This window comes from Marmota flaviventris, chromosome 7, assembly GCF_047511675.1.
Source record: "Marmota flaviventris isolate mMarFla1 chromosome 7, mMarFla1.hap1, whole genome shotgun sequence".
NCBI lineage: Eukaryota > Metazoa > Chordata > Mammalia > Rodentia > Sciuridae > Marmota > Marmota flaviventris.
The window spans coordinates 42,430,759-42,719,116 of record NC_092504.1 but is presented as its reverse complement, the minus strand read 5'-3'; the positions used below and the strand labels follow the sequence as shown (position 1 = coordinate 42,719,116).

Here is a 288,358-nt window from a genome sequence, read left to right as displayed (position 1 = left end):
TCAGTACTGGGGATTGAACTCAGGACCACATGTGCACTGGCAGGAACTCTACCATTGGGTTAAATTCCCAGTCTCCAAGTTATGCATTTTTGTGTTTATTTTTTTTTTCTTTTTTGAGTATTTCTGTCTTTTCAAGAATATTCTACTAGCAAATTACTCTTTTAATCAGAAAAATAAAGTCTTAAAAAAATCCTGGTTCTTCTTAGGCTAATGTTTCCATGATATAAACTTGGAAGACTGAAAAATTAACACAGTGAATAAAGAGGGAAATGATCCTGCAGGGAACTTCACATTATATGAAACCTGTGTCTTGTCCTGGGAGAGTTAAAGATGGTACAATGGTTAGATACTTTAGTGGATGTTTGTTCATGCCTCTATCCCAGGTACCTACCTCTGATTTCGGCTCTCAGGCACTCTGGCAGGACAACAGCATCTCGCCCCCAGTGCCCACCCTGAGGGTTCTCCAGGAGAAAAGCTCAAGCAGAGTAAGAATGGGATTGGATGGATAAACGTTCCAGCCTTCCAATCTTTGGTGGAATGTTTCTAAGGTGTTTTCAACACAGTCCCTCAAAGGGTCCAATACTAGTTACCTGTGCTGTGTAATAACTTCAAACAGTGATTTAAAATAACAAACATTTCTTATTTCACAGTTTCTGTGATCAGGAACCAGGGAGCCAGCTGGCTGGGTGGTTTTGCCTCTCACGAGGCTTTCATTAACATGTCAGTGAAGGCTGCTGTCAACTAAAGCCTGATTCAGTCTGGAAGGTCCACGTCCAAGCTCTCTTCTTCCCATCGGCAGGAGGCTTCAACTGAGAAAGCTTCGCCTTGCCACATGGACCCCTTTGTAAGGGTCCTCCCTATGTGGCTTCCCCAAAATGAGTCAACTGAAAGAAAGAGGGAGACCAGTGCCCCACATGGAAGCCATAGTCTTTTTTATGACCTAATCTCAGAAGTGACACATCATCATTTCTACGGTGTGCTACTGGTTACACAGACCAATCCTGGTGCAGCACTGGAGGGCGCTACATAGAGGTATGACAATGTGGAGGCGGGGATCATGGGGGGATATCTTGGAGGCTGCCTACCACAGGTCTCCTGCAGGAGTAGTCCCAGGTGTCTATGTGAGAGATCAACTGGTCATGCATTCTGGTATTGTCCTTTTCTACTTCCATGTATGCCTCTCCCATTCCCTCATTTCTACTTCCTGACACCCTCACTCCCCCATGACTTCCCTATGTCTCAGTCTGACTTGGGTTCTCATTTTAGAAAAACAAAAACAAAAACAAAACCCTTCAAATAAGTAAGGGAAATCCTGGCCCATCATGCAAAATGTCAATCAGGATCTTGAATTTTGTTAATTGAAAAATAAGTGGCCACCTACTGCAAATATTCAATGCTTTCATTTGAAATAACTTAAATTTGCAGTAATAATATAAAGAACTTCCATATACCTTTACCCATATTCATCAATTTTTAATATTTTACCACATTTTTTTTTCTAATTTAAAATGCTTGCTGAACTTTGAAAGAAGGTTGCATTTATCATGCTCCTTATATTAATCAGGGTTCTTGAAAGAAAGAGAACCACTAGGATGTGTGTGTGTGTGTGTGTGTGTGTGTGTGTGTGTGTGTGAGAGAGAGAGAGAGAGAGAGAGAGAGAGAGAGAATCTGTTTGTATGAAAATTTATTATAATAAATCGACTCATATAATTATTAAGGATGCAGAGTCCAAAATCTGCCGTGTGGGTGGCAGGCTGGAAACCTACGAGAATTGATAGAGCAAATGAAGGCTGACTACTGGAGAATTCCCTCTTGCTCAGGGAGGTGGGTCTTTTTGTTTTATTCAGGCCTTCAGTTGATTGGACAAGGCCCACCACTTTATGGAGGGCAGTTTGTTTACTCAAAGTTTACCAATTTAAGTATTAATTTCATCCAAAAATATCAGGTTGACACATAAAATTAACATTTACAAATCCACTCTTGTCAACTTGGCACCCATATGCACCTCATTAAATCATATTTTATCTCAAATGAAGACGATGATAAGATCATACTCATGTCTAACTTGAGACATCCATCCTGTGTAAAACCGAAAGCGCATTAACCCTCTCCCTGGAAGAGGATCCATGGTCCTGGGATGCTGTTTACTTTTCTCTTTGATATCCTGTGGCTTGGGCACTACGACATAAGGTTAATAGTACCTAAACCATATGACATAATGTCATTATATCTTATGTGCCAAGATGAGTGGATAAGAAAGGAAGAAAATAAAAACATCGTGTATATAAATATAAAATATACACAATAGAAAAAAAGTTTTAAGAATAAAAATACACAAACATATCTATAACAATACATGGAGAAAATGCTCACGACAATTACAGTCCTTGCTTCCATAACTAATCAGGTGGTCATGGCTGATTTTCATATCCACCTTAGACAGTATCATCTGTACTCTCTTGGCCTTCACCAAAACCCTTCAGTTGGTCATGGTTATTTACCTGGTGGGGTGACCCAGACCTTCATTCCTGAGGGGTTTGGGCCATTAAATTACCTGAATTAGGTTGTAGTCATTTTCCACTGACTTAAATATTTTTTGAATTTTTTTTCAATTAACAAACAGCTGTACACCTTTATGGGATACAGTGTGATATTTCAGTACATCTGCATCCCAATACCCATTGTCCATCCTCCCCAACACCCCTACCCCTATACCCTTCCTGGACTGTGTTAACCACTCTTCGATTCTCCTCCTCCTCCTCCTCTTCCTCCTCCTCTTCCTCCTCCTCCTCCTCTTCTTCTTCTTTTTAATTTATTTTGTAGTTGTAGATGTATAGAATGCCTTTATTTTATTTGTTTCTTTTTATGTGGTGCTGAGAATTGAATCCAGTGTCTCACGCATGCTAGGCAAGCACTCTGCCACTGAGCTACAGCCCTAGCCCTATCCACTTCTTTGAGATCAACTTTTTGGTTTCCACATGATAAAGTCAGAATATATGATATTTGTCTTTCTGTGCCTACTTATTCTAGTTACATCCAGGTTGCTGCAAATGATAGAATTTCATCCTTTTTAATGGTTTAATTATATTCCTTTATAATTTTACATATATAAAACATTTATAGCATTTATTGTATATATTATATACGAAAACATTTATATAACATAAAAATTCATAAAACATATAAGCATTTTATTTATCCATTTATGGGCACCTATGTTGATTACATATCCCGGCTATTATGAACTATTCTGCAATAAACATACTAAAGCAAATGTAACTTTTGACGTACTGATTTCAGGTCCTTAGGATATACTGTGATGAGTGGATCATTCTAATTTTTTTCTGGAACCTCCATACTGTTTTCCCTAATGGATATTTTAATTAACATTCCCACCAATAGTGTATGAGAAGTCTCTTTTCTCTATATCCTCACTAGCATTTGTCTTTTTGGTATAGCCATATTAATTGAGATGACCTGAAATCTCATCGTGGTTTTCAGTAGCATTTCCCTGATATATTAGTCATAATGATAATGTTTCATACACTTGTAGGCTATTGGTATATTGTCTTTTGAGAAATATCTTTTCATGTCATTCACCTTTTTTTATCAGATTTTTTCTGTTGAGTGTTCTCTATATATTTTAGATATCAATTCCTTCTCAGAGGAATAGCTTCAAAATATTTTCTCCCATTCTGTAAATTGTATCTTCACCCTGTTTATGTTTCCTTTGCTATAAGAAGCTTTTGGTTTGATGTCACCCCATTTGTAAATTTTTGCTTTTTTTTGTGTTACACCATTAGGATCATATCCAAAATGTCTTTGCTCAGACCAACGTCCTGCAGCAATTTCCCCAGTTTCTTCTAGTAGTTTCATGATTTTAGGTCTTATATTTATTGACATCTTCAATCCACTTTGAGTTCTATTTTGTATATGGTAAGAGATAAGGGTCTAGTTTCTTTCTTCTGCATATGGATATCCAGTTTTACCAGCACCACGTATAGAAGAGACTTTCCTTTCTCTGATGTATGTTCTTGTTCTCTTTGCTGAAAATCAGTTGGCTGTAAATATGTGAATTTATTTCTATATAGTATTCTATTGATCTATGTGTCCGTTTTTAAGTCAGTATCATACTGTTTTGGTTCTATCAATTTGTAATACATTTTTGCTCAAGATTGTTTTGGCTATTCTGTCTTTTGTGGTTTCATACAAATTTTGGGAGTTTTTTTTTCTTTGAAGAATGTCATTGTTCTTTTGATAGAAATTGCATTGAAACTGAAGATTGTTTTGAGTAATTGACAATATTAATTCTTCTAATCCATGAACATGAAATGTCTTTCCAATTTTTTGTGTCTTCTTCAATTTCTTTCATCAATGTTTGTATTTCTTAACAGATATTAATTTTTATAGTTAAATTTATTCCTTGGTATTTTTGTAGATATTGTGAATGTAATTTCTTTCTTGTTTTCTTTCTCAGAAATTTCTTTATTAATGTATAAGAAAACTACTGATTTTTGCACATTGATTTTGTATCCTGCAAACTTACTGAATCTGTTTATCTGTCCTAACAATTTTTTTGGTGGAGTCTTTAGGATTGTCTGTACCATAAAAACATATTATTTGGAAAAAAAGGATAATTAGACCACCTCCTTTCCTATAGGAATTTCCTTCCTTCCTTCCTTCCTTCCTTCCTTCCTTCCTTCCTTCCTTCCTTCCTTCCTTCCTTCCTTTTTTCTTCTTCTTGCTTTATTGCTGAGTCAATATTGAATAAGAGTGGTAAAAGTGGAATCCTTGTCTTATTCCTTAACTTAGAGGGAAAAAAATTCAGCTTTTCCTCATTCAATATAATTTAGGATGAAAAAGAGGATGCCCCTTATTGTGTTGAGATACATTCCTTCCGTACCAAATTTTTTGAGGGTTTTATTATTATAGTCCTTAAGTGGTAACACATTATTTATTTATTTTTGCATTCTTCTTCTGTCTTTTGTTGCTTTGTCCATCTGACAGGTAAGTTGCCTCTACCAGTATTATAAGGTGAAACTTCAACAGCTGTTTTTAACATCAGTACTATCTGCAGGTGCCTCAGAGGCCTAGACCACAGGCACTGTCATCTGGGATTCAGCTTTCTTAAGTGGAACAGGTTTTCAGTTAGCTCTGCACATGGTGCACCTGGCACCCATCAATCTTTGAGGGTCATGTTGGATCAGGGCCACCACAGTGGATGGGCAGGAGGGGCTGCCCATCTACTTTTCAGGGCTCTCGGTAAACCAAATCAGTCAGGGAAGGCTGTTTTTCTGCTTCCCAGGGTCATGGGTGGGTGGGTAGGTAGGGCTGCTCATCTGCTTACCAAGTCTTCTGTGGGCTGAACCACTCTGGGCAGGCTGCCTGGCCACTTGCTAGGGATGAGGGTGAGTAGATGGGGCCATCTGGAGGCAGCAGGAAGGTAGGTGGAGCTGTCTGATACTTTCCTGGGGGCTTCAGTAAGCTAATCCATGCAGGATGGGCTTCCTGATTGCCTCCTGTGGGTGTGGAGGTGAAGGTAAGCCGGGCCATTTGGCTGTTTCACATGATTGGATTGGCAGAGTTGCTGGGCACAGCTTCCTGGATACTTTACATTATTCCAACATAGGTGGGGATCTTAAAATGGCACTGTACATAATCGTGGATTCAAACCTCCAAAACTGTGAACCAAAACTAACCTTTTATCTTTATATGTTGGTTATCTCAGATATTTCGTTATAGAAAATGGAAAGCTGATTAACACAATACTTCTACCAAAGTGACTATCTGTGGACTTACAAAATGCCTACTCTCACATGAGGGACATGGCATATTAGTCAAGGCAAAGATTAATAGAAAAAGTAGGGTCTTCTAACTGGACTGGACACCTAAAAGTCACGTGTAGATAAAATGGCCAGGGGACAGACACTTGTTCTGGTACTCCTTGATGCAGGATCCCAGGCAGTGTGATTCTGAAAGTTATTGGTAATCTTAATAGACCTAAAGTTAGATTGGGAGGATATAGAGATGCAATAGTTGATGAGATTAAGGCGAAAGTTTAGGTGAAAATTGAGGTTTTTGAACAGATATCATATGAGTGGTCATGTCTCCTTTATCTGAATGTATTACTAGCATGAATACTATGTACAGCTGAGGATTCTTCCCCTTCATACCTAGTAAAATAGGAATCACGTTAGTCTGCCCTCAGGCCAGACTTGATTGGACATGCTGAATGGAGAACACTTGAATGCTTGGAGCTACACAGATTGGTTAATTTAACATAGAATTCCTGCTGGGCAAAAAGGGATTGCCATTTTAATCAATGGCATGCTACAAGCTGGAGTACTGGTATTAATGAAGTCTCTGTATAGTAGTCCTCTGTCATCTTTGAAAAAGGTGGGTGACTTTTTCATACGGAGACTAACAGCAGTCTTCCAAGGCTTAAATAAAGTTGTACTGGCCATAGCTTCAGCAATCCCAGATATTTTTTCAACAAAATAAATAACTCAACAGTCTAAGGAAAATTGGTTTCAGTGTTTGATCTTATACTTTCTTCTCTATCTAAATCTTGGGAAGAGCCAACCTCAGTTTTCATTAGTGTGGGAAGGACTCCAATTTAAATTAGCTGTGCTGCTGCCTGATTATCTTGAACTTATCAGTTCATTGTCATAATTGGGGTAAAAGAGATTTGCACTTCCTGCAAGTCTCAGTGTAATAGTACACTATATTGATAATCTTATTATAATATCACAAACTGAAGATCAAGCTAGGACTTATTTGAATGCAATGGTGATTCACATGACTGACTAAGGCTGGTTAATAAATCCAGCAAAGACCCAAGAGCCTGCTCAGTGAAATTCCTAGGAATATTTTGGGCAGGAACTACTTGGAACAGTCTACAAGCAACTAAGAACAGCTGTTGCTACCCACCCTTAGAACCAAAGAAGATGATAAGCATTTAATTGGCTTATTTGAATTTTGGAGAATGCACCATCTAGAAACATTTCTAGCTCCAATCTATAAGACTATAGGAAAGAAAACTATGTTTGAGTGGAGAGCTAAACAAAAGCAAGCCAAGCCTGAATTCTGAAAACAGTAGTACTCTCGGGGCCTTTGGGCCTTATGATCCACTTTCAGATGATTTTGGAAACATCTGCCACTCACCTCATGAAAATTGGATCTTATGAAAGAAGCCCATGAGCACCTCTCAGTGGCCACCATTGGAATCTGGGACCAGTACATTTCCAGATGTGTCTGCCATTTTACACCATTTGAGAGACAATTACTAACTTGCTATTGAGCATTAATTGAGATTGTATCAGTGACTAAAAAGACAAAATAATCATGAAACCTGAGATACCCATAATACCTTGGGTTATGTAACATTCTAATAAGAAAGGAAGTGCCCATGAGAATTCCATAATAAATTGTGGAATTGGAAATGGTTTATACAGGAACATACCACTAGGGAAAAGCACAGTGGCATCCACTGTAGCCAAAGGCAAGTAACCTCTTTTTCTTTATGACTGTTTTTGAATCAACTACCTATTGCCATGTGGACAGTGATCAACAAAAAAACTCTCAATCAACTAGCAAAGATCTGCTTGATTTACAGATAGGAGTTCTAAGGTAAATGGACAATACTGTAGCCCATTTTGAAATTTAAATATTAAGACTAGCAGATGAAAAGACTCTGATTGAAGGAGGTAGGGACAAATTAGCTCAATAGCTGAATTGCATACTGTTTTCCTAGCAGTGATGGAAGACTTGAGCAATAGTAAGAGCCCTTGATTGGGTTCTAGCTGAACTCATGTGCATTAGCCAATGGCCTGGTGCTATTGTTTGATCTGGAATGTTCCCCAAAGGCCCACTTGGTTCCCAGCTTAATGCTACTGGAAGGTTGTGGGACTTTCAAGATGCAGAGTTTAGTGGAAGGTCTTTAGGTAATCTTTAGCATGCCCTTGAAGGGGATGGTGGGACCCCAGTCCCTTTCTCTTCCTCCCTTTCACTCCCTGGCCATGAGGTAAATGCTTTGATCTACCACATATTTCTGCCATGATGTGCTGTCATAGACCCAAAGAAACAGGGTCAAATTATCATGCACTAGAACCTCCAAAACTGAACCAAAGTAAAATTGGACTTATTGACAGTCTGATCTTCTGAGCTCCCACCAAAACCACCCATTAAGCCCTTCTTACAACATAGTTTTTTCCAGATTGAATCTCTAAATTTTTCAAAATTCCTCTTGCAAACCAGCTCCAAAGTACTCTGAGTCACATAATCAGTTTAGACACAGCATTTACCCCACTGTTCAGGAACAATTTCTGTTTTAGTCAGCTTTTCTGTCACTGTGACCAAAATATCTGACAAGAACTTGAAGGAGGAAAAGTTTATTTGGGACTCGCAATTTCAGTGGTCTCAGTCCATAGATGACCAGTTCCATTGCTCTTGGCCCAAGGTGAGGCAGCACATATGGGAGAAGGGCCCAGTGGAAGAAAGCTGCCCAGCTCATTGTGGAATCAGGAAGCAGAGAGAGGGAGAAGGAAGGGGCTATAGAGAAAATGAACTCTTCCAGGACATGCATCAGTGACCTATTTCCTCCAGCCACACCACACCTACCTGTAGTTATACCACCATTCAGTCCATTCAAACTAGGAGGAACTATAGATCTCACAATCCAATCATTTTGCATCTGCATATTTCCACATTAATAGAACGTTTTGTGGGACACCCCATATCTAAACCATAACACATCAAGAATGAACAGAGTGTGGCTGAAACCAGCTTGTCAAAGCTAAGTATTCATTGGTATATATTATCCTGTTATTTGTTTACATTATCAATGTCTCATAATATGAAATTTAAAAAAGTATAAAGACACACATACCAAATTAACTACTCTCAAATGCCTGGTTAATATATTATTTCCTTACAGGTCATCTAATTGTACCATCACCACTAATTTGACAGCCATTTTTCCATGTTGTTTTTAGTACTGAGGCTTGACACAGTAAAAATAGTTTGTCTAGGTACTGAACTGTCTGGATATGCCTGGATAGTAAATAATTTATACTGTGTTCATTACTCATGCATTCATAAAGCTACATTTACATAATGTGGCTCTTAAATAGAATAATCAACTCAAATCCAAATTCACAGGAACTCAAACATTTTAAATGCAATGGATCCACTACAGTTTAAATTTGTATTCTGAATGCCTGAATTCAGAGAGTCGAACAGCAAAAAACAATTCTTGATTTATTATTTTACTCTATTACTCTGATTCGAAGAAACTTACAGAGGAGTTGCAAAATTGAATGATTTTCAAGTTAGAGAACTTGGAACATTTCTTAGCAGCCTTCTGGAATTCAGTTTTAAAATGACTTTTCAGATGAATGGGGACATTTTTTTCCGTGTCTCTTGCCTCTTCCAAAATCTTGCTGCATTATCTTCTCTTCCAATTGTATTTTCAATTCCCCGCCCCCTCTTTCTGGTTTTTCTGGATTCAATATTCCTTATCTTAATATACAAAAAAACTCCTTCCATGCACAAAACCTCCTGCTGATATAAGGTAGACCACATGCTCTAGTTGTTAAGCCAATGTGGATAGAGAAATCAGAGCCTGCAAACGTAGACACCAAAGGGAATGGTTCAAGTACGGAGGCCATCAATTATGGCACTAATTTTCCTGCAAGCTGCTTTTCACGTGGCCATCTCTGGGCAGTGTACTCCAGAGTATATGATAGCAGAAATGTATTTAATAATGATACATGAGTCTCTCAAGCAATTCTGAACAGGTCAGCAAGAAAATAATAAAATAGTAAATGACACAGAGAAGTTAAATATCAGCCAAGGATTCATTTTATCCTCAGTCCAGCATCAACTCTGATCTATCTCTTCGGTTCCTTCATGGACCATTTGGTCTGTTCTCCTAACAGAAAGAGCTGCAGGTCTCACTTCATTCTTTTACCACAGGTACAGAGTTTTAGAACACTGAAGTTATAAAATTGAAAAGCAATTGATTACCAGTGGACCTTTGACCGCTAACAATATCCTGGTAAAAGGGAATTTGAATGGTTTGCTTTTCTCTCCTTACATATTTAAACACTTTTGAGGACTCAGTGGAAACAAATCCAGCTTAACTTTATGGTTACTTGGTGGTTACCAAGAGGTGATAGTCTGAGTCACTGCTGTGGTTCCTTATTTCAGTTCTTTTTTTTTTTAGTTGCTCAAGACAATACAATGATTTTGACATATCATACATTTGATTCAAATAGGGTATGAATTCTCATTTTTCCACATGTACAGATTGCAGGATCACATTGGTTATACGTCCATGTGTATACATACTGCTGCTTTCTCACAAGATATTTACTTAATTCTCCCTCTCCCATCCTCTGAAAATTACCTCTCTGGCTCACCAAAAGTCAGTCCATTAAATACAATGACATGTATTTAATGAAGTTAGATATGACAGCACTTTGGGGTGGAAACCTGGTCAAAAATGCTGTACATTCTCATTTTTTCATGCTGCTTCTGTCTTCCGGCATTAAACGGATTTGCTCCACTTAACCACACCGTGTGTGCTGTTCTGCTTCTCTCCTGTCATATCGCCACAGTCTCTCTAAAAAGTGAGGCCACTGAGATCTATTGAACTCTCTCGGGTCCATCTCTGCCCCTCCGCCCCTACTACCTGAATCAGTCCTGAATGTGCCCAGCAGCACACCCCCAGCGCCCTCCTGTTCCATCCAGCCTCCCACACTGCATTAGAGTGATCCTTCTAAAACACACGTCTTCCAAGACACTTATCCACTTGAAACTCTCAGTGGCTTCTCGTTGTCCTTTTCAAAGAGCCCATACATCTTAGCACAATAAACAAAGCCCCTTCATAACTGTCACCAGCCCATCTCTCCAGACCTGCCTCCATTCATTATCCCTTGACAGATTGCTCACCTTTGTTTATCTGAACACGCTGTGCATATCCTACACCAAAGCCTTCTCTCCTGTTTTTTCCTCTGCCTGGAATTCCTCTTTTCATTTTGCTCACCAGAAATAATCTGGTGATAATTATTTCTCTGCCGCAGAAATAATCATTCCCTCTTTCCCCCTGTGCTTTATACAACACAAAACATTGCAATTAATTATACTATAGAGCTTATTATTGTAGTTATTCCTGTCTGCTTTTCTATATTTCAACCTATGAAATTAGCTGTATCAGAACAGAGACTACATTGTTTCTGGGGCATAAATGATGCACAAAAATGTCAAGTTCAAATATTGAGAAATGATGGAAGGAATTGAGTCAATTTAAATAAAGCAGGACTTGCAGAAGTGGCCATCCAGAAGCACCTCATTAAAATATTAATGGATTAAATTGCTTTCAGCATACACATAAAACATATTCCCAATCCCCATTTTCCAATTAATTAAAAACATCTTTTATTTAGTTAATTTATTTTTTATTTATTTTAATTAGGTATATATGACAGCAGAATGCATTTTGATTCATTGTACACAATTGCAGCACAACTTTTCTCTGGTTGTACATGATATAGCCTTGCACCATATGTGCAGTCATACATGTACCTAGGGTATGATGTCCATCTCGTTCCACCGTCTTTCCTGCCCCCATCCTCCCCACCCCACCCTCCCCTTTGCCCCATCAAATTTCCTCCATTTTTCCCACTCCCTGTTATGGATCGGCATCCATTTATCAGAACCTTTGGTTTTTTGGCTTTGGCTTACTTTGCTTAGTATGATATTCTCCAAGTCCATCCATTTACCTGTAAATGCCATAATTTTATTCTCTTTTAATGCTAAGTAATATTCCACTGTGTTTCTATACCACAGTTTCTTTATCCATTCATCTATTGAAGGGCATCTAGGTTGCTTCCACAGTTTAGCTATTGTGAATTGAGCTGCTATAAACATTGATTTGGCTGTATTACTATAGTACACTGACTTTAAGTCCTTTGGGTATTAAGTCCTTTAAGTCCTTTGACTGAGGAGTGGGATAGCTAGGTCAAATGATGGTTCCATTCCAAGTTTTCTAAGGAATCTCCATACTGCTTTCCAGATTGGTTGTATCAATTTGCAGTCCCATCAGCAATGAATGAGTGTGCCTCTTCCCTCACATCCTTGCCAACATTTATTGTTGTCTGCCCTTCTGACTGGCATGAAATTAAATCTTAGAGTAGTTTTGATTTGCATTTTTCTAATTACTAGAAATGTTGAACATTTTTTCATATATTTGTTGATCAAATGTATACCTTCTTCTGAGAAGTGTCGGTTCAGCTCCTTAGCTGATTTATTGATTGGATTGTTTGATTTTTTTGGTGTTAAGTTTTCTGAGTTCTTTGTATATTTATCTGACATGCATGTGGCAAAATTTGTTCCCAAAATGTAGGTTGTCTCTGCACCTCATTGATTGTTTCTTTTGCTGAAAAGCAGCTTTTTAGTTTGAGTCCATTACATTTATTAATTCTTGATTTTATTTCTTGTGCTTTAGGAGTCTTTTTAAGGAAGTAGGGGCCTAATCCAACGTGATGAAGATTTGGGCCTACTTTCTCTTCTATTAGGCTCAGGGTCCTGGTCTAATTCCTAGATCTTTGATCCACTTTGAGTTGAGTTTTGGGCATGGTGACAGGGATTTATTTTCATTTTGCTGCATATGGATTTCCAGTTATCCCAACACCATTCGTTGAAGAGGCTATCTTTTCTCCAATGTATGTTAAAAACATCTTGTCTTGTAACTGTCAATTTCAAAGTTTTGGTTTTAATGTTGCTCTCAATGTGCATATTGATTACTTTGACAAAAAACAAACACATAGGAGAATATTTTTAGAGTCTTAAATAAAAATGGTCAAACAAAACAATTAGAAATCTAAGAAACTGAAGAACATATCATCTTGCTTAGAAAGCCCATATAATAGAAAATACCATTTTATGATATTTTATATGAATGAACATTACTACTGTGTCATGCCTGTTTAGCATGGCGTTTCTTAAGTGACGGAGCATCAATTCATTCATTAGTTCTTCATTCAACAGTTGAACATCCACTATAAATTCAGATTGGTTGGCCTTTGCCATGCCTTGGGAAAGAAAAGGCTTTGAGGGAAACTTGGGAAATACCTCCAGTATTGGAAATTCTCTGCAAGCAAAAATATTGCTGTGAGTAAAAGGATCCCTGTCCTGACATGGCCTTTATGTTTTGATCATTTTTTCTCTTTCTGAAAGGAGTGTTTGAAAGAGCTAATGGACAGGATGATGAGCTCACCTACAGGAATATCAGACCCAGATTTCAGTTCTAATGGCAAGTTGTTTTCTAGTTTAGATAGTAAAAAAAGAAATATTTTTGAGTCCATTTGCAAAAAGTCTCCTATACAGAGGTCTTGGTCTAACAAACCTCCACTGAGTATGCATTTTGCTGGGGGCTCTAGAGAAGAATGGACCCAGTTCCTGCTCTCCAGGAGATATGATAGGGGTGTGTCTCAGTCAATTCAGGCTGCTATAACAAGCATAATACATGCCCAATGAAGATGTTTCAGTCAGTGGCATGCCACATATATGATGGTGGTCCCATAATATTATAATGGAGCTGAACATTTTTCATTGCCAATGATGTCTTAGCCATTGTGAGGCCACAGCACAATGCATTATTCACATGTTTGTGGTGACACCTTTGTAAACAAATCTACTGGCTTTCTGCTGTACTAAAGTGTAGCATATATGATTATGTACAGTACAGAATAGCCTCACCTATCTCATGCTTACTTTGTCTCTTGATCACATCATTTTCTCTTGGGTTTGATTTAATCATCACGACCATAGGAGCAATAGATCATCCCATATTTATGCATACAGCCCAGGTGTGTGTTAAGCTATATCATCTAGGTTTGTGTAAGTACCCACTAGGACAATCACACAATGACAAAACTGCCTAACATGTATTTTTCAGAATGTGTCCACCTATATTAAGCAACTTATGACTATATACCATATACAGGGTGGCTTAAACAAAAAACATTTATGACATAAATGTCTTTGAGGGAGATTCCTAAAGTAGAGTTCCAAAAAGTATTCAAATGGTAATACTTTTTTTGAAAGAGCATATACAGTCTTTGGATGAATTTGGAGGATAGTGCTTATTATATGTACATGTTCTAGTTCTATGACAGGAGCAGATAATAAAATTGTTCCCATTTTTAAAATCTCTCTACTTTTAGAGGCACAGAGCATCCTGCTTTTCTTCCCTCCAAAGGCTGGGCTCTGATGCTCTACCAGCCCTCTTTGCCTGTGAGCTTTGAGAAAGTTTTTCAGTGTGTGTCTCACACATGTACTACTAATGTGGTTATTGCCATCCAGTATGAAGGTGCAAAGGTCAAAGGGGTGGGGGTTGCTTGGCTGGTTTTGCAGGCAAGGCCTCATTAAAGATTGGCTTTAACTTGGTGAAATCCCCACACTCCCAAGTCTCATGTTTAGCTTTGTGATCCAAGAGTTAGACTTCCCCAGTCTACCCCCCCCCCCCAAAAAAAAAATCATCATAGTTAAGTCAAAGACACTTACCAAATAATCAATTTATGATAATTTGGATTGCTCTTTTACAATGATAGACATGGTCACATCTGCCCTTTGGCAAACTTCCTTGTTTCAAGATATCTTAACACCTGTGTGGAAATAAATGTTGGTTGTCCTGTGAGCACACAGCCAGAGCAAAGAGAGGTTGACAGATATGGCAGGTAACACAGGTAACACCATTTCTAACTAAGCAGGACACAGCTCTTCAATGAGTGTATTTTTCTTAGGGTCAGTGTCTTCTCCCATGGATGATATTAGCTGGATGGACATTGCTAATTCTGACTTTTGTTGCTCTGATTATCATTTCTATATTTCATACTGCAACAGTAAGATATGGAAAAGACTGGTTTTGTAGGCAAGGCTTCATTAAAGCTCAGTGATAGAGCACTTACCTAGCAGGTGCAAAGACGGAGTTTGATCCACAGCACTAAAGAGAGAGAAGGGGGGGGGTCGGGGGAGGTTAAGTATCACTATTGTTGTTTTGGGTCCAGAAACCTTTGAAACGTTCCCTCCTCCTTTAAATTTATCTACCTTCTGCATCTGTGTGGATGTTTTTCAATCAAGTTAGTTTTTTGCCCCCTTTCCTCCTCTATACTCTGTTGCTCACACAGATGTATCTTGCTTGGAATGGAGTAAATCAGAGTGCTCCATGAAAGAAGTTAATTTTAAAACTTATATTTTCCTCCCTAAGATGCTATAAAAACACTGTTAGAGAAAATTAAAGAAAAAACATAGCACTATTCCCCATGAGCTATTATCATAGATCCCAGCCATTTATATTTTGCCCCTATATTGGCTTTTTCTCCATAAAACTCCCTTACAAAGACCCAGAAGAGATCTTGAAACAATAAGTACACTCATGTCAGATGAATATTCCACTTTTTAATACGTTTTTTTCCTTTGGGGTATATTCTTCCAGATCCCATCTGCTGAATCCCTTATTAACTTAATCTGTAAATGGCTCTGAGTTCATTTGGCTTATATTCATGACTAAAGGCTACTCTCTCCTTTTGCAGTGTGTACTTGTTTTGTTTTGACTAAACTCTTCAAAAATTCTTGATGTTTAGAAGGTATAAGAAATTTTTAGGAATGTTCACCTATTCCTTGAAATAAAGCCTCAATTTTAACACAAACAAGGCCTAAACCAATTGACTCATTGGTTCAGTCTCGTATTACTTTTGGCTTTCAGCTACCTATATTCTTTAGCTCCAAAGATTGAATGTATTGTGTTCTAGGAATGAAGAAACTCTACTATCAAGTGAGAATAACTTGAAGCTTTAAAAAATTCTAACTCCCTTTCCTCCTCCACAATCCTGGAGAGTTTCAGGTGGCAGGGTGCAGGTGCTGCTGGTAACCCATGCAGATGCCGCCTGCTGCCCCTTCAGATGCTGCAATCCTCCTCCAGCGGCTGATACCTATACCTCTTTGCCTGGGGGCATTTCCCGAGGCATGTGCTCTTTCCAGACACAAAACAGCTGACAACCCTTCCTCTGGGACAGATAGCTTTGCCAGTACATTACACCAAATTCCTCAGGGTCCCAGCAGCACTGAGCTCCAATTGCCCACAGCTACAGCTGGATGAGTAACATTATTCATTGGTTTCTCCTCTCAGTTCTCCCATTTCATTCCCTCTACTCCACCATCTGTGCTTCCTGCACCTTACAAACTACTTGCACTCAAACCCGTATCTCAGGATCTGCTTTTGGGAAACCCAAACTAACGTGTGAAATAATGGAGACAAGGAAACTCACTGGCTGTAGGACCAATCAAAGCATACAGCTATAATGAACACCATGCCTGACACCTGATAATATTGTTGTATAATGTTTTTTTAAGTAATCATGACTTGCAGTCCTCCTCCCAAGCAGTACACAATCTGGTGGGGGAGGTTGACACAGAAACCATGAGCCTCGGATGCAGTGTAGTTAGTGCTGCAAGAAGCTGTGAGAAACTTCCTGTGGGAGCACAGAGGACAGCCAACAGCTCTGCAGGGTGGGACTGGGCTGTAGGGGGGCTTTCAGGGAAAGTTTAATTGATGAAATAACATTAGGTAGAGAAATTGGAAAAGATAATTTCAAATAGAAGAGAATGAACAGAGAGAGAGAGAGAGAGAGAGAGAGAGAGAGAGAGAGAGAGAGATGAAAACATCTGGGAGTATTGACCTGGCAAGAACAAGAGGCTGGAATGTGGAGTGTGTGGGGAGCAGTAGCTCAGATAAGATGCTGAGAAATCTCCAGGGCCATGTTAAAAAGAGTTGGCCTCATTCTTCAGGTGACAGGAAAGACAGGTGACACCAAAGATTCTTTTTTTTTTTTTCTTTTCTGTTCATCATTTTTATTTTTTAAATATTTTTATATCTTTACTTTATTTATTTTATTTATTTTTATGTGGTGCTGAGGATTGAACCCAGTGCCTCACATGTGCAAGGCAAGGGCTCTACCGCTGAGCTATAACAGCAGCCCCATCATTATTTTCATTCTTTAAATTTTATTCATTCTTTTTGGTTAAACATGACAATAGGGTATATTTTGACTTATTTACACAAAGATAGAGCACAATTTATTCTAATTAGGATCCCAGTCTTATGGTTATACATGATATGGGGATTAACTGTGGATTCTAACACAAAACAAGGGGTGCGAAGTAGAACAGAAGTTCAGTACATTAGACAAAGGGGAATGAAGGGAAGAGAGTGGGAAGAAAGGAATCAGAAAGACAGTGGAATGAATCTGACATAATTTCATATATATATATATATATATATATATGAATACATCAAAGAATCGTAAGCAAAGGAACAATATGAGCAGATCTTGGATTAGAAAACCTTACTTCTAGATGCATCTGGTGCAATCAGTCTATTCTTGAAGCTCAGTTTACTTAGGTGGGGAAGTAGAAATGAGTGGTTAAGGATGTGAGATTCCTTGATCTGTCCCCTGCCACTCGTTGATCGTGTGACAATAACAGCTAACATTTATTGAGTCAACTAGATGCTGGCATTATTTGAAGTGCTTTACATGTACTAAATCATTTAATCCTTTGTTCTTTAGATTCCTCACCTGTACTATGCAGATAACACTATTTTATATTAGTAAAATATTATTTATTTATTTTATTTTAATTAGATATATATGACAGTAAAGAGCATTTTGATTCTTTGCACACAATTGCAGCACAACTTTTCATTTCTCTGTTGTACACAATGCAGCGTCACACCCTATGATGCAGTCTTACATGTATATTATTTTATTTTATAGCAATACTTTGTGTAGTAGCCTCATAGGTTAGTCATATAAATGAGTGAATTTGTGTAAACTTCTTAGAATAAGGCCTAGGTCTTAGCAAGTGCTCAGTAATGTCATTGCTAGTATTATATGTGCCTTTGTGTTTTTAGAAGAGCTCAGGGAAAGGGAAACCAATGCCTTCCTGTAAGTTCAGACACCACTAAATAGCATCCCTAGCAGTCATTTCACCCAAGGAGGCTGTTGAAAGAAAGAATGATGTAGTGCAAAAATCACACAGCCTCACTTCCCCTTTACAGCTCTAAGAATTTGAACCCACTGGAGAGTTGTCTTTTGCTTAGACCAGAATCTAAGGAGAACAGTCCTTTAGTGAAACTGCTAAAGAATTTAGGATAAGTTGTTGAGTCACTAAGGTACCTGAGCACTGTTCTAGGCCTCTAGGAATTTAGGAGAGAAAAAAAAGAAAGAAAACCTGGTGTGGTGTCCCTTGCCTCTAATCCCAGCTTCTCAGGATGTAGAGGCAGGAGGATTGCAAGTAGAAGACCAGCCTGGATAACTTAGCAGGATCTTGTCTCAAAATAAAATAAAAAGCCATAGCTCAGCTCAGTGGTAGAGTGCCCCCGGGATCAATCCCCATTTAAAAAAAAAATCAGAAAACTGGCAGTGAATTCCAGGATAAGGTTTGGACCAGCAAATTCTGTCCAGTTTGTCTGACTCCATGGAAGTTTGACTCTCCTACGCTGTCTATGAGGCTTTCAGTGAGCAGTCTGGAAGTGGCCCAGCCCAGTAAAGAGATACACATGGCTTTGATTATCTGTGAAAAGGGCTGCTGAGTTACCATCTGGAAGGACCTTACTCCTAAAGCTTCCAGTTCTGTTTCTGAATGCCCCAGCTAATCAGCTGTAACATCTTAAAAGACTAAACATCTTAAAAAATTTCAAGTTCAAAATTAGGCTCTCAGAGGCACCCATGACAATTTCAGATTAGAACTTGACCTTCAAATTCCTGGAAGCAGATGAGTCTGGAAAGAGAAAGTACATGAATATTGTGATTTAATTTTTATATTCCTGGCCTGAATGAATTTGTAACTTAGAAAAGCATTGATGGCCAAACTGCAAACTTCTAAGTGCCTTCCTGATTTTTGTTTTTTCATTGATCACTTCCATCTGAGGCAAACAAAAGAGGTGAAACTCAACTTTCTCAAGCAGCTCAATTCTAATAGTCAAGCTATGGAACCCACCTAGTGCCCTGCAACAGACGAATGGATAAAGAAAATGTGGTACATATACACAATGAAATTTTACTCGTCCATAAAGAAGAATGAAATTATGGCACTTGCCAGTAAATACATAGAATTGGAGAATATTATGCTGAATGAAATAACTCAAAGCCTTGTACTTGAATACATGACCAGGGTGACTCCACATCATGAACAACCACAAAATAGGATCCTAATTAGAATAAGTAATACTTTGTGTATGTATAATATGCTAAAATACAATCTACTGTCATGTATATCTATAAAGAATAAATAAAATTCAAAAATTTTTTAAAAAGAAAATATAAAGAACTTGAATGTTGCAGAGTTTTACATTCACAAGTAATTGCCGGGCCATTTTCTGGTTTCCTTAAGCAATGGGAGAAGACTCTTGGGAGAAAACTCTCTACCATTGACTATGTCATTTATCTATTGTGTGGGTATGTTTAGACCACTAGTTCCCTAATTTAGATCAAGAAGGCCTTTTATTGTATTCCTCCCTCCTCCATGTCGATTTTATTTTGAATTTTTTTTCCTACCAAAAACCTGCTTCAACAGAGAAATAATAATTGTTGGATCATAAAAATCATAGCAAGGGATTCACAAAAATTTACAAATAAGGAAAAGAGGTTGAAATGAACAAGTGACAAATCAGAGGAAAGATGCCTAAAGTGAAGGCAATGGTGGACATTATTCCAGACAGAACCCAACAAGACAAGTGTCTCGTGACTATATATAATTCAGTGGTAGGTGACTGTGTGACCTGTGTGATGCAGCTTCACTGGATCACCAACCATCTGTCCTTGCAACATCCTTTTAGTGTGCCTTCCTTCCCTGAAGATGCCAGTGAGTCATAGAGGAAATTTCCAAGAGTCCCTTTTATCCAAAGATCTGGGTGTGAATTGAATTCTACAAACAAGACTCACTTTGAGGGGGTTTGAAGTGGGGAGAGAGGCAAGGTGCAGTGGCACCCATTGGCTTGTGACCTTTACCAGAGAAACATGGTCTGACCCAATTTAACAAATAGCTTCCCGGACAGCCCAGTTCTTGGGTTATGGTTTCAGGAGATGGTTCAGAAATCTTGAGTTGAAGTCTATGATTTCAGCCCTCCCAGCAATTCTGTGAGCCATTTAATACCCTGAAATATACCTCTGTGTTAATTGGCTTTTTTCACTGTGATCAAAACAACCTAGGAGAACTAGTTTGAACTCCCATTTTTACCCCGTATACAGATTGCAGAATCACATCGGTTACACATCCACGTTTTTACATACTGCCATACTAGTGTCTGTTGTATTCTGCTGCCTTTCCTAGCCTCATTCATAACCCACTTGAATCAAATGTATGAAATATGATATGTCAAGAGCTATGTAATGTTTTGAACAACTAATAATAAAAAGAGAGAACTAGTTTGAGAGGGAACTGCTTATTTGGACTCATGGTTTCAGAAGTTCAGTCCAAGGTTGGCTGGTTCCATTCCCTAGGCCCAAGGTGAGGCAGAAGAGCGTGGCGAGGGTGCGTTGCTCAGCTCTTGGCAGGGTCAGGAAGCAGAGGAGGGAGTGGGGAAGGGGCCTTCAGGTACCTGAATGTGGCCAGGACATGGCCACAGTGACTCACCTCCTCTAGCCACACCCCACCTGCCTACAGTTACTGACCAGTTAGTCCATTCAAATTAGGAAGGATTGATCAGGTTATGGCTCCCATAATCTAATTATTTCACCTCTGAATATTCCTGCATTAGTGTAGGGGCTCTTAGGGAGCACCTCATATCCAAACCACAACAACCTCTTTCTGCCTAAGCTATTTAGAGTGGATTCTGTGTCTTCCAATGGCCTCTGGCTTATGAAATGTCCACTAGGAATATTTAAGTGTTGAAAAGAGTTCAACAAACTCATTACTACCTTTTTGGATCAATCTTGCCATTTTCCAGTGTCTATGCCGGGGGTCGGGGTGGGGGGCCTGACATTGAACTGGACATTGAACCTAGAAACACTTTTCCACTGAACTATATGCCCAGTTCTTTTATTTTATTCTATTTTTTTGAGACAGGGTCTCACTTAGTTGCTTAGGGCTTCACTAAATTCCTGAGGCTGGCCTTGAACTTGTGTTCCTCCTACCCTAGCCTCTAAAGCCCACTGAGATTAGTTTTTCCAGTTTCTTAAAAAAAAAAAGGAATCCTTATTGTATCCATCGTAAATGTTTACTACCCAAGAGCCAATGCTTATTTTCATGTGTAAGCTAAAACATTTAATATATTCCATATTGATTATAAAATCCTTATCCTTACAAGCAGTGAAATTCATCATAAAAACGATTTTCTGTCTCATGTTCATGCTTCTCTGTTACAGAGTAACAAAGTAAACCAGCTAATAATTGGTATCTAAATTGATATAATTTAGACACTAGTTTGTTTGTTTGTGATTTTTTAATTTAACAAATTGCAGCTTCCAATTTAGGGAATTTTTGAGCTTTAAAAAAACCAAACTATTGTAGCACAAAACTAATTTGAGAATATGCAAACAATTTTTGAGGTAGTAAGAGTCTGCTATGAAAAACAATTTTAAAATTTAAAAACAATTTTAGCTTATAACTAGTTACTGAGGAAAATTAAAACATCCTATTGTTGACTTATTGAATGTTAATTCAAACCGATTGGTTAGAAAATATATATATTTACATATATGTAGATAGGTAGATAGATAGACAGACAGACAGACTGACTTACTAGGATTATAGGCTACATTTTTTTCTAAAAAATTAAATTTATAGCTGGGCAATGGTGTTGCACGACTATAATCCAACAGCTCAGGAGACTGAAGCAGGAGGAATGCAAGTTAAAACCAGCCTCAAAAACTTAGTGAGAACCTGTCTCAAAATAAAAAATAAAAAAAAAAAAAAACAGGCTGTAGACGTGGCTCAGTGGTTAAGTACCCCTGGGTTCAATTCCTGATATCAAAAAAAGAAAAAGAAAAAATTAAATTTATTATTATTATTATTAGTTTATGTTTAAAGAAGCATTATTCTAATTGCCCAAACTTGGAAGGAACCAAGATGTTCTTTGGTAGGTAAATGGATAAACTGTGGTACCTCCAGACAATGACATATTATTCAGCAATAAAGAGAAATGAACTATCAGGCCAAAATAAAATTGTTCTGTTTTCTTTGATTATGTTTTTAACATAGACAAACAATACATAATTCAATCATCTACATATAATCATTGATTATATCCTTGTCACTTTCCTTTGTGTGTGTGTGTGTGTGTGTGTGTGTGTGTGTGAGAGAGAGAGAGAGAGAGAGAGAGAGAGAGAGAGGGAGAGAGAGAGAAAGAGAGAGAGAAGAGAGAGAGAGAGAGAGTACCATTGGCATCATATTATACATGCTAACCCGAAACCTGTTAGCTTTCCTTATTGGACAATAAATCATGTTACAAAAAATATGTTTGATAGTCATCTAACTTTGAAATTTAAAAAGGATGTGTGTGAGATACTTTAAAACTTGTGCTCCCTTGCACCGTGTAGGTACATAGTACTTTTAACTTCATGTTTTGCCCAACAGACTTTTAAAATCCAAGTTTAAGCATTTTTCAAAATAATGTATGGAAAACATTTTGTTATTTGCTTTCATTATAATGGAGAGCAATAAAAGAAAATTCACTTGTGTCCACAGCCCAGAAATTGAATTGTTCTTTTTACTACTAAGTTGATTAATATTTTATTGCTCTAGGTAAAAGCTGAAACATCAAGTAGGTTAGGTACCAATAATGAAATTATATTAGCAACTGTTGTCAGTAGTGAAATAAAAAACACTTTAGAATGTCTCCTTGCTAAATGTATCAGTAATACCAACATTACAAGGAAAACAATTCAATTTCTCACTGCTCATCTTCCGAAGTCATCTGACTCCCCATTTCACTGATAGGGGGAATATTTTTAAGTCCTATAAGCAATTAAATAGCAGTAATCTCAGAGTCCTCTGGGAATATTTGTTTAACAAGAATGAAATTCTTAATATTTAACAAGTGGTGATCCTGTGGTTCATACATTAAAAAAAAAAAACAAAAAAACTTATGCATCCTATGGCCTCCTACACTAAGTGTGGTCCCTGGACCAGCAGCATGGGCATCACCTGGGACTTGATAGAAATGTTAGAATCTTGGGCACTATTCTATACTTTCTGATACACTGCTCTAGACCTACTGAAACAGAATCTATATTTTAACAAGATCCCTGGCTGATTTATATGCACATTAACATTTGAAGGGTATTTCATGAGGAGATAAAATATGTATTTAAGGAAGATTCTCCAAACTGAAATAGAATCTGTTTGATAGAGTAAGACATAGTTTACATACCAATAGAGTTTAGAAGACTTCCATCTTGAGGTCTCTGACCACTTTGGGCAGGACGTCTGTTTCCCCTTTACCATATTGATTCTCTGGACAGTGAGGTCTACTGCCTCATGTAGAAGGTATCAGACTGCCTCAGTTTGAATCCTGTCTTTACCATTTGTATTAACTTCTCTGTATCTTTTTTTTTTATCTGTAATGGGGAGAATGATATCTCAAACAGTCATGAGGAATAAGTGAAATAATATTTATAAAGCTCTTAAGAACAGTGTTTAGCACATAGTAAGTGCTCAAAACACATTCATTGGCACCATTGTTGAGGTCTGAGTTTTGTAAGCCATGATCTTCAGATCACAAGTCCTACTCCAAGGATGCAGCTACAAAGTGATCCAGAGACATGGCTGGTCAGCTTGGAGAATGTGGATGGATAGATTTGTCTTCAGTTCCTACAGTGAGGTGCCATTTAGTAGCTTGAAAATAAAGTGAAGATTATGGGATATTAATTATTGACTTCTCTTTCCCTAAATTTTGCTCATCAAAATTCAGATTTTAAGCAGTTCCCTGAGCCATGATTATCTTCATTTTGTAAGAAATCAGGATTCCTGAAGATAGTAAAATCCTTTGTTAATATCTATCCTTATTACATAAATTGATATCATTAGTGGAATAAATTCTGGCATTTTTCCAGCCTTTTCTTCATTTCCCTACAAATAACTGTAAGTAGTTAGACTAAATAGGAAATGTAGGAACCTAATTTATGCTTCACCAACTACCTGTAAGGCCAAGGAATACTCTTTTCAACTGGAGATTTGGTTTCTAAATCCAATGAAGAGTCCTGTTACCTCTGTCAATGCTTCTAAAACTTTAATGTACAGATAGATTACCTAAAAATCTTTTTAAATGCAGATTTTTTAAAAAAATTCTATTAGTTATTGATGGACCTTTATTCATTTATTTGTTTATATGTGGTGCTGAGAATCGAACCCAATGCCTCATACATGCTAGGCAAGCGATTTACCACTGAGCCACAACCCCAGCCTTTAAATGCAGATTTTTGAGCCTACAAGTCTGAGCGGAGCTTGAAATTCTACATTTCTATGGGTTCCCCAATGAAGTCAATGCTGCTGGTCCATGGACCACACTTTGAGTAGGGCCTGTTAGTTTAGTTTAGTTGGGTCAAGGGGATTCCTCTGCACCTGCTTGCCTGAGTCCTCACCTGAATCTTGGCCATTGATATTAGTGGTTCTCAGGTGCAGCTGCATATTACAACAGCTAGGGTCCTGGTTAGGATTGAGATTCATGGGTAGAAGAGTGATGAAAAAGTAAGGGTGAAAAAAAAAAGAGATGCATCTGGGAAAACTCATACTTTTAACTTCTCTGCGTTGACAGTGAAATTCTTCCTGGGCACTATAATCCAATAAAACAATTTTACCCTTGACCCTGTGCAACTGGAGTTTGAGATAAAACTCCATTCTCTGCTTCTGCGAGCAGATGGGTCTGTGTAAGCTGCAGCTCTCTGCAAAAGAAAAAGCCTGTTTTATAGTGTTCAAAGCTAATATCAGCAGGGGATGTCAAGTGGTATCAGCTCCAAGGGTCACAGCTGGCAAAGCCAGGTTCTTCACTGCTACCTAGTGATGTGTTGCAGCTCTCAGTATAGCAGCTCTGAAGGGCTGTGCCCTCCGTATTGCAATAGACCCCAGCAGCTCACCACCAACTTCTTTCTGGGTTCTTGTCTCCTAGATCAAAAGAATGAAATCCATGGGAAAATGGAAGGCAAGAATGAAAGGAGTAGGATTTATTTATGTATGGAGAATAGCAACAGAACTCTTGGCGGGGTTAAGAGGGGACCCCCCCCCCCATAGAGGTTTCCAGCTTGGGTGTACTAGTCTAGAGGTTTATATAGCATTTGGGTCAACATTATTGGTCCAAATTTATGCTAATCAGGGTTTGGAAAAGCACCAATGCTATTGGTCCAAATTTATGCTAATGAATTTTTAAAAGTACTGTTGGTTATCCCTACAATCCCATTCAAGTCTGCCCCATTTTCGTTTCCCCACCCCAGCTCATTGAGAAGAGGTTAGGTCATTGCACCATGGATGTTCCAGGTCTGGTGCAGAGCGGTATAGAGTGGGCATTCACACAGGGCCCAGGCTGGGCCACCATGGTGGAACAGGTTAGTGTGCCCTGGCTCACAGCTCCTCAGGCTCCTGGGCAAGTCAGGCTCTGCACAGTCCTGGCCCCTGATTGCCACCCATGCTCCAGCCTGTTTGTGCCACGAGACTCTGCAGCTTTACCACCACTTCTCAGCAGAGATTAGTGGGCTGGTTGTGTAGCTCAGTGGCTGAGAAGCCATATCACAGGTCTGGATTTGAAGTAGGAGGTCAACAGGGGTGGGAATTCTTGTGCTTTCCATGGAGGTAAATAATAACTGCGTAAATCAAATGGGCATCAAATCATCTTTATAAAGCAATTCCAGAACACTTTATGAATGTAAAACTTTTAAAAAATATTTTTGTAGTTGTGCATGGACACAATACCTTTATTTTATTTGTTTATTTTTTTCATGTGGTGTTAGGGATCAAACCCAGTGCCTCATGCATGCTAGATAAACAGTTTACCACGGAGCCACAACCCCAGCCCACCAATGTAATACTTAAACATGCTTTTGGAAGAAAACTAGATTCAGGAATTCAGGAGTGCTAATTTGCTCTACCTCTGGCAAAGAGATATACAGGTATTTACTTAAGACAAATCTTTATAAATATATGATCCTTTGAGTACTTTATGATCTACTTACAGTGATAAACCAATGCATGAGTATAGAAAAGGGTTAACTTAGCAGATCTGGATTGTTCTCTCTCTCTACATTCCAAAGAAAGCTTATCTTCATAGGACCAGCCCTTGACTGGCTCCTGGGAGATAACCTCTGAGCCCTGGGAACACTGCCCGAGAAGAGTGTTTTTGTATCTCTGAGGATCCTAGCCATGTTTCAGTTTTACCTGTAGGTGAGCTGAAGTCTGAGTAATTAGGCCAGTAATGCCAATGTGACTGACTTGCAATAAATATTGGACCTCAAGGCTCAGGTGAGCTCCCCTGAATGGCAATATATCACATGTTGTTACTTATTGCTTGGAGAAGTAAATGGATCCTCACACAACTCTATCAGGAGGAGAGAGCTGGAAGCTTTTGCCTTATTTCTCCTGGAGAGTGTTCATAACCTGTCCTAAGTTCAGGAATTCAGGAAAGCTAATTTGCTAATTTTAATGTGTAATATGCAGTAATCATGAGTATAACAGCCTTTTCTGAGTTCCGTGAATCTTTCTTGCAAGTTGTCAAACCTGAGGGCAGTCTTGGGGACTCCTAACAAAATGTAGACGAGGCAGGACAAATCCTGATTCTCCCCATGATGCAGTTTATTTAGGAAGTGAGCCAAGAAACAGAAAGAAGGGGGGGGGGGCAGAATACATGTTAGCAAGTTGGTGATGATTGTGGATGTGTGAGGCTTAATGCTGATGGGATGTTCTGAGGAGCTATAGAAGATCTCTCAAAACTGTCTTCCGGTGGAGGAGGTAGAAGCATTTACCCCTTCACAATCCCCACCACCACCTTTTTAAACTTTTTTTTCAGAAGGGTAATGATTCCCTTAAACTTTGAACATTTGGACTGCATATGTCTGGGTGTGTCAGACATTGAGGAATCAAAGAAGCCCCAGAGCAGAAAACAGGAAGTACTTGGCAGAGCCTAGGTAAGGTGTTGTCGGGTTACACCTGTGCAAAGCTGGTTGCCATTAAAATGTCAGTAGTAAAAGATGACCTGAGAGGGTGTGAGGCTGAGCACAGAGATATCCATTACAGGCTATAGCTTGCACCACAAGACACACTTGTGCCCTACATTAAGTCCAATCCAGGTGCTTCAAAATAGTGGCAGGCCACAACTCTGCAAAAGGTTCAATTTAGGAAAGTCGAAAAAAGTTACTATCTGTACTGCTGCAAATGGTCCCAAGGCTGCAGTTGAGATTTATTCCCTACCTCATCTTCCATCCATTCTAGATTTCCCTCCCTCTAGGTCTGCACCAAGGCTAATAAAGTATAAGCTAGACTAAGAGGAACTTGCTACTGTAGGAGGTGAGCATCCAGAACCTGTGAAATGTGTTCAATTTTGATTAAAATTCAAATTCACCCAGCATCTGTTCTGTTGGACCCCAAGCATGGAACTGATTGCTGGTTGTATAAATAACAATTATTTTGTGAATCACTATTGCTGGAGGAAGTATGCCTGTATCTTTTATGTACTTTGAGGCAGAAAAAATAAGAGATTGAAAACTACTAATCTAGAAAGCCACTAGTATTATATTTGAAAATTCAATTTGAATTTAAAATGTTCTAGAGAGTAAATATCTTGCTTAGATATGTACAACTGAAAGTCCGGCATAGTGTCATGCCCCTACAGCCCCAGATACTTGGGAGGCTGAGGCAGGAGGACCACTGGAGCCCAGGAGTTTGGGGCAAACCTGAGCAACATAGCAGGGCCTTGTCTCAAAAAAATAAAATAAAAGGTTGTAGTGGTATAGCTAAGTGGTAGAATGCTTGCCTAGCATGTACCAGGTTCTGAGTTCAATTCCCAGTACAGGGGGAAAAAAAGATTTACAATAAATAAATAAATAATGTTATATATGTACAAATAATTATTTATAATTTTTGAGATAAAGAAATACTCTTTATGCTTACATGAAAATTAACTCTCTCCTTCTTAGCATGGTTTCTAGAATCCTGTTTTATATAAAAACAAGTCACTAAGTTCCTTAATTTATTACAGTGCTCTAGTTACTTTTAAGACAACTAAATAAAAATTTTATACCATTGCTTTTTAACATAAAATCACTAAAGAGATTTTTTAAAAACTCAGAAAATAAAAACAAGCAAAAAACAACACACACACACACACACACACACACACACACACCAAATCTCTGATTTCATTTAAGTCCTACATAGAAAATTAAAACTCAGTTTGAGATCAGGTCTACATTTGGCCAAGGACTTGTTTCCTGCTGCTTCTTCATCCTTTTCCTTTTCCTCCTCCTTCTAATTTTTTTAATTGAGACATAATATTTATACAACTTTATGGAATTACATTATAGTAACTTGATACATGTATAGAATGTGTAGTAATTAAATCAGGGTAATAAGCATTTCCATTTCTTCAAATGTTAATCATTTTTATAGAGAATTTTATACTCTTTTTAGTTATTTTGGAATATATCATAGACTGTTTTAACCAGTATTTACCTTACTGTGCTACATGAGAAAACCATAATTGCCCCTCTGTAATTTGGTGCTCCTTACTTGACGTCTTTCCACCCTCCTTCCCAGTCTCTAGTTACCACTGTACCATCCTGTTCTGTGATATAAACTTTGTAGTTTCCACAAATAAGTTAGAGCATGTGGTATTTAATTTTCTGCATCTAGCTTATTTCACTTAACATAATTATACCCAATTCCATCCATGATGTTGCAAATGACAGGATCTCATCATTTTTGTGGCTAAATAATAATCAATTGTGTATATATGCCACATTTTCTTTATCCATTCATATACTGATAGGAATTTTGGTTGATTCTATATCTTGGCTATTAGGAATAGTGCTGCAGTATTATGAGAGCACAGGTATTTCTGTAATGATTTCATCTCCTTTGGATATATATACCCAGTAGTGGAATGGCTGAATCATATGGTAGTTCTATTTTTAGTTTTTTGAAGAATCTATACTGTTTTCCAGAATGGCTGTACATAAGAGTTTCCCTTTCTCTGCATCATCATAAAGGGATTTGTTTCTTCCTCACTCAAATAGATAGCCAAAAAAATCTACCCAAAGTCAGAAAATATTCACATTTGATGACAAATGCAGTAAAATATGTTTGAAAGTATTTTGTGGAAAAAATCGTAAATATGATATAGAACTGTAGAATGCAAGTTTACTATCATTGCTATTGTTATCAATACTATTATTATTAAAGTCTATAGTTTCTTAATTGAAGAACTTAGGCCAGGCCAGGTATGTTTCAGAGTTCAGAATTTTTTAAAAAATTTGATGAGTAACACCATACCTTTATAATGTGTTGTTACACAGCAACCCCCATTTGGTCTGGGAAAGAATGCATTAATATTTATGCAGCAAAATATATTAATATTATACATTAAATATGATAGATACGAGCAATGAATAGTCTTTACATTTCAGGTCATGTTTTAGCTCCAAATGAGCTAAAATGAGTTCAGGTTTTGCTGCCAAAGGACTTATGAAACCTACTTTGGGCTTTTTCAGTTTCAAAATTGAAGCTACAGATTAGTGGACTGTATTGTCATTATATAACTCAAGCTTGGATTTTAGAGGGCAAATTTCACCTGTTCCCAGAATTATTTGCTCAATGTTTGTGAAGGTCACACTCAAGGAAGAAAGGAAACAGGCTTCATTGTTAGACAGAGCTAGGTTTGAATCCATTCTCTGCCACTCATTGTGTTTCCTTGAGAAAGCTACTTACCTTCCTTGAGTTTTATTTTTCTAATCCATAAAGTGTTTGTCATGACTCTGTGGACCCTTGACATTCTCATGGGCTTTATCTTGAAATTTGATAAGACTGCAAAATTATAAGTATCACCAAATAATATCACTGTCCTCAAAAGTACAGAAATTGTTACTGAGCTCAACAGCCTGACTACTAGCTAATTGCTTGTCACTCCCAAGTAGTGGACACAGTCCAGATGGGGAAGCTTATAAAAAAATGATTGTTCAAAGAGGAATCTGAAGACAGGCAAGGTGGTGCCTACCTGCATTTGGGAGGTGAGGCAGGAGGATTGCAAGTGTGAGGCCAGCCTGAGCAAGCTAGTTAGATCCTGTCTCAAAACAGAAAGGGCTGGTAGGGGGATGAAGCTTAGTGGTGGAGAGCTTGCCTCATAAGCATGAGACCCTGGGTTCAATCCCCAGTACTAAAAAAATAAAAATAAAAAATAAATAAATAAAAATAAATTTTTTTTAATTGAAATGAAAACTACTGTGGTTTGTTTGTTTTTGTTTTGCTGCCTCAAATGCCATATCTTTTGGCATTAAGTAGAGACACAAACTTTTGTTTCGTATGCAGCTAAATCTTGCCTTGGGGGTGACATATCCATGAGAAACATACAAATATGAAAATAAAATATGAAGCTTAGCCTGGACTTTAGGTGTATTTTTCTAAGAGATTGAGAAAAATTTATAAAAAGTTTTTAGATAATAGCTGTTAGAGCAAGGGCATTTTAAATATTTAAATGAGCAGAAAATTCATTTGTTAAAAAAACTTTTTAAAAACTTTAAAATTTCACTTATAAGTTACTTGTAATCCTGCTTAAAAGGGACATTTAGAAGTAGACACTCCACTGATGTTACTTTAATATAATTCATGAGAGGACACTTCTTTTGATGTTTAAGAGTTCTTCATTTGGGGAGATAGAGGATTTGGGGACTGTCTAGAGCCATTCACGTTTACCATAATCACAATCCAACTGAGTTTAAGTTAAGAGCAATTCATAAATCTAGACTTGGACACAGTGAAATTAAATAACTCAGAATGTCTGGAGGGTCTTTTTTTTTTTTTTTTTTTTTTTTGGTGTATAATTCTCAAAAGTGAGTCAAAAGTGAATTTCAGGATTTCACAATTAACAACCAAGAAAGTAACACTTCAATTCCATCCCAGTCTTAAGAGACTTGAAATGACTCTCATGAAATCACATCCTCACAAAGCAGATCACAGGATGAAATCATCAATCAAAACTTGAGAAGAAAGGAGATATTATCCCCTCGATATCGTTATGTTTTAAATGAGTACTGAGTGTACTTGGAAGTGAAAATCTTCTGTCAAAGCTACTGTTGGGTAATGGGAGCCTACTCTTCTCTGCCCCAAGAGGATGTTAGTATTCTTAGGAATGATGTTCAGAATGAACTGTTTTCTCTGGACTGTCCTCTAACATAATAAGAATAAGGATGGTCAGTTTCCTTGGATGTCTAAGCCTAGAGAATGTCCTCCTTGTGGTTTTACAAAAATGGCAGTGATTATAGATGAGAATACTAATATTTGGCAGGTGGAATATCTCTAATAAACACAAAAAACAATTTCTAAGACAAGAAAAATCAATACACTAGGAAGGATAATAATAATAAAAGAATACCTTAGGAAATAGTAGGAAAAATAATACATTTCCCAAGATAACATTTCTTTATTACTTATGGTCTGGGGCAAGTTAATTTACTTAAGATATTGTAAATAATGCTAGTGATTTAATAAAGTTTGATCACCATGGCTTTAGGCCATTTTCCACGCTCCTAGGTTATTAAGGTGCTCAGAGAGGGTAAACAAGTTGAGTTGTTTATAAATTCTATTTTTCTCTTAGATTGTCCCAAAGAAAGATAGAACAACTGACTCAGGGTAAGATCTAGTATGTATCTGAATCACCTAATTGTAACATTGCCTTGTTATTAAAACTTCTCTTTCTCATAATCAAATCACTGGACAATATGGCCATCATATTGAATGTATGATATTTTCTTCCACGGCAATAGTTTTGAGGGAGTAACTGTGTTCAGCACCTTTTTGTGTTCTGAAACATTTTTCTTAGAAGTACCCAAGGGACAGTTAAACAAGTTTCAGAATGAAATAGTATGGCCAGTTCAACAAGTTAAACATTTGGTTCCTTTTAAAAAATGTTTATATACCTTTTTCAACTTTTCAGTTTTATTATGAATATTTCAAATGTAGGATTAGAGAGGACCTCAATGAACTTCAAGGCATGCATCCCCCAGCTACAAAACCACCAGCTCACACCCTCCTGTTTCAACCAGCTCAACCTCATCCTCTGATTCTTTCTCCCACTGGATTTTTATGAAGCAAGTTCCAAATAACATAATTTCATATCTAGAAAATCTGGCATTATACCTAAATGATGAGGGCACTTAGAAAAAAAACGTATTTATACAATGCCCTTGTCACAATTTAAGAGTAATAATATTAGGAAAGCTAACTTAAAAAAAAAGAAAGAAAGAAAAAGAATTGACATCAAAAACTGGTAAGTATATGGAACAACTGAAGCTTTTACACCTATTAGAATATTATAATAAAAAGACAATAACAAACGTTGGTGGGTATAGACAGAAATTGAAACCCTCGTAACACTGCTGGTGGGAATGTGCAATGCTGTAGCTACTTTTGAAAATAATATGTCAGTTTCTTTAAAAGTTAAACATAGATTTACTATATGACCCAGTAATGTCGCCTCTAGTTAATCTACCCAAAAAAATGAAAACATATATGCAATGTTTTACATATGGCTGTTCATAGAAGCATTATTTACACTAGTTGAAAAATACAAACAACTCAAATGCTCATCAACAGACAAATAGATAAGCAAAATGTGATATATCCAAGTGCTGGAATAGTATTCAACCGTAACAAGGAATGAAACGCAGGTCCATGCCACCACATTGGATGAACTTCAAAAATGTCATGCTGTAGGAAAGAAGTCTGACACATCAGGCCACATGTGGTATAATTCAATTTGTATTAAATGTTTAGAAAAGGCAACTGTGTAGAGACAGAAAATAGATTACTAGTTGCCTAGATTGGGAGTGGGAATGGGGATTACGTGAAAATGAGCAGGAGGATCTCTCTGGGATGATAAAAACATTCTAAAACAGGAATATGATGAATGAAGGGGCTTACTAAAAGGTATTCTGTTGTATACTTAGAACAGGTGGGTTTGATATGATCTAATGAGATGTGAAAGAAGCCAGACCCAAGAGTACATGAGTGTATGACTCTACTTATATAAAGTCCAAGAGCAAGCAAAATTGATCTATGGTGCTAGTCATCAGGAAGCGATTGCCCCTGAGGGTGGAGGGGGTGGTTATTGATTGCAGAAGAAAAGTAAGGCACCTTCTGGATGAGGAAAATGTCCTACATCTACATTTTCATCTTCTTTGGGCTAGTAGTTATCCAAGCAAATGCAGTCCTTAAGATTTTTCATATGAATACTTAAGATCTGTGCATTCTTTGTATGCAAACTAAACATCCATCAAGAGCATATTAATTCCTTATTATCACCAAGTATCCAGTTCCGAATCCTCTAATTGTTTATTTATATATAATTAGTTTGTTCAAATTGGTATATAAACAAATTCCATACATTCCCTTTGATACTCCTCTGAAGTAACTTTCACTTCTTTTTTTTTCCTCCTTAAGAAACATAACAATCTTTCTTTTTAGGCAGAGTGTGTTTTGCATATGCATTTCATATACTCTATATTTTTGTTATTACTTTATTGAGAAATTTAAAAGTCCAGTTTTAGTCCAAACATATACATGCATGTTTAAACATACACATGTATTTTTAATTATAAAGTAATTTAACAACATTTTAAAACATCTGAAAATTAGAGGAAAAAACTATAATCACCTTTTTTTTTCTTTTAATCTCTTTATAACAACTGTTTTTTTTTTTTTCAATCCTCTGGATCTAACCCAGGACCCTCATATATGCTAGGCAAGCACTTTACTATCGAGCTACACCCCTAGCCCCATGACTGCTTCTTTTTCAAACCAAAGGAATGAGCAATCTATTCAATGAAATAATACGAGAAAACTTCCCAGACTTGAAGAATGAGACAGAACCCCAAATCCTAGAAGCCTACAGGACACCGAATGTGCAAAATCATAAGAGACCCACACCTAGACACATTATAATGAAGATGCCCAACATACAGAATAAGGAGAGAATTTTAAAAGCTACAAGAGAAAGGAAGCAGATCACATTTAGGGGTAAGCCAATCAGGATAACAGCTGATCTTTCAACACAGACTCTGAAAGCTAGAAGATCCTGGAATAACATATTTCAAACACTGAAAGAAAATGGGTTCCAACCAAGAATTGTGTTTCCAGCGAAATTAAGCTTCAGGATGGAAGATGAAATTAAAACCTTCCACAATAAACAAAAGTTAAAAGAATTTGCAGCTAGAAAACCATCTCTTCAAAACATCCTTGGCAAAACATTACAGGAAGAGGAAATGGAAAATAACAATGAAAACCAACAGTGGGAGGTAGGACACTAAAGGGGGGAAAATAATCAAAGAGGAAAACAAACCATGTTTAGTAACATGAATAAACAAATATGGCTGGAAGAACAACCCATATCTCAATAATAACCCTAAATGTTAATGGCTTAAACTCACCAATCAAGAGACACAGGCTAGTAGAATGGATCACAAAACAAGACCCAACAATATGCTGCCTACAGGAGACGCATTTGGACTCATATGGACTTCGGAAACAAGCAGGAGTATCCATACTCATATCAAATAAAATAGATTTCAAGCCCAAGTTAATCAAAAGGGATAAAGAGGGACACTACATACTGCTTAAGGGAACCATACACCAACAAGACATAACAATCATAAATATTTATGCCCCAAACAATGGTGCAGCTATGTTCATCAAACAAACTCTTCTCAAGTTCAAGAGTCTAATAGACCACCATACAATAATCATGGGAGACTTCAACACACCTCTATCACCACTGGACAGATCTTCCAAACAAAAGTTGAATAAGGAAACTATAGAACTCAATAACACAATTAATAACCTAGACTTAATTGACATATATAGAATATACCACCCAACATCAAGCAGTTACACTTTTTTCTCAGCAGCACATGGATCCTTCTCAAAAATAGATCATATATTATGTCACAGGGAAACTCTTAGACAATATAAAGGAGTAGAGATAATACCATGCATCCTATCTGATCATAATGGAATGGAACTGAAAATCAACGATAAAAGAAGGAAGGAAAAAGAATACATCACTTGGAGAATGAACAATAGGTTACTGAATGATCAATGGGTTATAGAAGACATCAAGGAGGAAATTAAAAAATTCTTAGAGATTAATGAAAACACAGACACAACATATCGGAATCTATGGGACACATTGAAAGCAGTTCTAAGAGGAAAATTCATTGGTTGGAGTTCATTCCTTAAAAAAAGAAAAAACCAACAAATAAATGATCTCATACTTCATCTCAAAATCCTAGAGAAAGAAGAGCAAAACAACAGCAAAAGAAGTAGAAGGCAAGAAATAATTAAAATCAGAGCTGAAATTAATGAAATCGAAACAAAAGAAACAATTGAAAAAATTGACAAAACTAAAAGTTGGTTCTTTGAAAAAATAAACAAAATCGACAGACCCTTAGCCATGCTAGTGAAGAGAAGAAGAGAGAGAACTCAAATTACTAACATACGGGATGAAAGAGGCAATATCACAACAGACACTTCAGAAATACAGAAGATAATCAAAAATTATTTTGAATCCTTATACTCCAATAAATTAGAAGATAGTGAAGGCATCGATAAATTTCTTAAGTCATATGATCTGCCCAGATTGAGTCAGGAGGATATAGACAACCTAAACAGACCAATATCAATTGAGGAAATAGAAGAAACCATCAAAAGACTACCAACTAAGAAAAGCCCAGGACCGGATGGGTATACAGCAGAGTTTTACAAAACCTTTAAAGAGGAACTAATACCAATACTTTTCAAGCTACTTCGGGAAATAGAAAAAGAGGGAGAACTTCCAAATTCATTCTACGAGGCCAACATCACCCTGATACCTAAACCAGACAAAGACACTTCAAAGAAAGAAAACTACAGACCAATATCTCTAATGAACCTAGATGCAAAAATCCTCAATAAAATTCTGGCCACTTGGATACAAAAATATATCAAAAAAATTGTGCACCATGATCAAGTAGGATTCATCCCTGGGATGCAAGGCTGGTTCAATATACGGAAATCAATAAATGTTATTCACCACATCAATAGACTTAAAAATAAGAACCATATGATCATCTCGATAGATGTGGAAAAAGCATTCGACAAAGTACAGCATCCCTTTATGTTCAAAACTCTAGAAAAACTAGGGATAACAGGAACATACCTCAATATTGTAAAAGCAATCTAAGCTAAGACTCAGGCTAGCATCATTCTGAATGGAGAAAAATTGAAGGCATTCCCTCTAAAATCTGGAACAAGACAGGGATGCCCTCTCTCACCACTTCTGTTCAACATAGTTCTCGAAACACTGGCCAGAGCAATTAGACAGACGAAAGAAATTAAAGGCATCAAAATAGGAAAAGAAGAACTTAAATTATCACTATTTGCAGATGACATGATTCTATACCTAGCAGACCCAAAAGGGTCTACAAAGAAACTATTAGAGCTAATAAATGAATTCAGCAAAGTGGCAGGATATAAAATCAACACGCATAAATCAAAGGCATTCCTGTATATCAGCGACAAATCCTCTGAAATGGAAATGAGGACAACCACTCCATTCACAATATCTTCAAAAAAAATAAAATACTTGGGAATCAACCTAACAAAAGAGGTGAAAGACTTATACAATGAAAACTACAGAACCCTAAAGAGAGAAATAGAAGAAGATCTTAGAAGATGGAAAAATATACCCTGTTCATGGATAGGCAGAACTAACATCATCAAAATGGCGATATTACCAAAAGTTCTCTATAGGTTTAATGCAATGCCAATCAAAATCCCATCGGCATTTCTTGTAGAAATAGAGAAAGCAATCATGAAATTCATATGGAAAAATAAACGACCCAGAATAGCAAAAACAATGCTAAGCAGGAAGTGTGAATCAGGCGGTATAGCGATACCAGAATTCAAACTATACTACAGAGCAATAGTAACAAAAACAGCATGGTACTGGTACCAAAACAGGCGGGTGGACCAATGGTACAGAATAGAGGACACAGAAACCAATCCACAAAACTACAACTACCTTATATTTGATAAAGGGGCTAAAAGCATGCAAGGGAGGAAGGATAGCATCTTCAACAAATGGTGCTGGGAAAACTGGAAATCCATATGCAACAAAATGAAACTGAATCCCTTTCTCTCGCCATGCACAAAAGTTAATTCAAAATGGATCAAGGAGCTTGATATCAAATCAGAGACACGCCGTCTGATAGAAGAAAAAGTTGGCTACGATCTATATACTGTGGGGTCGGGCTCCAAATTCCTCAATAGGACACCCATAGCACAAAAGTTAATAACTAGAATCAACAAATGGGACTTACTCAAACTAAAAAGTTTTTTCTCAGCAAAAGAAACAATAAGAGAGGTAAATAGAGAGCCTACATCCTGGGAACAAATCTTTACTCCTCACACTTCAGATAGAGCCCTAATATCCAGAGTATACAAAGAACTCAAAAAATTAGACAATAAGAGAACAAACAACCCAATCAACAAATGGGCCAAGGACCTGAACAGACACTTCTCAGAGGAGGACATACAATCAATCAACAAGTACATGAAAAAATGCTCACCATCTCTAGCAGTCAGAGAAATGCAAATCAAAACCACCCTAAGATACCATCTCACTCCAGTTAGATTGGCAGCCATTATGAAGTCAAACAACAACAAGTGCTGGCGAGGATGTGGGGAAAAGGGTACACTTGTACATTGCTGGTGGGACTGCAAATTGGTGCAGCCAATTTGGAAAGCAGTATGGAGATTTCTTGGAAAGCTGGGAATGGAGCCACCATTTGACCCAGCTATTCCCCTTCTTGGTCTATTCCCTAAAGACCTAAAAAGAGCATGCTACAGGGACACTGCTACATCGATGTTCATAGCAGCACAATTCACAATAGCTAGACTGTGGAACCAACCTAGATGCCCTTCAATGGATGAATGGATAAAAAAATGTGGCATTTATACACAATGGAGTATTACTCTGCATTAAAAAATGACAAAATCATAGAATTTACAGGGAAATGGATGGCATTAGAGCAGATTATGCTAAGTGAAGCTAACCAATCCCTAAAAAACAAATGCCAAATGTCTTCTTTGATATAAGGAGAGTAACTAAGAACAGAGTAGGGTCGAAGAGCATGAGAAGAAGATTAACATTAAACAGGGATGAGAGGTGGGAGGGAAAGGGAGAGAGAAGGGAAAATGCATGGAAATGGAAGGAGACCCTCAGAGTTATACAAAAGTACATACAAGAGGAAGTGAGGGGAAGGGGAAAAATAATACAAGGGGGACAAACGAATGTCAGTAGAGGGGGCAGAGAGAAAAGAGGGGAGGGGAGGGGAGGGGAGGGGGGATAGTAGAGGATAGGAAAGGCAGCAGAATACAACAGACACTAGTATGGCAATATGTAAATCAATGGATGTGTAACTGATGTGATTCTGCAATCTGTATATGGGGTAAAAATGGGAGCTCATAACCCACTTGAATCAAATTGTGAAATATGATATATCAAGAACTATGTAATGTTTAGAACAGCCAACAATAAAAAAATAAAATAAAAATAATGAATTAGAAAAAAAAAAGAAATTATATTTCATGTATTATAGAAATATTATGTATTATAGAAATATATTATAGAAATTCTATGTATATTATGCATTCTATTATTAATAATAATATTGTTCCAAAGCCATGTATCACTGGGGAAGTTTGCAGTTATAAATCTTTTTATTAATTAATTTATTTATTTTAATTAGGTACATATGACAGTAAAAAGCATTTTGATTCATTGTACACAATTGCATTACAACTTTTCATTTCTCTGGTTGTACATGTAGCTTCACACCGTATGTGCAGTCATACACGTAGATAGGGTAATGATGTCCAAGTCATTCCACCATGTTTCCTGCCCCATGCCCTCTCCTCACCCTTCCCTCCCCTTTGCCCCATCAAAGTTCCTCCATTTTTCCTATGTCCCTCCCAATTAGGGATCAGCATCCACTTATCAGAGAGAACATATGGCATTTGGTTTTTTGGGATTGGCTTACTTTGCTTAGCATGATATTGTCCAACTCCATCCATTTACCTGCAAATGCCATAATTTGATTCTCTTTTAATACTGAATAATATTCCATTGTGTAAATATACCACAGTTTCTTTATCCATTCATCTATTGAAGGGCATCTAGGTTGATGTGGCTGTGTCACTGTGTATGCTGATTTTAAGTCCTTTGGGTATAGACTGAGGAGTGGGATAGCTCGGATAAATGGTAGTTTCATTCCAAGTTTGCAGTTATAAATCTTATGAATGCATTCACATTGAATTTTGAAGCCTCACACATTCTATCTGATGCCATTCTATCATTCTATCATCTGTCTAAGTGACAGGCAAAGGATGTGCATGTTTCAGCATATTATTCTCCTGTCCTTTGATGGATTGATGATTTCATAGACCTGCTTAAGTTTTCCCAAGACTATATAAAGTTCTCTGTGTTGGATTCAGGGGAAAAGACACTGTATTCCATTCACAGACCCACACTCACTTTCTGGTAGACTTTTCAGCTGATGGAAGGACTACACAGGTTGTCTCTTTGACATTTTCAAATTCTAAGCTGAGTATGTTTTCTTGAAGCTAAAATTATGTCCCGGCATGTTTTGATCTACACTTAACTGTAACATGACTTACTCCAGAGTAAATTTGTGAAAATTGCCATGTAAAACTTTGAAGCATTAATTTTTTTATAGACTCATGTAACTTTCATGTAAACTCCCGGTTTTGTTGAGGAAGAAGAAATTATGTTAGATGATAGAAACTTTGGACTTTGGAGGTTATTTTTATAAACAACATTTATTTCCTGGTCTGGAAAAGGTCACTGCATTTCTAAGAGTGTTTTTCATGGAGATTTCTGTTCCTTCTCTTGAGATGTAATGAGATACAATTGATCTGTCAGCAAAAATGACTTTTCGGGACTGCAAGTACAGTAAAAATCGAATCAAAGCAAACAAGATTATACTAAAGTGACTTTTGAATAAAAATTGGTTATCCCACTTTCCAGACAGTTTGGAAAATACCAAAAGAATAAAACACAAGGCAATTTAATGTTCTTATAAATTCATGAGAGTCTTATGAAAAAAATGGTGCTGGAACAATTGGACGTCTCTAAGCAGAAAAGTTAACCTGGACCTAAACCTCACACCTTATATAAAAATTAACTTAAAAATCACTTACAGAAGTAAGCCAGGCATTGTGGTGCATGCCTGTAATCCCAGTGACTCAGGAAGCTAAGACAGAAAGATCACAAGTTTGAGGCCAGCCTCAGCAAATTGATGAGGCCCTCGGCAACCTAAAAGGACCCTGTCTCAAAATAAAAAGTAAAACAACAAAACAAAACTGAGGATGTCACTTAGTGGTGAGGTGCCCTTGGTTTCAAACACCAGTACCAAAAAAAAAAAAAGGAAAGAAAGAAAAAGACTCACTGAATTAAATATAAAACTGAGCGGGCTCTTGGGAAGTAACCCAGTGGTGGAGTACATACTTAGTCTATGTGACACCCTGGGTTTGATCTCCAGTACCTCCAAAACACAGGAGAAAATCTTCAGAATTTAGGCTAAATAAGAGTTTTCAGACTTAGTAGGAAAAGCGTTATCCATAAAAGGAAATTGTCAATAAGTTGGACCTTATCACAATTAAAATTTTTGCTCTGTGAAAGATAAGCAAGAGATTGGAAAAAAACATTTGAGAATCACAGAGTCAACATAAGGTCTTATATCTAGAATTGATTGAACTCTCCAATCTCAACTGTAAAACAAAAATCCACTTGAAAAAGAGACATGAATAGACATTTCAATGAAAAAGACAGATGGCAAAATAAATAAATAAACAAATAAATAAATAATTAAAAAATGTCCAACAACAATATTAAGGAAATACAAAATAAAACAACTGTATCCATCACATACCCATCAGGATTGGTTAAAATAAAACACTGATAATACCAAATGCTTGCAAGGATATGAAGAAACTGGATCACATGTTGCTGGTGGAGATGTAAAACAGAACAGCCACTCTAGAAAATAGTTCGTCAACCTTTTTGAAAACTAGACATATACTTACTATACAACCCAGCAATTGCACTATTAGGCATTGATTTTAGAGAGGTAAAAATTTGTGTCAACACCAAAAATCTCTAAAATAGTGCTCATCTTAAATATAAAACTGAATATAAAATATAGCTTTTTCATAATAACCTGGAAACATCCAAAATGTCCTTCAATAGGGGGATGGTTAAATGAAATATAATAAAAGGAACAAACTACTGACGTACGTAACTTTGATGGATCTCAAGGGAATTGTGCTGAAAAAAGTTAATCTCCAAAGATGACATATTTTATGATTCCATTTACACAACACTTGTAAAATATAATTATAGAGATGATGGACAGGTTAGTGTTTACCAGAAGTAAGGAATGAGCAGAGCAAATGAGTATGATTACAAAAGAATTACATAGGGGAGCCCTGTGGTGATGGAAGTGTTCTATATCTGGATAGGAATCTGCACATCTGGTGAAACTGCATAAACTACACACATACACACACACACACACACACACACACACACACAAGTACATGTAAAACAGGTGACAGCTGAATAAGCTGTATGAAATGTACTAATGTCAATGTCCTGGTGTTGTTTTTTGTTATTCAAGATGTTATTACTGGGGAAAATGCAAATGAAATATACATAGAAGCTCTCTGTACCTTTCTTTTGCAACTTCTTATAGAATCTATAATTATGTCAAATTCAAAAGGTTTTCTTAGAAAAACTATGAAGGGGTGTAACTCAGTGGAGAGTCCTTTCCTGTCATGTGCCAGGCCCTGAGTTTGATCCTTCACATCATCAAAACAAATGTGTTTTTAAATCAGTTGCAGCGGCTGCCTGTAGAGTTCTTGAGAGGCTGAGACAGAATTGCTTAGGCCCAACCTGGGGAATAGAGACCTCCATGTTATCTCAAAACAAACAAACAGAGTTTATGGATGCTTAGGTTGTGTGTTTACTGCGAAGATTGCATGGTAAAAGGTTATTGTGTAAAAGGTTATCTTCTCCTTCTGCCTCCCTGAAGAATTGGTGTACACACACATATGTATGCATATGCTTGTGTGTATGTGTGTGTGTGTGTGTGTGTGTGTGTGTGTGTGTAGGTATGATCTATCAGTGGTAGGAAGTGCTCAAGAGAATAAATAAAGCTATGCTCTGGAAGTACTGAGAGGAAGGAGGGTATTATTCACTACCTGGAGTTCAGAAGAGGAAAATGTCATCAATATGGTAACATATTACCTCCATGAATGGGTTTTTTTTTTTTTTTTTTTTTTGGATGGTGGTGGTGGTGCTGGGGATTGAACTCAGGATCTTTATGCATGCTAGGCAAGTACTCTACCAACTGAGCTATTCCCCAGCCCCCACCCTCAGGTCCCTATCCAAATGCTTTCTTGAGTATAGAAGATCTTTGTTGCGTACAGTAATAATGATATGGTAAGAACAGGATAGGAGTCAGAGGCAGCAACCTCTTGTTTTTTTGTTTTTGTTTTTGTTTTTAGAAGGAGAATAAAAGTATAGGAGGAAAGAAGGATGAGAACAAAGAAGTTCAAGTTGATTTTAATGGATCAATGATTGACACAAATCAGTTTTCAGTGGGTGAACCAGTAGACGGTAGACAACTAGAGGTCATAAAAAAGAATACCAGAGATAATTTGTGTGGAAACCTACTCAGGTAAGGCAATGATTGCCTTTCCTTTATTTTTCAATTTTCTCTAAGAAATAAATATATTGTCTTATTTATTTTTTAAGCCATTATAAACTTTTAAATTAGGGTTGAAATTCACTGATTGAAAATAGCTTATGTCAGAAATCACACTAATGGGTGAAAACAGAAAGAGGACCTCTGATTAATTTTTGAGAAAAAGAAATTTGATTACAGATGAGTAAAGAGAATAAACTACTCAACATTAGCTAATTTTATTCTTCTTGGGGCATAAATATCTTAAATGATATCAACTAGTATTTAATTCAGAACAGAATGACATAAATACATATACAACTCTCAGCATTTCATATCTGTATGGTCAATTTAAAAAATCAGAGCTAAAACTGAAATGGTATTACCCCTTTTATGACATTGACTAAAATGTCACTTGTTTTTTCTATTCAGAAATGTATTCCAAGTTTCTTGATTATTTTAACTTTTTAAAAATGTCAAATTATATCCACTTTTTTCTTTTCTCCTTTTTCAATTAACTTCAACCTAATACAATAACAATCTTAATCTGAGCATGTCTATATAAGGAATTTATGTATTGTTTCATAAATACCAGATAATTTTAGAAAATATGTTTTGGTTCATTTTAAATAGATTGAAAACCAGACTAGCAATAAAAAAAAAAGGTCATACAATTTACTGTGTAGAAATAATAAAAATTACTTATCTGTCCTTGTATTTTTATAGCTATCATTTAATTTTAGGTTCCATTTTTATAAAACCTCATAAATTTAGAAGTATCTGTTTTTCTGCCAGCTTTGTCCGGATGTGATTCATAAATATGTCAAGAAAACCTAATAAATCTTTTATTAGTATGTATTAATATTTTAATTGCAATTTAAGAAACAAAGAACAGATCCTGCCTTCAATGGATTGGAATTCTTTTAATGTCATGTTTCAAATTAGCAGTAGCATTGCTACTTTTAATAATGGCCCTTCTCCTAGAACATCTATCATGTGAAAAATCTAGCCTTGTGGGCATCGATGTAACTGCAAAAAGCTACTGACTTTGTTGTTTAAAAAAATTTTTTATTATGTTTCTCAAAAGAAAATCTCTCTCAGGGCAACGTAGCAAAATTCAGATATTTCATGCCAAAAATAGGCATATTGCTAAGTTGCAAAGATTGCCATGATCCAGTCCAACCTGTCATCATACCTGGCCTGGACTTCTGTGTTTTCTTAAATTTGAGATAAAATTCAGATACGTATTGCTCATCCACTCAGGGTGTAGGAAACAGTGTTGATTATTCTGTTCACAAGAGTGCACAACCATCATTACTATCTAATTCCAGAATATTCAGCCTCCCAAAAGAATATTCATAGCATTCATACTATCCAGCTCCTGAAACTACAATTCTATTTTTCTAAGACTTGCTTATTCTGGATTTCACATATTGCTGCAATTATATGGCCTTATGGTTTTGGCTCCTTCCTCTTAGGATATTGAATTTTTTTTCCCAGTTTGTTTCGGACTCAGGGCCTTTGCACTTGAGGTTCCTCTGTCTGGGGTGCTTTTGTTCATAGTTTTTCCCACGCTCGGTTTCTTCTTCTTTCATCCCCTCCTCAGAGAGCCATGCCTAGATGATCCTGTCTCCAGAATCTTTTCCTCAACTCCCAGTTATATTCTTTTATTTTATTATCTTGCTATAATTTACTTATAGCTTTTTATCACTGTCTGTAGTTGCTATTTTTTGTTTACTAGTTTATTATCTAACTCTTTAAAAATATGCCAACTTCATCAAGGCAGAGACTTGAACACTGTTGTATCTTAATTAAACTTCTAGTGGGAGTTCAAATAATATTTAAAGGTCTGCATGATTATCTTGCCTAGAACTCTCAGGCCTTTCAAATCTTCCCTCTCTTCCCAGTTTCTGAAACTGCATTTCTTTGCCTATTTCTAGAATTTCCAGTTACCAACTAGTACTTGACCAGATTTCTATCCATTGCTAATTCCCCATTCTCTTGGCACCCCACTATCCTACTCTTCTAATGCCTTTCATGGTAGCTTTTTAGGACATTTCTACCACAAACAGCTTTTGCTAATCTGCAGTCTCATAACCTAATTAAGCCTTCATTCTTATAGGTCATCAGTAATGAGCAAAGTCCCGTTGCCAATCTGTAGTCAAGAATATAAATGGCAATAGGTAAGAGGAATCAACATGATACTAAGAATCAAACTTTTAGTCTGGAACAGAGTCATTGTAAGTGTCTGCCATGCTCCACTTCTCCTGGTGGAACATGCCTATATACTAGTTCAATTTAAGTGAATGTGATTTTCTAGTGACATCTGAATGCTTGTAATTACATTATCAAAGTTCCATGCAGAGATCTGGAATTTAGTTGTTTTGGAATGCTTGGCCAAAAGGGGACCTGTGCAATCAACTTCCATTTAGTCATTCGATCCCAACTTTGGTTTCTAGGGAAATAAAGTGCCTGTCTGTCCCCCACCCCACCCCATCCATCTTGTCTTAAAACTCACATATGGCATGACCTGAAGTCTACAAGTCTTCCTTAAACGTTTTTTCAAAAATACAAACTCTAGCCAGGCGCAGTGGTGTACACCTGTAATCCCAGAGGCTCGGGAGACTGAGGCAGAAGGATCATGGGTTCAAAGCCAGCCTTAGCAAAAGCAAGGTGCTAAGCACTCAGCAAGACCCTGTCTCTAAATAAAATACAAAATAGGGCTGGGGATGTGGCTCAGTGGTTGAGCACCCCTGAGTTCAATCCCCAGTATCCACCTCCCCAAAATACAAACTCTTATTTAAAATAGTAAAGGAGAAGTCATAAAGAGGGAGGACATTTTTGTCAGATATTTAATCAACAAAAGTTCCAGAATAAATAAATCATTCCTATAATCATGAAACAAAACAAAACAAATAAACAATAAAAAACCCTAACTATCCAAGCGGGAATGGGAAAAAGAGATAAGTGGGCATTTCACTGTGGAGAAAATAATGGCTGATACATGTATAAAAAGACAGACAAGGCAGAAGCTTCAACTGACTCATTAGTAAACAAGGATTTGTGAATTAAATTCACACTGAGATGTCACATCCACCAGATTGACAAAGATTTTTGCATAGATGTGCAGCCATGAACCATTCCATTCACTGCTGGTGGGAGTGTAATTAGTGTGACATTTTGGAAAACTACTTAGAGCTTAACTAAATCATCCCTTATGGCTTAATAACTCTACTTAGGTACATACTTCGGATAATTCTTGCACATGTGCACCAATGCACACATACAAGAACATTCATGCAGAAAAAATTTGTAACACACAAGTTGTTTCTTTTACTGACTGATAGGGGTAGAGAAAGCATTCAGCCTACTGATTCAGGTTCTCTATTCTCACTGACAGCTGGCCACACTGGTTGCTGAGACTAGTCATCTTTCAGCACATGGATGAGAAGCACTAGGAAGGGACAGGGGAACCATTTTCCTCTGCCTGCCATCCTTACCGACGTCTTCAGATCATTTACATCTTTGCATAACATTTATTTATTACTACTTTGGCAATAAATCAAAGTGTAAATAATTCAATCAAATCTATTCTCATCCATCATTGAACCTACACCAGTCTTTATAATTTGGTCTTTTTCATGTGTTAAAAATGGTAGCCATTATTCTTCACCTGCTGTGTCAGAGTTTTCCTTCTACCTCTCTATTTCTGACATTGCACTAGTGTAGTCTCTCTTGTAATCACAGCTATTTGTGAATGGGTTTGGGGTCCTTTATCATATTCTAATTTCCTTTAGGAAAGGCCCTGCTGTTACTAAAAGTTGTATTGCCAATGGCGATGCCTTGTTTACAATAGGTTTCACAGTAGTGCCTGACATGAAGACTTTTGGTTTAGGGAGAAATATCATAGGGGCTCCTCACCGTCCATATCCTTGAGCAAATTCTTTAATCTCTCCAAGCATCATCAAATAAAAATCTTTAAACATATTTAATGTATTTTACCATAGTTTTTACATGAGTTTTAAAAATACTTTTTAGAATCTTTATACAATACTTCACATCACAAAGATATCATGAATGTTAAATGAAATAGCCCAAGAAAGTACATGACACAAAAATGCCCCTTTAAAAATCGCAATGAACTTCCTTCTTCATTGTTCCTCACCTTTCAAAGGAGGTCAGTTAGATCAGTTTTCCCTTTTTCTGCAGAAGGAAATTAGACTTGTATCAGCAAGTGTCCTGGAAAAGGCTGCTTCCTGGGCATCCACACCAAGGAGGGGAGAGGTTTAGAGGAAGTCAGAATGCCATAGCTGCAGAAATTCATAGATAAAGGAGTTCTCTTAGGCTGGGATATCCATAGGACAACCGCACTTTCAAACCTGTTAGAAATGTGTGTAGGACCAAGCCCCAATTGTCCTTTCTTCTTGACCTTTCAGTAACAGACAAGAGCATTTTCCTAAATGGGTAGACTTAGCAGTGATTTGGGGGATGGGCAATAGAATCAACATCAAGGAAAACGAGCATCGCCCTAATAGCATCAGGCATTGTGAGAGGAGCTGGTGCTAAACCAAGGAAGCAAATCAGGTGTTCCCACCTGGCGCCAGGTGCAGTTGGGACCTCTGGAGCTTCAGGCGAGGAGACCCCGCAGAGACCAGTGTGGCAGAGGAAGGCTTCCTAGGGAAAGGGAAGAAGGGGCGCCCCAGGCAGACTCAGGAGTAGCCACTGACCATTTACAACCCCGGACCCTTCGGACGGCTCAGTTTACCATTCAGCTCCTGCTCCCGCCCAAATCCTTCTAAAGGTGGGAGTGGACGTGCATTATTTTAATTCCCCCATCCCAGAGCGAAATCGGGTGGTGCCCTGAGTCAGATTCTCAGACCAGGGGTGAATGGCCCCCGGCAGCGTGTGATGGGGGAGATGTGCAGGTCCTGGTGACGCGAAGGAGTCCGGGGGCGGCGGGCTGCGAAGTGACGCGCGTTGGGACCACGCCACCCAAGCCCACGTGTGCACAAGATTTAAAAGTTGGTGGCGCGCTAGGCGCGTTCAGTGGTCGGAACCACGAGCTGAGCTCCAGGGACGCGGAGGCATCACCAGGGAGCCAAGGCTGCAGGCGCAGAGTCCCAAGTCCAGAGGTCCGAGCTGCCCTGAAGCGCCGAGATGCCTCGATCAACCAGCCGCCGTCCCGGGCTAGCCCCGGGACAGGTGTTTGTGGTGTCCCCGCTCCTGCTGCTGCTGCTCGCCTGGTGCACGGGCGCCTGCGGAGGTAAGACGGCCCCAAACCTGCCCGGTGCCCGCCGCCGTCCAGCAGGCGCGCTTCTCCGCGCCTCTCCATTGCTGTCCCCGCCGCTCGCTCTTGGTTCCACTGCTCTCCTTTCCTCTTGGCTTCTAGGACCTACCGTTCCCTAGTGCGCGGACCTCGCGGGTTCTCGGTCTTGACCACAGGCGGGAGTCGCTGCAGCTGGGCAGTGGGGTGGCTCGGCTCCGAGAGCGTCTGGGCCCCCGGCAAAGATTTCCAGACACCCAGCTGGTTGCTGGCGGTGTAGACCTGAAGGGCGCGACTCACAGCCCATGGCCCCTGGGTAACGGAAATCAGAAAAAATTCAAAAGCTTTCCCTTTCATTGCAATTATTGAAGGCGTCCGTGGTTGAGGCAAAACCAGAGTTTGATGCTACACCTGCTGTGGCAGAGGTGCTTGGAGTGCCCCCAACCTCTGCAGTGAGCTCGCTCGCCCTCTGTTCAGGTAATCCTGAGCAGAGAACCAGGTCCATTCTAGCCAAGTAGAAAGGGAAAAGAGAGGGTTCTGTGTCTTGCAAATTTTCAGGCAGCAGGTCTGGAAAACGAGTAGAAACTTTCTCACCACACAAAGTTAGAGACGCAATCGTGCAAGGCTAAAGCCAGTGATGTGGCAGATGTGGTTTGATAAAAATTGGGACTTTCGAGATTGGCCTAGAGGAACCACATAAGAAAGGCAGGTCAGGATGGAGATCTGAAGCTTTGGAGACGTGTCAGGGTATAAACGTACTAGTAGAAAGATCACTTCCCTGATTCCCCTTTAAATAATAATAATAACAATGATGATAATAATAATAATTATTATTATTATATTAAATAATAATAATAATTATTATTATATTAAATAATAATAATTATTATTATTATTAGGATTGAACCTAGGGGTGTTCTGTGAATGAGCTACATCTCCAGTTCTTTTTCTTTTTCTTTTTTTTTCTTTTGGGACAGGGTCTTGCTGAGTATTTGAGGGTCTCACTAAATTGATGAGGCTGGCTTTGGACTTGAGATTGTCCTGCCTCAGCCGCCCAAGCAACTGGGATTACAGGCGTGTAGCACTAAGCGGGGTTATTTCCTTGATTCTCTAAAGATTACCTTGCCTGGTTCTCTGGGGTACTACCATTCATCCCTGAACTCTGGGGACCCCTTCAGTGCCACTCTTTGCCCTATTACAGCCATGAATTCTTTAGGTTAGCCTCAGGTTCTTTTAGCTTTCCTCTGTTCTTTTGTGAGTGTGGTAGAGGTGGGCTGTTTTGTCACTTTTCAAAACGTTGAGAACTTAAAATCACAAATGCAGGTATCTTTCAGAGCTCAGCCCAGCCCTCAATTAGAGATGGGGAAACAGAGGCTATTATTCTTTTCCTAATCTTCTTATTTTTGTCCTCATTTCATTGTTTTGGTTTTCACTTTTCCGGAGGCCTTGGAGTGGGGGAGAGGGGTCCCTGACTGGAAAAGCAAGAGAGTTTAACTGTGAAATCTAAGCTATTGGATTTAAGCTAATTAGACCTAAACCTCCACCTAGGCAGTAGTGATGTGATATGACCTACACAAGGTAAATATTCCTCCTTTTCAATTGTAAGTTTGTTTTTTGAAAAATTAAGCTGATAACCATTGCCTTCTTGAGAAAGCACATCATTTTTAAAATATATTTTTTTCTTTAGTTGTAGATGAACACAATGACTTTATTTATTTTTATTTATTTTTATGTGGTGCTGAGGATTGAACCCAGTGCCTCACACATGCTAGGTGAGCACTCTACCACTGAGCCACAACCCCAGCTCTCAGATAGTTTTTTTTTAAATTCTAATTTGTTATATATGACCACAGCATGTAATTCAATTCATACTACACAAATAGAGCACAAATTTGTCTCTGGTTGTACACAAGGTAGAGTCACAGCAGCTAGAGCTTTTAAAGTAAAGCTCATAAAGAAACTGTGCTTTCCATGCATGTTACCAATTGTGTGCTTGCAGTGATTTTTTTTTTTTTTTTTTTTGTATTGGTGGGAGACAACTGCCTTGGGGAGGGGCCAGTTCAGGCTGCTGGTAATTGAGCAGTAACAATGGAAGGAACAATGGCTGCTGGTTCCTAAAAGGATAAGTCAGGTTTTATTTCCAAAAGAGCAGATCTGCAGGCTAACTAATTGTCTCATGAATATCCTCAATATTTTTTGGAGCAAAAAAATGAGATGCCTCCTTGGCTACCTAGAGACCCTCTAGACTGTCTCTTTGTGTCTTCTTTCTCCTTCAGACCTGACTTAATAATAAAAACCTAATTTTTTTTCTCTAAAAATGTGCTGGGGTGGGGCTTGGGGAGAGGCCAGTGTGATCTGCCTTAGTCCTGAGTCCTAAAAGATGATGGTGGTGGTGGGGTGATGGAGGCCATATATAAGCAAAACTTGGAGACAATCTACCATAATCAATCATCATGTAAATGTAACTGGATATATCTAAAAACAACAAAACAAATGTCACAAAGCCAGAGGAAAATAATAGTGTCAATAAATGCAGTATCGTCAGCACAAAATGAATTAGCAGAGCATACATTAGCTAGAGAATAGACCAGCCACAGATTTAGTGGATAGAGACAGTTCATTCATAGAACATTATTAAAAGAAGGAAATTTCCTATTTAAAAACCACAATTTGAATATCTGCAGCAAAAAATCACTTGAATAGGCCTCTGACAATAAGTGATCAAATGCCCAAGACTAAATTCAGCCGTGTCTTTTCTTATCTAGGTCCCTATTCACCAAATAATTCTTAACATTCAGTCAGTAGTAACAATTTCTCATTTTCTAACTCTTCACTAAAGTACCATTAATGAGAAAAGAAAGTTGACACCATCTTTTAAATAATCAGTTCTGTTTTACTAGATAGGACTGGAGTATAAATATGTCAATGAAACAGATCAAAAACAGTAACAGTTTTTATGATACAGAAGATAGTGACACTGTGAAAATATGGAAAGTGACCTGAATTCTGCTTTTTAAAAGTACTGTATAAAGCCCACATCAAGGTGATATGGGTTGAGTGTGTCCCCCAAACATTCTTATGTTGGAATCTTGGTCCCCCAGTGTGGCAGTACTAAGAGGTGTTGGGACTTTAAGAGGTGAGGTCTAGTGGGAGGTAGTTAGGTCATTGGCAACATTGCCCCTGGAAGAAATTAAGGTAGCTCTCATGGGACTCCCTTTAATTCCTGAAAGAATGAAATGTTATTTTAAGAAGCAAGACTGGCCTCTTCCTCCTCTCTCTGCTTTAGGCTTCCTCTTTTACCATGTGATCACTCTTGCAGAGACTCCCATCTACCAGGGGACCCTCAGAAGAGGCTGAATTGATAGGGCCACATGATCTTGAACCTGTAGCTTCCAAAATTGTGAGCTGAATAAGCCTATTTCCTTTAAAATGACGCAGCCTCAAGGATTTTGTTATAGCCATGGAAACAGACTAATATACAGACTAATATCTTGGGAGGGAAATCACATCAACTCTAGTTAACAAATAGACAAAGAAAAATAATTCTCAAAAAAGAAAAGAAAAAGGAAAGATAATTCTCTCTTATGTTTGGGTTTGGCAACAGGATATTAGTGATGTTAAAAGGTCAGAACGTGATTCACCAGACAACTGTAACTTTGGATATGTGTTTGTGGTAGAGTAAGACATTTATTATTGAGAAATATGTAAGATTATTTTTTTACTATAAATAGTTGTTCCGAGAAAATGGATTCAGTCAGGTCCTGACCCCATGACCTCTATAAATTATTTCTAATACTCAGTACCATATAACATATAATTAATTACTATTGTTAATGTTATTAGAATGTAAATCAAATAGTAAAACCTCAAGATAAGACTTGACTACAAAGTGGTAGAATTCGTGGTGGGGTTGCTCTCGGGGTCTAGTGGGTCATACTGTATTTGAAATCTGTCTCTGCTACGTGTATATTTTAGTTGGCCTGGGGCAATTACTCAACCCTTCCTTTCTTCCATTTCCTCATCTTAAAATGGGAATAATAACATCTATCTTGAAAGGTTGATATGAAAATTAAAGGACGTTTGAAATTCTTAGTATAACATCAGGCATCAAATAAATGATCAATGTTGATAGGTGCAATGTTAGTATTTGTTTTTTTAAAAAGTTCTCTTCTTTAGGACTATTTTTACAGTCAAATCACCTTTATTTATAAACTACTACAAACTGTAGTACAGTAGATTTTCAGATATTGAAAATACATAGGCCAGAAGATTTTTTTAAGTATTTAATTTTGCTACATTTTAAATCTCTAAAAATAAATTTAGCTGGGTTTGTTGGCTCACGCCTGTAATTCCATCTATTCAGGAGGCTGAGGTAGGAGAATCACAAAATCAATGCCAGACCCTGTCTCATAGTAAAAAATGGAAAAAGAACTGGGCATATAGTTCAGTGATACAACACCCCTGGGTTTGGTCCTGGGTACTGTAAAAGAAAAAAAGTATAGTTTTATTTTACAACATGTTTTCTTGTTTTAGTAAAGACAACTATATAAATATAAGACCATAAATGCTAATTGAATTTAAGTATTAGTAAAAACAGAAAAAGCATTGAGATAATATTTATAATTTGCATAGTATGAATTAGAAAATTAAACTTATGGAGAAAAATGTTATTTTGGAAGATGTAAGCTAGGTCATGTTTTTGTTTCAATAATAATTAAGGATCTAACAAATAATGTTTTTCTTTATTTTATAAGCAATGCTTTTTAAAAAGACCTTTAATATGATATAATTTATATACCATAAAATTCATCAGTTTTAAGTATATAATTGAGTGATATTTTAGTAAACTTAAAGAGTTGTATAGTGGCTGGGGCACTGGGTTCGATCTTCACTACCACATAAAAAATAAGTAAATAAAATAAAGATATTGTGTCCATCTACAACTAAAAAAAATTTTTTAAAGAGTTATACAGTTATCTTGGCAAAGCAATTTTAGAATGTTTCTATCACCCCTAAAGATTAGTTGCATACATTTGCAGTTAATCCCCATCCCCACTCCTAGCACCAGGCAACCACCAATCTTTGTATGATTATAGATATAAATAAACTTTGCTGGACAATTTATATACATGAAATCATGCACTATTTGGTTTCTTACAAATAGTTTATTTAACAGCACAATGTTCCTAAGGTTCATCCATGCTGTATGTATCATTAGTTCATTTCTTTCTTATGGCCAAAGGGGATTGCATGGTGTAGATATTTTGTTTATTTATTCCCCTGTTGATGATGGCCCTGTTGGGCTAATATGAATAATGCTTCTCTGAACACTCATGTTCAAGTTTTTATGTAGACATGTAAGTGATTCATTCTTGAGAAGAATATCTTTATAGTATTATTAAAGTTTATTTTATGTCTTCTTTTATAAAGTTGAATGCTGAACTATCTAACTGAAGTTGGTGGTTAATGATGTACAGTGAAATATGAGAAATAAAATCTGAAAAGTAATTATATATGGATATTTAATTTTAAAAGAAATACTATAAAATTAACATGTGGATGTAACTTGACTTTTAGGTGCTCCAATATTTCCTCAAGGATTCCAGCCTGAACAAGAACTACAATTGTGGAATGAGGTAAAGAATTATTCTCACACAAATTAATGGAAACTTTAATCTTTGAAATTTTCATGGTAAAATTAAATAATGTAATTGAGCTTTGAGATAACTAAGATTTTTACCAACATTCCCATATAAGTATTGCTTTTATTAAAATAAAAGATGGAAAGAGGGGCTGGGGTTGTGGCTCAGCGGTAGAGCGCTCGCCTAGCATATGCGAGACCCTGGGTTCGATCCTCAGCACCACATAAAAATAAATAAATAAAGATATTGTGTCCAACTAAAAAATAAATATTAAAAAAAGATGGAAAGAAACAATCACTGTAGTAAATGGTAAAGTAATAAGAAATTAAGTCCTAAAATAGGGTAACTATAATAAATGTGAATGTGCTAAAATATACCACTTAAAAAATGGGGATTTTAGGGTTTGAAAAATTTTTTCATTATTGTTAAAGATCCAGAAGTAATTACATGTAAGAGTCACATTTTAAATAGGAAACAACAACAAAATCAGTCTAAGTATAAAATTATGAAATATGATGTACCAAGCAAATATGAACTAAAAGAAAATCAGAGTAGGAATCTTAATATCTGATAAAATAGAATTCAAATGAACAAACCATCATAACACACAAATATTTGCTGATAAAAGAATAACATACAAGAAGGTGCAGCCATTATTAATGCGTACTACCAAAACCACCCCAATTTTTTAAAAACAGGTAAATCAACAATTGTAGTTGGAAATTTTAATACACCTCTCTCAGAAACTGATAGTTAAAGTGTATAACAGGCAGTGGATATATCAAATACCTAATTATATAATAGATGAATTTGAGCTATTAAAAAACTTACACTTGATAGTATGCTCATTCTTATTGAAAATAATTGGAGCATTAAAAGAAATAGAATATGTTGTAGAATAGAAAGGAAGTTTTCATAAATAGGAAGGGATATGTCTTAAATTTTTCTAACCATAATATCATAAAATAAGATGTTAATAATGAATGTATAATTTTCATATCCCATCTGTTTGGAAAATAAGTAGCACTTTGTTAAATAATCCTGGGGTAAAAAGGAAATTACACATACTTAGAACTGAATGACAAAAACATTGTAAATCAAAATTTGTAGGCTAACACACATTAGAACATGTGTTAGAATATACTATATATAATATCAATCTATCTACAATTTCTTTCCAACTATTGCTTTAACTATAGCCTAAAATTTAAAAAAAAATGAAGATAGACAAGTTATAGACAACCCTGAAAAGGGTAGACGACCAAGAAAGCTGGAGACTAAAAGTTTTTAAAGTATCAATTTTAAAATTTAAAACTAATTTAAAGTATCAATTTCAAATTTAAAATTTTAAAGTATCAATTGAACAATTGATTTTGGTGATAGTTACACATTTCTGTGAATACACTAAAAACTATTAATTGTACATTTAAAATGGGTAAATTGTATGGAATGTGGATTATATCTCAGTAAAACTATTACCAAGAATAAGTATTATAGTCAGTTATATGGCAATAATTTTGAAAACTTAGAGGAAATGGATAAATTCTTAGAAAAATATATGATGCCAAAGAAAAGTTTACTTATGATATGATAGGCTCTGAAGAAACACTTTCTTTCCTCATTTCATTGGCCATGCCCTGTGTACTGTCTTATACAGTCAGTGTTCTAAAGCTTCTCCATACAGCATAAAACTTGCTCTAGAATTTGGATATACACCTTTTATCTAGTTAAGGAGTTTCTTTCTTTTCCTATCTCACTACATTTTGAAAATCCTAAATAAACTTTGAACTAAGTACTTTGTGTTAGTTGAAGAGAAGCAATCTGCTTTTTATCCTTTAGTCTACAGTTGTGATGAATTAAATTACTAAATTTCTTGCTCTCAGACTATTAAAACTAAAATAAGAGTGCAGAAGATGTGGGGTATAATACCAATATACAAACATCCATAGTCATGTGCCTATAATCCCAGATACTCAGGAGACTTACACAGGAGGTTCACCAATTTAAGGCTAGTCTTGGCAACTTAGGCTGTCTCAACCCTGTCTTCCTTTTACATAAAATCTTAGAAAGGACTGGGAATATAGCTGGGTGGTAGAGTGTTTGCCTAGTATGCATAAGGCCCTGGGTTCAATCCCTATATCACAAAACAAAAAGACAAAAAAAAAAAAAAAAAACACAGCCAAGAATGTTTCTTTTCACCAAGAAAAAATAATAATATAGTTTAAAATATTATAATTGGCTCTGCAAATATGTGAGTTCTGCAGCTACAGATTCAATGAACCATGAATCAAAAATAATTGGAGAAAATATTGGGTCTCCCTTTACTGTGTACAGATATTTTTCTTGTCATTACTCCCTAAACTAGACAGTGTAACAACTGTTTACATAGCATTTACATTGTATTTGGTATTATAAGTAATCTAGAGATGATTTAAAGTATACAGGATGGTGAGTGTAGATTATATGCAAATATCACACCATTTTATAAAGGGATTTAAACATTTACAGGTTTTGGTGTTGTTGGAGGATGTTGGAAACAATCCCCTAAAGATACTGAGAAACAACTGTGTATCATTTACAGTGGCAACAAAAACTATATAAATATTTAGGAATTAACCTAACCAAAATTATGTAATAAATTTATGCATAATTTTGTAGAATAAAATTCAGCTCTAGGGGCTGGGGTTGTGGCTCAGTGGTAGAGTGCTTGCCTCATATGTGTGAGGCACTGGGTTCAATTCTCAGCACCACATATAAATAAACAAATAAAAAAATAAAGGTCCATCAACACTAAAAAATATTTAAAAAACAAATTCAGTTCTAATAAAGGAAATAGATGATTATGTGAATATATGGGGCAGCATTATTTATAATTTAGTATAATAAAGTATCAAATCTCCCCAAATTAATCAGTGTAAATCCCATAAAATCAAATCAATTCCAATCATAATAATTCCATTTAGGTTTCTTAAGAAACTCATAAGAGTCGAGGACTATAGCTCAGTGGTAAAGTGCTTGCTTAGCATGCATAAGGCCCTGGTTTGATCCTCAACACCACACACACACACACACACACACACACACACACACAGCAATTTCTAAATTTAAACTAAAGTTGACATAGAAAAATAAAGATCTACTAATAGGGCTGGGGTTGTGGCTCAGTGGTAGAGTACTTGCCTTGCATGTGTGGGGCACTGGGTTCGATCCTCAGCACTGCATAAATAAATAAAATAAAGGTATAACTAAACATTTTTAAAAAGAGATCTACAAATAGCTAAGGGCATTTTAAATTCAAAGAGTTAAAAGTAGGAACTTTTCCTACCAGATTCTTAAGACATACTATAAAACTGCTGTAATAAAAAAAAGGTAAGGCAAAGCCCCAAGAACAGAGAAATGATCCACTGGCATGGAGACTAGAGCTTGGAGAACACAACTGTCACCATCAGTACCCTGCAACATCCAATTGGCATTCACCAGCCCAGGGTTCTCCAAACTTAATAGTTTCTACTTATAGGTGTCCATGGCCTACCTATGCTCAAGTGACCAGAAGTGCCCCCAGCCACTGAGAGCAGCTCTCAATGGGTGACCAAGGGGAGCTGATAGATAAATACCTTAGCTGTATCACCCCCTCATTTGAGATTTCTCTGAGATGTGCTCTATGCTGTCTTTCAGAGTTCCCTGGACAGATTATGCCCCAGTTACCTGCTCAATAACATACCTTAATTGGATTCATTTTATTCTCTGTTTGGCTTCTCCATTCTTCTACCAGTGTTTAATGAAATCACCTCCCAAATTATCTACTTGCATGCACATCCTTATCTCAAGGCCTGTTTCTGGGCAGAACCCAGGCTAAGACAGAAATGCTCACATACATAAGCTTAACCTACAACAAAAGTAACACCAGAACTCAATGGGGGAAAGAAAAGGTTGTTTGGCAAATGCAGGTTGAGAAATTGGCTCACTGTATGGAGCAAATAAAACTGACACCTAATACAAAGATGAGATCCAGGTGGATAAACTATCTAAACATAAAAGGCAAGTTCTAGAGTTAATAAAAGATATTTTAGGAAATATCTTTGTGAGCTAGGGTCAGGAAAGACTTCTTAAATAAAATTTTAAATATAGATCATAATACCAAGAACATAATAAATTGAATTACATTAAGAGAAAAGTCTTCTTTCAATATGGAACTCTGGAAAAAAGTAAGAGCTTTTAAAGGAAAATACTGATAGAATTGCTTCTCTAGACCATTCAAGAATCACCATCAAATCAACTGGATAAAGACAGGAATCCAAAATAAAAATAGTCAAAGGATAAGAACAGATAGTTTACAAACAAGAAAGTCCCAGAGCTCAACAAACATCTAGAGAGATGCTCAAACTCATTGGTAAAAATAAATGAAAACTAAGATGACAGTGTTATTTCCTTCTCATTAGACTGGCAAAAAAAAAAAAAATAGAAATCGTTAATGGCTTATGTTCATTAGGATGTAAGGTATACAAACCCTCATGCAATGCTGGTCAGGGTGGCTTGCTAACTGGTGGAACCATCTGGAAAGCAGCCTAGATACCCCCACAATTTAGTATTCTCTCTTCTGGCTGAAGATATTCTCCATATGCAGAAGACAGCAATCCTACAAGGAGGTTGGTTGCAGCTTTGTTTGTAGTGGAAAGAATTGGAACACAGCTGTCCATTCTTGGGGAGTGGATAGGTAATATATGATGGACACACATTATAAAGTTTTGTACACTAGTTAGAAGCAACAAACTAGTTGTACACCCAGCACCATGGATAGATCCTGAAGTATAGAGTTAAGTGAAATTTCAAAGAAAGAAAATACCATACATTTAGCAAAACATGTTTTATAAAAACATACAAAATTGTAGGATATACCTCAAATAAATCAAGAATTGCCTATGGAAGGATGGAATGGGAGTGAATCAAAATACTGAAATAATAAATACTAAAACAAGGCTAATGTGAGCTATGAACTGGGGAGAATACCCTTTGTACCTAGGCCACCTCAATGAAATACATAAGGGAAAAAGCAAGATAAGAGAATAAATTCCTGGCTCTAAACAGTCTTTAAGAATATGGAAATTCACAAAGCCTGCTATGAGGGTCTCTGCCTTGGTAGAAATATAAAACAAGATGAAGAACAATTGAGACAAGAGATAATAATGTATAATACAGAAACATTTATTTTGGCTTGAAATCATCTACTTTTTCATAGAAAATCTTTGGAAAAATATTTTAGACAATATTGCTGGAAGGAAACTTAAGTGGTTAAAACAATAAATTATCAAATAGAAAAAGATATTTAAAGAAGATGCTTAGATCATATAGTTAATTTTTCTGCTTGAGGTTTTAAAAATTATAGAGCTATTCAGACACTAGAAAAACATACTTTCCTGACCTTATACAGAGACTGAACCATTTTCACATAGCTTCAGCAATGATCTTTCAGAGTCCTCAAAAGCACTTAGGGGTCCTTGAAACCCTTAGAGCCATAAGCTGAATGCCCAAATGGAAGATAGGCAAGCAGTATTGCTGTACCCTTCAAAAAAATAAGAACAAAGACTGGGAAGCTTTGCAATGACTTCCTAATTTGATTAATTAGGCTTTTAGAAATTCTGATGTTTTTACTCAAACAACATTGAGGCACTGATTCATTAGTACTGAGGTTCGAGCGTTCTCTGTTCTTGGACACAGACCACCTCAGAGATGGGCAGCCAGGGTGAGTGGACAACATTCCCTTGAGTGTTAATGTCTTCAGATACTTCCGCACCACCAATGTTCCAGGAGGAACCACGTTCTCCTATCCAACTAAAGCAAAGGCCACATAGCTGGAGGCAGTGTATTAAGCTTTGGTCAAAATTCAGAGCTTAAAAGAGCATCTTTTGGGTTTTCCCTCTCAATTGACTTTCTCTCTCTCTCTCTCTCTCTCTCTCTCTCTCTCTCTCGCAAATTCAATTCAACTTAATTGAAGAATTTCTTAAATATATATTTTTAGTTGTCAATGGACTTATATTTTATTTATTTATATGCAGTGCTGAGAATCAAACCCAGTGCCTCACACATGCTAGGCAAGTGCTTTACCACTGAGCCACAATCCCAGCCCCAGCTGAAGAATTTTTATTGGATACTTATTCTGGACAAGTCATATTGACCTTGCCTCAAGAAGTTGATCATGTGTGGTGTGTTGATCATATTAGAAACATATATTTTAGGACACGATCAAGTTGGCAGCAGTAGGAGCTTGAGAATTTTATGACTGAAAAGTGTGATAATCTGCCCCTTTTCAGTTTGGTGTGAAAATGCAAATTAAATTAAATTGATCAACAAAGGATTGTGGGATGGGAAGAGGTCTCTGAGATCTTATGCCATAAACAGGATTCAACCTAAATCACTTCAGACACAAAAGAATCAGTGCCATTTTTTCCAGTGCCATCTGAAAAGGTCACTAAAGAAATAAGTATCATAAGCAACTCTTGAAATCCAGCTTAGTGTTCAAATTCTCAGTAGTGTTTTTGATTGATAGAAATCTCTTATACTATAAATTAAAGTCTCAAAATTTTCTCTTTATAATAAAAGCTGAGAACAGATAGTTGCCAACCATAGTTCAACAAATATTTGTTATAAAATAGAACTCTTATCTAATGCTGATTTCATGGTGGAGAGCTGGTGGATTGTTCATGGGGTCCTAAGAGTATTTCCTGCATGTGTGTCATGCAATTATCATGTTAAGTTTTAGGTGACAGGGCTGGGGATGTGGCTCAAGCGGTAGCGCGCTCGCCTGGCATGCGTGCGGCCCGGGTTCGATCCTCAGCACCACATACAAACAAAGATGTTGTGTCCGCCGAAAACTAAAAAATAAATATTAAAAAAATCTCTCTCTCTCTCTCTCTCTCTCTCTCTCTTAAAAAAAAGTTTTAGGTGACATTGGATTCATGTATAATAAAGAACAGTAACCAAGGATGTTCAATTTTCAGGTCATTCTTTAGTCACTTCTCACATTTCCCAAGCTTAACCAGAAGTTCTTGCCCTCAATGTTTGAGGCATCTTTATACTTTCTGGTGATTCCTATCAACTATTCTTGGGGCTGTATACCCCCGTGGCTGGGTGTGAGACTTGGGCAAATCCCAATTCCAGGACTTACTGCATAAAGTTTTAGGGATTTCTCTCTTCCATAGTCAGTATTCTAAGCTGTCTTGCAACTTTGATCACTGTTTTGTATATAACTTGACTTTGTAAAATCCGTTTTCTACTCTTTTCTATTTCCAGGATATAACTGACATTTTTGTTTTCTACAGATAGACGATGCTTGTTCATCTTTTCTGTCTGTTGATTCCCAGACTCAGGTAATTTCAATTGCAGGTGTTTGGTAACAATGTAGGCATTTATGTAGTGTTGAAATTATCTACTTTTGTCTTTGGACCTTTATGGACTCATCAAAACATGTCAACATATTAGATATTAATACATCACCTGCAGGTAATAAACAGTACTATGTGCTTGTGTTTTGAAATGCTTGGGCTTTTATCTCTAAATAAACTAGATTTATAGATAATGTACATTTGGGAATTATGGATTTTCAAATTATAATGCTAATTTCAGCATCAAATTCTGTGTTAAATTTAAAATACTCTCTTGCTGTATTAGAGAGCTAAAATTCTATCCCCAGTTGAGTTTGAAACCTATTGATAAAATTACTATGAGTCAGGCTTTTGGAAATTAAAGTTTTATCATTATAACTGAAAACTCAATTTGAATGTGGCTTTAGATCTAGCGCCAAGTGTGTTTGTCCCCAGATATAAACTTGCCTGCAAGTCTCAGGCTATTGCTCTGAATCTCCCACCAGAGTCAGGTTCTCATCCTCAGAGCTGACACCAGCCAAAGCACTGGTTCCCTACCAAAAAGGCTGAACATGCCCAACATCCCCTTCCCAATTCATTCATCAGACAGCTTGCTCCTCTTCCATGGGAGTTAAGCAGGGATTGCAGTCAGAGGCCAAGAAGGCTGGTCCAGTTTCCCTACATGGAAACAGGAGGGAAATAAGTGCATTCTCCTTACATGATCTGTGCTGGATGTGCTGTTCCTGCCTGAAGATCCATGTCTGAGAACAGAGAGAGGACAGTTCATCTAATTGTCTTGACCTTCTTAGTCCCTATCACTGATCTCCTGGACAAAGACTAGTATGTTTCTGGTACAAACTTCCTACATACTCCTGTCAAAGGGCCCAGGCTGTCATTCACATAGTCCTTATAGACAGCTGCCATGACTGGTGTAGAGAATAGTTTTGTGAAGTGCTATATTTTACCTAGCTCTTCCCAGTCCCCAGGCTAAGAAGGATCACCTGCAGGAAGTTAGAGGTATTAGGTGGTAAAGCAAGATTAGGATCACAATAGGTGGCTTTTTATTCTTTTTCTTTCCTTCCTTCCTTCCTTCCTTCCTTCCTTCCTTCCTTCCTTCCTTTCTTTTTCTTTTTTTGATGTGTGTATGCACTGGAGATTGAACCCAGGAGCGTGTTACCCAAAGAATGTTTACAGATGTATAACATGAGATGGATATTAGCATATAAGTGTTTCTGTTGTTTGTAAAATTCAGAAGCATCTTCAGAATCATTTTTATATTTTAAGTACCAGAAGGGTGAATTTCAAAGCACTCACTTTAAACCCCCGTCAAGATAAACCAACCTTTTATTGGTTTCAGTTCTGTGTAAGAAGAGCTTGGTAAATTTGCTACTCAATATTTTACACTTACAATGCAAATTGTATTGTACTTTGCTACATTTTAAAAACATCATTAATTCTCACCATATTATTTTATTACTTATTGATTATCTGAACAGTGCTTTAAAGTGGTTTTGCCAAATAGAATATAAAAGATTTTTAAGGCCCATAAATTAAAAATAAAAGAGTAAAAATTTTATTTTTTTAAATTTTTTAAAAATATTTATTTTATTAGGTGTAGATGGACATAACACAATGCCTTTATTTTTATGTGGTCCCGCCCATGCTAGGCGAGCGCTCTACCGCTGAGCCACAACCCTAGCCCCCCCCCAAATTTTATATATAAAAAAATCCTTGGGGCTGGGATTGTAGCTTAGTGGTAGAGCGCTTGTCCAGCAAGTGTGAGGCACTGGGTTTGATCCTCAGCACCACATAAAAATAAATAAACAAAAAGTATTGTACCCATCTACAACTAAAAAAGATATTTAAATTTTTTTAAATACCTAAAGAATGTTTGAGAATAATGGCTTCTTATAAAGGGAACTAGGGCAAATGCATTTGTTTTTAAACTTTTCCAGTCAAATTCAATCTTATTGCCAAGCCTCATCTGGCCTAGAAACCATTTTCTAAGGAGAAACAACTTTCATATGTAATTTTACTTTTAATGTCCAAATATTTTTGTTTTACTGCTTTATATTTTGTATTATTTCTACATGGACCATAAAAGGTGCTTTAGGGATTTTATTTCCAGATTTCATGGGGTGACCTGAGAGGGAACAAGTGAGAAGGGATGTATTGATGTTCACATGACCATTTTCTCTTGTTTGACTCCCAACTGCCCAGGCTAACTCAGTGGTAGAGCACTTGCCTAGCTTGCCTGAGCCCCTGGATTCAATCCAGTACTGGGGGTGAAGAGGGGGCAGATAGGAAACATTAGCTCTTAACTACAGGTTTAACAGACAATGCCATTGCAGCACAGGAATATCGATAGGTCAGGCCATGCTCTAGGAAAACTAGCCTTTCATGGGAGTGGACAAGTGATAATCTCTTAGAACCCACTTCCTCTATCCATGAGAATAACCATTGCTGTCCAGTGTACCTCACTCTTGTGTTTTAAGGACTGAATGCAATCCATGTATAAGAAAGTGTCTGTAATTTATTGAAACACTATAAACATAGACCATTTAATATTATTAATAAATAGCTCAACAACTTGCATGGCAGGCAAACAAATGAAAAGAAGAGAAGAGCAGGCTTCCGATGCTAGGAAGGACACACAGAGGTACTGTATCATGACTCTCACTGTACCTCTGACCACAACCAGCCATGCTAAGTGTGCGCTGTATTTCCAAGGGTGAGAATATTGGCGGCTGCGAACAACTTTTTACATCTCTTCTAATCAAGAGTAACTGTATCTGTAAATCAAACTTAAGACTTTTACTCACCTTTAATCCTTCCAGGAACTCCCTGCAATGATGTCACCCCTGATTCCTGGCTTAAGAAACTGAAGTTTAGAGAGAATAAACTGGCCCAGGGCAATGCAACACAGCTATTAAGAGTAGAAATGGAATTTGTGCTGTAGAGTTACAGGCTGCCCACATCCATAGTTCACGATTTTAACCACTAATTATATTGCCCCCGATTGTCCCAGCTCTTCATTACTTCCAAAATGCATTTATTAAGCAATCAATTGTCTCCTGGTATACTGTGCTAGATCCTGTGCAGTGCAGGTTTTGCCCCTGCTTGTCCGTTTGTGCTACTCCTTACCACACCCAGCTGGCTGCTAACCACAAAGAGCCCTGCCCTACTTCTGAGCCCAAATGCTTTGACAAACCTGATCCTGGGGAGTGCAGTCAGCAAGCTGGAAGGGTGGTACTCAGATTAAGGGCACCACACATGGCTGCTTCTCCTCCTGTTCCCATTGTTTGGGAGCAATTGCAGGATTTTCAAATTAGCCAATAATGAGTAATATTCAGCAAGGCTCATGGCTTTGGCATGTAGATGCACTTTGCTACAAGCTGGGCAGACTAATCCCTATTTGGCACTGCCCTGGTTACTCTTAGTCATAGAGTTTCATGAGAGCAAATGCCGAGAACTATGTAACTGGACCACAGTGGAGGCCTTAACCAGTGTGTATAGCCAGCCTTTTTTAATTGTTGTTGTTGCTGTTGCTCTGATCAGAAGGAAGAAGGAAGGTTTTACTTTTAACAGTCAAGTTTTTGTAATGAGACAAATCAAGGGATTCCAATAGAGTTCCGGTGGCCCACAGCAAGAATTCTTTACTGGGTAGCTAGAATATTCTTGTGCTCCTAATATTGTGAGTTACATCTTCTCTGCAGACACTGTGCAAGCAGATACATTTTCTCATTTTCTTAGGCATCCACTGCACTGAAAGAGTTTTGCTTTATGGTGATGGGAATTCTACCAAAGCCTCAGGTAAGATTGAAATAGGGTTTTGGTTTTTTGGCAAAAGAAACATTGCCTAAAAAATTCTTGGACTTCCTCTTGGAACAAAGTATGCCCTTTTTGGAAGTATTCCAAGAGGAACTAGAAGAGGAAACATTGATTTTTTTGCATAAGAAAAAAATACTTTGGTTTGTCTGTTGCCTGATAATTTAGGGTCATGTTAATGGAGTTTAGAATCATCTAATTGAGAAATTATATGCCTCCCTCAATTATAAAATGATTCCAGTCTGATGGGAGAAATTTGTGGTCATATTGGCTGTATTTTTCTCCCTGACTCATACTACATTTGGAGACCAGATGCATCTTTCTAAGCTGCCAAATATGTCTTATGGTTCAGAGGTTAGGAGATTGTACTTCTTTAGCGAGTAGAACACTTAGGAATGCAAAAGCAGGGTGGGGGGGTGTGGCTCAGTGATACTCTCCTAGCAAAGTATAAAGTCTTGGGTTGAATCCCCAGCACTATCAAAAATAGAAGGTAAAAATAGCAAAATCATATTGTCAATGTCAGTTTGAAAATTATAGTCTTACTTTCATGTCCTGGTTTCTTATATAAATGATTTAATCGTTCTGGGAGAACTTTTTGTCCTAAGGCAAGATAGATAAGAACTTAAGTAAGCATAAGCACTATGCCTCATTTTCTCTTCCATATCGTAGGAAAGGATTGAAATTATTTTAAAACTACTGTATTAAAGATAAAAGTCTTGAGTTTAAAATTACATTTTTCATGAGTAACTAATTTAACCTGTGGATCATTGGTGCACTCTAATGTGTATCCCTTGCATATACAAAAATTCAAAGAAAGAAACCTTGATGGTTTGACTGTTATCTGAAACTCTAGACACAACTATATATCATCTATTATGTTTAATAGTGGCATTTTCCAAAAAACTTAACTGACTTTTTTTCTAATAAAGATAGAAGAAATGACAAAGGTGAGTATCCATCCTTTTCCTTTTGTATTAAAAAAAAAAAAAACAAGAAAGAACAATGACAACAACAAAAAAGAAATTTTATGACTCTTAAAAACAGACTTTTGGAGGGGGAGAAGAATTTAGAAAAGCTTATAGAAGAAAGCAAAATAACTCATAATCTTATTATTCAGTCATAACAATGACAAGTATTTTGATGCGATTCACTTGGTCCTTTTCTCTGGATATTCCATCATGTAATTATATTATAATTTCCCATTCCACCACATTGAACATGTAGGATGTTTCCAGCTTTTACTCTTGTGAAAAATGTTGTAAGGATTGTTGTTCACATCTTTCTTTATGAACAGTATTTATTTCCCATTTATTTGTAGAGTAACTGATACTTATTTCAGTTTTATATTTTATATGTAATGCACATCATGTTTTTTAAAAAGTATATGGTCTAATTGTGTAGCCTATTGTAAATTTTAAATTTATAAATAATTTTATAATATCTAAGATAATGATTATATATTTTTTTCAATAGGAACAAGATGAAAAAGATAATGCTAAACGGGTAAGGTGATTTTTATAAATATATATAATTAGAAAACAATTTTTAAAATCCACTGATTTCCACTAATTTTTTTATGTATTACTCACTGTTTTTTCTTTAAACAGTTCTTATTTCATTATTCGAAGACACAAAAGTTGGGCAATTCAAATGTTGTGGTAAGTTGGAGAACTACTTATTATTATTAGTCTAATTAGTATTAGTTAAAAGAAAGCATATGCTTTTGCAATTTATCTAATATAACTTGATCAAAATTCAGATTTCTTACCTTAAAAGCTTATTATGTCAGTGAGAATGGAAGTCAGTATTTACTATACATTTGATTTATTTTACATGTCAACAACTACATGTACATTATATTCATTCATTCATTCGTTTAACATTTATTGAGTATCTACTATGTGCCAAGTAAAGTTTTAAGTCTAGAAATATAGCAGTAAGCAAAACAACATTTAAAAAAGAAACCCCTTCCCTCCTGGAATTTACAGTTTATGGAGGGGAAAAAAAACAAGAAAAGAAAGAAATAAAACATTATTTTGGATGGTAGTTGATGCAAGGAAAAATAGTTTTATTCAAAGCTTTTTAATAATTATTTAAAAAAAGGATCAAAAATCAAGATGTAATTAAATATAACTAGAAATATCCTCTTCTATATGTATAATCCTTATTCCTTATCAATCATTGGACATTTAATGGGAGAATTTACAAAGTTTAGCCAGAAACCAGTAACATGAAATCAGTTTAGTCCAAACTTGTGTGTTTTCAGTGGTAGTTTTTCTTTTTATTTGCATGGATTAAAAAAAAAAAGGCTGAATGGGGCTAGGGGAAGCTCAGTGGCAGAGTCCTTGCATGAGTGATACCCTGAGTTTGATCCTCAGCACCACAAACACACACACACACACACACACACACACACACAATAAATAAATGTGCACATGTAAATTTAAAACTCAGTTTTAAGTGTTTATCTATCGCATGGAATATTCTGACATATGAGCACTTGAAAAAGTGAGGTCAGACTGGCTATACACCTAATACAAGTTGATTTCATGAACAGATAGCCATATGTAGGGCTTAAGGTAATCCATTTGATAAGCAATTTTAATATTAGTGAGAAGGCTGAAATTGATCCGTATACCTTAGAAAAAATGCAACCATATCAGGCAACTTTGGCTTAGCTGTGTTTTCATTGTCTTCTCCTTGGCATCTTTACCTTTTAAGAAAAATATATCTCAACCCCATTTTCACCATCAACACATTGTCATTTTCATGTCCCCAGTGTCTTGCTCCATATGTTTCCATTGTAAATATGTAATTTATAAGAAGGTTACTAGATAAGTGTAAAGTATAACCTTCCAGATAAACATGCTCATCATGGAAAACTGATATTCACAAGTTGGTTTCATCTGGACCAAACTATTTTGAGTATGTCTAGAAGCCAATAGATGGCCTTTCGCCTCCAGAGATGAGGTGAGGGGTTTTACTTGGCAGTTGAGGACAGAGCAGAGGCCCTCAGGAAGCTGCGTTTCAAATAATAATAAAAATCTTATTCCATCTCTTGGCTTTTTCACCCCAGTTCTTTGAAGTGCTTACAAAGAGCTGTCTTAAATAACATCTTTAATTTCCTTTTTTATTGGGGTGGGGTTCTGGGGCAAATATAGTCAGTAAAACAAAAACAGAGCAAAGCAAAGCAGGAAACCTTCTGTATGCCCAATGCCGACAAGCCCCTGTGCTCATGTCCTGTGTGTGTTCATGTCCTCTCAGTCATCTGTGGTGCATCCGTTGCTGCAGCTCGTTCCTCAACTGCATGAGAGAAGAATGAAGAGATTCAAAGTGGACGTATGTAACACCCACTGCATGTTTGCTTTGCCACTCTGTGAATTCCCAGTATGGTGGTTTATGAGATGGTTTTGTTCAGGATAAGCGGCACGCATATACTCGGTTAGCCACGGTACCGGCCCGGTGTGCGCAGGTGTGTTCATGCCTGGGAAGGGAATTCTTCAACCTCTGGTGCACCCCATGGTCTGCCCCTTCTGACCCAAGCTCCCGATGTCAGGCAATCTGGGTTTACACTCCTTCATGGCCCTCCCAATGAGAAAAACCTGTTCTTGGGGTAGGAAAGGACACTGCAGGGTGTCTAGTCTTTAGGAATAGGGGAATAAATAGAATAAAATGTAACTGCCCTTTGCATTCGTGTTGGCACATAGCTAGGACAGGCACATTTCTTATCCAAGTGTTAAAATGTTGATAGGAGTAAATATTATGAAATATACAAATCATAAACTGAATGTACATAGTTTTTTCCCACAATTAACAAAATTTGACCTAAATTCTATGTGTAAGATGAATATATTACTGAATTAACATATTCTTAACTAGAAACTGTGGAATTTTTAATGTTTAAGAAGAATCTTAATGTTTTTCAATGCTGAAAGTTCCTAGGTAATATTTTTAAGTAATGCCTCACATCATTGCAACACATTATAATTTTCTCCTTATATTATCTCATTTTATTCTTTTGGGAATTCTGTTAGTATTTACACAAGTACTGTTATTTTAGTTTATAGAACAATTTAGAATAAAGGAGTTCTCCCAGATCAGACTAAAAGACAGATTACATAGTCTTCTGACCTTTAATCTAGGCAAATATTTTTTTCATCATGATATTCCCTTTATAATTTAATCTTAGATACTTTGGTTATTTTATTGTTAAATGACATACTTTATTATTAAAAGATGAATTCAGGTCAATTTTTTCCTAATTTCAATACCATATCTACATTATTCTTCTTAAAGTGTTATCTAAACTTCAGATACTTTAAAAATAATCATACAGTATAGGCAAACTACAATTGTCTCCCTAAATTCTTCACATTTTAATACTAGGATTCCATCAAGGACAGCATCTGCTACTAATTTTAAAGAGAAATGTAAGAGAGAATGTAGTTGCCCTTCAAATTTTAGAATTTCCAGAATGAAAAACAAAAACGCAGTTCTCATTGGACTTCCTAAAAAGTAATATATGTTTTTTAAACTTTTTTTTACCTTTTATTACCCAAAATGTTTGCTTAACTTAGAAATAGTGTAAAATTTAAACTTTAGATCCAGTTTCTTAAAATACACCAACAATTATTAATTTAACAACTTTACTTCAGTGTTTTTATTTACACATCCAAAGATAAACATTCAGTGTTGTGGCTGGTTGAACCCATCTATCCATCCAGACAACTGGCTGAAGAGGTGAACTCGCTGACTGAATAATCTATACTATCTGATCCTCAAAGTATTTTGCAGTAAGTCAAGATTCCTGGGAACCTATGATAAAAAAGAATGTAAGAGATGAATTTTTAAAAAATGCAATAGTGTTAACTATGCTGCCTAAGTCACCTAATATATTGATTTTTTTTGTGTGTGTGTGGTGCTGGGTATTGAACCCAGGGCTTTATGCATGTGAGGCAAGCACTCTACCAACTGAGCTATATCCCCAGCCCTAATGTATAGATTTTTGATAGTGGAATATTTTGAATATTTGAAGAAAATGAATTTTCAGATCTTAATGAATTCAAACACTTTTCTTGAATTTTGATTGCCATCTTCATGTCTTTATCCCTACCTCCCAATTCTGCTCTATCACCAATGAAAAGAAAAAAAAAATTGTATGAGTTTTACATCTGAAAGTTTTAAATATTTGATGCATTTTAATTTGTTCTACCTTTTTTCTCTTTAATAGTCACAAGAATTTTTCTCATGTAGGCAACTAAGTAGTTATGTATATATTCTTAAATACTAATTTTTCAATCTTTAGTAGTTTTGGGGGGTTACAGTAAAAATGAGAATTAAATTCAATATTGAGAATTTAAGATGCATTTATTATAAATCAAAGATTTCAGAATTTAAATAAATATCAGAACTATTTCTTAGAATTTAAGAATATTATTTACTTATGGAATATTTGAAAAAAGTCTTGATTGATAAACTTTATATTGTCATTCTGTTAATATTTTTATAATCAATAATTGTTAATGGAAATAGGAAGCTACAAACCAATTTTATGGAAACCATAATTGTTAAAGATTTTTTCCATTAAGTTTGAAAGGACATGTTTAAGAAAAAAAAAACACACAACAAAACATACCCATTATGAGTAATTCATTTTTTTTTACTACCATTCTGTACAAATAATTCAATTAGGAAAATCTCTTCTAAAATATCATTGAATAAACATGGTTTTCCAAAGTTGTCCTTCAATTTCAATCTACATAACTATATAATTATTGTTTTGACACAATTCTGGTTAATATTTATATTTTGGGGGGTTTTTACATATATATATTGAATATATATATGTATATGTCTTTAGTTGTAGATATACATAATACATTTATTTTATTTTTTGATTGCCATCTCATGTCTTATCCCTATCTCCCAACTTTTGCTATATCTCCAATGAAAACACAAAATTTATTTTATTTTTTATGTGGTGCTGAGGATTGAACCCAGTGCCTCATGCATGCTAGGCGAGCACTCTACCACTGAGCCCCAACCCCAGCCCATATTTTTTGGTTTTGTCACAATTCTTATTTATATTGTTTCTCGTTCATGTATAACACATATATTTTATTTTACGTATTTATTTCTTTACTTATATTTTTTTGAGACAGGGTATTGATATGTTGCCCAGTCTGGCCTTGAACTTGTGATCCTCCTACCCTGTCCTCCCAAGTAGCTGGGATTACAATAACATATATTTTAAAGAAATTATTTTATTCTCTAACAAAATGGTGAAAGGACATTTTAAATATAATTAATAATGATATGCCTGACAGCTACCTTTCTACCTGCTGATGAATACATGTACAGTTGACAAAATTCCTGAAAAAGAATGTGTTATGTTGATAAGAAAAATATTTTTTTTGATATAGTATTCTGATGATACTGCTACTTGTTGAAATTTTCAGGAAATAATATGTTTCTCTACTGATATTAATTATTTACTCAAGTCCTTGATGTCCTCTGTGCTTATAATAGTTAAAAGTAACTTTGAGCCTCACTATGCTCTTTAGAAGAATTTTCACTAATTTTTAGCATTATTTGATTTGTAATGCCCTCCTCTTTTCTTCCAGGAAGAATTCCAAAGTCCTTTTGCAAGTCGAAGTAAAGGATACTTTTTATTTAGGGTAGGCACATGCTGTACTTTTTAAAAGTCAATTAATATCAAAGTTAAAAATACTTCTCACTGTACATTTAATTAATTCATACGTTTTAAAGTGTATTGATATTTGACATCAGATGTTACAATCTGACATTCATTTCTGTCAGTCTTATTGCTTCTATGCTATAGCATATTTAATCTTTACTCTGATTCACTACTCATATTCATAAATACCTCAAATGACATTCACCTACTTAATAACTTAATTCCATAATATTTCATACATAGGATATAAATATCTTAAAGACACATTGTTCCTTACATTCCAAGGAATCATTTGCTAAATTTTTGATGAAGTAGATTGGAAATTTGAAAATTTTTTTTTTAATTTTTAAAATTCACAAATTTTTAAAATTCAAAGACTCAACTACAATAGTTTCTGTAAAGATAAATTGTGATTGCATTTCTCATTTTGTAAAATACTATGATTACATTTCTCATTTTGTATGTCCAAATTTGTGTATGAAATGTGGGTTTCTTTCTAAGCAGCTATACTTTCTGAAATATTTGCTCCTTATTACATTACCAGAAAAATTTGATTAATTCATTCAACAACAATTATTGTACTTTTACTGGGGATGTACATTGTACCAATGCATGGGAATAAAAACAGAATTCAATTCCCACACCCTAGGAGTTTATAGTCTAGTAGAGGAAATAGATAAGTAAACAAATATAAAATATAGTCATCCTTTAGTAATCAACCCTAGCACATCTTCCTATATATTATAAATCATCTCTAGATAACTTATATCACCTAATACAATGTAAATGAAATGGAAATAGTTGTTATATTGTTTAGGGAATAATGACAAGAAACCCAATTCAGTATGTGTTTACTATAGATGCAATTTTTGCAAGAAATATTTTTGGAGGTGGTTCATAGGAAGGCTGACTGTATTGTGTTAAATACTTCTTAAGTCTAGGGGATGTAGAGTAAAAAAAAAAAAAAGAAAGTGGGAGAGATACAGAGAAATCTTCATGGGCTGATTTCTTCAGAAATCAACAGAAATTGCTTGATGAAATATTTAGTTGAAAATTTTCAACTTTACTTTGAAAACTAAGCTGGTAAAGGAGGCCATAGGGTAAGATTTGTATTTTTGAAAATAATTCTAACAGCAACTTGGGAGACTAGATTGGATGAAGGAACTACATTGACAGCAGGAAAACATAATACTAAATAACTGTGACTTCAGTAAGTTAATTTTGGTTCATATCAAATTAAATTTCAGATCATTTTTTCTAAAAATTTGGCACCATCAAGGAAATAACAAAATCAAATGGGAGATATGATAAATTATGGTATAATGGTGTATTAAGAATTGTAATTCAAAAATAAATAAATAAAATAATTAATTAAAAAATCAAATAGTGTGTAATTTATTGTTGGTCTTAAGCAGCTTTAACAGCACCTTAGAACTTGTTAGAAATATAAACTTGGGGGCCCACCTCAGACTTAGAAACTCCAGCTGTGGGGTCCTGATGTCCCATTTTTGCATTGTCAAAAGCCTTCCAGATGACTCTGATGTACATTAAATAAACCTTCCTCTATTTCATTATGATATATCAATATTCTATGAGTATTAGCTGCCATTTGTAGTTTCACTGATTTATTTCTAATTTATTATTTTTCAGCCACGTAATGGAAGAAGGTCAGCAAGTTTTGTTTAAAATGGTATGTATTTTTGAAAAAAATAATAGATAAGTAAATAAAAATGAAATGTTGGTATATGTTTCACAGTTCAACCTAATTTGAAAATTTCTGTTGGTTTCAAACATTGACAAATTAAGCTATATTCAATATATTTCTATTATTTGATTGTAAGCATACACTAATATTTTATATAAGTGCTACACCTATAGAGGCAATGAGGGTTTTATATGATAGAAAATACCAGTATTTTAGGTCCAGATTTGCTTTGCCCATCATATTCTTCAGACAGAACCACAATGGTAATCATCATGATTGGTTTTGGAGACATCAGCCTCGGCATATTTTATTGTGAAAGTAGTATCATGCAGAGAGGGCATTCTTACTGTGGTAGTCAGCATCCATCATGATGGACCAGGATTTACAGACTGAATTTATTTCCGTCCTCCAGATAACTTACATTCAAAGAATCTTTATAAAAGCTTATGATGTAATGGTTTCTAGGGAATAAAGAAAATGTAGAAAGACATGAGAACATAATTTCTACTTTGGTACTTTCATAGTTCCTATCTCAGTATGGAGCACACAGTAGAAACTCAGTAGCTAGTAGCTGGTGGGATTAACCAATATTTATTAAACATATAAGGACAGTGGCTGGTGACTAGCCCCATAAATTTAAAAAATATGCTAATCCTAATATCTGTGTGGGGGATGTACTGGGGATTGAACTCAGGGGCATGCAACTACTGAGCTATATGCCCAGCCTGTTTGTTTTTTGTTTTATTTTTCATTTTTTTTTTAAGACAGGGTCTCACTAAGTTGTGTAGGTTGGCTTAGAATTTGTAATCCTCCTGCCTCAGCCTCTGTGTCACTAGGATGATAGGCATGTGCCAGCATACCTGGCCATAACATTTTATTAGACTATAAATTTTGAAATCAAACTGAAATACAGATTGATAAATTTATAGCACAGAAATATAAAATTTATGTAATAGTAAATTCAGATTCTTTCCTGAATATATTTTTTGCTAATATTTCATTTATATCAGCTTAAGTATGGTAAAGTTCTTAATATTTTCTTCAAAGAAACAAAACTAAAACACATCATTTCTATCTAAAGAATACATTGACACCAAAATCACACAATACCTAGGGGGGAAAATACTGTATATTAGATCTCAGGAGATTTTTTCAAAGCCCTATTTAGTGAAAATTTCAAGACCTAGAGTAAGCAAGGAAAAATTAATACACTAAGGATTTAATTCATTAAGACAAGAAAGAATAGTAAAATGAGTCTCAGGAAAACAGAAGGAAGAAATAACAGAAGAAATTAAAAGGTGGCAAAGTAGAAAAATTGATAGGCATAGCAAAAATCTGATTCTTCAAAGGAAAAAAAAAAAGCCTATTTAACCTAACCTAATCTAGAAAGGGGCAAAACAAATATCTCCTTCAGAGAAATACTAACTGATAATAGTAAAAAATATACAAACTGAAGAACAGCTGGGAAATATCTCAGATACCATGTTATTACACTATGACAATATAATTATAGAAATTTATATGAACATTATATATATATATATATATATATATATATATATATATATAATTTATATGCTTATTTACACTTGAATCTAATTTAGTTTTTCTTTTTCTTTTTCTTTTTTTCACAGATGCCCACTAATTTTTCACAGAAACAATGCTATGGGATAAAAAATGTACTGACATCATATAGTTATTATATGTTATACAGTGTTATAGTGATAATAGTTACAATAAAGTTGTAAATTGGTGATGTTCTTTGGATGCTTGCAGCCTTTGATGTACTGGCACACATGCTTTTTTGATATTTTATTAAAGTCACATATAAGGAGTTGAATAAGCTATTTTAACTCATCACATTTGGACTTTTTCAGTAACAAAATCACCAAGTGTTATAAACACCAGAATGCCCAATAGCTTAATATCTTAGAATGTGAATACCAACTGAAACTATGCTAGTTGAGGGATTTGGCCATGACTCATACAGTGACTTAATAAGTAAGTTCTGATTTAAATAGTATAAAACAGATTTCTGATTGCTACAAATACATCAAGGGACTCTGTCTGCCAACTCAGAACATTCAGTTTATCCTAAAATAATTTTTTTTTATCCTTCAATATCTGAAAGGCAACCAGTCTTGTCTGTTACCAGGAAAAAAAACAACAATCTTACTAGTAGAGGATCATGAGCATACATGGAATCAGTGTTTAGTGGACACAAAATTAACCCCAGGTGAAGACTGAGTTTACTACACCCCTCCATTCTGCCTCGTTTTTTTTCCTTCTGACCCCTCTTGGATTCCCACCTTCACCAAGGATGTTGTTGCTATTTAGAGAGGGGTGGCTATTTGAATGGGTCCATATATTCTTTAAGAGCCAAGTATCTTACAAGCCTTTGTCTGATGTTGACCAAAGATTGTAACTTTCACTAAAATGTTCCTGAGTTTCGCTTTTTGTCAACTTGATAAAAGGTCATAAGAAAAGAAGCAGTAGACAGCAAAAATTGCATTATTCTTTTAAAACAAACTGCCTTGACAGGATGGGGTCCTGGGAGCATGCAGGTTTAAAGCCACAAATTCATGGGACAGCATGGACTAACTAGTTCTGTGCACTGTGAATCAATTAGTCTGGATTTTTTATTGGTAAAATAAGGAAAGGTAGTTGAATATTAAGCGGCAGTTTCCAGGGTTTCTCAAAAATCCAGAAAAAATGTTTGCTATATATATTCAAGTTTCCTGGGATAAGGAAGGAAGAGGAAAAATAACAAGACCCAGTTGCAAAACTTATGATACGTTTTTCAAGTATTTGAATTTAATAAATTAATGTCTCATACATAAACACAACAAAATTTATGGGTCAGCTTTTGGTCAAAATACCAGACAAGAACTACCTAAGGAGGAAAGATTTATTTTGGCTCACAGTTTCAGAAGATTCAGGTCATGGTTCACTGGTTCCAAGGCAGAAACATGGTGGAAGAGCATGGCAGAGGAAAGCTGTTCAATTTATGGCAACCAGGAAGAAGAGTGAGCCTGACAAGAAGGGACCAGGAACAGATAGAGTCCCCAAGGCCATCTCCAGTGACTGACTTCTTTCTACCCACTTCCTGCCACCCCCCAACATTGCCTGACACATGAGCTTCTGAGTGTGTGTGTGGGAGGGGGCGGATGGTCATTCTGGATCTAAACTGGAACATACCAGCTACTAGGAGATCAGGATTCATGGGTATTACAAATGAAGCAATCCAGGCACTACAGTTGAAGCACTCCAATGCTGAACCCAAGTTTAAAACTATGATCAAAAACATTTTTGTCTTGTTCTCAAATTTTTCTTGAGCATATTTCTGGGACCATGTGCATAAACATGGGAATGACCACCAAGTGTTTCCCCCAAGTTCCTAGCAGCTCCAGGTAAATACCCTTTCCTTAATGTCACCAACAAGGAACCCAACTATCTGGATTTCCTACCTAAAAGTGTCTGTCTCCTAAAGTAGTGGGTTTTGTTTAAGGCAGTGAGTTTTTAAGATGGGTTCGGGCAGCTTGTCGCCCCATTTGAGTATTAGATGAAAGTTTTGTTTATTAATTTCAGAAAATAAAATGTACATGTAGATTAAAGTTCTGTGTACAAGAGGGATCTAGAGGTTCGACATTGCTTGAAATTCATCCAGATACAGGTTATGGTCTCCAGATTAAGAACCCCTGTGAAAGATTCTTCACCTCAAGAATTTGTTGTTTCTCTTTGAAGAGAGGACTCAGGAGTTGAAAGGTACCAGAGAGACTGGAAAACAATGGTTGATTTGGCGATGGTGGGGGTGAAGGGAAGGGTGGGAGGAACACAGCATCAGCACCACACAGCAAACAGGCACTGCTTGAGGGAGATGCTCCAGGACCTACTGCATCAGCACCCAAAGCTGCCGGCTAGACTAGGCTTCTGGGTTGCCTGGCAACGGAGTCACCTGCGCACCAGGGGAACAAGTCCTGTTCTCTTGCCCCTTGCCGGCGGGCGTTAGAAACCGCCGAGCCTGCAGGGGCCTTCTTCCAGCCTGGAGGAGGCTTGACGTCTCCATCCTCACCTGTGACAGGTCGATGCCAGCACCTGAGGGGCAGAGCAGAGTACCATGCAGGTGAGAGGCGCAGCCGACTGCGGGGCACTGGAGCAGCCTGCGGAGATCCCTAGCTGGGCCGAAGGAAGGGCGGCTCCTAGGGTTGGGTTCTAACCTTGTTCTTGTTAAGTGCTCAATTTTGCCTGCGTCTCTGTCTAGTTTTGAGAGAAATCCGAACTAGCCCCAGGAAAACTCCAGTTTTTCAACATTCAGGACTTCTGTTGTTTAGAGTTGATGAGTGTTGTCGTTCGCACCTGAGTCCTGGAAATCCTACAGCCACACAATTTCCCATTTAGAGAGTAGCTCGGGACATGGTGGTGCATGCCAGTAATCCCAGCAACTTGGGAGGCTGAGGTAGGAGGATGGGAAATTGGAGGCCAGTCTCAGCAACTTAGGGAGGCACCATCTCAAAATCAAAAGGCTAGGGATGTGGCTCACACAGAAAAGTGGAGACTCTTAATAGTCAAACATATCCTAAAGATTTCACTATTCCAGAAGTTTCCTGCCTACCTGATCATCAAAAATCTGTTAGACTTCCATTTATTCCTTAGAAGACTCCTCCTTTGTTAAAACTTCTTTATTTACCAGGAGCCTGTGATTGCTTGCCTGCATGCCTGCCTTCCTTCCTTCCTTCCTTCCTTCCTTCCTTCCTTCCTCCCTTCCTTCTTTCTTTTATTAGCAAAATAAAATTCTCACTTTCCAATTTCTAGAAACAGCTTTTCCCACCTGCTCCCTGAAATTAAAACTATTGGGATTTTGGTATTTGTATATATTATACAAAATATTAGGATATTTTGAACATAAATTACATAAAAGTTTTAATGGATAGTCTTTTCATGTTAATAATGAATTCCTCGCAAGTACATTTTATACAGTGTGCAAAAAAAATTATGGATTTGTCCTGATTTGCATCTGCTTTTTAGGAATTTAGCTGCAATGTAATTGAGAATAAAGTTGACAGCACATTAACTTTGCTTTCTTTATTTAATTCACTGATTTATTCAAAGGCCAGTTATAGAGCATTTATGTTTTCAATATGGACCTGTTGTAAAAAAGCTTACTATGAGGGAATAAGAGAGATAACTGGCATGATAAAATGCCATTATAGTTTGAGGAAATAGATTGTGCTCCCTATTTCTGTTAGATAAATTTTCATCCGTGGTATATTCAAATACACTCTACTGTCACGTATATCTAAAAATAACAAAAATATGTCATCAATAATTTCTAAATGGGATCAGCAGACTATAGGACATTGACTGTTACATTAAGTCCTACTGCAACTAACTCCATTTGTTAAAGGATCCTCTAAAAGCATCAAAGAGAATCCCCTAAAAGCATCAAAGAGGTGGCATGACAGTAAGAAATGATGACATAAAAAATCAAAGGGAAAGTGTGGAAACTCGTAGACTTTTAGAGTTTATAGGAGACCAAAATAAGCTACTCTAAAATGTGACACAAGAGACTAGACTATACCAAATGCAACCAAACAATTAAAAAATTATCTTTAAAAATCTTTTAGACAGTTGATTGTAATCAAGATATCAGACTGAGCCAGGGTCTCATTCGAAGGCACAACAGGGGAAAAATTTACTTCCAAGTTCACTTACAAGATAGTAGGTAGAATTTAGCTCTTTGAGGCTGCTTGGCTGAACACTCTACTTCCTAACTTATTCTTGGCCATGTTTTCTCGCTACATGATTCTCTCCCTAGGACACCTCACAATGTGGCAGCTTGCTTCATCCAATCCAGCTAGTAAGTCACTGTGCCTCTCTGGCTTAAAGATTTCTTTGATTATTTGGAGAAACAGCAGACACAGGAAAAGCTCTGAAAACAGAGAAGTTATCCTTTTGTAGGGAAGTTTACATTCACAAAGGAAGTCTCCATATGGAAAGATGTTTGTTCCAGGAAGAGAGGAATGATTCTGTATCACCACAGGGGAATCTCATCAGTGAAGAGGGTACCAACTTGGATCTGCATGGTAGACTCTACCTTTGTTTATCATGCTTTTTGTGGTCACCTTCCCATAACTTGCCTTATTCCTTTGTTTCAGCTGAAGAAGTTACATGTGCCACCTCATTTTCCCTTATATGTACCATGTGTGCGTGAAGTATACATGTTAACTAACTTCTGTTTGCTTTTCTCTTGTTAATTTGGTCTTTTATTACAGGAGTCTGTCCCGTTTAAGAACTGAGAGTATGGAGAGAATTTTTTTTCCTGCCCTACAAGCTCCCTACTGTTACCCTGAAGGCATTAACAGTTTGTATTATGGTCATAGGTATAATCACAGGGTGAGGAGTAGCCAAAGAGTATGGGTCACCAAAGGATGGAACTAATAGCAGGGTAAACTAGAACTCATGCCTAGGGGAATTCAGGGAAGGTTGTCTTGATGCTCAGTGGACAAGGATATAACTTGTCCTCAAGAAGTTTTGGCCCAAGACAGTTTTCACATGGCTTTGCAATCTGAGGTTCATTGTTGGGTGGTCCAGCAAATCTCAAATTGTGAATTTGATATAAATGACTTACATTCTGTAGTGCTCCTGAATGCCTGGAAGAAATAAATTTAAATCCCTTGTGACAGAAGACATCTTTATCTGAGGTCTTAAGGAATTACCATCAATAAATTTTCAAGGATAGAAAGCAGAAATTAGTCAAAAGTAACCAAGCACATAAGGAAAAACAGGAACAATAACCATGAACCAACAAAAACAGACTTGTAGATACTTGAGGTACTAGAATGGTCGAAACCGGTTAGAAAACAATGCTTCTTTCTTTCTTTCTTTCTTTTTTAAATATTTTTTTAGTTGTAGATGGACACAATACCTTCATTTTTATTTATTTATTGTTATGTGGTGCTGAGGATCGAATCCAGTGCCTCACACATGCGAGGCAAGCATTCTGCCACTGAGACACAATCCCAGCCCTTGCTTATTCTTTTTAAAAATAAATAAAGACTTGTTTCAAAATATCTGCTGTAGCTGGGCATGGTGGCACATGCCTATAATCCTGGTGGCTCGGGAGGCTGAGGTAGGAGGATCATAAATTCAAAGTCAGCCTCAGCAACAAAGAGGCCCTAAGCAACTCTGTGAGATCCTGTATAAAAAAAATTTAAAAAGGAGCTGGGGATGTGGCTCGGTGGTTAAGTACCGTTGGATTTAATCCCTTGTACCAAATTAATAATAATAATAATAATAATAATAATACTTGGAATAGAAAACTATAAAAAGTCACCTTGAGATTTTGATAAAGACATTTCCATGTAGTAACTTCACACTCTGGAAGGAAATTAAGAAAACAATTCTACTTACAATAGCATCAAAAATAGTAAAATTCTTAGGAATAAACTTAACCAAGAAGGCCAGAGACTTCTATATAGAAAACTATAAAACATTGCTCAAAGAAATTAAAGAAGGCCTAAATAAGTGAAAATATATTTCCAAGTTTGTGAAGTAGAAGGCTTACTATTGTTGAAAAGTCTATGCTACCTACAGAATCTATAGATTCAATGCAATCCCTGTCAAATTTCACCTACTTTTTTTTGCATTAATAGAAAAACCTGCCTTAAAATTTATATGGTATCACAAGGGACCCCAATAGTCAAAAAAAGTCTTGAAAAAGAAAAAGGTTGGAAGACCCTGAAATGAATAATGGCAATGGTTGCACCATAGTGTGGGTGTACTTAACGCCACTGAACTGTACATTTAAAAATGGTTAAAATGATGAACTTTATGTTATATACATTTTACCACAAAATATTTGATGAAGACCCTAGTATAAAGTTCTAAAAACTAAAACCACAACAAATGAAATAAAAAATATAAGTGAATGGGTTTTTCAGACCAGAAGAATAGAAATAAAAAAAAATAACAGAAAGAGGTCAAGGCATATTTGAAGAAATAATTTCTGTGAATTTTCCAGGAGTGTTAAAAGATACTATCCTACAGCTTTAAAAATCCAGTGAACCCATGCAACCAAATGCAAAGAAATATACACCTCCATGCATCATGTCAAAACTGCAGAAAACTGGAGACAAAAAAATTCAACCAGACAATTAAAAGGTTATCTTTAAAAATATTTTAGACAATTGATTGTAATCAAGGTATCAGACTGAGCCAGGGTCTCATTCGAAGTTCACTTACATGGTAGTAAGTAGGATTTAGCTCTTTGAGGTTGTTTGGCTGAAAACTTTACTTCCTAATTTATTCTTGGCCATGTTTTCTTGCTACATGATTCTCTCCATAAGACACCACAATATAGCCGTTGGCTTCATCCAGTCCAGCCAGCAAGTTAGTGAAGATGGTAGCTATCATCTTACAGAATGTAATCACACAAATTACATTCCTTTACCTTTACTACACTCATTTGTTAGAAGCAAGCCACTGCTCCATCCATAATTAAAGAGATTATTCAAAGCCATCTTAGACTTTGGATGCCATGGTCTTCACTCATGTATAAAATTCTCTCCTGAAAATGTCAGAGGATGTGGATAGCAGGCTAGAGAGACAATAGCTTACATATGGTAGGCAACTTCTGGGGAAAAAAAAGTTGCAGATAAAATCTCAGTGAAAATAAGGATACTGAGGAAATAAGGCTAACTTTCATAGAAAGAAATGATGGTGGGATAGAAATTAAACTGTAGAAAGACCCCTAGCTTTTTCTAAGATTTAACCCATGAGTGAGAGTCCCATAAAGCTATAGCTGAAAATAGAAATAGAAATTGAAGGTCTTGAACGCTTATATAGAAAAGATAACCTAATTATATTGGTGCATGATGTGAATTAATTTTGCCCACTGAAATTATCAGTGAATTTTCTATGGCTCATAAGTTCACTTCCTTAGCATTTGATATGTGTCCTAAATTGATATTTTTGAAAGGATTAGGATTTATTCAAGTTAGAAAGAAGAAGACACCTCTCACAAGGTGAGAGGGAACCTGACAGCAGGTTGTCCCTAAAGTGATATTTTTATTAAAATTTTCAGGGTAGCACTGAGGCTAGAAGACGTATCCTGTTTATCAAAGTATGTAATCTATTAGTGCCAAGAAGTGGGAAGAAGTAGCCCACTTCAATAAATTCTTCAAAACTCTCTGTAGAGTTCATGAATAACTGCATACTTGCAAGTGCAATATTATCTGTCAACTTTACAAACACATGTTAAAACGAATGACTATGTCAACAGATTTTCTTTTCTCTTATGTAGGACCCAAATGAAGATACGGAATGGAATGAAATTTTAAGAGATTTTGGCATTCTTCCTCCAAAAGAGGAACCAAAAGATGAAATTGAAGAAATGGTTTTACGTTTACAGAAAGAAGCGATGGGTATGGATATGAAGGGAATAATACAGTGAAGGTGGTGACAATGTATTTCATGAACATAGAAGAGAGGCACTAGAAATAACTTAATATAAACCCCACCCAGGCATTCACAATTAAGATACTGACACCTAAAATGGCTAATTCACATGGAAATCATATGCTGGTTAATAACAGAGCTGAAGCATGCTATTATATAACTTAATGAGACTTTTCCCCCACCATATCTCTTTACTTTGTGATTACCTTCTATCCTGATAATTCCTATAGCATATATTATTTGTCAAGAATTCCAGGTACTTGTGGGAGAGTCTAAGTTTATGGGGTCTAACTAATTTTTCCTATTTTTACATGTAACCTATCAGTGCTATGAACTTTGAGGATGTAAAAAAACCCTTTAATGTAATTTCCACAATGTGTAAACTATTTGGGGGCTGTTTCAGTTGTATTTAAAGGTATTCTTGATCTTCATTTACCTAAGATATTGTTTTTTCTAGATATTGACTGAAAAATAAAAATATTTTTAAACAACTTGATTACCTACCATTTATGTTGTTTTAGTGAAACCATATGAAAAGATGTCTCTTGCACAGTTGAAAGAAGCTGAAGATGAATTTGATGAAGAAGATATGAAAGCTATTGAAGTATATAGGTACAGTGATTCATTTTGTTTACTTATGTATCTTCAAATGAAGAAGAATTATAAGAGCAAAATTAAGAATTTTTGTCCTAATGTAATAAAGTTAATTTTTAATTGTGGTGGCGTACGCCTGTAATCCCAGCAGCTTGGGAGGCTGAGACAGGAGGATCCCAAGTTCAAAGTCAGCCTCAGCAATGGTGAGGCACTAAGCCACTCAGTGAGATCCTATCTCTAAATAAAAAAATAAATAAAATAAAATAAAATAAAAAATAAAATCACAAAATAAGGCTGGAGATGTGGCTTAGTGGTTGAGTGCCCTAAGTTCAATCCCCAGCAACCCACTCACCCAAATTTTAAAACTCTTCCTATGAGATGAAATTAGATCTTTTAAAAATTATTTTGCCTTTGCTTAAATAGAAAATCATCCAGTAACATAGAGTGAAATTTTATCAAGTTATCTATGAATAAATCAGAAAATAGCAATAAAAGGCCAATAAAAAGTAGTCATGATTTGCCTTCCAGAGAGCCTTTGGTAGCTAATGAGATGACAGTTGGTAGATGGTCTCCACTTAGATAGCTTTAGAATGGAGGCTAGTTTCCAGAGGGACTAGCTACAACTTTTTTTTTTTTTTTTTTGTATTGGATATTGATCTCAGGGGAACTTAACCATTGTGCCACATCCCCAGACCTTTTTTGAATTTTATTTAGAGACAGGGTCTTGCTGAGTTGCTTAGGGCCTTGCTAAATTTCTGAGGCTGGCTTTGAACTCAAGATCCTCCTGCCTCAGGCTCACAAGCTCCTGGGAGTGTGCCACTGTGCCCCACCTAGAACTTTTTAAAAATTCATTTTGCCAATATTTGCCTTTAATTGGAGATTAAACAGATTAATTTACATCTAAAGTAATTATTGATTAAGGAAGTTCTTACTTCAGCTATTTAACTATCGCTTTTCTATATTTCTTATGTATTTTTTATTTGTTTGTTTTGTTGTTGTAGTTGTTTTCTGCTCTAGGGATCAAACCCAGGGCCTTGTGCATGCTAGGCAAGTGCTCTACCACAGAGCTACATCCCCAGTCCTCTTAAGTGCTTTTTGTTCTTCAATTCTTTCTTTACTACTTTGTTTCTACATTTAGCTGATTTTCATTTTATGTGCCATTTTAATTTCCTTTTTTTTTTTCTTTTCTTAGTGGTTATCTTGTTTTTCTGTTTGTTTGTTTTTTGGTGCTGGGGATTGAAACCAGGTCCCTGTGCATGTGCTCTATCCCCAGCCCTTCTTAGTGGTTATCTTAAGGATAGAAAATATCATCCTGTAATGACCTAGTTTAAATAATATCAATTTAAATCCAAAAGACTGCAAATACTTAGACCTTATACCTCTCTATCTCTGTCCCTTTATATTGTTATTGTCATAGACTACATTGTTATATATTGTATATTCATTAACATAGATTCATAATTATTGCTTATGCATTTGCCTTTTATATCATATAGGGGGAAAGGAATTAAAACCCAAAAGTATAGTAATACTTAGTTTTGTATTTTTCTATTTAATTAAATTTACCAATGTTCTCTATCTTCTAAGGCTTTGAATTACTATCTAGCACCCTTTTATTTCAGTTGAAAGGACTCCTTTTGCATATTCTTTAGGACAGGTCTATTAGTAACAACTCCATTGGCTCTTTTTATTTTAATCTAGGAATTTCTTAATTTCTCCTTTGTTCTCAAAGCATAGTATTTTTTTCCAGATATAGAATTCTTAGTTGACAGTTTTTAGCACTTTAATTAGTCTCCAAACTTTCTAATGAGAAATTGGATGATAGTCTTATTAAGGATCTCTTATATGTAATGACTTACTTCTCTCTTGCTACTTGCAAGAATCTGTCTTTGCCTTTTGACAGTTTGATTATGATGTCATGATGTGTGCTCTTTGAGTTTGTCCTGCTTGGACATCTTGGATTTCTAGTTCCTTGTCTTTACTCAAATTTGGAAAGTTTACAGGCATTATTTCTTCAACTATTTATTAAGTGCCCTTTTCTCTCTCTCTCCTCCTTTTGGGATTCCCACAATGTATGTGTTGGACTGCTTGACAGTATCCCATCGGTCCTTTAGTCTTTGTTTACTTTTTTCATTATTGTTCTTCAGACTTAATGATTGCCATTTTCTTATCTTCAAGTTTATCTTTTTTTTTTTTTTTTTTTTTTTGCTTGCTCAAATCTAGGAAGCTCTCCAGTATATTTTTTTCATTTCAGTTTATTTTACTTTTTTGGTATGCTTTTCTCACACTACTTTTTGTTGTTGTTGTTCTGGAGATTGAACCCATGGGCACTTTACCACTGAGTCACATCTCCATGTTTGTATTCTGAGATAGGATCTCACTAAGTTGCTGAGGGTCCCTCTAAGGTGCTAAAGTTGGCCTTGAACTTGTGATCCTTTTGCTTTGGCCGTCTCAACTGCTGAGATTATAGGTATGCACCACCATGTCAGGCTACTCACATTGTTTCTGACATGAAATGTATAGGATTTATTTTTCCCAGACTAACCAGTTCCAGATATCAACTGGATATCTTGAAATTCAATTCAATTCTGACACTTAACAATCAGAGGGCAGACCCCACAATGAGAGATGATTTCATACCCACTAAGGTGTTATAATACAAAGAAGGCAGACAGTAACAGAAGTTGGTGAGGATGTGGAGAAATTAGAAGCCTTGTCATTGCCAGTGAGAATGCAAAATTGTGCAGCCACTATGAAAAACATTCTGGAAAATCCTCAAAAGCTTAAACATAGAGCTATCATATGATCCAGCAATTCCACTCCTAGGTGTATGCTCAAGAGAACTGAAAACACAAAACTCATATAGGAATATTCCTAGTAATGTAATTCACAAGACAAAAAGTAGACACTACTGAGTATTCATGAACTGACAAAAATATAAGCAAAAATGGTATATCTGAATAAGAAATATTACTTGGCCATAAAACAAAATGAAGTATCAGTATCTTCTATAACATGGGTGAACTTTGAAAGCATCATTTCAAGGGAAAGAAACCAATTACAAAGGCCATATAAACAGAAAGCAGCTTCTTGGATGCCAGGTCTTGGAATGAGCAAAGAGGGAGTAACTGTAAATGGATACATAGTTTATTTTAGAATGTTAAAAGTGTGTTTGGATTAAATAGTAGTGATCATTCCTCAACTTTTTGATCCTTGTCCTATAGTTCTCTTGAGCAGTTGTTTTCCTGGCAATGACTGTGGTCTGGGCTTTTTTCATTAGGAGCTACATCATCTAAAACTCTTTTATGTCCAACCATGTGAATCAGAGATTCAGTGTGAAAGATCAGAGGGACATTTTAGGGATGAGTTGTAGAAATGGATTGTCACTTTCACTCAGGTTCCATTGGGTATAATCCAGTCTGATGATCCTAATCTATTTGCAAAGGAAGCTCGCAAGTGTGGTCTTCCTGTGAGCCCCAGAATAGGAAGCTATAATGATATTGTAGGTTCTAACCAGGCCTCAGGACAAGATAAAGAAATGTAAGATATAATATTCAAAAAAGAAGAGACAAATGCTATTGTATAGGTGATTAGCTGTAAAATAACAAGTGGATCAATTTAGAAGCTCTTAAAGCTTAAAATATGAAGAAAGATCTATATGTAGCCATGGTCATATCTGCAGCATATTTTTGTGGCAAATGCATTAATTTGGCTGCCTTGACATATGTTCCTCTTTCTCGTGGCGTGTGTTCCAGTACTGCAGAAGCTAAAAAAAAAAGAAAAAAGAAAAGAAATTACATTTCTCAGTCTTTGATGCAACATGGATAATGATATGATGTCCACATTCATTGGCTATTTGAAGTAAGAGCTAAATTAAGTGGGGGAAGAAGTCATAGCACACAAAGCTTTCATTTAGCTGGTACTAATCCAGAATTTGCATCATGGTTTTGGAACCATTATTCCGGCAGCAGTTTCTCATCCTCAGATTGTTGCTGGGGAGATGGGTTTCTAGAGACAATAGCTATTACTGCGACTTTCTGAGTCTCAGATTAATTTGACACTAGGGCCAATAATTGGAACAGCAGTTCCAGATTCCCCAGTGTCTGGATTGCAGCAAGGAGCCTTGGCAGACCAGTTTTGCAATGTTCTGGGAGTCATTCCTGGTTGCCCAGCCTAGAGCCTACTCTTCTGTCTTTCCATTAGATTTGCAAAGCACATAATTCCCCAGATTAAGCTCCTTTCTGCTTAAAATAGCCAGAGGGCTTTCTGTTTATGCAACTGAATCCCAACTGATATGATTGTTAGGTGAAAAAATGCAGGCCATTGAACACTGTGACTTCCTGATGGCAAAACTAGCCCAGGTGTTTACCTTTCTCCCCAGCCCAATTCCAAAGAGAAAGAAACGAGGAGGGGGTGGAGAAGAAGGTGAAACAGGGGACAAGGAAGAGAAGCAGTTGTGAATTGTTCCACCAAATAGGGCATGGTGCCATCCTTGGAACAGGAACATTTTGAAATTTCTGAATGATATTAAACCAGCCAGATCAAATTGAGGCAAGTTAGTGAGCGTGATACTAAATCTTCAGTCCCAAAATAGGAGGGTTCCCAAAAGACTTTTGGAGTAAATCCAGGTTATATCATGTCAGCCAGTAGAAGGCAAATGGAAGGGCTTCGATGTGCACACTCTGAGAGGGCCTGGCCCTGCACTATTCGCCTCAGCACTCCCACTTAGCCTTTATTTTGCTTGGATCAGTTGTTATGTAAAGGGAGAGGTTTCACTTGACATGTTTCTAATGTGTGAAAGGCAGAGTGCTTTAAAATGTACCCAGGATTTTGTTTTTATTAGCTGCTTTGAAAGGATAGTTTGTCATTCACAGTTCCCAAGAGGAGGGATCACGCCATGCCACATAGGACCACATGGGAAAGTACCTGAATTGGTCAGGAGTCAGAAGGAGACTTCAATGTGGTTTCTGCAGGTTCAGGACTGGCTAGTTTGAATGGTTTTGGTAGGCTGTGGGCTGTAGGGTTATCTCTAGTTGTCCGGTCCCAGGGCAGGGGCCATGGCTCAGCCTGATAAAGAAGGTGATTGAGCTAGGTACTCTGGACTGGCTGGTTTGCATTTGAAGAACTACTCTCTGGCCAGTGTTTACTTTTTCTTGGAGTTAGCCAGACAATCTCTAGAAGATAGGCAAGGCTCCAGATGACAGCACATCAAGAACACAGAAAATGAGAAAATACAGTTAACACATAGAGAAGGGGAGCGAGAGGAAGTAAATACCCCCAGCAAACCTAAGAGGCATAGAATCAGTAAATGTTAAGAAACTTTTCTGGTGCAGTGGTACCCGTTTGAAATTCCAACAGCTCCGGAGTCTCAGGCGGGAGAATCACAAGTTCAAGACCAGCCTTAGCAACTTACCAAGTTCCTGTCTCAAAATAAAATAAAAAGGGCTGGGAATGTAGCTCAGTGGTAGAATGCCTCTGGGTGTGATCCCCAGTATCACCACCAAAGAAAAAAGAAATTTGGACATGTCAGAAACCACTGGGTTTATTTCATAAATCCAAGCATTCACCAGCTTAATCATCAAAGTATGAAAAATTTGAGATGATTGTTTAACAAAGTTTTATAATGTTCTCTATGGAAGAACAAATACATAAAATTTATTGAATTCTCATTGGGTGCCAGACACTATGCTAAGAAATTTGCATGTGTTATATCATTTAATTCTACAAGAATGGTCATTATTCCCATGTACAGTTAGGGAAACTGAAGTTTAGAAAGATTAAATAACTTGCCCAAGTTCATGCTACTATTTAAATACTGAAACTGGCATAAACCCAGTTTGATCTGACCTCTGAATCATTCTCCTCTACTCCCTCTCCTCTACTTCCTCTTTACCTATAATAAATTTATGCTTAAAACTGATAATAAATATTCACAAAGGCTTTGGACTGGAAAGCAGCTTGGGATGTTACTTAAATGGGTTAATAACAGTACTTATAACACAAATTCCCATATAAGAAGAGAGATTGGCTTTATTAGATCATTAATGGTTATCCTATCACTTAAAGTATTTGCTGAAAAAAATAGTAAATATTTGCTATGGACATACATTGTCTTAAATTATTACTGTGTATAAGAATGATTTTAAGAATATAACAATTTTCATATGTAACTAAACTATTTTTTTAATTAGAGAAAAGCGGTTACAGGAATGGAAAGCACTTAAGAAAAAACAAAAATTTGGTGAATTAAGAGAAATTTCTGGAAATCAATATGTGAATGAAGTCACAAATGCAGAAAAAGATGTATGGGTTATAATTCATCTATACAGATCAAGGTAATAGCATTTCAAAATGTGAATGGAGTAATGATTTAATGTCTTTTCAAGACATTGTTCGTTTTAAGGTTCTATAATGCATATAACCAAGAGTACATAGGAAAAGAAAAATGTGTATGTTTCACATAAATACATCTATGGAGTCTTTATAATCATGGGCTTCAAGGATTAAGCTTAGGTATTTTTAAATATTTTCATTTCTAATTTAAACAACTTGTCACAATTCTTCAGAGAAATAAACTCTCTTTGGTAGTTATTTAAAAAATAACTTTTTATTATTGAAATTTTAAAAAGATACAGAAACAGAGAGAATGTTAAAATGAACAACCCAAATACCCATCACAAAGGTTCAACAATGAATATTGTACCTTTTTTATATCATTGTTTCTATTGTGTAATTTGCTTATGCAGAACCAGTTCAAAGTAAATTGCACACAGCGCTGTGATTTTCCTAAATTCTTCAGCATGTGTCTTCAAAACATAAGGGTGTCTAGTGGAAGAAAATTCCTGTTTCCTCTATCTTAGATTTATTGGCAGGGGCCTGCAAATTAAACTCAGGAAGGACAGATTGACAAGAGAAAAAAAAAACTATTAAGGGGAGAGAACTCAGTGAGGAGTTACTCAAAGGGATGTTGAGAACTGAAGTTTATATAGTATCTTAACAAAAGAACAAGTTTTAGAAAAGTGACAAGACAAAGGAAAGGGACTTTGCGCTTCTAGGGGTGGTGTATGTTGTGGGAGACAATTATTTGGGGAAAACTAATGGGAAAGAAGGACTTATTATAGTAAGATTTGCTGTACTGATGGCTCTGGTGCTACTCTGGGCTGATAAAAGCTGGGTTGTCTTCAATGATTAAGAGTCATCCTGCCCTTGACCAAGAGAGTTTTCTTGTATGTATCTTCTTAGTTACATTCAGATCAAAATAATCCTTATGCAAGGCATATTGGGGATGGCATTCTGTGTGCTCCTTCAAGAGCATTCTTCTAGATAACCACAATACCTAAACCTTATTCATGTTTTTTTTCCAACTGACTGCAAAATATCTTTAATAAACACATACAAGGAGCCAATTAAAGATCATGCAGTACATACAGATATTTCATGTCTCTTTAGGCCCTTTTAAATAGAACAATTCTATTGTATTTCCCCATTTCCCTGATAGTTAATTTTAAAATGCCCAGTTGTATCGATTATAACTTAAATATCCCTAGGCCTCACCAACCTCGTATAGTTAAAAACCGGGAGAGTAGATGTTTCCCTGTTTCTCTCATTGAAACCATTCCAGATACCATGACAGTTGCTCTTACTGTCTTCATCCCAATCTTTGATTAATTTCATCTCTCTTCAGGTTCTTAGAGAAATCTTTGCAAATAATAGCCCTGAAATTACAAAGTTATCATATTTTGATAGGATAACATGCCTGTAAAAGAAAATATTACTTTTGTGTGAGTGTGTGGTGTACTGGAGATTGAACCCAGGGCCTCTTTCATGCTAGGCAGGCACGAGTGAAGGCCACATTGAAGAGTCTAGAACTTATCCTGAAGGCAGTGAGGAACCATTGCCATATTTTCAATGTGGGGGCATGGAAGAATCTCAAGTTTACACAATAAGATTTGAGATTTAGGGTAATCTGACGTAGCTTAGATTTAAAAATGAGGGGAATAGAGCAAAGGCCAAAGACAGGAGAAGATAGACATAAAATAAGGAGGTAGAATCAATATTACTGGATTCCCGATTAGACCTTGTAGAAGAAAGGGCAGGCCTGAGTGCCAACCTAATAAAATATTGGAGAAATATCAGAATTTTTTTTTTTGGTGGAGTGTAAAGGAGATGAAATTCATTGGCTGTTGATATCAAGATGGTTAGGAGTTCAGTGGATGTATCTGGAATGAGAAGAGAGTCCAGGATATAATCATAAGATACATCTACAGCTGAGGCAAAGAAAGAAGAAGAAAGTCAGATATTAGCAGGAACCTAATGAAAGCGAACCATAGAAGTATATCTATAGGGTATATTCTCTATGCCATGTATTTTTTACTTATGCCAAAAGAAAAGAGTGTTTCAAGAAGGGAGATGAACAAAACATAGAAACAGATGGTTTTATGTTTGTTTGTTTCAATCTGGATTGTGACTAGAAGAAAAGAGTGGTTACTAGAAAGAAACAAAGAGTAGAAAGGAAGTTTTTAAAAAACTAAAATTTATTGGCTTGACATGTGTATGTAAAATTAGAAAAGTGTCTTTGGAGAAGGAAAGATGAGAAAATAGAAGAGGGAAGCCGAATAACCCACAGAGGAACAGTACCATAGGAAATGAAAGGGGCATGCACTATAAAGCAAAGGTGATGGAACTAGCCCAGAACAATTTGGTAAAGCTGGAAGAGAGGGAACTAATTGAAGAATGGGTGTAACAGGAGTGAAGTGATTGAGCAGGAAAAATTGAAAGTTTGGGTCATTCTTTCAATCAGTCTTGAATTGCTAATGAGAAATGAAATAACTCTGATGATGGGGACCAGGATGTGTGTAGAGTGGGACTCCAGGAAGACTAAAGGTTGGAGTGTTGTTAAGGTCCAGAAAGTCAAGAATTTCTTGTCTGAAACAAGGAAGTTTGGAAGTGATAATCTCATTACATGAAGATAAACGCAATATGGTGACAAGAGTTGGGATATCTTTACTTCAACTCTGAACTGCCAAAGATTTTGTTGTTGTTGTTGTTGTTGTTGTTTGTTTGTTTGGTTGGTTGGTTTTTCATGTGTCCTACCAACTGAGAACTGGCACTAAGTTGAATGTAGTTTGTCCAACTCAGACATCAGACTCCCATGGTAGCTACTGCATGGCCAGGGTATGGTAATGTTTCCAGTGGAAACCAGAGGACTCTCCATTCCATTCATCTGTGCTAGGTCACAGTAGAGGAAGATGAGGATATACTTTTCTATTAAAAGAAAAATTACGGAAACATTCTTTTTGTCACAAAGATACTTCCTTATTTTATTAGGCTGAAGTGAGTAGTCTGTTTTAAAATATATTGTGTGTGCTATTTCTCTTTTTTAGCATCCCAATGTGTTTATTGGTGAACCAGCATCTTAGTCTTCTAGCAAGAAAGTTTCCAGAAACTAAATTTGTTAAAGCCATCGTGAATAGCTGTATTCAACACTACCATGACAATTGCTTACCAACAATTTTTGTTTATAAAAGTGGTCAGATAGAAGGCAAATTCATTGGAATCGTAGAATGTGGAGGGATAAATCTCAAACTAGAAGGTAATGATGTTATTTTAAAAATTTGTTTATAAAAATTACAGGTGAAAACTTCCATAGATGAACAAGTATCATGGAAGTTTATTTCCTTAAAACATAAAAGTTATTTTCCCCTTGTTTCTAGTCCCTTCTTGAATGTCTCCCGATTCATTTACCTATAATAATACTCTTATCATAACACTGTTTTTGCTTAAAATCCTTAATTGTTTCCTGTCTAAAATTTAGAATCTTCCCCTTTAGCATCTGAGTCTACCTCTCCAGCCACATTTCTCAGTGCTGCCCAGCTGTACCCTAGCTGCTCTTCAGCCACAACCCCAGACAGCACCTCACTCACTCATGCTATCTTACTTGGTTATATGCTCTTTCCTTTTATCTAAAATTCCCCATCCTTCTTTATTCTTCCTCTCTAAGCGCATGGATCTCCTCATTTCCGTATTCTGTTATGTAATCCTGGACTAATAATTCGTCTTTCACTTCTCTATTCATTTTCTGTAGTGTATATTCTCTATGCCATGTATTTTTTTATCCTGATTTTTGCTGATTTATTCCGAGTCTCATCTCCCTAACAAGTGCAGGGACCACATCTCCAATTATTTTATCATAATACACACCACAGGACTTTATATTTTTATCTTATTTAATGATTTTTATTTCCTAAGGCCATCCTTTTGTTTCATTCATTATTTTTAGAACTGTTTTAACATATATTGTAGAACTAAACATCATCTTATTTCATCCTCATGTTAAAGCCACCTTGAGAGACTGCTTTTAACATTTATTCTTTGACTCTGTCAACCCCTAAAACTAATTTTGGCTATATTAAGACCACAGTAGCTATTGTGAATTGAGCTGCTATAAACATTGACATAGCTGCATTACCATAGAATGCTAATTTTAAGTCCTTGGGGTATAAACCAAGAAGTGGGATAGCAGGGTCAAATGGTAGTTCCATTCCAAGTTTTCTGAGAAATCTCCATACTGCTTTCCATAGTGGTTGTACCAATTTTCAGTCCCACCAACAATGTATGAGTGTACCTTTCCCACCCACATCCTTGACATTTATTGTTGTCTGTATTCTTAATGATTGCCATTCTGACAGGAGTGAGATGAAATCTTAGTGTAGTGTTGATTTGCATTTCTCTAATTGCCAGAGATGTTGAAGACTTTTCATATATTTATTGATCGAATGTATTTCTTCTTCTGAGAAGTGTCTGTTCAGTTCCTTAGCCCATTTATTGATTGGGTTATTTGGATTTTTTTGGTGTGAAGTTTTTTGAGTTCTGTATGTATCCCACAGATTAATGCTTTATTGGAGGTGCATGTGGTCAAGATTTTCTCCCAATCTGTGGGCTCTCTCCTCACATTATTGTTTCCTTTGCTGAGAAGAAACTTTTTAATTTGAATCCATCCCATTCATTGATCCTTGATTTTACTTGTTGCACTTTAGATATCTTGTTGAGGAAGTCAAAACCTAGACCGACTTGGTAAAGATTTGGGCCTACTTTTTCTTCTATTAGGCACAGGGTCTCTGTCCTAGTGCCTAAGTCTTTGATCCACTTTTAGTGTTTTTGTTCAAGGTGAGAGAGATAGGTTTAATTTCATTTTACTACATATGAATTTCCAGTTTTTCCAGCACCATTTGTTGAATAGGCTATCTTTTCTCCAGTGAATGTTTTGGGCACCTTTGTCTAGTATGAAATAACCATATTTATGTGGGTTTGTCGCTGTATCCTCTAACCATTGGTCTACATGTCTATTTTGGTGCCAATACCATGCTGGTTTTGTTACTATAGCTCTGTAGTATAATTTAAGGCTTGGTATTATGGTGCCTCTTGCTTCACATGTCTTTCTAAGAATTGCTTTGGCTATTCTGGGTCTCTTATTTTTCCAAATAAATTTCATGAGTACTTTTCTGTTTCTATGAAGAATGTCATTGGGATTTTAACAGGAATTGCATTAAATCTGTATAATGCTTTTGGTAGTATGGTCATTTTGACAATATTAATTCTACCTATCCATGAGCATGGGAGATCTTTCCATCTTCTGAGGTTTTCTTCAATTTCCTTTTTAGTGTTCTATAGTTTCCATTGTAGGTCTTTCACCTCTTTTGTTAGATTGATTCTCAGATGTTTTATTTTACTTGAGGCTATTGTGAATGGGATAGTTTTCCTAATGTCTCTTTCAGTGGATTCATCGCTGATGTATAGAAATGTGTTTGATTTATAGGTGTTGATTTTATATCCTGGTAATTTGCTGAATTCATGTATTAGTTCTAGAAGTTTTCTGGTGGGTTTTTTTTTTTTTTATCTTCTAGATATAGAATCATGTCATAGCAAATAGTGATAGTTTGAATTCTTTTTTACCTATTTGTATTCCTTTAATTTCTTTCTTCTGTTTAATTGCTCTGGCTAGAGTTTCAAGAACGATGTTGAAGTGGTGAAAGAAGACATCCTTGCCTTATTCCAATTTTTAGAGAAAATGTTTTCAATTTTTCTCCATTTAGAATGATGTTGGCCTTGGGTTTAGCATATATAGCTTTTACAATGTTGAGGTATCTTCCTAATATCCCTAGTTTTTCTAGTGTTTTGAACATGAAGGTGTGCTATATTTTGTCAAATGCTTTTTCTGCATTTATTGAGATGATCATGTGATTCTTGTTTTTAAGTATATTAATATGATGAATAACATTTATTGATTTCCGTATGTCAAACCAACCCTGGGATGAATGCCACTTGATCATGGTACACTTTTTTATATGTTTTTGTGTTTGATTTGCCAGAAATTTATTGAGAATTTTTTTTTTTTTTTGAGAGAGAGAGAGAGAATTTTTTAATATTTATTTTTTAGTTTTTGGCAGACACAACATCTTTGTTTGTATGTGGTGCTGAGGATCGAACCCGGGCCGCACGCATGCCAGGCGAGCGTGCTACCGCTTGAGCCACATCCCCAGCCCAATATTGAGAATTTTTGCATTGATGTTCATCAGGGATATTGGTCTGAAGTTTTCTTTCCTTGATGTGTCTTTTGTCTGGTTTTGGTATCAGGGTGACATTAGCTTCATGGAATGAGTTTGGAAGGATTCCCTCCTTTTCCATATTCATGGAATATTTTGGGCAGTATTACTATTAATTATTCTTTGAAGTCTTGTAGAACTTGGCTGAGAATCCATCTTGTCCTGGGCTTTTCTTGGTTGGTAGGCTCTTGATGGTATCTTGTATTACACTACTTGTAATTGATCTGCTTAAGTTGTATATGACCTCATTCAGTTTGGGTAGATCATATATCTCTAGAAATTTGTTGATGTCGTCTATATTTTCTGTTTTACTGGAATATAAATTTTCAAAATAGTTTCTAATTATCTTCTGTATTTCAGATATGTCCATTGTGACATTTCCTTCTTCATCATGTATTTTAGTAATTTGAATTTTCTATCTTTTTCTTTTCATTAGCATGGACAGGGTTTTATCTATTTTATTTATTTTTTCAAAGAACCAACTTTTTGTTTTGTTGGATTTTTCAGTTAGTTTTTCAATTGTTTCTTTTGTTTTGATTTCATTAATTTCAGCTCCGATTTTAATTATTTCCTGCTTTCTACTGCTTTTGGTGTTGATTTGTCCTTTTTCTAGGGCTTTCGGATATAGTGTTAGGTCATTTATTTGTTGACTTTTTATTCTTTTAATGAATGCACTCAGTACAATAAACTTTCCTGTTAGTACTGCCTTCATAGTGTCCCAGAAATTTTGATGTTGTATCAGTGTTCTCATTTACCTCTGAGATTTTTTTTTCATCCTTGATTTCTTCTACCATCCTTTCAATAGGGTATTATTTAGTCTCCATTTATTAGAGTAGCTTCTAGTTTTTACTTCATCATTGATTTATAATTTCATTCAATTGTGATCTGATAGAATGCAAGGTTTTAAGGTATTTTCTCTGTTTTTTTTTTTTTAACTAAGAGTTGCTTTGGGCATAAGATATGGTCTATTTTAGAGAAGGAGCCATGTGCTGCTGAGAAGAAAGTGTATTTGCTTGTTGATGGATAAAATATTCTATATATGTCTGTTAAGTTTAAATTATTGATTGTATTGTTTAGTTCTATAGGTTCTTTATTGAGTTTTTGTTTGGAAGATCTGTCCAGTGGTGAGAGAGGTGTGTCACCCAGTATTATTCTGTTGTGGTCTGTTTGATTCTTAAAATTGAGAAGGATTTGTTTGATGTTTGTAGATGCTCCATTGTTTGGGGCATAAATATTTGTAATCGTAATGTCTTGCTGTTATATACCTCCCTTTAAGAAGCATAAAATGTCTTCTTTGTCTCTTCTGGTTAACTTTGGCTTGAAGTCTACTTTATCTAAGATGAGGATAGAAACCACTGCTTGTTTATGCAATCCATATGCGTGATATGTTTTTTTTTTTTTTCCCCATCCTTTCACTTTCAGCCTACAGATGTCTTTGCCCATTAGTGAGTCTCTCGAAGGCCACATATTGTTGGGTCTTTCTTTTTAATCCAATCTGCCAGTCTATGTCTTTTAATTGATGACTTTAGGCCATTAACATTAAAGGTTATTATTGAGATATGATTTGTATTCCCTGTCATTTTGACTTATTTCTGGTTTTAAATTTGACTTAGTTTCTCATTTGGTTCAATGTCCCTTTAGTGTAGGTCCTCCCTTTGCTGGTTTTCACTTTTTTTTTTTTTTCAGTTCATCCCCATGGAATATTTTGTTGAGAATATTCTGTAGTGTAGGCTTTTTAGTTGTGAATTCTTTTACTTTTTGTTTACCATGGAAGGTTTTAATTTCATCTTCAAATCTAAAACTTAATTTTGCTGTATATAAAATTCTTGGTTGGCATCCATTTTGTTTCAGAGCATGAAATATATTATTCCAGAACCTCCTAGCTTTGAGGGTCTGGGTTGAGAAATCAATTGAGATTCAGACTGGTTTCCCCTTGTATGTAATTTGATTTTTTTCTCTTGTGGCTTTAAGATTTTATATTTATTCTATATGTTATTCATTCTCATTATAATGTGTCTTGGTGTGGGTCTGCTGTAATTTTCTACATTGGGGTCCTGTAAGCCTCTTGTATTTGATTTTCCACTCCATTCTTTAGGTTTGGGGGATTTTCTGCTATTATATCATTGAAAATATTGTGCATTCCTTTGGTTCGTATCTCTGCTCCTTCATCTATTCTGATAACTCTTAAATATAGTCTTTTCATGTTATCCCATAATTCTTGGATGTTCTGTTCATGGTTTCTTATCATCTCTTCATGGTCATCTCTATTTCAAGATTATATATTTTGTCTTCATTGTGTGAGGTTCTGTCTTCCAAGTGGTCTAGTCTGTTGGTGATGCTTTCCATTAAATTTATAATTTGGTTTATTGACTCCTTCATTTTGAGGATTTCTGCTTTTTTTCCACAATCTCTAACTCCTTATTGAAGTGGTCTTTCACTTTCTGTATTTTTCTTAGATTTCACTCCTTATACTATCCTTTAATTCCCAGATAAGTTTAACTATATACATTCTTAACTCCTTCATGGACATTTCTTCAACTGTGATATCTATGGCTTCTGTCATTGGAGCATCTAAGTTTGTTTGGGGCATTTTATTCCCTTGTTTTTTTCATGTTGTTTGCATGTTTTCCCATCTAGCAGTAGAGATCTAAAGCAGCACAAATTCTACCCTGTAGACCTATAGTGTCCCTGAAGGTTTCCAGCACCTCACCTTTAATGGTGAGACCAATATCAACAGCACCCAGTATAAACAATATATAGCCTTAAACCGAATAGCTCTCACTAAGTCATCTATTGCTTTCTTGCATTAAGCCAAAATGATGAGTTCAATAACTATCTATAGTATAAAGAGAAAATTTGCTAAAATGATTTCTATTTCAAATGGTGGGCGAGAGAACAGAAGTAGCACAGTATGCAATGTTTGCAAGGGAGGAAGAAAAAGCTAGAAGCAAAGATTCATAGGAAGAGTGGAAGAGGAGTTAACACAAATTGGCTGTTGGTTGGGGAAAAGCTGGAAAGAGAAACCAAGAAAACAGAAAAATGATAGGAAGAACATAAACAAAGGGAAAAAATTAAAGATATACAAACAGAATAAAAATGCAAAACACCATTCATATATCATTGTCCTCCATACACTGATGCATAAAAAATACCCTGATCCAAATATGGTAAAGAAAATAGAAAAATAAAATAAAATAAATCTTGCTGGAAAGTTAACTATCTCTGTCAGCATTCAAAAGTTTCTCAGCCTCTCTCTAATATCTCTTTGGATTACCAGGCCCAGACCTGCCCTCACAGACCCAGTCACTACCCTATCTGGGCTTCAGATACCTCAGGCTTGGCCACAGTGTAGTTCCAAGATCTAAATGCTGCTCCTACTTGCAGAGAAACCACCAGGGATACACTCATGCAAAGGAGAAAACCTGAGATGCACAGGAAGATAGGGGCCACTAGCACTCCCAGCAGGAAGACCTCAGGTGCCTCCAAACACGCAGGCACCCCCACACTGGACCTGCAAGTCCTGGCAGAGTCCCCAGACAGGTGCTGTTGTGATGGTATGCCTCCTAGCATCCTGGCCCCAGGCCCTGGTCAGTGCCCCAAGATGGTTGCAGCCATGTGCAACCAAACCAAAGTCTTCCCTGCAGCAGTCCTCTAGGAGGTGGTAGCAGTAGTAGTGGCGATGGTTGGTGGCAGCAGGCGGTGGGTCAGCAGCAATGGTACTGCAACAGTGTCTGCAGTGGCGGTTGCACCTGTGGCTGTGTGGGCAGCATCACCCAGGCGATCTGGGGCGGGGTGGAGGGCAGCAGCAGCATGAATGGGGGGCAGTGGTGTCTACAGTGGCAGCAGTGAGTGGCTGCAGTCATGTGGGCAGCAGCACCCAGAAAGAAGACCTCCAGGCTTTGGCAGTAGCAGTGTAGGTGGCAGTGGACTGGAAAAGAGACTTCTGGGTGTCAGCAGCAGTGACCTTAGAGGTAGCATCGGAGGTAGTGCTGGAGTGCCCAGAGAAAAGAACTCTGGCATGGCAGCAGTGGTGTCTGCGGCAGCCCTAAAGCCATTTTTAAGGGCTCTGCCTTCATCATGTAGTCACCTCCCAAAGGCCACCTCCTGATACCATTATCCTGAGGTTCTGATTTCAACACGTGAATTTTGGGGGTATATTGACATTCTAAATCATAGTAATCTGACTACTCTAGGTACCTCATATACTTGGAATTGTATATTTGTTTTCTTGTGACTGTCCTACACTTTGTATGTCTTCAAGGTTCTTCATGTTGTAGCATGTATTAGAATTTCCTTCCTTTTTAAGGTTAAATAATATCACATTTTGTTCATACATTCATCAGTAAATAGACATCTTTGGGCTATTGGGAGTATATTGTGAATAATGCTGTTCTGAACATGAGTGTACTAATATCCATTGGAGTCCCTTTCTTCATTCTTCTGGGTATATACCCAAAAGTAGAATTTCCAGATCATATATAACTGCCACACTCTTTTCTATAGTGGCTGCACCATTTTACACTACCAAACTGTGCACAGGGGGTCCAATTTCTCCACATCCTTGCCAACACTTTGTTCGTTGTTTTGATAATAGTCATCCAAATGGGTGTGAAGTGTTTTAATGTTTCCTATATCTTTTTTGGGGGGGAGGTACTGGGGCTTGAACTCAGGGGCACTCGACCACTGAGCCACATTCCCAGCCCTATTTTGTATTTTATTAGAGACAGGGTCTCACTGAGTTGCTTAGTGCCTCACTAAATTGCTGAAGTTGGCTTTGAACTCATGATCCTCCTGCCTCTGCCTCCCAAACCACTGGGATTATAGGTATGTGCCACCTTAGCCTGGGCTCCTGTACCATTTTTAACAGCTTAAAAATGCTTGGGTTAGTTTCTGAAGTCTCCTCTATGCTCTAAGTCTTTTTGTCTATCCCTAGATTAATATAGCACTGTGTAATTACTGTAGCTTTATAATAATCTAATTATCTCTAGGAATACTTTGAGAATTTCATATAATTTAGAATTAGTCAAATTCAGTGAAAAATACTGTGGAATATTTATTAAAATCATTTATAGATTGTTAGAGAGGTGACATTCTATTAACAGTGAGTGTGGTCATTCATGAATGAGATATGTCTTGTAATTCAGATTTTGACTTTGCTGGTCATCCCTATTGTTTTTGCTTTTCTATTTTTTCTAAGTATTATCTTCATCATGTTCAGTTTTCCTCAGGTTTACTTCATTGTTCTTCTCATCATAGCTTTTCAGTTTGAATTTTTAAACTTATTTATTTTCAGCCATTTTAAAAGTAAACATTTTAACCATACTTTCTTCCTTTAAGTAAAATATAACTTTGCTGTATCCAATGTGTATTCTGATTTTGTAACACTTTCACTATAATACAGTTTTAAGTATATACTCTTTGCACATTAATATTATTAGTCAATTTTTATTTTCTATAGATCAGAAATTCTTCTTTTCATTTTTCCAAGATTTCCATCCAAGTCTAATGATTTTTTTTTTAATTGTAGAACTTGAATGGAAGCTAGCAGAAGTTGGAGCAATACAGACTGAGTTAGAAGAAAACCCCAAGAAAGTCATTGAAGATATGATGGTATCTTCAATTAGAAACACTTCTATTTATGACAGTGATAGTTCCAACAGTGATAATGATACAAAATAGAAATATTTAATAAATTGCTTTAAAGTATATGTATACCGAATGCTTTATTTACTCCTGCCTTTATAATGAGAGATTAGAGAATGTATATATTTATTTTCATTTTTTTATGTTAGAACTATAGCTTATATGTCACTTCAAAAATTTTCTGGTATTTTAGAATATTCATTCTTTCTGACAAATAAGAATTTCTACTAACCCCTTGGTATTTTCCCATGGGTTATTCTTTTTCTGACCCCTGTTGGAAAAAAAAACAAAAACAAAGATTACAAATTCTTGTGTTGCCTATTCACTTCCAAAGCGACCTATGAAAAAATTAAGAAATTTCATTTAGCTGGGTGTGGTGACACAGGCCTGTAATCCCAGTGGCTCGGGAAGCTGAGGCAGGAGGATCATGAGTTCAAAGCCAGCTTCAGCAACAGCAAGGTGCTAAGCAATTCAGTGAGACCCTGTCTCTAAATAAAATACAAAAAATAGGGCTGGATGTGGCTCACTGGTTGAGTGCCCCTGAGTTCAATCCAGGTCAAGGAAGAAAGAAATTTCATTTAAGTCAGTCAACATATTTTTAAATCTATTATTTATGGGCCCTGGGTAACGATTCTTAAATTTATAATTATATGCTTTTTCTATGAAATCTCTTACCTATTTAAAAAATAAACCACTGAATAGGATAATGCAATTTAAGTCCTCTGAAAAGTATGTAAAACACATCCCCACTTATTATTGCTTTGAATAGTTCTGCTATTAAGTTAGAAAATTACTAAAATTCTTGCTAATAATTAAACTTAGAGCAGTACTATGACATGTAAGTTTCTAAATCCTGAGATGGGGAGGTGAGAAGAATGTATTGTGGGACTAATCTGTGTTTTAATAGTAATCACAGAAGAAAACATCATAAGTAAATAGTATTAGGACATGGAAGAAGACCAGCACAATGTCTTATCTTGGTGTAATAATGAATATCACTTCCAAAATATCACTCACAAACTTATTATGTTTGTGAGAGAATGTAGACTACCCAAACTACCTTTTTTAAAAAAATAAATTGTCGTTGGACACAATATCTTTGTTTTATTTATTTATTTTTATGTGGTGCTGAGGATTGAACCCAGGGCCTTGCACCCGCTAGGTGAGTGCTCTACTGCTGAGCCACAACCATAGCCCCTAGACTACCAAAACTTCTTAAAACTGATGGATAAATTCATATTCATGATAAAACAGTGGTAGAAATGAAAGGAAGAGGCATATTATTATAAAGTTACATTGTAATTCTAATGCCACCTAATACATATAAATATGAACATTATATTCTCTTCCAGTTGAAACAGGTGCAAAATGTCACCCTAAATGTAACAAAGATTCTTTAAGTTAAAATTAACAGGAAAGCTGAAATAAAAAGTGCATATTTCCCTCTTAACTAAGATCCACCAAGCAGAAGTTTTTATCCACAAGGTTTTAAAGACCTTAACATTTGTAAAAATCTTGAAATTATAGGATGTCAGGACTGGTTGCTATTCCAGCCCTGCTCTTCTGCCATATGCACACGTACATTCTTCTAGCAAGGATTCATGCCTGCCAACATAGCTTACTGCTACTTCCATACACTTCTTCATTGACACATTCTCATTAAAGTAGGATATAAATATTTGTCAGGATGTGGGGAAAATAGATCTCCATTGTATTAAACAAATTTTTATTTGAATCAGTAGAGACTTAAGAGGTTTAAATGGCCAATAATATTCAACCATTTTTGACCTACAGAAGTGGGTATTTCATATTTTTCAGTCTAATATTTTTATCTATTCTTGCCAACTGTTCTACTGAAACTCCTGACTAGACTTTATAGTGCCTTGTGTGTCAAGTGTGGTCCTAGCTAGAATGAGCCCAGGGAACTTGTTAGAAATGCACAATCTCTGGTCCTGTCTCTTAGAAACTTGAGTCAGAATCTTCATTTTAATGAAATCCCCAGGTGACTGGCATGTATGTTAAAATTTAAGAAGTACCAGGCAAAAAAATCCCTTAAATTCAGTTTGAACATGTTCTTTAAGTCTTTGCGCACACTCTAGATTATTAAGTCCATTCAGTTTGAAAGTCCAATCTCAGTTATAAGCCAAACATTCTCTGGCTGAATTTATGACTCAAGGAACTCTGAAGATGAAAATAATTTTTTGTTGTTGTTGTTGTTTGTTTCTTCTGGTACCTGGGATGGAATGCCAGGTACTTAACCACTGAGCCACACCCCCAGCCCTTTGTTTATATATATGCTGTAGATGAACAGAATATCTTATTTACTTATTTATTTTTTATTTTTTTTATGTGATGCTGAGGATTGAACCCAATGCTCCATATGTGCCAGGCAAGAGTTCTACCACTGAGCTACAACCCCAGCCCCCTTTGTTATATTTTATGTAGAGACAGGTCTCCCTAAGTTGCTTAGGGCCTTGCTAAGTTGCTGGAGCTGGTTTTGAACTCATGATCCTCCTGCTTCAGTCTTCTGAGCAGCTGGATGACAAGCATTTGCCACTACACCTGGCTAAGAACTGTTTTTAATCAGTTCTCTTTTCTTTCCCCCTCATGCTGAGAACTGGGAAGGAGAAAAAGGATAAATATACAATCCATATTGCAAATGCTCACTCTTCCATGAATTGTACATTGAGTTCTCCATGGATCAAAATTGGCCCTGTCTCTTCTAATCTTTTTGCTTTCTCCCCCAAAGGTGTACATAGCTTCTTGCTGCTGGAATTTCCTTTCCCCATAAATGTCAAGATGGTTCAAACCTATACAGCACTTTCTACATGGTATCAGTTGATCCTGGAGAAATTTACATATCCTTCTCTTGCCCTTCGGTGGAAGTGCAGATTGTTTTACTTTAGCCCACTCCCTGGTCAGCCATTTCTCTCTAAGTCTTTCTTCCCATGTTCAGGTAAATATAGGGCAATATCCACCAATGTGCTAGTGGATGAGATACCAGTTTCCTGTCTACAATTGCCTCCAGTTTCTCTAGCAGATTCTTTTGGAAACTTTTTCACTTAAGTTGGTGTGGGATGGGGCATAAAAAGGAAAAGCCACAATACTTACCAGAATCCTATGAAGACACAGTTTCAGTGATTTGAAGTTCCCCTCTTCCCAAGCATTGTGCTTATATGGTTGAGAGCATGGAGTTGGAAGTTTTGGCTATGATAGGTTTAGTTTTACTTTGGTCTTTACTCAGCATCTTATACAGGTGTAAGTTATTTTATAGTATTACATATTCTTGTGGGTGCTCAAATACTCAGTTGTCAGTGCAGTATTATTGTTACATCAAATTTCGCTGATTTCAGTTTACCTCTTTTTTTAATAAAAAATTTTATAGTTGTAGATGGACAGCATGCCTTTGTTATGTTTATGTGGTGCTAAGGATGGAACCCAGTGCCTCATACCCTCATATGTGCTAGCAAGCGCTCTGCCACTGAGCCATAGTCCCAGCCCAAGGCTACCTCTTGACAACAGTCTGCCCATAATCATAATTTGGAATGCAAAGATGATTCTAAAAAGTATGTTTACATATCATTTCATTCATTCAATTATTCATTACCTCAGGCATTGGAATGGATGCTGCATATATGGTAGTTAACAAAACAAATAGTTCTTTTCCTACTTATCAAGTGGTAATAGGAATGATAGTTAATAAATAAGAAAACAAGTATTAAATACATGTAATTTAAAAAAAGTATTATGGGGTAAATAGTGGTCACAATAAAAGAGATTTTCTGTGGGTACTGAATAGGGAGGTGGGAGATCTACTTTAACAGTAGTTGTATCTTTGAGATATAAATGGTGAGGAGCCAGCCATGAGATAAGGTGGGGTGGTAGGTCAGGCAATGGAATGACAGGTACTAAAGCCTGGGAGCAGAGATTAGTAAGTTTCTGGGTGGGTGTTACAGAAAAGGGAGAAAATTATAGGATATGAGATTGGAGAACTAGGCAGGGACCAGATCCAAATGGTATAATGGTCACGATTACAGTCTGGATGAAATGGGAAATGAATGATAAAAGGATATTAAAAAGAAACATAATGTCATTCCACTTATATATTCAAAGTAACATTATTTTTAAAAAAATATTTATTTTGAGGGGCTGGGGATGTGGCTTAAGTGCATGTGTGAGGCACTGGGTTCGATTCTCAGCACCACATAAAAATAAATAAATAAAGATATTGTGTCCAACTAAAACTAAAAAATAAATATAAAAAATATTTTTTAGGGCTGGGGATGTGGCTCAAGCGGTAGCGCGCTTGCCTGGTGTGTGTGCGGCCCGGGTTCGATCCTCAGCACCACGTACAAACAAAGATGTTGTGTCTGCCGAAAACTAAAAAATAAATATTAAAATTCTCTCTCTCTCTCTTTAAAAAAAAATATTTTTTAGTTGGACACAGTATCTTTATTTATTTTTATGAGGTTCTGAGGATGGAACCCAGGGCCTTGAACATGCCAGGCAAGCGCTCTACTGCTGAGCCACAATCTCAGCTCCAAAAGCAATATTCTTGTTGCTTGGTAGAGAACAAATTGAAGGGGGTATCTATGATATCTGAAATGTCTAAGAAGAGACATCAAGTAGGTCATTGGACATATGTGTATGGAACCCAAAGGAGAAGTGTAGGCTGGAGTTAAAAAGTTTTGAGTCATTTTAAACTTCCTAGGGTTCCAACAATAAATTGTAAAGATCTACAACCACCATCTTCAACACCCAAGAGATAATTCTCTGAAATGTTTATTCTCACAACTTACAGATAAGAACCCTGACCCTCAGAGGAATTACTTGCTCAGTGTCCCTCAGCTTAGGAAGTTTTAGTCAGGATTTAAGCCTAAACTTTGACTATGAAGTCCACAATATCTTCTACTTCCCTATATTTTAATGGGACTAGAAAGAATATGAGTAATTGACTAAACCATACATTAAAAAGAAATTACTTTTGTTTTCTATTATGCATATCTTAAGCTTCTTATTTTCCAATTCACTCTAAATGGTGCTGGTAGCACTAGGAATGTCATTGACAGGACGGATGAGAGAGGTACTATAAAAGAATAGACACAATTTGTGACTGATGGAACATAGGAGATAGAGGAAGAATCTGAGCAAAGGAGATAAGGGAATTATAGAAAAAAATCATTGATTAAAAAAAATGGTGAACACTTTAATGGATTTCTTATGTGCCAGGTATCATTATACACGCCCCCCCCCCCAATCTTCTTCCAATTATCTCATGAGATGGACTTATTATCCTCATTTTACAGATGAAGAAATTAAAGAATAACAGGGAAGTTGAAAAGAGTTGGAAATGATTAGTTTAAGTGATAGCAAGGCATACATGGAGTGAACAGAATATCTGAATTATGCAAAAAATTGTGTTTAGGCTGGAGGACATTAATTTAGGATCTATGAAACCATGAGACAGTATTTTTGTTTAATGGAAACAGGAGTGGGGAAGTTGGAAAAACCATCAGGAATAACATTTTTCTGGGAAAGAATATGGGGAGAAAGGAGTTTTGAACTGAACTATGGGAAATATATGAGCATTGGCAGAGGACTGAGCAGAAAAATGAGATTATCAACAGGTCTTGTAAATAATTAAACACAGAATATGAAAAAGGGAGGAGTCAGATGAACATAGTTTGATTCTGGTGACTAAGAGGACAATGAAGCCACCCAAAAGGGCAAAGGTATTTTTGAAATATGTATACTAGAGGATGTGAAATATGAAGAGTGATCACTGTCTTCAGGATAAAATCCAAACATCAGACCCTAGAAACATTTAAATTCTCTTGTCTGGCTGCAACCTATTTCATCAGTATTATTCTCTTGCTACCTAACAGTATTAGGACTCTTAATTGCGGGTGACAGAAAACTTGTCATGGTTCTAGCAATAAAACACATCCAAGAATTTATTATTTTAATTGAAATTTCCAGAGCAACCTAGTTTACAATGGTTTCCGTGACATCAAACATGACTTTAGGCCAAATATCCATCTTTGAATCTGCACCACCCCCGCCCCCGCCCCAGGGTACTTTCTCATTAATCATGCATGAAAAGCTGGCTCCAGTCCTCTATTCTTCCAGATTCAGATCCACTGGAAAAGAGGTAACATCCAAGATCAACTCAAATATACTTTCCCCCTGATGTCCTTTCCAGACCATATGGACTGGGTAGAGGGAGGATATTTCTCCAAATGAAATTATCAGAATGGGAGTGAATGCGGAACAAACAGAAACGTCTATTAAAATTCCTTCTACTAAATGGAGTAATTAATAAATCATGCTTTTCCACTTCCCAAAGAAAAATGCTCAGGTGAAAGATCAGGGATCTGGATTAAGTTCTTCAACTCTGATGTTCTTTTTTCACGTGGACCAAGTGTATTTCAAGCATCAGGGGAAGTAATTTCACCTCTTTCCCCAGGTAAGCTTTAAATATTCACACGCTGTTCTAACCAAACAAAAAAAAAAAAAAAAAAACAGAGCAAATTATGATCCTGGTCCATCCTCTTTGCGTGTCCACCTCCCCATCCCTGCACCCAAGTCTTCCATTACACTGTCACTTGGTTTTCACTAAAAGGCCAGCGGGGAAACTGCAAATGAGCAAATACATCCAGACCTGTTGCCCCACTGGTGCGGCTGAAGGTGCAGGTCGTGTCTCCCCAGCCCAACCACCAGCCAGTAAGAAGCACTCGAAGACGCGCGCCTCCAGGGTCACTGATGGTCCAGGAATCTTCGCAACCTCCAGGAGAGGAAACCAGAGTGCTGAGGCGTGTCCATCCAACACTGGAAAAGCCTAGCCTGGACTCAGCAAAGCTCTGCTTTTCGAGGAAGAGAGCATCCCCTTTCTGGCCTCTGGATCTCTTACCCGTCAGGAAGCTATTTCTTCACCTCCTTGCCCAGCATCCATGGTGAAAGTCAAAGAAGCCCCGACCTACCGCTAAAGCTCCCCGGTCCCGCCTCCCAGGCTTTCCATAACCGGTGCCCTCCCGGGAGGCTCAGGGAAGGGGGCGCCGGGAGATCCCGGTTTCCTTCGGCGACCGCAGAGCGCGTACACTCACGGCCCGAGGGAGTCTCGGGCGCCCGGGATTCCCTGGCGCAGCTCCGCGCTGTCTAACGGGGCAAGTCGCATGCGCACCGAGACGCGCCGGGGAAAGCGAGCGCGAGGGGAGGGGCGAACGCAGAGCCTCGGCTGACCGCGGAACCCGGGGGTCACTGACAACGCATGCGCCGGGAGGGAGCGCAATCACGGACTTCTCTCGCGGCTACCGCTTTAAAAAAGGAAACCCCGGGCAGCGAGAGAGCGAGGTAAATCTGGCCGCCGCCGCGTGCGCGCACCCGGTGAGTGGCGCCCCACCGGGTGGGCCCGGGCCTGACGTCCACCGGTTGGCTTGTCCCGGTGGCGCATGCGTGCTGCCGGTGCCGGTGGAGGAGGGGAAGGGAGGGAGGGGGAGGAGGAGCGGGCGGCAGTAGCGGTGAATTTTTGGGGGTGGGTGGGGGCGCCACTCGCAGCCCCAGGTGCTGCTGGCGCTGGAAGCCACGGTGTCTCCTGGACGCAGCCGGTTGGCGGTTCCGAGTAGCCGTAGCCTGAGTCTTGGGTGGGGGAGGGAAGCAGCCGGAGCCGCCGCAAGCCACACGGTGAGGGCGCGGGCAAGGGGAGGGAGCGGGGGGCGGTGTGTGGGGCCGGGGGGCGGCGGCCAAGGAGGGGAAGGCGGGAGCTGAAGCCCAAGTTTTGCGTCTTGCTTAGCGTGCCTCTTCCCGGGAGTTGGGGCGGAGGCCCTCGGGGGCCTCGGGGCTTCGGGGGCAGCTGGGGTTACCTGCGAGGCAGGGGCGGGATTGGGGTGCGCGGCGGGCCCCGGTGACTGGAGGGTGACCGGGTTCCAGCCGGTTCTAGCGGCCGTGCGACCGGGAAAGCTAGCCTGGTGCCGAGAGGGCTTTCGCCCGGGACCCGCTAGGCCTTGTGACCCACTTTTATTCCTGTCACCACTCGGGCACGTTTGGAGCGGCGCCCAATGGGGCGCTGGGGCGGCCAGCTCCTCCGGGGAACCCCCGCCCTCTTGGCGCCCCGGCCGCGCGTCGCCGTCCGCAGTCCGAGCAGCCGCTGCCGCCGCCCGTGGGCTGGTTCCGTTAGTGGTCGTGGTTCCGGGGCTCGGTCCCTGGGGAGCGCGAGGCGCGGGGCGTCTGACTTGAGCTGCGCGCGGCTGGAGGGCGCTGCGCCGGGCTTCCCTTCTGCCCTGACGGGCGCCTCGAGCTCCGATTCGCCGCGGCGACTGGAGTTTCTGGATCTCTTTCCGTCTGCGAAGCTGGCTTCCCTGGAGATGGTCCCGGCGCTCCGGCCGCTGGTGTGTAATCTCTGACCCGTAGAGCCGCAGTGTATTTTCGGGAGGGTGTTTTTCTTTGGTGTAGAAGTCGTTCTGTTGAGAATAGACGGTAGAATCCTGAAAGATGAAAGCCGTGGCCTCTGACCTGGCAGATGACAGATAAGTCGGGCTGTGGTTTTTCGCTGTTAGAATGTCATGCTTAGTAGGCTTTCTAGCCTTCTTAAAAAAATGTTTTCTTTCTCTTGCAGTGAAAGAAAAGCACAAGAAGAAACTTTTACAGTCATTTTGATTTGATTAGTACGCTGATCCCCCAAATCAAAGTAAAGGTAATTTCACTTTAAGATTGCTTTAAGTGATCAGCGGACAGACTTGTGGAATTATTTCTCCCCTCCTACCTGTTTGGAAATCAACATTCTTTTAAAAAAGATGTGATTTATAGAATGAATGGCTTTTTCTGAAACATCCCTCAAAACGACACCTCAAATCTGGTTTGTTTTAAAATCTCCTTCTAGGAAGGAAACTAATTCCTGTGTTAAGTATTTGACCGAACAGAATGTCATTAAAGGTTAGCCTGAAGAAGGCAGACTGAAAATGTGGTAGAACTAGTCACAATCAACTATGGAAAAAGAATGAGGAAACTTTCTGTGCACTGACGTGGAAAGATCTCAAAAATTTGTCATAGAGCAAAAAAAAAAAAAAAACAAAAAACAAACAACAACAACAAAACCCAAAAACCAAGTTGTAGAACAATGTGCTCTTTTATGTGTTGGGCGAGTTGTAATAACAGCCTAAACTTGCATTTGTTCTCCTGTTAATAGAGTAACTAGGAGGATACCAGAAAACTAATAATGATAGGAAGGGTGGGATATAGATGTACCATGTGTATGTCTAGAGTTTTAAAATTTTGGGACTATATTATGGACTAATAAACCAGGTTAAACAAAACTCCACCTTGAAATAATTTAGGTGGTTTTTGTTGCCTAACTGATGGTGATTTTGGCCATTTTCCATATGGTTTTTCTTAGTGTTAGAATAAAAAAACTGAGACAAAAAAAAACGTTGATTTGCCTTGTTAAGGTAATTAATAACCATGTTTACCTTTGGCACAACAGTTGGGTTATGCTGCTTTCTTCAGAGTATAGTTTGTGTTACCCCTTTTTTCAGGAGTTAGAATTGTATAAAGTTTTGCTTTTATTGACTTCAAAATTTGAACACTCCATTGTAATGATAATAAAATGCTAATAAATTTAATTGTCTAAATTAGGGTGCTTTTCAGGTTGGGAAACTTTTCTTTGCCTTAAGGAAATCAGTCATGAATTGCAGTGAAATATAAATTTATGTGTGAGAGTGTGTGTGTGCTCGCATATACACACATGCGTATTTATTTCTTATGAGAAATAAAACTGAGAAGCAGTGTTATGTTGGCTATGAATCATTCTAAGCATTGTGTTAATGATTTTTTAGTTTTGTCAGTCTCACCTTTTTAATGAAGTTAAGACTGAAAAACAGGGTTGTCAGAGTGGATATAATTTTAGGGAGGGCCTACTCAAACTCTCTCTGTGACCTAATATTATATAGTCAAAGTAGTTAATAGAGGTGGTTTAACAGTTGCTGTGTGCATCTTTAGTAATAATGATCTTTTTTATTTTGTAGGCTAGGTAGTAGCCACAGTAGTACAGAATGACACTTTTCATTTGAACTCCATGTATGTAGATCTTTTCAATCTTTTTAACAAATGAAATAACATTTCAAAATTTGATTTTTAAAATTACAGAAGTGACACTTATGAAAAATTAAAACAATATAGTGTATTTATAATAAGCAAAAACCCTCTTTATACATTTCCATTTCTGTCTCACATCTCTCTTTGGAAACAATCACTGTTATCTTTTTGGTATATATCCTAGTTCTTTTTATTTACAGATATATCCTTTTTTAATCTTGCAAACTGAATTGGTGTGTTCATGGTTTGTTCTGCTAGTTTGTCTCTATTCTGGACTTTTTTTTTTTTTCTTTCCTAACTACAGGACAGGGAAATGACCTGGAGTATGTCAGAAAGTTTAATATGTGATAAACCCCTTAGGATACTCATCTTTTTACTGGTGAGGGGCCAGTCGGTTTGGAGGTATTTATAGTTTGCAGGGAAATCAAACTGATGTGAGGTTTATCTGTATAGATTGAACTCATGTAGACTGAAGTCAGCACGAAGACTTAGATTCCATGATTTTTTTTTTTTTTTTTTTTATAGGACTCTTTGGAGTTCAACTTTTAGGGACTTCTTTAGTTTGGTTTATGCTTAACTGACAACAGATAAATAGTACCCAACCCTTCCACTCTCACAGAACCTACCTCCTTCTTGTTTTTTTTTTTTAAACCAAGTTACAAAGAAGTTCCAAGTTATTTGAAACTTTTCAGGTGATAGAGATTGCAGAAAATTCAAAATATTAAAACTATTACTTACAACTATGTAGGGTACGTAGAAAGGTGCAGTACAATTGACTCTGCAGTACAGTTGAGTTCAGTGATTAATTCTAATAAGATTAAAGAGCATGCACATTCATAGTAAAACAAGATTTGAAAAGATATTTTAGAAGAAAAAGGTACACTTGTACATTGCTGGTGGGATTGCAAATTGGTGCAGCCAATTTGGAGGGCAGTATGGAGATTCCTTGGAAAGCTGGGAATGGAACCACCATTTGACCCAGCTATTCCCCTTCTCAGACTATATCCAAAAGACCTAAAAAGAGCATACTACAGGGACACAGCTACATCAATGTTCATAGCAGCACAATTCAAAATAGCTAGATTGTGGAACCAACCCAAATGCTCTTCAATAGATGAATGGATAAAAAAAATGTGGCATTTATACACAATGGAATATTACTCAGCACTAAAAAAACAAAATCATGGCATTTGCAGGGAAATGGATGGCACTAGAGCAGATTATGCTAAGTGAAGTTAGCCAATCCCTAAAAAACAAATGCCTAATGTCTTCTCTGATGTAAGGGAGGTGACTCAAAACAGAGTAGGAAGGAAGAGCATGAGAAGAAGATTACCACTAAACAAGTGAGAGAGGTGGGAGGGAATGGGAGGGAGAAGGGGAATTGCACCGAAGATGGAAGGAGACCCTCATTGTTACACAAAATACATATATGATGGTGTGAGGGGGAAGGGAAAAAAAAGAGAGTTAAGTGTCACAGTAGAATGGGTAGAGAGAGGTGAGGGGAGGGGAGGGGAGGAGAGGGGGGAATAGGGAGGGCAGCTGAATACAACTGACACTAGGATTGCTGTATGTATACACATGGATGTATAACCAGTGTGATCCTGAAATCTGTAAACACGTGGAAAAATGAGAATTCATACCCTATTTGAATCAAATGTATGATATGTAAAGATCATTGTATTGTCTTGAGCAGCTAATAAAAAAAATTTAAAAATACAAAGTTTTTAATGCTGAGATTATTGCCAGCCTTTTGATTTGTTTGTGGATTTTGAGGGAGAATATTCTACCTCAACCTTTTAAATAGGAAAGAAAGAATAGAACAAACTTAAAAAGTTCATATCTTAGCTCTTGATGTTAAGGAGTTAAGTTGCAACATTATAGGAGGTATCTGTGAGACTGGTGGCTATTTTAATAGTATTTTTTTTTAAAGCATTCCCACTGGAAAGAGACACTTGTTTTATTTGGTCATTAATTATATTAGTCTGTAATCTTTAGATTTCAGAATTGTTAGAAATATTAAATTGGGAAATCTAATGCTATCAGTTAATTGTTGTCTATCATCAAATGTGTCAGGCAATGTTAGTATTTTAAAAAAAGTTGTTTTGTCCTATATCATTTTCTCTTCACATTTTTACTTCTGGTACTATGTCAAATAAGATGCTTATTTGCTGTTAATATTTTAATAAAAACATCATCATGGGGCGAAAATTAGTTCCACATTATAGCAAAACGTTTTTTGTATGTGTCTGTTTCCTTCTAGTTTTTGTGGTTACATAAAGTGAAAATATTTTTTGAAATATTGTTTCTTGTTGGCATTATACCATCGGACATTATATTTTCTCCTCTTCTGAGTCTAAAATTCCGGATGGAATTAGATAAATAATTTGTAGAATGCTTTCAAGTGTCAAAGAAATTTATCCTTTCTGATTGACTGTGTAACTATATGATATATGTGTATATATACATATATATGTATATATTTTTTAAAAATATTTTTTAGTTGTTGATGTACGTTTATTTATTTTTTTATTTATATGTGGTGCTGAGGATCGAACTCAGACACATGCCAGGCAAGTGCTCTGCCACTGAGTCACAAACCCAGACCCAGACATTTATATTTATAGGTTCTTTTACCACCATTTGTTAATAGCCCTGCTCTGTGTATTTTCCATGAATTAAGTGAAGAGATTCCTGTTTTTCTCAGTGTTTTTTATTATGCAAATATTGAATTACCTAAACTCATTCTGATAAATATAGTTTAACCGAGTTATTATTTTATTTGTATATTTCATAGAGAAGTAATTTTGCTTATTATTATTATTTTTGTGGTTCTAGAGTTTGAATCCAGGGCTTTCCTGCATGTTAGGCAAGCACTCTGCAAACTGAATTACATCACCAGTTCTGCTTATTATTTTAAGACTTAGAAGTCTCCAGAGAAAAATCATTTATAAAAAGCAAATTTTTATGAAATGTCTTTGATTTTTAAAGTCTGCACTGTTGGATACGATTTACTTTTTGCTTTTCAAAAACTAAGGTCAAATATTAAGACAAAAATTCCTCAAGTAATTTACATTTAAATTCTCACTACAAATAGTGGAAAATGAAAATACAGGTTCATGTAAAAAGGTTTTTGTATTAAAAAGAAAACACACATAAATGGGAATTGTACCAATGAAGGTTAAAATATTTACCTAGCTAAGAATTTATTATTTATGTTAAAATATGATTTCATGCAAATAGTTGACTTTCTTAATGTCCTCCCTTAATTATAAGAATAGTATATTCCAGTAGAAAACTTGGGAAAAACTAAAAAAACACAGTTTGAATTTTAAAAGTATCATTGGAAATCTTATCATCAAGAGAAGCCATTGTTAGTCTTTTGGACTATCTTCTTTATTGCATTTTGTTGAGCCATTATGTAAGTATATATACAGTTACAGATGCAGAATGGTACAGGCCTGTAGTGCATCCACTATAGTGCAAATTATTCTATTAACTGTTAATCAATGTGTATTTTTTATTTTTTAGAAGTAGTTGGACACAATACCTTTATTTTATTTATTTATCTATTTATTTATATGTGGTGCTGAGGATCAAACCCAGAGCCTTGCATGTGCTAGACGAGCACAGTACTGCTGAGCCACAATCCTAGCCCCTAATCAACGTATTTTCATGTCACTATTTTTCTACATGATTTTTTATTTTTCTTTTATGGTACTGGGGATTGAACCCAGTGGTGCACTACCAATGAGCTACATCCCCAGCCCCTTTTTATGTTTTGTTTTGAACATGATCTTCTTAAGTTGCCCAGGCTGTACTCAAACTTGTGATCTTACTCCTCAGCCTCCTGAGTTGCTGGACAGGTTTGCCTAGCTGAAATTTTGTGTATTGGTGGTGGGGGGTGGGGGGGGGGGGAAATGCCTTAAGTATATAATAAATCATCTACTAATGACCCACAATAATGAAGTGAATCCAAGATATTGTGTGTGTGTGTGTGTGTGTGTGTGTGTGTGTTTTACAGGGAATTGAACCCAGGACCTGGAGCATGCTAGGCAAGTGCTTTACCATTGAGCTACATCCCCAGCCCCTAATCCAAGATTTTTGTGATATGTTTTCTCTCTAAAACATCTTTTGCTTTGAATGCATTAAATTAACTTTGTGTTTCATCAGTATAAATCATTTGGGTACTAATATTCTTATACAAGCCTTCTAAGTAGCATGGCAATCTGTGAAGCAGTCTGCCCAGTTAAAATTTGATCTGTAACATTTCTTATAATAGTCTTAAGTTCAGTGGAGAATTTTATTGGTCCAAAAACACTTCCTTAAATAAAAAATATAAATACCAAGGAATAGTTCTTTTTTGTTCACATAGTGGACATTAGTTTTTCATAGGAGATCTTGACATTTCATTCAACTCCTAGACATAAATATTAATGAATACTACATCTTACAGTTTAAATTAAGAAGACTGTTACCCTAAATTCTTTTCAAGAGGAAATAGATATGATCTTAAAGATAAATACAATAGTTGTAATGGGTTGTCTAATTTGGGAATTGTACACTTTCAAATGCTTTAATAAATATTATTTTTGATAGTCACTGCCCTTTTAAAAGCTTTTATCAAGAAACTGGGAAGTTTTTAGATGTATGTTTTCTCTAAGTGACTGACTAGATTGTTAAAATACTTGGTTTTATTCTGAATAGAGCTGCTTCTTATTTAATACCTGAAATTTGATAGCAAAGTCTACAAACTACTTTAACAAGGTGTTTTGCTTACTTATATTTATAGTATGTTGTAGTGGTTAAGAGTGCCCTGTTCTGTAACTAACCTGTTTGGCATTCAGATTTTGTTTCTACCAAATATTGGGTATATGACCAGGCACAAATTATGTCAGCTCTTGTACCTCTGTTTCTTAATTAAGAGTAGAGTAGCTGGTCACAATGATGAGATCTGTAGTCCTAGGACTTAAGAGTCTGAGATGGAAAGAAAACTTGAGTTCATGAGTTTGAGACTAGCCCTGGCACACAGTGAGATCCTGCCTCCAAAAAAAAAAAAAAGTGAAGATAATATTAATTCATGAGATTGTGTGAAGTTCATAGTATTATGTGAATTAAATAATATAACAATGGAAATAACTTAAAAACAAATATTTATTCACTATTTCTGTTATTTTCATAGTGTGTACCAACCGTACTCTTTTCTTTTTTTCTTGCCAATAAGTTGTTTAGAGTTTATTTTTACATAGTGAGCTTGGGGGGACATGACCTTTTTATGTAATTAAGAATAATAAAAGTGTCACTAGAACATGTTTCCAAGATAAATAGTATTGCATTTTTCTTTAAAAAAGCTTTGGCAAGTAAAGTTTTGATTCACAAATTGATGACTGGTTGTCGCCTATGTTTAAAAGTAAAATTTTCATTGAGATAATTAGAAGTTATTTAGGAAAAACATCCCTACAAATTAAAATGAAAAAAGGTAGGACTTAAATTTTATTTTGCAACTTATCAGATAGTTCCACTAGAAATGCAAAAATTATATAAGGAAGAAGAGAAATAAAAGAAATATTAATGTAATTGTTTGGATCTGCATGTTCCCCAAAGGTCTGTGTGGTAAAGATGTGCTACCCAGGGCAGTGGTCTTGGGAATTGGTGGGGCTTAGGAAGGTCTTGAGGTTATTATGGGTGTGCCCATAAAGGATATTATGGGACCTTAGTCTCTTCCTCTTTCTCACTTCCCTGGCCATGAAGAACAATTTTGCTTACCCCATACATTCCCTGCTACCTGCCATTAACTTTAAGGTCATATCTATTTTCTCTTGAAAATAGCTTTTATCTGTTTTGAATTTTTCTTTTTCTTTTTTGCTTCCTTTTGTGTCACAATCAAATTATTTTATTCAATTTTTTCATTTTATTAACTTGTTACATATTTTTAGTTTATCTTTAGTGATTATTCCAGAGATAAAGTCAAGAATCCTTAATAATGTAATACAAATTACTACCTTTACACTTCCCAGTGATTCCAGTTCTTCTTTAATTCCTGTTCCAACTTTAGAGAGAATTTTTTTTAATATCTATTTTTTTAGTTTTTGGTGGACACAACATCTTTGTTTGTATGTGGTGCTGAGGATCGAACCTGGGCCGCACGCATGCCAGGCGAGCACGCTACCGCTTGAGCCACATCCCCAGCCCCTGTTCCAACTTTTTTGCATTGTTAGTTTTCTGCATTTTATTTATACACATATTAAACTCCCAGATACTATTAATATGGGTTTTGGACAGTTTTTGCTCATATTTATCTTTTCCAGTGCTCTTTATTTGAAGGATATTTTCACTAGATATAAATTTATAAAATGGTAATTAACTTTCAGCCTTTTAAAAATGTTTCCTTGCTTTCTGGCTTCCTTGTTTCCCCTTGAAATTAGCTACTATCTTGTTGAGAGTAATGTGTCAGCAATATTACTGTGGGGAATAGTGTGTCTGGTGTTTTTTTGGCTACTTTTGAAACTTTCTTAGTTTTATTGCACTTTGGCTATTATGTATTGAGGTGTGCTTTTCTTTTATAAGTATGTTGCAATATATTAGTTTTTAAAATCTGTAGCTTAATGCTTTCTAGTTTGGAAAATTCTGTTATTACCTTTCTAAATGTTACTTCTTTTGGGGGGGTTTAATTGTAATGCATTTTTCTAGTTACCATATTCTACTTGTCTCCAAAAATTTTGTTTTAATTTCTATATTTCAGTTTTGATATCTTCTATTGGCCTATTGTCCAGTATTCCAAAACTGTCTTCTCTTTTATTTAAATCAATATATTGTGGTCTTAATTTTGCAGTGTAATTTTTTGAGTTCTAGAAACTTCACTTGATTCTACTTTATAGATTTTTAAATTCCCTTGAACATACTAGTTATAGTTATCTAAATGCTTGCCTATTAATTTCATCATCCCCATCATCATCGGTCGCTTCTATTGTGTCTTTGCTGGTTATTGGTCATGTGTTGTATGATTGTGTCTTAAAAGCCTGTCAAGATTTTTAAGGAACTTGTCCATTTCATTGAAGTCACTGAATTTACTTGCATAAAGTTGTTTATAATATTCTGTCGTTTTTCTTTTAATATTTATAGAAAATAGTCTCATTTATGTATAACCTGTAGAGATTTAATATTACTCTTGTTACAGGTGATTCGGGTCTTCTTTTTCTCTTTTATCAGTCTGGCTAGAGATTTATTTTATTGAAATTCTCAGAGTTAGCTTTTAGTTTAACTGACTTCCTCTAGTTTTTTAATTTCCTTATTTCTACGCTCTTAAAATTGTTATTATTTTTTTGTTGTAATGGGGATTGAACCCAGGACTGCTCTACCATTGAGGTACATCCCCAGTATTTATCATCTTTTATTTTGAGACGGGGTCATGCTGAGTGCCCAGACTGATCTCACACTTGTCATTATCCTACCTCAACCTCATGAGTGCCTGGTATTACAGGAGTGCCCCACAATGCCTGGCTATTCTGATCTTTATTATTTGCTTTCTTCAGCTTTTGGGGGGGTTAATTTGTCCCTCCCCAGTATCTTAAGATGGAAGCTGAGGGCATTGATTTGTGACCTTCTTTTCCTTTTTAATGTAAACATGCTTCAGTCCTTATTCCAACTGTTCACAAGTTTTGATATATTGTTTCATTTTCAGTTTAAGATACTCAAGAATCCCTCCCGGCCCCACCCCTGTCTTTTTGAGTTGGGGGTCTTTCTATTTCCAAGGTTGGCCTCTAATCCATGGCCTCAGAGATCCTGCCCTCCTCCCTTTTTTACCTCCTTAGTAGCTGGGACTACAGATACACACCACTGTGCTACTGGGCTGTTTTCTTAGATCTGTGAATTATTTGTAAGTGTGTTATTTAGTTTATGAATATGTGAGGACTTTTACAGAGATCTGTTACTTTAATTCCATTGCATGAGATTCTTTTAAATTTATTGACATTTATTTTATAGCCCAGAATATGGCCTGTCTTGGTAAATGTTTCTAATGCAATAGAAAAGAACATGTACTCTGTTCTTGTTGGGTGGAATGTTTTATAAATGTCAGTTAAGCCAAGTTGGTTATTTTATTTATGCTTTATTCTTTTTGAATGAACGCCAGACATGGTATTTCTGCTAGAGTATATTTACCTTTTCTTCTAGGCAGATGAAATAGGGAAGCTGATCACCTTAAATTACAAGGAGGCTGGGTTGCTATTTTAGTAGTTTGATGTTACTCTACCTTTTATTTGTGCTTGTTCAAGATGTTACATTCCAGGGCTTTCAATTTAAAATTTGACGGTCTTTATGCTTTTAATAATACAAAGGTGGTTAATTTCACTATGCTTTTCAAAGTTTTTCAGTTAACTATTCAGCCTCTTGTACAATTTTTGTTTTGTTTGTACTGCTAGGGATCAAGCAAACATGAGCTCTATAACTGAGCTGCCCACCTCCAAACCCCCTTAAAAATGTTTGTAAGAGACAGGGTCTTACTAGGTTGCCTGGGCTGATCCTGAACTCATAATCCTCTTGCCTTAGCCTCCCAAGTATCTGGGAATATAGGTGCACACCACCATGCTAGCCCTTGTATAGTTTTAAAATTAAGCAAATGTCCTGAGGAAAATAATGACTGTGAACTTAAAATTCTTTCAGTCTCCTAATTTTAATAGTCCGGCCCTGCTTAAATATCAGAAGCTCTCCTAGCTTCTCTATTCCTCAGCAGAAATATTCTGCACAGACTAAGACTAAACTATCAGCCTCTGACCTGAGCCCATGTTTTAGTCTGTTTTGTGTCACTGTGACCAAAAGACCTGACAAGAACAACTTTTAGGAGGAAGAGTTTATTTTGGCTCACAATTTCAGAGGTTCAGTTCATGGTCAGCTGATTGCATAGCTCTGGCCCCTATGTGTGGCAGAATATCATGGTAAAAGGGCATGGTGAAGGAAAGTAGCTGAGATGACAACCAGGAGGCAAAGAAAGAGCTCCACTCACCAGGGACAAAATATAAACCCCAAATGCACACCCCCAGTGACCTATTTCCTCCAGCCACATCCTACCTGCCTATGGTTAGTGCCTAGTTAATCCATATCAATGGATTAATACACTGATCAGGTTGTACCTCATAGAGTCTAATCATTTTACCTCTGTAAATTCTTGCATTTTCTCCCTGTGAGCTTTTGGGGGACACTTCATATTTAAACCTAACAGCCCACAATCAGAAAATACCCACCATTAAAAAATAAATAAGACAAATGCTGATTATCTGAACATCTTTAAAAGATTCCCTCTCTTGAGTTTCAAGCTTTTTTGTCCCCATGGCTTCTACAGCTCTCTACAATCTTAAAAAATGTGATTTTAAAAAAATAATTCATTTTGCTTTTCAAGTTGTTCCTAGCAAGAATAGTCTGCTGTGAGCTGTCCTTCTTACCTTGATATGAATAACTTCCTATTTTTAAAAGTGCACAAAATAGTCAATTGTTATGAATTATTTTGTTTTATATAGTGTTATTTAGGTACTATGTTGTTGGATTTTAGTTTTTGATGTATAGTTTTTAAAAATTGGCTCCATTAAAATATCATTACGTATCTTAAAATGTACCCAACTGAAGTATATGGGTTGAGTTTGATAACTATACACACTTTCTTATTACTACCACCATGACCAAAAAACAGAATTTTTTTTTTTCCAGGAAAATGGATGGAACTTTAAAAAAAATAATTAATTTATTTATTTTTGCATTACAATTCTTAATACACCTTTATACCACAATTTATCATATCTCAAAACAGAAAATTTTTATCACCTGGAAAAGTTCTCTCTTCCCTGGCAACCACTAATCCCTTTTAGTGCAGTTTCGACTTTTCTGTACTGCAACATAAACGAAAGGCAGCATGTGGCCTTCTAGGTCTGTCTTTCACTTAATGATCTTATGTTAATATTTGTCTCTTTATTGCTGAACACCTTTCTATTATATGGAATATGGTACAATTTGATTATCCAGTTATCAGTTAATGGACATTTGTGTTGCTTTCTAGGTTTTAACTAGTATGAACGAAACTTCCAAGCATTTGTGGACATGTATTTTCATTTCATTTGGGCAAATAGATTTACTGATTTTCTTGATAATTGTGTCTAACTTTATAAGACAATGACACACTGTTCTCTGAAGTGGCTGTACCACTTCACATTCCCTTCAGCAATGTATGGAAGTTTCATTTGCTCCATTCTTGATCCATGAATACAGCATACTTCTCTATTCACTTAGGCCTTTATTTTCTCACAAGTATGCTTTATGGTTTTTGAGTATACTTTCAATAGTGGATTTTTTTTCTTTAACAAGTACTTATTGAGCATCTGCGAAGAGCCAGGCACTGAGAAACCAAGTTAAATATATGCTTCATAGGCATTAGCACTGAGGAGAAAACCAAATCAAGGTGTCAGGAACTGGAATATATGAGTGTATTGGGGAGAGGACTGGTGTCTTAATCATTCTGAGTTGCTGTAACAAAAATACCAACAGACTACGTGGCTTAAACAACAAACATTTCATACAGTTCTGGAGAGAAGAAAGTGCAAGATAAGGTGATAATAGAGTTGATGTTTGGTAAAAAGCCTGCTTCCTTGACAGCCATCTTCTCTGTGTCCAATGACCAAAATGGGTCTAGAGAGCTTTCTGGGATCTCTTTTATAAGGACACTAGTCCCATTCATAAGGATGCCAGCCTCATTTTAATTACCTCCCACGAGCCCATCTCCTAATACCATTGCTTTGAGGATTAAGATTTCACCATGTGTATTTTGGGGTGAAACAGACATTTAGTTCATTCGAGCAGGGTTACAATTTTAAGTTGAGAAGACTGAAAAGTCTTCATTGACAAGTTTGCTATAGGCGCTAACCTACAGCAAACAGCTAACAATTAGAAACAACTAACAATTTCATGAGGAAAAGGGGAAAGATGATGGGAATTTGAATATATGTTCTGAGTATGCCAATTAATTACCTCTCCGACTTGCTCTCTTTTTTGCGGGTGTGGGCAGGGCTGGGGATCAAACCCAGGTCCTCATGGATTCTAGGCAAGCATTCTACCACTGATCCACATCCCCAACTCTTTTCTTTTGAGAGAGTCTGGCTAAGTTGCCCAAGTTGACTTATATTTGTGACCTTTCTTCCTTAGTCTCTCAAGTAACTTGGATTATAGGTGTGTGCCACCATGACCAGATCACACTCTCCTCCTAGTCTGGCATTATATGCTCCCTTCTCAGTGTCAGCATTTCACCTTTGCCTCAGGTTTTCTTTTTGAAGCTGAAATGGCAGCTTCTAAGCTTCTTTGATGGCAACCTATAGTAAGAAATTTATTTTATATGGGCTGGGGAAGTAGCTCAGGGATAGAGAGCTTACCTAGCATGTGGGAGGCCCTGAGTTCAGTTGTTAATACCACCAAAAAACTCTGCATTCTCATCCAGTATACATATATGTACTCATAAACATCTGAAACAATACTGTCTGCAGATATCTGAAACAATACCATTACTAGGCATCCTGTACTCAGTTGCTTCCTTTTCGTATTCTGTTTCATTTAAAAAATGCTGGACATAACTATATTGCTGAACCAGAGGGTAAACATTTGCAACTTTGTTAGGGTATTGATATATTTGTGGACCATATAGTTTGGACCAATTTATCCTCTCACTGGTAGCCTATTGAAGTATGCTAAAGCTGACCAGGGTGCTTTGAGAAGTCTATACCTAGAGTGCGTGACTCATCAGTATCTTCAAACTCAAGCAATACCTAACATTTTTATAGTTAGAGTATCTTGTGCTTTAACTCAACTTTTTTTTTAAGTAACAGTAAGACAGTGATAAAGAAGTCTGGAAGCCATCAGCTTTCCCTGTCTTCATTTTGTTGTTGATGTTTTTTTCTTAATGTGTCCCCCAAGATTTTGAAAAATTTATGTACTTCCTTATATAATTATGGATTCACAAGAATTTTCAAAGATCCTGTATATCCCTCACTTGATTTTCTCATTATTTATATGTTACATATCTATAGTATAATATCAAAACCTTCTAGTTCCTCATTGTAGGTTTGTGTAACTACCACTGCCAAGGACAGAACCAGTCTACTACCACATATTCTTTCCCCAAAATCCCTAGGTGCTGTTAGTCACTAATCTGTTCTCTATCTCTATATTGTCATTTCAAGAATGGTTCATAAATAGAATCATATAGTATATGATTTTTTAAAAATTGTTTTTTTTTCCACTCACTATAGTGACCTGGAGAATCATCCATGTTGTTCCCAGTAACCTGAGTTCCTTTTTATTGCTGATAGTGTTCAGTGGTGTGGATGTATCACAGTTCATTTAACCATCTATTGTAGGATACATTTGTTCTTCCTGGTTTTTCATATTACATCTAAATCTTCTATGGACAGCCATGTGTATATTTTTGTTTGAACACAGTTTTCATATCTCTGGGATAAATGCCAGACGTGTAATTGTTGGATTATCTGGGAAGTATATATTTAGATTTTCAAGAAACCGTTAAAAGATTTTCCAGATGAACCATTTTACATTTGCAGCAGTGAAGGAGCAATCCAGTTTCTTTGCATCTTCATCAACATTTAGAATTCTATTTTTTCTTCTACTAGTTGTGTAGTTTGAGTTCATGCAGTCTTATTTTGTATGAACTCGAACTACACAACTACACAACCTCATGGTTGCTGATATTGAACATCTTTTCAAATTCTTATATACCATCCCTTTCTCCTCTTCTGTAAAATGTTTCTTCATGTCTTTTGCCCATTTGCTAATTGGATTATTTGGTTCTTACTGTTGAGTTTTGAGAGTTCTTAATATATTCTAAATGTGACTCCTCTGTCAAATATGTGATTTTAAGGTATTTTCTCCCAATCTGTAGCTGGTCCTTTCATCCTCTTAAATAGAGTCTTACAGTAAAATTTTAGAATTTTGATGAAGTTTGGTTTATCAATTTTTGTTCTTTTGTGCCTCATGTTTTTGAAGTTTGAGAACTCTTCATCAAGTTCTAGGTCTTAAAAAATTTCATCTTTTTTTCCTCCAAAACTTTATGCATTTAAATCCACGATGAGTTGATTTATACAATAAGGTTTGAAGTTTAGGTCAGGTTCCTTTATTTGCTTTAGTACTATTTGTTGAAAAGATAGCCTTTCTCCATTCGATTGCTTTTGCACATTTGTAAAAACTCTATTGGCTGTACTTGTGTTGGGCTCATTCTGTTTGAGCGATCCATTTGTGTTTCCCTCTGCCAGTCCCATAACGTCTAAATGTAGTTATGTAATCATGAAATCAGTGATTTCCTTATGTTTGAATCTTTTTCAAAATTGGGATTAGTTATTCTAGTTTCTTTGTCTTTCCATATAAACTTTAGAATAATCCTGTCTACAGGAATTGTGTTAAACTTGCATAAAATTTAGATCTTTTTTTCTGTGTTTTATAAAATCTTTTAATCTAGAAGTCCCATGTATGTTTTATTAGGTTTGTTGTTAATATTTGGTGTTTTTGAGAGATGGTAGCCAAGTATTTGGTGTTGTGTTTTAAATTGTACTTGTGTATGTTCATTTCTAATATACAGAAATACTATTGATTTTTATATGTTGAAATTATATATTGTTACCTTGCTAAACCTAATTTATTAGTTGTAGCTAATAAGTATTGTTTTGGATTTTGCTTTTGTATTTTGTTGATTCCTTAGGACTGTATGTAGACTAACTTGACATTCGCAAAAAGTGACAGCTTTATTTGTTCTCTTCCTTTCAGTATGCCTTTTATTCTTTGTTGCCCTGGATAGAACTTCTAGTACTTTGTTGAATAGCAGTGTGGGAGCAGACATCTCTGCCGTTTTCAGTTTTAGAAGGAAAACATTTAATGTTTTTTCATTTTTTCATGTTAGCTATATAGTTGAGGAAGTTCCCCTTTCTTCCAAGGTTTTTGATAGTTTTGTTAATGAATGGGTGTTGAATTTTGTCAAATTCTTTTTCTGTATAAGTTGATAGATATTAAGCTGTTAATGTGCATTGAATACAAATTTATTTTTTATGTTTTTTAAACTCATAGTTGATTTTTGAATATTGAATCTTCCTTGTATCCCTAGAATAAACCGCCTAAAGTTATAATTTAAAATTCTTTTTATATGTTGCTTTTTTTGTTTTCTGTTTAAACTCATGAAGACTATCATTTGGGTCTTGTTTTTGTTTGGTTCAACCTTTTTCTGTTTGTGATTTAAGGTTAATATTTGATAAATTTTCATCGCTTGTATTTTCTAGAAGCATTGTGTAGCACCAATATTATTTCTTTAAATGTTTGATAAGGTGCTACAGTGAAACCAATTGGGAAAGAGATTTCTTTCTTTTTCTTTTTTTTTTTTCAGTTTCTTTATCCCACTTTGTTCTATTGTCCCAGGTGTGTAACACCTATTAAAAACTTAAATTGAACAACAAATATATCATTTTTAGGAACTTTAATTATGTTTTGGGATTTCTGTACTTTTGAGAATAGTAAAAGTAAATGACTAGAGTGTTTGAAAATATTTTTAGAATTCATTGTGAAAATTGTATAAACAATACTGTAAAAGTTACTACTGTTCAGTTTAACAAAATATATGTACATAACTGATATGTAATATAAGAATTGCATTTATGAAAGTATTTTCTAGTACTATGCTTGTTGTTTCTATTTTGAGGAATGCCCTGTGTTTCAAATATCAATGTTCAAACATAGCTGTCCTATAAATAGTACACTGGGACAATGTATAGTAGTATGCCGCACTGCTGGCTGACAAACTTTAATGTGTTATTTCTTTTTTTTTTTTTAATTGACAAGTATGACCTATGTTTTCTTACTCTAAAGAATATATCAGAGCTGAGTATGGTGGTCCAAGACTATATTTCCAACTTTGAAGAATGAGGCAGAAGGATCTCAAGTTCAAGATCAGTCTGGGAACTTAATGAGACCCTGCCTCAAAATAAAGGGGGTTGGGGATATACTTCAGTGATAATGAGCACCCCTGGGTTCAATCCCTGGTACCAAAAAGTGAAAGAAAGAAAGAGTATTTTATTTATTTATTTTATTTTTATTTTTTGAGGATTTGTTTTTTTTTTTAATTTTTATTGTTGATTGTTCAAAACATTACATAGTTCTTGATATATCATATTTCACACTTTGATTCAAGTGGGTTATGAACTCCCATTTTTACCCCGTATACAGATTGCAGAATCACATCAGTTACACGTCCATTGATTTACATATTGCCCTACTAGTGTCTGTTGTATTCTGCTGCCTTTCCCATCCTCTACTATCCCCCCTCCCCTCCCCTCCCCTCCCCTCTTCTCTCTCTACCCCCTCTACTGTCATTCATTTCTCCCCCTTGTATTATTTTTCCCTTTCCCCTCACTTCCTCTTGTATGTACTTTTGTATAACCCTGAGGGTCTCCTTCCATTTCCATGCAATTTTCCCTTCTCTCTCCCTTTCCCTCCCACCTCTCATCCCTGTTTAATGTTAATCTTCTTCTCATGCTCTTCCTCCCTACTCTGTTCTTAGTTACTCTCCTTATATCAAAGAAGACATTTGGCATTTGTTTTTTAGGGATTGGCTAGCTTCACTTAGCATAATCTGCTCTAAAGCCATCCATTTCCCTGCAAAGAGAAAGAGTATTTTAGAGAAAGCACTTATTTTTGACTGCTTAGGGAAAATGAGGAATTCATTGGCACATTATAGCTTGATGGAGATTTTTGAAGAACTATTGATACCGGAAATGGTCAATGTCTACTATTCAGAAAGTAAGAATAAATTTGAAGTACGTAGTATAGATGTTAAAAACATTTTTAGGAATTCTTATGTTTTCAGGTTATCATAAGCTACCCTCCATAAGAAGGTACTGGTCAAATGATGAAGATTTGGGTATATGCATCAAAAATGCAGTGTCAAGAAATCGTTTCCAGGAGCTGAAAAGTACCATACATTTTTGCAACAATAATGAATGGCAAGAGAATGTTGAAGATAAAGGTTTTAAAATTCATCTTCTAATAAATAAGATACAAAAGTCATGCATGAAATTTGGTATCTTTGAAGAATGTTTGACAGTGGATGAAATGGTTATCAGATATCATGGACCCAGTTTGCTGAAACAGTTTATAAGAGGTAAGCTCTTAGTAAGATGTGGTTTTAAATTCTGGGCACTATGTGAAGTATCAGGATATTGCTTAACTTTGACTTATATTGTGGGAAAAGTGCTTGAGAAGAACCCATTGATAATTCTTTGCTTGGGAGTAAGGTAATTCTACATAGGCTCGAAGTAGTAGAGAATCCACAATCATACTCTGTTTTTTCCAACAATCTATTGTTTGGTTATGACTTGTTACACCTGTGAAATATTGGATTCTAGGCTACAGGCACCACTAAGGAAACAGACTAGACAATTACCTGCTGAAACCAACAACATTGATGAAAAAACAGGTCTGAGGTTCATATGGTTACAGATTTGACACAAATAATGAAATTCTTATTTTAAAATGGATAGATTTTAAAATGTGTCACTATTGGATTAAAAACAATATAGTGTGATCATTTGGCAAAGTTCAATTATAGAGAAATAGAGTAAAGTCAGTGTACCTTAACCAAAGGTAATGGTGGTGAGAATGAATACATTTGGTTTGTTTCTAATAGCCCCCTTTTATTAAAGCTAAAAACTGATTCACTTTATTCACTTGAATAATTAGTGTGTGTATCATAAGTGCATGGATTATTCAAACATTTGTGAACAAAGACAAGATCTCATGAGTTTGTTGTATTTCCGTAGAGTATGCCTAAAATGATGCAGTTAGTATACTTAAAATGATGCAGTCAGAAACCATCAGGAGGAAAAAAAATGTAATACTTCCAGACCTACTACTCCCACAGTGATATCAGATTTAACCTGAGCAGCCATGCTCCTGAATTGCAAGAACAATGATGATGACAGAACAAATTCTGTTATGTGAAACCACCAACATATTGTCAATAATGTAACCCTATGTTTGAAGTAATTTGCTCCTTTCCATCAAAATTAATTGTTGACCTGGTTTTTACATACTGCGTGAAGTGTGAAAGGATATTTATTTGCCCGATGTTCTATTTATAGAATGGCTTCTAAATGTAGTAAAAGGTACTGTGTTGTTCCAGTGCTCTATTTATAGAACAATCTATTTTCATTTTTAAAAAAATTTATATGTGATGCTGAGAATCTAACCCAGTGCCTCACACATGCTAGATAAGCAAGTGCTCTACCACTGAGCCATAACCCCAGCCCTGTATTTTCATTTTTAATGATAATAAAGAATGTATAACTTCTAGATTATAACTTTTAATATATTTAATGCACCCGTGCAAGTTTCATTGAAATATTTACAGAACTGAAATCTTAGGACTTTAATAGGTTAATGATTATGGGGTAGTTCAAATGATATATTTTATATTGGCTAAACTGCAATAGTATGTGTTTATATGTATCAAGGCATTGGTCCATTTCATCTAACATGTTAATTTTGTGTATATAGTTGTTTATCGTTTTCCCTTTTTATTCTTTATCTGTGGGGTCTATATTGATAGTCCCTATTTAATTGCTCTTATTGATAGTATATTATCCTTTTTTGTTTTTGACAGTCTTGTTAGAAATTTGTTAGTTTTATTGACCTCCACCAAAAAACAAGAACATTGATTTTTCTTTTGTTCATTTTTCTGTTACTTTTTGATTTCAAATTTCATTTTTTTCTGTTCTTTATTATTATCTTTTTCTTGCTTTGGGTTTAGTTTACTATTTTTTAGTTTCTTTGTGTGAGCTTAGATTTTTTGATAATTTCTCTTATTTAGTGATATAAATTTCAATCAGTGTTGCTGTGTCCCACACATTTTGTTTTTTTATTTTCATTTTCCTTTGAGACTTCCTCTTTGACCTATGGATTATTTAGAAATGTGCTGTTAGAGTTTCTTATTATCTTTGTTAATGATCCTTACTGTAATTCCATTGTTTTGAATTATATTAGAGAACTCTTTATAATTTCAGTTCTTAAAAATTTTTTGAGGTTTGTCTTACAGTCCAGGATATGGTTTATGTTGGTATATGTTCTGTATGATATACTTGATTATATGACATAAGTTGAAAAGAAAGTATGTTCTCCTATTTTGTGGTTATTATAAGTGTTTTATAAGTGTTTAGATTTTTTTGTCTGGTAGAATTGTTAAATTCTTCTGTATGCTTGCTGATTTTATGTCTAGTTTTTCCCAGTCTTAGTATTTTCAGTGTAGCAGCTTTTTCTTTCTTCTCCTTTAACAAGTGTGTATATATATTTTTAATTCATGATCCATTCCCCTTCAGGTTATTTTCTTCTGTTGCATCAGATTTTGTTCCATGTGGTGGTTGGCTCTTCCTTCATTCAAAACACTTTTAGACAAAAGGGAATGGATTTTGTTCTTTTCCTCTCCACCCTCCCTTGTTTTGGGTTAGCTTCCACATACCAGAGAGAACATTTGGCCTTTGATTTTTTTGGGGATTGGCTTATTTCACTTAGCATGGTATTCTCCAGTTCCATCCATTTACTGGCAAATGCCTTTATTTCATTCTTCTTTGTGGCTGAGTCATCTTCATTGTATTTTAATGACTAAAACTGAAGGACAGCAAGAATGTGATATAGTTTCCTATTGGGATTATTGTCATTTACCATCATGCTAAGCTTAAAGCCTGTGTAGAGTCTATCATAGTGAATGAATGAAAGAGTAAGGAATTTCTCCAGTTTCATCTTTAGTAGAACTGAATGTTAATAGAAATAACTGGTTTCCAGTCAGGCATGTTAAGGCGTTTAGAAATTACTTCTTCATTATGACATGTAAAAAGCTGAACCAACTAAGAAATCAGCTAATCTTAGGACACTAAGACAAACTGCAGTTTGTCACATGACAAACTGCTGTTCCCAAAATTGGAAAGACAAAAAGAACAGGAAATCACAGCTTATCAAAACAGGAACTCTTGAACAAAACCTCTGTGAGAATCAGTGCTACACTGGGAAAACCTAGGCAGTTTTTGACTTTTGCTAAATGGTTTGTTATGGACAAGTCTGAGGGACAAAAACTTAGTGAGTTCATAGTTGCAGGGTGATCCTATTTTTCTGAATATTACCTCCAAACCTTGATCAGGTTGTCATGATAAATATTAGAGAAAATCCCCTCATGGGTCTGGCATGGGGAGAGGAAAAGTAACATTTTGAAATATCCTAGATTTATGTGTTCTTAATCTGTCCTTGGGAGAAACTGTTTAAACAAACCTTAAACTGTATGTGTGTATTTAATTGTACTGAGGATTAAGCCCAGAGCCTTGCACGTGTCAGGTAAGCATGCTATACCACCGAGCTGCATCCTCTGCCCTTTTAAAAATTTTTATTTTGGAACCAGATCTTGTTAAATTGACTTTGATAAAAACTCCAGCAGGCCAGGCCTGGTGTCACACACCTGTGATTCCAGCTACCTGTGAGGCTAAAGTAGGATTGCCTGTTCATGTTCGAAGCGAGCCTGGGCAATTGAGCAAGCTTTAAGCAATTTAGTGAGGCTCTATCTCAAAATTAAAAAAGGGCTGGGGATATGGCTCAATGGTTAAGCACACCTGGGTTCAACCTGTAGCTCCAAAAAAAAAGGAAAATTCTGAGAAGACAAAGAGGGCAAAAACACCTTACCTATAAAGATAAGAATTACATTTAACATTTTCTCAGATAACATTCAGACAAAAAAAAAACAATTGAAATATTTCAAGTGTTGAGAGAAAAATTCTACTAACCCCGTAACTTTGTACCTTGCAAAATTATTCCTTAAATATGAAGGAAAAATAAAGATTTTCTTGATTGAATAGAGGTTGAATGAATTTGTTGATAGTAGGCCAACATTGTAAGAAACGTTAAAGGAAGTTTTTCTTTTTCTTTTTTGTTACTGGTGGCTGGAGTACTGTGGTTCGAACCACTGGTGTGTACCACTGAGCTACATTCCCATCCCTTTTTATTTTTTATTTTCAGACAGAGTCTTGCTAAGTTGTCTAGATTGGCCTTGAACTTGTGATCCTCCTGCCTCAGCCACCCAGGTAGCTGGGATTATTGTCATGTACCACCATGCTAAGCTTAAAATGTTCTTTAGAAAGAATGAAAATTGTATAGGTCAGAAACGAGGATCTATAGGACTGTCAGAGAAGGAATAGGTGAAGGGAAAATAGAAACATTTTATTCTTAATTTATGTAGCAGAAAGGTTTGTTCAGTATTACCCACAAGGTATTTGATTGTGTTTATGTACATATAATATACATGTGCTTATACATAAGTGAAATGAATAATGGGAATGATACAAGGAATAGGAGAGAAGAATTAGAATTACTTGCACTTTGTAAGGTATTTGCTCTAACCACAAGATTGTATAATGTTATTTGGAAGTGGACTTGGAGTAGTTGTAAATGTATGTTAAAAACTCTCAAGACAACCACTGAAAGAGTAAAAATTATTTTAAAAGGATAATTGTTATGCTAAGAAAGGAAAGTGGAATATGAAATGTTCAATTGAAGCCACATATGCAGAAAAAGAGTTGAAAGAAAAAAAATAGGAACAAGAACAGGGGAAACAAAAAACAGTCACAAATATACTGGGTATTAATTAAACTATATCAGTGGTCACTTTAAATGTCAGTGACCTAAATATACCAATTAAAAGAGTATCGGGGCTGGGGATGTGGCTCAAGCCGTAGCGCGCTCGCCTAGCATGCGTGCGGCCCGGGTTCGATCCTCAGCACCACATACAAACAAAGATGTTGTGTCCACTGAAAACTAAAAAATAAATATTAAAAAATTCTCTCTCTCTCTTTCTCTCTCTCTAAAAAAAAATAAATAAAAAAGATAAAAATAAAAGAGTATCAGAATGGAACAGATGGCAAGATTCAATTCTGTATTATCTAAAGGAACCCACTTTAAATATGAAGACAGATTAAAAGTAAGTGGATGGAGAAATATCAAAAGAAAGTGTGACTGGATATATTAATTTCAGACAAAAGTGATTATCTGAGCAAGAAAAGTTATCAGGAATAAAGTGGGTCATTGCATTAAGATAAAGGGGTCACTTTTTCAAGAAGGCATAACAGTCCTAAATGTATATATTTGGCTAACAATGAAACATTGACAAAAATGTTCCATTATAAGGCAAAAACTGACAGTACTGTGCTAGAAGTAAAGGAGAAATAGATTAGTTCACTAATTAGAGTGAAGACTTTAGTATCCCTCTATCAGAAGTGGACAGATTTGGAGACAGAAAATCAGTAAGGGCATAGTTTGGTTTAACAACACACTATCAATCTCAACTGGATGTAATTGACATTTATAGACTACTTCATTCAGTGATAGCAGAATACATTCTCTTTTCAAGCTTATGCAAAATATTCTCTAAGTTAATCTATATTTCTGGGCCATAAAACACTGTTAATGAATTTTAAAAATATAGAAATTTAACACTGTATTCTCACATCACGATGGAATTAAACTAGAAATCAGTTACAGAAAGATAGTTGAAAAATTCAAAGTATTTGAAAATTAAATAGCATGCCTCTAAACATCTGAGTCAAAGAGGAACTATGAAGACAAATTTTAAGATCTTTGAACTACATGAAAATGAAGATAATTAAAATATGTGGGATACTGCAAAAGCTATGGATAGAAGTTTTTATATTAGAAAATAATAAAGATCTAAAAATCTAAGTTTCTAACTTAGGAGACTAGAAAAAGAAGAGCAAATTGAATTCAGGCAGAAGCAGCCTGGGGATATAGCTCAGTTGGTAGAGTGCTTGCTTAGCATATACAAGGCCCTGTGTTCAATCCCTATCACAACCACAAAAAAAAAAAAAAAAAGTAAAATTTAGAGCAGAAACCAGGACATCAACAGATAAAACCAATAAAACCAAAATCTGGTTCTTTTGAAATATCAGTAAAGTTTAGAGGCCTCTAGCTAGGCTAAGAGAAAAAGACAGAAATTAATAATAGACCTGAAAGAAGGGACATCACTATAGGTCTTAAAGACATTAAAAGGATAGTAAAGGACTATAATAGTAAACTATGTCCATAAATTTGATAACCTAGATGAAATGAACCAATTCCTTGAAGGACTTAATCTGAATCAGCCTCTATTTAAAGAAATTGAATCAACTAATAAAATAGAAAGTTTTAGGCTCAGATGGATCCCCATGAATTTTACCAAACATTTGAGGGAGAAATCATATCATTTCCTGCAGTCTCTTTTCTTACAAGATAGAAGCAGAGGGAGTACTTTCTAAATCTTGGTGAGAAGCATTACTCTAAATGTAAAATACAGACACTTAAAAATCCTAGAAGAACATTGAATTTGGCAAATGATTTTTTAGTTCACAACACCAAAGATGTTGTAGGTGAAAAACCTTACTGACCAACATCTCTCATGAACATAAGTGAGAAATTCTTAATAAGATAACAGTGAATCAAATTCAGTAGTGTATAAAAATAATGATATGCTAAAATAAAATAGGATTTATCCCAGGCATGCATGCCTGACCCAGCATACAAAAATTGCTGTAATCTATCATATCAACAGGCTAAAGAGGAAAAATTATATATGGTCATGTCAATAGGTGCAGAAAAAATATTTGACAGATTCCAACACAAATTCATGATAAAAACCTTAGTAAACTAGGAATAGAAGGGAACTTCTTTAAATTTAAATATAGAACATGTAGGGGTTGGGGAGATAACTCAGTGGCAGAGTACTTGCCTAGTATGCTCAGGGCTCTGGGTTTGATGTTTGGTATGAGTTCTTGCGCATGGCGGGGGTCGGGGGGGGGGGATAAGAAGGAAAAAAAGACATCTACAAAAAACCTTATCTCTACAAAGGACAAAAGTTTTCTAAAATCAGATTGTGTTGATGGTTGCACAAGTTTGTAAATATACTGAAAAACACTATAGGTTTTAAATGTGTGAGTTATACAGTATATGAACTGTATCTTAGAATTGTGGGGATCAGGGTGTGGAAGAAACCTAGTAACTAGGTTAGCTGTCGGTGTTGGAATGCGTATGGAAGATTCGATGTAAGTATTGCTTGAATGTGGGGAAAAAATTCAACTGTACAGCTAACATTATACTTGTGAGAATCTGGAGGTGAATATCCCAGTAAGATCAGGAGCAAGTTAATGATGTCCCCTTTTACCATTCCTTTTCAACATCACACTGGAAGTCCTAACTAATGCAGTGACACAGGAAAATGAAATAAAAGAACTTACTTTCTTTACAGAAGACATAATTATCTATGTAGAAAATTCAGTGGACAAAAAAATCACTCTTGGAACCAATAAGCAATTATAATAAATAGCAGCATATTCAAAATTAATATATAAGAGCAAATGTTCTTATATATAAGCAATAGACAAGGGGATTTGAAAGTTAAAAAAAATGCCCATTTCCATTAACATTCTCAAATATGCATACATAGGTATAAAATTATGTACAAGATTTTTATAAAAATGTCAACTGATGAAAAATTAAAGAAAATCTAAATAGATATTTCATGTTCATAGATAAGAAGACTATGTTTTTAAAATATTATTTTCTCCTGACTTTATTTACATATTTAATGCAATTTCAATCAAAATCCCACTGATTTATTTTGTACATATTAACAGACTGATTTTGAAGTTTATATGGAGAGGCAAAGGGCCCAGAATTGCCAACTCATAACTGAAGGAAATGAACAAAGATGTTTTATACAATGAGGTTTTATACTGCCTGACTTCAAGGCTTACTATAAAACCATAGTAAAAAAGATTATGGCATTGGTAAAAAATTAAAATAAACAGATCAGTAGAATAGAGTAGAGATCATAGAAGCAGTCCTACATAAATGTAGCTAACTGATGTTTGACAAAGGAGCAAAGGCATTATAATGGAGAAAAGACAGAAAAACTAGATATCCCTATGCCAAGGAAAGAAAAAAAACCTCATTATATAAATCATAAAAATATCATAAAAATCAATTCAAAATAGGGCGTGGTTGTAAATGTAAAATACAGACGCTTAAAAATCCTAGAAGAGAATGTAAAAGAAAATTTACATGACATTGAGCTTGGCAAATGATTTTTCAATTCACAATATCAAAGGCAAGCTTTGTGATAGAAAGACAAGAGAATTTTATTCAGTGCCAAATAGAAATGAGCTATCATATCATAAAAAGACATGCAGTAATCTTAAATATATTACTGAGTAAAAGAAGTCAATCTGAAAATGCTACATATTTTATGATTCCTGTATGACATTCTGGAAGAGGAAGAATTATGGGGACAGTAAAAAGACCATTGGTTCCAGAGGTGGAGAGAAAGAAACACAGAGATTTTTAGGACAATGAATTTAATCTGTGTTATATAATGGTAAATGTCATTGTCAGTTTGTTCAAACCCATAATATGTACAACATCAAGAGTGAACCCTAATATAAACTGGATTTGGGGTGATGAAGATGTGTCGATGTAGGTCATCAGTTATAACAAATGTACCACTCTGGTGGTGGTGTACTGTTTATAGGAAAGGCAATGCATGTGTGGTGGCTGGGGCATATGGTAAATCTCTACTTTGCACTCAGTTTTGCTATGAACGTACAATAACTCCTTTAAGTTAGAAAATGTTAAAAAAACACAAATAATTGTTGTAAATAATTGATACTTAAAATGGTACTTTACTAATATAAGGGTAATTAAAATACATTTAGTACTAATGGCAGAGGTGTTATTTCTGATAATTTTAACATTAATTGTTAATAAAAGAAAATTAATAGCCACAATTAGACTGTCATTAAAATCATACTGGGTAAATAGGACAATAAAAGCACATATCTCATCGGGATGCTATGAAGATTGAATTAATATATGTAAAACCCTTAAAACAGGGCTTTATACATAGTGAAGTACTTGGTAATTATTAATTAGTAACTGAGAATGTTGCATGATGAGTTCCTGATGGTTGGTTGATTCTTTTCTCCATCTGTAGGAAGTTGACTCTTGGCCCACTGAAGTGTTGGGCCTGTGCAAGAGCCTTCTGAAATTCCTCTCTAGGGGCCTCTCAGCTTCCTTCCCAGAGCATCAGAATGGCTAGTATATTGTCCTCAAGTAGTGAGGATTTGAAATGAACTTTTAGTCTTTTGTGATTTATGGAAAATTGCTTTGCCCTTTACTTTCTTTTCTTCCCCTCTCATTCCTTTTTTCCTCTAAGCAGCAATACTGGATTTATTTTATTATTATTATTATTATTATTATTATTATTGCCAGGGATTAAACTCTGGGGTGCTTAAATACTGAGCCACATCCTTTTTTTTTTTAATCTATTTTTTTTTTTTTTTAAATCTGAGATAGGCTCTTACTAAGTTGGGAGGGCCTCACTAAGTTGCTGAGGCTGGATTTGAACTTGTGATCCTCCTGCCTCAGCCTCCTGAGCTGCTGGGATTACAGGTGTGTGTCATAACATGAGAATGTTGCATGATGAGTTGGACTTAATACAAACGTCATATTCTCTCCTATGTCTGTCCCTTTGAACATGCTGTTCCCTATGGACAAAATATTTTTTTCTACCACCCCTGTTCTTTTTTTAAGTAGATCATACTAATGCTAGCATTAAATGCCCTTCCTTTAGGAGATCATTCCTAACCATTTCCTAGAAGATTGGTTTGTATCTTTGTTATGGTTTCCCTTTACATTATTGTGGTCCATCAAGCTTTTCTTCCCATTTCCAGTTGCTCTAGAGACTGATTTCCCCTAGTGATCTTATGTGTTCATTGCTGCATCCCTAATTCTTGGTATGCAGCAGGTTCCCCATAAATGTTTTTTACATGGATGAAAAAAAAATATTGGAGAAAATTTAACATAGAAGTTGGTTAGCATGATTTCAGCAACTGCCCTTGTTTATAAAGTTGTTATTTTTTCTGTAAAACTCTCAAACTCAGAAGCCGATTTTTGTCATAATATAAGATAGTTTTGGAAAATTCTGCAGTTCTTCTAGATCAATCTTTAGAACTTGGTGAGTTTCACTAGATACCTTCATTCTTCATTTTGAGCTTAGAGGTATGCCATCATTTTTACCCCCTTCTCTTCTTAATCATGGTAGGGTGATTTGCAGTATCCTGGTGATCATACAAGCCAAGGAATTATAAAAATATTTTGGGCATAATCAGCTATTTACTTTGGTAACTTTTATTTATCTTTAGACTTTCAATTCTTTTTTTTTTTTTTAAAGAGAGAGCGAGAGAGATAGAGATAGAGAGAATTTTTTTAATATTTATTTTTTAATTCTCGGTGGACACAACATCTTTGTTTGTATGTGGTGCTGAGGATCGAACCCGGGCCGCACGCATGCCAGGCGAGCGCGCTACCGCTTGAGCTACATCCCCAGCCCGAGAATTTCAATTCTTTTTAAAAAATATTTTTTATAGTAGATGGACACAATATTTTTATTTTTTAATTTTTATGTGGTGCTGAAGTTCAAACCCAGTGCCCTACACATGCTAGGCAAGCAAGCATTCTACCAAGTGAGCTACAGCTGCAGCCCTAGAATTTCAATTCTTATGAGGAATGAAAAGGTATTCATTGGCAAAATAATTAAGATCCAGATGGAAAGTACCTTCATTTTAGTAATTTCTGAAATTTCTTAGTTATTGCTCAAAAATTAAAATCAGCTTTTCTTCTGAGATTAAAAGATGATTTGCAAATGACTGAAAAGCTAAATAAGAATTATTTACTTAGAAATTAAGTATCAGGCAGCTGAGGTAAAGAAGGGCCAGTTACCTGCTATAGCTCCAAGTTTATAAATGAGTCTCCATCAGGGATCCATACACTGTCAAATACAACCTGCTACTTATTTTTGAATGATGCATGAGTTAAGAGTAATGTTTTCATTTTTAAATGGGTGAAAAAAATCTCAAAGAATACTAATTTGTGTTACATGAAAGTCAGGTGAGATTGTGATTTTAGTATTTGTGAACAAAGTTTTGTTATAATATAGGCACTCTTGTTTTCTATATATTGTGTAATATTGGCTACTTCCAGTGATCTTTATTGAAGACTAGCCTTTTCCTAGTGAAATGAAATATGTTTGTTATAATTCAGGTGGCTTTTTATTCATGTATTTATTTTTGGACTTCTGTTCTACTGGTCTCTTTGTCTGCTTTTGTAACAGTGCCATGCTCTTTTTATTATTGTAATTTTCAATACATCTCAGTATCTGGTAGTTTAAATGATCTAGGTTTGTTCTTCAAAATCGTCTTAGTTCAGTGGCTGGGGTGTGGCTCAGCGGTAAAGTGCGTGCCTCCCACATGTGAGGAAAGTAAATAAATAAATTTTAAAAAATACTGTGTCGGGCTGGGGTTGTGGCTCAGAGGTAGATCACTTGCCTGCCATGCGTGAGGTCCTGGGTTCAATCCTCAGCACCACATTAAAATAAAGATATTGTGTCCACATATAACTAAAAATAAATAAATAAATATTTAAAAAAATACTGTGTCCATGTACAACTAAAAAATATTTTTTTAAAAAATTGTCTTAGTTCTACTAGGACCTTGAATTTCAATGAAAAATTTGCACTCAGCCTCAGTATCTCTCCACCTGTTACCCTTCCCCTGCAGCCCCCTGGCTCAAAAACAAAAAGACAAACAACCCAATAGCTTGCTAGAATTTTGACTAGCTTAGTATAGAATCTGTGGATCAATTTGGATATATTGAACATTTTTCAGTATTGAAATTTCCAATACACTAGCCAGAGTGTATACTGCCATATATTTAGGACTTTCAATAATTTTTCTCAGAATGCTTTTATTGTTTATGTATAGATGTCTTAAACATCTTTTGTTAACTTTTTAAGGTCTGATAATGATACTATGGTTATGTTTTAAAAAATATTTGTAATTTATAAATACACACTAGACCATTTACAGATAAAATGATATGGTTTTTCTTGATTTGCTTCTGATAATCCAAAGGAGTGGCAAGAAAGGGGAAGGGACAGAATAGAGGAAACAAGGTTAGCCGTGAGTTTATAACTGTTGAAACTGAGTGTTGGATATATGGGATTAATCATATTATTCTTTTTACTCTGTGTATTTTGTGATTCCCCATAATAGTTTTTAAAAAGTGTAATGGGCTGGACATGAGGATACATACCTGTAGTCCCAGGTACTTGGGAGTCTGAGGTGGAAGGATTGCTTGAGTCCATAGCTTCAAGACTAGCAAGAATGATATAGCAAAATAATAATAATAACAACAACAACTGTAGTTGATTGAAATACACAAATATTTAAGAACCCAAGATTTCACAATAAATATTTAAAAAATACCTCATAGGCACCAAATAATTATTTTGAAAACAATTGGTAAATTAAAGCAAAAAACCCTTTGACCATTTGTTCTTTTTCTGTGCAGATTATATCCCAGGATTACCAAATAGGAGAGAAAGTTGTATTTGTAGAAGAATTACAGCTTAATTTCTTAATAGCTGGAGTTTCAGGGCATAGTAGTACATGTCTGTAATCTCAGCAACTTGAGAGGAGGCAGGAGGATTGCAAATTCAAGGCCAGCTCAGACAACTTAGCAAGACCCTGCCCCAAAATAAAAAATAAAAAGGACTGAGATAATTCACAATAGCCAAGTTATGAAACCAGCCCAGGTGCCTCTCAGTAGATGAATGGATTAAGAAAATGTGGTATGTGTACACAGTTGAGTTTTACTTAGACATAAAGAAGAATGAAGTTATGGCATTTGCTGGTAAATGAATGGAACTGGAGAACATCATGCCAAGTGAAATAAGCTAGACTCAGAAAATCAAGGGTCAAGTGTTTTCTTTCTCTCATGTGAAAGCAACAATGAAGTAAAGGAAAAAGGGTAGTGATCAGATTTTTTAAGGATAGAGGGAAGATCAGTGGAATAAAAAAAAGATTGAGGGGGAGGATGAAGGGAAGGGAAAGAGGAGGAAATGTAGAATGAATTTGACAAAATTACACTATGTAAATATACAGTAGTGAATTCTTTTGTATATGCATGAAACACCAGTTAAATGAATGAATGAATGTAACATGTCAAAACTGATCAAATTACATACTTCAAGTATGTGCATTTTATTTTATGTCAGTTTTACCTCAGTAAAGCTATGAATAAGTGAATAAATGAATGAATGAATGAATTAATTAATTAATGTAAGGCCAGTAGAGTAGAGGAAGGGGAATAGGGGAAGGGAAAGAGGAGATACTGGGGACTGAAATGGACAAATTAAATTCCATGTATGCATGGTTATGTCAAAATGAACCCAAGTGTTATGTATGACTATAATGCACTATAAAACATTATTATTATTTTTTAAAAAGGCTGGGGATGTAGCTCAGTGGTAAATCATTCCTGCATTCAATCCCCAATCCCTAATACTACCCTCCCCTTCCCACAAAAAAATCTGGCGAATAAAAGAAACTCACCATAGTGCAACTCTTGATATAGTAATGAATCTAGATGATAAGCAGTCAGACTCATAAAGCTGTTAGATGAAAATTTGTTGAGAAATGGGTAAAATCTAATGGATAGACTCAATATATTAAGAATCTCTTTGATTAAAACTAAAAGCTCTGAATAGAATACAAAAATCAAGTATCTAAAGACTCTGAAAAGTAAACGATAGCAGACAGTTTCAGAAGGGAAGAGAAAATTAGAAGATTAGCTTGTGTAGTAGTGAGCTTATAATTTTTTTTCTTTATATGACCTAGCTTTAACAGAACAGTTTGTTGGATTGTAGCACTACACATGGGATGGAGCTATTAACAAGAACTCCAAGAGAAATCCCTTATTTCTAGCCAGAGGACAAGGAAAAGTAGCCTTCTTCTTTTCTCTCCCCACTTGCCCTCAGACCATCTCCACTTGTCAAATTTCATTGCCATGGTGACACCAGCTCTTAAAACTCTCAAGAGAAAACCATCTCTGGCCAAAGGAATCAAGAAGATGCCCCTGAAAGCCAGGGCATGATTTGGAAATTTCAAGAAGTGAGCCCTAAATTGTGTGTCTGAGCCCACAGAGCTGTATATCCAAGCTGTACATGCACAGAACAGAACCAGAGAAACATAACCAAGACTTAGAGTACGAACTATGATATAAGCCCCTGCTCATACTGCAGACTTGTCCTTGAGTGATGCAGGCAGAGGATGAATCCAAATAGTAAGGTACAGGCTTTGAAAACTTAGTTGACTTTGGTTCCACCACCTACAGAAGGCAAGACAGAACTTGCGGTCTAAACTTAAAAATTCTCCAGAGGATGTTATTAGAACCTAGAATCTTGTAGCCTAATATTCAGAATGTCTAGAATATAACCCAAAATTGCTTGACATACAAGCAGGAAAATCTGACCATTTCTTACTGGGGGAAAAAAAAGACAATAATCAGATGTCACCTTTGACGTGATACAAAAGATGAATTATCAGAAAAAGATAATTCTGCAGTAGCTCCTGCTCATGAGGTAAGAGTAAGTACTTAAAATGAATAGAAAGACAGACCATAAATTTGTAGGATTTGCTTCTAAGACTCCAGATTTTCCCTATGAAAAATAGAAATGAAGCTGGGTGTTGTGGTACATGCCTATAATCTCAGCTACCCAGGAAGCTGAAGCAGAAGTATTGCAAATTTAAGGCCATACTGGGTAACTCAGCGAGACACTGTCTCAAAATAGAAAGGGCTGGGGTTGTAACCTAATGCTAGAGCACCCCTGAGTAAAATCCTCAGTTCAGAAAAAGAAAATATTATATGAAGGAATTAAATAGAAATTTCAGAATGAAAAAATATAGTATTTGAAATATAATTTACTGCATCAGCTTATCACAGAATGGAGATGACAGAGGAAGAAAGTGAACTTGAAGATAAATCAGAAGAAATATCATCAAGTCTTACATCTTCTGTATAAAGAAAGAGTATGTTTCTTCTGTAGTACTTATTAAGTCCGTACTGCACTCTGTGAAACCGGGTCCCAAGCCTCTGGCTGGTGAATTAGCATCCTCCATCTACACAGCCTCATAGCCTCATATTCCTTATGTGCTGCAGAGATCTGTCTGTGTAATTGGAGCCCATCTACCTTGCCACTCCACAGATTCAGAAAGCGTCTTGGCCTAACCCTATCTCAGACCTCATCATTTCATGGGTAGGGACCAGATGATCAACTAGTGGATTAAAATAATAATCATCTGTGGGATTAAATATACCCATGTGTGTTTTTCTTTGAAAGCCTTGAAAGTATATAGGGACAGAGATAAGTAGAAATGGATAACGTGTAAATCAGATTGTAACATCTTATAGTTTAAAGAGAACAAATTTATCTTTAACACAGGCTTAGAAATAATGATTATTTTAGTGAAGAATAAATGATTTATGGTTGTTATTTTCTGAATGTGTGGTTCAGGATGCGTATTTTAACTCATTTTCAGATGGTTGTAAACTTGCGTGGCCCACTTGGCTGCACACAAATGCCTTGGCAGTTCATGTATATTTTAATGGGTCAAAACAACTGACTTTTTTATGAGGTGATTACACTACAAAAAGTTTGTATCATGATAACAGATATATTTTTAGTAGCATTTTAAGTGGCTCTAGTGATCTCATGATAGAGTATATATGTCAACATGTTGATATTAAGTTGTACATATTAGTTACATGTTATTAATTATCTGATGAGAAAGCTCTAAGCCCAGTAGTTGTATAATAATACTTGCTCAAATTTCCTAACAAGTTCCTCGAAGATTTATGACACTAATAAAATTCTATGCTGCTTTCAGGTTGATACAGTTTACTTTTTTCTTTTTCTGGAGACCTATTTGGGAAATTGGTACACATTGGCTTTTTAAAACAATAAACTGTTTCACAAATTCTGGGGTTTATTTCATCTTGTTTGGAAGTCTATTTGAGGTTTATAAATCATGTCAATTTAAAAATATCGTATAGCAGTTAAATGGTTTTCCAAAAGGAAAAATATGTTCTTATTTTCATTTAGATATTAACAAATTTTCCCATTTGGCAAAACATTCATAGTCTCTTGCTACCATATAATAATAATAAAGTTAGATTTTTAGTTGCAGTTGAATTCAGCAGCCCAAATCATCATCTACTTTTTAAAAAATAATTTCCTTGAAGAAACATGAAAGGAATAGTTCAGAAGTTAAGGAATATTTTAACTATTAATAGATCAAATTATTCTTTAATGTTTCTTTGCTTCAAAGTATCTGATTTTGCTTTTCTTATTTTTTTTAATTTGTTGTTTTTGGATATACATGACAGTGGGGTGTATTTTGACATTTTATACATACATGGAGTGCAACCCACTACAATTTTGATCCCATTCTTATGGTTGTACATGATGTGGAGTTTAACTGGTTGTGTATTCATATATGAGCATAGGAAAGTTATGTCTGATTAATTCTACTCTCTTCCAAAGAAAGACTTCTTGATTCATGGTACATAGTAGACATAATAAGACCCTTCAAAGATGTCTCTATTCTGATTCCCAGAATCTGTGACGTGATAGGTTACATGGCAAGGAACAATTAAAGATTGCTAATCAACTAACCTTGAACTGAGATTGTCCTGAATTATGTGTGTTGGCTCAGTGTAGTCACAAGGGTCTTTTAAGTCATAAGGCAAGAGTGAGGCAGAAGAGATATGTGGGCAGTCTCTTGAAGCTTAAAAAGGCAAGTAAACTATTTCTCTGTTAGAGCTTCCAGAAAAGAATGCAGTCCTGCTCATACCCTAATTTTAGCCAAGTGACTCCAATTCATTGAACTGTGAGATAATGGACTAAAACAAAACAATTTTTTGTGGTCATCTGTCACAGCAGGCATAGGAGATCAATAGATGGTAGCTCTGTTTAGGTTTTTACAAATAGCATATACCATAAAGTTTTTATAGCAATTAATTGAATCCTGGTTTACATGACAGTATGATTTTCTGTGAAGATAATTCTAGTTTATTATATGAAAGAGACATTTGTGCTGATAGTATCTTGGGCATTGATGGGCAGATCTTTAGTTATCCAAGGATCTTTGTTTTCTATTTCACGGGAATGGTAAGAAGTCTAGTGTAGCTGGAGAATAGGAAGTATGGGTGTACCGTGAGGATAGAATGGGGGATGAAACTGAAGATATAGATTAAAGCTAGAAAGGAATTTTGGTATTCTGTGATGTGGCAAAACAATCTTCAGAAACCTTGGTTTCAGTTCAACAAGTTCCTCATTTTGTGTTGTGTGCACATGTTGTAAATACTGTAAATTGGGATCCCTAAGTTTTTATTGTTAGCACTACTTGAGCTATATTTGAGTCGTAGTCATAAATAGCTCCTAAAATGTCTTGTCTACATGAAAAATGTGGAAAGAACTCTAGCAAAAAGGAAGAACAGAGCTTAGACAAATTTGAACAAGAATGAAGCATTTCTGATAGAGGTTGTTGAACAACTTGACCAATCATAGACTGCCACTGTGTTTGATTTTCCTGACAATCTCCAGTAACTTACCTTGCTCCTTTGGGTCTTTACCAGGATGTGAAACTGAAGGACTGGCAAAAATTTGTGAGCTGGGACAATTTTCTTCTTTCTTCTTTCTCTTTCTTCTCCTTCCTTTTCCTCCTCCTTCTCTTTCTCCTCCTCTCCCTCTTTCACTTTCTCCTGCTCTCCTCCGCTGCCTCCACCTTAACATAAATAAATTAGAGCTATGTTGCCAGTTTTTTAAAAAAGGTATGTTTTTGTCTGCTTGCATCAGGGATCACATGTTATCCTAGCTTATAAGAGAAAGGGATAAGGTACTTGACATAGAGAATATAGGTGGGCAGGGTGGATCATTATTGGTAATGGTGACTTCCAGAATAATAGTGGAGTGATGGAGTGAGTGGGAGATAGAAGGAGCACAAAATTGTTGCACAAGAGTTCAGGGAACTGAATTATTTTATATTTGATGAAAATTGAGAAGGGTAATACTCTTTAGGGAATGAGAGGACTTGTCCTGGGAATTTGTGAATAGCTACAAGAGGAAGGGGATAGTAGATTCAAAGCTGGGATTTTAGAGAGGAGAAAGGAAAATAATTCATACATGACAATGGGAATAAGGAAGCTTCCCTATTCCATGGCATGTTGAATCTGAGTTGTGGAAAAGCAAACAGTCATTATTTCAAAGCTTGGTAGATAGAGCAGAATCCTTAGAGGAGACTGAGGTTTCATTTGGTGTTATAAAAATGAGGAACATTATTGAGGAAACAGGACATTTTGATGATGAAATACTGTAAGTTTCAGAGGACATAGAGAAATGATTTTGGAAATGGGGAAGGAAGGGAACAGGCATCAGTGGAGTGGGGGATATACAGAGTGTATGGAGGAATGACCTGGAAGTCTTAGACTTCTGGTAATTGATATAAAAAGAATATAGAGCACAAACAGGATTTGTTTTAGGCAAATTATTGCAAATGTCTAAGGGGGAGAGGTCTATGAAAGGCAGATTTATTAAGAGCAGACACAGATTTTAGGCCTTAATTTTCTCTTTCTGCCATACAAATTACCACACACTTAATGGCCTACAATAATTCATATTTACAGTTCTACAGCTCAGAATTCCAACAGGCTTTTGCTGGGCAACAACTCAAGATGTTGGCAGGCTTGCATTCCTCTTTCTTATTTGTAAGCTGCTCAGTTTCCTAAGCTTTGTGGCTACCTTCCTCCATCTTTAAAGCCAGCATTTACATCTTTTGACCCTTCCTCTATCTGGTATCTCTGACTACAGCCAGGAAAGTTTTTTAACTTTTAACTCTCATGTGATACATAATTCAGGATAATCTCCACATCTCACCATCTTTAACCTTTTTAAAAATTATTCTGATTTCGTTTTATTATTTTTCTTTTATATTGGTGCATTGTGATTATATATAATAGTGGAATTCATTGCTATAGATGTGTAAGTGCACACATTATAACAGTATAATTTGGTCCGTTTCATTCTTAAGCACCTCCCGTTTCACTCCTACCCTCCCTTCCCCTTGTCAACTTCCTCTGTTCCATCTCCCTTCTATTTTCATGAGATTTCCCCTAGTTTTTTTTTTTTTTTCTTCCTTTTATTCTCCCTAGCTTCCACATATGAGAGGAGATATACAACCCTTGGTTTTCTGAGTCTGGCTTAATTTCACTTAACATGATGATCTCCAGTTCCATCTATTTTCCTGTAGATGACCTAATTGCATTCTTCTTTATGCTGAAAAAAACTCCACAGTCTGTATATATGCCACATTGTCTTTATCCATTCATCTGTTGACAAACACCTAGGTGTATTCCATCACTTGGGTATTGTGAATTGTGCTGCTGTAAGCATGGGTATACATATATCACTATTGTATGCTGCTTTAAGTTCTTTTGGATAAATACTGAAGAGTGGTATAGCTGGGTCATATGGTGGTCCCATTCCCAGTCTTTTGAGAAACCTTCTTACTGATTTCCATAGTGGTTGTTCCCGTTTACAGTCCCACCAACAGTACATAGGTGTATTCTTATCCCCACATCCTCTCAGTATTTAGTATTTATTTGTATTCTTCATGTTTGCCATTCTAACTGGAGCGAGATGAAATCTCACTGTAATTTTGATTTGCTTTCCCTAATTGCTAAAGATGTTGAACAAATTTTTTCATATATTTGTTGGCCATTAGAGAGAGGAGAAAGGAAAATAATTCATACGTCGCAACAGGAATCAGGAAGCCTCCCTACTCCAGGGCATGTTGATCTTAGTTGTGGGAAAGCAAACAGTCATTGTACATTTGAGATGTGTCATTCAGTTCATTTGCTCATTTATTGATTGTGTTTTTTATTTTTTTGTTTTCATTTTTTGAGTTCTTATATATTCTGGATATTAATCCTCTATGAGAAGGGTAGCTAGTTAAGATTTTCTCCCTTTCTGTAGGCCCTCTTTGTACTTCGTTCCCTTTCCTCTGTAAAAGCTTTTAAGTTTGATGCATTACATTAATTCTACATATAGCTCCTGAGCTTTAGGAGTCCTATTGAGGAAGTCATTGCCTATGCCTGTAGGTTGGAATGTTGACCCTATGTTTTCTTCTAGCAGTTACCAATTTTTTGCTCTTAATTTCTAGGTCTTTGATACACTTTGGGTTGATTTTGGTGCAGGGTAAAAGATACGAATCTAGTTTCATTCTTCTACTTGTGGATGCCCAGTTCTCTAGCACCATTTGTTAAAAGGCTATCACTAGGACCATTTTTTCTTTTTCTCTGAAGAATATCATTGGTATTTTGGTGGGTAGGGATTGGATTGAATCAGTAGATGCTTTGGTAATATGACCATTTCAATAACATTAATTCTGCATATGTAAGAACATGGGTGGACCTTTTATCTTCTAGTGTTTTCTTTCTTAAGTGCTTTATAATTTTCATTATAGAGGTCTTTCACCTCCTTGGTTAGAGACAATGTAAAAAAAATTCTTTTTGAACCTGTTATGTTTGGAGTTGTTTTCTTGATTTCTTTTTCAGTGTGGATTCATTATTAGTATGAAGAAAACCTATCAATTTTTTTGGATGTGGGTCTTTTTTTTTTTTTTGGATTGAACTCAGGTTGAAGCACTGAGCCACATCCCCAGCCCTATTTTGTATTTTATTTAGAGACATGGTCTCACTGAGTTAGTTGCTTAGCACCTTGCCATTGTTGAGGCTGGCTTTGAACTCAAGATCCTCCTGTTTTAGCTTCCGAAGCCGCTGGGATTACAGGCATGTGCCACTGTGCCTGGCTCTGGATGTAGATATTGTATCCTGCTATTTTTGCTAAATTTGTTTATCAGTTCTAGAAGTCTTCTGGTGGAGCTTTTGGGAACTTCTAAGTATAGGATTATACCATCTGCAAACTGGGATAATTTGGCTTTCTTTCCTATTGTGTCCCTTGCTCAATTGCTCTAAAATTTTAGGAACTATATTGAATAGGAGTGGTGAGAATGGATGTTCTTATTTGAAGGAAATTATTTCAGTTTTTCCCCATTTAGTATGATATTGGCTTTGTCATATGTAAGTCTTTATGATGTGAGATAAGTTCCTTCTATGCCTAGTTTCTTCAGTGTTTTTATCAGGATTGGGTACTGATTTTTCTAAAAGGACTTTTCTGTATCTTGTCAAGATGATCTGTGATTCCCCCCCCCATGAGTTTATATGATGAAATATATTTATTGATTGGTATGTTGAACCATCCTTGTATCTCCAGAATAAATCCTACATGATCATGAGGTATGACCTTCTTAATGTATTTTTGACAATTTGCTAACATTTTAATAAGGATTTTTTGCATCTATGTTCACCAGGCATATTATTCATTAGTTTGCTTTCCTTGACATGACCTCATTTGTTTGGGTTATTAGGATGATGCTGGCTTCATAAAATGAAGTTGAAAGTGCCCTCTCTTTCTAGTTCATGGAATAATTTGAGTAACATTGGCATTAGTTCTTCTTTATTATTAAAAATTGCTTATTTGTGGCACTAGGGATTGAAACCAGGGGCACTTTACCACTGAGCCAAACTAACAGAGAGCCACATGACTAGCTCTTTTTTTTTTTTTTTTGGAGATAGGGTCTCATTAAGTTGCCCAGGCTGATCTCGAACTTGCTATCCTCTTGCCTGAGCCTCCCAAGTAGCTGGTACTGGAGTTTGCCTGTTTTATTGTCCTACTATGTATGTTGTGAAAGTTTTCAATTGAAGTCTGTTTTGTATTACTTAAGTCAGCCACTTATGCTTTCTTTTGGTTTCTATTTGACTGGAATATCTCGTTCCATCCTTTCTCTTTCTGTATATGTGTGTCCTTAGATTAAAAGTGGTTACTGATAGGGAAGAGCTTATTACTGATAGGGAGGACTCTGTTGTCCCTCTTTTCCTTTGTGCTGTCTTCCTTTGCATTTTATTGATTTTTTTTGGTATTGTTATACTTTCATTCTCATTTTTTTTTGTATACTATCAATATTTTATGGTTATCATGGGGCTTTTAAAAGCATAATGATCTATCTTAAGCTAATAACTTATATTGCATACAAAAACTCTATGTTTAACTTACGGATGTCACAAATTGTATCCATTTATATTGTCTATTCATTAACACATTTAGTCTTTTAACTTCTATTCTGGAATTTGAAATGATTTATTTATTCATGATTTTAAGGGTTTTTTTCCTTTTAGAAATAATCTGTAGAACTTGAAAAATTTTTTGCACTTTTTAAACAGTTTTAATTTTGTTATGTTTTAAAACTATTTAAAACCCTTTTCATGAAAACAATCTATATAATTTGAATAAACCTGACCTTTTTTTTTTTTTCTTGTTTAAACAGAATTTTGAGGCTGATGGTCATATAGAAGAAATCCTTGAACTTATAGTTTTCTGAAGAATCAGTTCAAAAGATCCCCAAAGTACCAAAGGTAAAGGAGGTGCATCTTATAATGCATCACTGAATGACATTTTTCCAGTAAAAAATAAATAAATAAAAGGATCCATGAATATTTTCATACACTGCTTTTAGAAAGGGTTTGTTTAAAAATTTGTCTTTTTATGTTAATTTATCAAAAAATATTTGTAGTTTATGGTATGGATGTTAGGTGTAGTTCTGTTCAGATATTACTTAATTTTTATTTGTTCTTTTTAGATATATATAACAGTAGAGTATATTTTTTTAATTTTTATTTTTTAGTTGTCAGTGGATCTTTATTTTATTTATATATGGTGCTGAGAATTGAATCCAGTGCCTCACACATGCTAGCTTAATGCTCTGCTACTGAGCTACAACCCCAGCCCAATAGAGTATATTTTGACATATGTATATGGAGTGTTTTAGTCATCTTTTTCACTGCTGTAATTAAAAAACTAATCAGAACAATTGTAGAGAAAGAAAAATTTGAGGGCTCATTGTTTCAAAGTTCTTAGTCTGTCCGAGGGTGGCTGCATTCCTTGGGGCTTGAGGTGAGGCTGAATATCATGGCAGAAGAGTGTGGCGGAGGGAAGCAGCTCAGGAAGCAAAGATAGATCTCCCCTTGCCTAATACAAATATATACCCCAAAGCCATGCCCCCAGTGCCCTAACTCCTCCAGCTATACCCTACCTACCTTCAGTTACCAGTTAATCTAATCCAGATATTAATTCACTGATCAGGTTAAGGCTCTCACAGCCCAATCATTTCTCCTCTAAACCTTCTTGCATTGTCTCACACATGAGCTTTTGGGGGACACCTCACATCCATACCATAACATGGGGTATAATTTACTCTAATTAGGCTCCCATTCTTATGGTTGTACATGATGTGGAGTTACACTGGTTATGTATTCATTTATGAACATAGGAAAATTATGTCTGATTCATTCTACTGTCTTTCCTATTCTTATTCCCCCTCCCTTCCCTTTATTCCCCTTTGTCTAATCCAATGAACTTCTATTTTCCTTCCTCCCCTTATTGTGTGTTAGCATCTGCACATCAGAAAGAACATTTGGCCTTTGGTGTTTTGGAATTGGCTAATTTCACTTAACATGATAGTCTCCAGATCATCCATTTACTGGCAAATGCCACAATTTCATTCTTCTTTATGACTGAGTAATATTTCATTGTGTATGTATACCACATTTTTTTTTATTCATTCATGCGTTAAAGGACACCTAGGTTGGCTCTATAGCTTAGCTATTGTGAATTGAGCTGCTATAAACATTGATGTGGCTGAGACACCTAGTATGCTGATTTTAAGTCCATTGGGTATATACCGAGGAGTGGGATAGCTGAGTCAAATGGTGGTTCCATTCTAAGTTTTCTGAGGAATCTCCATACTGCTTTCCAGAGTGGTTGCACCAGTTTGCAGTCCGGCCAGCAATCTATGAGTGAACTTTTTGACCCCACATACTTGCCAACATCTATCGTTACTTATATTCAGATATTATTTTAGATAATGAGTATACAGTGGGTAACACCCAGAAGCCACCCCTGCTTTTATGAAGATTGCTTTCTAGGAGGTAGACAAATGTTTTGTGATTAGTACTGTGCAGATAATTAACATGTATAATGTGGTAGAAACTGATGACTGCTCCCTTTAGGTAGTCTAAGAAGGATGTATTGAGTGGAGTCATTTTAGTAGAGATTGGAATAACAAGGTAGCATGTGCAGATCTGAGAAAAGAGCTTTACTGGCAGTGGGAACAAAAGTGACTGAATGTAGGATGCTTAAGCAACAGTGCACATGTGGCTGCAGTATAGTTATGTGATGGGGAAAGTAAATGGAGGTCAAGATGGAAAAGAAAATTGGGAGAGAAGCAAATTTACAGTTGAGTATCAAATGTTCTGATTTGGCTAAATAGTGTTTTGGATGCCTTTGACATTTCTGTACATGTGTCAAAATACAGTGTTGTATATATGACTGCAGTTGAAAATCTGGTCTGAGATCATAGATTTGGAAATCATTTGCATATAGAAGTACTCAAAGTCAAATGACTAGATTAAATTATTTAGGAAGTGTAGGCAGATTGAGAAGTATTCAACCCTGGCTTGTGCCAATATTAATTGTAGGAGAAGGAGCAGACATTAAAATGAATGGGAAAACAGGAAAATGTTCTGTCCCAGAAACCAAAAAGAGAAAATATTTAATAAATCACAGCTACCAAGAGGTCAAATGGTGAGTACAGTAAAACAGCAATTAGATTTGGCACTATGAATGTTTCTGATGAAGAGTGAGTAATCTCATCAGAGGGGTAGGAATGAAAGTCCATGAAGAGCAAGAATGGGAAATCTCCACTTTGAGATGGCAAACAATATGATTAAACTTCACCTGTTTTTGAAACTTCATTGAAAGTAAATAATGTAAAAGGATTTCCCAAATAATGTAGCCTCACAGGATAAGGAGAATAGGAAAGAAAACAATGGCAACAAAATGTCAAAACCTGAAAAGCAAAAGGAAGTGTAGTTATTTTCCTGCAGAACTTAAGAGTCGTAAGCAGCTATGGGAAAGCTGAGAAACAAACTTCTTGGCAGAATAAAACCTCAAAATATTTTTGTAAATTGAAAGCAATGTTCTGAAAAAAGGATTGAGCGTTGCAAATCCTTTTAAGAGGACATTGTATTCCATAGCTCGCTCTTATCTCTGAAACAGACAACTGCCCCTTCTGTGATTTAGCAGAATTATGGATATTTATGTTCTATCAAGGATAAAATAAACAACAAACATAGCTGAGAATGGGAATAAGATTTTGAAAACAGGGGATTTAAGAACCCAGGCTAACGGGTTTTTATACACTTCAAGCAAGAGTGGAGAATATGCTTTTCTGTGCATTGTAACTGGCCTGAGAGAAAAGGTCTGAAGATAATTACATTGAGAGTTCCCCCAGAGATATAGTCCAACTTCTATCTCCAAAGTAAAGTTCACAGTCAAGAATCCTTAAGACAAAGCTTCCAGTGATCTTTCTAGTGTTCCCTCCCCCAAATTCGAACCTGTGGCCAGAGATCACTAGATATCTGAGAAAAACCTCTTAAGTGAGAGACAAAGGTCAAAACAAAAGAGAGAATACCAAGTTGGGGGAAATGGAGACCAGATAGGAAAGTGAAATTAAGAGAAACATAAGCCTACCATTTAATAGTTTCAGAAAGGTCAAAGTAGATTCTGCATCTAGGAAATATGAAATAGAAACAAAGAGAAGTGAAATTAGAAATTAAAAAAAAAAACTCAGTGGAAAGGTTGAGGAATGAAACTGGTATGTTAAAGCAAAGAGGAAAAAGAGATAAAAGTGGGAGAGAAGATGTAATAAAATTAGAGTAACTAGGATCTCTAACATTCAAATAATAGGATTTCCAGAAAGACAGGATAGAGGAAATTGAGGAGAAAAAGAATAGAGAATGATTCAAGAAAACTCCAGAACAAGAGATCATGAATTTTTCATTAGAAAGTACCCATTGAAATATAAAAATAAATTCAAATGGGACACATCACTATAAATTTTAGAACACAGGGTGGTTTCCAAGGTGAAAGAACTAATAGGACACATATAAAGAATTAGTACTCAGAATGACTTTAGGTTTCTTGGCACCATACTGGAATTTTCAAAATGCTGAAGGAAAAATTATTCTTACCCAGCATGTAGTATCCAGCTAAACTCTTTTTTTGGGGGTAGGGGGTATTGGGGATTGAACCCAGGGGTGCTTTACCACTGAGCTACATCCTCATCCTTTTTTTTGTTTGTTTGTTTAATTTTGAGATAGGGTCTCACTAAGTTGCTTAGGGCCTAATTTGCTGAGGCTGGTCTTGAACTTGGGATCCTCCTGCCTCAACTTCCTGAATCACTGGGATTATAGTTCTAACTGAACTCTAGGTTACATACACACTATTGACAGTTTCAGACTTGTGAGGTCTCAGAAAATTTACCTGCCATGTCCCCGTTTTCAGGTCATTATTAAAGGAGTTACTCAACGAGAATAAAAAGTAAACTAAAAAGGTGAAGGCCTGAGTTACAAGAAACAGGGCATGTACCTTAACTAGAGACCTAGTGAATTACCAGGATGATGCTGAATAGTGATGCCAAAATGACAGCTGATCTCCAGGTATAGTAGATAACACCTAGTCCCAGTGTGAATGGAGTAAAAGGTTCCAAGATACAGAGTTGTGAGAAGGTAAGATCGTTAGAATATAATGTGTTCGAGGATATAGAGAGTAGATTTAGGGTGAAATTTGTGGCTAAATTGGTAATAAGTATGCACAAAGATAGTTAAACAATAAAACAACAACACTGACTGTAGAAGGGGAACGTAAATACAGTATAGGACTACATGGCTGGGCTGTGAATTGCATTTACAGGAGTCAACATAATGTTAATTCCAAAACACCCACTTAACCAAAATTATGATATTGGAAAGTTGGGGAGGTGTACATGTGTATGAGCAGTTTTCCTGGGAAAGAGAACAAAGAAAGTGGGACAGTAGCTGAAGAGGGTTGGTGTGTTATTTTGTTTGTTTAGTGTGGTTTTAAGATAAGATATATATGTTAATATGTTGGTTAGAATGATTATAAATGGAGAAATTAGTGCTAAGACTGGAAAGTTTTCAGAGATAGCAACAGATAGGATTCAAGAAAACAAGTAGTATCATGTCATTAATAATAAACTGCACATTTATTTTTAATACAGGATGTGGTGTTTTATGTGTCAGGCTTCTGTTCCAAAGAGGAACTGACAGATTTTCTGTAATTATGTGTAATGTTGTATGCTGAATTAAAAAATCTGCTTCTTTATTTGCGAGATTTGAGTTGTTTAGTTTCTTAGTTGCTAATATCTCCATTTGATGAATGTTTTTTAAGCTAATTTTAAAAATAGTGTTTATGAAAGATGCATGCCACCATTGCTTCTGGTTGCCATAAAATAACAATGTCATGCATGCTTACTTGGTAAGTCAAATCACTGAATGACTATGGGTTTCAGTGGCTTACATAAAGGAGCATTTAATTCTTAGCTATAACTATAATTGGTGAACTTTGAATTCTAGTAATTACAACTGATCCTCTCAGAGATATATTTTTACGTATATTCTGGCCTGTTAATGTCAAATTTTTTAAATTTGATGATAAAATTTATTTTGTTTTTAGTAGAATAAAGTTATTCTTCAGTTTCTGTAGGGATATGGCATAGCATATAAAACTGAATCTTTCTTAGAATCCATAGCATTGTTAAGTGTGACTAGCTAGTCTTTTCAAATTGAAATTGTGTTTCACAGGGTACTCCCCAGACAGTGTTTTGGCTGTTCCTTTGTTATCATTTTGTTAATATGATATCCTTAAAGACATTTAAGGTGCTTTAGGGTACTCAAATCAGGCCCTGTTTCTCCTTGTTTACCTTTCCCTTACATAAAAGCATGTTGATCAGCAGGCTGGAGAAATAGGAGGGAATCCTGAGCTAGACTGGGAGAGAGATGAGTTGTTTAAGATGGATAGCAAATAATTTTTGGAAGAATATTGCTAACAAAAGTAGCAAAACAGCCTAATGAAGAATCAGTTATATATCTTAAAAACTGTGTTGGATTCACTGTTTTTGTAGTCAGCAAGGCCCTTCTTATATATTACAAGACTCAATTCTTGATTTTTAAAGTTTTTGATACTGAGAATTGAATCAAAGGATGCTTAACCACTGAGCCACATCCCCAGTGCTTTTATTTTATTTTGAGACGGGTCTCGCTAAGTTGTTTAGGGCCTGGCTAAGATGCTGAGGCTGGCTTTGAACTTGTGATCCTCCTGCCTTAACCTCTCCAGCCACTGGGATTACAGCATATGCTACTGTGCCCAGTTTGTTTTCTAGTTTTTTTTTTTTTTTGTTATGTAATTTTCATATTTTTTATTGGTGCATGACAGTTATATGTAATGGTGAGATTTATTGTTGCATATTCATGAATGCTTATGATATAATAAAATAATTTGCCAATGTTATTCTGCAGGGTTTCCTCTTGCCCTCCTCTCCTACCTCCCCCTGTTTCCTTTACTCATCTTTCTTTGATTTGCATGAGATTCCCCACTCCCAAAACTTTCTTTTCCTTTATCTTCGCTAGCTTCTACATATGAGAGAAAATATACGATCATTGGCTTCTGATTCTGGTTTATTTTGTTAAACATAATGTTTTCAGGTTCCCTCCATTTTCCTACAAATAACTTAATTTCATTCTTCTTTATAGCTAAAGAAAACTCCACTGTGTATATATATCACATTTACTTTATATCCTTTTATCCTTTGATGGACACTTAAGCTGGTTCCATAGTATCTATTGTGAATTTTACTGCTACAAACATGGGTATACATGTATTGCTATTTATGTTACCTTTAGTTCTTCTGGATATATATCAAAGAGTGGTATAGCTGGGTCATATGGTGGTTCCATTACTAGTCTTTTGGGGGAACCTCTATAGTGCTTTCCATAGTGGTTGTACTAATTTACAATCCTGCCAACAATGTAAAAGTGTTCCTTTTTTTTTCACATCCTCTCTAGCATTTATTATTGTTTGTATTTCTGATAGCTGCCATTCTTAAGGTACAGAAAATTTTCTATTATTTTCCTAAAGAGATAATTCATAATATAACTTATATCTCACAACCCTCTTTAATTTAATCTCTAAAGTTCTTTTATATTCTGATGATGGTTACTTATTTTCTTTCATACTGACTGAATGTTCAGTGCTGGCCCCTTTGTCTTCCAACTCTGAGATTTTGTCTTCAATATGATCTACTAGACTTTCTTTTTCTTAAAATTTTTAATTGTTTTTTTAAATACATGATGGCACAATGCATTACAATTCATATTACACATATAGAGCAAAATTTTTCATATCTCTGGTTGTATATAAAGTATGTTCACACCAATTCATGGCTTCATACATGTATTTTGGATAATGATGTCCATCACATTCCACCGTCCTTGCTAACCCCCTACTCCCTCCCTTCCCCTCCTACCCCCTCTGTCCTATCTAGAGTTCATCTTTTCCTCCCATGCTCTGCCTCCCTACCCCACTATGAGTCAGCCTCCTTTTTTCAGAGAAAACATTAGACATTTGTTTTGGGGGGATTGGCTAACTTCACTTAGCATTATCTTCTCCAGTGCCATCCATTTGCATCCTGCAAATGCCATGATTTTATTCTCTTTTATTGCTGAGTTATATTCCATTGTGTATATATGCCACATTTTTTTTAATCCATCTACTGAAGGGCATCTAGGTTGGTTCCACAGTTTAGCTATTGTGAATTGTGCTGCTGTAAACATTGATGTGGCTGTGTTCCTATAGTATACTGTTTTTAAGTCCTTTGAGTATAGACCAAGGAGTGGGATAGCTGGGTCAAATGGTGGTTCCATTCCCAGTTTTTTAAGGAATCTCCATACTGCTTTCCATATTGGCTGCACCAATTTGCAGTCCCACCAGCAGTGTATGAGTTTACCTTTTCCCCCACATCCTCGCCAACACTTACTGTTGTCTGTATGCATAATAGTTGCCATTCTGACTGAAGTGAGATGATATCTTAGAGTAATTTTGATTTGCATTACTCTAATTGCTAGAGATAATGAACATTTTTTCATGTATTTGTTGATTGATTGTATATCCTCTTCTGAGAAGTGTCTGTTCAGGTCCTTGGCCCATTTATTGATTGGGTTATTTGTTTTTTTGATGTTTAGCTTTTTGAGTTCTTTCTATACCCTAAAGATTAGTGCTCTATCTGATGTGTGAGGGGTAAAAATTGACTCCCAAGATGTAGGATCTCTATTCACCTTACAGATTGTTTCTTTTGCTGAGAAGAAACTTTTTAGTTTGAATCCATCTCATTTATTGATTCTTGGTTTTAATTTTTTGCACTATAGGAGTCTTATTAAGGAAGTTGGGGCCTAGTCCCACATGATGAAGATTAGGGCCTACTTTTTCTTCTATTAGGCTCAGGGTCTCTGGTTTAATTCCTAGGTTCTTGATCCATTTTGAGTTAATTTTTGTGCATGGTGAGAGATAGAGGTTTAATTTTATTTTGTTGCATATGGATTTTCAGTTTTCCCAGCACCATTTGTTGAAGAGGCTATATTTTCTCCAATGCATGTTTTTAGCACCTTAGACAGACTTTATTTTTCTTTTATCTTTTTTTTTTTTTTTGAGGTGTTTTGTGCCTTTATTTTATTTTATCGGTTATTTTGTAGTTATAAATGACAATAGAATCCATTTTATCTAGAATCCATATAATTATACAAGCATGGAATATATCTTATTCTAATTAGGATCTCAGTCTTGTATATGATGTTGAGATTCACTGTGGTGTATTCATGTATGTACATAGGAAAGTTATGTCAGGTTCATTCCTGTCTTTCCTATTCCTGTCCCCCTTCCCTTCCTTTCATTTACCTTTGTCTAATCCACAAAACTGCTGATTTTTTCCTCTCTCCTCCCCTGATTGTGGGTAAGCTTCCACATGTCAGAGAAAACATTTGACCTTTGGTTTTTTGGGATTGGCTTATTTCACTTAACATGATAATCTTGAGGTCCATCCATTTACCAGCAAATATCATAAAGTCATTCTTTATAGCTGAGTAATACTCCATTGTTTTTATATACCACATTTTCTTTATCCATTTATCTGTTGAAGGACACCTAGGTTGGCTTCATAGCTTAGCTCTTGTGAATTGACCTGCTATAAACATTGATGTAGCTGCATCACTGTAGTATTGCCAATTTAGATTCTTTGGATATATATCATGAAGTGGGATAACTGAGTCAAATGGTGGTTCCATTCTTAATTTTTTGAGGAATCTCCATACTGCTTTCCAGAGTGGTTGCACCAATTAGTAGTCCCATCAGGAATATATGAGTGTACCCTTTTCCCCACATTCTTGCCAACATTTATTATTACTTGTATTCTTGATAATTGCTATTCTGGCTGGAGTGAAATGAATTCTTAGTGTGGTTTTAATTTGCATTTCTCTAATTGTTAGAGATGTTGAATATTTTTTCTTATATTTGCTGTGTATTTGTATTTGTTCTATTGAAAAGTATCTGTTTATTTTTTTTCCCCTTTTATTCATCGGGCTATTTGGATTTTGGGGTGCTAAGTTTTCTGAGTTCTTTGTATATACTGGAAATTGACAGCTTATCTGAGGTGCAGGTTGCAAAGATTTTCTCCCATTCTGTAGGTGATCTCTTCATGCTCTTGATTGTTTTGATTCTTTTCTTTGTGGTGAAGAAGCTTTTTGGTTTGATACCATCCCATTTATTGATTTTTTTATTTTAGTTGTCTTGTTGAGGAAGTCAGTCCCTAAGCTGACATTTTCTTCTAGTAGAAGCAGGGTTTCTGATCTAGATATTAATCTAGCTCTTTGATCCACTTTGAGTTGAGTTTTCTGTAGGGTGAGAGAAAGGGGTTAAATTTCATTCTACTACATATGAATTTCCAATTTTCCCAACACCACTTGTTGAATATGCTATCTTTTCTCCAATGTATTTTGTTGGTGTCTTTGTCTAGTATGACATACCTATATTTATGTGAGTTTGTCTTTGTGTCTTCTGTTTTATTCCATTGGTCTTTGTGCCTGTTATGGTAACTCTGTAGCATAATTTAAAGTCTGGTATTGTGATGCCTGCTTCACTTTTAGAGAGACTTTCAATTAAACATGTTATTTGATTTATTGTGTCTTTCATTTGTTTCCTTTTCAGTATCTCTATCTCCTTTTTGAATTTCTCATTCTTATCCTGTCCTGACTTCCTAAATTCATTTAGTTGTTTTTTCTGTATTCTCTTGGAATTTATTAATCCATTTTAGAGTCATTGTTTTGAATTCCTTATGTGGTATTGCACCCACTTCAATATCTTTGAGTCTCTTGCTAATGAATTATGAACTGTAGTAAACATCATGTTACCATATTTTTTCTTATTTCTTGTATTTCTTTGTTGGGTTTTGTACATTTCTCTCCCTGGCTTATGTGTAGTTCTTTTTAGGGCCTACCTAGCCTTCTCTTGCCCAAGGTATTTTTGGATATCAGGTTGTTGTGTTTTTCAATATATTTCCAAGTGGGTTTTGAAATATAGTTTCCCTGTTAGTTCTTTGGCAATGAGTAGCATATTTTGATACAGTGTACTTTGTGTTAGAGCTTGAGGATTCCACTTTCTTTGTAGGTCTCAAAAGAATCAGGTCCTTCGTGGAGATTTGGTAGTTGTGCTGTATGTAGCAGGGTATGTGAGGTTGCTCTTCTTCACTGAACAACTGTAGACATTCTTAAATGGTTTGGGAGAAATAGATTGGAGATCCCTCTTAGATGTGGTATCCACAGTCATTTTTTCTTTTGTTTTTTTTAAACCAGGGATTGAACCCAGGGGCACTTTACCACTGAGCCACGTCCCAACCCTTTTTATTTTGTATTTTGAGACAAAGTCTCGCCAAGTTGCAGAGGGTCTCCCTAAGTTGTTGAGGCTGGCTTTGTGATCCTCCTTCCTCAGTTTCCCAAACTGCTGGGATTATAGGCATGTGCTACTGCACGCATCCCAGTCTTTGTTTTAATTCTCTTTTTGCCATAGGAGTGGGTGTCTATGTGTGGGGCCCAAGGGCCATTCCCAAGCCATTCATACTTAGGGCCTGGTCATTAATTTGGAGTTTTTGTCACTTCAATTGTTTGTATCAAAATATCACAAAGTTTGAGCATGGTAGTTTGTGTGTGGAGCAAGATACAGCATCTCTTGGCTGGGATTAGCTCAGCAGCAGAGTCTCTACCCTCTTAATTTGTAGTGTCCCAATAGCATCCCAGCACTCACTGAGAAGCAATAATCCTGCTGCTTGAATCTCAAACCATGGAGCAACTGAAATCATAGCCACCCTCTACTCCACCATCTTGATCTTCTACCCTTTGATAACTAAACAGGCATCCTGATGGCTTATTAGGTGTCTTGTTAAGTAAGGCTCAAATCTGACCTTTTCAGTAGTACTGTTCTTTTTTAATTCACCCAAACTGACTGTTACCTTTGCCCTATTTTTTTGTGTTTAATGATAGAGCCAATCTCTATCATTACCATGATAAGTATTTCTTCTGTTGGATCAGGGGAGTGTTCTTAAATGATCTTTAAATTCTCTTCTGGCCATAAATTTCTGCAATTATATGTTCCATTTGCACATGTTAGCCCAGACACTTAAAAATCAGAGTATTTTATCATGTGTTAGTCTTTTTAACTCTTACTTTTGACTCCTTCAGTCATTTTCTTTTAAGAATTCTTGGCCTTCACAGTGCCTTTTCTGCAGCCAAAACTATAAAGGCAGTGCAGTTTCATTTATCAAGCATTATTCTCTCTTCTGCTCTTGTGTACATTGATACAGCAGGAGTGGGAGCCCTTTATTGTAGGACAGGAGTGGTATATATACATTCCACACAGCTTATCTTAATTAACATAAACTAGATACAGCAGTCAACCAATAAGGAATCTCCACACTTAATGGCTCACTGGCGTTACTTCACAAACCACTCCCTCTGGAAAAATGCCAGGCGCCATCCAGACTTGTTTACAGACCCTAACATGTTACCACTGGAGAAAATGTCAAACAAAACACCAAATGTAGTATAGCACAGTTTAGGAGAAAGGAAAGATGTCCTCAAGGGAAAGAATGGGTTGTCTCCAGACAGGAACAACTTGCCCCTTTGTTCCTTAGTTTTTAAAACTGGGGTCTTATGGAAGTTTCTAGAAAGTCCCACCTAGCTACTACCTCCCAATTCCTGACTGACAGTAGAATAGCATCAGATTTTTAAGTCTCTGCTGTGCGTTATTTTACTGACAGGTACCCAGGCAAAATCTATGGGGGGTGCAGTAGATGTTACTATTACAGAGATATTAAAATGATATGCTGAAGATCTGAAGACAACTCTCGGTCACTTCGGCTCATGGTGACCAACTCTATTTGGAACATGTTTTAGAGATTTTATGTTCATTGACTTTTGCTTCTAATTATCTTCTCTTCCTGAGTCTTCAAATCTTTGGTCTGTATAAAGGTCTCAAAAATTCCCTTTCAGGACAAGTTATGTCCTCCTCATTGGCAGGGTGGGGTATTCCATTTCTTGCAATAGCTGTGAGGATAACAAGTTGTTTTGCAATGAATGTAACATCCTATTGACTTAAGCCAGAACAGTACCAAACTGGTCTTAGGTAATTGCTTTTAAAAGAAAGCACGTCAAACACTTTTTTATATAATTGTTGATCAGTTGTATTTCTTCTTCTGTGAAAGTGTCTGTTCAGTTCCCTAGCCCATTTATTGATTGGGTTATTTGCTTTTTTGGTGTTGAGTTTTTTGAGTTCTTTATATATCCCACAGATTAATGCTTTATCGGAGGTGCATGTGGTAAAGATTTTCTCCCAATCTGTAGGCTCTCTCCTCACTTTATTGTTTCCTTTGCTGAGAAAAAGCTTTTTAATTTGAATCCATCCCATTTATTAAATTTTGATTTTACACCTTGCACTTTAGTAGTCTTGATAAGGAAGTCAGATCCTAGGCCGACGTGGTGGAAGATTTGGGCCTATTTTTTCTTCTATTAGACTCAGGGTCTCTGTTCTAGTGCCTAAGTCTTTGATTGACTTTGAGTTGATTTTTTGTATAGGACTATAGCTAGAGGTTTAATTTCATTTTGCTACCTATGGATTTCCAGTTTTGCCTTTTATTGAATAGACTATCTTTTCTTCAGTGAATGTTTTTGGCACCTTTGTCTAGTATGAGATAACCATTTTTATGTGGGTTTGTCTCTTGTGTCTTGTATTCTGTACCATTGGTCTACACATCTGTTTTGGTGCCAATACCATGCATTTTTATTACTACAGTTCTGTAGTATAGTTTAAGGTCTGGTATTGTGATGTCTCCTGCTTCACTTTTCTTGCTAAGGATTGCTTTAGCTATTCTGGGTCTCTTATTTTTCCAAATAAATCTCATGATTGCTTTTTCTAATTCTATGAAGAATGTCATTGGGATTTTAATAGGAATAGTGATGCAACCACATCAATGTTTATAGCAGCTCAATTCACAATAGCTAGACTATGGAACCAACCTAGGTATCCCTCAGTAGATGAATGGATAAAGAAAATGTGGTATATGTACTCAATGGACTATTACTCAGCTTTAAAGAAGAGTAAAATTATGGAATTTGCCAGTAAATGGTTGGAGTTGGAGAATATCATGCTAAGTGATATAAGCCAACCCCATAAAACCAAAGGCCAAATGTTTTCTCTATATGCAGATGCTAATTCACAATAAGGCAGGTGGCACTAGGGAGTAACATCACCTTAGATTAGGTAAAGGGAAGTGATGGAAGGGGAGGGGAGGGGATGTGGGGATAGGAAAGATAGTAGAATGAAACAGACATTATTACTGTATGTATATATGTGACTACATGACCAATATGATTCTGCAACATGTACACTCAGAAAAATGAGAAATTATATCCCATCTATGAATGATATATTAAAGTATATAAATGCATTCTACTGTCATGTATAACTAATTAAAACAAAAATAATTTTTTTAAAAAAGAAAGCATGTCGAGGGCCAATGCACCGGCTCGGTCTGTAGAATTATCCCCTTAACTTCATATTCCTACTACTCTTGTCTGTTAACAGCAGAATATGTTAGATTCTCCTTTCTTAATAGTACTTTAAATTTCTTTGGTTTAGTTGGAGTTACATATTTTAACTTTTAAAGAAAGATGATTATGTTTAAAGTAGAATTTCTTATGCTTCAAACTGTTAGTATGTTTCATAGACTCAAGATAGTTATTAAGTATTTAATTCATGACTATAGACATAAGATAAATCTGCCTTATATTTTCAGGAAATCTACATAGAATTTAGAGAGTCAGATTTTAGGCTTGTGATTCAGTTTAAAAGCAGTGAGTTTTAATTTCTTCTGTGTATAAAAGGTGTGAGGCCCTTTATTTATTTAAGGCTCTTCTCTACTGATTTGCCTTTACCCCTCCACCACTCCTCTTTTCACTTTATGCTCTAGTAATTAAAACTTTACATTGTAATATGCCTAGTTTTCCTATGAAGAAAATACTGAATCTCTTGAGTTACCAAATAAGTTCTCTCATTTCATGAAGCCCTGTGCTTTTGTAAATTTCCATTCCTTTGGCTTAGAGTCTTTTCAGCTGTTACCCCTTCCTGTCTTTTAGTCTTTTACTTCTCAAACTTAAATGGTTATATACATTACAAGGAGATCTTGTGAAAAGGTAGATTGTGATTCATAGGACTGTGATTGAACCCAAGATTTGCCAATTAACAGAATCTCAGAAGATGCTGATGCTGCTGGCATCTGGAACATACTTTCAGTAACAAGAATCTTGACTCTTGACGAGACTTGTTGTCCTCAAGACTGTTTCTTCAGACTTTGCCCTCTTATTTCCATGGGCAAACCTAATTACTCCTTTACCAGGGATGTCATTGCCAATATTTGCCTCATTATGTATCTTAATGTAATTATTTAGTATCTTCTTCTGTGTTCATTGCAAATTTTTGCTTACAGAGACTGTGTCTTTCATCCCTTTATTTCCAAAGCGTGCCCCACTGGTTAGGGGAAAATAGGGTTTCATCAGATTTTTTTATTGCCGATTGTTTATTAAGTTTTTGTTGCTGTGACCAAAAGACCAGAAGAGAACAGCTTAGAGGAGGAAGAGTGTATTTTGGCTCACATTTTCAAAGTCAGTCCATGGTAGGCAAACTCCGAAGTCCTGGGTTTGAGCTGAGGCGGAACATCATGACTAAAGAGCATGGTGGAGAAAAGCAGCTCAGGACATGGCAACTAGGGAGCAGAGAGAGGGCTCCATTCACCAGGGACAAAATATAAACCTCCATTGATCTTCCTCCTCCAACCATAGTATACCTACCTACCTAGCATACCTACCTAGCCCAGTGCCTAGCCCTATCAGTGAATTAACATAAATGGTAACATATAATATATAACATATAGTATACATGATAACATGTGATATTTTTCAAGGTAACTTTGTAGAAGGAAGTGTTTTAGAAAACTAATGACAATTATTTTTCTTTTCGTCCAAGGAGAAGTACAAATGTCTACCACAAGACGAAAACGTAATATGTTATGTTGTTTACCGTAAGCTGTAGTAAAATGAGCTCAATTGTTGACAGGTATGTTTTTAGAAACTCCTTATTTTGAAATTATATAAGACTACTTTAAATTCACTATTAAACAATGGTCTATATCAATAGAAGTTTTGTGCTTAAACATAATTACTATTATATTTAATTTTTGTATTGAACAAACATGACAAACGTGTTATAAAGTAAGGTACATAAGTATTTTACAAGAGCCAAAGTCAGCAGCATATGGCTTGTGATTTAAATAGGTCTTGAATTGTAATTTTGAATAATTTGGTCAAAAGCTGCTCTGAAGGAAATTGTAACAATTGCAAATGTTTCCTTGGCACCTTCTAGAATCTCTTGGTGCTAACTTCATCCCTTCAAGCATCTTGGCATTTGTGACTGATGAGAGGTAACTATAATTGGGATTATTATGAAACTGGGGAGAGAGAATACCTTTTATTATGCTCCACTAAATCTCAGAAAACAGGTTGGTAAGGGAATAGATTTTATTCAAAGCCAGCTCTGAGGAAAATAGAGATCTTTTTCTTTCTCAGATTTCCATTTTCGGGGACTTAGGTGAAAAGAAAACTTTCATAGGAGGTGAGGAGTCACAGTGTGAAAAAAGGTAGGGTAGAAAATATACATATATTATATACATAAATCTATATATGTAGGTTTAACTAGGAAACAATTCTACCAGCTTCCCTGGTGCCCATTAGATCCAGGGATCAGGTCCTCAGCCTTCATTCTTAGAGGAAATTCGGACGTTAAAACAGTTTTGTGCTTGCAGTTTCAAAGAGAATCTCTTTGAATTAGTTGAATTTTAACCTTTAAATTTCACTCTTGGGAAAAGGACAAACCTTATTTCTTTGACTCTAAGGTGTTTTTTGTTGTTGTTGTTGTTATTTGTATTTTAGCATTTTAACATCTAACATTTGGTGAGTCTTAGAATTAACTTATAATTTAATTGGTAGCATTTTTTCCTTAGGATACATAAGTGTGAATCGTATAGCTAGTAGGGTCTTAAATTTGATGAAATAGAATAATTTTGAAGCACCTACCCTTCAACAGCATTTTTAAAAAAGATTTAAAAAAAAACATTCAACAGAATTTTTTTAAAAGAAAATTTTTGGTAGTTGTAGATGGATAGAATGCCTTTGTTTTATATGTTTATTTTTTTGTGGTGCTAAGGACCAAACCAGTGCCTCACACATGCTAGGCAAAGCACTGTGCCACTGAGCTACAACTCCAGCCCCAAAATATTTTTACATATTATTTTATTTAACCTCACAATAATTTCATAGGATTTTACAGTTGTAGGTCAAGGAGGTTGAATAACTTGTTTAAGGTCACATAGCTGGTAAGCAATGAGCTGGAATCTTAACCTGTGTTGATATGTCTGACCCTAAAGTTACGTGCCTTTATTATATTGCACACTGTGATTTGCCTGTGGAGGATTCTTTTTTAAGAGTTTTACCTGAGTTGCACACAGAAGTGACTATTGACATCTGAAGGCAGCCCTCTTCCCTTTCTGTGAACTAAATAGTGATAATTTGTGTTCTACCAGAACGTAAGACCTGAGGGGCAAAGAATTTCTTTAGGGAGGTTGCCTCACAATGACTATAGCTTTGGATCCTGCCATAGTTGCATATGTAATCTCTGAGAACTCTTCCCTCAGAAGGGATATTTCTTCACTGCCCCAGAGGGATTAAATATGATTTTGCTCCTAGGTTTTTTAATGATTGCCAGTTTTCATTCTAGAAAATAGGACTTTAGGTCTGATATCTATGTGTTGATACATAAAGTGGGTTCCTTATGTCTCTGAATATTATGATTTGGGGGCATAAATAGAATCCCTAAAATCTAGTCACGAACTTCCATGAAACACAGTTTACGGCTTACCTCAATAGTGAATCCAACAAGCACCTTATGGGCTACTAGCCTTTTTTTTGTTTTAGTTGTAGTTAGACACAGTTCCTTTATTTTATTTTATTATATGGTGCTGCCCCACACATGCTAGGCGAGCGCTATTATCGCTGAGCCACAACCCCAGCCCTGGCTACTAGGCTTTATGAGTCCTAGAAAGCTGTGGCTAAAGTAGTAAATGGAGAATCCACACAAAAGTTCATAAGCCACTGGAAACTGTTTAATATCATTCCTTAGCTTAAGAAGTTAGCCACTAGTACTCTTGATGTAATTCTCTATAATATTCTTCCCTCGGTTCCTTCCATAGCTACTCTGTCTTGTCACTTAGATCACTGCTCTCCATCTCAATATATCCTTCCCTAAATGGAACTTGACTGGTCCTTCCTCATGCATTCAAGCTAAAGTAACCCCCAATAACTAAAACATTATCTCTTTTATAAAAATAAGACCTATTGTCACAAATTTTCATGTTTATTTCTACTAAAAAATAAGCTGTAAGAGAGCAGCTACATGTCTTATTCACTGCTTTGTAACCACATCCAAAATAGACCCCAGTACATGAGTGCTAATAAATATTTGTCAAATAGATCAGTAAATGGATGAAAAGGTATTAATGTGTTAAATATTTATTTTTTAGTTGGACACAATAGTTTTATTTTTATGTGGTGCTGAGGATTGAACCCAGAGTTTCGAACATGTTAGGCAAGCGCTCTACCACTGAGCCACAACCACAGCCCTGTTATTATAGTTAATAAAAATAATTCCAAGTGAATAATTTATATAATGACAAATGGACTTTCTATAGGTTTTCACTGGTCATTAAAAGTTTGAAACAAGATATTTAAAATGGTTAATTTCTTGCTTAGCATTGTTGCTGTGTATCTATAGTAGTGCTAAGATAAATACTTCTAAAATTTACATATGTAAAAAACTTTCAAAATTTAAACATAGCTGAACTTTATTAGAAAATAGGTTAGTAGTTATTGAGCTTGTGCAATCCATTGACTTTACAAACATCCTAGGATTTAACCAAATGAAATCACCTGGCACTTTAGTGTTGCTGTTGCTTGGTTAGTCTGCTCTTACTTTATATACTTTCTTCTTTCTTTTAGAGATGACAGTAGTATTTTTGATGGGTTGGTGGAAGAAGATGACAAGGACAAAGCAAAAAGGTAGCTTGATGTGAGATGTGAAATAGGAAATAAATGAATGATACATAAATGTAATTGTGAGCAAATAGAAAATTAATGATTTCCAAGAGTTATCTTCTTTTAGAATTTATGTATATTAGCAAAGGAGAAGAGTTTAGAACATCAATATGCAATTTAATACATTAAATAAAATTATTCTTTGACCTTTTGGAAAAATATTTATGCTTAAACAAAAACTAAAAGAAAAATCTGATTTATAGAGCAAGTAATTGGATTTCTTATAAAATGATTAATTGCTTTATAAATAATTGGGTTTATTTGTCTCAAGAGCCCTTTGTTTATTGGTTGCTGCTTCACATAGAATAACAATAATTATTCATTAATGCTTAGGTGAAAAATTGGGGCTCATTTCCTAATAGAGAGAGAGATACAAAATGTTACAACTCTATATTGGAGGCTGGGTCTTTGAAGTATAGATTATTCACCTTTGTGAGTAAATCTGGGAGTAGAGAAAGTTTCATTTTTAGACGTGTGTATAGTTTAAAACTTACATGGTGGGTAATTTTTTCCTATTCACTAGTTTTTAATACATATTCCATATACTTCCATAGAATGTATCTCATTAATGTTTATAATCTTGTAAATTTATAATCCTTGGGAATATTAGAGAACTGAAACTTGCAATGTGAACTCAGTTTGTCTTATTGGTATTTTCATACAAAACATGTTTGTCGAATGTTGGATAAATCAAAGCTTCTTAAGTGGTAAACTGAGATGAAAATTTGTTGTCAAGATTAACTCTATATTGTTGGAAACCTTGGAAATAAATATTTATCACTGTCTGTATTTACAGAAATACATGTTATGTTGCATCCAAATTGAGTTTTTAAATTGTTTTGTAATAGTTTGTTTAAAAAAACCTGCTTATTTAATTTCTTTTCTCATTAGAGTATCAAGAAACAAATCTGAAAAGAAACGAAGAGATCAATTTAATGTTCTTATTAAAGAACTGGGATCCATGCTTCCTGGTAATGCTAGAAAGATGGACAAATCTACTGTTTTGCAGAAGAGCATTGATTTTTTACGAAAACATAAAGGTAAATTTTTAATTTGTAAAACTTTTTTTGTTGTTGTTTTTGAATAAGACTATCTCTTAAAGTATAATGAGTTAGGATCTTGGCACAGATGTGGAAGATTGGATCCTCCCTCAACTTTATTCAAAGAGTTTTTTGTTGATAATGTTGTTATTGGTTTTTAAGAGATCTTGCAAAGTTGCCCACGCTAGCTTCAAACTAGCAATCCTCCTGCTTAGTCTCTCAAGTAGCTTGGATTATGGACATGAAAGAAACCAATCACCTTTATAAACAGATTTCCTGGTATGTTCTTTCTTTCACTCAACTAACAGTTATTTCGTGCCTACAATATCCTAGATCTTTATGATGCAGGATAACATTCTTGGTCCTCAAGTATCTCAAGCCAGGGGAGACAAACATTAAGTAGATAATTATAATACAAATGACCATGATATGAATAATGCTTAAAAACTATAAATTCGCAATGGTAACACAAAGGAAAGAATATATCAGATAAAACTTTAAAATAATTAATTTTTCAACTGAGTCTTAGATTAAGTAAGGAAAACTTCATTTTACATAAAAGAAGGTAGCATATGCAAAAGAGAAGCAAGGAGACTTCATTGTAACTGGAGCATGTTTTGTTGGAATGTTATGGGTGATTTGAAAGAAGGGAAAAGATCACATCTAATAAGGGCCTTGTAAGGGGCTGGGGTTGTGGCTCAGTGGTAGAACACTTGCCTAGCATGTGTGAGCATTGGGTTCGTTCCCCAGCACCACATAAAAATAAAAACAAATAAATAAAGGTATTGTGTCCATCTACAACTAAAAAAAATAAATAAATAAAAGGGTGGGTGGTTGGGGATGTGGCTCAAGCGGTAATGCGCTCGCTGGCATGCGTGGGGCTCTGGGTTTGATCCTCAGCACCACATAAAAAAATAAATAAAATAAAATAAAGATATGTCTACCGAAGACTGAAAAATAAATATTAAAAAATTCTCTCTCTTTAAAAAAAAGGGGGGGGGAGCTTGTAAGTTATTTTAAAAGGTAATTTCAGTTTATAGCTGAGAAATAAACATGATATTTTAAAAATTGAATATTTGTTAATTAATGAAAATCACCTTAACTAAACAATTCATGAAAAGAAAATTTGAAGGGGGCTGAGGTTTGTAGCTCAGTGGTAGAGCACTTCACTTACTTATCATGTGCAGGGCCCCAGGTTACAACCCTAGCACAAAGGGGAAAAAAAATTCAAGAATATCAAGTGTTTTGGTAGCAGATATACTAGATTAGAAAAAAGGATAAAAGGATATTTCATTTTTCAGACTTAAATGAAACTGCAGAACTTTTCAGGAGGAGAGATAGTAATTAGTGCTTCTTTTTTACTTCTCCCTAGCTCACTTAGTAATGCCTCACTAGACTGGTTTATGTTTTACCACTCTTTGAAATTACTGTTGTTAATTTCATTAATGACATTATCCACTCATCCCCAGTAAATCAAAAGCTTTTTCTTACACCTCATCCTCTTGTATATATCTATAAACCTGGAAATTTATATCCATTCTTCATTGGCTTTCTTTTCCCTTGGCTTCACTAAATTGTACTGCTTCTTCCCTTTCTTAATTAAAATTACTTTCCTCTTTCTTTCTTTTTTTATAAATGGGATGTTTCTCAAAGGCTTATCCTTGTGCTCTTAATTTCTCTACATTTTTTCCTTGGTTGCCTCCTTCTATAGATTTGGCAATAGTATCTCTATTAACCCATTTTGTTCATTTGTCCCAGATGTGGAACATCTATAAATGCTTAAATATAGTATTATATATTACATAATATTATACTTTTACCATATTTTTATTATATTTACTCATATTAATAATATGCAAGTTCTGGATTATGATTTCCAACCTATTTTAACCCACATCAGTTTCATTAAAATATTTGCAGAATTGAAAACTTGAGACTTAATGGGTTAAACTATCAAATCTTTTAGATACAAAATATTCAACCTTGTATTTTCAGATAACTTCTAGATACTTCTTTTGCATAGTCTCCTCAAACTCAGTACATCTAAAACTAATTTCATTTCCCTTTTGTCAAGTCACTTCTTTCTCTTAACTTAGCTTTTTCATTTTTATCCCACCATTTTTTTAGTCAGCCAGGACTCAAACTTAAAAATACTTTTGGATTTTTTTTTATATACTTCAGCACCATAAGAGAGTTACCAAATTCTGTTGATTTGTTTGTAAATGTATTAGAATTGCTTACCTTCATTTTTATTGCCATGACTGTCATTACATTTTACCTTTATAAATAGTATTCTTACTAATCTCATCACCCTTTGATAGATGGCATATTTATAAAATCAGTTTCTTAGACACTATAGGAATTTAATAAATAATTATTGAATGAAATGGCTCAAAATGCATGCTTTTCCCTCTGACAGTAGAGGATTAATTTGAGCATTAAGTAGATCATTTTTCCCTCCAAAATTGAATATATAATTTTTACAAAAATAAAATTTATGTTAAAGGGTAATTTTTAAGTACTTAACCCTGTGAAATTGGCCTGTGTTTAAACTTCACTGGGTTTGCTTGAGAATTTAAGACCTTTTCCCTAAATTTATGTAATTGATATGAATTTTAAAAGAATGACTGTATTCCATGGAATTAGTAGCTATGCCTTTTAGTTACTCTTCATATATTATATGCCTCTCAAGTGAGTAGCTGGGATTATAAGCCTGCACCACTTTGCCCAACTGCTTGTTCTTATACTTATTTGGTCATTGCATGAAACAGAGTGCAATCTCAGGCCTGCCTGTCATCCATAAAGGCTATCAGAGATAGTTCCTTAGGGTTTAAAAAACAAAAACAAAAACCGTTGACTGGTATTAACAAAGAGATAACTTCCCACATTAACACAAATATTTTATTTTACACCAGAACCTGGCCTCTTGATATGTAGACCAATAAATGTTGTTGCCTGTCATTCTCATCTTTAATTGGAGTGATTGGAGGATGTCACTAATGTGTCAATCTGTTTACAGAAATCACTGCACAGTCAGATGCTAGTGAAATTCGACAAGACTGGAAACCGACATTCCTTAGTAATGAAGAGTTTACACAATTAATGTTAGAGGTATGTTCAGAATTAATTTTTGAAAAGTTTTGTTTTCCTCCACAAAGAAATCATAGGTGTGTGATTAATTGTTACATAGTCTTAGAAGTGTTAATAATGGAAGATCTTAATTCACTGCAATTATGTATTCAATTAAAGTTTATCAAGTGTTATAAACAAATAATACTGTTTGATAGAGTAGCACCAAATTTTTATATTTTCAGTACCTGAATTTTTGAGATACTTAATGAAAGTCTATACTGAATTCTGAACCTGAGACTATACCAACTGCATCTGAAAAAGAGTAGAATTATTACTCATTACATGTTAGACATTATTATGAAATATGTCTGTTTTAGTCCATTTGAGTTGCTATACCAAAATACCATAAACTGGGTGGCTTGTGAAAAACAGAAATTTATTTCTCACAGTTCTAGAGGCTAACAGTCCATCAGCAGACTTGATGTCTGGTGAGAGCTCTTGATTCCTTGTTCATAGATGGTTGTCTTTTTTCTTTTACTTTCTTTACCCACCCCCCCACCCACCCCCCCACCCCCCCCCCGTTTGGGGAGTTGAACCTAGGGGTGCTTAACCACTGAGCCACATCCCAATCCCATTCCCAGCCCTTTTTATTTTTTGAGTCAGGGGCTTCACTAATTCACTGAGGCTGGCTTTGAAGTTGTGATCCTTCTGCCTTAGCCTCTGGAGCTGTTGGGATTACATGCATGTGCTTCCATGCCTGGTTTATCTTTTTTCTGTGACTTTATGTGGCAGCAGGAGCAAAGAAGCTCTGTAGGCCCACTTTTATAAGGGCACTAATCAAGTCCAACCTTCAAATACACTCATCTCATGAATTAGACTTCCACATAGGAATGTTTCAGAGGGACCCAAACATTCAGTCTATAGTAGTATCCTACTGGGCAGGAGACTATTTTTTTAAACCCTGAATTAAAATCTGCCCCAAACAACACAAAATAATAGAAAAAGAAGAGTTTGGAAAAATATAAATAGAAAAATAAAAAGTGAAATTTAGTAGAAGCTTTTAAAAGGAAATGAACAGATGTTCTTCTGTGACAAAATTATTTGAAGAACAATTCAGAGCACTTTTGCTTGTAATAACAGAACCTAATACCTCATACAACCAGTAATAGTACCACAAAAGTTTTGAATTACTTACATTTATTAATTTTACTTTTCTACTTTTTAATCCTTCCCCATGGAGAATAATGTAGGTGTCACCTAAGCATACAAAGTATACAGAATTTAGTATCAAATTCCTACAAAAATTTATAATAGGAGAGAGGTAGTTTGCTAAGTTAAGGACAAGAAAAATACATATAGTAGACATAAATGCAAGAAAGCATTTGAGGTTAGGATATAGAGATTGTTAAATGTACTCACCTCTGTCCTTTGCGTTTATTATTTTAGATATTAAGCATTTATCTTTATAACATATGTATATGTAATGTCTGTGTCTCAAATATCTTTGTATATTTACTAAAGTCTGAAGCAAAGTATTTTGCAAATTAGAGTTTTTCTGCTTATACTTTAGGTGGAACAGTTAGTTGTTGGACTAAGTCTTTTTGTATTCCCCAGAAACATTGTCTTATGAAAATTTGTTGGAATATAAATGTGTTGTAAAATTTAAATCTCTACTTTGAAACTGAAAAATAACTGAGCACTTTTCACTTGTTAACTCATTGAATCCTCATAACAATCCTAGACTGTAGTATTTGTGTGTTATAATAACTAATATTATGAAGTAGATATTAATATCTTTTTCACTTCCATATAGGGAAATTAAGTAACAAAGGCATTATGAAACTTGTCTAAAATCACACAGCTAGTAAGTAGTGACTCAGCTGGGATTCACTGCAGGCAGACTGGCCTCTGATCCCAGACCCTTAGTTACTGTGGACATTGCCACCAAATTTTTATTTTTAGTGAAAGTCAACCATGGCAAGGAACTTTTTACTGTGTAACCAGCAGTTAGTTCTTTAAATTAGTATATACTTACAAATCTTAGCTCCTAAATTTTGTTTGTTTTTTTCCCTCTATAAAAGAGTTTGATATTGTCCAAAAATATGTCATATATGCTAATATAATGTGCTAATGTCTAGAACAGAAAAAGGAAATAACTGTTTCTAAATTTTATTTTATGATAATATTATCAGTGTCTGCAAGTCGTTTCATATGTTGTTTAATAATATTAATCATAAACTATTTGCTTTGTTGGCATGAAAAATTTCTTATAAATTAAAAAATTGGTGTAATATCTACTCTGATTTATTGATATCCTTAATGTTTACCAATAAGCATTAAAAGGTTATTTACAAATATTTCTTCCTAATGGAAAGTTTTTTTAATTAATTGTCAATAGATAAGCATTAAAGAAAAACTAAACCTAAGATTCTTGAGATTACTACATTTGTTGTGGTAACAGAGAAAACAGATATGTAAGAACTTTGAGAATATAATTCTGTCATGATTACCTTCATAGATTTTAGTATACATTCCTGAAAAAACATTTTCTTTATTTTTAATATGTCAAGCATTTTTAATATGTACAGCTATTAAATAAATATACATTCTGACGTTAATATACCAGAATGAAAGATAGAATTCAAAAGATATGTTAGATTTTACATTTTTAAAGTCTTTCCAGATTTGTTTATTGAATATGAAAAGTTTTGATTCATAACTTAAATAAAACTGACTTTGTTAGGGTGAAGTTCATTTGGCCAGAATATAACCTAGCTTTATTATCTTCTTGACCAGTCATGTTGATCAGATTAAAGATAAGCAGGTCACTTACTATTTTCAGCAGAATTTCAGATGTAGGCTATATCTTAGAATGTCAGAGCTGCTAGTAGAAGAGATTAGATCATTTAGTTCAACCTCTTCTTCATTTTACAAAGATACTGAGATATTGCAGTTTGTCCACAGTCAGGTAGCAAATTAGTGGAAGAACTGAAACTGAGGTCTTAAAATTCACTTAAAACTTATGTGCTGTCTGTCTCTCTCCCGTCCCTCATTGCCACCTGCCCCTGTTCCCCTCTCTTATTTGTTTCTGTTGCCTGAGAAATATTTCCTGCTGCCCTTGAAGGAGAAGGAATAGGCAAGGCAATCAGGATAGTTTAATCTGATCAATTCTTTGCAAAATCACCTTTATGTGAAGTAATGTCCTAGTATATATTTCTTATCCCTTGGCAACTGTCAGGTCTCTCCAGTAATCTACAAGGAGAGGGTTTGTGCTCTTTATCTTTGCTGTAGATCCACAAGGAACTTTTGTTCCCTTCCTTAGAATTTGCATTCTACTCTTCTCCCAACTAAACAATCACTGCTGGGGGTCAAGTGGATATCAAATAGGAAAACAAGTGGTTTTTAACTATGTGCTCTGGCCCTTTTTTTCATACAATGTGGGGGAGGCTCCATAGTCTTCATTCTTGAGATGAGAATGGTTCTCTGCCTTATTTAAGTCCCAAGTCTCTCTAATAATCCTCCTCAGGGAATCTTTAGTTTTTGGTATACACTTACCTCATGGGAAATTATGTCCCTCACTCAAAAGGTGTGTGGACACTCAGAGTCCTTCTGTGTGTCAAGACTTTGGCAAGATACAATTGGAGGCTTTACTTTGCTTACTCTCTGACTGCTTTGAAAGAGGAAAAGATCGGGCTTTAGATCTAGAAGTGAAGTTCTGATTTCAATTCATTTCTCTTTACAGAAGAGAGACGCACTCCAATCGATTTCTAGCAAATGACCTAATAGCAAGTAGATATATTATAGTAAATGTTGATTTGTTATCAGTGGTAACACAGTCTAGCTTCACATGAGAAAAGCACAGGTTTATTCTTAAAATCATTTTGGCCCTACTAAAAATAACAACAATAATAAGACAATTACTAATAGTGGAATAATACTGGTATTATTTTATTAAAGACTTTTAAAAATAATTTATAAATTGGCTTAAATTACAAGATTTCTACTCTCCTCTTCAATTAACTAAATATGGGTTTGCCTGAGCCATTCTAGAAGATAGGGATCTACTCAAAATAAGTTTTCTCTGCTGTCCAGATTTCTTCCCTCAAGAGCAGAGGAGGTAGAGGAGTACGTCTATTTTTTGTAATCTCAGCAATTACTTAGAACTAGAGGTTGCTTTCATTCCCAAGTTCATAAGTTATATACTATCAAAAGTTTTTACTTATACCATATGTTGGGTACTTCAGATATAAAGAAAACTAAGATTTGCTTTGTTCCTACCAAAGGTTACTGTCCAATGAGAGCACTCTTTAATTAAAAAGAAATTATCTTTAGCTGTCCACTGGATCTTCCTTTTCCTCAGCCTCAGATATCCTGGTTATTCTTTTGTTGTTGTTTAAATGCATTCCCCTAATACTTGGTCCCCTTAAAACTGTTTTTTTCCTCCCTCCCTCCCTCCTCCTCCTCCTTTCCTCCCTCCCTCCTCCCCTCCCTCCCTCCCTCTCTCCCTCCTCCCCTCCTTCCCTCCCTCCTTCCCTCCCTCCCTCCTTCCTTCCTTTTCAGGGAGCACTGTTTCTTAGTGCTCACCTAATAAAGTTTATGAATGAGTGGGTTATGTTAGTCTCTTATTACCCACTCATTCTAAACTCATCAGAGTCTTATTTGCCTTCCTGTTGACATAACTCTTGTGAAAATCACCAAACTTCATTTCCTTATTCCTTATCCTATTTGATTTCACTCCTATTTATCCTCACTGACCTTGTCATACTCTATTCTGCCACCTTTTTTTTTCTAATTGTGCTGAAGATTGAACCTAGGGGCTTGCTCATGCTGGGCAAGCACTCTTATCATTGAGCTATATCTCCAGCTTTTAAATTTTTATTTTGAGACAGGATCTTGCTAAATTTTCCAGCCTGGCCTTGAACTTGATATCCTCCTATTTTAGCTTCCCGAGTAGCTGGGATTACAGGATGTGCCACCAAGTCCAGCTTTTATCCGCTTCTTTAATGACAGTGTATTCTCCTCTTCTTCTCATCCCTATATGCAGGTCATTCTTCCTAGTATTTGTTTTTGGCATGTTTCTGTCTTTTGAAGATCTCATTTCTTCAGCTGTCATTTCTGTTCCTAGAATTCTCAAATGAAAATACTTTGGAAAATATGAAATGTAGGATTGTTTTGTTGTTAAGTCTAACAACAAGATGGTCTAACATCTCTCCCAAAGAAGTTCATATTTCTCAGTGCTCACCTAATAAATCTTTTCTTCTCTTTTCCTCTTATTAGAATTTCTTTCAGAATCTCATGAATAATTTCCCAAAAGCCACTGACTCAGTCCTCTGTTCCCTCTAAGTCCATTTTATACACTTCTTCTAGACTACTCTCTTTAAAGCACATTTTAGGGAGCTAAAATGTGTTGACTTCCCGTTGTGTATAGAATTAAGTCTTTGTGACTTAACTTGGTATTTGAGGCTTTGATGATTTGGCCTCAGCCTAGTTTTGCAGTTAATTTCCTACCACTTCCTTTATTTTATTACCTATGTATCTCCCTACATTTCAATAATACACTTCTCTGTTAATATACATATCCAAAATAATAATGATGTGTTCTCTTTTGTGCTGACGGTGTATTATTGGTAGTATATATACTTTGAAGATGTTAGCATTTTTAAGCCATGTTATATATATAGTTGGATTGTATAATGTATATAGTGATAAAGGCAGAACATTAGTCTTTATGTATAGAAATCAACTGTTCAGTAGATAGCCAGAGAGTGATTCCCCCCCCCCGAAGACATTTAAAGATACATAAATAATACATTTAAAGGTACTATAAAGGGGAAAAGATAGGTCAGTACTATGGATATTTCCACGTTATGTCCCTAGACATTTATCTTATTTCTGTCCTGTTAAATACTTTTTTCATTTAACTGACCATTATGTTTAATTTCAGGCTCTTGATGGTTTTTTTTTAGCAATCATGACAGATGGAAGTATAATATATGTGTCTGAGAGTGTAACTTCATTACTTGAGCATTTGCCAGTGAGTATAAAATCCTACAGTCTCTTTCTTATTTCATGTCCATTTTAAATATCCTAAAGCACCCAGAAGTAGACTTGAGAGCAGTGTTGAACAGTGATTAAGGGTGGGGATAAAAGCTCTAAGTATGTCTTTTCTCAAATCAGTCATCACTCTAATCTGTGGTAACTGAATATTCAACTGCACTTGAATCTCAGTTGTTCTTCCCTTCTTTATTCTAATGCTAACTTTTTAGTGTTTCCTAGAATATCTTGAGAATAATCAATGTTCTGCTGAGATACTGTTGCAAGTAGGCTAACTCAAATAATTTTCTCAAAGGAATGACTTATAAAAATATACTAAAAATAGTGGGTACAGAACTTTTTGCTATGACTTAAATTGATAATGTAATAATGACCATACTTAGTTCATTGTCAATACTACTGAAGGTATAAAGAATTAGAAAAAAAAATGTGTAATTGTGAGAAGGGTAGTGAATACCTAAATTGTGTTTGCTTTTTCATTCAACATGTATTTTTTGTACATCTTTTCTGTGTCAAACACTTGTTAAGTGTTCTGCTGCAGTTGATGGTATTTGAAATGAATTTGCATTTTTTATTTAATAGTTCTTATCTAAACTGGCTCTTGAAGTATACATATTCTAACATTATTAATAAATTACTCTTAAAATGTCTTTCTTTTGATAATTCATAACAATGCAAATAAATTGCCCTGTAAATGTCACTTTTAAGAGATATTGAAAAGCAGTAATTCCCTTTGGTGACTGTGCTGCTTCATACTTCATAAAGAGAATGGATTCTACACTTAAAGCCAGGCATTGAGTGATGTACTGGTATCTTTGGTTCACATAGAAAATGACCAGATTTTTACCGCTTTTCTGCGGGGGCGGGGGGGAACTTTCTTTCCAATAGGCTCAAATAGTAGGTGATGAACCCAACATCTAAAAAATTATCTGAGCAAAGTATGAGATTATAACAGCATGCAAGTAAACTAGAATGGACAGAGAGAAGGGTAGACCAAGCGGATTATGTGGGCAACTATTTTTTTTTTTTAAATTTGCATAGCAAGAAAACCTAGGGAAAGAATCCCTTTGTATGAATAAGCTGTGATGTAAGTAATTTGAGAATAAGTATAGTAATAAGTATATTTTATATACTTTTAAGCCATGTAGAATTGTATTGGTTTTTCTTTCATTTGTGTAACTATATATTAACTTTTTGTTTAGTCATAATGAGAGCATCATTAGCAAAAGCCTGCTTCTCGATGGTGTCCTTGAACTCCATTCAGAATTTGAGGCCTCTGGTGTCTGTTGTCTTTCACCTTCTACATACTTGAGTAAACTCTCATTTTGTTCACTTGGATTTGTTAGGGTAGTTGTAAGATTCTTAGAAATTCTAGTTGGTTTCTCAGAGAGACATGTGGTGATTATTTACTGAGTAGATGGAAATGAGCAGGCCACTTGATGTGCCTGTTTTTTTAAAAAAAATTATTTTTAATGGCACGTTGGTGGTGAGTCTTTTGTGAGGGAAAGTTTAATTACATTTTGAAATAAGCAACATGTGACAAATCTAATTGGAGTCAAGTGTTTGATCATTAACATCCCACACTCAATAAAAACCCTCCCAATTTCCTCATGGAATTTTAATTTTTTAGAATCATTTTTAGGTTTACAGAAAAATTCTGACAATGGGAACAGAGAGTTCCCATGTGTCTCACACTCTGGTTCCTTGGTTATTGATATCTTCTGGGTTTTGTTTTTGTTTGTGATATCTAAAGAGTATAGATTGACAGGTGAATTTTTAGGCAAGGGAGATTGTTGCCCATCCAAGGGACCATTTCTTTCCATACTGAATTATAATATACTTTATTAGAAACAGTTTTTTTTTTAAAACTACTTTCTAGTTACTGTGGCTTTCCCTTGCATCACTGACATTGAATTAAGTTTCTTGATGGTTTGAAAGCATAGACACAGCTTATTTTGAAAAAGCTAATCCTTGTTTAAGATCCAACATAAGAAAAAATTTTGATTTTCTATTTTGCATTGTCATTAATAATTAAACTACAAACTATAAAAAATCGTGCTAAATAAAAGGTCTAAAACAATGATATCCTTTTTTGGTGTTTTAATATGCATCCCTATTTTGTCTAAAAGAGAATTTGAGTTTTGCCCAGAAGAAGAGAAACACTAGTAAATCCCTAGATTTGGCTTTAGCATTTACAATTCAGTTCTGTTTAAAAATTAAAACTTGCCACTTTAATGAGTGGATGGTAATGACTTAAAATTTTTCAGTTTCAATTTAAATCTGATTTAAAATGATAAGATTGACTTAAAATTATAAGAGTCTATATATGGGTCCTACCAAAACCAATTTTCTTTATCTCATACTTGAAAAAATCAGTAATTTTATAATTTATTTGGGTGCACTTTAACCTATTTATGACTGATAATCAGGTATAAATGTTTTTATTCACTTTAAGATTAGAAACAAAATTTAAGAAATATTTTTTCCTTTCCTTTCTGTTAACAAAATCATAGAGTCATATAGTTCAGTGCCAGAGGGATTAGAGATCATTAATGGTCCCTTTACATTAGATAGAAAAACAAGAGTAAAATAGACTGAATTACAATTTATTGAAATAAAGAAGAAATAATAAGAATAAACAGTAGTAGAAAACAATAATCATTCTCAAGATGAAATTTTTATTTTAAATGGTATATCTTATTTTTCTATCAAGACTTTTTAAAATTTGTATCAGTGACTATCTTTGATATATTATTGTCAATACAAGATATTTTTCTAGCATTTTTATTATACAAGCCTGTATTTTTAATTCATTCCTTCAGTTCTAGGACTTTTCAAACTTCTAGAATAATTCCTTATTAAGATATAGATAACAGTTTTGGTGTGGTTACCCCTTAGACCATTATTAAATAGCTTGTTAGCCCCAAATAACTTACTTATTATGCTAATAGTTGTTAAATGCAAGGGGCAGGGTTTAGGTTTCCTTGATTGGATGGGAGAAAGAGGAAGGTATAAGAGATGGGGCCCTTTCATCCTTCATGGGGCAACAGGACATAAACATTGAAACAACAAATATTTTTAATGGGAAATGAATAATTCACATCATTAATTAATGGTAAGTATGAAATACTATGCAATAAGTACTAAAAAAATTATTGTGGATTTTGGTGTTAAGGGAAAGCTTTTTTAAAGGAAATAATTTGAAAATTTTTCAAAGAATGGAGGGTACTGATATATGGAGGTAGGGGAAGGCTGTTTCACTTCGTGGGGTGAACTTTGAGGGCTAGAGGAAAAACAGAACGAATATGGATGTATGGCTTATGTGAGGAGTAGTCAAGCACTCCTCTCTAGCCTACCATCTCCCATGTCTCTCTTACTCTTTTTTGTTGTTTTATTGATTTTATTTTTAAGCAACAGAGCTGTTCAGAGAAAATAAAAGATGTATAAATAGAAACAAAATGAATGCATAACTACTTTGGTTGAAAACAGACGTACCTTCCTATTTTTTTACTTCCTAATCTCTTCATCCCTGCCTCTACAGTCCTTGAGATACCCACTCAGTATTCCTAGGATAGTACAGGGCAATTGAAAATGTAGAGAAATCAAATAGAATGGACTGTATTCAGTAAAAAAATGTGAAAGTCACTGGAGTTTGGTTGTCATTAGTACTTCATGATAGAATTATCCTATTCATATTATCATATTCATCTTTAATTCCACAGCCATCACATACTGTAGGCACCCTGAAGCTTCTCAAATTATTGTTGATTAATGAATCATAATTAAAGCCATATATCAGCAAGAATGCTCTGTTTGAGCAAGAACTTTTTAACAATGAAATATCGAATAGATGCCTGGAAAAGATAGAATAAAAACAAAAGGGCACATTGGACAACTGAAATGACAACTAAGTCAGATCTCCTTTTTGTTTAACCAGACACTGGTCCTTTGTAGTTATGTCTACTACCATCATTTAGCATAGGTTTGAATAAATGGTAGGGCTATCTTGTAGCTAGAGATTTCTGATTAACTTTCTTAGTCCTATTGTATTTTAAAAAACTTAGCAAAACTCAGCTTTGCAAATAATACACCAGGCTTTTAGGTCATATTGGTCATAGATTTGATGATACTAATATCGGAGGATGAGGGTAATATTAACCTTCTTCCAGTTTTTCAATCTTGTTTTTAAAGATGTATTCTGTTACTTGACATTTGTTGGTTTTCTTAGATAATTGAAAGTTAATCATTCATACTCTTGTTTGATAGTGATTTTACATTTTCAAAATAAATGCTTCTTGAATCATTAAACTATTTTATTTTTTAAAATTTATTTTTCAGTCTGATCTTGTGGATCAAAGTATATTTAATTTTATCCCAGAGGGGGAACATTCAGAGTTTTATAAAATACTCTCTACCCATCTGCTGGAAAGTGATTCATTAACTCCTGAATACTTAAAATGTAAGTAGTGACTGTGAAGAACAAACTCAAATATTATATTTGATAGCCTTATCCTTTACTTTTTTAAGTTTGTGAAAAATAGACATATTTAATAATTTAAAATGCAGCCAGTCATGATAGTGCACTCTTCTAATCTCAGCGGCTTGGGATGCTGAAACAGGAGGATCGCAGGTACAAAGCCAGCCTTAACAACAGCGAGGCGCTAAGCAACTCAGTGAGACTCTGTCTAAATCAAATACAAAATAGGGTTGGGGATGAGGCTCAGTGGTTGAGTGTCCCTGAGTTCAATCCCCAGTACTCCTGCACATACACAAAAAATGTAAAATACAGCATTGTTCCCTAAACCCTATTGTGTGCTTTTTAAATATTAAAAATGTATGTATATGTGTATACATGTATCTATATATAATGGAATTGTGTTCATATTTTAAATCTGAAATCTGTTCCAAAGTATACTGAAATTTCATCTTGTTTTGTTATAATAAATCTGACCACAGCTAAGCCATGATATTGTTTTATACAGAAATGGAAACCTGGCAATCAATATCTTTTTAATATTTGAATAAAATCATGTTGTATTTATTGATATAGATAATTAAACCTTCTTGTTTTGTTCATTGTGGACTAAGTGGGCACTCAAACTAAGGAGGAAAAAATTGCAAATCTTTTAAGATTATTAAATTAAAAAGAAAAATTATTTACTTTTTAAATTAAACTGATTTAAGTAACCTTTTATTGGATGTGTGTAATGTGCTAGGCACTTATGCTTTATTATAAAAAGAACCAAAATAGTGAAAAACATTTCTTACCATCAAAAAACACAAAATATTATGGTATAATTGAACATTTTTACTAGATTTGTTAGGCAAATAGTACACAACATTTTCTTCACTGTTACTCAGTATGAACTTCAGAATCGTTACATCACTGTATTTGGCCATTAGTTATTAGACATCTTCTTTAATAATTTTTTTTCATGTTTTTTAAATGTTTCCTTATTTGGAAATAGTGACATCAATCATCTTAAAGCTTCTTTGTATTTAAATCCTAAAATTCTATAATCTATTAATGACTGTCCAAAAATTAAGATATACAGGTGTTTATCTTTTGTTAAGAATGGCTAGCTTTTCAGGGAGAGAATTCATTTGAAGCCTAGCTGTAATTTTTTATAATCAAGTTTGTATGACATTGACCTAGGTCATTATAATCTTAATATTTAGGAGAAAGATTTGACTGGATCTAATAGATACAAAAGCCAATAATGTGCCTATAAGTAGTATTTGAGGTAATGAAATGAACAATATTGCTTGAGGTAAATATATAGAGTAAGGAGAGAAGAATTAGAAAGGGACCCTGGGAGAGAGAAACAGGAGGACAAAGAAGAAGGAATTGACTTTAGAGACCCTCACAAGGACAGAATTGGCCATAGAAGTGAATCAAAATATCGGGCATAAAGTAGAGACCATAGACTTCTGTTTCTAAGATCAGAGATGAGAACAGCAATACTACTTTTCAGTAGATAAATCAATTAAGTGCCTTAAGCATTGGATACACAAAAGAAGTTCTTCCCCAGAAAAAAAAGTGTTTGATGTGAGTTAAAACTTAGGGGACATTGCTTAGAAAGTTTAGTAGGTCATTTTGGTTGTGATGAAGGTGGTACATTTGATGTAATTTATGTCTAGAAAGGGAAATAAGGGCAGAATTATAAAGAGCCTAATATTTCATCCTATAGAGTTTTTATGTTTTACATTGTGGAGAGTGAGTGAAGGAGATTTGGGTGGTTTTATAATCAGAAGGGTGAAAGGGGAGTCACTTGAGTAGAAAATTTTGAAAAGGACTGCACTCAGGACAAAAAGGGAAAATTGATATTATTGTTGTAATCAAAGTAAGGATGAAGAGGAAAGTATATGAATGTTATGTAGGGAAACTCGGTAGGCTCTATGTTAGGTACTGGTGACCAAGCTGGGGAGGGTTTTGGGAAGACGATGATACTTAGATTTTGAACCTGTTGAGTTAGATGATAAAACCATTTATTTTGATAATAAAAGAGCATGAGCTTGATGTGGTGAGTGAAGGAAAGTGTTACTAATCCTTGAGTGTTGAAGCAATGCTATAAAAATAGTATTAGTCTAAGTCTTACCAGTGATCCGCTCTGACAAGATGAGCTGGGTTCCAAAGAGCTGGCTGCAACATGAAGCTAAAAAAATGGTGAAAAGTCACACAATACAGAAGTAGTTTTCATGTCGAGGGTAGGATGGCTCTGCGACCTTAAGGGTCAGCTTCCACACTGGAAGGTGCTGAAAAGACAGTGTGCACCCAGAATCTATTTTTATAGGGGGGACACACAAAGGAGATTCCAGAGAATGTTCTTCACCAAATAAGGTGTGGATTAAGGTTTTAAAGGTAGAGTCTTGCTTCGTGGTGTTTTGTGGTCAGCAGATTGATTGACATCTTGGCAAGTCACTGGTGCTGTATGGGATCACAGGCAGAGCGAGAGAAGCGGTGCACTTGCGTCGCACAGCCCAATCAGTGTGCCAGACCTGTCCCCTCATATAGCTCCAATGAGCATAGCTCACACACACAGCCCATGGATGGCTTGCAACAGTCTAAGTGTAGTAGGAAGGGATGAATCAGAGGCAAGAGAGTGGAGGCACAATGAATAAATGTTTCAGCTATCTAGGTGCGAGGCAATTTGTGACTGCACTGAGTTGATGGTCCTAAGTGTTAAGTGGAAAAATGATTTATGAGAGTTTCCTTGGTGAAATAAATATCAGGGCCTGGTGACAAATTAGCTTTGGGATTTGTAATAGGTAGAGAAGAGAGCAAACTGATATGTAGAGGAAGTAGGGATATGGTTTCTAACTTTGAAATAAGTATACATATGGCAAAGAGGACAGCTAACTTAGGAAGAAACAGGAAAAATTCACTTTCAAATACTTCGAGTTTAAATTACTGATGGGACATTGAGTGGAAATATCCTAAAAGCAAATAATGATATGAGAATTTGTGTTACATAAAATGTTAGTGTTGGGGAAAGATATGGAGTGGTAAATAAGATTTCCAAGACCAGTCAGTTTATAGCAGATCTCAAAAGATGAAGATCAAAAGAACCTTTGTGAAGTTTGCTAGTTTTTGAAGATAGTTTAGCAGAAAACAGAGGAATAGTCAATAGGTAAGAAGGCAAGTTCATGTTACAGGAATGAGGAAGTGTGAAATGAGGAAAAACTATTGAAGTTGACAGTACAAATGTTGATAGGCTTTAGAAGAGTAGAGGTGCAAGGATGCAAGCCATAGTGCATGAGGTAAAGGGAAGTGAATACATGAAAACAGGAACACTTACTGAAAAGAAAGGAGATCTCTGACACTAAAAAATGAAAAAAAAAAAAAAAAACTCTTTGAAATGGAAGGCCTGATCAAATTTAAAACTGTAGAAATTAAGGACCTAAAGAAGAAAATTCATGGCCATTAGTTATTAGATACATTCTGTAATCATCTTTTCATGATTTTTAAATGTTGCCTTATTTGGTAATAGTGACATCAATCATCTTAGAGCTTCTTTGTATTTGAATTGTTAAATTCTATAATGTATTAGCAACTGTCCAAAAAAAAAGTGATGTAGACCTGGTCTTTAGAAGATAGGAACAGCAGCTATTCAAAGTAGAAGCATTAGCTTTAGACTGGGAAGCAAACCCTTTCTTTGAAATTAGAGTGAAAAATGAGAAAGGACAGGTAAAAATAGAGAACAGTAAGTTGTTTGTACAAGGTGAAATAGCTCTTGAAGGTACTTTACTTTTATGGACTAAATAATCTGTCATTGAAGACGTCTGCTGAAGAAAATATGAACTTATTCAACAATAAAAAAAAAACTTTTGTAATCTTATTTCATGTGATATATGACAGATATTGACTTTTTAATCATTTATTTCAGCAAAAAATCAATTAGAGTTCTGTTGTCATATGCTTCGAGGAACAATAGATCCAAAGGAGCCATCTACCTATGAGTATGTGAGATTTATAGGAAATTTCAAATCTTTAAACAGTGGTGAGTTAAATGCTTCTCTTAGAATGTATTTTAAAACTTCATATTTTTCTAAGTAACAGCCAGATTTTACTGGAATAACTGATGATACATATTTCCTTACTGTTTTAGTATCTACTGCTGCACATAATGGTTTTGAAGGAACTATACAACGCACACATAGACCTTCTTATGAAGATAGAGTTTGTTTTGTAGCTACTGTCAGGTTAGCTACACCTCAGTTTATCAAGGTATGTTTCTAATTTAAGTGCTTAAGAGGTTTTCAGTTTTTATATAATTTTTAATATAATTTTTGTCTCTAGAATGACTGAATTTTCCTGCAAGCATTGAAGTAGTAGTGGCTATTAAATATGTATGATTATGATTATGATTCTGATATTTCAGAAACAATGAGTTATGAAAACACTAATTTTTTAGCATATATTGCAGTTAGCCAGTGATTATGTGTCACCATTTGCCCTGCTTTTTTGCCAGATTTAGGATACTTGGTATATAATTCACCTTCTTCACTAAAGGAGAAAGTCCAAAAAAATCTAGGTAATTTTTGAAAGATTGTTTTTGAAATTTTCTTTTGAAATGTGTAAGTGGCTTTTATTGCATATAATTTACCTTTTACATTTTCAAATTTAAGTAATTTATTTTTATTTCCTGGGCCCAACAAGCAGACAAATAAGGAAATGGGTTAGCTCAACCACTTAGAAGTGGCTGGAATGAAGAAACCAGGACAAGATTTGCGAGACACATGATTTAGGACACTAGTACTGAGTTAGCAGTTAGAAGATCCAAAATCAGTCTTGTTCTGCTTGTTTTGATCTTAGGAAGTAATAACAGTAGCTAGTGTTTGAGCACTTATTGCATGCTATACTTTTTTATATGCATTATCATGTAATTCTTATAACAGCCCTGAGATACATGCTGTTATAGTCCCTATTTTGTATATAAGGAAACTGAGGCTTAGAGAAGTTAAGTTTCTTCCCCAGAGTCTCTATTAAATGTCAGAACTGGAGTCTTGATTCTTTTTCTTTCAGAGCCCAGCTCCTTGATATATTAACATTGTGCTGCAGGAGGTTATTTAAGGGTACAGAGGAAGTTTATAATATATTAGCTAGTGTGACCAGAATCTCGGGTTCATATATTGGAGAAAATAGGAAAGTAGGAAGTATGGCTAGAAAAGTAAGCAAAAGCAAGAAATGAAACTTATTTCTGTTTTTTCTCCATGCTGAAGAAATTTCAGTATGAGGACCCACAGAAGATTTTTAAGCAAGAAAGTTACCTAAGCATATTTGAGTATTAGTAGAGTAATTGTGACCCCAGAATAGAAGACAAATTGAAGGACAGAGAGGCTGTTTAGTTAGATGTTAGCATAGTAAGATGTCACTGATGGTGATGATCTAAACTAAGCCATAGAAAATGGATGGGATATAGATTTTTTTTAAAAGAATGTTAAAAGGTGAAATTGAGAAGATTAGTAGTGGCCACCTGGATGCTAAAAGGAAAAAATGAAAGAGTATGTTAGGAATATCAGATTTCTAGACTTTGGCACTGCACAGGTAGGTGTCCATCAGTTAGTTGGAAAATTGTACAACTGTACAATTAGTTCATTTTAGGGCATACTGTTTGAGGTGTATGGGGCTATCTGAAGAGTAATATAGAACAGTAACTCAGGAGAGAAGTCTGAAGCAATAACTCTACAGTCTGCATTTTAGTATCATTTATTGCTCCATTTAAAGTTGTTATCAAAGCAGGGTGTGGTAATATACTCCTATAATTCCAGTGATTTGGAAGGCTGAGGCAGGAGGATTGCAAGTTTGAGGCTAGCTTCAGCAACTTAGCAAAGCCCTAAACAATTTAGTATGAGACCCTGTCTCAAAATAAAAAATAAAAAGGGCTGGGGATATGGCTCAGTGGTAAAGCACCTCTGGGTTCAAACTCTTACCAAAAGAAAATATATATTTTTTTTAATTAATTTTTTTTCAAAGGTGTTCAAATGCTGGCCTTCCTAGGCTAGCACTTGACCACTGAGCTGTATCTCTAGCTTATCACATTTTAGTACTAAAAAATTAAATTTTTTAAAAATTTATTTAGGGAAAAGTCATCTAATAAGGATTCTTCTAAGAACACAGGGAAGTATTTCTGAATTTTAATTATCGATTTATTTATAGGAAATGTGTACTGTTGAAGAACCCAATGAAGAGTTTACATCTAGACATAGTTTAGAATGGAAGTTTCTATTTCTTGATCACAGGTAATTAACTTCATTTTTAAACTTTATAAAAAAGGTAATAGTTATGTTACATTATTCTTGACTAATGGATTTTAAGGACAAACTTTTTTTCTAATCAGGATTTTCAAATCCATTTTCCATTTTTAAAAAAATAGCTCCCCAAATTAATATCTGGTTAAAATGTTTCTTGTGGGGTACTTATAATGTTATTGTTTTTCAACTTAGGGCACCACCAATAATAGGATATTTGCCATTTGAAGTTTTGGGAACATCAGGCTATGATTACTATCATGTGGATGACCTAGAAAATCTGGCAAAATGTCACGAACACTGTAAGTAAATTTTAATATTTCTGGTAAGGTTAACTTTTTAAAATCATATAAAGAGAAATCTTGTCCCATTAATGAAAGGTAGTAAAATGTAGATTTGCTGTAATTTTTTGTAAGTATATAAAATAGAAACAAGTTTAGTTTAAATTTGATCTGATTCCTACTTGATTGATTATCCATATAAAGCTGAATCTACCAGTATATTTTAAAAATACAAAGTTTCTCAAATTAACCACAAAAAACACACACACTTTGCTTACCATCTGTTAAAGACTTCAGAACTCAAAACCTACAGAGCATGTGTTGGGAATAACAATTACTTCAAACAGTGATGTTATTTTGCTTTTGGTTAGTTAAGGGTTACAAAATAAATGCCTCAGAGATACTGTACTTGAGAGTGTCTATGGGAAAAAGAAGGTCTGATGTGATTACTTCCTGTTGCTACCCTTAGTAAATATAGAAGGAAATCAGCAGTTGAATCCTTGAATATTTGGAACTTTTATTGTATATGAAAAGTATATAAGATCAGCAGTGACTGGCTTCAAAGTTTGACACTATAGAAGATGTGAAAATTACTTGAGAACTTAAACCAGCCCTAAAGAATTGCATTTTCCTATCATTGGTGTATATATTTTTTGAAAAACCAAGAGAAGAACTATATGTAGAATGAACTATATGTAGAAGAACTATATGTATCATTTAAATGTAAATGATAGTTTTTGATTAAAAAAAACAGATTCTTCATAACTAAGTATGAATCAAAATATTTTTTTTATTTTCTTTTCAGTAATGCAATATGGGAAAGGCAAATCGTGTTATTATAGGTTCCTGACCAAAGGGCAACAGTGGATTTGGCTTCAAACTCATTATTATATCACTTATCATCAGTGGAATTCAAGGCCAGAGTTTATTGTTTGTACTCACACTGTAGTAAGGTAATAATTCTTTCAAAGAACTTTTGAATTATGATAACATTCTTTAACAATTTTGGCAATGTAATTTTTATGCCTGACATAGTATATAAGTTTCTAAATCACGGTAACTTGACCTTAATGTTTTAATGTGTCAAACTACAAAGTAATCTTTTTTTTAATATATTATTAAATTTTCTTACATGCATTTTAGGAATGTTGTATAAGTAGTAGATATATAATGCTTGACATAAGTTCTGTGCTTTACCGCAGAATTCATACTATCACTTATGTACCAAAGTCAGTTATGCAACAGGAAAACTGGAAAGAGCATACTCTTTCATTTTTTAATTCCTCTTAATATACATACTGTGTTGTCAGAGATCATTTATAGTAGCATATAAAATTTTCATATACCTAGAAAAATGCAAATTGAATTAAGAGTACCCTGTAGATGTGTTTTAGGTTTGTGTAGTACATAGAAAAGAGTCTAGAATTAGTGAAAAATTTAAGTGAAGCACATAACAAATATTGAATGGTTGCAACTCTGCAATATCTTAATGAATGAACAAACACTAAAATTTGATTTTTTCAATTTATAGTTATGCAGAAGTTAGGGCTGAAAGACGACGAGAACTTGGCATTGAAGAGTCTCTTCCTGAGACAGCTGCTGACAAAGTATGTTTCTTATAGTCTTTTAAAAATATAATTACCTAATTTCTTGCCATTGAAACTCAAACTCAATCAGTAGGAAAATTGCTTCTCAAATACATCCTTTTCTCAAGTATGACAGTATTATTATACTTTACTGTTTACTTTCATTTTTCATTTAATATTTTAAAATTTCATTTACTTCTAAAAAAAATTGAAGATCTTACCATTTAGCAATAATAAGGATAGACATCTAATCTCAGATTAAAACTACTATTATTAGTTACCTTTGATGTGCTAGACTTTAGCTTGATTCTTCATATGAATTATGGTGTGTGATTTACTACTTGTATCCTTAATCTCATAAGTAATATCTCCATTATGAAACCACTGAAACTCAGATTTAAAGGAGAGGGTTGAATCTGCCCTTCATGAAACATGACTGAGAACTTATAGTCAGAAATTGAACTTTGGTTTCTTTCTTTTGCTCATGTTGAAGTATAGTATATTACTTCTCTGTTGCTATGTAATGGTTTCTCCAGAATTAGTGATATAAAACAATACACATTTACTATCTCTTAGATCATGTGCATCAGGAATCCAGGCACAGTTTAGCTGGGGCTTCCACTTGAGGATCCATCAGAAGTCTAAAGTCCTCTCAAAGTTCCACTCAGGCACTGTTCATTTCCACCTCACTCAGTGGTTGTTGGCCCAATTGTTCCTCATGGGCAGTTGGACTAAGGGCTTTAGTTCCTTGATGGCCAGAGGCCACCTTCATTTCCTTTCCAGGTGACCCTTTCCATCTGAGCAAGCATGCAAGAAAGTACAGGAAGAGAAAGTACCAGGCAATTGTACTTAAAAAGTTTTTGCTTTTTAAGATGAGAGAAATAATAGCATGTTTGTATACTAAGAGAATGATCTGGTAGAGCAAGAAAAGTTGAGCAGTGTTTTGATTAGGTAAGAGAAGGTGGGATCTAGAACACAAGTGGAAAGATAAGGTTTAGCTAGGGGGACAGATTATTTGACCATAACAAGAGTTGGCAGCCTGAGGCCTGAGGCCAAATCTGGCTCTCTGAATGTAATGCCCACAAACTACAAATATTTTTACATGTTTAAGTGGTTGAAAGAAAATCAAAAGAATAATAATGCTTTATGACACATGAAAAGTAAATCAGATTCATATTCTAGTGTTCATAAATAACGTAACCACATACATTCATACATTCATTTATAAAGTGTCTGTAGCTCTATTTGTACTGCAATAGCAGAACTAAATAGTTGTGACATATTCTATGGCCCACAGAACCTAAGAGATTGACTTTCTGAAAGAACCAGTAAATGTTACAGAAAGAATTGATTGATCCCTGATTTATAGCAACATGAAGAAGGATAAATACGTGACTATCACATTTTCACAGTTACACTCTCACTTTATGTCTTCTGACTATATCCAGCTTAAATTTATGGTTAATTATTGTAACCATGCATGTATCTTCAGCTCCCTAGCACCTGTCACCCTTTATCACAAATCCTTGGCAAAATCTCAGTGTTGGTTAAACCCAGCTGTTAAATGGATAGGTATAGTAGTGAGAGCTTATAGCAGTACTCTCAGTAAATAGGTACCAAGAGTTATCAGCCAAGAGTCAAGTAAGGACAGGAGTTTTTGGAGGTTTGAGAAGTGAAAGTGTTAAATGGTTGTGTAGGTGAATAGAAAAGTGACTATTCTAGGAAATTATAGTCTGCTTGGCAGGCAGAATAAAAGCCACTTGCAGTTCTTGGTCATTCATTTGATATGAAAAAATAATCATATTGTGTTTCTTCTGCCATGTTCAGCTCTGTAGGAGCAGATATGGGAAAAATAAAAAATAAAAAAATGGGTTTAACCAACACTGAGAATTTTGCCAAGCAAGTGTGATTAAGGGAAATAGGAACTAAGAAATTAAAGATACATACATGGTTATAAACAATTAGCCATGAATTTAAGCTGGATAAAGAGAGAAGACACAAAAAGAGAGAATGTGATTGTGAAAATATGGTTGAATACATATATTGTGGGTTCCTTTTAAGCCTAAGGATTTTTGGAATTGAGATACTAAAAGGAATGAGTAGGAAATATGGGAATTGTGGTCAGAGAAAAAGATGATTGAAACTGAGATTATGGGAAGGTTTATTCTTATTGAAAATGACTCTAGGATATGACTGTAAGAATTAGTGGATGAGGACTGGTGGAAGAGGAGATCTTTGGAGGAGAGTACAATAAGGAAGAGAGAGGTTGTAGTATTGAATGTTTCTGTGAATAACCTTGGGATTAATAGTTAATGAGGGGAATACTGAGCCAGATTCTAAAATTTAATTGTTGTGAAGTGACCATGGGGTCTGTACATAACTGTAAGAGACAGTGAGTTATAGCATATGATTTAATGTTAGTTTCAGAGTTGTGAGTTTGGGGAAAGAAGAAAGGGGAAGTGGTCTGGAACCATCAGTAGAAGGACTTTTGTAGAGCTGTGGTCTGAGAGTTGTGAGAGAGAGAATAGACACTGCTGAAGAAAACTACAAGGAAAGTAGTGTCCTCTGGGGCAGTATGGGTTTTAGTTAGAGCAAGCCTGTGAAGGAATGTTCAGAGCTGAGGTTGAGAATACAGAGCATTTTTAAAATTGTAGACACTTGGGGCTGGGGATGTGGCTCAAGCGGTAGCGCGCTTGCCTAGCATGCATGCAGCCCGGGTTCGATCCTCAGCACCACATACAAACAAAGATGTTATGTCCGCCGAAAACTAAAAAAAATAAATAAATATTAAAATTCTCTCTATCTCTCTCTCTAAAAAAAAAAATTGTAGACACTTAATACAAGCGGGAGGTTTAGAAGGCTAGGAAGCAGTGGAAGTAGGAGACAAATAGAATGAAGGACTGAATGAATAGTAGTTAGGGTAGAGGAAACAAGGCATAGGGTGATATCACTCCTGTTTTTTTCCCCTAAGCACAAGTAACTTTGAGATCATACTATTTGTGTATGTGTGCATGGGTTTATACAGATTTGTATATATGTGTACATATATATATTGTGCCCCCTTTTAAGTAGCTCTCCTGCAGTAAGAATAGGTATTTACTTCTTTTTTACTGCTGCATATGAGAGTTTTTGATAGGACACTTTGCTCTATTATAATTTGGAGGAAAAGAAGATAGGTGTACTGTATATACATCCTATATTAGCAGATAAGTTTATATTTTTGATGGTGGCAAGATTAATGTTCTCATCTGTATAAGGCAGGGCTGGTATAGGGAGACAGATTTAAGAGCAGTGAATACAACAGACACTAGTATGTAAAAACGTGGATGTGTAACTGATGTGATTCTGCAATCTGTATACAGGGGAAAAATGGGAGTTCATAACCCACTTGAATCAAATGTATGTAATATGATATGTCAAGAGCTATGTAATGTTTTGAACAACTAATAAAAAAAAAGGAAAGGCATGGAATAATTGTGAAGGGTAGGAAAGTGAGCTCAGCGTAAACAATGCTACTACCTAGTATTGGGTATCCATCTGAAGTTCATGATCCTTTAGTCAGACTGCACTTGTTCCTAGAGAAACCTTTGAGGAATTGAACTAGAAGAATAAAAGAGTATGGCTTAAAGTGGTATTTTAATTTGTTTTCTTAGAGGTGCTACAGTGTTGATGTCCAGGCAGAGACCGAGGGATGGAAGTAGGGGAAGGGAAAAAATTTACTAGAGATGAGTACAAAGCTAAGAAGTAGGATAAGAGAGGTTATTGGATGATTCTTCCTTATGGATATTGAAATTTTGGAGAAAGATCAGAATTGGAGTAAAGATTTTGAGCCATCAAATGCTGAGTTCCAAAGGTCATTACAGTATTTTGAATATAAAGTAAAATGTTATCACTATCTTTTTTTTTTCTTTCTTAATGTGATAAGAAACAACATAAAATTGCCATTGAAAGGGTACAGTTTGGTGTAGTTACATATATTCCCACTGTTATACAGTTATCACTACCATCCATGCCCAAAACTTCTTTATCTTTCCAAACTCCAAACCCATTAAACAACTTCTCATTCTCCTGTCAGCCAACATTTTACTTAGTATTTTTTTTAGCTTGACTTCTCTAATTACTGCATATGAGTAGAATCATATAATATTTGCCCTCTTGTCCTGGCTTTTTTCATTTGCCATAATGTTGTCTGAGTTGATTATGTTGTAGCATGTGTCAGAATTCCCTTTCCTTTTAAAGCTGGGTAATATTTCATTGTATGTACATACCTTATTTTGCTTATAGGTTGCTGTTACCTTTTGGTCATTGTCATTAATGTTACTGTGAGCATACATGTACAAATAACTGTTTGAGAATTGCTGGGTCATACAATAATTCTTTTTTTTTCAATTTTGAGGAAGTGCCACACTGTTTTCCCTAGTGACTATGCCATCAAGGCACAGGAATTTAGATTTTTTACATTCTTGCTAACACTGGGTATTTTCTTTCTTTCTCTCTTTCTTTTTTTTTTATAGTGGCCATTTTAATGGGTGTAAAGTGATATCTCATTGTGGTTTTAATGATATATGGTAAGGTGTAGTCCAACTTCTGTCTTTTTGCTGTTTCCTTGAATAGAGAATGAAGCCAAAATTTTCATGCTTTACAAAATAAGTTCTCAAGCCAGGTATGGTGGCACACACCTGTAATGCCAGCTACTAGGGAAGATGAGGAAGAAGAACACAAGTTCTAGGACCCTAAAGTAGAACCTTAAAATAAAAAATAAATAAATAATAAATAATAAGTAAACAAAAAGTTCTAGGACCTTAAAATAGAAAAATAAATAGTTCAGTGGTAAAGGGCCCCTGGGTTTAATCTCCAGTTGCCCCCACTAAATAATAATAATAATAATAATTGTTATTATTATTATTATTATTTGGGGGGGTACTGGTGATTAAACTCAGGGGCCTTTTACCATTGAGCTATATCCCCATCCCTTTTTATTTTTTATTTTTAGACAGATTCTCACTTAAGTTGCTTAGGGCCTCCTAAATTGCTGAGACTGGCCTTGAACTTGCAATCTTCCTACCTTTAGTCTCCTGAGTCGAAAATTTATTATTTCTTTACCTACTATATATTACATAGGTAGTTTTGTCTTACAGGTAAAAAAATGAATTTTTTATTTTTATTTTTTTGTTAGTAAGCAGTATTTCTAATTTGAGATTTCTAAACTGAACCTCAAGAAAACATTTCTTTGTTTCCTTAGAGCCAAGATTCTGGGTCTGATAATCGCATAAACACAGTCAGTCTCAAGGAAGCATTGGAAAGATTTGATCACAGTCCAACCCCTTCTGCCTCCTCCCGGAGTTCAAGAAAATCATCTCATACAGCAGTCTCAGACCCTTCCTGTGAGTACCTTAACTTAAACTTCCATTAAAGGGAGTACTACTAAACTGTTTGTGTTAAAGGTTATTTGTCAAATGCTTCTCTATAATTTATTTTCATAATTTTGAGGTATATTAACCTTTCCAGTGAGTAAGAGGTGCAGTGCTCACTGTTAGCAAAGAATTAAGATCATCAAGTGGGCCTATAAAACATGTAAGTTATAATGTTGTTATTGTTAAATTTTTAATCATCCCTCAAAAATAAAACAAAACTATTCCTACTGTAAAAGCCAGCAAATGTTCTTTAAATTTGTTTTTTAAAAAAATTTTGCAGTGTTTTTCTTTATGAAGATATGCTTAATTGTCCTTATGTTACAGTTGGCCCTCCATATCAATAGTTCTGTGCTGTAGATTCAACTAAGTGCACATAGAAAATGGTTCAAAAAAAATTGTATCTGTATTGAGTATGTACAGACTTCTTTTTATTTTCCTTATTCCTAAATAATAGAATATATCAAGTATTTACATAGTATTTGTATTGTATTAGGTATTATAAGTAATCTAGAGAAGATTTAAAGAACTTACAAGGATGTGCATAGGTTATGTGCAAATACTACACCATTTTGTGTCAGGAACTTTTGAGCTTCACAGATGTTGATATCCACAGGGAGTCCTGGAATCAGTCCCTTTTCAGGGAATGACTAGTAACTATTTTTAGATTGAAATTTTTTCAATTTCATGTTTTTTTTTTTAATCTTTAAAGAAGATAGAAGCAGAGGATAGGAAAGGCAGCAGAATACAACAGACACTAGTATGGCAACATGTAAATCAGTGGATGTGTAACTGATATGATTCTGCAATCTGTATACGGGGTAAAAATGGGAGTTCATAACCCACTTGAATCAAAGTGTGAAATATGATATGTCAAGAACTATGTAATGTTTTGAACAACCAACAATAAAAAATTAAAAAAGAAAAAAGAAGATAGAAGCAATTTAAATGAATGGACTTTACTTTTATTGATTTAGAAAACCAAGTAAAAACAGTTTTTATTCACTGAAGTACATTTTGAAATTGATCTTTGAAAACTGTATTTTTAAATATTAATGCTATTCTGCTTTTATTGACTAACTTCAGCAACACCAACAAAGATCCCAACAGATACTAGCACTCCTCCCAGACAACATTTACCAGCTCATGAAAAGATGGCTCAAAGGAGGTCATCATTTAGTAGCCAGGTAAGCTCTATAGTTAATATACTTTTGAATAAAGATTAATTAAAAGGGAAAGTTATCTAAATGTTCAGAAAAAGTAGTTGGTATATGACACTCAAGATTTTCCTTTAATTTTTGAAGTGGTTACCATACATATAAGTCATTTTTGTTATTTTTCAGGTAAAATGTTAGGGTTTTTTTTTTTGTTTGTTTGTTTGTTTTCTGTTTTTTCCCAGTTGTGAACAGCTGATAATTGAGAACAATTTTATATCTACATTCAGATACCAATCACCTATTGTTAAATCCAGCCAACTTCTGAGACCTCATGCATGGTACTATGGCAGTGCCTTGGAAGATACAAAATAAATAGGGAAAAGGCTTTTCCAGTGTAGAGAGGGAGACATACCTGTACTCAATTTACAAAAATATGAGGCATATTGTAAGTTCAGTGATCAGTATATCGTGTGTATATTTCTGGTGGAAGTACTCATATTTGATAATGAGTGTCACTTCAGTGATATTTTTTATTTTGCTTCTAGTCCATAAATTCCCAGTCTGTTGGTCCATCATTAACACAGCCAGTGATGTCGCAAGCTGCAAATTTACCAATTCCACAAGGCATGTCCCAGGTATTTTTTGTTTGTTTTAGTTGAGTATTTACAAATGATAAATTGGTTTTAGGTAAATATGATTAAGTTTATAAATAGTTTTACATATATTTAAAATAAATAAAATATAACTATTATGTGTGTGTATATATATACATATCTATGTAAGTACACATGCATATTTATTTATTTACACTTATAGGTGCAATGAATCTTAACTAGGGGCATTTAGAGTGTCTGAGGACATTTTTGTTTGATACAATGATTATGGAGTACCACAAGCCCTTAGTAGACATGGGCCAGAGGTGTCAGGTGTCTTTTGAGATGCATGGCAGTCTTGTACAACAAAGAAGTGTACTATTTAATATACCAAAACACCACTTCCTCTGTTGAAAAATACTAAAGACATGAAGTTATTAAAGGTGAAGTGTAACAGTTCATTTTGTTCTTCCTATGGATGTTGGAAGAATTGAGTAACTTTATTCATATTTTAGTTTTTGTGTTCAAATATAGGATATTTATTGATTTCCTGGGTGTAACAAGAATTGTAGGTGTTGACAATATTTATATTAGCTTTACTAAAAGGCTATTGCATCTAAAGCAAAAAAAGTTAATTATGATACTATTATATAGTCTCTGTACATCATATAGACCCTTAATGCAGCCTGAAGAAGTGAAGAAAAACTTTCTAGGAGAATTGTTGTCTGGCCCACAACCCAAAAAAGGTCTATAAATAAGCAAGACAAGGGTGATTCCAAAAGTGATGCTGTTACTTTTGATCGTAACATTTTAACTTGTGATTTATAATTTGTTCAGTGCCTCAGATATGTTAAGAATACTACTTAATAGTAATAAACATAAAATCTTAAGACTTGTTTGTCATTAAATAATTTTATAATTCTGATTTCTAATAATATGTTATCATATAAGGACTTTATAACATCACTGTTTTGTTAGGTATTACAATTTAGTCCTCCAATCCTATTTGCCAGAAGCTATTCTAGTACCTGGAGACTAAGTAGTACAATATTGAAGGACGAATAGATAGCAGAAGAAATCAAGGATGAAATGAAAAAATACATAGAGGTAAATGAGAATAGTGATATAGTATATCAAAATCTCTGGGACATTATGAAGGCAGTTCTACGAGGAAAGTTCATAGCATTGAGCTCATTCATTAAAGAATAGAAAGATACCAAATAAATAACATAACATTACATCTAAGGTCTTAGAAAAAAGAACAAATCAACACCAAAATCAGTAGAAGACAGGAAATAATTAACATCAGAGCTGAAATCAATGAAAGTGAAATTTTAAAAATCAACAAAACAAAAAGTTGGTTCTTTGAAAAAAATAAACTTAGTCAAACTAACAAAAGAAAGAGGGGGAAACTCATTATTAAAATTTGTGATGAAAAAGGAACTATCACCACAAACACTACAAAAATATAAAGGATAACAGATACTGTTTTGAAAATTTATACTCCAGTTAATTAGAAAATCTTGAAGACATCGACAGATATTTAGAGACATATGACCTACCCATATCAAACCAGGAGTACATAGAAACTTTTAAACTTTAAGTAATGGAATTGAAAACACCATGAAAAGCCTACCAGCAAAGAGAAGCCCAGGACTGGATGGATTCTCAGCCAAGTTCTGCCACACCTTGAAAGAAGAACCAACACCAGTGTTCTTCAAATTATTCCATGAAATAGAAAAGGAGGGAACCCTTCCAAACTCATTCTGTTCCTGATATCAAAACCAGACAATGTCACATCAAGGAAAGAAAACTTCAGACCTATATGCCTGATGAACATAGATGCAAAAATTCTTATAAAATACTGGTGAATCTCATTTAAAAAACATTAAAAAGATAATAGTGCACCAGGATCGAGTAGTCATCCCAGGAATACAAGGTTGGTTCAACATACAGAAATTAATAAATGTAATTCACCACATAAAGAGACTTAAAGACAAGAACCACAGAAGAAGCATTTGACACAGCATCCATTCATGTTCATTACTCTAGAAAAATTAGGAATAGTAGGAACATTAACATTATAAAAGCTATATTTCTAAACCCAAGGCCAACATCATTCTAAATGGAGAAACACTGAAAGCATTCCCTCTAATAACTGGAACAAGACAGATATGCCCTCTTTCACTACTTTTATTTAGCATAGTCCTGAAAACTCTAGCCAGAACAATCAGGCAAAAGAATGAAATTAAAGGGATATGAATAGGAAAAGAAGAGCTTAAATTATCCCTGTTTGCTGGCAACATGATCCTATATTTAGTACCCAAAAAACTCCACCAGAAAAGTTCTAGAACTCAAAATGAATTCAGCAAAGTAGCAGTATACAGAATTAACACCCATAAATCGTTCCTATACACCAATGATAACCAGCTAAAAGAGAAAATAGGAAAACTACCCCTTTCACAAGCCTAAAAAAAAAAAAAAATACTAGGGAACCAGCCTAACAAAAGAGGTGAAAGACCTCTACAATGAAAACTACAGAACTAAAGAAATTAAAGAAGACCTTAGAAAGAGGGAAGGATCTCCTGTGTTCTTAGAATTAACATTGTCAAAATGGCCATACGACCAAAAGTGCCATACAGATTTAATGCAATGGCTATTAAAATTCCAGTGATATTCTTCATAGAACTAGAAAAAGCAGTCACGAAATTCATTTGGAAAAATAAGAAGCTCAGAATAGCTAAAGCAGTCATACCAGACCTTAAATTATACCATAGAGCTACAGTAACAAAAACAGCATAGTATTGGCACCAAAAGAGGTGTGAAGACCAATGGAATAGAATAGAAGACAGAGAAACAAACCCACATAAATATAGTTATCTCATACTAGACAAAACTACCACCAAAACACACACACACACACACACACACACACTGGAGTAAAGAGAGTCTCTTCAACAAATGGTGCTAGGAAACTGGAAATCCATATATAATAGAAGGAAATTTAACCCCTCTAATCCTGCACTCAACTCAAAGTGGATCAAAGACCTCGATATTAGACCAGAAACCTTGCATCTTCTAGAAGAAAGTATAGGCCCAGCACTCCAACATTGTCAGCTTAGGAACTAACTTCCCCATTCAATATCTCTAACTACTGGGGAAATGCAGATTAAAACTACACTGAGGTTTCACCTCACTCCAGCCAGAATGGCAGTTATTAAGAATTCAAGTAACAATAAATGTGGGGGAAAGGGTAACTGATATATTGCTGCTGGGACTGCAAATTAGAGTAACCACTCTGTAAAGTGGTGTATGGAGATTCCTCAAAAAATTAGGAATGAAACCACCGTTTGACCCAGCTCTCCCAATCCTTGGTATATATCCAAAGAATTTGAAATCAGCATACTACAGTGATGCAGCTGCATGAATATTTATAGCACCTCAATTCACAATAGCTAAGCTATGGAACCAACCTAGGTGCCCTTCAGTAGATGAATGGATAAAGAAAATGTGGTATCTATACAAAATGGAATATTTCCCAGCCATAAAGAAGAGTGACTTTACGACATTAGCCAACCAGTGGATGGAACTGGAGACTGTCAGCTAAATGAAATTAGCCAGTCCCCTCAAAACCAAAGGTTAAATGTTCTCTCTGATGTGTGGATGCTAGCCCACAAGAGGGGTGAGGCAGGTAGAATAGAAATTCAGTAGATTAGACAAAGAGGCATGAAGGGAAAGGAGGGAAGATAGGAATAGGAAAGACAGTGGAATGAATCTGATATAACTTTCCTGTCTACATATATGAATTTACCACAGTGAATCCTAACACTGTGTACATTCACAAGACTGAGATCCTAATTAAATAAGGTATATTCCATGTTTGTATGAATGTATCAGAATAGATTATACTGTCATGTATAACTAAAAAGAACAAATAAAAATTTAAAAAATACTATTTGTCTTCAAGTACTAACAGACTAGCATTCTACCTAATGAGCTATATCCACAGCCCAAGCATTTCATAACATAGGGATATTTTTATGCAATAAGTAATGTACTATGTCAAACATACTAGTAAGCATTCAAATTTCACATTTCACTCACTAATAAAGCTCCAATACTTTGTCTTTTTGTTCTATAATTTTATTTCCTGTTATCCTTTGTTTTATGTTTGTTTCTATTTTCTTTTATGTACTTAATAGAAGTCCATTAAATGGTGACAACATGTTCACCTACAGGTTCAAATAACATTAGTTAAAATATGTTCGATAACATAAGTACAACATATTTTGACTAATATAAAAAAGACATGAAGCAGTTGTGGTACTAAATTTGTAATATTTTCTCAAACCTAGTAGAATCTAATGTATATATAATATGGTCTGTTTTTTGTCATCTTCAGAAGTCAAGTTTGTATACTTTGGAAAGTAGTCTTCGGTATCCTTAATACAAACTTTTGAAGATAGGATAAAAAAGCATGGGGTAAACCATACAGTTCACTGTAGGAGAATATTTTAAAATAGATTTTCAGTAACTTGAAGTTTTTTTCTGCCCTTATACTATATAATGTACTGAATATTCATGGAAATAATCAAATGAGACTATGTTGACTTAAGAGGTGAATTATCAAATGTGGCTAAATTACAAGCAGTAGAAAACAGGCACTGTTTATTACTTAAGTGTAAATCATAGAGAAATAAGATTGAAAGCCCTGGAAGTAGAGTAACTTTGTTTTCCTACATAATACATGCATTTATTCATAATTGCTTAAAAGTCTGCTTTAAACTTGTCTGATGACAGTATCAGTTGAAAACATGAGTGAAAATAGTAATGTTAGTTATCTATCAGATTTTTGTCACTCTAGGTATCTCTACTGATAATGCAAGTAAAAGGACATTGTAGGAATGACAGAATTTGATATGAATGAATTCTAGGTATAGGCTCCATTTCCACATGGTGAAGAATAGACACAACATAAAAAGTAATTTGTTCTAGTAAGTAGCTGAGCCACCATTTGAACTCCGGTCTTCTAACTCCAGGTATACTTGTAAACATTCAAGATCCACTCAGAAGTCAAAAGCAAACCAGAAATTCGAACAGGGATAATATTTTTTAAAAGTATTAACTAGTAACTAAGAAAATCTGAAGAATACAGGAATAGGAGATGTAGACAGCAGCCACTAACTAGATGTCAGGGAAAGCACCCAAGGAAGACAGACTTGAAGGATTCCCACTAACTGACCAAACATCTCTTCCCCTATGCCAGGCTGAGAGTCATATCTCATTTTGGGGAGGCATGGCTATAGCCACTGGGTGATGGAAAAGTTCAAATAGCTGCACAAAGGAGGTCTGGAGAGCAGGAAGTCACCTGCTGTGGGAAACTTACAGCCCACTAAGGTATCATTGAGACTTGCTGAGGTGCTGTTGAGACCCCAGCCCCACAAAAAGAAAACAAAATCAAGGTGAATAGTTGTCAGGCTATCCACGCAGAAACACTCTACAGCTCTTGAACTCTTCCTTCACAAGTCCGTGTCCACTTAATTATAAATGGGGGGTCACTATAAAAGGCCCCTGCTTGTGGGCCTCTAGGACCTCCATCAGAAGCCCTCCTGGAGGCAGAGGACCGTGATTTTACCCTACAGGTGCCAGCCTTCCACTGGCACCACTGATACATGAACACGAAGGAAAAGCACCAGAAGCAGGAAAATAAGCACCTTTGTTTGCATTGCCCTCTAGGACCATCTGCTGACATGGCTAATTTGTACATGCCAGCAAAGGAGAAAGTCCTAGGTCCCATGTCACAAAGCAAAGATGGCAGATTAGAAGTTGAGAGGCAATACATGATAACTGACATAACATTCCTAATTCATGGTATACTGCTTATTTTTCACATTGCACAATTAAAAGAAGCAAGTATTTCTAAAATATTTTATACTTTTTTCCACACGTGGTACTTCAGTTTCAGTTTTCAGCGCAGCTAGGAGCCATGCAGCATCTGAAAGACCAGTTGGAGCAACGGACACGGATGATAGAGGCAAATATTCATAGGCAACAAGAAGAACTAAGGAAAATTCAAGAACAACTTCAAATGGTCCATGGTCAAGGGCTGCAGGCAAGTTAATGTTTTTTGGTTTTTTTTTGAGTGCAAAGAAAGTGTGCCATTCACATTTTGTTTTGCTAGGAAACTGGCTTTTCTTAATGAAAAGAAGATGCATTTCCCAGATTCCATTCCGTAAATACCCATTAATTACATGATCAATATGATTATATTTACTTTCTCCAAAGATATTCATTCCTAAGGATATTTCCACCAGCATTCTTGTTTTTCCAGATTACTGAAATCCAAATTTTAGTATTTACATTACATCCTTAATAGAAAAGTTACATTTTTTTAAAAAAGCTTTAAGGTGCAGAATTTGTAAGTAATAGTAAATACCAATAGGTATGTTTCATATTTGTCTTACTCGTCCAAGCAACAGGACTATTCTAGGTGACTAGAACTTTGGTAAAGGAAAACTTTAAATGAATTATTTCTGCCTAATTTCATAAATTTTAAATGATGGATGATACAAAGCCACCAGTCCACAGACCTTTGAGTGGCACTGAGTTACACTACAATTGGAAACACGATAGGTTAGGATGACTGGAATTATGAATGTGAAATTTCACATTTTATTCAGTAATTATTTTTGATCAATCAAAATGATTTATGATGTTGTTATTTATTGTCTTTTAAACTTGGTTTGAAACTTTGTTTGCTATCATTTGTCTTTAATTCCCAGCACCATCACTGCCCCCCCCACACCAAAAAAAGAGAAAAAAGCTCATTTAAATGTAATCTTTTATTTTCACAGATGTTTTTGCAGCAGTCAAACCCTGGGTTGAACTTTGGTTCTGTTCAGCTTACTTCTGGAAATTCATCTAACATCCAGCAACTCACACCTGTGAATATGCAAGGCCAGGTTGTTTCTACTAACCAAATTCAAAGTGGAATGAATACTGGACATATTGGTACAAGTCCGCACATGATACAACAACAGACTTTACAGAGTACATCTACTCAGGTAATGTCAAGTACAACGGGAAATGGAATGTTGAGTAATTGAAGTATGAACTAATGTTAAAACGAAAATAAAGTCCTATCTTACGCCGTCTTTTAAAATGTAATAGTAATTAGAACACAAAATACTGAGATGATCACTAAAATATTTTGTACAAAATTATGTTCATGTTAAATATTTTCTCTATTTTGACATTTTAAAAATTTTATGATCTGTTTAAGTATCTAGCCTAATTATACAATTTTCTTGTAACTTACAGGCTACTACCATATGTTAAAATTTTGCGAAGGAGATTGATCAGGAAACATGTTCTCATATCTCACATGTACATAATAGACTGTTGAGATCAGTGGTGGTTTAACTAACATTCCATAAAATTCTGGTATCTAGTGTATATTTGTGACTATAGATGAAAAATATAAAATGAAAAATGAATAAATATACCTAACCATCAGTCACTCATTCATGTATGTTTTCTGTCATCACTGTTAGGATCACACTCCTTTTAAAGTTATAGCTTACCTTCTAACAGGGAAGTCAAGACTAATTCATTGTTACTACCAGTCATTCCTTTGTAATTAGATCTCTTTCAGAGTAATATGTCCTGCCACACACTGTTAGGTTAGTTGTTAAAACAGTGACTAGTAGAAGCATACTTCCCAAATAACTTTGCTCAGTTAATCTTTCTGTAAAACCTTCTCTTTTCTAGCAGAATCAACAAAGTGTACTGAGTGGGCACAGTCAGCAAACGTCTCTTCCCAGTCAGACGCAGAGCACTCTTACAGCCCCACTGTATAATACTATGGTGATTTCTCAGCCTGCAGCTGGAAGCATGGTCCAGATTCCATCCAGTATGCCACAGAACAGTACCCAGAGTGCTGCAGTAACTACATTCACTCAGGACAGACAGATAAGGTAGTTGTCATACCTCATTTGTTATTTTCAGAGTTGTAAATTGATTAATTTAAAGCAGTGATTTGGGACTAAGGACATAGCTCAGTGGTAGAGTGCTTGCCTAATATGCACAAGGCCCTGGGTTCAATCCTAGCACTATAAAACACAAAACAAAAATATCTGATAAGTTGATTTTTTTAAAACATGATTTTAGTTTGTTGCTCATTGAAGCCATGGTTCTTAAATTTGAAATTAAAAAGATACATCCATTGTTTAAAGATTTTATAATAAAAGAGTACCAAATTTTGTTTGTTCTCTAAACATGAGTTACTAACCCAGGCATTATGCTGCTCACCTATAATCCCAGTGGCTCCAGAGGCTGAGGCAGGAGGATTGCAAGTTCAAAGCCAGCTTTAGCAACTTAGCAAGGCCTTAAGTAACTCAGTGAGACCCTGTACAAAAAAGTTCTGGGGATGTGGCTCAGTGGTTAAGTGCCCCTGGGTTCAATCCCCAATACCCCCCCCCCCAAAAAAAAAAAGAGTTACCACATATTACAGAATCCAAATTCTGCAGCTTATTGTTGTACAAGGGCTATGTGATACTAATCTTTAAGATATAGATGTTAGAGAGTTTTCATGTAGTAACAGTGGTTAGGGTAGCTTTTCGAAGTCTTTAAGTGCTCAAAATATATTATTTCATTTTTTTTTAATGTATGTTCAGATCTTCTTTCCCAAGAAAAAGTGAATTTTTAATAATTTAGTCAAGGGCCTGTCACTGGTTAAGTCAGTGAGGAGGCTTTGGACCTGGGTGTCTGGTTTCAAAGTTCCATTGCATAAACATATATACTACAGGAAGTTTTTGTGTGCTGTTCTAGACAAACAATAGTCTATGACTTATTTTAGTGAGAAGTTCAAATAGCTGGCTTAGCATTTCTTTGAAAAATCTGTTTCTGTTTTTATACTGGGAAGCTATCTTTTTAAATAAAAACTATAGGATCTTTGCAATTTTAAATGCTTTTATTTTTTTATTTCAAATGTTCTTCTTTTATATACAGTTTTCTGTATTATTAAGCACAATTTTATTAAAATCATGTTAATAGTTTTCATAGGAAAGAAGCTGCAAGATTACTACTAGACAATGAAAAACAGAGAACTTATTACTTCTCTTTGAAGCTTATTTCCCTCAACTTAAAAAAAAGTTTCAACTTTTAGCTCTCACATCCTGAAGAGGAAGTCTTATAAATGTGCTCCAATGAAATTCAGAGAACTTATTTTTGTTTAGGTTGCTGGGGATTCAGCCCAGAGCCTTGCACATGCTAAGCATGTACTTTACTATGAGGTACACCTATAGTCAGAGGACTAATTTTAAAGCCTGAGTGGAAAGACATTAAATTTGAATGCTGACATACATTTTAGAGGATGCAGTTTAGCAACTCTTTGTACATACATATCTGTTTCTTGAGGAGAGGAAAACATTTCAGCAGACATATGAAGCCTACCATATTTGTATATGGCATTGTCCTGTCCCTTGAGGAAAGACCAGAGTAGTAAAAGTAATAGAAAGGAAGATACCATCTCACTCCAATAAGAATGGCAGCCATTATGAAGTCAAACAACAATAAGTGCTGGCGAGGATGCAGGGAAAAAGGTACACTCATACATTGCTGGTGGGACTGCAAATTGGTGCAGCCAATTTGGAAAGCAGTATGGAGATTCCTTGGAAAGCTGGGAATGGAACCACCATTTGACCCAGCTATTCCCCTTCTCGGACTATACCCAAAAGACCTAAAAAGAGCATACTACAGGGACACAGCCACATCAATGTTTATAGCAGCACAATTCACAATAGCTAGAATGTGGAACCAACCTAGATGCCCTTCAATAGATGAATGGATTTAAAAAATGTGGCATTTATACACAATGGAATATTACTTAGCACTAAAAAATAACAAGATCATGGCATTTGCAGGCAAATGGATGGCATTAGAGCAGATTATGCTAAGTGAAGTTAACCAATCCCTAAAAAACAAATGCCGAATGTCTTCTCTGGTATAAGGGGGATGACTCAAAATGGGATAGGGAGGAAGAGCATGAGAAGAAGACTACCACTAAATAGGGAAGAGAGATGGGAGGGAAAAAGAGGGAGAAGGGGAGTTGCATGGAAGATGGAAGGAGAACCTCATTGTTATACAGAATACATATATGATGTTGTAATGAGAAAAAGAAAAAAAAAAGTGTGTCACATTAGATTGGATAGAGAGAAAGGATGGGAGAGGAGGGGGAGTAGTAGGGGGGATAGGAAGGGCAGCAGAATAGAATAGACAATATGATTGATGTATGTACATTCCGTATATGTATTACATGTCAAAATACATTCTGCTGTCATGTATGACTAAAAAAAATTTTTAAAAAGTAATAGAAAGGGAAACAAGTCATATTATTTGGTGTAATGAATACTTAGTAGGCTTTTGGAAGGGAAGAAGTGAGCAGTTTTATGAATTGGGCAGGCAGGTGAAGGGAGGAGTCGTCAGGGAAAGCTTCACCACAGGAGATAATTGGCCTGCCTTAAAGAGCTTGGCCTTGAGTTTGCCTGTGGCAAGGAATTCAAGGAGGAATTCTAGGCAGAGGAAACAGTATATACAAAGCCACAGAGTGGGGTTGAGCATAAGTAGATTAAAGAATGTCTTGGGATGAGATAGATAAAGTATTATCTTTAAAAGTGACTCGTTGCAATTCAGGTATTAATTTTGTTTAAGATTACAGAGAAATTGGCACTTAGCTCTTCTGTGATTAAACATACTTTGTTCATGTTGTTTCTTTGAGCTTTCTTACACAGAATTTTTTAAAATTCTGTTTTGTTTTTTTGTTTGTTGCATTCAAGTGTTTGGCCCTGATGTATATAAAATACAGTATTTTATTTACAAGATCTGGCATGGACACAAACTAAATTTATTTTAGGGGATAGGGTTTTAGCTCAGAGGTATAATGTTTGCCTAGCATGCACAACACCCTAGGTTTGATTTCTGGCACCATAAAACAAATAAGTAAATAAATAAAAGTAAATTTATTTTGTCTGTGAATATATAAATAAAGTACATGTGTACTAAGCTTAATATTTGTACCTACTTTAAATAGTTTATAATGTGGTTATGTCATGCTGTATCTACAGTATGATTTTATCTGTTTCCTTGCTGTAGTTGTCAATGTTAGAAACAAACTTCTTCTCAGAAAGAAATGGAAAAAGTTTTGCTCCCCGAAGAGGCATTATTTTTTGTCTTTGTTAAGAAAATAGAAGAAGGAGCTGGGCATAGTGTCACACACCTATAATCCCAGCATCCCAGAAGGTTGAGGCAAGAGAATCACAGGTTTGAGAATGGCCTGGGCCACTTAGCAAGAACCCATCTCAAAAAACAAAACAAGGAACTGGGTGTTGTAGTGCATGTCTATAAACCCAGTGACTTGGAAGGCTGAGGCAGGAGAATTGCAAGTTCAAGGACAGCTTCAGCAAGTTAGTGAGGCTCTAATAAGCAACTTGATAAGGCCATGTCTCAAATAAAAATTAAAAAGGGCTGGGGACACTGAGTGCAGTGGCCCATGCCTATAATCCCAGCAGCTCAGGAGGCTGAGGCAGGAAGATTGTGAGATCAAAGCTGCCCTCAACAACAGTGAGGTGCTAAGCAACTCAGTGAGACCCTATCTCTAAATTTTAAAAAAGGGGCCGGGCTAGGAATGTGGCTCAATGGTTAAGTGCCTCTGGATTACAACTCGAGTGTAGTCCCCCCCCCCCCCCCAAAAAAAAAAAGGTCTGGAGATACAGCTTAGTGGTAAAGTGTACCTGGGTTCAGTCTTTATTACCAAAACAAAAAAAATCTAACACAGTGGGCACCATAATATGATAAATTTATAAACTACAAGTACTTTATTCATTTGTTTTGATTTGTGTTGTTTTAAATATTTATTTTTTAGTTGTAGTTATTTTATTTATATGTGGTGCTGAGAATCGAACCCAGGGCCCCGCATGTGCCAGGCAAGTGCTCTATCGCTGAGCCACAACCCCAGCCCTTGATTTATGTTTTTTAAGTTACCACCTTTAAATGTACATTTCTTACATAAATATAAAGTTTTTAAAAATTACCATATGGTAGCTTTAAGTTTGTTCCTGAACTATGTGCCACTTTATCTGACTCCTAATTACCTAGCCACTTTATGAAAAGAAAAAGTTCATTTTTCTTTCAGTTTAAAAATTTTTTAACTGTGGTAAAATATACATAAAAAAATTTACCATAGTAACCATTTTAAAGTATGTGGTTGAATGGCCATTGAGTATATTCACACAGTTGTTGTCACTCTACCCTCAACAATCTGTCCCCAGAACTGTTTTCATTTTTCCAAACTGAGTCTTCATTCTTCATAACCATTAAACAACTTCCTAGCTTGCCCAACCCTGCCTCTTATCTATGGCAACCACCATTCTACTTTCTATCTGTATGAATTTGACTACTTTGAGTATTTCATGTAAGTCAAAATACAGCATTTATCCTTTTGTTATTGGCTTATTTCACTTAGCCTAATGTTCTCAGGGTTCATCCATGTTGTAGCATGTGTCAGAATATTCTTCCTTTCTAAGGTGAAATAATATCCCATTGTATTATATACTGTATTTTGTTTATTGATTTCACCTGCCAGTGGACACTTGAGTGGCTTCCACCTTTTGTTAAGTATGACTATGCTGCTATGAACATGGGTATAAGAGTATCTGAGTCCCTCCTTTTATTTCTTTTGGATGCCCAGGAGTAGAATTGCTTCATATGGTAATTCTATTTAATTTTTGTAGGAATTGCCATATGGTCTTTCATTTTACAATACTACCAGCAGTACACAGAGGTTCCAGTTTCTCTACATCTTTGCCTACAGTGGTTATTTTTGTTGGATTTTTCTGTAATAGCTATCCTGATGGGTGTAAGGTGGCTGCTGCTTCTTGTTTTGATTTGCATTTCCTTAATGATGTTGAACAACTTTTCATGTGTTTATTGGCCATTTATATATCTTTTTTGGAGAAATACCTATTCAAGTTATACCTGTGTCCGTTTTTTAAATGGGTTGATTGTTGTTTAGTTGTTATCGTTCTTCATATGTTCTGGTTATTATAATAACCAGATAAATCAGATACACGATTTGCAAGCATTTCTTCCCATTATTGAGTTGCCTCATGCTGTCAGTTTTGCCCTTGGATGCATACAATTTTTAATTTTGTGTAGTCCAGTTTATCTGTGTGTGTGAGAGAGAGAGAGAGAGACAGACAGAGATAGAGAGATACTGAAGGTTGAACTGAGACCTTGTACTTGCTAGGCAATCACTCTACTACTGAACTACATCTCTAGCCCTTTTTATTTTGAGTCAGGGTCTCACTAAATTGCCCAGGCTGGCCTTGAATTTGAGATCATCATGCCTGGGCAGTCTATTTATCGTTTTTGTCACCTGTGCTTTTGGTGTTATCCAAGGAATCATTGCCAATTACAATGTCGCAAAACTTTTCCCATTTGCTTCTAAGAGTTTTATAGTTTTAGCTTTTATGTTTGGGTGTTTGCTTCCTTTTGAATTGATTTTTGCATATGACGTAAATCAAAAGAACTAATTAATCAAGAACTAATTAACTTCATTCTTTTGAATATGGATATTTTAGAAAGTTATTTTTTATTATATCTGTTTTTGTTGTCATATGTTGATTTTGCCACATACATTTATGTCTTGCTGAAATCCCAAAGAGAATTTTTAAAAACAAAAGCAAAATAGAAGCATATAGCTTTTATAAAAATAAATTGGCAGTATTATTATCTTAGATAAGGGTTCATCTCATTGCCTTTTTGTGATGTATACTTTGTACTTTTGACTTTACTTCTTTTTTTCCTCTACAGATTTTCTCAAGGTCAGCAACTTGTGACCAAATTAGTGACTGCTCCTGTAGCTTGTGGGGCAGTCATGGTACCTAGTACTATGCTCATGGGTCAGGTGGTGACTGCCTATCCTACTTTTGCTGCACAACAGCAGCAGGCACAGACACTGTCAGTAACGCAGCAGCAGCAGCAGCAGCAACAGCAACAGCAACAGCAGCAGCAGACTTCCCAGGAACAGCAGCTTCCTCCAGTTCAGCAACCATCTCAGGCTCAACTGACTCAAACACCACAGCAGTTTTTACAGGTAACTCTTCCTACAAGAAGCCACCTTAAACCTATTTATAATAGAATTAGGTGCTAAATTAAAGGTTTGTAAATTATCTCAAAAACTCATAAAAGTTTATGTACAATTTAAATCTCTACGAAGATAGAAAGCTTGTCCTGGGTAGCCATTGTTTTCCTTCTCTTCATTGAAAGACTTTTAGCCCTGCTATTGGTATACCAAGTGATGTGAGCTGCAGGGTAGAATAAGTAATTTTGGGCCTATATGAGGGTACTTTTGTAAAGCCTATTTTCCTCTCTGGAACTACAGTTTCTGGAAGTCAAGCAGAGACTCCTTTCTCTGTCTATTTCCTTTCTCAATACCCAACAAATTCTGTCCTGCATAAGCAGGGGTATAAAAGGGATTTCTGTATCAGCCTACATATTATCTTAAATTATTTTGTTGGAATAAAGTTTATTGGAATTTTTCTGTTATAAATAATGTCAGAGGAGAAATAGTGGTAGTACACAGTATGTGTTATAGTTACAACTTGGATTCTAAAATCAGACTGTCCTGAGATTGCGTCACTGCTATACCACATATTGTGTGACCTTTGGCAAGTTAAACTGACCAAGCCTCACTTATTGCCTGGATGTGATAATAGTTCACAGATATTTAAAAAGTATAAATAGCTGATTGTAGTATAATGCACCTAACTAGCTGTCATGTATAACCACTATGTTGACAAATGTAATAAGTACTCAGATTAACCAAAAAACAGATATGTGGGTAAATTATATAGGATCTCCTTATCCAAAGGTTACAGCATAAGTTACCTATGGCAGGGTTGTCAGCAAAGAAATAAACAGAAACAGTCTCTGGATCTCAGTACCCTCACTTGGAAGTCCAGCTCTTTCCCTTCCCTTTTACCTTGAGCACGTTTGTATGTAGATTAGCCTTGATTTGTACTGGAGACCACCTCATCTGGAACAGGCACTTGTCATCAGTTTCACAGTTATACAACTAGAATATTCAAAAGTATACTATATATTAAAAAGTAAATACAGCTTTAATTTATCACTGTTTGTATCGTAGTCCAGATATAAAGCTTGTTTTGATGATGTGGAAGACAAAAACAGATTAGTTGCCAAAATACATCTGGTAGTCATACAGTCTCTTAGACCTTAAGTCTGTACTGTAGCCATTAATAAATGGCTTTGCTATTAATATAAAGTAATAAGAATTTAAAACAAGTCCTAAACTATTATCTAAGGGAAATATATCCAATGATAATTAAGCAGAAACTTATATAAAAAAAGAGGATTTGCCTTAAGATCTCAGTCTATCAAGGAAGAAAGACCTCTAAAAGAATTAACTTTCTCTTTCTTGATTCTCCCAAAAAAGGCACCTAAAGATATCCATAAAAAAGATGAGTGATGCCCTTCATAAATATACTTGTGTATAATAAATGTACAGTTTGCTTTTTAAAATTGTTTATCTGTCCCAAAATGTACTTAAGTTGTAATCCTGTAAGACTCCTACATATCCTGAATTCATCTCACACAGAGTTTTGCTAATAACAGAGAGAAAGAAAACTCTAAAGGTCCTTACCAAAAGCTTAATGGTCTTTCAGGTTTAAGAGAGAGAGAGAGAGAGAGAGAGAGAGAGAGAGAGAGAGAGAGACTGACTCCTTCATACACACTCACAAACATCACCCACAACAACTCCATTTTAAAATTAAGAATCTTGCAGCAAATGTATTGTCTTTCGGAAGGACTTTAAAATCTTAACTTTCTTTTAGCTAGTTTCATATATATCCTGGAGATACATTTATAAATAATATGCCAGAAGTAAAAACTTGGTAAAAGAAATTGAGGTGCATAGAATTGAGACTTGCATCAGGTCAGGTAACTTGTAAATGGCAGAGCAAAACCCAAATGCGGGGCTTCTGACTACAGATCCTGGGCCTTTTTTGGTTTGAGCTGTTTTTGTTGTAACATCCTAAGAATGTGTGGTTTCTCTCAAGACATTAGTTGCTTTCTATACCATGAAATCTCCAGTTCAGATTCCTTCGAAAAGTGAAATTTTTGTTATATTTTCAGAAAGGAAAAGCTTCTTAAGCATGCAAAAATATGATTTTAATCTTAGAGAGCAAAAATGTCCCTTGGATAGTGCACAACTTTAGCAAATCTTATGTGCACAGTATAATGGAGAGGGTAAAATAATGTTGGGTAATACATTGATTTTTCCTTTTTAGACTTCTAGGTTGCTCCATGGGAATCCTTCAACTCAGCTCATCCTCTCTGCTGCGTTTCCACTACAACAGAGCACCTTCTCTCAGTCACATCACCAGCAACACCAGTCTCAGCAACAGCAGCAACTTAGTCGGCACAGGACTGACAGTTTGACTGATCCTTCTAAGGTTCAATCACAGTAGCACAAGTACTTCCTCCAGCACCAAAGGAGGAAGGTGGTGGTCCATAAACGTTGCTCAGATGACCTGAGGTTAGGAGGAAAAGTTCCAGCAGTTTCATGAGATACAGTATTGAGTGTTCTAGTTCCTGGAATTAGTTGGTAGGGAAAATGTGCCTAGTGCTATAGATGTACGTTAAAACCAGCCAGCAGAAGATGATCATAGGGACATAGCCAATTCTGACAGTGTTTCAGTTGCCCAGATATTTTTTGATGGAAAAAGAGTATATTGCCAAATGTTAAGAAGCTCAGCTATAAAATGACCTCCAGTGAATCAGAAAGGCACTAACAATGTTAGTCACTTCTAGTGGTCTGTGCCTGCTATCAAGTGTTACAGAGGACACACCACTGCCATGTCAGGGGTTTGCTTACAATGATGCCATGAAGATAATCTGGTAGTCAATAGCCCCCACCTTAAGCCCCTCTCCCTTTTCAGATAATGATGGAACAGTAATTTCAGAATGTTGTGTGGGTTTAAATTTTTTGTGTACAGATACTGTAAAAATATGTATATGTCTGGATGAAGGAGAGAAAGCAAAACATTGTGTAAGCTGCATGAAAGCATTCTCTCTTCCATATGAGTACATTTCATTAGATTCCGACACCATGTACAAACTGATACATCAGTCTCTGTTTTTCCTTTTGTTTACAACATAATAGTGTTCTATTCACTTTTCCAGGGCACAAGTCTTTTTGTTCATACTTTGGCTGTGATGTCACAGTTTGTTCAGTGAGGTATGATGTGCTGCTGGGAATGGATTTTTTTTCAGGTTAAATTATTGATACAACAAGACTTTCAAGTTATTCAGAAATATCCCTCATTTCATTATTTTTGTTTGAAAATAGGATTTGCACTGCTTTATTTTAGATGGTTGGGAGTTTGATCACATATTTTGATATATTTCATTGTTGCAAATATTTATGTAAATGGTTTTCAACAAGCCTGAAAGTAATTTCAAGAATGTTTCAGTTATAGGAATAAAATTTGCACACAAACATTATAGGCACTTTTTAACATTCCCAATGGTGGGAATTTTAACTTTTAGGATTTGTTGGAATCTTTTTATTATCCTTCACAATTTCAATGCTTCTTTTAGTCAGCAATGATTCAGGGTTATTTGAGGGGGGGAACCCATAGTGCCTTGATTTTAATTCAGGTGATAACTCACCATCTTGAACTTATTGTCTGGTTTCAGTAGCAGTTTTTGAAACCTTAGTACATTTTTAACAGCATGTGGGTGTCAGTGTCATTATTCTCCTAAGTTCCTATGAAGACTGCTGTGAGTCTCTTGGACTGGGGTACAAATAATTTAGAAATAAAAAAGATGACAACCTAACACTACACACTTTAAAGGTTCCCAAATTTGTTTCCTAAATTAAACAGTCGCTGGGCGTGGTGGTGCATGCCTGTAATCCCAGCGGCTAGGGAGGCTGAGACAGGAGGATTGCGAGTTCAAAGCCGGCCTCAGCAATGGCAAGGCACTAAGTAATTGAGTGAGACCCTGTCTCTAATTAAAATATGTAATAAGGCTGGAGATGTGGCTCAGTGGTTGAGTACCCCTGAGTTAAAACCCAGGTACCCCTCCTCCAAAAGAAAAGACCCCCCAAAAAAACCCAACAAAACAAAAAACCCTAAACAGTCATTTAAGAATTACCAGTAAATATTGGCTCATTATAATATTGATATTTTTACCCAAAAAGGGCAAGTATTGGCTTTGTATTTCACTACATTGGGATATTGTAACTCACATGCTTTGTAAACATGAACTAAGATTTCATCTGGCAATATCATGTTCTAAAGGTAATAAATTTCAACACAAGTTACATATATTAAAAATAGTAATTTTTTAGATTTTATGGTACTAATACTGAAATTTACAACTATAGAACAAAAGATTAGTGGAAATTTCTTATTATAATATAAAAAATTATTACTAAAAAAGGGGAGGACAGATGTAATAAATCAAAATTGACCTTAAAAGAAAATGTAACAGAATTGAAGTTGTTAAACAGAAATGGTTTTGTGCAATGAAAATCACCTACTGCAGAAGTACTAGATAAAAGGCTCAGGGGAATGCCAAGTCAGTTCTCTGTCCTTACCTTTGCTATCATCCTTGAGGGACAAATTGTTTTTCTGTAACAAAAACAAAACCATAACTGTCTATAATTAAATTAGAAAATTAATACTGTAAAAGAAAACAACCAAAGAAAATGGTACTTACCCTTCTGCAAAAGAAGTGTGACTAGATACCAGTTAGTAATTAACATATCATGGAGTTCTAGCTAAATGATCATCCAGAAGAGATTCCTGACATTCCCATGAATGTCAAGATTGGTTGTCAGAATGTGTGTACCTGAGCATATGTGCACATGGCAAAATCAGTGTTGTAAAATATGGCAATAGCATTGCTTTTCTCCCCTTCCAAATTGCCTTTCTTGACCTTATGCCATTCCATATAAATCTTGAGTTGTGCCTCATTTATTTATTGGCAATACCTAGTGATAAGGACTTAGCTAACAAAAGATATGAACTATTGAGTTAAGGCTTGCCCTCTAAGTACCATACTTAAAAGAAAGATTATGAACTGTGAATACTATGTACTCAACAGAAGCAAAACAGGCCACAAAGTAAATCTGCAGATTATTTGTTTAACTCACATTCTTCAACTCTTAACTCCTTTAAATATTTTCCATCTTAACTGAATATTTGGGGAAGGAGAAAATTTATGTCACAATTCCTGTTGTTCTTCATGATTCATCTTTTTCCTGCTTGAAATTTACAGTTGCTAAATTTAAAGAAGCAGCCATGCTTTTTTTCCTTTGCTGTCAGTATGGAGTATTATGTTGGAAAAAACTGTTCAGCACAAGCTGCCCCTTCTTTACTTTGGTTTCCTTGTGCTTCTCCTAAATTTGAGTTGCAAGGCTAGTCCCTGTCCCCTTCCTTCCCTGTGAGACTTAAGCATTGAGAGGGAGATTCAGCAGTTGTCTGTTCTGTATTCCATTTTCATAGCCAAAGTTGTTAATTCAAATCCCAAACCTAAATCATGAAAAGATACCAAATGGAACCCTTTTCAGCTTCCCTCTGCTTTACTCTCACAGGGATTCAGTTTCTCTTAAAAACATTTTATTCTGGGTGGCACTTTTTAGATAAGAAACTGTGGAGGTAAAGGAAAGATGCCAGCCCCCCTGCAGTTATCTTTCTGTGGACTGCTGGGGCACAGTGTGAGCCAGTATTGCCTCGCAAATACAAATGAGAACTGCAGGGATTAATAAAGTTGCTGCTGAGAGTGATGTCACACCAGAACCTAGACACTTGAAAAGTACTTGTTTTTGTTTTGAGTAAAATATGGGCAGAAAAGTAAATGTGGTGAATGGGGTGGAAGGGGCGGTGTAGTGTGAAAGTAAATACTACAGTTCAGTTTTCCGAACTACATCCTAAATTCAGGGGGTAATTTTAGAGTGATGTGCTCTGCTTTGTCACTTAGATGTGGCTTAGGAATGTACTAGTAATAAAAGGATGCCAGTGATCTTGACTAGTTTGTTAGAGAATATTTAGTGCAGAATAGTGAGTGTGTTTGAATTCTTCAGATGTGCTGTAGTTGTTGGTTGTTGCCTTAAAGCAGTCTCTTGAAGTTAGGAGCACTGAAGCAGTCCAGCTCTGTAAAGGGCATTGTGTTGAAGGGAGATATGAACCCTTGTTCGAAGCCTTAGAAAAGGACCCTGAAAATAGCCTAAAAAGGTAGAAATTCTTTTCAACTGGACATTATTCTTTATGTTTGAAAATGTTTCCACTACACTGAGGCAAACTTTTAAGTGGACTACAGATAGAAAATTAAACTTTAGTTTTTCTACTTTTTTCTATTTCTTTGGTGATTGAAGATTTGTTTGAACATTTGTGTAAAGCTCATTCAAGTCTACAACCTTTCCTATATCTGTGGCCCTGTTCTTAGTCCCACGGGAGTCCACATTGGAAAGTATAAACACTGGATATTAATATTGCTGAGTGCATCTAGCCAGGAGAAAGCTGATTGGAACTTTTCAGTGGTGGAGAAAACACAGCACAAAGGCACTTGCCATTTTAATAGTGATTTGGAGAGAGAGATCTTTTTAAGTTTGTCTGAATTGGGTGAGCATTCTTCTAAAAGGAGCTTCTGAAGTCATTGCAAAGGAAAAGAGTCGACTATTTTTATAGCATATTTAATATATTTGTATATAACTATGAGTATAGTAGAAACCCTCCACATGCTTCCCACTTTTCTAATTTCCTCCCCTTTTTGCCATAGCCCTAGTATAGCCTCGTCCGCATGGGTAATGTGCCTATTGTCAGCCTACCAAAAGATAGTGCTGCTGCTTTTTGAGACAGGTGAGAAGACCAGACTCTCATGCCTGGGGATCCTTTATGGGAGGAATAGCACACACTTAACATACTGCAGTCTAAAAGCATCATTTTGAAATGTAACAAGCACTTTATTGCAATTATTCATTTTGATAAAGTTTATCTTAGGCATTAACCATTTCTAAAGGATCCCCAAATCATCACTTAGGTGAAATAATAAAATGACACATTTCTGAGAAATGTTTAGATCCAGTGAACCGTAGTAGGTTTATGGGAGTGATCTCAAGATAGCCAAATGAACTCTTGACTTTTGTTTTGAATGTGGTGGAATTAAGAGACTGTAGATGCCTAGTTCCATTTAAACACTATTGTAAACCTATCTTGCCTATTGTGTGGACACCAAAAGAGACCAATGAGCCTGTTTATTTTCAGAGGTCTAGGAAAATTGCATCCATGTGAGTAGATGTACTGAACTAATCTAAAAGTGATTGGTGGTGATATTTTAGAATACAGTAATTTCAAGAATTATTCTGAGTGTTTTAAATGTGCCCTGAAATGTTGGCATGTCATTTCAGCGTTTCCATTTGAATTCTCTTGTAATATTTTTGCACAAAAATAACTGAGAAAAAGACTACTTTGGTTGAAGAAAAAGAAAAGTATAATTTGGTCTTATTTTAATGTCTCCTGTGGAAGCACTGGGGATAAATTTTGTTGGTATAGTTATTAATTCAGGATATTTAAAACAGTGTTGAACAGCTCACAAGAAATTAAGCAAACTTGGATATTTAAAAATTAAAATACTTTCTTTCCATTTGACTGTTTTGCATAGTTTTTTTTCCCCCCACACTGTCATAACACTACATTCCTTGTTTTTCTTAAATAATACTTTGCAGGTTTTGATATTTTGTACAATGCCTGGATTATTCCTAGGGAATGATCTTTAGCATAATAGGATATAGTTTCTAAGGAGACTATTAAGTAAAATTACATCTCCACCACCAGCAAACACTGAGGTGCTGCATTAAATGACAATCAAAATAGTAAGTATTTAGAAAGTGGTTGAAAGAAGCAATTGCTTTGAAAGCAGTTCTCTGGGTTTCTTGAGTAAAAATCAGCTAAATATATTTATTTATATTTTTAGGTATCTTTGCATTCTGTTTTCTCATCTGTGATTTAAGTGTCATGTATCTAATTTGTGGTTGGTTGTTTTGCATCATCTTGTACTTGGAGAACTGGCTCTTATTTGGGGCTGTTGCTAGCTCTCTTGATGACTCCAAGAACAATCCAAATCTGTTTCACTGCAGGATGGCAGTGGAGGGCCCAAATTCAGATGCCTCTACACTTCCTTCCTGCTCTCAAATAATTGAAGAAAAAAAAAAATTAAAAGGTAACTCCTTTAAACTCTGCTTTACATAACTCGGATCTTTTTCTAGTTTCACTTGCTGCCTTCTCTATTTTACAGGCACTTTTTGTATAATTACGTTCCCCAAATACAGCCAAAGGCCAGTATGACAGAACCAATGGCATGCATTGCCTCTATTTTGTCCATTTCAAGTCATGTTAGTAAAACAGCATCTTCTAATGGCTGTCATTATCATATCCATATTAAAGTCCTTAAATACAAATGGAATAATGTATACACACTGAAAACTTGTACTACAAAAGTTTGCTGTCTTTATATAGTGTAGTGTTGCTTGATGTTTTAAAAACAAACCAAACCTCCATACACAGCATTGTCCAATAAAGCAGTGTTTGAACATTCTGAAGCCTAGCTATTTGAGGATTCTTCTTGCTTACATGTATTGGTACATAATCCTCCACATTAGAGCTCCCAGAGTAACTTTGGAGTCCCATAGGCTAGGAATAGCACACACAGGGATCCCTTAGAGAATGTTAATTAAAACATGTCAACCATATGTTGGTTTAAATCAAAGATATGCTATGTTTTCAAATGCATGCTTTTAAATCTCTGAGCAAACTGTGACATCGCTTTAAGAATTAACATTCGTGTGTGTGTGTGTGTGTGTGTGTGTGTGTGTGTGTGGTGAGAGAGAGAGAGTAAGTTGGCTTGTACTGGTGCAGATTCACTGCTGGCAATGGTTGTGCCAGTACTAAGAAGCTAGAATGTGGGGAAAGCCGTTATCTTCAAATTGATGTGTACCTAGACAATCATCTTAGCAAAAAAGTTGTCCAGGAAAAATTAAAAAAAAAAAAGTCAGCCAGAATAGAACGGCTGTAATTTAAACCGTTCTAGAATTATTTTGAAATCTATTTTACTATGGTTTAAGTTAGGGAAGGGCCTCAGTATGGCACTTTCATATTCACTCTGTGTGAAGATCAAAACCCAAAGATGAGTTAAATCAGTGCTGTACTGAAACCAGTTAGTGCAAAAAAAAAAAAAAAAAAGTTTTATCTTTGTAAATTTTTAATTGTTTAACATCAAGTTGGTAGTTGTAAAAACACACACCAAATTCTTTTCTAATGTTCTATGTGGTTCTTAGTGTGCTATTCTTTATTCTTGACATTGCTGTCTTTACTGCTTGGTTCTTGGTTTTAAAATAAAAATGTAGACGTAGCCTGTCATTCTTATTTCCAAAAGGGTAGAGCTGTTATTAAATGGCTACTGAATACCTTTTTTTCCCCTAAAGCAAACATTTAAATGAAATCCAAATTAATTTACAAAAGTGAGACTTGGCATTTTTCAGGTATTGTCTCCTGCCAAAGTCCTAAATTGCATAGAAGCATGAGGGATAATGAATGGTTTCAATGGTGCTATATTAGAGTCTTTGATTTCTATGAGCTATGTTTGGAAATATTGTATAAAATATGTGGATCATTTTGTTACCAACTTAATATTGCCATCTTAATTTGATGTTACAATTGGCTACACTCACTTTTCAAAGCTGTCCATTGAAAAGGAAGTCAAAATGTGTGACTAGCCTACCTCCACTCAGGCTTCTTGCTCTGTGATCATTTTTTCCAAGTTATGATGTGCATAGCTTTTCAAATCTACATGTACTCTTATAATGTTCTTTCCCACAGATTCTTGTATATTCAGAACCTAAAATTATAGCAAGAGAACCAAGCAGTAGTATTGTGGATTTTTTTTTTTTTTTTGTAAATGTAAAAATAATTAGATCCAGACTTTGTTTCCTTCTTCAATTTTAAAAATAAAAAAATACCTCAGTGCTATGTTTTTCAGTATCACCTGCATTTCTCCAAAAGTAACATCTGCTTTATGTGGCACGTAACTTGTAAGAATCACATTTTGGAGTTTAAAGACTATTAAATATTTTAAAATCACCATCAATGACATTTTCCTTTCTTTTCTTCAACAGAAGCTAACTAACTGTATCAGCATTTTTTACCTTGTAGCTTTAGGTCTGTCTCTAAGTAGTTAATTCTGTCCTGTTACAATAAACAAAACAACAACAAAAGCCTATGCTGTTATTCACATAGCAAGCTAGTTACTGGGGCCAGGCTACCTAATCTTCATCAGTCTGTGTGGTACCAGGCCACCTAATCTTCATCAGTCTATGATGGTACCAGCTACTTTCTACCAGAAAATCTCCTTTTTGTTCTAAGAAAATAAATATAGTTCCTCACTGTCTTTGTTTATAAGTTAAGGCAGTTAATTAGGAGTCTCTGTTTCTTTGAAGTGTTTTGTCTTAATTCATGGATATTTTTTTTTTCTATCCTATAATATACATTTTTTTATGGAGTTAGAGAACTCCTTAGAAGTTTCCAAAAATGATGTTTTTCTTTGATAGTATTATGCTGCTGCCTAACAGCTGAAAGCTACTTTGTAGTTGAGGACCACTTGTAGGTTTCTTTAGAGGTCAGCTGCCCTTTCCACAGCTACTGAGATTAGCTGGGTCCTTTCACAGTCTTGTCAAGTTACAGATTACATTGTGGACCTGACACAGGCTGGGAGAACAGCTGTTGTACTGACTGAGTGGAGTGGTAAAGTTCGAGTAGACTTTAAATGACTGATTACTGAAGCTGCTATGATTAAATGAGGTGTCCTTAGCATAAGGAATAATTGCAGGCTCTGACATTAAACTGCCTGGTTTGCCTCCCTGCTCTACAATGTCACCTTGGGTAAGTTGCCCTTTTTAAAAAACCTTGTATTGATGCCTACTACCTAATAGAATCGTGAAGGCCAAGTGAGACAGTGCTTCAGAATAATATCTAGCTCCTGTTTAGCTACACATCAGTGTTTGTTTTTACATCTACTTTAGAAATGGCCTAGATAATAGCAATACTACTTTGGAAAGTTAGAAAAGTTAATGAGTTGTATAACACACAAGGAAAAACAAGCACTGGTCATACCACTTTTATTTACATTGTATCTATGTTACATTGTTTATTCAATATAGAAAAAATATGAATACATTCATAGTATTCTCTTTTAATTTGGTAATTCCACATTGTCAAATATTGACTATTTTCATATTGGGTGTCCTACCCAATTAAAAAAAAGAATGGACTTAGCAAACAATTCTAATTGCTATAGTAATTATTACCTTATTTGTCTCTTTTTAAAAACAATCTAATTTTGAAAAGACATGATTAAACTACTGCTTAGTGGCTTAGGGAAATATTTTTTTAAAAGAAATTCATTCATTCTTTCCACAAGGAAATTTTTAAGGTAAACATCTGAAATGCCTCAGTGACCAAGGAGAATATATTCCTTATAAAGGGGTCATGTTGAAAGAAAATCAAGTGGTAGACCCCATTGCACAATGGTTCTACACATACCAAACAGAAATGGGGACTATATTGACAATTATGTTGCAGAAAGTCCACACTGAGAAGTCGGGTTTCTTTTAAAAATCCATTTTACAAATCAGTGATTATCTTTTTTGGACATAATACTTTCATTAAATGGGTCAAACTCAAAAATCAATGCTACAAAATACAGTATTTTCCATTGCTTTTAGTTGTAATGTACACTATGTACAGAATGACAGTAGTTACCTATCTTAGACTAAATACAGATGAACAAATAGTGTGTTAAAAACCAGAATCAGGACTTATAAATAGTGCAGAAAATGCAAACGCCAAAAACACGACACCTCCTATGATCGTCACTGGAAGAGAAGAAAAAAAAAAATTAAATGAAGCAAAATTTCTCCTGTACCCTGATATTCTACAAACAAAATTTTGAGGGAAACAATGAATTTACCTATTTCTAGTCTAGTCAACTAACCTTGAATACAAATTCACTCCATTTATACAGCAAAGAACAACACTTAACATTCCTAATCAATTTCTTTTCTGACACTATTTTGGGAAATCATAGCATTAAATTGAGATTAGTTGCATCCCAAAACCCAATCATAGAGAAGAATGTTCAACAACCTCTGGCTAAAAAAGGGTAGCTATTTCATCGGTAGGCCTCCAGATTATTTATAGCTGCATAGGAAATGTTCAGCAGAATCAGTACACCTGGTTCATACCTGATTCTCAGTCTTAATATGTTTTTAAGATCCAAAATTTCCCATATTCCCATATGATAATTACTATGATATCACTGGTGTTTTTAGATGCACTTTTTATTTAACTGACTTCTACCCATGGGGAAAGAAAGCAGTCCATAGCATTGGGTGATACCTAGGACTTCAAAGAAGATAATTACAAAGACCAGGTGTATTTTTAGAAGAAAGAACTTAAATACAGAACTAACACACACACCCTATTTCTAACCTCTCAGAATGAGAAAAAAGAAAAACAACTGACTTACCAGTTCTGACAGAGATTTTTTGTGCTATCATTCTTCCTCCGATTACTGCCAATCCAGTGCATAAGCAGTGTCCCACTGTTCCACCCACTGCTACACCATAGGGATCCTGGAAAGGAAACATAACCAGCATTAATTTACTAGTTTGAAACGAAAGTTGAAACTGCTACTAAGTGCTGCTGTTAAGAAGCACTGAAGATGGAGGCCAGTCACAAAAAATACAAACAGTATAAAAATCCAGGTGTACTGAACTTCATGAAAGGTATATAACAGCTTCTTGAAGGCATATATACCAGTTGACCTAAACTAGAAAAAACTAAGTAAACCTTTATGGTATAGTATGGCTACGCTTCCTGAGAAAGAAACCTCACTCTTTAGTCATCATGCTGTTAGCTCAGTACCCGGAATCTTTTCATCCAGTCAAATTAGAATCAGCGAAGGTTTTCCAGAAAACAGCTCTGAAGGGCAGCAGGTGTTGTTAGCAAGAGGATTTGATTTTTGTTTTGTAGGGGAAGGAAATGCTAAGGAGAAAGCAGCAGACCAGCGGTAAAAGAAAACCAACTGCAGAGCTCTTCAGCCTTTCTACAGAGAACCAACAAGGCACCAGAGGATTCCACAAGGGAGCCAGGTCACATGAAGGATACTGTAAACTTGGGGTTGAACCTTTGTCTTTAGACACTGTCTGATTTCTACATGGGGCATGATATAACAGGCTTATTGCTTAAAGATCTAAATGGACAAAATGTAGTGGAGGGGAACGAGACTGAAGATAAGGTGAGAAGATATGGAAAGAAGCAACACTGGAGGTGGGAAGGAAGCTATAGGCCTAGAAAAGGCAGATGACTTTAAGAGAAATTGCGTGGCATACTTAATGCCTCAAGGATAAACAAATGATAAGTGCTCTGAAAATCAGGCATGACACCCAAGTTTCTCCTCTTTAATTATCTGGGTGAATTAAAGTAACTCCATTGAGATTAAAAAGAGGAGGAGGAGCAGAGAAAGGCTTAAAGTTGCTGACAGGAGTAAGAACTGTTAAGAATCAGATGAATGTGATGGTGGAGAAGCTAAGGGACTGAACATAATAACCCTGAAAGAGGATGCTAAAGAAGGATGTTGATAAACAATCCTCAAAGGATGACAGAGGAATCAAAGGAGACTGAAAGGTGGCCAGGCAGTTAGCCTCCCAAGAGACCACAGCAGGTCTTGTCAATGGCTGCAGTGAGCTCTTCAAGGCCCCCAGTCAGCACTCCTGGTGAGGTTAGATCTGTGGTTTCAAAGGCAGCCAAGTACAATGACATTTATTCCTATCACAGCCAAGCTCTCTGAGACTGTGGGAAGAGGAAGAAAGTGCTATTTGGCAGAGAACTAGACTTGAAGAAAGGGGGCTTCCCACCCCCAACAAAGATGAGAAAAGACTCATGCTAAAAATGCCCCCCAAATTGCGCTGGGACAAAGGTAAAGATTTAAGATGGGGCAGGGGAGATATTCGAGAAGCTGAGAGCCAGGACATAGGAGAACGCAACTGCAGTTGTGAGGGGTAGGAAATGAAGAAAAGCAGGCTATTGCTCTCTGAAGCAGGAGGGGGCCCAGTGCCTTGGCGTGGGCAGTGTATGTGCACAGACAGGAAGTGGAAATGGTATGAAGCATGAATGGAAAATTAGGACTACACTTCCCAAATTCTGTTTGTGTATTATAACTTCTATAACTGCTACCCCAGAAGATAGCATCATTCTATTTGAGATGATACCTGAAAAAAATCACTAGATTAAATAAAAACCATTTTTCAGATTGTTAATTTATAGACTGAATACTTAAAAAAGAAAGAAAGGGAAAAAAAGCCAAGGAAACATCACTTGACAAGTATGACCCAAAGTTCTCTACTCCCAACCCCCTCGTACCCATTAAAATTTCAAAGATACTAGGGTTCTGTGATATGCAATTTAGGAACATCAATGTTGGAAGTAGAGATGCAGAGTAAAATGGTTTGAACCAACTGTGTGGTTCATACCAAAAAAGGGAATATTAACGGAACAAAATAGACACAACACATTTGCCCTTTAACAGCTCACTAAACACCACTGCAGTGCTGGGTATGGAAGGGTGGCTGATGGAGTGCCGTGTTGGGGACTGTGCTGCCTACATGCAGCATCAACCCATGAAGTAGGTGATCCCCCTTTTCGAGTGAGGAAGTGCAGGGAAGTACAGCGATATGGTCACACAACGAGACAAACCAGCAGCATGTGCCATGCTCTAGGAGGCATGGACCAAGTGTCCGGCATAGAGAGGGAGTCCAGTCTTGCCCGGTTACTGCCACACAGAAGAGTGTATAGAAGAAACGCAGGGATTCTGCCATCAGAGCTCACCCTGCAGAACCTCCCACGTCCACCACATACATGGTCACTTACTTTCAAGTCCCAATTCTGGCAATCTGAAAGTCAACAAAAGACTAGAAATCAAGAAGAATACGGATACAGCCAATAAAGTGACATTTTAAAACAAAGTTTGTCTTACGGGAATTGAAAAATAGAGATCCTTTCTTCTCTTTCCCCCTCTTCCCAGAATATAGCATTTGAGACTTCTCTGACAAAACAGCCTTTCCCCAGCTATCTTAGTCTTGGCCCTCAAAATGCTTTATATTTTAAACTGCAGCCTATGTTAATAAACCTATTCTTTTATGAAGACATTTCCAAGGATTTAAAAACTATTTGAATCTGAAATTGTACAATTGGATGTAAATATAGATAAGTATACTAGTTAAGATCAAGAAGAGCCTGAAAAGTGGTTGCAACTTCCATTCCATAACCCTCTCCTCAGTAAATCTTGATAAATCTATGTGAACATTAAAATATTCTGTCTATTCCCCTCAAAAGGAAGAAAGGTTAAGTAAGAAACTAAACCAACAAGTATCTTTAAAATAAGAGGCATTCAACAACTATGAACAAAACAGAGAAGAAAGGGCTACAAAGGCAGGTCCTTGCCCTGCCTACCAACCAACTCCTGTCGTCACCCAAGTCACCCAATTTCTCTGGGCCTCAGGTTATTTATCTTTATTGAGTAAAGGCTGGAAAGAGATGAACTGAGGTCTCTTGTATCTCACCATCCTAGCACTCAATAATCTAGAGCTAAGACGTAACAAAAATTTTCTATACAGAAACAACTCACCCATTATAGTAGTGCCCAAAGATAAGCACTGTCAACAGTCTGATTTCCTTAAGTGCTTTTTGTTCTTTGAATACCTTTTAAAATTTCTGTCATTAAAATGATGTTGAAAAGTGCATAATCCAAGAGCTACATAACAATTTGTGGATAACTGAATCAATTCTTTATTAGAAAGTTCAGTCTGTTTCTAGTTCACTCAGTTATAATAAAAACATAAGTAACCTGTGCAACACTCAATTATTTCTTCAGTATAAGGAATAGAGAAACCAAAATTTACACACTTTAAAAGGCCATAAACATTTACTGCCAAACTGGTCTTCAAAAATATTAGGACAATTTATATTTTCAACAAGCACATACAGGCAGGTTCTGAAAAAAGCAAGCAAGCCAAGCCAAGATGGCCATAACTTTTGGGAAAATTGGGGAAAAGGACAAGCAAGGGGAAAAGAGAAAGCAATTAAATTTGGATATAAAAACGTCATCAGACTGGAAGCAGAAACAAGAAGGCTAATATGAGATGAGATGATCAGAGAGTCTAACATGGGAAACAACTCGCTGGCCACTAACACTGAACAAAGTCACTTGATTGTATTTACTTTTAATATAATCATAGTATTAAGTCTCACCCACCTCTCTAGCTGCCAGAACAATCGTAGTGAGTTGAGAGCGATCTCCCCATTCTGCTAAGAATGTTAGTGTAAGAGCTTGAACAAAAATGGGTGAAATAAAATGCAGCCACTTTTTCTGAGGTATTGTTGTGCTTGTACCCGTTTCAACATCTCCTGGTCCATTTAAGAGTTTGGTTCGTTGAAACTAAAACAAAAAATTACATCAACACTGGGAATCAATAGAAATAGCACAAAATCATTATTATTTTATTTGCTTAAGTTCTATGGAATATGTTCTAAAGAAACTAAATTTCTGTGACCCCAGATTTCTCCTTTGATTTCATGTAGTAATATATGTTATATTCAATTCTTCTGTTCCTCAGTAAAACAAATCAAATGGCATTTATTGATCACTTATTATCCTAGATGCTATGGAAGGAACATGTAAAATGATAAAATATAGTTCCTGCTTTTCAGGAGCTATAATCAATCTAATGAAGGAACTTGATTGCCAGGTTTGGTATTCATCTCTACTTCCTTTCTTACCACATTCACAGTAACCCAGAATTCTATCACCGTCAGCTTTAAGAAGGGAAGCTGAACAAAACAAGATATTTTTTTGTAGCTCAGACACAACACGTGGCCACTGAAAAACCCTGAATAGTGCTTATTCCTCACTGAGTGCCTTTTTGGCCCAGATATTTAACAGTGCTATAACTTACTTCTTCATCCTTCTTCTTTAATTCTGCTTGAACTTCTTCCAGTTCCTCTTGACCCTCATCTGGGCTCATCTTCAAGCCTTCCCGAAGCATTCTAATGCCAAAAATGGCAAATAATGCAGTTGAGACATAGTATGTGTACACCCTGGGGATGACGGTGGTGGCATAGCCAAACAGAACTGAAAGAAAATGCCAACAGTGTGTCTGGTTAACTGGCTTTACCACAACAACCAAAGACAGGGTTAACATCAAGAAATCATAACTTACCACTGTTAAAGAAAAGATGGTTCACATTAGCAACTACTGTAATAACCTTAAACAACTCCATCTTTCCCTCCACCAATACTGAACCTTTAAGTCTAACCATGGCCCTCACACAGCTTACTAAGACATCAATGGCATAGTTGAAGATGGTATATTGACCTTCCCTCCAGACCTGTTCAGCCAGGGTCTGGCTTGCCACTTATGTTGTACAGGGCCTAGGACTTGAGGTAGGCTAACTTTGATGCCCTATAAGGATTCTACAGCCTGAAGCCACACCCCTTTCATATGTAGGTACAATTTCTTAATTACAAATCTTTAAATGATTCAAACTCTGCTCCTTTTTAACTCTTTGATGTGATTCACTATGCTATATTCATATATATATACATACATATACACACACACACACACACACACACGAAAGTTCAGTCAGATTCATTCCACTCTTCTTCTCTTTTCCTGACCTACCTTCCTCCCCACTCAATCCCGTTCATCTACTCTACTGATTTTTCCTCTATTTTGATGAAATCCCCTCTTTTTCCCCCTTTTCTCTCCCCATCCCCTTATTTTGGGTAATAAGTATGTCTTATAAGAGAAAACTAGAAATTCCTTATAGATATGTGTATACATACATAAACACAACATAGACATACATTTTCTAGATATGTCCACTGAAAAGCAAGAAACAAAGATGTCTCAGTAACAAAGAGTCCACCTTATACTAGATCTAGCCACTAAATGACTCCTCAAGGCTCCTTAGTCAGAGAAATTGTCTATTCCAAGACTGGGCAGAGAAAGTTCAAGATGAACCTGCAATATTTTGTTATACTAGAAAGTAAGGAAAAGCAAAAACAAAAGAGGATATCACGAGGCCCTAGAGACTGCTTGAAGGGGCTCCCACTGGCCAAATCTGGGGCAGTGTAGCAACACACCAGTTTAATAATTAAAATCACTAGAAAAAGGAGTTAAAGAGCCTATATTGAACAGGCAAACAAATGGCACTTGCTTATAGAATTCCAAAGCTCACTGTTAAATGTGAATCAAATACTGGAATTACAAAGTCATCAATTTACAAGCATAGAGGGAAGGTTTACATCATCCCAGAGTCATCCTAAATCTATGGGGAAACTGTCACAAGTAATAGGGTATTTGTACTGTCTTCAAGTGACTCCCAATAGAGAAAAAACAGAAACCAAAACAGAGCACGAGAGAAATTTGAACTAGGTGATCAAAATGAACATCCCAATAAGGGGAAAATGGACATTGTGTGCTTTTCAGATGGGCTACCGTTTGAGGGACACAGTATCATCTATAGAGTTTTCTAGTCAAGAATGCATAACTTCAGCTAGGTAATCCCAGTGACTTGAGAAGCTAAGGCAGGAAAACTGCAAGTTCAAGACAAGCCTCAGCAACTTAGCGAAACCCTGTCTCAAAAATTAAAAAGGGCTGAGGATGTGGCTCAGTGGTCGAGTGCCCTGAGTTCAATCTTCATACCAAAAAAAACTATATATATTTCAATTTAAATTTCAGTTTAAATTTGGCATAGATTTGCTTTTGATAAACTAATAACTATAACTCAATCCATAAGAGATTTAACAAAAGAAACTTTCAATTTCTTTCAAAATTCAGTATTAAAGTTATATTTTTATTGCAGATATATGTAATAGGATTCATCTAAGATTTTTCAAGCAAAACCTTACCATTAAGTTAACCTTATCATCATAAAACTCAATAAATAAAAATAATTATAGGAAGAAAGTTTAAATCAAATAAATAAATGAGCCAAATAAATTTCCGACTCTCAAAAAAGAGTTTATGTCAAGCTGGAATTGGGTATATTTCAAAACACCATAACAGTTTTATTTTATAAAATATATTAGACACTAGACCTTTGCTATTCCTTCTTAAATTTGCAATGAAAAATTTCAGATAAGTTCAGTGGCAGGGGGAGGCATAATTTTTCAAAATTATTTTCAAGACTACACAGGAAAAAAGTGTGCCAGTCCCTGATACTATTTCAAAAAGTAAAGGTGAAAAGTGCTGTCAGCACCAGTGGCTACAGGATGATGCGAAAGGGTTGGGACAGAAGACAGACACCACAGCTGAGGAGGAACCGAACACACAGAAGACGCTGGGACAAATATCCACAAGCCCAGGGTAGGAAGGGCACAGAGATGACAGCCTCTTGGCCCCCTTGAAGCGAAAGCTTCAACAAAAGATTTCTCTGATACTATTCAAACTCATTCCAAATAAGTGATGTCACCATTTGCAATTCTCTCCTATTCGTATTTACCATCATAGGTACTTGCCTTCAAGGAGAAACTGTTTTTACTGTGAAAAATTAATAATTCCCTTAATAATTTCCAAAAAGTGATAAGCATTCAAATTGTTTTAATTGTTAAAAAACTCATTTATATGTTTATAAAGACATAATCTTTAACAAGTATTCAGGCATCCCATAGCCAGAAAATAATTTATTCTGCACTTTCAAAAATGAGTTTCATTATGATAAATCTAAAACATTCTGAGGAAAGAGAGATGAGTGGCAAAGCACTCTAAATAAAACATCTCGCTAATATAGACCAGAGCCCACAGTGTAAGTGGACATCATTATTTCCATTTTACAGATGGGAAAACTAAATATCAAAGAGATTAAATAACTTTTGTGAAGCTAATACACTGCAATTCAGACTCAAATACAAGTCTGGCTCAAAGGGGAAAAGATCAATATTTTCCAGCAAACCATGTGGTTTGAGGTAGCTTTTGAATGTAGAGACCATACTTTGTTCAGTTATTTTGGCATTGACTTCTGATACTCTAATGTTCTGAAAAAGTAATGCCCATAAAGTAGTTTATCAAACAGCAGCACATGCAGGGAGTACCTGACCATAATGGATAAAAACAGCTTAATATCACAATAAACTGAAAGCTATTTCTCACTGATTACCTCCCTAAATGTCCTTCAACAGGAAAATATGCAATTCTTTTGTTGTTTCTAGAATCCTATTTCTAAAATATCAAATATAAATAAGCTTATCCAGACTGAAAAGAAAAAAAAAAAAAGCTGAAACAGAATAAAAGTAAGGATAAAACATCACTGAATAAGTGATGAGGGAGTATGCATCTTGGCCGTGAACAGCAAAACATTTCATTTTAAAAGTGAGATGTGGCGTTTAAGAATTTATGTACTGACATCATTTGCTGACTAATTTCTAGAATATAAAACACATTCCACTATAACTGGCCCAGTGATTCAGTAGTCAATGCCTCGCACAATGCTTTCCATTCACTCACCTCTCACTGGGGGAAAACACTCACCTGACAAGCAGGTCATCAGGGCCAAGGCAAGCATAGCCCCAGCCAGCACCGTCAATCGGTTATAGCGCATCGCCATGATGGCTGCTATGAAAAATGTCTTATCACCCAATTCAGACACAATGATGACTGATATGGCAGCGACAAATGCATGAATAAATCCCAAATTGGTTTGGGTAGCTGGGTCTTCTTTATTTGTGTGAACTGGGGCTGCTGGTGTAAATCCTTTCTGGAAGAAAAAAAAATAATTATTAAATAATTATTAGTTACTTTTTGAAATAAATTATTTAACATTCTTTTATTTTACATGTGAATAAGATTTTTTTTTTTTTGTCATGGTCACATTTATCACTTTCAAAGTCAGTGGTAATGATGATGACCTTTGATGGTCGATCCTACAATGCACAGCTATGTAAAAATTCTCCAAACTGATTTAAAGAAAATATAGACCAGCTATTATATTAAAATTACCTTATTTTCTAAGTATCTGTTATCTGAGATTTAGTTCTTAGCTAAGTCCCATTAAATTTTTATTAGTAACTTGGGTGGAAGTCCCAGGTATGATTATCAAGCATTCAAATGACATGAACTGAGAGACAAACTTCAACTGAGACACTATAAAATTAACAAAGTAGGACCCAAAAGCTCTCACAGGCTATATTAAGAATTGGCTAAGCTGGATGCCATGGCACATGCCTGTAGTTCCAGCAACTTAGGAAGACTCTATCTCAAAACAAAAAATAAAAAGGGCTGGCAATGTAGCTCAGTGCTAGAATGCTCTGGGTTCAATCTCCAGTACAGGAAAAAAAATAAAAATAAAAAAAGAGTTGGTTTTAGCTAAGACAAGGTTTAATATAGATTGATGTGTACATGGTCCCACAATTAGGTCTAAAAAATTCTTGAAGGTAATGTGGCCTAATAACAAGACAAACCATAGTCTTGGTTGGCATGAAGTTGAAAATGTGTCAAAGTTTCAAAAAGGCAATAAGCATTGTGCATTAAGGAGTTAATGGCAACCCCATAGTATTCGACACTGCTTGGCCCTTCCCCAAAGTGCTGTACACAGTTCTGAGGTCCCACTCTTGAAAACACCATCCTCTGAAGATCACCCAAGATGGAGAGAGAATCTAAAACCAGGGCTTGGCAAGCTCTGTGGAGGCCAACGCAGCCTGTTTGAGAAAGGGATGTTTTTACCTATTTAAGAGGATGTAAAAAAATAAGAAATAGGGAAGAAGGGAGGTTAAGAGATGGGAGAAGGAGAGAGGGAAGGAAAGAAATAAGATTACACAACAGTGATCTCATGTAGCCAGCAAAGATGTAATCTGCAAAACCTAAAATACTGTCTGGCTCATTACCAAAAAGTGTATTGGCTTGGACTCTAAGACAATCACAAGAAACCAGGAAAGACAGTAATTGGTAAAGTCTGTTGTTGGTAAAGTCTGTTGTTAGTCTATTCCCTCTATATGGTCCCAAGAGGCAGAAGTAAAAAAAAAAAAAAAAAAAAATTATAGGTGCAGGTTTCAGATTAATTCAGAGAAAAGATTCCTATTCAAAAGAGCCACTCAAAGCTGGAATGGGCTGTAAGAGAAGATGAGAACTTCCCTTCTCAATGTCCGAGTGCCAGGGAAGGGAACCACCACTTCCAAGAAACTGACTTCACTCTGGTTCTCAACCAGGACACCTATATCTCCAAGAGGGCAGCTGGCAATGTTTAGAGACACTTCTGGTTGTTACAAATGAAGGGGAACAACTGGTATCTAGTGGGTAAAATCTAAAAGCAGAGATACTGCTAGATCTCCTACAATGCACAGGACTTCCCCCTCAACAAAAAATTATATATCCAAAAATTATACATCCAAGATAGTTCCCAGGTTGAGAAACACTGGGCTAGATAACTCACTTCGACCCTAAGAGCTTATCTTTGATTAATTTTTAAAGCTTACCAATCTCTACAAATCCAAGACATAAAAAAGAAACCTGAGAACATAAGTTGTTTTGGAAAGGTAAAAACGAAGTAACATGTTTTACAAAAGGTAAAGGTCCTTGAAGGTCCTGATCAGAGATATCAAAAGGGTAAAATCCTAAATTTATAGTGTACATGTCATTCCTTAACACACAGCATAAAACTTCACTTCAAAACACCATGGTACAAATAAGAAAAATTTAAGTATTACTCAGATTAGACCTCTGAGCTAAAAACTGGGGTAATTTAACAACTGATAAAAAACTTTTCCAGCTTTGACAGTCAGCTCTGGATTGTGCATGTACCATCTTAAGGGCTTCCAGGTTCTCTACATCACCACCAGTTCTCTACACCACACTATTCAGTGTGCCTTTAAAAATGAGGCTCTGGTCTCTTCTGATACCCTAGCATTACGCATCCCAAAGACACATGCATTTCACCTAGGCTCTACTTAACATAGTGCTTTCCTGCTGGATAAGGTTTTTATATGAAAAAAATTCATTGTAAAATTTCAAAATCTTAAATTGAAGGAAAATTTGAGAGATAAATATATACAATTTATGATCAATTAACACTAAGGTCAAAAAGAAAATGTTTACTTTTAAAATCAAATCACAATAGTGATCAAAACTACATATTTCCATGGTTTTATAATTCCTAACCACAAAACCTTGGCTACATTATTTAGTTTCTGTTCCTCTGTGAGATGTGGAGGATAAAATAAAACTTGAGACTACAACAAAACTACATATTCTTAAAAACCTTCCTATATAGAGAACATAAGAAAAGTTAATTTATAGCTTTTGTTGCATAAAAAGCCCTAGATAGCCAAAATCATACTGTTAAATATGATCCTGGTGATAAAACCCTATGACAACTGGAGACTGGAGCAGGAGGATCACCAAGTTTGAGGACAATCTGGGCAACCAAGCAAGACCTTATCTATAAATAAAAATAAAAAAAGAGCTGAGATACAGCTCAGTGGTACAGTGCCCTGAGTTCAGTACTCAGTACTGCCAAACGAAGAAAGAAAGAAAAAGCAAACAACAACAACAAAACCAAAACAACTGGAGACAAAAAGTACCAGGGCATTGGGATGACAGAAGATTTTTTTAAATAAAAATATTATAAAAATACTGGAAGGGTTGGAAAATTATCAGTTATCATTCACTGGCTGCTCACTATATACAAGGATCATTTTCTCTGCTCTACCGTCACAGCGGTAGAATCCGTAGCACTGGAAACAAAAGGTCTGGGTTCATATAAAAGGGTTTACCATTTACTGTGACTTTGGGACAGTAAGTAAACTTTGCTGTGACTCAAGTTCATCTCTAAAGTAAGAGGTAACTATGCCCCAGGATTGCTGTGAGCTAATGAATGAAGTCCTTAAGATGGTGCCTAGCACTCAGTTTTTGTAGCATCACACAACATGACCAGCTTATTTATCTTCGTGAAACTGATTATACCATGTTGCTACATTTTAAAACATAAAAAGAAGTAAAATTATTTGAACTATTTTAACCCAATACCACTAAACTACTATTTAAATTGTAAGCAATATTTTAAAAATTACTAATGAAATATGTTAATTGTTTTTTTTTTTTCATACTGTCTTTAAATTCTAGTGTACATGACACATGGCTCATGGCTACAGTACTGGCAGTGCAACCTGAGCGTCTGCCAAGCTTCTGCTTACCACAGGCCCTGAGTGAATCACACAGTCCCACGGTTCTGACCTCCTTTTCATTATGGTCCTATTAATCAAGATTCCTCAAGAGATGGGGAGGGGAGGGGACAGAGGTGTAGGAAAGACGGTGGAATGAGGACATCATTACCCTAGATACATGTATGATTGCACAAATGGTATGACTCTACATCATGTACAGAGAAATGAAAAGTTGCACTCCACTTGTGTACAATGAAATGAAATGGATTCTGCTGTCATGTATAACTAATTAGAATAAAAGTAAAAATAGACTCCTCAAGAGACAACTCAAGTAGAACCTCTTGAGCAAAGCCTACCCCAGTAACTTCAGCTGTTAATGATCCTGCACCCCCTAAAATAAAACTCTACACACACTATAGGCAGTAAGTCACAGCAGAGACAGGAAAAAAAACTAAGTTTAAGATAGAAACACTCAGGAATTCACCTTTTTGTATTAGAAACATGTATAAATGTAATGCTATCATTTGTAAAGAAAAAAATAAATTTTTATCAATAGAAACTATTAAATGGTAAATCCATGTAACAATAGTATGAAGCTAAAAGATGTTCTATATATACTAATATAGAAAAATCATTAAGAAGCTTCAAATATGTGTCTGTAGTCATCATAATGGGGGACGCATGTAATATATAATATGTATACAACTGTAAATATGGACCAAATCTCAAGAAACAGTAATGGATGTTTCGAAGGAAGGAACCAGAATAACTAGGAGTCAGCAAACTTTTTCTTAATCAAATATTTAATAGCTTCATGGGCTACTTAGTTTCCATGGTAACTCTGCTGCTGCAACTTGAAAGCAGCTGTAGGTGATACCTGAGTGAGTATTGCTGTGTTGAACTAAAACCTTATTCACAAAAACAAGCAGTTAGTGAAAAACTGATCCCTGAACTAGAATTCAAGTGGAAAAAGCAGCATATTTCTCACTATAGGTTTCTCTCTACCTTCTAGATTTTATCATGCACATAATTATAGATATGAAGTGCATCACTTCAAAAACCTCTTAACCTAGCCTCTTACTCCAGCTCTTGGAAATCATTCCTTGCAGTCTAAGGCTGGCTTCAGGCAGGTCCAACCTGAAAGCACACTGTTCTGCACTTAAGTTTTGCTACCTGGGCATGTGGGGAGTTAATGGTGGGTCAACCTTTGACCAATTAGGGAAATCTGTTGTGAGATTCATTTCATAAGGCTCCTTGAAGGTCTCAGTGTTATGCAGTACTAGTCACTCTTGGTGCAGCTAACTTGAACAAGTATTCATCTCCTTTCCTGTACTGGCAATGGGAAAGAATGCAAGCATGTTCTGAGACCAGGCAGTAAGCCATCAGATGAATGACTGGGCAAGATGAGAAAGATACTGGGTGTAGACTGAAAATGTTACAGTTATAGTCTAACTTAGGAGCAACAGTATAAGACATAGGCACTGTGACAAATAATCAGAGAAGAGTTGAGAATACCAGCTACTGGACCAATTAATTAGGAGGTCAGCTGCATAACACAGTGCTGAGGACAAATTAGAGAAGGAAGAAAGTATACATATGATAGAAAGGAAAAAACAAATCAATGGGCCTTTAAAAAGAGAGAGTAGAGGATCAGAAATAGCTTTGAGGCTCGTTGAATGAGAAAAATATTAGTACTCCTAAAAGATAGGTGGGAAAGAGGAATCAGATTGGTTTCAGATGTGTTCAATTTGAAGTGACATGGAGCATTTCAAATGAGGTTTTCTAAAAGGTCTCAGAAGTGGCTCTTATTAAGACAGGACAGCCTCACAGTTGTACCTGGTTGCTGCAACCTCAATTAGCTGAAACTTTGTAAGTAGATGTGATTTCCACAAAAGGCAGAGATAACTCAGAAAATGAGTCTTAAGATTAAGCCTACAACAGTTCTGTTGTTCCCCAGACATGGAAAAACCAAGGTAGGATTTACAGTGTTCCTCTTGAATTACCTTCATCTTCAGGTTGGTCAACTCAAGGGAAGAGAGCTGTCTCATTTGTAGCATTATGTAGTCATGTCTTTCAAAGTTCACAATGCCTTTAAATTTGACTCTCATCTATACCCTAAGATTAATTTCCAGCCTATTTTCCAGCTCCCATCTGTCAACATGGCCTGGACTTATCATTTCTTATCCTGAGTACTTCTCTATTACTTTAAGCTTGGTTACATTTTAACACTTGGAGGTAATGTTATATCATTTTTCTGTGTTTCTAAAAAGGAGGGAGCTTCCCACATATTTATGTCTCAACATACTCATATGATATTCATTTAGGGATCTGAATCCAAAATCACAATAGCTCTCATTTCAAATATGGAAATTCTAAACAAATTATTTTCTGAATCTCCATCTCTTAATCATTTGCGAACTTCATGCTCTACTACACATGCCAAATCTAAGAGAAATACTTGAATAATTCTTGTGGCTTTATTTTGCCATTCCAACCATTCATGAACCTACCAGACAGTTGAACTTTTTGAAATGTTCAAAGTAAAAAGGCACACTCATATTTTTCTTATATAAATAATGCCTGAACATCTTTAAAAGCCTGAAGAGGAAAGGGGATGTTAGTAGAAACTCATTACTCTGAATATTCTGGTGAGCACGCTTCATATATATATATATATATATATATATATATATATATATATATGATATTCTGTAGAATTTAACAAATAAGTATATACTATACATCCTATCCCTAAACTACCATCCTTAATGGATTGTTTTGCATATATTTTCTGCTCCAGCATAACTGACCTACAGCCTTAGTGTTAATGTCTGCAAACTGTTCTGACATACTAAATGTCATTTTTTACTGAACCAGTTTTCAGCCAGTGATCTGTGTGATGGTCAGTTTTATGACCACCAAGGCTAGGCAACAGCCCCTGATTATGCAATCCCACATTAAGTGTGCTACAGCAATGCAGGTCTCTTGCAGATGTGATTGTAGTCCACGATTAGTTGGTTTTCAGTAAGAGAGTTTACTGTTTACTTGAGATTATCTGAGTAGACTGCATTCAATCTTTTGAAAGGCCATATGACCAAAGCTGAGGTTCCTCTGCAAAGCACAAAGTACAACTGTTAAAGCAGCTTTAAGCCATGCCAGAGAATAATACCTTGCCTGCTGGATTGGCCTGCCCTATAGATAAGTAACTTGCCTGGTCATGCCTCGAAACTGCCAAATTCTTGCAATAAATCTTTAAAAAAGCAAAAACAAAAAACCCCACAATCAATCTTAGAAAAGATATTATTTAGGGAAGGGGCTGAGGGTGGAGAAGGAAGAAACAAACAAAAACAGAAATAAAAGTGGTCTTAAACAGCTAGGCACCAAGTACATCATTTACTGTACTTAACAGCAGGGGCAGCTATTATTTATTGAGCCATTAACTAGATACACCAGGTATTTTCATACATATTGTTTCACTTGCTGTTCAAAAAGTTATTAGCTCAATTTAACAGAGGATGAGAAATGGATGCCAAACAGGCCCAATGGTGTAGGACTCTTAAAAAATTCAAATCACAGTTAACAGTGTCAAATGAGAACTGAAAAGACCTCTGGACTTGGCAATTTGCTGTTATGGTACCCGGAATTTCAACAAAAAGGCAGGAGTGAAGCCAGATAGAAATATTAAAGCAAAGTTCAAAAGCAGCTAATTCCCTAATTAGAAGTTTGGTTTATAAAACTGAAGAACAGAAACTAATGCTGTCAAGTAGGGCTAAATGGATGGCTTTTTTTTTTTTTTTTTCTTTACCAAAATAGGAGAAACCCATGACTATATAGAAGCAGATAGGAAGAAAACAATGAAGAGAATAAAGGTATTAAAGAAGGAAAGTACTAGAGGACTTAGGAGAATAGGAACATAGTTACAGAGAGGAAGTATGGAAAGGATGAATAGTTTTGTCCAAAGCACAAAAAAAGAGCAGAAAGTATGAGCACAGAAGGAAATATTTGGAAGCATACAGGAGTCAGATGCAGAAAGTACAATTCCCATTTAGTACAATTCCGCTATTCAGTTACACAATAATCTACCAGAGAAAGTCATCAAATGCTAGTGTTATTTCTTGGTATTAAAGTAGTGGTATAAATACCACTACTTTAATGTTTGAAAAGAAATAATATCTTAAGAACGGGACCAACAATTTGTAATTTAAAAACCTTGCTGAATAAAACTCTTTTCTACTACAATTTAATTCCAAATCAGAAAATTCTGTGTAGTCCTCATTTAGAAGGTATTCTTTTATGCTTTCTTGATACTCAAAAGAAGGAAAAAAATGACAATCAATAAAGAAAAAAATAATTCCTATTCTGGCTCTAGAGTTCAAATTAACACAAATGCTAAAATGGATAGATAACCTGCACCAGAATCTCCATCTACATGATGAAACTTAAGAAGATGCTTGCTTTGAAACAAAATCTAGAGCTTGCTACCTAGGAAAAAAAAGACTTATGTCCTTGCAAAAAAACCAAAGTTGCTCAACAAAAGTTATCAAACAAGAGGTGAAATTATTATTTGTGGTGCTGGGGATTGAATCCAGAGTCTTGTGCATGTGCAGCAAGCACTCTACTGAAATTATTTTTAAGTGTCAGAGGAAGATGCTTATCATTAGCTCAGAACTGTTTCCTCAACACTATTTTACTGATATGAATCTGAAAAGTTTTTTCAGAAGTTATAAAAATGTGCACAAATATACACATTGACTTAAACCAATGACACCATGGATAACCTGGGTTTCAAGACTGCAAACTGAAGACATTAACTTTCAAATTAAAAATGTAACTCTGCATGTGTGGTAGTGGGATTCAAACTCAGGGACTCTTGTGTGCGAGGCAACCACTTACCACTGAGCTAAACTCCCAGCCCAAGATATAACATTTTATTTTAAATTTCTGCTATTATGTTTTTGTATTTGTAGATGATTCAGCTTGTTTTTAAAATAACATTTTATTAATGTTATGTTAATTCATGTTTAACATTTACTTTTGAAAAATATAATTAATGCTTAGCAATTTTATTTTTATGTTACCATTATATAATGCTTCATAAAGTTTAGAATTAGAAATATATCAAGTGTATGTAGTTTTCACTGAATTTTCTTTCTTCTTCTATCTCTTCTCCTTCCCACACTTCTTTTTTTTTTTTTTTTTTTTTCTGGAATATCCAAGATTGAAATCAGGGCCTGTTGCACCCTAGACAAGTGCTTTATACTCAGTTACATCCCCAGCCCTTTTCATTTTGAGATAGGAGCTAACAAGCTAACAAGGTTACCCAAACTGACCTGAAACTCGCCATCCTCCTTCCTCAGCCTCCCAAGTAACTGAGATTGCAGGTATGCACTAACACACCAGACTCAATTTTTCTTATTGAATTGCTTTGATGATAGGACACCATCAAATAAATTCAGTAATATAACAGAGAGGGTAATTATGAATATGTTAAAGTCCTCATAGGCAAGAGCCTCAATCCTAGTAATAAATCAGGAGGCTGAACTGAATGAAGCAGGACTGCAACTTAATAAAAATGGGGGAAATCTTAAAAGAACCTGTAAAAGGTGTTCTCATGATTAAAAGATAATTTTTAAAAATTTCAAGTAACAATACAGTAAAAATATGAAAATGAGAACCTATACTGGGTCAGGCAAGAGGATTTTTGCAGGCTTATCAACAGTGATCTGGCAACTGCAACCAGAATACTTCTCCTTTAGACTTTCAGAATATTCAGCAAATTATAAATTACCTTTATTAAATCTACCTGATCTTCCCCAACATAAAGGACTTATGCTTTGTATATATGTACTCTACCTATGGAAGGAATAAAGGTGGGGGAACCCAAGTAGGTCACTAGAAACATAAACTGCATAAAAGAAAGGATCCAAGAGATACTTTTGAGATCCAAGAGTACTTTATTCCCATGGTTTGTAAATTGGAGTTTATTCATGACTTAAGTTCAGAGTAAATTCCTCCAATTTATTTTAACCTGCTTATTAAACAAAAACATATCCACACAGAAAGCCCAATTTAGAAGTTCAGTCTCCTCACTTTAAAGCACCCTGTAAGATGCAATTACATGTTGACAATTCATCTTCCACTTCAATGCATGAATCTAAGGGATTTTTTTTCCCTTCATTTTTAGAAGTCCACTCACAGCTCCATAAAAAAGGTTAAATTTAAACATTTTTGTCCCTTTAAAAGACATACTATGTGTAGATGCAAAGCCAGCTGAAACTCGATATTCAGCAATGCTGAACCCTTGTTTATGTGGCTATTAAACTGTATTTTGATCATTTTTTACCTCCGTTAGGTACACCAAAAAAGCAAATGATAGTTATATTGCATAGTTTAGAAAATATGTGAAAGCAAAAATTGTCAACATACTGTAGCACTGTAAATAAAAAGCTGAGCATCAACTATTTTTGACATCAAAAAATTAAGTGAAAATATATTAAAAACAAGGCAATTATATTTGCTATAAGAATTAAAAATAAATTCCTAACTCCAAAGGACCAAGAATACATGAAAATATTAGAAGGAAAAAATAACATTATATTGGGCCTTTCCTTTCCCTCCCCACCCCTAGTTTTAAAGACAAAGATCCTTCTGACCACTCAAATATGGTCACTAGACATGTTTCTGCCACTGTGGCCTCTATTTACATAGCTGCATTTTTCCCAGCTTCCTAAAAAGGGTTATTAATAGCTATAACTACTATTAATATCTACCACTAGTCTTCTTAAAAATCATGACTCAAACTTCAACAAAATGCCTAAAAGTTACTCATTCATAAATCTCACTCTCACAGTTACTTAACCCAAAATAGTTGTTATTCTAAAATAAACTTCTGATATTGAGTTAAATGACAATGGGCTAAATGATGAACACTAAGAATAAAGTTCATTATTCAGTTCAACTTCAGAAGTAGATGTGAGGAGCACATCAGCTGAGCCAGAGAGTGACAGGCATAGCTGTCTGAATGGCAGCCCCACTCCTGACCCATGGCTAAGCAGGGAGGGTAGGCAAAAGAAGAGGACAGAGAAGCCCACTCCTCACTTCCCCTGCACCAGTAGAGACCCTGACTTCTCATGATGGTAAATGATGCACACTTCTTTTATACCTCTGACTTGATTTACACTGCACATTTCTGTCATCATGGTATGTTTATTACTCTTGAGTTCAAATGCTTCTAATCTTTTCTTATGCTTTTTTTTTTAACTTTACAAAAATCCCAGAATTAAGAACAATATAACCAGCTAAAGCTAAAACTTTTAAACCCAACACCAATCTATGAATGGATATGATCTCATTTCAGGCAACAGGTGATTAATACCTGGTTTTTCTTAATTTCAACTAGCAGATCCTTCAGCAAATGAGAGAAAGAGACTAGACAGATACAATTAAAAATATTTTCTGTTGAGTTCACTTCATAGTTTTTCCATAGAAGGAAACTGATAGATAGATAACTGATAGAAACTTGAAATGTAATTACTTTAATTCACTCACAGAAAATTACTCAATAAACACCAACAGGCAAGGCCTTATGGGAGAGCAAAGATAAGATATAACCATGGCTGTCCAGACACTAAAAAGCTAACAGAGGCAGATGAAACATGTACACAAATTATGGGAACCCAAGGTAGCAGGATGTAACTGTAAAGATAGAAACAGAAACAAAAGGCTAAAGCACCCCATAAAGGGAAAAAGGAAAGCCAGGCATCAGGATCAAAGACCTGTATCGGCCCAATATCCAACCAACCATTAAAATCCATTAATAAATAAATAGATTAAAAGAGCTCTGGTTTGATACAATGAACACTTAGGACACCTGGTAAGACTCTGAAACCTGAATTTTAATTCTAGTTCTACTGAGAATGAACTTCTTAGCTCTGAGACATTAAACATCACTCTTTCCAAATCTAGTTTTCCCCATCCATGAACAGGAAATGGCACCTGCTCTACCTGCTGAACAGCAGTTTTGAAGATGAAATCAGCTCCCAGAATCTAAAGTTCCCTGTAACTTTAAATCTCTTCAGAGGTGGCTAGTTATTCAACTCCTTCCTGAGTACTTCCAGTGAAGAGAATTTCATTATTTCTCAAAATTGACTACTACAGTTTGGACAGCTCTAATTCTTAGAAAGTTCTTGATGTGTTGAAACCAAAATCGGCCTCTGTGAAATTTCTATCCTCAGGTAAAACAACAAAAAACTGGAAAAGCCAAACAAGGTAACATCCAATGATGTGAATAAATGAAATTTTAGAGAAGGCGACAGAGTAGGTATCTGCAGGTTCTTGAAGGTGGGAAAGGTCTGACCCACAGGCTCTCTTTTAGAGAGGTCTTTTGTTTGGGAGAGACCAGAAAAGATCACCTGGCTTGTCTGAAAGTATCACTGAAACATTTTTTTTTTTTTTAATAGTACACCATATGAGCAAGGGAGTGGTTGCGCAAAAGCGTGGTGGTTAGCTGGAGCCAGAACATTTAGAAACCTGAATATCCATTCCACAAACAAGGCTGCACTGAAATTACTATACAGGGGCAATTCACTGAAGATTGCTGATATGATGGTAGAATTCAATGTTTAGAAAAAGTAGGTGCAGATGGGCTGAATGGAGGCTAGGGGAGATAAAATGGAGGCTAGGGATGGGCAGCTGGACCCCAAACTAGCCCTACTAGGGGAGATAAAAGGTCCAGAACTTGAGAGCTGAACAGGAAATGGAGAGCGCGCCCAAGACTGAATGAGGAAAATTCTTAATTGTTGCCAAGTGAATGAGAAAGGAGTGATTCTCTTAAAGCCGATTTAAAAGTTAGTTTACATCTATTTAGGTAAGGACAAACAAAACATAGATTCTGGTTTACTAATAAATTTAGTTTTGACATCCCACACTGCTCTACCAATCTATACTATCCCAAAGTGATTATTCCTCCGCGTTCCAGAGGGCCACTCCCGGCAAACCATGCCACGTTGTTAAAAAGTGAGAGTCGGGGTACATAATCCACACACACTGAATTTGGCAAAACCCACAGGCCTGATAAGCATTTTGAATATGCTGTTTCAATAACGAAATGGCCGATATGATCATCCTTAGGGAATTAAAAAATTCTCCCAGCTGCCAAAAACTTTCTACTTGGGATCCGCATTTCCAGTATTTCCAGTATAACACATCTGATCGAGACGCGGATTCCCAGCAGCTAGGTCCGCGGAACTGAAGGTACACTCGGCAGGCTCTCCGCTGGCTCTCCCTATCCCTTCCCCCATAAGGAGCTGGGCGAGGCCTGGCCTCACCCGGGGAAGGACGCAGAGGATCGCCTTCCTCCTGGCGAGCCGGGGCGGGCTCCCCTCCCCCAGCCGGCGCCGGGGCGGAGGGCGGCGCTCTCGCGGGCCTCGAGCCTGGTACCCAGAGCAGCCGGCTCCGCAGCCGCGTGCGCCCCATCCCCCTCCTGCCCAGCACGGCCCGCTCACCTCGGCCCGGGCCGGCTCGGGCCCCTGAACGCCAGCGGGCTGCGGCTGCAGCTGCTGGGCAGCGGCCGGCGGTTCCTTGTTCCGGTGGCTAAGGTCTTCCTCCGGCCCGGCCCGGACCCCGACCGCGGACCCCAGCAAAACAACCAGCAGGAGCAGAAGCAGCCGGGGCGCCGATGCGCGGCCGTTACCCCGGGCCGCCATCCCGCCCGCCCAGCCACCCGCGCACGGGCGCCGCAGGAGGAAGTGCCGGTGACGGCAAGCTGCGACCCGGTGCCGTCTGGGCGGCGCGTCCGTCACGCCCCGCCGCCGCTCAGTGAGCAGCCCGAACCATGCGGGTGGTGGGAGACCGGGAGAGGTCAGAGGCAGGCCGCGTCCACAGCTGCACTACGGGAAGCCACCCTCACCCGCGGAGGCCACACGACTCCTCTAACTGCCTCCGTGCGGCCCTGCCCCAACTCCGGGGCCCGCCCCCTATCCCTGACGGGCTCCCATTGGCCCGGCGTCCGCCTCGGCGTCGTGACGTCCTCGGGCAGGTTGAGGTGCGGCTCACACGCCCCTCCCATTGGACGCGGCACTCAGGCAGGTACCCAGGGCGGGTTGACAGTTCCCTCTGGGCATCTTTCCCGCATCCATCTGGAACCTGGCTCCCCGCTCTGTGCCTCACTGTCCCAGGACTGTTCAGCTATTACTTATGCTTCCTTTCGCGACTTCGGCCTTAATATCCAGACCCGCCTTTGCCTACTCTCGACCTTTCTTAGATGTTAAATTAGTTCCAGCGCCGCTACTTACGTGGCACTTTCCTGCAGGAACTGTCACACCTCTCCGGGTTGGGCGTGTCAACCTACTGCACAGAACGTTCTTAAGGATTCAGAATGCTGTTTTTTTGAACTTTGTAATAGGATTCAGAAATAGATGAAAAAAATTTCAAGCCTTGTTTTAAGATGTTATTGCCCATTAATAGCCCCAAACCCAAACCGTCTGACTGGTCCTGGAATACCTTTCCGTTTTGGAGGCTCAGGTTTTGTGCTGCACCTTGGACTGGCCCCTTAAAACGTCTGGCTTTTGAAATTGAATCTTGAGCACTTTTGCACGATGGCGGTTGAAGTGAGCAAAGCTAAAAGACATGAAAGAATAATTGGTAGGCTCGAGAACTTATTTATATCTTATGATAAGAGAAGTTCAGCTACTTAGTTACCAAAAGTTCAAGAGATCCAGCCCCTGGTTTTAAAAACGAACAAATAGTTTTAACCATGTACCAGGCACTATTATAAGTACTTTACATATATTTTCATATGTTAAATCTGTACAGGGTAAAGAGGTAAGGAAGTTTATGACTAATGGAACAAGAAATTAATCCTCCAAAAAAGTCTGTGGCAAAGGGTGCAAATTTGCTTTGAATTAATTGATGATAATATTTTGTCATGTGTGTTGGTAAAGCTGTTGTTCATCTTGTTCTTCCTGTTTGTAATTCCCTTCTTCCATTATTTCCTGGTAAAGTCCTACTGCTATTGTCAAAACTTGTTTAAAAAGACTCTACTTCTTCCCCAACAGCTCCCCTTTCAGAATTCATTCTTAATTTATGCTTCTGGTATTGTGTAAGTAACAGGATGTCTCCTACACCATTTGGAGTGCAACTCTTGTTTCATCCCTGGAGTGCAAATATTTGAGCCCTCACAATGCAGAACTAATAAAAATGTTGAAAGTCTATATTCCTTCAACCACCTCCCCTTAATGCATGCAAGGTTTGCCTTGCTTAAGAGGGACATGAACCAGTCATGATGACGCACACTTATAATCCCAGCTATTGAGGAAGCTGAGGCAGGAGGATCACAAGTTCAATATCAGCCTCTGTGATTTAGAGAGACCCTGTTGGGAATGTGAACTGGTTGTGTCACTGATTGCTGGAAAGTGCTTGATTTATTTTCTGGGATTAGTTGCCAGGGCTCCTGGCCAAATTCCAGTCACTTTAGCAGACAGTGAGAACTCATGGGGTACAGAGCAGGATGCTTAGACACAGGCTTCTGAGCACGAAGTAGCTCAGAGGAAAAGCTGCAAAGGTGTTTAGCAGGAGATGGAGGTAAAGCAGTAATAGAGATAAAGAATTGTCCCAAAGGGGTGGCTCTCAGCAACATCATGGTAGAAAAAGTGTGGATTAGCAAAGCCCCTCACCTCAAGGCTGGAAAGGGAAAATAAGAAAAAGGAAGAGGCTGAGGTTCCACTGTCTCCTTTGGGGACCACCCCCAATGACTGGAAGACCTCCAACTAAGCCCGACTCTTAGTTTCTAGCACCTTCCAATAGCTCAACAGCACTAAACTGGGGAACAAGTCTTTAATACATAGACTTCTGGGGAACACTTAAGATTTGAACTCTGGCATACTTCCATAGTGGGTCTTAAGCCTTCTAGATGGTAAATTTATACCTTTTATCTTTATTGTCCCAGCATATTATCCAACATGGTAATGATAATTAGTATAATTAGAGTAGTAAACTTTTATCAAGTGCTTATTCTGACCCAGGCAGAGCAGTATGTTGCATGAGTTATTTCATAAGGTTGGTACTATTGCCGTTATTTTTACAAATGAGAAATGCAAGATTTGGTGTAGGGTGCCAGTCTGAATGATTTCGCATTCTCCTTCCCTGAGCAGAGAGGTTCTGATCGTCACTACATCTCCTAGTAACCTGGACATTGCCCTGGTCCTGGAGGTTGAGGATGCATCTTCAGATGCAGGCGTGTTGCCCCATGGATTGAGCTACGCTCACCTGTTCCTTTGTAATATTACCCCTTTGCCCTGTTTGGGATAGAATGTTCCATAAAAACACTCTGTTCCCTTCTCTTGCTCTGGCTTTGGGTATGGCCTTCCTAGATGTCAGTCAACCTGCTGACAGCAGACATCATGAAGCTGGACTCAACCCCCTGAAACCTGACCCCTTGCCTCATTTGAATGGCTTTTCCTCAATAAAAGGGTTCAGCACATGCTCGATCTCTTTCTGTGGACCCTTAAGGTCAGAGGAGGTGTCACAGGACCCCAAAGAAAAAGGTATCTCTGTCTCTTGTGTGGTTATTTCGTGTAGCCCAGTTCCCCTGGAGTGACCCTGAGTGTTTTTGTCAAGAGGAACATGACAATTTGGGTCAAGGAATTTTTCCCAATTTATCTAACTAGAAAGTTGCAGAATCATGCGTGATTTCTGCTTTTTGAATTTAATGGTGCCCAACGAACTGAAAATCCAATTTATGAAAATTCAAACATACAGAACAAACCAATTAATTCATGGTAAACACTTCTATCACCTGTTGGAGAATGTCCTTTCTCCATTCCAAGTTTCTAGAAGAACTATTTCCTGGCCTCTCTCAATTCCTTACCATTCCACCTCTGATGACCGAGAGTAATTTGGACAAGATAACTGGGCATATTGGACTTACCTCTGTGCATTATTGTTCTTGGAAGATGCAGTTCACAGGGAAAAGCATCTATTCTCTCTCTAGTGACTTCCCCAAACTCAAACTCTTTGCAGCAGAGTGGAACAACTTCTGAATCTGAAAGTCAGTATGAGACCAGCTCACCTGGCTATCAGACCTTCCAACCACTCCTTCCAACCTGGCCTCCTGTCTTTTTTGCTCTTTGATTTTATCCCCAACTTTTCAGAAATAACGAAGAAGTGACTCATTTCCTAAACTCTGAAAAATCACTCTCAGCACCCCAGAATCATCAAAGGATGAATTAAAGGGTCCCCCCTTTTAATAGTTCATGAAGTAAAAGCTTGTTAGAGAAGATACCAGGCAGGGAGAAATAAAAAGGGAGAAGAGGAAATGTAAAAACCAGACACTTCACACTGAGTCAGCTGAAGATCATTCAAAATTGAAGCAAAGGCACTTGACCAACTGAAATGTAAATTAATGAGAAATAGCAATTTGCAACTTGACCTTCTTGATTTTTTTAAAAGCACACCTAATACATGAAATAGAGCATAACAATACCCATAGGCATGATAAGCCCCTTGAAGTGATGAGGACCTGGACCCTTCTTGGGAAGCTCAGCTGGCCCAGGGCAAGTCCCAAACAACATCGAACATAAACTAAAAATGTTTCCTTCGTTAAAGGCAGTCCAGAACAAATTCATGGAATTTCAGAGGTTCCTAACTAGAAAACCAGATGACAAATTACAAAATGAATGTGAAGTAATGCTCCATTTTCATTTATCCAAATATTTTCTTGTCATCTCTATATGGATGTTTCACAGGCATTTCAAACAAAGCATGGGCAAAATAGGTCTCTTGATTTCCCTTCAAAAACCTGTTTTTCCTTGAGGTTCCTCATCTCAGTAAATGCAACCCTCATCTGTCCTATTGGATTCCTATCATCTCCTCAAACATCACATTCAATCTACTGTCAAGTTTTGTTGTTTTTACCACTAAATTTCAATCCTGAATCTGTTCATTCTGTCTCTACTATTGCCACATTTTCCAAATCAGGAGTCATTTCTCACCTGGACTTTTAAATAGCCTTCTAATTGGTCTCCTTCTGTTCTTGCCAATTTATAATCTAACCAGCATCCAAAAAGAGGTTTCAAAATAAAAAAAGGAATTTCATTTACCTACTTAAAATTCTCTTATGATTTCTAAATGAGTTCTAAGCCCCTATCTCTGAATGAAAAAAGTTCTACCTACCCCTGCCTCTCTGTGTGACTTAATCTCTTGGCTTTCTCCAAGAGATGGCTTTTCTCTTGGTCACCATGTCCAGTCAAGCTTGTTTCCACCTCAGGACATTTGTTCTTGCTTTTTTTTTTTTTTTTTTAAGGTAAAGCTCTCCATCTCTGAGATAAGCATCCTTTATCCTTTGCTGGTTAATTGTTATAATGGAGAACATGACTCCAAATTTGTCAGATATTCCAAATTTTCAAGATAGAAACCAGAGTGCTGAGTTTTTATGCAAAATCTCCTAATTTTTAAAATTTGGCATGTGTATCAAACTAGGATTCACTAAATATAAATATAAATATAAAATCCCAAATCAAATTAGCATCAATTAGAAATGTTTCCTTCATTAATTGTGGTTCAGAATTAACCCAGCAGCCCCACAGAGATCAGGGATCTAAGTTCCTGCTATTTTGTGCTCTGTCTACTCTTCAGGTGTGGTGCTTATCTTTATGACCCAGTGTGACTGCAAGAGCCCTACCATCTATGTTCCAGACAGCAGGATGGAAAATTGGCAGGAAAAAAAGGGGACGGGACACAAGGTACCCATTAGGCATGATTTAAGGGAGCTGCCACAGAACCACAGTACTTACATCTTCTTGGCTAAATCTTAGCCACAAGGCCACAGCTAGCCCCAGGTGAAGTTGGGAAATGTAGTTTTTATGTTAGCGATTTTCCTATAGAGAATAAGGGGAGAAAAGCTACTGGGATCAGCAATTAATAGTCTATGTCATTCAGAATCCTCCAGAGAAACAGAACCAATAGGAGACAGACAATAATTTGGAACTCTTTAGGGTGGCCAACAGCCTGGAAGCACAGGCAATGTTTTTATATTATTTTCCTGAGACAGAATTCCTTTTCTTAAATAAATAAATGAGTAAAACCTTAAATTTGATTCTCAAGGCATTCAACTGATTCCCACTTTATTGAGAATAATCTCCCTTTATTTAAAGACAACTGATTGTAAATGTTAGTCACATTTACAAAATTTCTTCACAGCAACATCTAGATTGGTGTTTTAATAAAAAGCTAATCGCTATTGCTTAGCCACGTTGACACATTAAGTTTACCATTACAGTAATTCAAAATTTTAAAAAACTGTGGCATAATAGCACTTCCCTATGAGCCGGGTTTGACTTGGAACCTGCCAGTTTGCAGTCTTTTCTCTACATGGTGGAGCAAGGAGGTTGGCCCTTTATATACCCACATGTAAAAGTAATTCATCATTTAACTGGAATCACACGTACACCCTAACAAGAGCTCAGCAGTAAGTTTCAAAGTCCCACCCTTCCTGGGAGACTGTTCTTAAATAGATAGCCCTGGTTGGTTTGTTTGGTTTTCTTTTCTTTTCTTTCTTTTTTTTTTTTAACTACTTGGCCAATGGAATGCTATTTGATAAACAAAACGTTTTTCTCCCAGGCCCCTTTCCAACTCATTAAATTATTTTCACTGTAAAACCCAAACTTATGTTGCTAGGTAGTGATTTAGAGACTGACTGGAGGCAGGCAAGAGGGTTAGCGGGGGATGGTAATGAACTGGAGCAAAGAAAAAGCCCCTGGCCTTCTCAGGCCTATAATCACCCACACTCTCCTCACACAGTTCTTTTCAACTTGTGTTTCTCTTTCAAAGTTGACCTCCAAACAGCCTAGAAAATGGAGGCATGCTGTGGAAGCTGTTTTGTCACTAATTCCTATGCAAGTTTTACATATTATGAAATTTTTTTTCTGTTTCTTGTATGGATTATAATTGGTTTTACTTATTTTTAAAACATTGTGTATGATGTCCTTCACTGTAATACTGCACATGCTTAAGCAGCTTTTCTGAGTCTATTTGAGCAATTTAATTACTACGTATGTGACTGAAATGGATCCTCGTAAGCATTGGCACATAAATTGCAAAACTTAGGAATCCATAATTTAATTTTATTAAAAGTTGAGAAAATAGAACTAAAATTATTTGGGGGTAACAATGCAGCTTTTTATGTTTCTTAATTTGCTAAGGGGACAGATAGGAGCAAATGGTGTGAATGCGAAGTTAAGGAAATAATTCTGTAAAATGGGCCCTTTGTGCTGATCCCCACATGCTTTCTTTTCCAAGAAGAAATTTACCTGCAGCCCTGCCTGGTCTAAGTGGAGAGGCTATGTCACATTCCTCAGCAAACTACTGTTATCTGCAGGACAAATGTCAGCCCGAAACAATGTTGATAAGAGCAACCCTAGTTACCCTTCAGGGGGAGACTTTTGTGACACTTTTCACAGACCAGATCCTGAAACTCACAGGGATAAGGATAATTCCTCCTAACCATAAATCTGTAACAATTTATGGTTAAGAATTCAGTTAGAACTGGTGAGCATGGGTCAAGGTGACCTAGAATTGTGATGGCAGTGGGGAATTGAAAGTCTAATGCCACCCTGCTGTCAGTCAAAAATCAAGAGGTGGAGCTGGGTGGAACTCTCTGGAAACTTCTCTGGGATCCCCAATAAAACTAGAGTGAGAAAGAGGCATCCTGTCCCTCTACTCTCTGAGAAGACCCACTCTCTCCCTTGAGATTACCCCCTTTCTATTTTCCTTTCTCTTCAATAAACTCATGCCTGTTACTCTGAGCAACATGTCTGAAATCTTTCTGACTTGATCACAAGAACTGGGGTTTGAAGGAGGGCCTTTGCTCTGCTTCAGTTTCTCAGAAGGCCCTAGCTCTGTGACAATTTCCGCAGTAAGTTTGTTTTACGCAACTGCCATCACACAAAAATAAAGACAATTATAATTCAATGGATCTTGGTGAGCTTTCCATAGGAAGCAAATTTGTTTTTTCTGGTTTAAGTTCTTTTCTCCTTTCACCTTTTCAAAAGGAAGATATCTTTATTGTGATTTTGTTTCTACTGTAAAGTTCATTGAAAGCTGTCATTCCTAAAGAAACCAAAAATAGAAAGTGGGCCCATATCTTTGTGGTCATTTATCTGATCCTTGAAAAAATAACTCTTTGCACTTGAAAATCATAGAATGCTGACAGGAGAACAATTTGACAGGCTTCCAATACTTGAATTTGATCTCATTTGTATACATTTTTGTCAAACTCTTGTTTTCAATGGCAAAATCTGTAGTTTTAATGAGGATGCCACTCATTGAAGGCATTGTCCCAAATTGTTCTTTTGGGACATCAGTCTGGGACCAAATGCAAACCGTATGCCATATTCTGTGCTATAGTCCAGAGTAGTACATTGTTTTACTATTAACATATATTAAATGCCTACTACTTGATACATTTTGTATGAAATGCATCAAGAGCATGCATTTTCTTAGATTTTTTATTCTTTTTCATACTCCTTAAGCATTCAAGGGCATACATTAACTTTCATCAAGACTTATAACAAAAATCAGTGATATTTTTACCTGTGTTCAGACCTGGCAACATAATTTACTGAGCCCAGTGCAAAATGAAAATGTGGCATCTCCCCCTGCACTCAAAAAAGCAGGAAAAGGGGAGTAAAAAGATGCTGCTGCTGGGAGTGGTGGCGCATGTATGGAATCCCAGCCACTCAGGAAGCTGAGACCAGAGGATCACAAGTTCAAAGCCAACCTCAGCAACAATGAGGCGCTAAGCAACTCAGTGAGGCCCAGTCTCTAAATCAAATATAAAATAGTATCGGGGATGTGGCTCAGTGGTTGAGTGTCCCTGAGTTCAATCACTGGTACCCCTCTCCTCCCAAAAATGCTGCTGTAATAGGGATAATGGAGTTACATGAGCAACCACATAAACTAAAAACTGCCAAAATAATATTCTTGTTGTCATAATTTTATATTATGTATTAAGGTAATATGATAATCTTTGATTACTTATTAAAATTTTTCTGGCTTACTTTTCTGCAAATTCATCAAAAACTATACATTTCCTTTCATTTTTTAATTGATAATGAAATTCATGTCATGCAATTTCTTTTTTTCAAAGTGTGACTGAAACAACACCAGTCACTCTTGGCAAATGCAAGATCAGAAGTCAATTTTAATAATTTTTCATTTTGAAGAGGATCTTTGTGCTGGTACAACTGTTAAGAATAGCTTAGACTGACGACACAGTTAAATTTTTGATAAATTATATCAAAATATTAATTTTAATACTTTAGTAGTTGTTGATTCTTGTGGAACAATATTTCTAAACAGATTTAACTCTTCATACAAGTTAATTTTATGTAAGTCTGAAATTAATTTTATATATAGATTTTACAATGGTATTTTAATGTTTCTATAGACATGAAGAAGTGTTTCCTCAAATTTGTGGAGATCATACAAGAAACCAAAAGTGGCTTCATAGTTTGTATATAAGATTCAAAAAGTCTGTTTATGCATTTTGTCATTGTATCTCCAATTACAAGAGAAAATATTTAAATATTCTTCCTTATAAACAATTCTTTTTTTTCTCTTTTGGTACCAGGGATTGAACCCATGGGCACTTAACCACTGAGCCACATTCCCCAGCCCTATTTTGTATTTTATTTAGAGACAGAGTCTCACTGAGTTGCTTGGGGCCTTGCTAACTTGTTGAGGCTGGCATTGAACTCATGATCTTCCTGCCTTGACCTCCCAAACCACTGTAATTACAAGTGTGAGCCACCGCACTCAGCTTGATTCATTCTTCACATAAAAATGTTCTTAAACAAAGTCCTGTGGTACACCTGGAGTTCCAAGCTAATAGGGAGATAACATGGGAGGGTCACTTGACCAGCTTGGTCTCTCTCATAGAAAGAAAAAAAATTTTTTTTTCTGTAGTATTTGATGATTTTGAAATGCCATTTCTTTATTTTCAGTGTTGGGGGTTGAATCTAGGGCCTTGTGCATACCAGGCAACTACATCCCTAGCTGTGTGTGTGTGTGTGTGTGTGTGTTTCAGAGAGAGATTTGCACTTGTGTTACCCAAGCTGGTCTGAACTCCTGGATTCAAGTGATCCTCCCACATCAGACTCCTATGTAGCTGGGACCACAGGTGATCACCACTGCGCATGACTCTAACTGCAATTTCTGTTTCTAAGCCTATGATTGTTTGCTTTGTAATGTTGCAGCAGTTTTCAAAACTAAAGAATCTAAATTCTTGAAGAATTCTAATAAGTCCCTGTTATGCTTTTATGGCAATGTTTATGTATATCCTGAAGAGTTAATATCTGTGCAAGTGATGCAGGATCAGTTCTGGGGAGGGACAGGCAAGTTGACCTCCCACTACAAGTTCTGGCAAGTTTAAAGTCCCAGTGACAGCCTCGTCTTATCTCTGGAGCTATGGCCATTGCTGCCACCACTGTTGCTTCTGCTGCTATGCCTGCCCCAATCCTGGTCTAGCTGCACCCTGGATGTCCTTGAAGCATGGGTTGCATGCAGAGTGTCACATGACCTGAGCCCTCTGCACACACACATGCATTACCTCCCGGTGTTCTCACTGCTCACAAGCATGCTCCATTTGTCCCATTGGATTTCACTTACCAAACACAAGTTCAAAGGTAAAATTATAAAGAATTTCAAAATAGCAACAACAAAGGATTAAATGGAGCTTGGGTCCCTCCTGTGAGGGAGGCCTTGTGCAACTGCACAAGTCACATGCCCTTGAAGTTGACCCTGCATATGGTCATATGGTCCATTAAGCATTAGGATTTGGGCTGTATATAGAGGAGTGACTGGGCAATGATGGGCACTGATAGATTTCCCTCCATGACCTACATTTTAAAGCAAAAGGTTGGTGATAAATCTGCATCCTCTTTCTACTGAAATGCATGCTGTTTAAGAGTAGGACTCTTGTCTTATATAGCCTTGTATTCCCCTCAGGATCTGCGTCTTGTGTTGCATATTGTAGATGTTAAGTAAATGTGTTTGAATAGATAAATTGCTCTTCTTCTGTTTTCATAGTTGTAACTTATAGAGTTGGAAATAGAAAGGCATTGCTTTTACCTAAGATAGTCAACGAATCTAAGTTGTTACAAAGTTGTGTAATAAACTTAGAGAAAAAAGTCACCAAAGATATTACTAACCAAAATCATAAGTGAGGGGTTCAAAATAGATTTGGGTAAATGTATAATCCAATAGACTAACAAATTATTTAGAAAATTTGGGGGATTTTGCTGTTTTTTTCCATCTGCAAGCTTCTATAACCTTTTAACCTTTTCCTTCCTGGAAGGAACCTAATAGAAAACATCCTCTGATTTCACTCTCAGAATCAGACTAATGATTTTAGGAAGGAAGAATCCATTCCTATTTCTTTGTCCCTTCCTCTTGCTTTAATTCCTAAGTTGCATGGCTCTCCTGAAATCTAAAGTTTGCTTCTGTGTCTCAAAAGTAAAATTATGAAAGAAAATCCTACCGATAATTTCAGGTGGAAAAGTAGAGAGAAATGCAATTTGACTGTGAATTAGGTGGAATACTGGTTCATCTTGGTAAACTAAGCCCATCCTTTATTAATCCTTGACTATCAGCCATATTTTGCACTGAAAATTATTTACTTCTGTTCCAATAGGACAAATTCAAAGGAGGGATAACATTATGGAAAAACAAGTTCAGTTCTTTCCCATTTACTAGATTACATAATTCCTCTAGCATGGGCTCTTTTTAAAAACCTCAAGATTTTACACAATCCTACATGTCAAAGTCATGGTCAGAGTTAACAGCAGATCATGGGCAAAAGGTCTAGAGGTCAGAAAGGAAGAAATCTCAAAGTGCTGATTACATTTTTAAGCTTATGAAAGGAATAAATATTAAAGGTATAGTCTCCAAGTTAAAGACTGAAATTCATGCTGTTTAAGAGTAGGACTCTTGTCTTATATAACCTCGTATTCCCCTCAGGGTCTGCATCTGTGTGTTGCATATTGAAGATGTTAAGTAAATGTGTTTGAATAGATAAATTGCTCTTCTTCTGTTTTCATAGGTATGACTTGTAGAGTTGGAAATAGATAAGCATTCTACACACACACATCCCAATTGCCCATGAATGCTGCATGTCTTATAAAACCTGCATATGTCTTATAAAAAGGTGTAGGTGGGATCATGACATTTTAGGAACACTTAAACATTCCTTTTGACTAATTCTGGTTCCTATTTCTCAGAATGTTACTGGATTCTTGGTAGTTTAGATATGCACATCTGGATGATTGCTTTTCACATGTCAGTATAAATTGTGTTCAATCTTTGTAAAGAAAATATATTGCAATTCTGTAACGGTAAAGCAATGCAGGGAACTAATAATTTATGTAGATAACAGTGACGATAAATTCATTTGTTTAATAAATATCAAGTGTCCACTACATATCAGGCACTCTTCTTGTGTTGAGGATACATCTGTGAACCAAACCACACCAAACCAAAAATCCTGCCCTCATGTGGCTTAGATTCCATTATAGGAACACAGACAACAAATGACACATGTAAGTGAAAAAGTACATTGTAGAGTTGTTGTTATATATATTTTTTCTTTTTAGAAGATAGTGCATCAGTTTGCTATTGGTACAAACCACCTGAAAACCAGGCAGCTCAGAACAACATTTATTATTGCTCACTAGAGCAAGAGGAAATGAAAGCATGAGGTGGTGGGACATGCAGGCAAACCAGTGAAGGTTTAGGTTGCAATTGCAATTTTAAATAGGAGGTCACCTTGCTGAAAGTCATGGTGATATGCAGCCTTAGATGATCCCAAATAACCCACATCTCTGAGTCTTTCTTATATAATCCTCTTTATTTTAGTGTAGGTTTGACTAACAAATAGAATATGGCCAAAGTGACAGGATGCTATTTCCAAGACTGGGTTACGCCCTTCTTGGACGCCCTGGCTTGCTTACCTGACGGAAGCTGGTACAGTGCCAGAAGGTGTTCTGTGGAAGAAGATCCATGTGGCAAGGAACTGAGGGAGACCCCAGTTCTCAGTTCAGTAGCCCCCCAGGAACTGACTTCCAGTTAACAACCCAGGGAGTGAGTTTAAAAGTGTTCTTTGCTCTGTTGAGCTTAGAGATGAGACCATAACCCTGGTGACACCTTGATTCAGAGAATATCCAGACAGAGGCACCCAGCTAAGCTGCATTTGTAATCCTGACTGCAGAAGCTATGAGTTAATAGATTCTGTTGTTTTAAGTTGCAAGATTTGGAGTTCTTTGTTACCTGACAATGGATAAGTAATACAGTGATGTTTGAAGACAGTGAGGAGGCGGCCATGCGGCTATCTGGGGAAGGGCATTCCAGGGAGTAGGAACAGCCAGTGCAAAGGTCCTGAGATAGTAGCATGACCAACACTTACAAAGAACAGCACAAAGGCCTGTATGGAGCAAGCCTGAATGAGGGCTTGTTTATAAGGAGCCAGATGATGAGGCCTAGTGGGTTAGTATAAAATCTTTAGCCTTGATCTGAGAGAAACTGGGAGCTGCAGAGAGCATGCTGTACCATGACCTCATTTACGTTTTTGAGAGATTACACTGGATTGTGTTGCAAATCAGCCACAGCAAATAAGGGAGACCAATTAGGAGACTGTTACAGTAATCTAGGCAAAAAGTGATGGTAGCCAATACCAAATGAAAGTACAGTGGTGATAGCACGGATGGATTTTGAACATATTTTGAAGTAGAGTCACTGAATGGTTTGTGGGGTGTTGGAGAAAAGCCAAAAAGACTCATGGTTTTTCAGCTCAAGTTGACAAAAAAAAAAAAAAAAAAAAAAGCGGGAAAACTATAGGCATATCAGGTGAAGGGTGAGCAAAATAAGAAATTACCTTTATTCATGTTGAACTTAACATATCAATTAGACATCAAAGCAGTAGATGGGTCTAGAGTTTAGCAGTGATATCTGGTCTAGGTATGTGAATTTGGAGTCCTCAAAATGAAAACAGAATTTAAATCACGAGATTAGATGGGATCACCAAGTATTGAGGGGAAGGGCCTCCAACCTGAGTGTTTAGACACTTCAGCGCTCAGTGAGGAAATAGAGGAGGGATGGGCAGAGGAACCGGGTAAGGAACAGTCTTGGAGGTAGGAGGAAAACCCAGCAGTAGTGCCTTGGAATCAATTGGAGAAAGTATATCCAGGCGAAGTGGCCAATGGCAGCTACTGTGCTGGTGAAGCTCGGAGAAGTGACCGTGGGACTTTGGAGCATAACTGTTGGTGACTCTTTCAAGAGCATTTCCAGTGAATCCCGAGAGCTATGGAATAATGAGTGGGTTGAGAAGTGCGAGGGAAAGAACCGAAGTTAGTGAGGACAGGTCTTTCCAGGAGTTATGCTGCTAAGACAGCAGGAAACGGAGTGTTATCTGGTGAGGGAAAAGGTGATAGAAAGGTGTGTGTCTTCTGATGGTGATGTTGAGAAGAGGGCAAGAAACTGGTAACACAGCAGAGGAATGGCCAAGAATTCCCTGAGATGGCAAAAGGTCATTCTTCTGCTATGTCACCAGAACTGAATCTAGCACTTGAGTAGAGGGATCCAGCTTGGGTAAAAAGCCAAATTCTGTACTTTCAGGAAAAAATTGTGACTTTTGAAATAAGATAAAAATATTATTGTTGTCCTGCCTAGTATGCTCTTTTATCTTTCATGAGCTTGGAGGTATTTTATAACATTAATTGTAGATGACGGATGGGAATACAAATAATTCTTTTCCAAAGCCCTATGAATGAACTTCATCGAGTGTACACACAATTGATTTCCTTTGCCCGTTAAAGAAGCCAGTTTTGCATCCATTAAGCAGATTCATTTTGGCATGCCTGACTGTCCATGTAGGTATGACTTCAGGATTCTTCTTTCAATTGATTCTAATATCTTACTCATTCCTTGATTCATGAAATAAATAAAATCTTTGGCACATGCTCCTTTGATATTAATATGAGAATCATGATTTTACATTTCTTTTTTAAAAAGTATCCTCCAGCAATTGTGATGTCCACATATGCTTAGGTGTGGCAGTGATGACCTACTGGAAACCCTCTTCCAGTAGCTCACTTTCCTGAGGGCAGAGGACATGTAGTTAGGAGAGTGGTGGAGTGAGTGCCTGGGGAGGTTTTAGCATGATTGCAGCCTGGAGGCCACTGAGGTTAGTGGTCAAGGGTTTAAAGCAATCTGTAAACCGGCAGAGCTCCGCAGGTGCACTCTGCATCATGCACGCACCCAGCGAGCTGGGTTTCACCAGATTGGGGTTGGGGGTTGGGGGCAAGAAAGCTGAAGACAGGTACTGATTATGATTTACTTGGAACTTAAGCAAGGTAAGGTGATAAGATAAGACTTGTGAGCAATGAAGGACAATGAAAATGTGATAAGATAAATAAACTGGAGGTTCTAGTGGGGTTAAAAAATTGCTGGAGTTGCAGCACTGGGAAAATGAGCTGGAAAGGAAGCAAAACACCATCTTTATTTGGGGCCTGCAATCTGAACACTCTACTGTTTGGTGATCACTTACCTGTCAACCACTAAACTTGTGTGTGTGGGAGGGCAGGTGTTTTACATGGACTGCTTCCATCTTCTTCTGCTCTACCCTTATGGGCTCTCCCAATGAGATGATCACGTGAAATCAAGTCTCCCTTTGTTTCTAGAGTGAACAGAATCTGCAGACAGGGAGGCAGCATGATGAGCAAGGTCTCTATGGAAGGTTGTGCAGTTTGTACACTGCACAAAATCACCAGGCTGAGGGAGCAAGTGGAGCTGACAGCCAGCCTGAGCTCTGCTCATCCAGCTGTAGCCCCGAGCCCAGCTGCTTTTTGCGCCCACAAGTCTCATGCTGCTACACTGGGGATGTTCTAAAGTGATGCTTTTTTTAATCCACAGAGAGGCCAAGGAGCCCTGACAAGATGAGCTTTTACCCTGAGGGCTGGACATAAGGGAAGGAAATTTGTCCTTCTGTTGAGAAATCCCTTATGCACTGGTGTCCTCTAAGTGCTTCAAGTGTTCAGTCTTTTTGAAGGAAGAGGCCTAATGTTATACCTTCTCAATTATGTGCATAGAGTAACTTTTTATAATACAGTTTACATTTGAATAATTTAATTTTGTTTTCCCCTAAACCAATACATGCCTCTCTTAGGAGACCTTTGCAATTTGAGAACAATGATGAATATGCCACATGCATTTATTTATGGACTGTTGCCCCTTCCGCTGTTTGTTGTATACCAGAAAAATCCTAGGTTACACAATTATATTTATAAAAACCAGCTCAATGTTTTTTCCCCCCGATAAGTAACATAAAAGAGATGGAAGAAACTGTTGTAGATAGGTTAAAGGAGTAAAAACATTCTACTTGCCTTCTTACTATTTTAAGATCTTCTTTAATGTATGGGTTCATTTTGAGATGCATGATCTGTCAGTGGTTCTGGAGTTTCCAGATTTCTTCAGTCTTGCAAATATTTACAGTTTCCTTAAATTGAGTACCCGTTAAATTCATACAAAAATATCTGCAAAGGCTTTCTTTTTTTTTTTAGGTAGGAATTCTAGCAATAACTACTCATTGAGTTAAAAATATAATACAGAACACAGCTTTATGGAGACAAAGTAATTCATGCTTACTGTAAGCAAACGTTAGTATGTGGGATGAGCTAGAACTTGGAGACTTGCCAAAAACAAAGGAAACTTTCAACATACTTTGAATAGTCAGGAGTGAATCCAGAGACTGCTGCTTTGAGGTAGTTCAGTATCACTTCCTTACCTTGATGCAGCCTAGAATGAAAGGTTAAGGCTACTCACACAGGAAAGTCAAGAATCTCCACCTCCACGCTATTTCTGGGTCATCCTTGTGAAGAATTTGTGAGTCTCTGTGGTGCTCTCCCCTTAGAGGCACAGAATTATTTTCACTTGCGCAAAACAGTGCTGATTCTGCCCTTAGAAGCACAGCACATTTTTTTTTCCATTCCTTTCTTTCTTTTTATTTTTTCCAGTGCTGGAGATGATTCAGGGCCTTCTGCTCTACCAGTGAGCCACGTCTCTGGCTGCTCACAATTCTCAATTATGTGCCATCAGTTAAGCTTTACCAAAAGCCATGCTAGTTTGTCTGAAACTCCTTTGAAGACATCACTATTTCCTTTTTAATTTCCAACTAGAAATGCATTGTTTGGGCACAGAAGAGAAGGGAAAGTAAGAGACAGGGGACAGTGTGCAAGGGACAGCAAGGACAAGGAACAGGAAACGGCAACGCTTTCTCATAGTTCCCGACAGAATACATCGTGGGCATCTGCTCACTATTTCACTTCCAAGTACAGTAAGACTCCAGCACATCAGTCAAATCCTAGGTATAAAATTGCATGTTAAAGTAAAATACAACTTTTCCCTCAATAATTTATTTAAAATTACACAGCCTATTTGTGTGGAAATTAAAACCAACCTAAAATATGCTTTACATTTCCAAAGTAGAAAAGCTTTTGTTCCAGGGTCCCGATTTGGAAAACAGCAAATTCCAACTGACAAAATGGAATGAATATGTCATGTACTTGAACAGACCAAGCAGTGGGCTACATTAAGTGGTATTTGATTGATGGGAGAGAAAATGTGACATCAGAATGAATGAAAGAACTTCAGGATGTGTTTTGCTATGCATGTATTTAAAGTGAGATTTAAAGGAACTGGTTTTAATCTAGGCTTACTACCCAGGATGAAGGTGGGGAATATACTATTAGACTGTGCATTTGATGTGTCTGATTAATAATGAGGTTCTTTCCCCCTTAGCAAGGCACAAATAAGTGCACTTAGTGGACTATAATGCAACATTTGCATAAAAGGAGTAAGTTAATATCTCACCCAGGAGCTAGAAAGTCCTATGCTGTGTGAATGTGCTCAGGCTATAGTATTATTGTTTAAGATTTAGTTTTCCTTTCATGCTATGCATTTATTTCCCTTTGACTTAAGCATGGATATTTTCTTTAGCATAAGCAATTTAAAGTGTAAACTTTATTCCTAGATAGCTCCAAATTCATTCTGTTAGTTGAAATGCACTCAGGTGACATTATTCAATTTGAATAACTACTGCTGAAGGAGGCCTCAGTAGTATCTGGTCCAGAGCATATCAGTTCAAAGAAGGTTTTTTATGCATAAATATAAAAGTATTTTATTTTTCAATGCTTTTGCTTTTAAAGGACTCTCTTGAAAGGAGTGTCAAAGAAGAATTAAGTAAGTTTTAAAACTTTCTATTAGGCCGACTTGCAGGGGAGATGAGTGGAAATGGCTTCATTTCATAACTTCAAATTTCGTAACTTTTCAAATGGTTTCATAACTGGAGATTCTTGTGGCTATACGTGACAGTATAGATTAACCCCAATGACTCATCTTTCTTTGAAATGGTTGGTGTCAAATTATATGTTAATGTTATTTTCAAATGTTATTCTGCTATAATTGAACTTTACAAATATTTATTGAACCCCTACTATATCCCTCACTATCTAGTGCAGTTCATTGTTCCCTAACAAGCTTTCCAGCTGCTGATGGTCTTGTCTCCTCTTGGTGTACATGTGTACGTGTGTGAAGCTGTCTGGACTTGGTTAGTGTGCTTGTGAAGCAGCTTGGAGAAATCTTGTCTACTTTTTAATCTGTTGGTTGGCTTTGTAAAGCATGGCAGAAAGCAGAGGTGGCAACCCTAAGTCTGCCAGAAGTATTTCTTCTTTGAAGACACTCTGAAGATTTATCTGCTCCAGGGTATTGCTTTGTTCACTTGGTAAAGAATTTATGGAACAAAGAATTTCAAACAGTTCTGCCGAAAGTGCACTTTGGTCTCACAGTCTCTAGGCATTGAACTTGTCACCTAACTTGCTTCTTCATGACTGAGGTTCTCTCAAAACAAAAATGGTAGGAAAGCTTTCCTATGCTTTGGGTAGGAGACAAATTTGCTTTTGTAGAATTTGTGGCTGAGGAAAGCAGACAGGGCCTGGCTGAAGAAGACATATGTCACCACTAGCCACCAAGTTAAATTGTGGAACCCAAAGGTGACAGCCATGGAAATGTAGATCATCAGCTCTGCTAAGTAGTTAGGGGAAGAAACATATTCAAACCAGTCTCCAAATGGGATCCGATGGTTGCAGTGAATGACCACTCCTGAAATGGAAAAGACGACTTCATGAGCATCTCAAATGTTAACCAAATCAAGTGTTAACCATTTTAATTTCCAAATCATTCATGGGTACTCTCAGGTTACTTTGCCAATCATAAGCACAAAGGAAAGCCGGTTCCTTCAGCAACCCTCCACAGTGGTCACTAAGAGCTCAGACCCTGGAGTCAGATCACACGTGTTCCAATCCTGGCTCTCCCGCTTACTAGTGGTGTAACCTAAGAGGGGTGCTTAATCTCATTGTGCCTCTGTTTCCTCAGCTGTGAAGTGAGGTTTAGATTGTACTCATTTCATGTGAGATTTGTACATGTGAACACCTGAAATAGGGCCTCATACAGGGTAAGCACTGGATAAATACTAAAAAATACTACTCCATTTTTAGTACTTCAAGTAGCCTAATGAAAACTGTACTGGTGATACAAGCTAACTGGAAGGTCAGGTTGTTTTGTTTTGGCTGGGATGATACTCACTGCATGGCAATATGAGCTACCATGTGTGGATCAACATTTCTGTGCACTGCAGTCATCCAGAATGTGGGCACAACATAAATCACAGACTTTCAGAACTTATGAGGCTGGAAAGATCGTCAAGGGGAGCCTTGTTTTATAGGTAGGGAGATCAACCCTTAGGAGGTATCTTGTCAAGACTGGGTATTTGGCATAAATGTCAGCTAACTAGGGCAGCAATGAAAAGAATAAAGGAACACAGATAACTGAATTCTGAGGGTTAAAATCCACACGCAGTGGCTCCAAGAGATCTCACCTGCTTTATTTTTCCTGAGATTGCCGAGAATGACGTGGCATTTGTACTGATGGGCAGATGACCAGAAGAACATCATCATTCCCAGGATGTGAAACCAGCGTGCTTGCATCAACAGATTTTTCCCTATTACATAGACTATAGAAAAAAGAGTCATCTTATTAGCCAAGTCTGCAAAGTTTCAGAGACTCTGGGAATTAAGAAATCAAGTTATCCTGGTCTACTTTCCTCTGCACTAGGGAGCCATGCTCAACTGTGGGCAGCTTCAATGGCCGCTGGCAAGGAAGTCCGCACTGACGCTTTCTCTTGCTCCTTCTCCAAAGGCTTCAGGCACACACTAAGCTCCATCTCCCCTTGTGTGATATACCTTTAGGTGGTGAGTCTACTTTTTGTAGACTTCTCACTTGCATTTTATGGTCAGGAAAACACTTCCTAAAGAAATCTCTGAGCCATTCCCAGAGACATCCTGAATGTAAAATACTGAGTTGACTGGCTCTGGCCAGTGAAGAAAATCACTGGGGGAGAAGGCTGAGGGTGGACTCCTCACAGAGGGGAGAAAGCTAAAACTGCAAGACAATCAATGTAAAGGTGTCCCCTTCTGGATAAAAAAAACCCAGTGAAAGAGATTGTTTCAAGAGTAGAAACACTCACAACTTCATCTTCTTTCTCTCTGGCTACCAAGAAGGGAGGAAGGAAGAAGGCAAACCAGCGAAGGACACGAAGAGCAAGCCCCTGGCACTGGAAGGACAAAAGAAGGCCTCTCTAAAGGTAACAGGACAGAGCTGGCTTATGAGTCTTGACAGAAGAAACAAAAGGTGTCCACTGGTTATGGACGAAAGCCTGGGCTCTAGAGCCAAGAAGGGACTCCTAAAACACTGATTTAAGTAAGAGAACCATGGGTCATGCTACTCCACGTGGTACTCACAGGTGGGAGTCCGTTGAGGACAGCTTCTGACTAATGGCAATCCACCCAGGTTCCCCTGTACCAATTTCCATTAAGACCTTGTTTCCTATCAATCTTTATAGCCCTTTAAATGTCCATTAGGCTTAGTCATTTACAAAGGTTATATTTTTATAAGTTAAAAATAAACAAAATATGAAAAGTACGGTTTCAATCTGACAGGGTTCAAGAGCAAATCAGTCACTATAGAATTAAAAGTTAAAGCAAGTGCCCAGGAGTTCAGATCTCTATACTGCGTTCCCTGCTTTAAATGCAGAGACGAGGATTTGTAAGAGTAAGCAGGAATTATAATGCAGGAAAGGGGAGGCAGGTGGAAGGCGCCTTCTTACTGACAGTATAAATTGTGTAGTGTTTTATTATTCATGCATCCATTAGTTATTTATTGAGTGTCCTTGAAGCAGGCACTGCAGTAGGCACAAGGGATAAAGCAAGAGAAAGTCAGGCCAGACCCCAGTTCTCCTGGAGAGACATTCTGGCTTGCAGATCTTTTCACTTCCACAAGGACCTGTGAAGTCGGTCTGTGCCCCTAATTCTGGACGGGGGCTTTGAGGCCCAGAGAGGTTCAGTGAGGCTCAGCTAGGCCCAGCAGACTCCCACGCCCATACTGTTTCTAGCTGATGCCTCTCAAATGCCCTAATGTGTTCTCTCTCCGTGAAAACAACCCTCCCATATTATCCCAAATGGCCCCAGATGACCTGGTGAAGGATAAATAGATGAAACAGAAAACAGCTTCAGAAAAGAATGTTCAGAAAGCTACTTTTGTGGGTGCCTCAACTCCATGGGAGGGAAAGCAGAAGCTGGGCTCCAGCCTGGAGGAAACTGCAGAGGAGCTAGTAACGCCAACAGAGCTGACACACAGGAAGCCAGCGGGTTTCGAGAGAGCTCTCGAAAGTTCTCTGGATGGAACACCAGGAATGACAGCTCGTACACTGGTACTGGCTGCACTCTGGTAGCGTGGTGAACGCTGCAGCTGAACCACTAGGGAGGAAGAACTGACTTGATCTGAGTTCAGAGGAATCAGCTGGAGAGGGATTTGCTGGCAGAGTGGCTGGAGCTAATGAAAACTTCAGGAATCGAGAAAGATGGTCAGTAAGCCCTGCTTTAGGATCATTCCCCTAGCCACAGAGGTGGGCTACAGCAACAGAGGACCTCAGGGTCCTAGCTGACACAGAAGTCAGACCTCACTCATTAAGTATTGGAAATATCTAGACCTCGGTCTCAATTTATGAGGATGGAAAGGGCAGCTTTAGGATACCTGGAGCCTAGGACTTAAGAGAGAAAGTGGTCATGAAAGAGCCACAGTGTCTGGGCTGAAGGACAAGCTGCAAGTCAGGCAGACCTCAGCACTAAAAACTCATTTCAGTCACCCAAAATGACCTGACTGCTTCATTTTGTTTTTTACAAATATTAATTTTCATGTATGTTAGGTGAGCCCCACTCCCTACCTAAAACAAAAACCCATATTTCCGTCTCACAGAGATTTTTGTCATTTCTTCCTGGCTGGAGGGAGTTTAGAACCTTAAGGCAAACTTCATTTACCATGACACTCTTGCCCTCTTCCCTCCGGCTGGGCTGCCTCGCAGGGGGAGAAGCGTTCTTACAAGAGGAGTCATCCCCAGAACTAATGCAACAAGAAGGTTCCTGCTTCCTCTTCCAACAGGAATGTCCACCAGGAGCACACCTCCTCTCGAATTTTCTAGGATTTACTGGGCTCCACAGCCCCTGTCCCCTGCCCTCCAGGTTGAGGAGGCCTCCTGAGGTTACCCGCTGTGCTGCCCTTTCTCCTGCTTCCCACGAGGCACTTGGCACAGTCCCCCCCCCCAGACCACGCCCACGTGGCTTCACTGACTTCAGTCCCTCTAGGGAACCCCACGCCCATCTCATCCTCATTAAACTGAGCCTCAAGAACACTTTTTGCCAGACTGCTTCTGTGGGCATCCTTCCGGTTAACTTCTATTATAGGCCTACGGACAGGCTCACCTCTAGAAACCTACCCTCAGGGCCTAACCTCTGGAATGCAATCCGGTGGGGCCATCCTCCACCTCCCCACACCTCAGAGTGCTTTGTGGGCGCAGGCCTCACTCACCATTCCTGCCATCCAGTGGCACCTGGCTCAGCACCGTCAGGCCGACCAGGACGTAGTAGACAAGTCCAAAACAATACTGCACAAGGTGAATCACGGCGTTGGAGAAGACACTGACGTAGAAGCACTCGAAGAGTCTCCGCAAGCTGTGCAGCCACAGGAACACGAGCACTAAGAAGGCAGACAGTGCCAGCTCACCCCCTGCAACCCAGAAGGCGACAGTTCAGGGCCTCTCTTCTGGGACTAAACCAAAGGTTTTGTTTTTCCCTACTGTTCAACAGGGTCTCAAAACAGATGAGAGCTGGGAAAAGGCCCTGAACAATCCTGCCTGGTGGGATCCCCAGGGTCACAGGCACTGTGGAGGCAGAGATGGAGACAGGAATAGAAAGAATCATGCATTTCTTTCCATATTAATGACAAAGAAGGTCTGGGGATGGAGCTCAGTAGTAAGAGTGCTTGCCTAAGATGCATGAGGCCCTAGGTTTGATCCCCAGCATTTCAAAAAATTTTAAAAAAAGGAGTTATATTTTTAGTGGATAGTGAGCTCTGAGATCTACCTTCCTGCCTGCCTCTTATTCCTCTGCTCCCAGTCTGAAGAAAAGCTGATTTTTAAAATAACATTAAGAAGTAATTTTTCTTTTTTTTAATGAGTAATACATACACACACACACGCACACTCACACACACACCCTATAAGGTACAGCTTAAATTTTTACAAACGAAATCAACCCACAAGGCGATAGTAACCAGCACCTAAACCAAAAAAGAGAGCTCAACCAGCACCCCCTAGTGTTCCCTTCTAGGAACTACCTGTTCCTTCCACCACCCAAGGTACCCACCCCTGTCCTGACTTCTATCAGCATAGATTAGTATCAGCACCAGCTATTTTTGTGTTTTAAATGAATTTTAAACTTGGTGTTTTTTTTAAAACTCTTTAGGAATAGGTTCGAACAAACTTCCAGATAAAACTCCTCAAAACCAACCCTCCAGATACCAAAACACCAGCCAGTATCACAGCAAACAAATCAGGGACAAAGTTTTAGAATGAAGTGGGATTTGCTGAGTAGCTGCCTCTCCCAAATAGGAGGTGGCTGGGTTTTCTCCTCTGACTGTCATCTTTTGCAACAAGTCCCAGGGGTTATATAGAGAAAGATTGTTCCTAGGGGCCCAGTGATTTGGCTGGTGGATCAAAGAACAGAGACAAGGAAAGAGGACAATTTGTTTTAAATTTTGCCCCTCGTCCTCTGTCTGACCTTAACTGAGGCCACTTCACAGCTTTCATCATCAATTCATTTTATTTATGTATTTATTTGACATGTGGGCAGAGATCTCATTACGCTGTCCAGGCCGGTCTTGAATTCCTCAGTTTAAGCAATCCTCCTGCCTGTTTCCTCCTGAGTAGCTACGACCATAGGCAGGAACCATAGTACATAGATTCATTTGCTAACTTTAAAAACTTTTCTACGTATCCTCATCTCCTGCTGAGTGTGGCAAACTTAAAGGCCAGTTTGTGACTGTCTGACCAACATCTACTTGCAGACAATTTTATCCCGTAACTAAAGCCTCACAGCATACACCTTTTCATGTTTACCAAAAAGCAATAAAAAAAAAAAAAAAGCAAGTTTCTGTGTGTTCTAAGATGTGATTCTGTCCGGAACTCTATCAGTGATAAATGTTGCAAGGCAAACCTGAGGAATCCTCACAGCTTCCCCTTTCTGTAAGGACTTCTTTATGACTTTATCAACAGTACTAAACATATCAGAGGGAGAACAGCCAGTCCTGTGCACAACTGTGCTTGGGGGACATTGGGAGTCAGAGCGCTAATGCTGAGCTCTGCCATGATCTGAGAGAGGACTTTGGGACATCCCTTTGGCCAACTAGCAAGGAACCATGCAAAACCCTTCTTGCCCTGGCTCTCTACTTCCCAGGCCCTGCAGGAGAGGTATCAAGAGAGGCAGGAAATGCAGCACAGCTCCCTGCAGACAGGAGGGCAGGGGCCGGATGTAGTGTTATGAAGAGGCTGGCAGATTTTACCTTGGAACTGCGCTGCCCCAAGAATTCTGAGCAAACGGTGAAGCCAGTGTGGAAAAGGTACTCCCAGGAACAGAGATTGGGTAAGGAACCAAAGCAGGAAGCCATTCCACAGCACCGAGATGACGTAGAAGTGAGAAAAATACCTGCAAAAGGAAAAGGAGTTAGGTAACAATTGGGGTAGAGCTGTGTAAAGCCCTTAAGCAGGAAGTATTTCTAGTTGCTCTTTCTTCCTAAAGCCCAAAGTAGAGTTTTGCTTTCTTTTAACAGAATCTGAATCCCACAGGTGTTCAGATTTTTAAAATTCCCTTTCAAATGATAAGACTAGTTAACTGGTAGAAAAAGAGTTTCACAGAACACAGTTGACTTTGTTAGAGTAGACTGAGGGTCAGTTAGTGATTTCTTTCATTTCTGGGTAACAGAACTTGGCCTACCTTTCAAATAAGGGGGTGACGGGCCTTACAAAGAGAATCTAGATTGCACTGTAACTCATGCTAAATCTGTGAAAGAAGGTCGGGTCCTGAGCAATATTGCAGTAGTAGCCACACAACTGTTGCACAAGCTTTGCACAATCAGGATCAGGGCTAGAAGGTCTTATGATCCAGTGCTTTTCTGACTCATGTTGACTTAAATTAGTTTCATTGTAACATGACAATAGAAGTGGGTATCCACTCCCTCTGCATATAATTCTCAGACAATTACAGAGCCTATTTTGCAATGAACACATTTACAAACTAAATATCAAATAAAACCAGAAAACCAATAAGATGAAATTAGCAATGTTAATTTAATGTGAATGATGACATCGATGTGCTGAAACAAAGTCACCTAATATGGCATAAGGTTCTGTTGAGGCTATCCTACCTAAAGTTGAGCATCCCTTATCCAAAATGCTTAGGACCAGCAGTATTTTGGATTTTGAATATTTTTAAAATTTTGGAATATTTGTATGTCCATTTGTAGATAGGTGAGAATTCAAGTCTAAACACATAATTCGCTTTTGTTTCCCATATATCTAATACATACACACTGGGGATAATCTTATACAATACTTTTTAGTGCACCTGAGTTTTGAGTGGACCCATCATGTGAGGTCAGGTATGGAATCTTTCCATCTGGGGCATTATGTCAGCACACGCAAACAGTTGGGGATGCTGGAACATTTTGGATTTTTGGATTAGGGATGCTCAACTTGTATTTTTCCTCTATTGAGATCAGTTCAAAAACTTTCTGGCTCTACTGGGAGCCTGGTGATCACTAGACCTTCCCTGGTTTACCGCAGACTCCCTCCGTTTCTCTTTAGTCTGTGACAATGAAAGGCCACCCGGGGCCAAAGGGAAGTTAGATATAAACTCAGACTCCTCTGCACATGAGCCACGATATGCTTGTTAGAGACTCACAGCCCCCAGAGCAGGCCCATAAACCCGGTGGGCCGAATGCCGATCTAAGATGATCATTCCATGGCAACTCACTCCATTCTTCCCATAACTGACAGCCAATTCCACCCCCGGCTCTGCCACACAGAGCAGCACAAATCTAATTCCACAGAACAGCTCTGAAACTATTTGAAGAGAGCCACTTTCTCCTCCTGGCTCAAGAGCCCAATTTTCTCAAAAGTTCATCCATCAGGGTCAGTTGTCACCCCCGGGTCCTGATTGTTAGACAAGACACACCTCCCAGAACTGAGTCCCGGGGTGGGCTATGCATGTGCAGTGCAGGGTCAAGAAGGCTTTGCTCTGCAGGGTCCTGTGGGAAGGGGAGGGCGGGCTTCTGAAGAGCAACTTCTAGGCCAGCCACTTGAGCTGCTTCATTTTCCCCAAAGCATTTATGGATCGCTTAGATTGTGCTGAATAATGCTCTAGGAGTGAGGACTCAGCAGGGAGCAAACAATCAGGTCCTGCCTTAATGGAACTTAAGCTTTCAGTGGAGAGTCGGCCAAAAACTAAACCTGGAGACATTTAGTGTGGAGAGCAGTGATCTGAATCATGGTCTTTCTGACTCCCTAATGGCTGCCTTTACTCTGGGAACTGCCTGTGCAAAAGTGCAGGGATGATGGCCCAGTTGCTATGGTGACGCTGGCTTGAGGAAACTGTACAAAGGCTCAGAGTTACAATTTGGGACCCTGAGCTGAGGCACTGGCTCCCAGGGATAGAGAATTCTCAAGTCGCCCCAATCCTGTGTCCTTCAGATTGCCTGCTTTGCTAAAACTTTCCCACAAATGACCTTTTGATGAAACCTGTATAATAAACATGCTGAGCTAGCTCTGGGTCAGTGAGGCTCCATCAGAATCTGACTGCCCACCTGGCCCCAGCTTTTTCTGGAGAGCATCTTTCTGTGCATCCGTTTGTCTTTTCTTCATTCCCCATTGCCTCTCGTCTGGGGTTTTTCCCTGAATTAATGGCCTTGGCTCAGAGATTGACGAGAGGGCCATGGCATTTTAGCATATTGTTGGGCAAGAGAACAGAGAGGGTGCAGGGGCAGGCTACTCTGGCAGAGTGGTTCAGGATGGCATCTCTGGAAGTGACTGACGCTCAGCTACAGTGAGTAGGCCTTGTGGACTCTGGTGGAAGAACTGTAAAGGCGCTGGGGTGGGTGTATACTGGGTGAGTTCAAGAAAGGGCACCTGTGTGGCTGTGTCTGGATCAAGGGGGGAGAGAAGCAGAAGGTGGAATGGGAGGGGCAGAGAACACAGCGCTTGGTGGATGTTGGCTTTTGTAGTGGGAGCCGTTTAAGCAGAGGAGGGACCCAGGTAATAATTCATGTTTTAAAGATCCCTCTGGCTGATGGAAAATTTCTAGAAATGGAGAGTGGGGACGGTGGCATAACAAGGAGCATGTTCTTAGAGCCCCTGAACTGTACACTCAAAATGGGCTAACGTGACAAAATTTATGACATGTATATTTTAACACAATTTAAAAAAAAAAAAAACATTTTTAAAGGGGCATTACTCATTCACTTCATACCTAGTCACCTGCTGACCAGGTAGAGAAGTCTAGTTGTGGATAGGGGATGCAGAATAGCGCCTGGGATAACAGTTGAGATTACTAAATCTCATCTTCACAATAATCCTATGAAGTAAATGTTGTTTTCTTCATGTGGTAGGTAAGAAAACTAAGGTTCAAAGAGGTCACGTTACTTATCCAAGGTCACACAGTAAGTGGGAGCGTTTGGCTCCAGACTCAAACCTGATGACTCCACAGTTCAAGTCATTGCTGCCTTCTCATTCACACAGCCTCGGCTTGCCTGAAGCGGTTCTGCCCAACAATACATGTGCCCAAGCCACATGTCAAGCAAACCTCTCAAGCATGATTTGTATAAGTTGCTAAGCCACAACCTGTGTGCTCCTCTTGTGCCATGGTGCTTCGGATGCCAAGGCATACAGTTTTGTTTTTTTAATTACTATCATTCCCACATTTTGTTGTGCCTTCCTAGTTTCCCTCTATAGGAAACATGCCCCACTCTATGGCAAGTCCTAGTGCCTGCTTGTCTTCAAAGCCCTGGCTTGAGCCTCAGAACGCTGGTGTAAAAACCCCATGGCCTCCTGTCTCCCTGTGCTCTTTCCTCCCCTCTCTGGCACTCTGCTTCTTGGGAGCACTGCTGTCCAAGCCCCCAAGAGCAGGGCTCCAGTGAGCCTTATGATCACACAGGGCTCTGTGTGGGCACTCCTTCCATGAATGACTACCTGCATGATTACTATGAACCACGGTGGCTCTGGAGTCTGGGGACACAGCAGTGAGCACAGGAGACAATTCTTGCTATCATGGTTTGCACACACCCACATGCAAATTATACAGCATGGCGGCAGGCAATAGCTGCTATTCACTAAAGCAGGAAGAGGAAGAAGGAATGCTGGGGATGGTGGAAGTATAATTTTAAATGAGATGGATAAAGAGGGCCTCGCTAAAGAGGTAATATCTAACAACTGCAGGAAGTGAGGGCATACACAAGGTGGCCAAGTAGGGGAGAACTTCCCAGGGAGAGGGCACAGGCAGTGCAAAGGCCCTGAGGTGGGATAAAGGACTAGTAGAGAGGCCCTCAAACAGGAATAGAGCCAGTAAGGGTAAACTATAGGAGACTAAATCCACACGGTGGTGGAGGGGGGCCTCTGTAGGTTCTTGAGCTTCTATTGTAAGTGGGCTGGAACTATTTTCACAGTAGTTGGAACTGTCATTATAAGCATAAAGTACATAGGGATTACAAAGGAAACCAGCTACACTGACATGGGTAAGACAACTACCAAAAAGCAAATTTTTTTCATATAGTAATGTGTATTTCTCATGTATCTACAAGATCTAATTACTGTGATCTCATGGGAATGAAAACAATAACATTTTGAGGTATCTTTAATGTTTGCAATGCAATGTAAGAAGAACTATCACAAAATTGCAGGTACTACTAATTCTATGGTGGATCATTTTGAGCCCAGGAGATACGATCTCACTGAATATATATTTGCAGATTGCTGGAACTGATCCCAGGTCCCAGTTAAAGGAGTCACAGGATCACTAAGGAAGGGAACTAGTGTTTACTGGGCTCTGCCCAGGTGCCTGGCCCTGTGCTAGCTGCCTTAACACCATCACCACCTACGAGCCCCACAGGTGCTACTCTGTGACTGCCCTAACCACAGCAGCACCACCACCTTTTGCCTGGACCACCACAGGAGCCTCTTATCTAATCCTCTCCACAGCACCCTAAGGCATCCTTTTAAAACATAACTCATGTTACACAATCCTTCCTCCCTCCACACAAAGCCTTCACCTGCCTTCCACCCACTCAGAATAGAGTCCAAACCCTCTGTGGCCTTGGAGGCCCTGGGGACCAGTTTTCTTCCCAGCCCTCCCCTCCTTTCCAGGTTGTGACTCACACACAAGATCTTGCACAAGATCAAATAACCCTGCTGGGGGTAAGCACTTACCACCATCTGAAACCCTCCTGCTTGCTGAACAAGATCCATGTGCATATTTTCTGTCTGTCTATAAGCTCCAAGGAGCCTAGAATAGCTCTGGGGCACGTCGCAGGTACTCTATGAACACCAGTTAAATAAGCGAATGGAAAAGAAGGTAAGTAGCTCATCCAAAGTTACTCTCAGTAAGGAGTCAAGTTAATTAACAAACCAATTGAATCTTAAACCTCAAACCTCTTTTTTGACATTCATTCAAGACATACTGATGGAGAGAGGGCCTTATTACCGGCAAGGTTCTGAGCCTAGGATATGGCAACAGACAAACAAGACAAATGTAAATACCTGGGAAATTTCCAGTCCTGAGCATGGGTTCTTATCACTTCTCTGCCATGGACCCCTTTATCAGTCTGGCAAAGGCTATAAGCCCTTCTCAAAATGTCATTATGGGACAGAGGGATTACCAAGGAAACCGATTACACTGACATATAGCTAATGTAACTACCAGAAATCAAATTTGTAATGATATGTGTACTTCTTATGCATCAAATAACAAGATCTAGTGGTGAATAATGACAGTTCTACTGGTGATGAAAATGTTTTGAGGTATCTTCTATATGATATGAAAACAACTATCACAAAGTTGCAGATACTGCTAATTCTACTGTGGTCTGTTATAATTAAGGTTATGCTAAATTTCAGCTAGAAGTTAGTGAAAATTCATCTGTGACTTGCTTTCAATTCAAGTTTGTGCTGCATTCTATCCATAGACCCCCTGAACCTGTTGAAGACCCCCTGAACTCCAGTGGAGAAAATCTGGGCAGCTCCCTCTGCCTCCAGAGCCTAGTTCAATTGCAATGCTTCCATATTAGTCAGAACCATTTGGAAATATTAGAAACAGCAGTGCTTCCATACATACTATGGAAGTCAAGAGCACTGTGACTCATGTTCCAGATCACCTATTTATTCAGCCTTTTTGGGAAATCGAAACTCTAGGAACTAAAGGAGAACAAGAAAAGCAACCGTCACTCTCATTTAAAAAAATTACCAGACAGGGTAATGGAAACGAATATTCTGGAAAATGATTTAAAGTTTTATTCCTGTTTTCTTAGGAAAAGAAAAACAAACAAAATTACCTAAGTACACCTTACGTGTGGAAATGTGATTGACAGCTGTCTATTTGTACATGATCAGTTAACCCTCCTAGGTCTATTTATAACTATAGAAATTATAGGCTTGTTTTCATCTTTAGGAGTGCTATTCACTGTTGTGCAAGGAAAAAATATTCAAATATAAGCAGGTAGGCTAAGATTATCAAATAGTTTCAAATTCGGATTAACCAAGATATTACTAAATGTCACCATCTGGGGATGAGTTCATTCTCAGCTTTTCTCTCACCCATGGCTCAGCTTTGCACTGTGCAAGACTTTCCCCATCGGGCATACCACAGGCTAAGACTCATGTTACACAGAATTGGGATTTTAATTCCAGGGTTCAAGTACCACTCATGCTACTTGCTAGCACTGCACCATGGGGCAAGTAACCCCTTCTAAGCCTGAGTCATATCTGTGAATGTGAAAAATGACAACAAATTTCCCTCACAGGTCAACAATGAGGATTTAATGAGGAAAGTCATAAGCTGCATGTACTAGTCAGTATATAACATGCTGACCCTCAGTCAAGTGCGGTTACTGTTAAGATATCAGTAAAATCTCTCCTCTGTGCTCCCTGAATGTTAATACACTATTTTTTCTCATTATAAAAGTTATAAGCACATTGTTAATAAAACAGTGGAAAATATGGATGAGTATAACAGAGGCTATAGACTACCTACTCTAATAATTCCCCCGTTTCATAAAAATAGGGGTACAAAATTTAAAAGATTAATATAGATTTTTTTGGAGACATTGCCAATTTTGATGCAAGTGTTCTATTTTTTTTCTTTTCTTGGGCCAATAAAAATGCCTTTCATTATTGGCCTGGATTTGTTGTCCCTTCTGTAGTGCTATAGGAATTGTTTAAATTTAGGGAACATCCCCACCCCACCCCCCAACACACACAGGCACTTGAACACCATAGAAGGTTGTACTCAAGAATTCTGGAAGAAAAATGGAATAAATTATTTCACAATATATTACAAATTACAAGAAACCCAAAGAGTACCAATTGTTATAGGAATGAATAAGGGAAAGGCCCCAAGCCTCTTGGCTGTCATTCAGTGACAGGTTTGAGCACTAACACCTGGGGCACCTGACCCAGAGAAATAGGTAAAGACTGGTAATGATTTTTAAGTGCGCTCTTTGATTCAGGGAGACTAGTACATTTTCCAAAATTTAGAAAATAAATTGCCACCAATTATAAAGGACATTATGTAATGAAACCTGATTAAGAGAGGATGTCAATTTTTGCTTGGAAAAAAAAAAAAAAGGTCTATGGAATAGAGGTTTGGCCAATGCCTTGCATACTCCTTCTTCCAAGGGCCTCATAACTATTGCTCAGGATGACCTTCTTTCTCAGTGTTAACACCTGCTAGATCTTTCTCCCACACTGAAAGAGTGGGGAATAGTTTCAGGAACCCACTGTTCTATACTTGGCCCTTTTGTGGTCTATGGACCTGGGGCACCACCCACGGGTGTTGGGAAGGATAACCCGTAAATTTAATCCATCAGAAACCATATCGTAATTCTTTCCGTTTCATTTCTAAACATTAACTTAAGATTCAACTCAAAGTTAGAACACATTTCTACTCTATTCTTCTGTTTAGTGTTTGTCTGACTCTTCCTATCTATGTCCTGAATTCAAAATGGACAAAGAAAGAGTTCAACATGGAAGAGGGGGGGGGGGGGGAGGGAGGGAGGAAGTGAATTCAAAGTGAAGAAAGAAAGAATGAATGAAAGAAAATCTGCCGCAAGTCTCCATAATTTTTGAATGAATTCTATTTAAGTCCTAACGATCTAATCCTTCATGGAACTTAATTATGAAATCTGTTGAAAGTCAAATGGAGCTTAGGAAGAGACTGGCCTAAAACGTGTCACCCTGAGCGACCTTCTCCAGGGGCATCTGCCGAGGTATGGCCTGAGGAGGTGGCATCCCTGCGATGACCATCTCTCAAGTCTCATCTGACTGCGAGGGATTGGGAAACAGGTGCCACGGGCAGGTCTGCCTTCATTTCCATAAATTCCGGCGACCTCAAGTCAGGCTGTGAGCCCCTTGAGTGCAGAGAGGGGAACGAAGAGAATTTGGGACAAAGGAGACTAGTTTGCCGCATGGCCAGGCCTAAATTCGGATGTGCTTTCATTTCCGGGAAAGAAAGGCTCCGAGCGGCCACAAGTTCACATTCCAGCGCCTGCGACACTGCACGCGGTTCTGCTCCTTGGTGTCCGGAGACACCTGGGGCACTGCGCCCCCAGGGCCACCAAGCGTTACAGAACAGAGCCGAGCCGCGCCCGGAACCCGCCGGGCCCGCAGCCCAGATCGCCTCTGCTGCCCCCTGCCGGTTGCCCTCGAGCAGGGCGCCCCGGGCCGTCAGCGCCTGGGCAACCGCGGTTACCTCTTGGGGACATCAAAGGCTCGGCAGACAGCCGGGCGCCGCGGACCCCCCAGCTTGGTTTTCCCATAGCGGATCAGGTCCTGGAAGAGCGCGCAGCCCGGGAGCAGGCTGGGCGGCACGAGCTGCAGCAGCAAGGTCAGCAGGAAGGCGGCGGCCAGCGCCAGCCACAGCGCGCGCAGCGGGTTCAGCGACGAGGCCTCGGACCCCGCCCAGGGAGCCATGGCCCGCGCTCCCGGCGTCCACAAACCCGCGCCACCGCCACCGCCCCGGAGGAGCGGCCACTCCCGCCGCGCGCCGGCCCCGCGGGGCTGGACGTGGATGACGTGGCGCGGGGCGGGGACTCGCTGGGTCCCTCCCCGGACTCACCGCCCAGCGCGCGCGTTCCCGGGCCGCGGTTCTCCAGGCTGCAGCTGCGCACTCGCAGTCTCTCCTCTGACACTGGGGATTCCTCGATGGAACTCCGGAGAGTCATTAAGCAGGATACGAGACCACGTGGCTGCAAGTCTTCACCACAGGATTGTTTCCAATGGAAAAGGGGAAGCATTCCTCAATGTTCCACTTTGGTGTATTTAGCTATATTATGGTGATACACTAACATTAGACGCATTGGCATGACAATTATGGAGTCTAGAAACGCAGAAAGTTGCCTGTGACAGCTTTAATGATATGCTAAGTTAAAACAGAAAAGCCCTCTATAAAATACATAGGATTGCAAACAACTTTATTAATATGAACATGTGTATATGTGGATTAAGAAGGCAGGTCATGCACAAAAAAATGAATAGTTGTATTAGAGTGTTGGGAATGTGTATAATGTAAATATATAAAGTACAAAGTCATCAAAGTAATGGAACATAATAAAAAGTGTAGGGAGGAAAACATTGTATTTAAAAAACAGCAGTACCCTACCCACTAGAGTTCCAGTCCCTAGAAGAAAAGTTTTTAGCTCCATCAGCTGCTGCTTCTGATATTTACCTCCATGTAGTGACCATGCTACTTCTCGATTCATCAATTTTAAAACAACATAGCTTTTTCTGTTTCTGTAAATGGAAATTTACCTCTTTTGAGTACTTAAAAAGCCTTTAAAATGTTAATTCAGAGAAATATTACTGTATGCCTACTGTGTGGCAGGCACTCTTTTGTACACTGAGGACAGAGAGGTTGGTAAGAGGAGTGCTGCTTCCTATTTGGATCTTACATTCTGGGGTGGGTAAGGGATTGAAGAAGGGAGAGGTAGTTTGCTCATCCCCTTTTCCCTAGTGAGGTACCCTAAATGATGTGGGTTGAACTTGGTGGGCAGGTGAGTAGGATTTCAACTATTCTTTGGATGTTAAATATACAAGTGTTTAAAGTTTTGCTTCTTTGTGCAAGAAAGATAAGGGTTGGGCAAATGGGCATTCCAGCTAGGTCAATGAGGCCTTTTTGTGTGACCTAGGATCCCTTCTGCAGGAGTCACCCTTCGTTGTTTCTTTATTGTTCTTGGGTTAATTCCATAGAGATGCAGCTGGCCTTCCTATGGCATCTTTCCAAAGAAGTCTCTTATAAGTACATAAAGGGACCAAGTTTCCTGGGCAGGAGGCTCTCTTATCTGACCTGGGGAAGGAGTCATAATAAGATAGGGATGTGTGTGTGTGTGTGTGTGTGTGTGTGTGTGTGTGTGTAATGGAAATAGAAAAAATCTGAGACTGGGGGGAAATTGTCCCATATTTTGGGGTTTGGATTTTAATCAGAATGCACAGAGAAGCTCTCTGTGAGGGAGTGGCTGAATAAGAATGCGTAGTCAACCCTGTTGGGAGCATTTGTAAATGTTTAAATACCTGCTCGAGTAAGTTATTTCAAAAGTGGAAACCAGGCTAAAGTTTGTGAGAAAGATTATTGCCAGCAAGTATCAGTCAACATTTTAGTCTTTCTTCATTTAATCAGCAGCACTGTATGTTCTACTAAATAAATAAATAAATAAACAAACAAATAAAAGTCATAAGAACTATAAAGGAAGAAATAAAACTGTCACTGTTTGAAGGTAATATGAAACTTCAATAATAGAACTCCAGTAGGGTCTACAGATGAGCTGTTTGGACTAGTAGAAGAATTTGATGAGGTTGCTGAAGAAAATAATCAACACATATTGGTTGTTTTTATTTCCTAGCAAACAGAAAAAAAAAATGTTTTAATGATAGAACTTCCAGTGGCATAAAAGATCCTGTGCCTAGAGATAAATCTAATAAAAGACAAACAAGGTGTCTTCAAAGAACATAATAAAGCATTATGATATTAAAATATATTTAAAACGAGGGATATACTAAGCTTATAAACTGGAAGATTCAATGTGGTTAAGATGACAATTCTCCCCAAACTGATTTATGAAATAAATATAATACTAATCCAACTCCAACTTTTTGTTAAACCTTAAACTGATTATAAACTTCATATTGAAGCAGGAAGGGCTAAATATAGGATGGAGAAAAACATTAGAAGATTTGCTTGGTGAGGTATCAAGACTAGTATAGTGATGGCATTAGTCTGGTACACAGAAGCAGAGACAGAGACAATGGAACATAATGAAGAGTCCAGAAAAAGATCCCCATGTCTATGAACACTTGAGGTTGTATGTTTTATCAATGGAGAAAGGATAACTTTACAATATATGGGGCCGGGACAAATGAGTAAACCACAGGGATAGATATAAAGATAGAAATGAGATCTTTTTTTTAACTCCATTCATAAAAATCAGTTCCAATAGGATTACAGACTGATTGTCAAAGGCAAAATGAATCTTCTAGAAGATAATACAGGAGACCATTTTCATGGTAAGGAAAGTTATCTTAGTCAAGATATAAAAAGCAACTAGAGGAAAATATCAATATATTCTGAAACATAAAAATTAAAATCTCTGCATGAAAAGGTGCCACAGAGTGAAATAAACACAAGGCAAGAGTAGGAAATGGTACTTGCTACACATATTACCAGGATTAATATCTTGCAAATTCATTTTAAAAATGACAGATGTGCAAAAGGAAACATGCTGAAGTCCTAATGGGCATTTCCCTAGCGAGGTATTCAAATAACCAGTAAATCTGAAAAGGTGACAAATCACATTAATAAGAGGAAATTACATGATGAAATACAATCCTACTTCAGAATTGTTGAAAGTAAAGTTCAAGTTTTGGAACAGCTGAACTGCTGGAGTAGTATATTGTAGCAACCACTTTGGAAAACACTTTGGCATTATCTGGTGAAGTTAAAGACACCATATGCTATGACCCCAAATTCCATTCCTGGGTGATTACTGCAGAAATGAAAACATATGTATCAGGACACACATACAAGAGCATTGAAGGGATATTCATGATACTTCAAAACTGGAAACAGCCCAAATGTCTACCATTGTTGGAGTGAATAAATACAGTGAGTCATGTTCATACAATCCAATGCTCTAGGACACTTAAAAGGAACCTGGTGTAACTACATGTAATCATGGATGAATCTCACAAATACGACATTACATGAGACAAGTCAAGACACCCAAGGGCACACTGTATATTTCTATTTACATAAAGTTCAAAAACTGAAGAAAAACAAGGAAATTATAAGAGACAAATCACAAGGGACAGGAGTTTTATTGGGAAGGGATTATATATGAGGAATTTTGTGGTTCAATGTGTGGCTACAGGACCATTGATAGTATTGTTATACAGTCTGTGCTTCATGAAATTTTATGTATGTTTATATCACATCACAATAAAATGTTAGAAAACTATATTCCTAGTCTGATCACTTCATGCCACTAACTTGGTCGAGGCTACTTTCCTCTGGATATGTATTAGTGCAACAGACTCCTAATTAGTCTTTGTTTTCTCTACCGTCCCTCTTAAATCTATTCTCAAAACAATAATCATATTAATAAAATAAATTGTATCATTCTTTTGCTCAAAATCCTCCAGTGGGCTCCCATTTCACTTGGAGTAAAAGCCCAGTGTTTCTAATGACCTACACACCTCTAGCTACATGGCCTACCAAACTAGATCACACCTGCATCCAATCTGCATCTGGGAGTTTATCTGCTACTCTTTTCCTTGCTTGTCTCCTACTCTAAACACAGCCACATGGGAGTTAGGGTCTCAACAAATGAATTTTGGAGGGCACATCTGTTCTATCCATGACATTGGTCTAGTGGTTACTCAAGCACACCAAACCCCAGTGCCTTTTACTGAAATGCTCCCTCTGCCAGGAATGTTCTTTATTGAGGTCATTGAATATCTTGCCCCTTTACTAGTGTAAGTGGCAGTTTTCCCAATCTCACCATTTTAAACAGCAACCTCCCCTGACTCTCCACACTCTCATTTTTCTCCAAATTCCTTTCCAATTCATGCCATCTCTTACATAGTATTTTTTTATGTTTTTATTGTCCCCATTAGAATATAAACACTATGAGGGCAGAGATTTTTATGTATCTTGTTTGTTTGCTGGGAGCCATTAGCCAAGTAGGTATGACAATTTCCTTGCCAGCGTACCCCATGTTGCTTAGTGGAAGGACTCGTGGAAATAGGACATTTTGCAGTGACATTGCATGTAGGTGACCTTGCTCAAGGACCAAGGCGGATCCGGGTTCAGGGTGTTCCCGGTTTAGGATAATCCGGGTTTAGGGCGTTCCCGGTTTAGGACTATCCGGGTTTAGGGTGGTTCCAGGTTTAAGGTTATTCCTGCTGGGAATAGGGCGTATCCTGCTGCCTGAGTTCCCCTTGAGTTCTCATGGGATTCAGACAGTATTTTTTGGGAGACAGAAGCCCAGTGGGGGTGAATTTGGGCAGAGAACGTGAATTTCCCCAGAATGTGATTGTAGAGTGCTGGCGTGAGTTCGGGAATAAAGAGTTGCTGTTTGAATCTACAAGCTGTGTGGTGGCTCCTGATTTTGTGCCCAGCCAGACTGTGGCATTTGTTATTATATCCTCAGCAGCTAAACAGCGCTGGGAACATAGGAGACGCTCAATAAATACCTGAGGAATAAGTGAACAAATTTACTGGGCATCCATTGTGTGTAAGGCTTTATAACATAAGCTATGGGGAGAGGTTATAATGACCAAGATCATGGGCTCCTTGGGCAGAATGTCAAGGAAAAGGCTGTGGGCTCTGGAGGCAGATGCACTTGGATTAGACTAACAGCTCTATCACTGACAATGAGTTGTCTACCATGTGTTGGTTTATTTCACCTGTAACATAGAACCCATCTCAGAGCTGCTGAGCTAATTGAGGGAAGTCAAGTGCTTAAAGGTCTTTGCTCAGAACATGATGGCTTTGTTTGCATTCTTCTCATCTATGAGGGGATTGATATCATCTCTTTAAGAAATCCAACAAGAGGCAACCCACCGGCAGAAGAGGAGCAGCGGCCTGCTGAGAGGCAGTGTCGCCCCCTCCCCCTGTGCCGGCAAGGTAGACGGAACTGTGACCACCCACAGAACAGGCCCAGCAGCCTGCTGAGGGGCAGAGCCGCCCCCCACCCCCCGCGCCTGCCAGGTAGGCAGAACTGTGACCACCGACAGAAAAGGCCCAGTGGCCCGCGGAGGGGCAGAGCTTCCAATCACTCCTGCAAGGTAGGCGGGCCTGCAACCCACCGGCAGAAGAGGAGCAGCGGCCTGCTGAGAGGCAGAGCCACCCCCTCCCCCCGCGCCTGCAAGGTAGACGGAACTGTGACCACCATCAGAACAGGCCAGACCTGCAACCGACAGACAGAACAGGCCCAGTGGCCTGAGGAAGGGTAGAGCCGCCCCGCCCCCCGTGCCTGCAAGGTAGGCGGACCTGCGACCCACTGGCAGAACAACCCCAGAGGCCTGCAGAGGGGCAGTGCTGCTGCCTGCGCCTGCAAAGTAGGCAGAACTGCGACCACCGACAGACCAAGCCTAGCGGCCCGCAGAGGGACAGAGCCGCCGCCCGCGCCTGCAAGGTAGGCGGACCTGCTACCGACCGGCAGAGCAGGCCCAGTGGCCTGCCGGCGTGGTAGGCACATTGCCCCAATTGGAGGAGAGGCAGAGCCGCCGCCCGCGCCTGCGAGGGAGACTTTGCAACTATACAAGACCAATATAAATATATAGGGGGAAAATTCAATAGCACAACAGTTTCACCAAGTAGAAAGGAACGCGAACAGTATGAAGAGACAAGGAAAGAAAGGACCACAAGCAATGCAGGTCAACTCAACGTTAGAAGAGGTAATAGCTGCAGCAGATGGAATGTCAGATAAAGAATTCAGGATATACATGCTTCAGATGATCTGGAGTCTCAAGGAAGACATCAGACAGCAAAATCAGACAATGAAAGATCACTTCAACAATGAATTACATAAACAAATCCAAGAAGCAAAAGATCAACTATACAGGGAGATAGAGGTTATAAAAAACAAACAAACAGAAATCCTAGAAATGCAGGAAGCAATAAACCAACTTAAAAACTCAATTGAGAATACTACCAGCAGAGTAGAACACTTAGAAGATAGAACATCAGACAATGAAGATGAAGTATTTCAACTTGAAAAGCACATAGACAGCTCAGCAAGACTGTTAAGAAACCATGAGCAGAACATCCAAGAAATATGGGATAACATCAAGAGACCAAATTTTGCCGCAGTCTGGCTGGGCACAATCAGGAGCCACTTGTCAAAAGAAACTAACTTTATTTTTAGAACCACACACGCCAAACAAAACAGCCTCTCAGGAAAAACCCTCAGAGCCTCAACTGCCACCACCGGCTTTCCACAAGCCTCTCTCTCCCACACAAGCTTCTCTCCCCCTCCCACAATCCTCCTGCTCTTGAGGCCGATTGGCTGGGTCACGTGGGCGGAGCCAAAAAAGTCCCCCAATGAGCAGCTCCGTGGTCTGAAAGGGCAGGGAAACAACCCAATGAGCATCACCGCAGAGGAGCCAATCAGCTGGATGTTGCTGGGGCCGCTGTGAGCCAATCATCAGCCGGCAGCTGGAAGTTTGCTGGCAGCTGGAAGTTTGCTGGGGCCCCTTCGGCTGTGGCTCTCAACATCTTAAGAGTCATTGGGATACAGGAAGGGACAGAGTTTCAAACAAAAGGAATGAGCAATCTATTCAATGAAATAATACGAGAAAACTTCCCAGACTTGAAGAATGAGACAGAATCCCAAATCCTAGAAGCCTACAGGATGCCGAATGTGCAAAATCATAAGAGACCCACACCTAGACACATTATAATGAAGATGCCCAACATACAGAATAAGGAGAGAATTTTAAAAGCTACAAGAGAAAGGAAGCAGATCACATTTAGGGGTAAGCCAATCAGGATAACAGCTGATCTTTCAACACAGACTCTGAAAGCTAGAAGATCCTGGAATAACATATTTCAAACACTGAAAGAAAATGGGTTCCAACCAAGAATTGTGTTTCCAGCGAAATTAAGCTTCAGGATGGAAGATGAAATTAAAACCTTCCACGATAAACAAAAGTTAAAAGAATTTGCAGCTAGAAAACCATCTCTTCTAAACATCCTTGGCAAAACATTACAGGAAGAGGAAATGGAAAATAACAATGAAAACCAACAGTGGGAGGTAGGACAGTAAAGGGGGGAAAAATAATCAAAGAGGAAAACAAACCATGTTTAGTAACATAAATAAACAAATATGGCTGGAAGAACAACCCATATCTCAATAATAACCCTAAATGTTAATGGCTTAAACTCACCAATCAAGAGACACAGGCTAGTAGAATGGATCACAAAACAAGACCCAACAATATGCTGCCTACAGGAGACGCTTTTGTTAGGAAAAGACATACATAGGCTGAAGGTGAAAGGTTGGGAAAAATCATATCACTCATATGGACTTCGGAAACAAGCAGGAGTGTCCATACTCATATCAAATAAAATAGATTTCAAGCCAAAGTTAATCAAAAGGGATAAAGAGGGACACTACATACTGCTTAAGGGAACCATACACCAACAAGACATAACAATCATAAATATATATGCCCCAAACAATGGTGCAGCTATGTTCATCAAACAAACTCTTCTCAAGTTCAAGAGTCTAATAGACCACCATACAATAATCATGGGAGACTTCAACACACCTCTCTCACCACTGGACAGATCTTCCAAACAAAAGTTGAATAAGGAAACTATAGAACTCAATAACACAATTAATAACCTAGACTTAATTGACATATATAGAATATACCACCCAACATCAAGCAGTTACACTTTTTTCTCAGCAGCACATGGATCCTTCTCAAAAATAGATCATATATTATGTCACAGGGAAACTCTTAGACAATACAAAGGAGTAGAGATAATACCATGCATCCTATCTGATCATAATGGAATGGAACTGAAAATCAACGATAAAAGAAGGAAGGAAAAAGAATACATCACTTGGAGAATGAACAATAGGTTACTGAATGATCAATGGGTTATAGAAGACATCAAGGAGGAAATTAAAAAATTCTTAGAGATTAATGAAAACACAGACACAACATATCGGAATCTATGGGACACATTGAAAGCAGTTCTAAGAGGAAAATTCATTGCTTGGAGTTCATTCCTTAAAAAAAGAAAAAACCAACAAATAAATGATCTCATACTTCACCTCAAAATCCTAGAAAAAGAAGAGCAAAACAACAGCAAAAGAAGTAGAAGGCAAGAAATAATTAAAATCAGAGCTGAAACTAATGAAATCGAAACAAAAGAAACAATTGAAAAAATTGACAAAACTAAAAGTTGGTTCTTTGAAAAAATAAACAAAATCGACAGACCCTTAGCCATGCTAGCGAAGAGAAGAAGAGAGAGAACTCAAAT

The 288,358-nt window shown here is 36.7% G+C and overlaps 4 protein-coding genes and 1 long non-coding RNA gene across 12 annotated transcripts; 2 read left to right on the top strand and 3 right to left on the bottom strand.

Annotated features, from left to right (window-relative positions):
• The first annotated feature begins 82,846 nt into the window (after window positions 1-82,846).
• Window positions 82,847-101,882, top strand: Pdcl2 (phosducin like 2). Its single transcript, XM_027943220.2, is given in 5 exon segments — window positions 82,847-82,973; window positions 83,529-83,619; window positions 89,793-89,936; window positions 92,985-93,193; window positions 101,731-101,882. Coding segments are annotated over 5 exon segments (723 nt in total).
• Window positions 101,883-107,791: 5,909 nt separating this feature from the next.
• LOC139706406 (uncharacterized) lies at window positions 107,792-109,046 on the bottom strand. Its single transcript, XR_011707968.1, has 2 exons — window positions 108,508-109,046; window positions 107,792-108,339 (listed from the first exon to the last, which is right to left on the bottom strand). It is a non-coding gene; the product is annotated as an uncharacterized lncRNA (long non-coding RNA).
• A 53-nt stretch (window positions 109,047-109,099) lies between these two features.
• On the top strand, window positions 109,100-220,436 carry Clock (clock circadian regulator). 8 transcript variants are annotated; one of them, XM_071614294.1, is made up of 24 exons: window positions 109,100-109,196; window positions 110,458-110,535; window positions 127,822-128,115; window positions 150,374-150,461; window positions 165,583-165,672; window positions 168,666-168,725; window positions 169,653-169,801; window positions 172,821-172,912; window positions 178,818-178,907; window positions 183,266-183,386; window positions 187,315-187,428; window positions 187,537-187,655; window positions 189,588-189,670; window positions 189,875-189,981; window positions 190,766-190,913; window positions 191,492-191,567; window positions 196,789-196,930; window positions 198,044-198,144; window positions 198,660-198,749; window positions 204,667-204,819; window positions 205,562-205,771; window positions 206,478-206,683; window positions 212,577-212,859; window positions 215,075-220,436. In XM_071614294.1, exons 5-24 carry the CDS (start codon window positions 165,626-165,628, stop codon window positions 215,252-215,254), a joined length of 2,571 nt encoding a protein of 856 aa, XP_071470395.1. In that variant the 5' UTR covers window positions 109,100-109,196; window positions 110,458-110,535; window positions 127,822-128,115; window positions 150,374-150,461; window positions 165,583-165,625; the 3' UTR covers window positions 215,255-220,436. The 8 variants fall into 8 exon arrangements, with proteins under 8 accessions (XP_071470395.1, XP_071470394.1, XP_071470400.1 ...); XM_071614293.1 differs by having other exon boundaries at window positions 109,150-109,229; XM_071614299.1 differs by lacking the exon at window positions 109,100-109,196 and adding an exon at window positions 109,438-109,526 and having other exon boundaries at window positions 206,481-206,683.
• A 3,509-nt stretch (window positions 220,437-223,945) lies between these two features.
• Window positions 223,946-247,007, bottom strand: Tmem165 (transmembrane protein 165). Its single transcript, XM_027938128.2, has 6 exons — window positions 246,566-247,007; window positions 233,437-233,662; window positions 229,858-230,033; window positions 229,158-229,340; window positions 225,372-225,477; window positions 223,946-224,718 (listed from the first exon to the last, which is right to left on the bottom strand). Exons 1-6 carry the CDS (start codon window positions 246,764-246,766, stop codon window positions 224,642-224,644), a joined length of 969 nt encoding a protein of 322 aa, XP_027793929.1. The 5' UTR covers window positions 246,767-247,007; the 3' UTR covers window positions 223,946-224,641.
• A 15,292-nt stretch (window positions 247,008-262,299) lies between these two features.
• Srd5a3 (steroid 5 alpha-reductase 3) lies at window positions 262,300-279,860 on the bottom strand. The gene is made up of 5 exons (XM_027938138.3): window positions 279,560-279,860; window positions 271,113-271,255; window positions 269,082-269,279; window positions 266,038-266,172; window positions 262,300-265,262 (listed from the first exon to the last, which is right to left on the bottom strand). The coding sequence occupies exons 1-5, from the start codon at window positions 279,778-279,780 to the stop codon at window positions 265,003-265,005; spliced, it is 957 nt and encodes a 318-aa protein (XP_027793939.1). The 5' UTR covers window positions 279,781-279,860; the 3' UTR covers window positions 262,300-265,002.
• Window positions 279,861-288,358: the final 8,498 nt, after the last annotated feature.

Bases quoted from the DNA above. Each gene is read 5' to 3' on its own strand.
- Clock (XM_071614294.1), top strand. From the start codon at position 165,626: ATGTTGTTTACCGTAAGCTGTAGTAAAATGAGCTCAATTGTTGACAG. The intron at 205,772-206,477 runs GTAATGTCAAGT...TCTCTTTTCTAG, and splicing joins TACAGAGTACATCTACTCAG to CAGAATCAACAAAGTGTACT. The intron at 206,684-212,576 runs GTAGTTGTCATA...TTTCCTCTACAG, and splicing joins ACTCAGGACAGACAGATAAG to ATTTTCTCAAGGTCAGCAAC.
- Tmem165 (XM_027938128.2), bottom strand. From the start codon at position 246,766: ATGGCGGCCCGGGGTAACGGCCGCGCATCGGCGCCCCGGCTGCTTCTG. The intron at 233,663-246,565 runs GTGAGCGGGCCG...TTTTTCTTCCAG, and splicing joins CCGAGCCGGCCCGGGCCGAG to AAAGGATTTACACCAGCAGC. The intron at 230,034-233,436 runs GTGAGTGTTTTC...ATTTTCTTTCAG, and splicing joins CCTGATGACCTGCTTGTCAG to TTCTGTTTGGCTATGCCACC.
- Srd5a3 (XM_027938138.3), bottom strand. From the start codon at position 279,780: ATGGCTCCCTGGGCGGGGTCCGAGGCCTCGTCGCTGAACCCGCTGCGC. The intron at 266,173-269,081 runs GTGAGTGAGGCC...TTTTTTCTATAG, and splicing joins GCCACTGGATGGCAGGAATG to TCTATGTAATAGGGAAAAAT. The intron at 265,263-266,037 runs GTGAGATCTCTT...TTTCCATTTCAG, and splicing joins TCTCAGGAAAAATAAAGCAG to GAGTGGTCATTCACTGCAAC.